The sequence below is a fragment of the Battus philenor genome, unplaced genomic scaffold (genome assembly GCF_028537555.1).
Source record: "Battus philenor isolate CCGP_79_NKW_IND1 unplaced genomic scaffold, ilBatPhil1.0.hap1 SCAF_19, whole genome shotgun sequence".
Taxonomy (NCBI): domain Eukaryota; kingdom Metazoa; phylum Arthropoda; class Insecta; order Lepidoptera; family Papilionidae; genus Battus; species Battus philenor.
Genome location: NW_027181681.1, coordinates 13,348,135 through 13,636,492, shown reverse-complemented (window position 1 = coordinate 13,636,492; position 288,358 = coordinate 13,348,135). Strand labels below are relative to the sequence as shown.

General features: G+C 36.5%; 3 protein-coding genes across 3 annotated transcripts; 2 read left to right on the top strand and 1 right to left on the bottom strand.

Moving 5' to 3' along the window:
- The first annotated feature begins 9,472 nt into the window (after positions 1-9,472).
- On the top strand, positions 9,473-14,092 carry LOC137921740 (glucose dehydrogenase [FAD, quinone]-like). The gene is made up of 5 exons (XM_068764558.1): positions 9,473-9,666; positions 11,317-11,433; positions 11,511-11,709; positions 12,154-12,466; positions 12,786-14,092. The coding sequence occupies exons 1-5, from the start codon at positions 9,473-9,475 to the stop codon at positions 14,090-14,092; spliced, it is 2,130 nt and encodes a 709-aa protein (XP_068620659.1).
- A 46-nt stretch (positions 14,093-14,138) lies between these two features.
- On the bottom strand, positions 14,139-16,921 carry LOC137921381 (glucose dehydrogenase [FAD, quinone]-like). Its single transcript, XM_068764119.1, has 3 exons — positions 16,417-16,921; positions 15,793-15,908; positions 14,139-15,567 (listed from the first exon to the last, which is right to left on the bottom strand). The coding sequence occupies exons 1-3, from the start codon at positions 16,780-16,782 to the stop codon at positions 14,139-14,141; spliced, it is 1,911 nt and encodes a 636-aa protein (XP_068620220.1). The 5' UTR covers positions 16,783-16,921.
- Positions 16,922-68,950: 52,029 nt separating this feature from the next.
- LOC137921482 (prickle planar cell polarity protein 3-like) lies at positions 68,951-252,790 on the top strand. The gene is made up of 6 exons (XM_068764257.1): positions 68,951-69,804; positions 129,948-130,452; positions 142,474-142,587; positions 143,501-143,629; positions 239,210-239,413; positions 251,558-252,790. Exons 1-6 carry the CDS (start codon positions 69,014-69,016, stop codon positions 252,461-252,463), a joined length of 2,649 nt encoding a protein of 882 aa, XP_068620358.1. The 5' UTR covers positions 68,951-69,013; the 3' UTR covers positions 252,464-252,790.
- Positions 252,791-288,358: the final 35,568 nt, after the last annotated feature.

Below are 288,358 nucleotides of genomic sequence, written 5' to 3'. Positions count from 1 at the left end.
CGTCTTCTGCCCCATCTTGGGGGCATTGGAATAAATGATGAATGAGCATTTTTTGTTTTTTTTTTCATTTTCAATTTTGTTTTTTTTTTTTTGTTTTTCCTTTCTTTATTTTTTATGCCACCGATTCCTTAGTCTTTTTACTCATCTTAGTTTATAGTCTTATCTATTATTTTATACAATTATCTATAATTTCAACCTTCAACATTTTGTGTAGTTAATCATTATGTGCTTGCTTTCCATTGCTAGAATGGAAAATCTTACAATATTTTTGGCGTTTTATTTCACTACCTATTTTGTGTGCGTGCCATGTTTTCTCTAAATAGATGATTTATGATGTGTATCATATACTACTGTATATTTAACTGTGTAGTTAAATTTTATTTCTTTAATTCATTACTTATTATTACTTGTTCAACTATAATTTTTACCTTAATTTTTAAGGTAAATTTTATTGAATGCACCGGACAGATCGCTAATGGCACAGGTACTATTTCAGTCGAGATTTATATGTTATCTTTAAACTTGGTAATGAATTGTCCTGTGTGACGTGGTAAGGAAAATTGCAAAGTTAATTACTAAAAGGCGGGAGGTCGTCTTAGTTAGTTGCGAGCTCTTAGATCAGAATGCGTTTGGGATCATCGCAGCTTTATTTCAAGTTAATAGAAACGTTAATAAGAGCGTTCAATATAAAGTAAGTTTCTATAAAATTTCATCTCCCGGTATTCTACACCAGGGATCAGCATAAATGATCTAAAACTGACATTAAAATAAATAAGTGAATAAATAGATTCGACCATATTACAACAGTTAAAATAACATTCTTTTCTTGTTTCAGGTAAGGAGATTTAGGTAACTGAAAGAATCTGCAGGGAGTTGTAGTGAGTATATGACATCAGATTTATTTAATCAAAGGAGTCATTGTTAAGAAGGCATTTATATTTCTTATTCAGTGGAACTAAACGAAGCAGATATCAGCATTCAAATTTCCTTTTAAAAGTAACAGAAAATTTTACCAATTATATTCCGTATCGTCAAAATGTATGGAAATATTTTTAGATAGCGTGTTGCTATGCAACACATCGAGTCCAAAAAACAGGTTAGAGTGACCATTCTTCAAGTTGCAAGTGAGTGTAAACAAGCCGGGAGCTGCACAAGCGTATGTATCTATCGACATGATAAAATTAATTACTTTAATAGAACCGCCGCCGCGCTGACGATCTAATCAGGTGAAATATCGTCACGGCATTTGATTTGAGTTATTAGAATGCTGCAGACGTCGTCATCAATTACCCGCTCATTATTTCTCAATTAAAATGATTTGACCTTAACAGCGCTGATAATCTTAATTATTATGAGCACACAAAATATTAACTTGTGATTGAATGAATAGATTAGGAAGTACTCAGGGCCGTACCTGCGCCGGAGCACCATTGCCAAGGAACCGGTTACGTCAGACCAATGGAGAGCTCATACGTGCTCGTAGACCGGCTCGCGGGCGCGTCTGATTGGTGCTCATTTTCTATATTTAGAATGTTACGATCGTTTCCTTCGACAGTTAAATATTAAGTTAAAATTGAATGTCATCTTTTGTCATCGCGAGCCGGATAATTGGGGCCTCGTGCTGTATTCTCAATTATATTTTTAACCAACGAGAATTAGATTACTTTTTGAATTATAGTTGTCATTAAATTTGAAGTACCAGGGACCCCAACCTTAAAAACATTTAAAGGCTTCAAAAGGCAAAATTTTATCCCAAAAACCATTTTAAACGATTCATAGTTTTTTGAACATAAGAATTGTTAAGAAGGAGTTGAAAGAAGCAGAAAATGAATACATATACTGGACTGGAAAATCTTCCGAACGACTTAACTGCATTAGCAACTATCAGTTAAATAACAGACACATGATAAATACAAGAGATAAAAATAAACTCGTATGGCCTAAATCTCATCTTATATAGTTAATAAATCTTTCACGGCTAGGGGTGTATACGTAAATAATAAAGTTTCTCAAGATATCTCAGACATCCCGTTTTCTAGCCTCTAATCTAAAATTAAAAGCACATTATTAAATAAATCCTATAACAGTTTCCAAGAGGTTAAGTTCATCGAAATGTGTAGGACTTAGTCTGTTGACTCATTTACATGATTTGTATTATATTATACACGTGAACAAAAACTGTTAAATTTCATTTTTTCAGCCAGGAAATCAAGTTACTCTTGATTTCCTGGCTGACTCTTCTCAACAGATCAGCGTTCCGAGCCGGTGGCAGCTTACTGATTATAATACTAAAGTAATAGACTTTCCAAAAGCGCAAGTCAAATCCTACTCGAATAAAAATATTTTGTCTTTGAATTTGAACTAAAAGGTTGAAACGTGATATATAAATATTTGGGTGAGGTATCTCCTGCTGACAAGGAACGAATCTACTTATAGTCTGAGACTGATTGTAGGTAAACACAGATAAAAATTAACCAGACAAACATTATGACAGTATATGGGCATGTATTGTCGTAGTGTTCATTCGGGTAAGTATACCCTTTCTTATACCTTTCTGTAAGATCCTTAAAATGAGTAACTACTTTATTACACAGCGTGTAGGCTTCTGCAATAATCTCCCAAGTGATAGTCACTTGGATCTGCATAAAGCTCTTACTGCTAGATTTAAAATAAATTGTCAAAGTGCGTTTGTGTGCAACGTGCATCCGATACAAATAATATGTTCGTCTCTAAGCTAGTTCATTGTTAAAAATGATTTTTTTTATTCTTTTAAATAATAAACAAAACAATAACGCTTTAGTTCTCAGACACGAGGCATTTATTTCACGAAAAGATGGTCAACTCACGTCAACAAGAGACTAAATCAATCCTTCATTGAATAAAGAATTAAGGAATTTTAATTGAATTGCATTTTAGCATACTTCTCTTGGCGTATTTAAATGGTGAAGGTAAATAATCCAAAGCGATCAATAATGTGGATAATGAAAGCGAGAGAGCAGATGGTCTTTTACCCTTCATTAGGCGGTCGCTTTAGCCGCTCCTTTGCAAAAATAAATGCGACTTATCTTTGAGAACTAAGTATGGAATTTCAGTAATTGATTTATGATTTTCAATAGATTAAACTTGACTCAAGTATTTCGCTTGAAGAGGCCGGAGATGCGATTGGGCGACTGTCCGGGGAGACGGGCGGCCAGGAGCACCTGCCCCGGATGGTCCGGTCGTAATCCCGGGCGCGGCAGCTGCGTCTTACGAGCGCCTTATCTCGGGCCGCCGCTGTCGTCGATTTGTACTGACCCACGGAACACACGCAGACCTAAGAACAGACTGCACCGGACAACTAGATTATTTACTCGATGCGTACATACACTTGCTTGCGAATCTATAAGCACATACACTAAATATTATGCTCCGACCAGAACCGCAGTATCGTGCTTTAAGTAGTTAATTGTACCTAGTTAGCTATTAATATATTAATGAACAAAATTTCATCTATTTCATTCAAAGTGAATTGCCTAATGTTTCGTTTTACAGTAATTTTGAAACACAGTGAAATAGAAAAACACAAAAGTTTTTTTCCGACACAAACTTCAAATAGAATTTGTTTTTGAAAGTAATTTGGGATCATTGGAACACACAAAAGACGTTTTTTTATACAGGGACGCGAAGGGCCTGTAACTTTTTTTCTGTACGAAGTATGGGGGGGGGGGTGACAGTATACAATAATCAATTATTTATTAATGGAAGGTTATTATCAATTATTTGCAATTAAAATTGTATCTGCTAAAGAGATTCTGGTCCAGTATTAATCTAAGTACGCGAGCTTATTTACTAAACATAAAGTATAGGCTGTGGGTCCTCAGGAAACTTTGATTTTGCGTTAGTTAAAAAGTAACATGAAATATATTTTGACGAAAATAAATAGAGCAGATTATTTGCACACAATTCTTTAAATAAAATCCTAAACGAAACAAACACTCGGCAAGCTCCGTCGCCGGGACACTTCTGTCGCGCGGTAGCCCTGTGGCAGGCCCTGCCCCGGGTTCTCGGCGGTGAGCCCGTTACGTCCGGGCGGTCGGACTCGCGGAGCGGTCGTAAGTGAACATTTATCGCCGCTTCTGATCCGGCCCTGCCTTACGACCCTCCCTATTACTTTACACGGACCCCGCGCGGTGCACAGATTTCAAAGAGACCATAAGAAAAGTAAATGGGACCTTCAGTAATAGTATGATAGGAAAAAGCGGCGCAATGTACATAAAATGATAATGTAGACGTGCCTTGGGTGTTCAAGTATTTCAAAACGAAATTCCGAGATGAAAGGTGACCGCCACTCTTGCTCATGTGTCGAGCTATTTTGAAAATTGTCATTAAGTAACCGTTGAGAAGTCTTATAATATATAATCATTCCATCATCCGCTGCTTCACGTAAACCTCTCCCATATAATTTCAATAGAACCGGTTAGATGCCCACTAGTGGCCTGCTTGCGGAGTCTTCCGACAACTTCAACACATTCCCCGGGTAAACTCAAATTATAACAGTAATACACATTTATAAGAGCAATCAAGCAGTTTTTGCTCAAGTGATCAGGGACAAAAAGATTATGCGTTACGCATTCTTCATGTAACTCTGATAGTGTGTATATAACTCTATTTATACGTTTAATATTCGACCTGTATCATCATCATCATCATTTTAGTTGTAACAAGTCCACAGCTGGACGCAGATTGCTTCCATATATTTTGAATAGGACAGGTTCGTCTCCTATTTCAAAAAACCTGTCTGACGCTGCGCTAGGCGGCCTACGATCTCTTTGGAACTTTGGAGCCTTCGCGGCCACTTGTTCTGTTCGCCATTAGAACTCTCCATTGCTTCAACTTGCTATTCCGCTAGGCTATGTTGCTTACTTTCGATTTCTACGCTACGTATTTCTTCATTTCGAATTCCACGTCTACAACGATGGAGATTATTTATCAACATATAAAAATAAATGCTTTATGTAACATTATCTTGACTCTAGAGTGTATTGCTTTGTATAAATGAAGAAACTTTAAAATATCTTTTACTTTTAAATGTGTAAATATATATTAGCTGTCAGGTATCGATAAAATAAACATTCAAGCGCACGTTGAGATATTCTTTTGCGTTGTATTGACATTCTCAGCGAAAAGGGGACATCGTCCTTTGTAACTGTCTCCTAGACAGAGAGCCGCGTCGGAGGCTGCGGCGCTGCAGCTGCGCGGCGCGGCCAATTAAACGCACCGCGTCGCACTGAATCACTGCTTATCGGCAGCGCTGCTATTTATTAATGCGTAGCCGTGGGGTGACAACGTCTCCCCACACTAGCCGGACACGTCCCAAAATTATTTAAAAAGACGATGAATATCAATTTCAATAATGAAATGTCAAAATGTTAAAGAACGGATACACTACTAATGATTGTTTTAATAAGAGAATTACAAAATTGTTGCAGGATGCGATGTCATGGTATTGGATGTCTAACCTGCAGCGATTCAAATAGGCAAGAGAGAGATACATATGAATGGTCTCGAACTCGCGGCCAGAGAGGAATATTTCTACGCTTTTTATAATAAATATATTAGAATAGAAAATTTCTGCGTAATTAGAAAAGATAGTTACATAGATAGATAAACATAAAGATAGATAGATGTCAAGTATAATGACAAACAATAATTTAACTCTTTGTGAAAAATATCGGTTTTTATGAACATTGTTTTTTTATGCTTGCCTCAAAAATTAAGCGTTATTTTATTTGCCTTAGTTATTTATTGAGTTTAACACCCCTGCATTAATATAAATAAATAGAAATAATTGTCCCGCGTCATAATATTAAATAGTCGTCCTAAGAGCGGCGCCAGGGCAGCGGGGCAGGCCGCGGCGGGGACATGTCCGAGATATCACAATCGCTTATACATAAATATATCACAACACCGGCCGAACGCATGCAGCTGTAATCAAAGTCGTTTAGATATTTTGGAAAGCGAGATTTGTTTTAATAAGTACAGACTAAAAGTTCTCATTAACTTCTTAAGCGTGGGATGTATTAGATATAAAACTGCCGCACAAGCAAATGGTTATTCTAATTTGTGAATAATTTATAATTGAAATTTCATAGAAATTAATATTACCCTTTTTTTGATTAACTTTAATTTACGTTCACATGTTAATTGTTTATAATTTTTGTCTACTATTTTTTTGTGCATTGATTAATAACCATCATCATGTTCATCATCATATCTCTCTACAGACGACCACTGCTAAGTAAGGCCTCCCCCAAAGTTCTCACCGATGATCGGTCTACCACTGCCCGCTTTCAGCGACTTCTCGCCACCTTAACAATATCCTCGGTCCATATAAAGATGAAAGCCTACCGCATTGAATAACAATTTCAAAAATTTCATGTCACATATTTACATCGACTTAATGTAATGTGCCGGTTGTTAAAAAGAAATATATTTAATTAAATGGGTAGTTGGCAACAAAAAAGCACACAAAGAAAAATATATATGTATTTAATTATTTAACTAAGGGTAGTGGGCAGAAGGCCTGGTCTAATTTTACACCGCAGTTCGGTACTCCCCTGATGGTGGTGGTAGGCAGCTGCACGATCTCCCAGGACTGGTCAAGCGGCAGCAAGTCGAGAGCAGGGAGCGCCGGTAGGTTGCAGTATGTGTCGGTTCCGGTGCACGGTGATATAATTTCAACGGTGTAAAACTTGCAGTCTAAAAGTCGTAGTATAAAAGTCGCAGTGTAAACTTTGCAGTGTAAAGATAGCACCTGTGAATAAATGTCACAGTTATGATATACATATATAAGTATATGTACAATTTGCTCCGCTGACAGTAAACCCGGAGATGGCTTGCGATGAAGTAAGGGCAGAAACCGAAAGCAGTTGATGTGATTGTTTACTATCAGAACGGAGTTACAAAATGTAAAGCATGTAAAACAAGAATTCGAGAGATAAACAAATAAACAAATTAAAAATTAATAATGAATACATAATGATGGAACTATGGACACAGACAAAATGTTGAGCTCTAACTTATAGATAAATGCTACTTAATAATGATGTCTTCATAATATTTGTTCAACACTTACCCCTTGGGGTGCGAGACGATGTAACGGTTGTGGCGTGAACTAAATGATGCCCAGAGAATGAATAGGACCAAGGCGTGACGTAACGTAAATTCTAATTGGCCCCGGCGCGTGTGAAGACACATAGCTGGTGAACGCAACTGACACAAAGAGTGTGCGTCGGTGCGTGAGACGACACCTAGCTAGTGAACGCGACCGAGGCCTGGATCCTTCTCCCGAGCACTGGTGTAAACTGCTGTGTGCTGGTGCGCGGGCGCATTGGAATTTTTGTTATAAAAACAAAGATCCGTTAAACCAATAGCATGCTCCCGCGACCCCACGCCACTTGAGATGTACCGTTACCCGCTAAGGGTTGAACAATTTTTTGCTGTATTGCGATTTATGAGACGTTTCTCGTGATTATATTTTTTTGGTTAAAATTTTAACTAAGATTTATGGGACGTTAACTTGCAACGTTACAGTAACAACAAATTATTAGCCACTCTTCAGTTTATTAAATTGACAAATGATGTAACTTATGTTTTATGTACTAACCTAACTAACCCTTAAGTTATCGTTATGTTAATTACTACAGAATAATTTGGATTTAACATAAATCTGTTTTGATTTAGTTTTATTATTAATTCAATCTCCTATTTCTTCTCCCTAGATGTAACCTAGGCGATCCTCGAAAACATGATTTGATGCGTCGCGCCATCTATATGTTTGTATGTAAAAACTTTTGACGATTATCCACTTTCAATAGTAAGAGCAGTGGATTCTCCACTAGGTGGCGCTACAATTAAACTTTGATGTATTCATTAACATAAGTGATAACTTGATTTTAAAGCATCTTATTTATATTATTACTAGTTATAGCATTTTTTTATTTCCATACTAGATATTATACACCCCAATTACTAATGATCACACAGTAATACTTAAGGAAAATAACGAAGTTACAATTTAGCTCAATAAAAACTCTCATTTTATTAAATTTAGCAGAGAACCATAGAATATATCAAATTTTGATCTTATCTCCTTACTATAGATACAAAATCTCTAAAGCGGAGAATGTTGACCCACATTAGATCGATAAAATAGGCACCAAAAACTTTTTCAATTTCCTTTACTTTCATTTTTAAACACAAAACTTTCACGTTTTCCCTGTTAATCGGACAACGTTAACTATATATCTTACATACTGCTTCCTGACAACTTATTTGTACACAGAGGCACCCCTTAGGAGTTAAATGACCCTCAAAGGGTCAAATAACAACAGGGGACAACGTTATCGAAGATAAGATGCCGTCCGGAAATTAGCTGACCGCCAGAGCTTGCCGGGCGTCTCCCCGCGCACGTGCTTTATGACTCGGATTGTCCCGGCTCCGCGCTTAATGGCATCTTACACGCAGATAAGGGTCTAGCGGTTTTTGCAGACTTAATCTCAACTTATAACTTAACTCTGAAATTTCCATTTTGTTGATCGCGATGATCTTTTAGGTGTCTATAGAAAACCTTATGACTAATATTGGAGATTCTCTATCTTAAATTAAATATAATATTGTTTTGTGAAATAAATAAGATTACTGTTTTATACGGAATTATTACATTGGCAAAGTTACAAGGCTCTTTATAGCTACGGGAATATAATCATGGAGGTTTCCCAGGAGTCATGTGGCGCATGAATAACAATCCTATTGCTCTTTATCCGTTACTCCAAGTCCGTCGTCTGTCAACAGGACGACTATTCTTTCTTGCGTAAAGTGTGACGTCGATCGGGACTCCCGGGTTAGAATTTATATACAATATGAATGTTCAAAACAATCTCCTCAATGCAAGTCTTTGTACGTCGAGTTCAATTATTAATTCTAAGTCAATATTGTGTAACAAAACATAGTCGCCGGCCAGTCGTTACGTGCATACTATACATCATAGTACGTCCTGGTTTTGATGCGGGGCCGGAGTTGGCGGGAAAACGAGGAAATATCAGGCATTCGGATGGAGATTATTAGTGTGTGCTGCGAAGGAAGTGATGTTTTTTGAAAGCCGGCGGCGCGGCCGCGGCCGGGCAGGCGCGCGGGCAAACGCCGCAATCCTGCTTGGGCAACCGTTTCCATTTACCAGCGCGACCGGGGCAGAGCGCCACGCAGCGACACGCAGCGCCACGCAGCGACACGCGTCAGCGACGATGCTCTATACAATTTTAAGGTTAGGAGATCTATTTGTTACATGTGTGATGTGTTGTGATTCAGCCGTTCGAAGTGATTGTTTGCAATATTTAGTTTATATTTATTTCGTGCTCGGCTTATTCTGATCGAATGAGGAGATTCGTAGAAGAACAAAGTTCACCGATGCAACTCGAAGAATTGCTGTTCCGATATGGGGCGAATGATTCTTGAAAACCGCGCCTGGAGACGCGACGTGCGTAGGCCTCTCGCAAAGTGCACCGGCGCCATAGTCCAAGTGGCAGCAAGTCGCTGGATACGGATAACGCAGGACCGCTCGTCGTGGGAAACTTTTGCTTTTCAGTGGGCATCTACTGAAAAGCTTGATAATGATTGTTCCGGTCGATGGTGAGCGTATGTTACGATGCTGTAAGCATTGGCTTCGGAAGCGATTTATACGTTAAACTACTTTCATCGTACAGCAGACACATGGACACCACTTCACAAGCCATGTGTTGTTCCAACCAGCGCTATCGACTGATGCTCATGTCAAAGAAATGATAAGTTCTTTCGGTGCGTGTTATGTCTTGATCATATAACAAGATATTGCAAGACAATAATATATAAATACTAGCTGATCCCGCAAACGTTGTTTTGCAAAAAAAATTAAAGCTTTTAATTAACAAATGTAAGATAAGGGTTGATCGTAGAGGGGTGAGAATTTAGGTTTGTATGTATTTTTGGATGCTGTATCATAATAAAATAAAAACCAAAAAAATTGTCTAAAAAATTAAAAATAAAATTTAGGGGTGGACCACCCTTATCACTTAGGGGTATGGAAAATAGATAGTAGCCGATCCTCAAACATACTGAATACGCATGTAAAATTTGGAAAAAATCGGTCCAGCCGTTTCGGAGAAGTTCAAGTTCGAACACCGTGACACGAGAATTTTATATATTAGATTTTTAATTCATGTAAACTCTCAGGTGCTGCGCAGATTGCGATTATTTTTAGGAGCTTATATTCATTACTACCAATAATCTCCATATCCCCTTGAGAATTCCGACAGTTAATAGTTACAGATATCCACGGTTCACTCAATTATATTTATGACTCTAAGTAGGAGAGAAATGTGCAGTCTGTAGGTTAGTCGCTGCACTAGAATCTAGTCTAGTATACACTTGACTTTATAATGAATCCGATGATTTTGGAGTATTAACATTGGATTGGCGTTCAGTCGTGGTCACGAGTTCGATTATTGACTGAGTGTTGGACACGGTGCGGATTATATGATATAATATTACTTCTGCTCTTGTAATGCCTCTGGAAGTTGATTGTACGTGGACTATACAATCTAAGACGGCAGCGTGCAATGAGGATTATGACCAAAAACTTAGTAATATTTTTCTTTTTACAAGATGTACAAGATTGTCACTATACTGCCACTGCATCGATGGGCTTTTGGTAATCATGACAATAACCTTTCAAATGTTTGAATCTCCATATAATCTTTATCTTTGTTTAACGATAATAACAGATACAATTTTCGGCTTTTTAATTAAACTTTAGCACCTTTTTAAACTAGGTGCGGTGCAGCTCTTAAAAATACTATGTATTGGGTTGATTTGATAAGACAATACTAAATAAAAATATGTATTTCCATAGTTCCCTTCAAAAAAAAAAAAATATGATTATAATATTAAACTTTATAATGGTAACGGTTTTATAAGAAAATTTTCCAACGAAATAAGAAATCGAATATTTGTTAATCCTTAATAAGATCTAAGTTTAATGTGTTTTTAATTTTCTTACATTACAACTGACCGTATCTGTACAAACATTATCCTTACACAGTCCTGAATAAAGTAGAAGATAAACTCCTAGATCATCCAACACAGGGCAATTAGAGGCTATATAATTGCTAGGAGTGCTATAAAGAGCAACAACCTGCTGCGCAGGATTGCTTCCTGTGTAATATAATTGTTTGGATAAATGTTCTTTGTCGTCAATAAAATGAACGGATTTTTCATTAGAAAGTTTTACGTTATAATCTTCAGCGATCTTATGTTTTACCACCATCGGCGAGTTGAAGTGACAGCGTGTGTCCACATAGCGCGCAACACCTGCAGCTACCTGAAGGTTCTGAAACGGAAACCACGTGCTCACTGTAGCAGGTCGTGGAAATCTATAGAAGAGATTAATGTGCAGCAGGACGTCCTGTGGCTGAAATTATGATAATATTTTTGTTCAGAGGCAGCTCGACTTTACTGAGGTCGGCGCTTCTTCTCTTCTTGGCCAGCGCGGCAGCGGCCGATCTGTTCACGAAGGCCACCAGAAGCAAGGCCGATGAAAACAACCTGAAGAATAGTGTGTTTGACTTCATCATCATCGGCGGAGGCACCTCGGGCTGCGTTCTCGCCAATAGGTTGTCAGCGGTGCCCGAGTGGAAGGTATCGACAATGTTACTTGACTGAGGCACGATTTCACTCACACAACACGTCAACACATCTGAACAGATATCCAAAGTCTTCGATGAAAATCTATAAGATACGTTATGTCCCCTTGCAGCACTTGATTTGTAAAAAGTTAAAAAGGACACAAAATACAACGGTACTAATTTGGACGCTAGGGGTAAAATAAAGAACAATATTTAATGAAAAAAATGTATAGAAAACATAACATATCACATGCCTATGTCATTAACAATTATATTAAAATCTAACAATTTTATATCAAAAATACATACAACTATTGCTATAACTATTTCCTAAAATTTATTAATAATTAAAATAAGGATGCGGCGACAATTTCATAAGTTAACGGATTCGTATACCTCTCACCAGTACAATAAAACTATTACAAACTAGAATGTTCACAGCATGTTGACTCAACAGGTCCTACTGCTAGAGGCGGGAGAAGATGAAAACATAGACTACGACATTCCAGCAGTCCCCACGAAGGACTACCGACCAATCCTTTGGAACTACAGGACTGAGAGGAACGGCTACTCCTGCCTGTCGAGACTCGGAGGAGCCTGCGAGGTGAGAACTGGTAAAGTCCTCGGCGGCTCCAGCGTCACCAACGACATGAAGTACACCAGAGGTCACAAGAAGGACTACGATGGATGGCACAACGCGGGTCAACTCGGCTCATTGGATTGGCGATTCGATAACCTGCTCGAACACTTCAAGGCTTCAGAAGATAATGGTAAGAAATGTTAGTCCCCCGAATATTCCAGAAACAAAACGTAACAAAATAAAATTTAAGCCTTTCCGCGAAAGAGTTTCATGTTCCTAATTGCGGTCCGGCAGTTATTTTGAAACAAAAAACGGAAGAATAAATGCGAACGTTTGTCTCCGACAATCATTATGATAATATTGTAACTTTACATTTAACTACCGCAAAACCGGCTGCGAAAGTTATTGCGCCAAAAAACTAAATAAACGGGCGTAATGACGTCGTTTGCGGGCGCGGGCGCGGGCGCGGGTGCGGGCGCGGGCTGCGACTGAACTTGTTTTTGTTTAAGGCGACTACGATGTTCTAATGAATACGCTCTACCACGCCCGCGGCGGAGAGCTGCGCGTGCAGAGGTTCAAGCGAGCCGACCGCTTCGTGGAATTGTTCACCAGCGCATTCGCCGAAATGGGCCTTCGCACGATGGACATAAACACCAACGTGGCGGAGGCCGTCGTCCAGCATCAGTTTACTATGGCTAACCACACGAGATTGAGTACGAACAGCGCGTTCTTGAAGCCCGTGCGACACAGGAAGAACTTGGTGGTGATGACCGGCGTCACTGTCACCAGAATCATCATCAACAAGCAGGACGGCTCTGTCGATGGTATTGTGTACGAGAGTGAGAAGGGCAAAGAGCATCCAGCGTATGCCAAGCGTGAGACCATTCTAGCCGGCGGCGCGATTAATAACGTGCGGCTGCTACACCTATCAGGCCTGGGGCCCAGCGCTGAGCTGGTCAAGCACAACATCACGGTCCTGCGGGAGCTGCCCGTAGGCTCGCACTACCAGGACCAGGTCACCACGGGCGGTCTTGCATTTGCGATTAATGATGTCACGCCGGTGAACGAGGACACGATCATTAAAGATTTTAAAACGTGGTTCCAATCACGCAACGGCCCTCTGGCATCGCGCGGGATAAACCAACTGTCCGCTTTCCTGCAGCTTTACGAAAACGATAACAACGCTCCTGATGTCGAGCTGTCCTTCGAAGGGAACTTCGTAAGAAGCGATAAGTTCCTACTCACGAACATCAGTGTACACTCGATTGAAGAGTACACAATGCCCCTGCCCTACTACAACTTAATTTTAATCTACCCAGTCCTTCTGAAGCCCAAAAGTAAAGGAAAAGTGACGCTTAACAAACGAAATCCAAAATATGGCAGGCCAGTTGTACAGGCTAACTTTCTTAAGGAATCTGAAGATTTGGACACACTAGTTGACAGTATCGATATCGCCCTACAGCTACTCGACACTAGGGAGCTGAAGCCGCTGGTGAAGTTCGCGCCGGTAGATTTATTTCCTTGTGACAAACTACGAAACAGAGAGCAGTGGAATTGCATAGCCAGGCACTACACTAAAGCGATGAGCAACCCCATCGGCACGTGTCGTATGGGCGAGAACAGTACGAACTCCGTAGTGGACTACCAGTTAAGAGTTCACGGCATCGAGGGCCTGCGGATCATCGACGCGTCCGTCATGCCGACGCACGTCCGCGGCGGCACCTACATACCGACCGTGATGATCGCAGAGAGAGGCGCGAAGCTCATCATACGCGATTGGAAAGAAAACAAAGGACAATACAACAGCGGGCGGTGACGCGCGCGCGGCGGCGCTGCGTTGAAACTGTAAATAAAAGTTCTGTTTAATACCAAGTCGTTTTTATTAAATCACTCGCTTTTTCTGCTATCATTATAATGGGGGCCGCGACCGAACCTCTAGTAACCTTAGGAATCACTGAAGCATCGACTATCCGTAGATTTGCAACGCCGTATACTTTGAGGTTGTTATCGACGACAGACTCTGGGTCCTTCGAGGAACCCATTTTACAAGTGCCTACGTAGTTATGCAGCGGACTTGAAAAATGTTTAATGATACAGGCCCAAAAGTCTTCGGACACTTTTTCATAGTTCTTGCACTCGTTGTTCAGTATCGGCAGCGGGTCGAACTCGAACGCGGCCGTCTTGAACACTTCCGTATCGAACAGCTTTACAACTTCGTGTATACCTTCTAATAGTTTTTTTTCATCGGATGGTTCTTTAAGAAAATTCGGATAAATAAGGGGTTTTCCAAACGTGGGATTCGTTGCGTTGAGTACGATCTGGCCACGGCTTTTAGGTGTCAGTAGAGAAACGCACATGTCTATCCTGTCGTAGTACATGTTAGAGTCGTGACCGCGGAACCTCACTTCGATGTCAGGCGTGCCGAGGATATCGGACAGGGAGGTTTCAAGAAACGCGACCACCTGGAAATTTGCCGATAAAGGCCCTGTGCCTTTCGCGTAGTATGAAGAGATATCTTTGAGCTTTTCTGAAAATTTCGAAGTCGTGGCTGTCCTGCTAAGCTTTATAACAGGCAAGCAGACGGAAAGGTGATCGTGAAAGTTCCCTCCGACCGGTAAGTCGTTGTACACTTTTATGTTTAAGTACTCCAAATAGTCCTTCGGCCCCACGCCGGACTGCATCAACAATTTGGGCGTGTTCATAGCGCCCGCGCAAAGGATCACTTCTTTCTTCGCTTTCACTTTAGTCATCGTGCCATTCTTGATGTACTCCACGCCCGTAGCTCGCACGGACCCTCGGTTGTCTTTGAACAGGACTTTTGTAACGAGCGCCTCCGTCTCGATGTCGATGTTGGAGCGCAGCTTCCGTATGGGGTCAATGAACGCGGTGTAGGCGCTCACGCGCTCGCCGAAGTACGACATCGTTTGTATCCGCATGAAGCCGAGCTGGTTGCGGCCGTTGATGTCGGTGTAGTTGTAGCCGAGCTCGTTGAAGGCGCTCAGCAGCACGTCCACGTTGTCGTCGACGTACGGGTACCTGCCCACATCCAGGGGTCCTTGCGTCGAGTGGAAAAATCTGTTTTTCGCGATGTCCTTGTCGTAGTTGCCCTCGGAGTATTTAAAGTAAGGCAGCAATTGGCTGAAGCTCCAGCCGTCGTTGCCGCTCAGCATCCACTCGTCGTAGTCGGCGGGGCTGCCCCTCATGTACGCCATGTCGTTGATGGCCGACGTGCCGCCCAGCACGCGGCCCTGGACCACCTCGCAGCCTAAGCTGTGGCGGTTTTGGCAGAACCTGGAAAAACATTTATTGTAGTGTTAAGCACTCCGTTATATTTGTCTTCGTCTTTGAAGTTTTTCAAAAATATATTTAATGTAAATTCGAGTCAAATAGTTCGTGAAATAGTTTAAAGATGACATTGATTATGCGTACCCTTACTTTTTCTTAATGACAATAGTGCACCTAAACTTTAAGAATTTCATTGCTATAATACGGAATACTTTGTTAAAAAAGACATACCCTTTCTTTGGCCGCATCGAGTACTGCCAGTCCACAGTAGAGCCTTTGAACTCGCTGGTGAGACCCGGAATTAGGGCCATCTTCGGTTCTTCCGGTCCAGCCTCTACCAACAGAACCTGTAGCGGAAAATATATCACAATCATCGTTAGATATTTCTCATGTTTTCAAAAGTAATAAGCGAAAAGATTTCTAAACTGTACAGATAATTTTAAAATTTTTAAAACAATAATTTATAAAGATACTTTCTAAACATAATGGAAACTCAACACTATTGTCAATCAAATTTAAGCCTAATATATTAAAAGGGTTTGGCTGAATCAGCAAACAATATATACACATTTTTATAGAGAGGTTAAGAGAAGTTTCGTGTTCGTTAGTAAACCTAATGATAATATCTGATCGACGTACATATACATGTATTATGTATATATACATATATAATATACATAATCACAAAAATAAATAACAAAAACCACTCGCATTTATAATTTCATAACTAAAAGCAGAAAGATAAACCAAACCACCAGACCAAATAGAGAGAAGAGAATGGGAAATTTATGCGTTGTATACAGTTTTAGTCGTGATTGTTGAAATATAAAAATAACCTCGAAAAGGGCTACTCACCCTCCACTTTCTGTTTTCGGAGAGCCTACTGGCAACCACGCAGCCGGCAGTGCCGCCGCCCACGATCACGAAGTCGTATTCGAGTTCCTTTTCGTTCATGACCACATCGGGCAGCTCCTCGATCTTCTTCTGCCCGTCGTCTTGGTATTTATACTTCGAGAACGCTCTGTACTTGACATCGTCACCTTTCTTCTTGAGGCCGCCCGGCGGGGCAGGGTTGCTGCGGCCGAAGTAGTCGGGCTCCGGGCCGATGTACCCGTACAGCGTGTGGACCAGCGAGATCAGGAGGATCGCGGTGGGCGCGCATTCTATCCGGCCGTCACATATCTTGCACAGCTCGTCGGTTATATTAGCAGCTGCGCTCATGGCATGTTTTAATGTCGGCTACGATCTCGCGATATCAGAGTCTGTCATCAATCACACCGGTGTGCTTCGTCGCTCGAGCTCGCCGCTGTCACGCGAGTTTCTATTCACATCGTCGTCTGGAGTCCATTGAAATGTACCCGGTGCGCGTCGGATTAACCTAGACTCGTGTCCGTTGGAGTTACAGTGGTTAGTTCCGGCTTCCTGGCCGATCGCGAGATGTGTCCGCGGGATGTGACTCGGGGGTCGCGTCGGGGGTCACGGCGCGGGTCGGGCTCGGGTCGCGGGTGTTGCGGCGGCGCGCTCCGGAGCCGCACTGGCGCTGTGGCCCCGCGCCCGCCGCGCTTGTTATCGTATACACATCCAAGAACACAAAGTTTACACGGCTGTTGTTATTGTTTGTTTTATTGTTCATTGTCTCGAATTCCAGAGGAGACTTGTCACTTCGCTTCCAATAGACGCGTGTGTTGATTAGGCGTATTCTTTGTATTTCACGATTTACATTTGCTAGTCATTAGAGTAAACAAACTGATTTACTCTGCGCAGTCCAGGTCTTTTTGAACCACTAAAATATTATAACTGTTTAAAGCCTCTCGGTGGGCGACTTTTGCGCTGTGTTTGAGCTTGGTGTCTTCAAATTAAAAGTCACTCATAATCCCTCGCATTGTGCTGTTATGGATAGCTTGTATAGCCAAGGGTATATAGTAGCCCACGCGATGCATCGCGATAGCGCGAGACCTGAATCGTCCACCTGAAGCTTAAAGCCCGTACATACATAAACATCCGCAGTTTTGTCCGCGCTGTATTCGGCAGAAAACGCCATTCTCCGAAGGTAACGACGTCTGTCCCTGCGCTGACGGGGCCGTCTCTGAGTGGGATCTGTCCTCTGCCGATTTCTCGGGGCTGCCTCCTTCTGGACCTGAAAGAGCGTTCATATCTCGCTCAACGTACTACTGTTTCTTTTCTTTCCTTTGCTGATGTCAGCAAACTCATTCATGGACGAACTTGGGGCGGCAACCGTTGTATTGACATCACCTTATGATGTTAGTCATTCTTGTCAAATAATTTCGCTTCTAATAGAAATGCATTTTCGCTATTGTTAATGGTAGCGCTTACGGCTCAGCGATGCGTTCGACGCAGTTCATTTCACGTGCCGACGGTCACGAGGTATGTGGCGGTGATCCGAAGTGATACAGTATCAATTATTTTGTCGAATTCTGGTAATTAATACTTAATAATTACTTTTATTTCCTTAACTTAAATACTACATTAGGCACAGCCTGTGTCTCAGAGTGAGTCACATTTTATTAACACTTGATTTGCGTTTAGCATTAGTACTAAAAATCCAGAAAAAAGAAGATATTGTAACGACTACGATATTATAGTAATTTGAAGCCTCTCATAAAATTTTCTGTATTGTAAATAGAGTCAATAGTGTATTTAGCGGCGTCAAGTACAAGTTGTAATGTTGTTTTTAATTTCTTATGTAAATAGTACTTCGCTTAAGCATAGAAACATAATTAACTATATTTACTTATAAAAGAATGAGCAGCAACGCTCTCTGCGTTCCATAATACCACACTGCAATCGCTAATCCCCCTACCAATCATGTTAATTATGGTATATCCCCCATAGTGAAATTTTATTTGTAATATTGTTTTAGTGGTTTTGTGTTTTTACAATACTATAGCACTGTGCAATTATTTCGATTTTTAACATTACATTTTGTGACATCACTTCCTCGTTCTAAATACACTACTTGCCCATAGATGTCTTTGAGGGATGCCTTGCAGTGGGTGTCTATGGGCCGAGACTATGTTACATTTATATGGTTAAATAAAACAACGCAATAATAATTAATGATCAAGCCTTCTTTACTTCATGTATCTTAACTTATCTTTACACTTCCACTGTTTTTAGTGGTGTTAGTATATACCCTATTTCTAGTTTTTATACGGTTAGTTACATCTAGACATACTAAGACTTAAGTAGGTTCCTATTTCTACCATAGCGGGTCAAATGACTCCACTATGTTTCCTGCTTGAATGTATGAAGTATGGTTGTTAATAATTAAATAAAAATAAAATTTATTATTATGAAACAAAATCGTACATTGACAATTTTAATTACAAACGCAAAAAATAAGAATTTTTGATCCATTGCTCATGGCATTATTGATGCAAACGACCAAGACGGGTCATTTGACCCGTTATGGTATGTAAGAAACGGACCAATATTTAGCCACTTCCGCACATGCAGCGGTAGTCGTGCAATAAAGTGCACCGCACGCCAGCCCGCTGATAAAAGCGTATGCGGCAAACAATGCGAATCACACAACCAACACCGCCAAATCACTCAACACGTATTTCACCCCTCCACGGGGCGTCTTCAGGAGTTATGTTACACCGATTAGTGCCAAACAGAGTTCCACTAATCCGTGTAACATAACTCCTGAAGATGCCCCAAATATTGTTTCTTTTCTTACGTAGGATGGACTTCCGCGAGGTAACGCCTGATTCCATTAAACCGTTATGGTATGTTAAGGGTTAAGTATGTTCTGCTATATTTATCTCGAATTGAGTAAATGTCTATTCCGACTGCTTGTTTATTTCCTTATCGTTTATTTTCTCCATCCATCTTTTAGTTCATGTGACCAATTAACCGTTTATGTAGTATTCTTACGTTATTTTTTCCAGTTATAGATTCCTTACACTGTGTAGTTACTTCTTGTATATCTTACCTTAACAGCGTGAGGTGAGTCCTGCCCATGCCTTTTGCTTTCTGTTGTTTTTGTATTTTGTCTTTTTAATTGTGCCCGTGTTTTTTTTCCAATATCTTTGAAAACAAAATGCACCTGCAATGTTATTATAACACGTTACAATTTATAAGTACATTATTGTTCTGAAACAGAAACAACCAGCCTATCAGACATCATATTACAAGAATGTTAAACGCGTTCTGAGCGATATTCTAAACCGTAGTCTCTTCTCGGGTGCCAGACACTCCATGGAACATCCTCCTAAAACCTGAACACTGTTCTTGAGTCTGGTGACAATCAGTTGAGGATCCTTAAAGAACTCTTAAACTTGGTGGAGCTGAAAATTACAACGGGCTAACTACTAATCATTTCTTAATAGCAAAAAATGCGTGAGCGGTCACAATATAAATTGTGAGGCAGTGCGCTTGAATGGTTTCGGTTCAACCGGAATTTAGACATTTTGTTTTCGTACTATATCATTATAGTTGCCTGTCTATAAAGCATTGCCGCACAAGTTGATTGCCATTGTCTGTTCTATTTCCTGCTGAAAAGTAATGACTTTAAGGTCCAATTTCCACCACCGCTGGACAGACAATGACGCTAAAATTATGTTATTAGTTCAGTAACGCAATCACAAACGTGAATTACAACCAAATAGCGAGGCGCTCGAAGGTGTGGACGCGACCTCGCGCGGAACATTACACGGCTAAGTTTCCAAAGGCGGCCGCCGGGCGGCGCGCGGGAGCTGTTAAAGCGTTTAACTTCGTATTTCCGCTGTGGGAGATTAGTTTCACGAAGAAAAAGATATTTCATTGTTTCACTAATCAAGACGATGAGTCACTGACATGCAGCACAATTTATAATAAATATTATTTTCTTTATATCCAAAACACAATAACACCCACTGTTTAACACAACACTACATAAGGCGCAGCCTGTGATGAAGATTTAATTACGCTTGAAATAACATTCTGGACTAGTGCGCAACGTTAGACGGTAGGATAAAAAACAAACTAAATTAATTATGTCAAGGACATTGAGAAAATGATAAAAAAACCATGAGTTTGTTATGTCCTATAGAAATCTTTTGCTTTAAATTTAATGATATCATTATAAGAGATCTCAATCTGATTTTAGTTTGTGTGAAACTGGGCTTTTCTGGCATTCTTTCCATGGCGTGCGTAAGTGATCACTGTACATGATCCTATGTGGATAACAATGGATCATGATCCCTGGCCTCCCCCAAAGATCGCAACAATGATCAGTCTTGACTATATCATCGCTTCGCCTAGAGGGGTCCACCCCACAATAACCGGACGTTTTAAACTATAACTTCAGTTGAGAAGTGATGAGCTAATTTGACTGCACTACGTAAAACAGCAGTGGCTGCTTACAGAAATTCTGAAGCTGCGTTTCCACTAGAGATATGCCGGGAATCAAGAGATGTATTGAGTAAACGATACGTAAAAAATAACTAATGATCCTTGCAATGTATCCCTGACAGATGAGGATCGTGACCCTTTTTGTAATGTTGATCGCGGATTAAGAAATGCCATCTGCTGCGGTATTTAAAAAAAAGCAACAAAATCACTTTATTAAAGTAGACCCGATATGAGCCTACCGGGGATCCTCGAATCGCGGTGATGAGGAACATTAAGGGTATTGTTCACTGTTAGTCGGAAGTGTTTTTTATATTAAATAGTAGCTGCCACACTTAACCTTAACATTGTAATGTCCTATTGCCAACCTGCTACTCCCTAATGACATCTTGTTGGTAGACGAGTACCAGGCGAAGTGCAACAGGGCTATAACTCATGCGTCGCGCGACTGGAAGACATCTTCATAATAATATGTCTGCAGTTGTATGAACAGCCGTGCAACTCTGGTAATACAAGTGTCTCCTAATGGCGGTCCGTATAGAACCGTCATGCGGTTTACTTCATACAACAATCTCGCATTTCAATAAGGATGGAGAACTTCTCTCTGATTCTGAGGTTATATATAAATTACTTTTAAACTTTCCCGCCAATTTCAGAAGTTTAATTCGCCAATGAAACGTGTACGCATTGGGTAACACCGCAGCCGGCGTGCCTCCGGCAACAATCAAATAATTCTGTTTAATAACCCAATTATTTTAATGGAGAATTAGCCTGCGGGCGGGCGGGAGCCCAATCGGCAATGCGCTCTAACAACGTTTAATTGTTATTGCTCGCCGATTCCGTACAATGAGAACGACCGATACTGAACAGTTGAGGGCGAATTGAAGGGATTATTAGCGAAAATATAGCAAACGATGCAATAAGTTTTAATTTCAAAGTACTAAAGTTTGTAACAGCGCCATCTATGTGCATAAACTCGAACTACTGCGGCGATAGTTGTGTAACCGGCCGCAGTTCGGTGCTGTATCGTAAAATGTAACGACTCGGACTCTACGTAAATGAGAATCGTTCTGACATTGATTTTAATTTGTATAATTTGGGAAATTCTCTAAACGTTATTAATTTGATTATAGTCGTTGATGCAGTTATAGGACAAAAACGATGTGGGATTAACTTTTTAAAAATTACTTTTCATATATTTGTTCTTAGTTGCAGGAGTGTATGCTATAAATATAAAATATAATCTTATGTGCTCAATAAACTCTATTACAGTCATTATATTTATAATTCGAATATTTTAAGTAAAACGTAAAAAATACGTATTAATAGCCTCATTATATTTTGCGATTTTTCGGGGTAAAATACTGTATTAATTTTAAGTTTAATATTATTTATTGCGGTAACTACGTATTAGTCAAAAAAAACCTTTAAAACCTTAACTTAATCCGACGTGGACTCTTCACACTCGATGGAGTTAATACTTAAGTATCTACACAATGTGTTCAAGTACAAATTTAATTGTTGATTCATTGACAGAAGTGTTGATCACTGCTTCAGGTATTTAATCGTTGACACCAGTAAAAAGCGCGATTGACGAAATACACGAGTTATGTAAGAACAGATAAATCTCTGCATAACTATGCCAGAAATCGTCTTAATTAATGTAATGGGTAAATTATTATAATATATTCTATTTCTGAACTGAACAAAATGAATGCCCATTTATAAGCGTATATTAAATTTTATTATTTATGACACAAAATATTTAATTTGAACAAGATAACATATCTTATTCTTATTCATGACCAAGTCTTGTCTCAGCGGGCTGGCAACGGCGACCAAGCGTCAATGCGCTCATTTTGCGTCGTGGTTGCTCTTAATCAAAAATCAAACCAACCCAACAAATTCTAACCATGTATTTTATTAAGGCTTCCGAGGAGTTATACATTTTGTAATTTTCATTAAAAGTTAATGTCCAGGGGAAGATTTTCATTATTCTAATACAACGCCATCTATTAAACACTTTTGGAATTAGCCCGTTTGAAAATCAAAGTACAATTAGACATTACTCTATACTGAAACAAAGTTTTCAACTTCGTGAAAGTGATATAGGTAACAGTGACTCAGGGTGCTTAAAGTGTTTTTGCGATATAAGATGGCTACCTCGTGACCCTTGGAATTCATAAGCTACGTTATTCGTACTATAGGGTGGTTAAGTTCACGCACTACTGTACGTTTACTTAAATGAGTGATACGGTAAAGTTGTGGGCATCGCTGTACAACCGCATTTAAGTCAGTTGTAATTAAACAAGACTGCGGTCCTTACCGGCGATTAACTCAAATACGTGAAAGTAATTACGCAGCAATTATCTAAATGAGTAGTTAGGTAAGACCTAGACTGGACTGGCGGGTCACCCGATCTGGCTCTGCGTGCACTTTCTATCCTAGATTCCTGCGTAATCTCTGGCGACCGCAACGCGCTAGAGAACGCGCTTCGGCCAGATCACATAAAAGCTTTTGCAAATAAACACCAGTTTCATTATCTTTAGAAATAATAGAAAGCGTATATGCCGTCTATTTATATCAACAAGTGGTAGAGTGCAAATCTATTTTTAAACTGAACTGCCTTATCGTTCATGTTGGCAGCTAAGGATCGCTTATATAATTATAACTTGTCATAAGAGAAAAGCTAGAATGATATAAGAAACTGGAGTCAAACTGAACTGTCCTGTAATGAGGGAGGAGTTCAATCTGATTCAAGTGCTCTTTTTAACTCATAGACGACCACTGCAAGGTATAGACTTGCACCAAACATATCCATGGGAGGAAACACGACCATTGCCACGCTTAGTAAGAGGGTTGGCGATCACTGTGTGGTATTGTGGTACGCAGAAGACGCTGCTGCTCATTCTTTGGTACCTTGTTTGTGAGCAGTGGCAATCCTATGTACTCAATAGACATAATGAGAATTATAAAGGTTAAATCCCGGGAATCGAACCCGGGGACTGCGTTAGCAAGTCTCCGTCCTCTGGGCACTGCTTTTGTCACGTCGTGCATGAGTGATTATTGTTACTAATCCGGCGCGGACAATGAATCACTTCCATCATCACCGTCATGATTCCTGTTATAATAATATGAATAAATGGATAAATTTAAAAACCTTACACACCGACACCTCACGCCGCGTACATTAACTTCGCTGTTAACTTTCTTCTCCTATAAAGTCGCAGGCGCCTGTGATTCCATACTTTTTTGACATTCTCTTAGAACCGAGTTAGCAGTTAAGCACCTTGAATTCTTATCGATAGCCTCTTTTAATTCAATTACTTGATTACAAAAAGCAGTCAGGCTTCGTCTGCGCAGCGACGCGTGCGCAACTGTGGTTCTGTTATGAGACATTCAGAAAGTAACATCACCCAGTGTGCGGCGGCGCTGTCAAGTTGCCCCCCGCGGCGCGTGATTATCGAATAAAATTCTTCGCTTGAACGAGGGTTATAGGAGACTATATTTTTAATGAAAAATATAAATTTTAAATTACATTTTGATTAATATGTACTTGTTGCCTATTTATGCAAGAAGCACTGTGGAAACAATCATCATAATTTCAGCCGCGTGACGTGCTCTGCTGGATATGAGCCTACACTAGAGGCTTCGAATAGGATCGGTGGCGACCTCGTGGGCGGATGTCTTTAGCTACGCCTGCCAGTCCGTTGAAACAATAGAATAAAATTTTTCAAAAAGTGTAAGGAGAAATACTGAGTCCAAAAATCTTAACTGGATTTATTCATTTATTTATGTAGTCCACATTATTTATATATCATGAATACCAGAAAAGCCAAATTTTATGGAATCTAGAATTAAAGGCACCAAACAGGTCCTGGTGTAAGCAAGGCCAACAATATACCGAAGTTATTTTTTTAATGATCACTTTCAAAGAGGTTTTTTTTTCGGTCCATTTGTCACTGTTGCTCAAATAGTTTTTGCAGGTTTCGCGGGTTTCAGGTGAAAGAGAGCAGAGTGGGCCTAGTCTAAGACCTCTTTTAAAGTAGCGAAACTCGAAGGCTCCCGGGGAAGCCTCAGCTCGGGTCGCTTCTTAACACTATTTTACCTGATTGGAATACAGGTGTCATTTATAAAATAGTTAGAGTAGTATAGCTCGGAGCTGTATCATCGCCTCGAAATCCTTTTTCTTCTAACTTTTTTCTAATTGTATATGACATTGATATTAAACGAAGTCTATAATAAATTAAGAGAAAATATTATCAAATTTGACTTTTATACAACAAACATATTCAGGTCTTTATATAATGAGGTTACTGTTGTAAATGTCATTGAATTCTTCTTTAAGTTTATATGGAAAAATAATGCAATTTAAGTTATCCAAATGTCTCAGTCATTTAACAGGCCGTTTGCGCCGTTTGTGTTGATCCGTCTAGTAGAAAACGACTGCCACAAAGCAAATATTCAAATTGAAATTGGGGAATGTAATACCCATTAATGATATGATTTTGGCAGCCCTATAGCTGCAGCTTCGACTCACGTGCAGCAAGTCTAGAAAGTTCGATTACTAAGCGACGGGCCCGCGGGGTGTCCACGAGAGAAATATTTGAAAACTGTCGCTGCACGGATTAGTTCGGACGCCGCGCCGCCCGCAACGAGACGCAGGCACTCGAGGCTTGTCGCTATGTCCCTAATGGTAATTTACGACTTTACTTTTTTCTCTCAAATTGCTACGTAATGGACCCACTTTTTATTTCATCCCGTTAGTTGTATAGTTAACATGCATTGGTCAGTGCACGAAGCAATAAAAGTAGATCCGATGGGTCGTCGCTTCGACTCTTTTTTTAACTAACATGTTTAATTCACTCTTGTTTTCAAGTAACTTCTAGTTCTAGGTGAAACTAATTCAACTATATCTGGACTTAACATAAACTTGGAATCACATTAAGTTCCCCGAGGAGTTACCTGGGCATTTAACATCAACGCAGAGGAAAATTATTTTTTTAGTGAGTAGAGACCCTTCATGATACTGTCCTTCCTCATACCCAGGTGTCTTGGTCAGGTCGTCAAGATTACCCCTGGGAGCCACAAAAAAGGGAAAGAATTTTGTGGCCTTTTGAATAATAAATCTAAAACTGTTGTAATTCTTCATTATCATTTTGATGATAGCTTTTCATTTTCGTTAGGAATGCGTTGTTTTCGTGTGAAACAAAAAATCTATTCGTATCCCACACTGAAGCTAAACATTTACATAATAATTTAAGTTGTTCTACGTCCAACAATTATGTAGCGGCGGTGTTTCCCGAATCTCCCATGGCGTCGTATAAATGACGCCCGCAACGCCGGAGGCTAATGGCTCCTAATTCTAGGGCTGCGCGCTGCGTGCTGCGTGCGCGACTGTACATCTACCTGTTGACCGAATTTCGGCTCCCACTCACAACCCGTCATTATTGCTGTCTAAACTGTTGAGATATTCGTAGTCTCCTTTGGGAACCCGGCAGCGACAATTGATTACCAAGCTTGGCCTGAAATATATGACTCGTTTATGAATATCGACCAATCCTAGTGCTATTTTTTTTATATTTAATGATGAATGTCCGTCTGAAGGTCACGGAACGCTTTTTGGTAATCGTTCACTCACTGTTGTATATAGACAGAGGCCAAGAGTAATAATGATAGCAACAAGTAGCTGAACGCGGGCAGTGCGCGGCCGGTCGTCGTCGTTGCCTCTGGGGGAAGTCCATGTCTTGCAGCAGCTGTCGCACGTTTGAAGCGATCATGACTATAAAGAAAATGTAATGCTTACACAGCTTTATTCATTGAAAATATCGTAATTCCTTGACATATGAATAAAGACTTCGTACTTTTGCTGTGAGCTCTCTTTCCAACAGGCGTCGACGGCTGGATCTATTCTATCTTCATTAAAAAAACCTCGTTCTTTCGATTAGATTTCTTTAGATTCGCCGTCCTTACTATCGTTGCACCAACAGCGTAATCACTACAGTATATCTGTATGTAAACATAAGTTCTTAATTTTACAAGTATATTTTCAAAGACTATCCGAAATCGAAGAATTTTTAAATCCAAACGTGGAGCCATTAAAACACATGTAATCATGTTTTAATAACTTAACCTTTTAAAATAGTTATGTCATATATATATTTTTTTAAATATCAAGTTCCCTATAGATAATCAGCTAGGTAGGATACTTCCTAGAGTAAAACCTTTGTAATTATAAAAAAAAACGAAATTTTACTCTATTAGATCATAAAGTATAGCCCTATATTTAAAAAAAATCTGGTCACATCATGCGAAAGAAAGATGACGTTATAGACAACGAGTCACTAAAATTAGTTTGAATGGCTGAAAATCCAAAGCTGTAACAGTTTCGCGATGGACGGAGCGCAGGAAAATCCTCCGTCTCACTCTGAATCTGCGCTAGAAAAACCCACGAACGACAAGTGACAGCCAAACTCCAGGTCCTCTAAATGCTCCTACTAGCTGGCTGGACTGAGAGTCAAGCCACGCCATGGAGCATCAAATAATTGTAAGTACCGGCTCGAACTGGGGATCCCCCGAGAGCTTTCGAGCTTTGCTACTTTAAAGAGGTCTTAGTATAGGCGCCCTCTACGCCCCACTCCGTTGAACCAGTGAAATCCGCAAATGTCATTTGGGTAACTGGGATAGCCTTGTGAATTATATAAAATGGGTAAAGAACAGTGCAATATTTATGACACACATATATACTATATGTACATACTAATATATATAATGATTGAAGATTTCCGATAAGGAGCTTCCTTGTGTAACGGTACGTGACAATTTCTAAAGCAGAACTACATACTCCAGCGGCGCGGGTGTGGCCGCAGATGCATGTATCTTTCAATGAAATTTAAGCTCTGAGTGTTAAGTGTACGTATTGCAAAAGAGAATACGGGAGGATATAAACACAAGAGGATAGAATGGAAGAAATTGTGGTGGACGTGAAGAGAAAATGCTGATAAAAAGAACAAAAAGTCCCTGTTATAGTTGTAAGATAGATGGAACGAGTGATCCCCAAAAACGGGAGCCATTAGAAAGAAAACCTGAGAAGGACTTTACGGATTTCTTTCATCTTTTTTGTAATAACTTTCCTAACACTTTGTTGTAGTTTATTATAAAAAATATAATTCGGCTTGAATTTAAAAGACGCAAGTGTGATCGTTGAGTGTTTGCGGCGTCAATTTTAAGAGATCTTCTTTTCACACGGCCATCAGTGCGTCGCCAATTCCCATATTGGTTAAGGTACAAAATAAATTTTGTAATTCATAGCTAAGATAGGACATTTAAATCGTTTATATGTACATAACTATTTACGTCGTTTTATCTCGACACAGTTTTTCAATATAGCAAAGTTTTACTTTGTTAAACTGCAATCCGCCGGCCCCGCGCCGGGCGCCGCAGACCTGCTCCCGGAGCTAAATTAGTTGTTAATGCGTTTCTCTTATCGAACTACAGGAGTGGCCAGCTTTATGGGTAAACATAAGTTTTTTTTTATTCGGAGCACGCAGCCTCCGGGCGTTTTAATTGATACGCAATTAGCCGCCGCGGCCGCGCAAGAAGTGCGCAGTTTAGATAACCAAATTAAGCGCGCGCTGCGGCCGCCAATTAGACGGTCGCGGGTTTGAGCCCGGCGCCGCTATCGCCCGCGGGATCTGCACGCAACGCCGCGACCAGCTTTTGGTATACTTACATGCGTGTACTGAACCTGGGAATAACAGCGAGATGTAAACTTTTGTTATTACAGCTGATAAGTGACTTTGTGAGAGCTATCTGCACCCAGGTTTCTGCCACCGAAGTTATTCTAGAAAATGTCAAGATGAACAGGCTTATCATCTGACGGTTAGTCATATGTTCTGTCAGTAAAGGTGATCGTGAAAACGATAGCCTGTACGTTTATTATCTTCAGCTGCGTTTAGATACGTGTGCGCATTACCGAAGGTAGGTATAAAGAGAACGCACCCATAGAATGCGGTAACGATTTGGATGTGGAATAGATTAAAGATATCTTCACTTTATCAAGTACAATGGTATGTGCTATTTGCCGGAGTCGACCATCTTATTAACACCTCTTTTACTCTACGCCTCTGATAGAATGTACACGTAATGGCCTTGAAATCCTTGCGATGAACAGCAAACACCTTGTACCTGTTACACAAATGTTTGCGTACCTTTACCCATAGTTTAGGCTGTTCAGTTCTAACCACAGTGATTACCTCGCACTATATATTTCTCCGTCCAAAGACATCAAAAACTTTATAACTTGACAATGTTAGGGTAATTTAATCAATAAGGCAACAAATCGATAAATTTCATTTATGAGTTTTTTAATTCACCCGTGGGTTTGCAGCGGAGTAAGATGTCGGGCGAGGGGCAAGGGGTGCGGGGCGCGAGGCCTGCCATAGAATTGCTAATCGGAGGCGTCAAGTTATGCAGCGGCCGCGCTCCTTTTATTGCCGGAAAAAACAACTGTTTCACCGAACGGATTTCTCTAACTGGACAAGTCATGCGATGTAGCGTTTAGGTATTGAAATAGGTTTGAACTTAAATTGTTTGTTTTTTTTTTAGGAGGAAAATATCCAATCCTAAATAAGGTATTCTGGTATCTATGGTATTCTCCAGAAGGGAGACGGTATTATGTGAGATGTCTTTGTTTAAAATCCTTTCGCGATTATCCTTTGGGTTAGAGCTCACCAGTAGGTTCTCCTGTCTCACTGTCCTAGCACTGCTATCGTTATTCCTCGGTTAGAGTCCACCTCCTAACAACACCCGCTTCAGAGTCACTAATGTAGTGTAGGACTCCACATTACAACATGCTAGCCCAGAATTACCGTTTGTGGTAGGGAGACTCCATTTTCTGGAGTGAAGGTTTTTTTGATTGCCTTAATAACAAAATGGAACTAATTAATAATCTTAAAATCTTATAAGTGTTATTTACAGGAAAATAATTAGTTGTCCTATAATTTAAGTCACACACAACTTTAGTCATACAAAACATAACGGTGCAGAAAAATATTTTGACTGTATAATAAAATCGCTGTCCTCTTGTACCTTATACGACGCTACACAAAACGACAAGTTTTTCTTACAGCGTCTACGTTGAGACTTATTTAACACTTGATTTCCATTGCCACTTTTACTAGGTTGATGTTGATCGATGCCTCATTGTGAACGCGGCGTGGAGAGCTACGCGGACGTTGAGGACGCCGACCGTTAAGTTTAACCAGCTCCTGGTATACGGCGCTAGCGCATTCGCGCGGATAAGATTTCCTTTTTTCATTGTTCTGTAAATTATAAACATTTATGTTAAATTAACTTTATTTCTTTATTTCTTCTGTTTTTATTTATTTACTATCGTAATTTCATACCTTGGATAATTTTAAATTTTAACATTTGTAATGTCAGATGAGCTCAGTTTTGTAGAAACTCGTACATAATCACGTCGTCTAACTTAAAGGTTAACGAGGGTTTCAAGAGCGCATTGACCTAATAAAAGTTCATAAAAAACTTTTTCAGTTTTTTTCTTTCAAAAAGCTTTCACAAATATAGTTAATTAGCATTTCATTTAAAAATGAGGGTAAAATAAATCTTTCTGTCGGACAAACGTAAAATAAAAAACATATAATTGAAACGACCTTGGGTTGACTACTCGAATGTGAAAAGGTACCAAGTCCGTCATCAAGATCATACATATCCCATACATTCACGGACCCTTCCGTTCCGTGAACTCAGCTCAGATGAAGCTGTAAAAGCCTTCGGGTTATCAGCATCTACATTAACAGAGTATAAGTAGAAGGCTTGTAATTATAATAAATAAATATTACGTTTGAGCTGTCCATGTCCAGCCTATATCGCTTTCGCGGTTAGTTAAAAACTTGTAGCGATGACTTGTCGCGGAACAGCAACGTGAGTAGAGTTGGTGCTGCTGATATTTATTTTCAATCACCCACAGCCCGCCCCGCAGCGCAGGCGGCTCGTCTCGTGCCTAATCAGCTAAATTGGCCGTAATTTAGAATAGAAAGCTGCGTAGAGTGGCGCCGCCGCATGCCCGATGGTTTATTGCCCAGCGCTGGGAAGATTTACATTCGAAATGAGCCCGCGGAGGTCACCGTGCTATCGTAAAGTAATCTAAATACTTTATTATACGATTTAAAAGTAGATACGCGCGCTGTATTTCGTTAAACTGTCCAACTGATATTCATTTATTTAAATAAATCTCCATCTCAACACTAGTTTAAACATACCGTGAAGAGACGACATAAGAACTATTTATTTGTTTACGTATACAGACCCACCAGTGACAGATCCTAAAATGTTGCTCATCCACTAGATATAGCTGTAGAACTCTTTCTTAATGAGAAATAATAACCATAAAAGAGATTAAAAAAAAAGAAAAAATATAAAGTAAATTAAATAGGGACTTCTTTTTTGTATTACTGTGGCCTCCGTTTTTGAGGGCCTTTCGAACTTCCCCGTCTTGTGTACACAGGTTGAGTGTGAGTTTTTCACATTTTTTTAAAAAAGATTTCATTATTTGCGTTCTCATATTTTTTCCTTCTCAATTTCATTTCATCATTCATCTTTTATTCTTCACAAATTCTTTCATTACTTTCATTTTTATCCTAATCTTTTCATTAATCACCTTTCTTTCATTGTCTTCCCACTAGAATCCTACAGGTTTACATTTTGGGTGAGGACTACGCCCAGCTGTGGTCATATTTTGGCACGAACTTAAATCTGCGTCGACAATACGCCCTTTTTTGCTAACAATGAGTTCTGATTTACGATTATAAAATACAAAATTGTAAGCCTAGTGTCCGCACAGTCGGGTCGTCGTGCCATATAGTACCAGCTAGTTCGTCTTGTAAAGTAGTTCCATTAACCAAGGTGTCCTTCAAGCCGGCCGCTTGTACCGGACAACGACTTGTTGCAAAAACGTTGTCCCATTCATAAACTTTATCTGATCATGAGATGCGCGGTCTCTGTCCACACTTACAGAGGTATCAAAACCCTTTTCTACTATGGACTCTATTGGACACTTACAAAGAATATTAATGCATTTAAGAAAATAGTGATGTACATGAGGTAAGCATCAAAAATAACGAATAACTTGTTATACATACATTTCACAAAACTTCATAAAATTTGGAACACTTTTGTGGGCATCTGTGTACGGTTTTTTTTAATGGCCCCCGCTATTGGGGGCCTCTCACACCCCTATCTTTGGTGGGACAGGGACTTTATGGGCAATTTTATTTATTCACATAATTATTTTTTATTTTCATTCTCTACTTTCATACTTCACATAATCTTTCATTCTATTCTTTTATGCCACAATTCTGCTTTCTTTCCCTTTTGCTTTGTTTCCTTTCTTTCATCCTCTTTTCATTTTATATTTTCTTAATTTTTATTTTTATTGTATCACATTTTTATCTATTCTATATCACAGTTTTAAATTATTTTATTTTTTTAACTTGTCTTGTTAGTTTTTATTTGTTATCTATGCCTAACTTTTATTTCTTTCTATTGCATATTGTGTGATTCTTTTGCAATAAGAGAGGAATTCTTCCCTGGTATCCTTTCCGCTTATCAGTGAGGCTATTGACTCCTCCCTGATTTCAGCGCCAGACCGGCACTCGAAGCCGACCTGTGTACGGTATTAGAATACACTCCCATATTTGTGTACACACTGTTTGTTTCCTTTCATTCATTCATTCATATCATTTAATAGACGCCCACTGCAAGGCATAGACTTCTGTCAAAGATCTTCAGCAGCGACTTCACGCGAACTTAATCATGTCGTCGGTTGACCCAGTGGGGGGTCTATCTTCGCCGCGTTCTTTTCTATTTTTTTCCTTAATTACATTAAAATTAAATAAATATTTTCATATGTTATTGATATGTTGCAAAAATAAAAAGAATTTTTCAGTATACCTTGATTTTAAAAGAGATATATTTATCACGTATTTTTAGTAACAGGTCCAATTAATTTCAACAAACTGTGCGTTATATACATGTCGTCGTGGTAGAAGTCTCTCTATTTTCATTAATAATAATTCTTAAACAGTAATCGTTATACTACAATAAAAAATGTTTAATTTTAATATAAACTTATTGTTTTATCTCCTTTAAATGAATAAAATAAGGGCTCGTGTTGAGGTTCCTCTTCAGACAGTTCTCATCCACCTCGAATTCAGTAAAGGTGTAGATGAAAAGATGTAAATAGCGTTATTTCAAGGGAACAATAAACCAGTTCGTTATTTACTCGCTGAGATGTGGATGTTAGAGGAAGTTATATTACTATCCTTCAAGAGTTGTAAAATGCCTTTGACGGTGGTCCCTGCGGTGCCGTGAGAGCTAATTTTTTTCGCGTTTTTTTAATAGCATGAAGGGGCGCCAGCTGTACCATAAGACATTGAGACACTAGATCATTGTATGCGACAGCGTTTTCGTGTACTAAAGGCGTTAAAACAGAAAGTCGATGTTTGCATTTTTTGTTCGTAGTAGTCCCGTATAATTCTTTGGTTTCTCCTGGTGATGGAAGGGTATTCCATGAAGGTTTCCTCCACACAAAAAGGTAGCTAAAACACCTGAGCTCGGCATGTAGTAGCTGATAGTAAATATGATTTGGTAATCGAGCGCCATCTGTCGGAGGGACTGTGCAAGCAGCAGCGACGTCGAGGCGGGCGCGCGCTTGCGCATGCAAATTAGTCGCCGCGAAGTCGCCGTAGTTAAGACTCTGCAATACAAATGACGTAGTTAAGCGCGGCGTAATCTATGAGATACGCGCAGCTTGTCACCTTGACTTTTATGCTTTTTATGGAATTTATTTTATTTGTTGTACACAAATAGGCGGTTTCACTTCAATGTAATTTATGGATTCTGTAAATAACTTTTGACTCTAGATTACTTTGTGATAAAATGTTGGTAGTGACTTCGTTGCGGTTTCTAGACTGATGAGAGCGCATTCGGAAACTTGTTGACTGTAAAAAGCCAACATTGATTCTAATTTTTATCAATGTAATTAAATTGATAATCAAATAATTCTTCTTTATCATACAATAGGCTATGTCTGTTATTGACATCAAATTGAGCCTATTAACAGGCGAAAGAACTATGTTTTTTTAATATTTAGAATTTCTTATTCAATAAGTATTGAAAATGTCTGATGGCACATCCAAAGCATGCTATCTTCTATGAAGTTATTTACAATGTAATAACCCTTTACATACAAACGTTATATGACTATTGTTGTCAAATTCCTTTTGTAAAAGCTTATACATCGTGCTTGTAAAAATTATATTAAATGTTAATATTATTTACAACACAAACATTTACATACACAAAAAAACTAAACCTGTATAATAAAGACGATACTTAAACTAATTTTACTTGGCGCAGATATCTTATGAATAATCCTTTATAATAAAATGTTGTCCGCTCCTGATTTTTAATTGTATATGAGTCGACTGCTGGATATGTTACGCAGTTATATGTGGGGAACGGAGGCTCCGTTATGTAGCTGTGAATTAATGAAGATATAAAATATGTAGCCACCGGGCGGCGCTTGCGTGTGATTAGTTCGAGGACATTCCTCACGGGCTCAGCACGACTCCTGCGCACAGCGTCACTAATAAAAAAATATATTTTTTTCTACACATGTTCTCCACATTGAAAAAAAATACAGGTCATAAAACAAAAGTTTATTTACATCCAACCTGATCATCAGAATTCTTCCTACTCTCGATAGATATTATATTGTCCACTTAAATAAGGATAATACATTTAAATTCCATTTCAAAGTCATCCCTTTATTTATAAACCTTTCAGTCATAAATACTAAGAGTATTACTGAAGTAAGTTTTCTATTTCGCACTCAGCAAGACATTAGACCTTGTTAAGGTGGTTCATTCATTGTTTTGTCCATTGTTTCGTATGAAGTTTGTGCTGTTAGTCTTGCGGCTTTTACAGCTTCATCGGTAATGAGTTCACGGAACGGAGGGGCCCGTGAACTATATAAATTTACAAGATTCGAGATTCCGAACTCGTATTAGGACTCGGCGGGGAGACGAGGTAGTCACAAAGGTAGTGGCCGCGAGATAGAGGCAGCGGGGCAACCCAGCCAACTCTCGAGGACACAAACCCAGCGCGACCCAGCTGGCCGGCAGAACTCGCGACTAGCGCGCATGTCTGGTCAGTGTTGCTGAAGTGTACTGAGTGAGGAGTTAAGTGTTGACGGTAGCGTGGACCACTCGGCAATCTAAGGAAGGATACAGATCCTACCTCGGCCGCCCACGCTGTTTGCGGTGGCGGCGCCGGAAGGCCGACGCCGTTTACGTATTGGACGAATGGTGGTTCAATGACGCAGGTTGCAGATAGCTCCTTTTGGAAATCTGTGGCGGGGGTGGGGGGTGTGGGGGTCTGTGTCCTGCAGTGGTCGATACAGGGCTAAAATGATCATGACCATGACGTAATGTAATTAAATAACGCTGCCCACTGCAAGGCATAGAACTCTCCCAGTAATATTTAGGGATATACCATAATCGCCACGCTTGACAAGTTGGCGATCGTAGTGTAATAGAGATAATTATATGTTTATATTTTGATTGACGTCAAATGTTACTTACACTAAGAGACAGCCATTTTAATTTTCTCGGAACTTTGTATAGAAAAACGAAAGTGTTGGTTTTTACGCTTTTATTTTTTTTTAAATGAATACTCGTATTTAACGTAGATGTGAAAAAAACCAAGTGCAATAGATAGAACCTTTACGAAATTTTCAATAAACAATACTTTTGATGATTTATATTTATCGATATAGATAACGTTATATAACAGTATACTAATTATAATATTTTATTATAATAAAGAATTTCTAACATGTAAAAACAAATGGATAATATTTAAAGCTTTTATTTCAGTTTTGTTCAAGTAATTACAAAAAATAATTACTCTTACAATTATAGCCTATATCTATATTATGACATTTCACTTTGACATTTAAATGACAGCTGCCAACCGCGCAGACTGGCAATGACGCGGTAAATATCAAATTATGGAGACTGACAACACTGCTGCGTTAATTCAAAACTGCAATGTTTATTTTTAGTCTGTGTCCACACTGTCACTTTATCGACATTAACTATATTACGGGCTTGAGAAATCAGAGCACGAAGGGCGACTAGTCTAAACCTCCTAACATAATTCGAAGGCACCCTCGGGAACTTCGGGTCAGGCAGTAACTATGCTATGTTATCCCATACGTGTGTCTACAGGTTAAGAAAAAAAGCCAGCCCTTAATTTATAGTAAATCATTTGTTTTTTTAGCTCATGTTGTTTTAAAAGCACCAATACAAAAACCAGCACCGTATTCATAACAACCAAAAGTCGAGCTATTTTAAAATGAACTTATGAATCTACCTGTTTAATTATTTGATTTATAACTCTTAGTTCTTTATTATTACATTTAAATTTATCTCTTAATCCGTTAGCACAGAGTCGAGAGTAGTTCGCTTGAGTATTTGGAATTCGTAACGTAATTGCTTCCTGACACGAGGTCAAAGAGGAAGGCGGGGCGGCGGCGCCCGCAGGTGCTGCGCCGCGCGTCGTGCAAGAACAGCTCGAGCGACCAGTGATAATTAATAAACTTGGAATACAAGAGAAAGTCTCGTCTTTCAGATGCTCCCCCGTAAACCATAAAATTCTCAGAGGGTCTAACTTTCAAGACCTTAAATTTCTAGTATCTTTATTCGCGCAGGCTTTTACACTTTTGAATCGTCGATTGTTATAAACATTAAAAGCAGTAAGCTATTACCAACTCGGAACGTTGATCCGTAGAGAAGAGCCAGCCAGAAACTCAACAGTTGCTGTTTTTAAATAAAACTGTGTGCTCTATTATACTTAAAGTTATATCGGAATAGATATTATGATTTACAAAAAAAAAATCAAACGTTTAGAAGTGTCCCATAAATAAACGTTAACCTGAAATTCGATGTTGGTGCAGATGGTGGCTAAATCTAGAAAATAAATCAAAATCTATGACATTTATTTTTAAAACTGTTTCTAATAAAAACAATGAGTTTTAAGATATGTAGGTTTTTTATTCATTTGTTGTATATAAATAAACAGGAAATGAAAATGAAAAATGTTCTTCCATACAATAATTGGATGGACTTTGCTACCAAGAAGGAATAGAGCAGGTGGTGATCAAGTCATAGAGGCGTTGTTCATAGATATTAAAATACAAAATACTAATAATACTTATATTACATAAATAAATAGATACTATAATACATAAAGGTTTATTCTTATACTACAGCTACAAATTTTAGTTTAATTGTTACATTTATACTCTTTTAGGTGTAAGACACCTGCAACTGTTCCATTTAAAATGTCCACTGCTGCCTTACCCAAAGATTTTCAACAAGACCAACTTGCTTCTATCGTTTCTCGTCGACCTTCACATCTGTTCACTTGCAGGTGGATGTTCTACGCAGGTCTAAGTCCCCAGTGGCCAGTGCTACGCGCGCTGTTGCCTGTGACAGTTCTATAATTATATACTCCTACTGTACATAAATTATTACTTTGGTTATAACTTCCACTGTTTTCACCTGCGACGCAAGCGCCCCGGTCACGGAGGGTGCGTTCCGCCCCGCTGTGACGTCACGAACAAAAAAAAAAGAAAGAAACTCCGACTGAATTACATCCGTAGTTATTAACTACAAGCCTAAATTATAAATTGATAGCCCTTCAACTTTGTATCGTTTTATAATCAATCTTATGTAAAAAGCTATAAGATTTAATTTTGTTTGTTTTAGGTAAAGTTTAATCTAATTTACCGGAGCACCTACGATTTGTGATGCTTCCACCGATGCGGCGGCAAATGGAAGGTATTCATACAATAGCATGTATTTTATCATCTCAACTCATATACAAGGATTGTCTGTACTGTTATGCGACTATTAAATCTTTTCTAGCGTGTACAATGAAGAGTATTAAAGAAAATGTTCAGATTAAGTTTTATACATTGGAGCAATAGTTTAAAAATATGCTTTTATGAACCGATATTACTTTTTACGAACGCCGCTTTAATGGATGAAGTTTTGTAAATATCATTCATATCTGACTTCTACTCTCCGAAAGAAATTTTCCTACCGCATTTCAAGTATCCTAGTTTTATGGTTCTAGATAAAGTCGTAAGGTTCGTAGCAAGTTAGTACATAAACTGAAATTCTTATATACTGTCATATATATTATTAAACTCTCTACAACTGTATTAAAAAAATTTGTCGAAATATATTAAAAAATATTTAGAGAGGTCTTTTTCGAATGCGACGTATTTGGAACTAAACTACATACGTTAAGTAAGGAAGTCATACGGGAGGTAAATTTGGTTGTAGTTATTATGAAATTATGTTTTTTTGGTAACGTCCTTCTTCTGTCTTCTGACATAAGCGCGCGCTATGGATAATGCTAATATGTCTGTCTACGGTGTTCATTGATTCTAATTAATTAAATAATTCTTGGCTGAACCGAGCGGCCGGCTTTTGTAAGGCTTTTGTACGAAGAATAAATTATACACGCACGGTTCATTGAACTTGACACCTACTGCTGTGATAGCGCGGATCGCAGACTTCAAATTGATAAAACGCTCATCCCGAGAGTCCGGCGCTCACCGCAGCCGGCTGCAGGCACCCGTCGACGCTCCGTAAACCTTCAATAGAGATCTCAACGTTATGCTGTAATAAATAAAGATTCAATTAGACTGTCGTAATCCGAGATTATTCCATTTTTCAATAAGATTATTGAATACAAGCGTAATAGTAAATTATACCTTAGTGTGTTAATAATTGAGTTTTATCTCGCTTGTGGGTGAAATTGGAATCGACCTGCAAGCGCGTGCGGGCATTCGAATTACTACGGGTCGGCACATGAAGTCGATTGATTTGATTTCAAAAAATGTCTTGCAGTACTGCATCTGGCAACATCACTGCGTTTGGGCTAGATCACCTTGAGCGCGCAAGGGTCGTCGAACAGTTTATAATTGATCAGAAGCTTCTAGACGGTTAAATTATTTCTACATGTGTTTAGATTTTAAGATTCAGAACTGAAGTATCATGTAGTTTGGTTGTCACCGTTATTATTATAACAATACAATGCATTTATTTATGTATTTTAATGTACAGTACATAAATCCATGTGCCCGGAATTTTCCTAAAGTACACAGTAAACATAAATAATATAATTTAACCGAAGTAGCTCAGCGGATTGGCAAGTTGAAGTTGGCTGCTGGGGCGAAAGGTTCTGGAGAGGTAACGGAAGAGCGACCAGCGCAGGGTAAGATGTATTTGGAAGGTGGATAGAAAATCAAAAATTTATAGGGAAGGCTTATGTTCAGCAGTGAATGTTCTACGGCTTAATCGAGATGATGATGAAATCAAATGTAAAGTGAATTTATTTTCCAAATATCAGCAGTTGTTTGAATTATATATTGAAGTTTGAGCCCATAGATGGCCCCTGGAAGGCTTATAGCTGCCCGAAGGATATCAATGGGAAGGTACATGACAATCGACGCGGTTGACAGAAGGGTTAGCGAACGCAGTGTGATGTTATCGTATGCAGAGGACGCTGCTGCCCATCCTCTGGAAACTTCTCTGTAAGCAGTGGCAATCCCATATAATAAATGCATAAAGTGTGATAATGATACAGCGAACTTTAATCACAAGCCTCTGTCATTTACCGCTGGACTACCACTGCTCATTTATGCATATAGATTATTACATATTAAGGTTATATAATTTCATGTGGACAACTACGTACAGGTTAACAATACGGTGTAAAGGATTTACAATGATAATAACAATTGGGCTTAAATTGCTCTTCTACTGTAGTAACGATTTTACGAAATACATGAATGTAGTATGTAGGCTGCGAGTATTCGCAGATCAGGGTGCGTTTGGAACCCTTGCAGCTTTAAGTTGAAGTACGCTACGATAGGTGATCACAATCAGGTTTTATTTTCTATTGAATTGACTTTTTGTCAATCTTTTTATGACACACACGTAGGCACTGTCCTAAGAGAATAATTATATAAATAAATGTAAAACTGGATTCTAGATTTGAGATTATATAAGAAGATTTGAATGTGATGCTGAAGTTAAGAATGTTGTGAAATAAAACTTGCTTTAGTTATTACTTCTATTATAAATTCTGTAATATGTAACCATGTCTAAATTTATGCATATTTTTGGAATTTATCACTCAGTGGTATTTAATAAAGTAAGTTTTGTCCTTTGAAAGTGTTTGACTTAAGGAAGGTACTTCTTGAATCATACGCGATAATTTCCATCTCATTTAAAATTATTTAAATACGTTTTTAAATTCAAAATTTCAAACTTTTACTATGTATTCAAAAATAGGTTTTTTAAAGTAAAATTTAAAAATACATCGTGTTCAAATGAAGGCGTATTTTAGAACGCACTGGCTAATAAGGAATGAGTTAATTGGTTACTCGACTATTCCGGCGCACAAGGACTGTATCCGAGGAACGCGCGCGGATTGTAAATAAAATATAAGAATATTTGAACTCGATTCGATCGACAATCCTTGGTAGTGCAGCTGGCTAGCCGCGCAGTCATTATGTTGATTGCGAGGTAGCAAATGATACCCGGCCGGGTAGTGCGTGCCGTATTTTTCATTTCCCACAAATATGGTTTGATGAATCAGAAGTAATTTCAGTATCCTATCTCGCGGCAGCATGTGTGAGTTCGGTAAGGAATAATTTTTATATAATTTTTATCATAATTGGAAAGTGTGAACTGATTTTTGTAACTGGTGTCTTTAGTTGAACTTTATTTTATTAAAGTACATAGCTCTTTTACTCGTTATGAGAAGTATAAATATGAAGGTTCTCACCGGCAACGTCGCTTCTATACATAGTAAATTATATTAACTATAGATTATGGAGAAATTTTTTTTATCAACATATTGCGCGGCAACCGAACTTTAAAATATTTTCACATAAGCTCATTTTTGCACTTAAGGACATGCGCATAATTTTAATTTGTAAATAACAAGCCTCTCTTTAATATTATGTCCACATCGTTAAGCTCTTGATCGAAAATAAGTTTAATTTTACGTATTTTTTCGACGTTATCATCAAGCTTGTTATTTGTTTTCTTGTGATTACTTTCATCCACTTTCTAACTTCTAAATGCACGTAACGAGCTACCTAGATCGACGCCCTACTTCGATACGCTGTTGAGTTCTGTTTCTAAGGTTCTTACGCGACCAAGGTTGCGCTCGTCTTAATATGAAAGTCTCTCTTAATATTGCATTGGAAAAGGGTTAAACAGTTTTAGTTGTTTGCGGTGATTAAAGATTTATTATTTTATTTCTTCTTATTACTATCCACTACTATTTACACATTGTTACCTTTTTTTGTTTTGTAATTTTTTAATATTTCTTGATTCCACTGACACTAGCGTCCGTGACTTTGTTTTTTCAATTACCTTTAATATAACCTTATTTATTTTTGCTCACGTTTCTGCATGCTTAATATTATTAATATTTTTTTAAGTCATTTGTGTCTTGTTTATTTTTGCTCATCCCTATCCCATATTGGCATCCTCAGATTGTGCGCCAGTGTCTGTGCGGCGGCGATCGCATCTTGAGTCACATCAGTGTAATAAAAATACACGCACGAGTTCGTGTGACGTCATATTACGTAGTTTGTCCACAAAAGAGGTTACTAATTCTACGAAATCTATATATAGGTATAACAAGCTTATATTAATACATAGAGTGTTAAACTCATATATTATACATTGCTTTTTCTTAAATGTGGAATATTGAACACCGTATATAAATACAATATTATTATGATATATATACATATAAATATATGTACATATTTACATTATTAGTTACCATAATGTTGAGTACATTTATTTGAATTGCCAGTTAGAGATACGGAAGGCCGGCCGGCGGGAAATTGAAACATTCAATACTAGATGGACACGATCAGTTCTAGAGCGGCATGCGAGAGTATGAATCAATTTGCATTTTAAACGCGTGTTCGGATTCCTTAATTGACTAAAATGAGTTTAGAAACTTCATTAAAAACAACATCGAGGTCGTTATTTACAAAACTGCCACAATTATAGTGAAAATACGTGCTCGGCGGGCGCCCTGCACGCGCTACGACGCGATTGTACAGATAACCTATTTTCATAACTACATTATTGTTCTCCATTTGAAATATAAATCAAAGAAGCGTTGTTGGAGTTTCTGGCATCACTTCTCCCAGCGCTTCACGTGGTCGTAAAATTGTTAGCTGTAGAAATTTATGATCACCTGAGAACAGCAAATATAGAGAGGTTACGTAGGAAACCCTTAGGTCCAGTAACTCATGGAGTACTAACAAAACAATCTAAAAGCTTGGCTCCCCATTGAGCTTTCACTGTTAGTTAATGGAAATAATTCTAGGCTAACTAACTTCAACGTTCCATATGCCCACGTTTTCAGCATTTTTCAACATTACTTCAGTTTCAGCGAACAGAAAAGCAAACACTAAGATTAGGTTCGCCACTTTTAAACTATTTATACATTATGATGTGTTAGGTAGTTTGGTACACTTTATAGGAAAATGAATTGTTTAAAAAATATTAATTAAATATTATAATATAGTAAGAAAAAGCATTTTCAAAATTCGGATCGGATCGGCCCATCGTATTCCAGTAAAAAGAAATAAATTAAGACTTTTTCCAGTGATTGCTTTATACAAGGTTATTCGAAATAGGTATATAGTTTTGGAGCTTTTTGCTGACAGATGAGTTACACATTGACCCCTTTTCAAGCTTGTACACCCATAACCAATCAGACTCACTGTACGTGTTTAATTAACATTATATCACGAAGTTGCCGCCTTTGTGATTGGGTGACTCACCTAGAGAGCTTAGCAGGAATACCATCAAACTTAGCTTAGAGGTATAGGCCAGGCGCCTTAAGCACTCTGTGACGCAAAGCTGCAACTTAAAGCTTTAAATGACGAAAGACAAAAAGCATTTATGCATAAAAAAGGGCACAAACATAAACTCAATGTCCGAGTGACTCGATGCACTTGTGGCTTATTATAATGTTAATTTTGTTTCATTCGTTCGATATGTATTTATGGAAGAAATAATTTACATTTACGTCGTTATTAAACGGGCGATGGACCACCTGATGGTTAGCTGATTTATTAACAGAGCTGTCTTATCCACTCTCGAGGGCTGTAAGTCCATGAAAAGATGTTTGTCTCTTCATTGAAACAATAGTCATAACGTCACTTGCCGAAGCTCCCGTGGGAGTCTTCAGCGCTCTGTTCCGGTGAATGCCAATGGGAAGATAGTGATAGTCAAAAACAAAATAACAGCCTCATGAAAATCTAGTAGCGAATTACACGGGCGAGGGTGACACTGGCGTCTCACTCTAGCAAACGGTGCCTGCTATGTCTGTCTCGCGGCAGTGGCTGCGGTTGGTCGACGCCAGCCGTCAGTTGCGCACGCGCAGCGCTGGCAGACGACTGTGCTCTGCGACCGTCGGGCTGGGTGTTTCGTGATATTGTGCGTCCATGCTGTGTCGAAGCTGGAAAGTGAAACAGTGCAGGATCACAGTGCGCGTCGGAAATAAAAAGTGCGTGAGAACGCTTTCAACAGAAGGTGAATTGTGTGGTTATGCTTGGGATAATGTGTTGTGGCAGATTCGCACAAAACCACACCTGTGACACGCTGTGTTCTGCCGAAAAGCACAAATATCACACATACATAAACGTCAACATTACACAGAAACAAAATATAAGAAAACAGTTTTAAATTCAATCTCGTAAAACACAATTACATCTTTCGTATATCGGGATCTTCGACCTCACATGTGAACAACTGTCTGTACAGGCGATTGCATAGATCTGTGTATTGGGTTAGGTTGGGTTGGTTATGTCTTGTTTACGCACATGTTTTTCATGATCCTCTGCCACTACGTGGTCACTAAATTGCCCGCTCCTCTTAACAGCACAATGTCGACGACATAGGTTTTATGAACATCAACATCAAGTTGTATTTAAAAGCACGATTTCAAAGTCTATTCGCATAGTATTTTAACTAGTTCATACCTTACTTCCGTATAATATATATCACTACAATAGTTACATTTGAAATTTCTTCTTTTTTATATTCACTTTATTTGTTTCATATAGGTTTTGTGTAACATAGTACAAAACTTATAGTAGCTTATATCTAAACGTTAACTGAATGAAACAAAAAGAACGAATCAACGGTAATGTATAATATTAAACACGATACAAACAACCTATTGTATGTTAAATTAATTACAGCTAAGATTTTGTACTTTTGTTACAGTGATGTCAATGGTAAATCTTTTATCATAGCATTGAATTATGACTCTGTTAAAATAGCAGTAACGGAATAAGTACAACCAATTAAATTATAAATGAGACGCACCAATTTATTTCAATGTCACTTGCGAAATGAATCATGTGTAGTGGTCACCACCCACAAGCTTGATGTGCTTTTGTAAGAGAACAAGATATCATCATATTACATAAGTTAGAGATATAATCAAAGTACACTCGTGAAACGGCGTTATATTAGTCTAAAGTTTGGAGGCATAAAAAACTCCATCACGTTAAGTAGCACATTCTAGTGAAGTTTGAGTAGTGCTTTCTATAGATCTAGCTAAAATTTGTAAAACTCTATCGTTTAAATACGCAACATAGACGCGGAGAAGGTTAGACCTTGGCGGGTTGTCAATAACAAAATCATCATCAAAATCAAAATCATCTCCCATAAAAGACTAAGACTGTCCCTCCTCGCTTTCATTCACCAGAATAAGGTTGTAAAATTAAAAATAGTACAACATAAATAGAAAATTACTTATTAGATAGGATATAAAACGAATGTTAATTTTATATAAAATAGGGCCTTAATCAATTATGAGTAAATTAATAAGATATAGATAATGTTTCAGATATAAAAAGAGCAATATTAATATTATAAGAAAATGCGTTAACGAAATTATGATTGCTACATGTTATTTATTTCAAAGTGATCACCTTTTACAGAGTGCTTGGAAAAAGGTGAAAAAGCTTTTAAGATTTTCGATGACTAATGTGCTGTACACTCATCCCTTTTTAGCTTTGTATAGCTATTATTAATCACATTAAATAAGCTGAAACTGAACCGGACTCGTCTCATCCGTTACATACCTGTCGCGGTGACTAACATGTTCACGTCTTAAGATACGTGTGCTACAGAACGGGAGAGATAGACAAACGTCAAGCCGTCTGTTCTTAAACACTTTGTGTGCGTTTTGTCAATTGCGTCATTCTATTTTTCACCAGATTACACACCGTAGATGGTGTATGCCAGCAGCTAGTAATATACTGTGGTATGTGCGTAGCACAACGGATGAGATTTTCAGAAATAAAGTCTTCGTGGGCCGTGGTTTAGCCATGGACGCCTACTGCAAGGCATAAGCTTCCCTAAAGATATTTATGGGGGATATACGATAATCGCCACGCCTGACTGGTGGGTTGGCGATCGCAGTATATTATATAATATTACGCAGAGGACGTTGGTCCCATATAATTATAGCACAAAGTGTGAACAACATAAGATTGTTTCGCGGAAATCGAACCCGCAACCTACAATTCTCAGTCAATCAATATCTCTAGTGCGTCTTATAAACTGCTCCCTCTCTCGTCTCACCGACATGTCTTAGGCGGATTCGTATGCAATAAAGACTTAAAACCCTGGGGCAAGTGTCAAGGCTAACATTTAACAGTATATATTAAAATAAATGACCTAGAACAGCAGAAGACTAGTGTTTAAGAGCCGTGACTCACGATCGCAGGTAGCGGGTTCGGTTGCAAATAAACACTGTGTGAGTTATATGAAAGCATAGTGGTGTTTTTTGTCACGGAGTAGATCATTATCTGTAATAGTAGAAAAACTTATTAGATAGTGGAATAAATCATCGATCCGTTATATTTGCGACTGTAGATTTGTACTCACTAATAAAAGATATACAAACTGGACGTAGAAGTTGCCACTTGCGGAGAACATGCGATAACGCCACCGCGGGCCGCACCTGCTGGAAGCGACCGGCCGCGGCCGTGTAGTAATTAGCGTCCACTACTCGCGGCGCTTCCAGGCGCGATAGTGCTGCCAATTGATATCTTTGTACTCCGATAACTGTCTTCTAATCTAAAATAGCGGAGAATAATTCAAAATAAGCAAAACCGATAAGGCTACGTTCATAATTCATCTGAACACTAGCTCTATACATGTTGAACTTTAGGAGAAAATTGCTTTCTGAATTCATCTTGACGTTATATATGCATGCTAGCTATGCCCGCGATTTCATCCGCGTGGAATTGAACAAAATAAAAATGTAGTTTTTTTTTTAGTTTGAAAAAAGTAGCCTAAGTTACTCCTTATAACATCAGCTACCTGTCAGTATAAGTCCCGACAAAATCGGTCGTTTCAGAGATTAGCCGAAACAAACAGACAGACAAAAAAATATAAAACTAAAAAAAAAATTGTATATGTACTGTATACATATTCATATCCAAGTAGTAAAATCTTTTATTTTAATATAACAAACAGACACTCTGTTTTTTATTTATTTTCATAGATTAAACAATATTAAAAAGTTTACAGACCATCTACATATTTTAATACAGCTTATACGTAGTTACAACTCCGCACACCAATTGTGTGGCATTTACTTACAAGATACACCATGATAAATAAAAGGATTTAAAATCAATACTAAAAACTTATTACAATTAAATAGTACATAATTCTATCCAAGAATACTATGCTGATGTTAATGCGTGGAATTAGATGTTGTCGATGCTCATTTTGGAAGCTAATTATTGTGCGGACTCTTTAAGTTCAACTGCCGTTTGAGTTGTTGGTAGCTTTCTGTGGTACTGACAAAATTGACATTTTAGGTTTATTGACGATTCGAAAGTGTTTGTAGCAGCATATTTGAATAAAGAATATTTCGATATGTTGTTGTAAAATTACGGTTAGAACGTGTTAAACATATCCGATTTTGTGTTTACTTTGCTCTCGTCACGTCTCAGCGCACGTCAGACGTCATGAAAATATTCAAACCGGAAAACAGTAACCGCGCAGTCCTGCGTGTCCGGTTTTTTCCGGTTTTGTAAACACATGAAATAAAACTATTTCTTCTCGAACGTGATTTGAACTCCATTGTGTTATTTAGTACTGTTGACGTACACAATTACTTGAATAAATAAAAATGTTTTTTAGATATCTCCGCGGACTTGCTAAATGTTATTGACCTGCCACATTCTCATTGAAAAAAAAAAAAACATTTTAATGTAACTTATTTCAAAATGACCACTTTATATTAAGTGATAAGAAAAAGATGTTTTTGTTTACAAATGAGCTATAAATTATATTCTGTAAAGCTTTTACACCCATAACCAATCAACCTGCGTATTTCGAGTTCGAGATTAGCCTTTGTACTTGAAGATTCCCGGGCACGGGGAGTCCACCGAGAATACAATGTTGATATATTTCACAATGATAACAATAAAGCATATGTGAATATGGAAGATTACATGAAAAAGTAATTATTGTGAAAAAGATCCCTGTTCACATATAATACTTCCCGTATGAAAGGCCCCAAAAACGGAGACAAAAAAATATATAAAATATGAAACTAGAAATGATATGGAATGTAAAAGTTTACAAAGACGCTAATTGAAAACTGCTTCCAACCCATCATATTGAAAAGGGAGTTCTATATCCTTCTGCGAATGTCCTGCGGCACAAATCATGATTTTAACGATGACATTGGGATTAAAATGAATCAATTGAAAATTTTTAAAATTATTCAGAGAAATTCCTCAAATAAAAGAATTTTCGTTCAAACCCTATGTTGGTTCTTTGTGAGTAGGAACACACAGACGATACGGCGTAGATAGATGCCTTCGTTACTAATCCAAGTACTTAATTACTCATTTTTTATGGCATTGTTTTTCTGCCCTCTCGTACCATATACCGTCATATTGAGGTCTTTTTAAATATTTTTTTTTAGTTTGTGTTTTCTTATCGCTCTTCGATTCCATTATTCACAATCTCTTTAAAAATTTCTTCTCCAAATTACCATTATTTTTCCATTCTTCACATTATTTCAATTCTCTTACTATTTATGTACATTCCACTCAAACCTTGTCTCTCTTACTTTTCCACAACCCATTGATATCTCACAGTAAAGTTTCAATTTTTAATTTTTCTATTATTATCACACATGTAGTGTTTACAATTTTGTTTAATTTCAGGACCCTTACACCTTTGTTATAATAATATAATTTCTATGTTTTATTTCGTTTGATTATCAATTTGTTATTTTCTCCTTATTCTTACGCGACCTACACTGCGTTTTTACTTGTTATCTCCTTTATAATTTTTCGGTAATACCTCAAATAGACTTGACCACTCTCACCGCTTAGATAAAGAATGTCGTTAATATGAATTACATAACCTCATCTAGAGCTCGTCTGTTCTTTGAATGTTGGTTCGTCAAAGGCAACAGCAGGGCACAAGAGCGCGCTGGTCGGCCGATGGCACGATGGTGTAGCTTCTCTATTTGCATATTCAACGCCGCGCGTAATTACGGGCGGGGCCATTAAACTAGATGTCGGACAAACCGCGACCGCCATTGATGTATCCGCAACACGCATCGGAATGTGGGTCTGCATATTTTAGCAGTTAATATTTCGACGGTGTGTATGAAGGCGCGTAGATTCGTTGAAAATTAAATTAAATCGAGTATAAAACTGCGAACAACTCCGAGGACAAAGATTAGTCGTGCTGGCTGATTGTTTATATGCGTATAAGCTTTGAAATTGTAAATATACAGCTCATTTGTCACTTTTTTCTTCTTCTTTAATAAAGATAGTTTAGAAACATGTAAAATTCTTACAATACATATTTCATAAAAACACCTAAATACTAGTTTAATTAAAATGTGTATATTATTCAGAAGGTAATTATTGTCATTTGCTTCCATCAGGCAATGATAACGGCACTTTTAGTTACCTGACAATCTGAACTTTTCCATTCAGTTAACTTGTACAGTGTAAATACTCTATGAAGTTATAATAAAAACTTAAGTTGCCAAGGGGCAGTGGAATGAGGTAGCCATGTGTTCACAGAGGTTTCTGTCTTGTAACTAAAATTTGTCACAGATTTTACAAAGTATTTGATGATTATATAATTTACTAGCTGATCCCGCAAACGTTGTTTTGCAAAAAAAATATTTTTAATTTTCAATTTAAAAATAAGGGTTGATCGTAGAGGGGTGAAAATTTAGGGTAGTATGTATTTTTGTATGTTGTATCAAAAAAAAAAATAAAAATAAAATTTTTTTTTAAGGGTGAACAACCCTTATCACTTAGGGGTATGAAAAATGGATAGTAGCCGATTCTCAGACCTACTAAATACGCATATAAAATTTGGTAAAAATCGGTCGAGCCGTTTCGGAGGAGTTCAAGTTCGAACACCGTGACACGAGAATTTTATATATTAGATATATCATATTTACGTTGTACATACCTTAAGGACGCAATGTAACTCAAAATTTAATTCTTAAATAATTTAATAATTTTGATAAATTTGTATAAAATCTTTGAACAAACTGTATTACTTCCCAGATGAATAAAGAATGTCTCTCCCATTACGTATTTCGCAGGTATTTAAATAAAACATATTATCCTTTTTACATTTAAACAAAATAGTTATAAGGCTTCTACCGCCACGAACCGAGAGAAAACCATAAACAAAAAATACCAGCGAGTTTATTCCTCGCTTGAAGCCGGGGAGCGAACTTTTTTGGAATTCCGCGGTGAGCGCGGATGAAGTCGTGAAAGATAGCGACTACGATAGAGAGGGGATAATATCGATAGCACGTAAATATCGCTGCCCGGGCCGCGCTGTCGATGCTGGATGTCGATAATTTACAGACGCTTCAGCGAGAATAATTGAGAGCAGAGCCGCTGTGTCGGGCGCGAGGGCGTCGTATACTCCGTCGCAGGATCTCTCGCTTTGCTGGGTGTACACTACTATGTCTTTCAATTATAAATTTAATTTAGAAATTAATTAATAAAGCTAATTACTTCATTAAATCAATTATAATGTACAAGTTCCTGGAGAGTCTTTATTAAGTACCCAATAACAGCTATTTTATGCGATATAACCACTTACTTTAACATATACAGGATGATTGTTTAGAGGTGCAAAAATTTGGAAGTATATGCTATAAATACCTCATTGTATGTGGGTGTTGTATATATAGTACTCTGTACATAAATCAATGCTTTTAGAAACAAACTCAAGAAAAAACGTTTTAAAAGTATGGATTACTAAATATCACAACATATTATTGTTTATTATCTGCCCCTGCAGACTGCACTTCCAGATATTATTGACTTGTGATTACTTTATATATCTATGCATTTTATTGTAAAACGAGCTATTCTTTCACCATTTTAAAGCTTTGACATCTATAACCAATCAACCTGTATAATATTGATGTGCTGTTTACGCGAGGCTTTCACGGCGCACATTAAGCACTCCAATGCCCGGGGCATGCTCCCTGAATACCTGCATGAGAAATGCGCTGGCATTTTTTAAACGGATCCCATGTTGTACTGCCACTGGTTATTTATTAATAACTTGACTTTAAAGGTATATAGAGCTGTTATTTTTCAGACAATTACCCGACTCGAAGGATCAAGCGGGACAAGTGCAATTTTGTTCTAAAATAACCACGATAATTATGAATATTTATGTGAGGGTGCTGGGTCTATAGTGTAGGCTGACGACCCACGTAGCGAGTTTAAAGAGGCTTTCGTTACTTAATCAAATTTCATGTGACCCCTGTGTTCTGCTTAAGAATATCGTTTCAGAAATAATCAGATGTTTACTCTTGTTAGGCTTTAATTCTATAGCAGGTTATACAGAAATATCACTGTTTTACCTCCCGCTGCTACCTTATGCGGTGTATATTTTATTGATGCTTTTTCTACTGTAAAATCTACTTACCTTACTTATTTTTTTTTAATGAATTAAACTACAGTGATTTGTTTTTTAGTCGGACACGAAAATTAAAAAAAATTGTACATTGAGCTAAGACACTTTTCATTTCTTAAAAACAAATTAAATATATTTTTAAGAAATGAAAAGTGTAATAACTGTTATTATTTTCTATAGAATAATTTAATCACATAGGACGTTTCAAGGTTTCGCACTAGTTCTACAAGAGCGTTTATGTCTTTTGCTGTGCACAGTTTAGCATTTGCAGATTCAATTGCTTTCATAGCGACTTTGTTTAAATCTTCCCGTAAATAAACTAACAGAATAGGAGCCTTTTATAAAGGCATATTACTAACTACATTTGAGATTTTAGTAATACGTAGATTACATTTCTTATTTAATTAATATTTATTTTCTTTTTTTCAATTGTTAAAACGGTTGTAGTTTTTCGCAACGCAATCGTTCGGTGAAATATTTTTATTATTTTTTAATCGAATCTTCACGAGTGCTTATCTTAATAATATTATGTAGTGCTTAGCTTAATAATTTAATCGTAAATATAGCGAAATCAGAGAACAACGCGTTGAAGTCTTTTGTACCGCAGTTTTAATTATTTTCGCTGTACGAAGTAATTATCTTGTGAAATAGAAGCTCATGCATGAAAGCACTCAGAGGAGCTGTAAAATGACGAAGAAAGCTTTTAAGCCAATGTTCGTCGGTATTGTGTGAGGGTTTACAAATTTTAATGGGCTGGCAGGTAAGAATGGGTCGCGTGTTGTAACGTCGGCCGTCCTGCAGGGCAGGGCGCGGTGAATGCGGACTGGCCGGCAGCCGCTGCAGCGTGTGGGCGGTAAATGAAATTTAACGGTCTCGCCGTCGCCCATAAATTCTCATTATATTATGGCCGACATCCGCAAGTCGCTCGTGAAATATTACGCTCACGCCATTTGCTTGAAACACCACGTGTGTTATAAATAAGTATTTCACAGATAAATACAACGCAAATCGTCGCGCATTCAGACCAACCGCTTCATCTTTTTTTGCAATGAATTAGAGTTCTGTTAGCGATAAGCCATCGCATACAAATTAAAACGTATATATAGCGTATTTAAATTACTTGGCGAAAGATTTTTTTAATCCTTTATTCATTAATACGTAAAAAAAAGCCTGTGATCAACCGGCAACCAGCACGTTGAAGTTCGGTCCTCGCGGGCACCTTTGAATAAATGTAATAATATACGCGTATTGAGTGACAGTTAAACGTTCTCCGAGGTACTTGTCAGGGTCTTTCGTCACTTCCGCCTATAGACGTCCACTGTAAGGCATAGGCCACCCACAAATATATCTATGGAACGATATATCATAATCGCTAGGCTTGGTAGACGGGTTAAAGATCAGACATTGCTGCCCATCGTCTGAAAAATTGTTTTTTTGTGCAGTGACGATCTTATGTAATCAATCCACATAGTGTGAATTATGTAAGATTGTATCCCATAAATCAAACCCGCGACCTAAGATATTACGCCTAAGTTTTCTATCACTAAGTCACCACTGCTCATGAATTCTTATGCCGTTTCATTACGTCATTTCTATTTCTAAAAAGATTATTTTTTTGGAAAGGAAAGCGTATACCGTATATTTATTGATATCAAATGAGCTGTACATTTCCTTCTTTAAACCTTTTATCGTTATAATCAATCATCCTGTATACATTAAGTGATGATAAACACTAGCTGGCGGTGTGTTGCGTTTTGAAGAAATATTCGAGTGTGTAAAGATAGTTTTAGCCGATAAAACTTCGGATACAAAATTGGTTTTCCTAGACGAATTACATTTTAGGTGGTAATCGCGTGTAAATTTTTACAAGCCCATTTTACAAGTACATTTATTCATCTCCCTTACCCCGATAAGTGGGTAGGCAAACGCAGAATTGTTATTTAATTTATTTATTTATTCGTGCCATAAAAACAATTGAATTTTTGAGAGGAGATACGGATTGAAACCTCTCGTTTATTATTATTACTTCAATGTTTAATTAAAAAAGTAATACATCTAATAGATTCAGTCGTTAACTTGCGGAAGTCCATCCTAACTAAGAAAGGGTCTTAATAATAATACAGTCACACGCGTACGTCGTCCTGACAGAGAAAAAGTGAGTGAAGTGTCAATGTCTGTGAATGATATATATATATATATGAGAAATGTCAAAACGTCTGTATGGGAGTAAAATGTTTTGGAGAGGCCATTATTTCACCACAAATTCATAATGCCACACCTACGAAATGATGTACAATAAACTATAGATTTTGAAAAGTTTCACTCTACATACGCTTTTACAGATTATCTATATATAATGTAAAAAATTTCCATCTTAGTGTTACTCTCTGTTGGACTCATCACAATATTTCAGGAACTGTTAGATTTAAAAATTTTAAATTTAATAAACTTAATTTTTTTATATGCAGAAAACAGCCAAGATCGTATTTTACAATATCTTACATGCTTTGAAATATTTGAGGTAATAAATTTTTTTATAACTATAATTTGATGGGGAGATATAATTTCTACATGAAACGTATCCTTCGATCTCATCTTTTGTGTTCAAGTTATGAAGTAGTCGTATGTTTTACAGGCATCAGATGTTACTGCCCGATTGTATTTATTATCCATCAATATGCAGCTCGTAGTTTGATGCGTGCCGATGTGTGCGTGGCGCCGTACACACATGCGCACGAAATATTTGCGGCTTTGTGCACACACAGTCAATAAATACACTTGTGTGAGTTGTAATGCGAAAAGTAAACGGCCGCTTTTAAAATTATCTTTTGAACATAAAATTAACATAAATACGGCCCGAGAGCTCCCTGCGACCCGCCGCCGTCTGCGCTAATATTATTGGACAATTAATGCTCAAGTGAATGGAATGATAAAAAAGTCATTTTAAAAGTATAATAAAATTGCATTTCTATTGCCTTTTGAGTATACAAAGACAATATAAAGAGGTGCAGTTTGAACTGCTATAAGTAATTACTTTACAAAGTTTATCAAACACAAATTGAAAAACAAAACAACGCGTAAAGGATTTATGTCAGAGTTTCCTTGTCTTTTTTTAGAGACCTCTTTAAAGATATACCCGGTTCCGGTGGACCCCCTACTGTTACATTTCTAACATATTCCCAAAACGAGACATAAAATGTGTAGATTAGATCTAACTATGGATATTTACGTCGCGGCCGAGTTCCAACTACGAATTAATAGATTAAAAAAAGTGAGAATTTACAGGTTCATTATTAAATTTATTGCGCGTAAAATTTATGTGATAATACACTTTTAAATGAATCGCTCTGTTTACTCTAGTAAAGATATTGGAAATGAATAATAAAGTCTTGGATTTTTTTTAAGTTTTACAAGAGTGCGTTATGAACTCTTTTTTGGACCGGACTCTCACTGCTGCTTAGATAGCATTTGTGGGTTTGAGACGTCTACTCCAGGACCTCTTTTAATTAGTGGAGCTCGTGGTCTCTTCACATCTCTAATTCGCTGTTTTTTATACTGTGCCTTGGTGTTCACTTCCATCTAGTCTTCATCATGGCTCTTGCGGCATTGTGAATTAATTGTGTAAAACAGCTCCAGTAGGACTATTAGATAAAATACCTACTACTATTTAACCAGATTGGGAGACTTAGGACTTTTCGGTTGACGCAGGGCTCCCATGAGAGGACCTCAACTTGGGCCGTTACTCTTTGATAATATCCGCTCAGCACTCCGAAGCAAGTTCGCATGACAGAACTGAACGTCGACTTGGTCGATTGCTATTGCCTGGCTAATATCACTACTGCCACTTCGGATAGCGTAAGCACTGTCAGAAGTGGCGGAAGAAGCTCCGGCAACGCTTTTATGTAATATAATATTCGATCCGGAATCATTTCCGATGAGACCGGTTGGTTATCGAATGGATGGCACTCTCGTAGCTTTCATTTAAATGATGCCATTACTAAAGAGGTGAATTATATTCTAGATTCTATCAATGAGCACAAAGGTGATCACAGTAAGTGATCCAAAGTGTAATATGTTATGAATAAACGAATAAATATAGTGCCCAACGCAGAATGTATATGTTACAACTGCACCGGTAATGTATGAATATTACTGTACACCGGTTCATAATATGCCGTAGGTAACAAAAATAATATGCTAACGAAATGATATCAGATGTCTTGTGTAAGTATGCATAATGTTCGCTGTATTTTACGATTTAATAATTCAGTATTGGTTTAGCAAATTACATGCAAAAGTTATATCCTACGTATATCTTACCTGAATTTTTTATTCCTTCATAGGCGAAATGTTCGACTTTTGACTAATGTTAAGTAATGATAAGGTCTACGATGCTACTTATTTGCCTAAAAGACAGCTATTCACTCTTGTCTTGAACACTCCTAAGTTATAATTGTCTGGAAACAATTGTTTACCTCAGACATATGTTTAACAGCGGTGTCGCATTACTCGCAGTTGGGAAAAGAACAATTCGTATCAAATAGCGGCAATCTATCTCACTGCCTGTGTTCAGTAAACGCGAAAAAAAAGAACACATTGTGAGCAAAGCAACCCAAGTTTTATTAATTAAAAGAGAGAATTATAGATTTTTACATAAAAAAATATCATCATATTTGAACATGACGGGGTTTCCAATACACAAATTTCGTATTATGAGACTTCCGAACAAAGTGAATTAGATGAAAATATGCCAGTAAATATTTGTATCGAAACACGCACAGACACGAAAACCGCTGCGGCACTTCTAGCTTTAATAAACCTCCGGCTACGTCTGCGTTCCCATAATCACGTAATTATGTTGATGAGAAGCGTTCCGAAATATCGTTCGCCCATAATTAGTGTACGGACCCTGTTTTCGTAGAAAGCAATATATTAACGGTCTATAACTCAAAAATATTGTACCAACGATTCTACGGCTGCACCGCTCGTTTGAAATACCGACCGAGGTTATTTACATGGCATACATTATTAATTAAAAATCGTTGCAGTGGCCTCAGGAAGAATCATCTGCTGTAGGGCTTAGACCTCGGCAATACAAATAATTTTATATCAAATTCTATGAACAGACTTTTTAAGATTTTTTTTTCTTTTTTTAATTATCCAAAGTATTTTTAGCGTGAACTGTATTTTTCTTAGAAAGGATTATTGTACAATCTCCAGCAATCAAACTGAACGATGAAACGCAGTATTTGGTTGTTTATACATCTGGTTTATTTACTGTTATAATAAATATTGTGTAGAGTTGTTGTCCATCCGATGGGTTAAGAAAATACAGAGTATATGAAAGAAATATACTGTCCATATAGATAAAATAAAGTATTTTACAAAACACATTTTTATGTTGCAAATAGAGGTAACAAAAAATGATTCGCAAGTGTTTGGTCGACGTAGAAAATCAGCCATCTATATATAGCATCGTAATATTTAGCGTTGAGCGTAAGAAATAATTTCATATTTTATAAGCTTAGACGGCACCGCGTAATATGGTTAACGCGGAATAAATACAAATAATAGGTCAACGAGCGAGAGCCTTATTCGTCCAGACGCGAGAGTATAAGAAAACACGATAACATAATAGTTATCGGCATTACGCAACTTACAGGTCTTACATAAATCTATCAGTAAACGCGCGAAGCGGTGGTCCATGTGAAACTGGTCACATTTCTTGAGGAAAAAAAAACTTGGAGTATTTGGAGCGAGATTATAAGCCAGGCTCCGCGGCGGTCGCGTATGAAAGTCCATTCCGGCGCCCTGTCCGCATAAATCTGCTCGCGTAAAAGGCAATAAGCGCACCTATCGACGTATACGGGCGGAGGCTATAGATCGGTTTGAGTAATTAAAACTGCACAGTTCTGTACTGGCTAACGAATTTTAAGTTATTATACTTATATAGACCACTTGTAGACTTACGACGGACTTATTTTGCTTTTGGGTATTTTATACGTTCGAAATGACCTCTTCCGTTAGTTGAAAATAATCATCAGTTTGACATATGATATGGAGACCAGGGGCTGGCAAACGCAGAGTAGACGTCTACCTAAAAGATGGACGGACGACTTCGAAGTTGCTAGATGCGGGCAGCTTCAGATCGACCACCGTAGCAATTTTCGAGAGAGACCTGTGCCCATTCATGCCAATAGGAGAGATCTATCGTCTGGCATGATAATGATGATAATAAAATTTGTAGAGCGAGTACTCCAATATGAAATGAATCTCAGAGAATGGCTGGCAGGCGCAGCGTACCCACCTACAAGGCGGACACACGATCTTGTTAATCTCGTCGGAAGACGCTGGATGCTTCTATTGGAAGTCTCTGGAGGAGGTCCAAATCCAGCAGTGGATGTATTACGTCTAAAATGACGATGATTATGAAATATCAAAACATAGCGTTTTTCCGTATTAAACATGACAACTTGTTTGTATAAATTACCCTTTTTTGATCACGATGTGACCTTGCTTTTATGTTGGCATTTACACCTTAGCTTAGACAACTTAGGAATAATAAACTCTAGGCTGCATTTTAAAGCTACAGATTAGCCGATAGTTGTTCACGTCCGCAGAAATGAGATAGGTTTATTTATTTAGGTACTAATAAATTAAAATTACTTTAAAGTCTACCATATAAATTATGGTGTTGTTATGTGTTACTTTATAGGTGACAAAATATTACAAATTTATATGTGTATGTATGCACACTCTAAACTGCACTCTCCTTCATATCTGTTATCTCCATCCAAGGGCTGTCTAGTAGAGATCGCCTCAAGTAATAAGATCGCCACCTCTAGATAATATGTTTCTTTTTTATTTATTATCTATCATATACAATAAAGTATAAATAAATAAATATACAAATTAAAAATTTAATTTATACAACATGACATAAAGATCAGGCAACATTAAATTAAAATAAATTGATTGAAATAACATTGAAACGAAAAATGATCGCACGTAAGAGGAAACGTCTGACTTTAGACACCAAAACAGTAAAAACAAAAACACAGTGAAACCAAAACAGTGAAAATTTTTCTTCCAGCGCGTATTATCTCTTGAAGCTGTGTGCTTAAAAATACTCAATTCAAATTAAAAACCTGTTACGTATACTGTGTATTATTATGGTGGTTTCTAATAATTCTATGAGAGCTGTAAAGGATATCGATGGCAGGCAATTGTTCAAATATTATGTTATAAGAACCGCACATTAGTGAGATAAGTTCATCATAAAACTGAAAAACTGAACTTTCAAAGTTAGGTAAGTTAAGTGAAATATCGGCAATATTACTAAAGTTAGCGGCACCGCTGCACTCGGCCAGATAACTGCGCGTAATAAGAAAGCAGTTAGAGGTCCGCCGCTCCGTGACTCCGATTATTGTAACGCCGCGTTGCCTGTAATGATTCTGCGCCCTACATCACGCTGCACTAAACACAGTGCCTGTGCTTTAAGTTAGTTTAGAAACTGACGGTGAATTTAAAAGCTTAGGTTAAGCTTTGCTTGCTGGAAAAAGTTAGGTGATTGCTCGTAGTTACTACATTCGTTTTAGTTGACAACAAAGCGGATCCCAAATTTCTGCCATTGCCTAGTTAAAAAGTTTTCACTTAAAAAGTTAAAGATCAACACAGTGTAGCAGGAAATATAAAGCCTTACTAGAATGTCATCCTAATCAATTCGTGGTGCTGCCTAAAACCCATCAGGTAATATGCTGGCTGAACAAAAAGAAGTTTTTGGTATTAAAAGCATCAATCAAATATAGACAGATAGGCGTGAGTGTACCGCCCGTTGTCTTCCAACACATCTGCTCATTGTCGACAGATCGCACGATATTTAGAAAGAAAAAGAAGCTTGATTCTAATCGAAGTTGGTTGTATTTGATTATAATTGTCCCCTTAAAATAAATAATTAGTTTATAAGATGCCCTGCAGTGTTGTGGCGCGGTGATATTATAACAGAATCTAATGAAGGGCTTGGTTTATATTTCTCTTACTTCTTCTTCTTTTCAGTCGATTGTCTCTCGCTGTAAGACACAGGCCTCCTCTAAAGATCGCCACGATGACTGATCCTGCTCTGCATCCAGTGATTCCCTGCGACCTTAACTATGTCATCAGTCCACCGAGTGGGGGGCCTACCCACGCCGCGTCTACTGGCTCATGATCGCCACTCGAGAACATTTCGATCCCAACTGCCATCGGTTGAACAAATCCACTGTCACTTTAGACGAACAATTATTAGAGCTACTTCGGTGATATTATTTTCGCTTACTTCTACTAAATCTGTTCTCTAACGAGGCTCATCGTTGGCTGTTCGTGAGAATTTTTGTTTGATTTTTTTTGTGTGTTAATTTCACCTCTGAGAAAATTATACAGAATAGTAATTTTTTTAACCTACATATTTTCAATAGAAAATATATATATATAAAGGCTGTTTTGGCGCATCAAAAACGATTAAAATCCATTATAGATCTGGCCTAACAACCATTCAGATTCTTATGGTTATTTCGTAGACACGGAAAAACCTTTAAATTTGGAAACATATACTTGATATATGGCCTTTTTAAGTTGCAGAAATAATTTGCTGGCTTTGGTGCGTACGTGTAACGAGCGATCGTCGTCCTGCTCGCTCCACATATTTGCTGTGAGCAAAGTGGGTTAAACTTTAAAATAAACTTGCGAGCGCTGAACACACGGCCGCACAGCTTCGACTCGTAAATAATGGAATATTTCTCGCACCACCGACCACTGTTACATTGTTAGTAGCAACAACTTATAGCAACAAAATACTTGTATGCTCTTTAAAACGGCATTAATATGTAAATGTCACAATTTCAGCCATAAGATGTTCACTGCTAGTCATAGGCCTGCGACTTACTACTAACTTAAATAGGTCATGAGAACGTTTACTCAGTGTATATTTATAAACTTTTCTTCTTAGTCGCATGCCCTTTTTAGAGCAGCCATTATTATTGCAGTTATTATAACCTTTAGAATAGTTCCTTCTTATATTTCCTCTTCAAGGCACATCACACGTATTCTGGGGTAGTATTGTAAAAGCTCTTGATCCTTTAAGACATCTTTATCTTGAGCTGTACGTTCTTCTCTCAACAACAAGTTTATAACCTCGTATTTATTTCTAATAACGTATACAAAGTACTATTATTATTAAAAATGATAATTGCCAGCTATTGAAAGGGATGGCCAAATCTTCTGGAAATGTCAAATGTCGCGCTGAATCTATAAGATGTTCATAACCACATTGTCCAGGCTGTAATGCGATTTTGTTCATACGATTGTACTGTCCATATTTCCATGTTTGAATTTCATGAGTTCACTATGATTTAATATCAGAATTTAAGTCCACTGTTAAGTTACACGAAGCACAAGCATCACTTACTCAAGTACCGAGCACCAGCATTCCCTTTTAACGATAAAATCAGTGAGCTTAGAAATGCTCATAACTGCGCGTATAAATAGAACAATCGAGACCTCGCGCAAACATCTCCAGCGCGCAATGTGTTTGCAAAACTTACGGTGCATATCCGCGGCATGCAATTAAAAGCTTTTCAGAAACACGAAGCGGTGCCCGCCTAGATAGTTTGCAGAGAAAAGTTGACGTCTGCGCATAGTGTGGCTAAGTGCACAAAGTGTTTCGAGTAAACAAGGCGTCATAAACAAGTGCGTCTCACAATTAAGCCTCCGGTAGTAAAGCTCGGAACACAGAAAGGAACAACAACAACAATGGTTTATGGATAACGGGAGGCCTGGTCAGCCGCCCTCACGCGCCACGCTCACCAGCTCGCGCCATAAAATGTAACTTCGGTACAGCTTTACCGAAGCTACATTTTATGGCAAACGAACGCTTTGAAATCTTTCGTATGGCGCATTGATGTCAGTACATATGTAACCCGAGCGGCTAGTGACGGGTGTCAGGAAAATCAATTACAATGCGAATTCAAATAACAAGTTTACTTACTCATATTAGTTTGACGGAATGTCACTTGTTGTCAAACCTTACAACCGTTTGCAGATTTCGTGGATTTTTTTTATTCATGGCCCCCGTTATTGGAGATCTCTCGTTCTCCCACATTTTGAGGGGAATAGGGTCTTTTTACAGTTTAGTAATATTTTCAGAAATTCATTATTTTATGTACTTAACCTCTTCCATACTTCACATTATATTCCTATCTTTTAGTTTATCTTTCGTTACAGTTTCTTTAATACTTTTATCATTCTTTTCTTCCTCAACACATCACCTCACTCTCTTCTCCGTTATTTAGTCATTACAGTTACACTCTCTCTCCTTCTAATTTCTTGGGTATTTGTATTGGGTAATTTATTTATCACGATTTCGTGGATTCGAGGAGGCAGGTCACTGTGGGTATCTAGTTTAAAACCCGTTTTAGTAATCGAACTGGAGACCTACCTTAGAAGGTATGGATTGGGAATGTAATAATAGAAGCAGAAGCTTTGCCGGATTGAGAAGTGAGAGGAGAGCTTCATCGGATTCATGCAGTAACCATTCATATGAGTCTCCGAGAGTTTCTTATAAGAGAAGTTTCAGTTGTGGCCCGAAAGTCGTTTAATAACATGTTCATACCGATAGCTTGTTATTACATTATATGATATAAAGACCTGGTACGAAGTGGCCGTGAAGTAATGTGCGGTGGTTTTCGGTTCGACTTTTCTTGGAGAAAGATTATCTTGTCATTGCTGCAAGGGCTGCAGGCTTGTTAGAGTGATAACCCACTGTTATATTAGCCCCATGTAAACCTGAAGCCAAAATCAAACCTCCTGTTAGACATATATGTACCAGGACAGTCAGCAGTGTAGTGGTACGTCCCGCTGACGTTGCGTGAGAGGCTTGCGGCCGCCGGCGGTCGCCGCGTGCCGGCAACGGGCCTATTATTTGCGCTGAACCTATCCCCGGGCGGTTATTAAGAATCCTATGACAGTGAAGGGAATATAACTCCCACCTTTATCACTTTAGAGATCAAATTGGCATGCGGCGTCACAAGTCTCATCGGTTACATACAAACCGGTTAATTGGGGCTACGATTATGATTGTGGCAATGTTGTGGAATGGCCGGCTTCGCGGGCGCGCTTACGCAACTATTGGAGATGCAGCTTCTCGTTGTTTCTTGTTGTGCTATGTTTTCTTGTTGTCGCTGCCATTCTTAATGACAGTGCCATCTCAAAATGGCTACTGTTGACTATTCAAGTTAATCCATGTCAGTAAAATAGACGTACAACAAAACACATTTACTATTTAAACGCAATTGCAAACATCTATTAAACAAAATTAAATGCATTAAGTTATAACACAACTTGGCTATACGTAACTCTATTTTATTTAATAATCTTACTATCTTAATCTTATTTTGTTCTCCAATTTTCTTCTTTAACAATCTTGCGATATCTCTTCTTCCTTCCTTCACAATATCTTTCACTTTAATTTTTATTAACATTCTGTACATACATTGCCTTCTATTCGTCTCCACATTTCTCGCAATATTTCCTTTTTCTTATCAAAATCAAATTCTATTAAAGTCTTATCAAAATCGGTCCAGGTATTTCAAAGATTAGCCGATGTAATTTTGGTATATGTTTTGTGTGTATATATATATAAATATTATTATATGTGCATACAGTAAAAAGCAGTTACCAATTTTATAAAAAAAATAAATTTAAATATTTATATAAATTCGCTGGTGTATACTCGTATGTACGGCCAAGTATTATAGTGAAACATTGCGCGCCCTTACTCTTCTATATTGTTAAAAATAATAATTACCAGTTTAGTACCTGTCAAGTAAGTAAGTACCTGTGAAGAAAAAAAATTATTATAGACAGTTCATTATTACCTCAATACGAACTTCAAAAAAGTTGTGTGTTTATTATATAGGACATAAATAAAAAAATCCACTAACCGCTGAAGCCATCTATTGACAAACGCTGAATTTAGTTGCTCATTTAATATTATTCGTATAATGAGTTTATCAGTGAAAACGTATCGAGGACATCGTTTCCGAAATGAGCCCACAAGTTAGTTCTTGTGACGTTGTCTGCTTATAATCGACGCATTCATTTAATCTAATTTATACAAAAAACTGGAAAACATATTTTTTTGCAAATCTCATCGGCCCGGTCGCATTAAATATACGGAACGCGTAATAAATGAACGGTGTACCGCTTGGCCGGTTCCAGGCGCTCCCGGGCGTCTGCCCCGCACTTCGCTGGGCCCACTCCACTCACTCGATTTTATTTTTTTCCCGATAATTGATTTTTAATGGCTCCCTCGGACGTGTTTATGTGACGCGGACCCGTCTCTCAATCGAATTATAGATATTGAGCAATGGTACGACGTAAGCTGAAGTTGCCCGTCATGGCCGCCGACGAAACACGCCTGTTTCTTGACGAATGTGTAACTCAGAATTCGCTGACATCGATTTAATCATCTTTTACATCAGATAAGTCTTAATGACTGTCTTTAGTCCTATCTTTACTATATGTACCGTGTGCGTGTCGTTAAATACTTATTTGATAATCATGATAATAATGTCAGCCGATAGACACCCATTGTCAAGACATAGGCCTCTCTCAAAGATAGTCACAATTACCTGTCCTGCACTGCCTTCTTTCAGCGACTTTACGTGACCGTCTTCGGTCCTTCTAGCTGTGGATCTACTCAGGCCTATTCTACCGGATCATGGTCTTCACTTGAATACCTGTCAGCTTTAACGACCGCCAGTTGCACGAGTATATGTGTTGCCTACTGCCACATCAAGGGAGCAATTCGTTAACTTTGGTTTCTTGGAATTCTAGACATTTCTGATTAGATATAGCAGCGAACTTCCAAGCATAGTTCTCTCCATAACTTAATACTATTTACGTTCTAATATGTTAGTATAATATATAGATTTCTCTACAATCTTTGGATTTTGTTTTGCTTTATATCTTCTCTCTTTGATAGGTTTTCATTTAAAGACAATTTAATGCAATATGCCATAGACTATTCCTCATTACGTGTTACGAGAATACTATTAGTGCCCAGAGCTATTTCAACCGTTGACAATGTAGAGTTGTTACAACTTGTGGTTTACTGCGATGATTCTATTTCATAATTCCTTTAATTTAGACGATCACAAGTCCGAGTCTTCCGCCGCTGGGCGACCACTGTTTGATTAAATAAGTGTTAAATTTTAACTACACCTTATTTAATCAAATAAATTCGACCTCGTTTCAATCGGTAAAACTTTTCAGTCGAATGTCCGTATGTATGTCAAGGTTCCAGATACCATCGCTTTGTTCATTTCCATGTATTCCAATTACGTTAATCTCACAGTGTTCTTATTAAGAAAGCCGTAATTATAGTTTCGGTCAGTATTTTGAAAAAAAAGGGCAATGTTTTTGATTGACTTATATATATATGTATATATGACCACGTATCTTGTCTTCAACCATTCCTATTACCAACATATACATTACAGCGCTATCGAGTGAGGCTTAAGTGCCGAGACATTCGGAGTCGTGTACCCGATAGCCTTAACAGGACAAGTTTCGGGAGTTGTTCCCGCGGGCGGCCCGGCCGGCGAACTTGGTGTTATATTTGGACAAGATTAACCCTTGTTAGACGATCATAAATTTAAATTTCTTTATTATTATAATAGTTTGAATCAATTAAATTTATACTGCTGCGAATTTGGATCAGGGACATTGTAACTACTGGCATATAGATGGGGCTCGGCAAGGAGAGTCAAATCAAGAGATTTTTTAAATTTGTATGTGGTGTTTATATTTATATATGACATCTATGTACACCTTTTATATTTCTCTTAGTATATATGCAAGGAGATTGGGAAGTGAAAGAGCTTTAAAAAGGTAAATGTATAACTTATTAATTGCCGATCATTGTATGGTACAGCCCATCCTGAAATAAAAAATAACGTAATAAATATTACTAAAAATTGTTTTCATACCGTCGAATAACTACCTAATAACGTTAATTATTTTACACTGTAAGTCCACGAAGACCTTGTATTACCAACACCGTGCGAAGCAGAGTAGAGTCAAAAATAAAATAGATAAAACAATAGTCGATCAATAACAGTTCTGTTAAGAGTTCCAATGTTGAATAAGTAAATTTTATCTTGATCTTTGTACAGAATTATTATAAATAGATGTAAAATCTTGAAGGTATTTTGTTGACAAAAGAACTACATATTGTATTGTAAATATATATCTATTCACATTTAACACATATTTCCAATCACACAGTATAATAGTCAAAATTAAGCTATCTACTTTCTCGTATCGCTATAAAGCAATTAACTTATAATTAATATAATACACGAAAACATGTTATTCAAAAGTCTTAAGCTATGCGAATTCCAAAACCGTGCTCCTCTGCAGGTTATTTGACCAAAATTTCCCCGACAACGGCCACGCCGCATACATTAGCATAACGATCAGGTCCTGGACGGACGAATGGTCAGACATATGTTTATCCTTGTCTATCTAAGCACGAGCGCCAAGTGAAAACGGGACAGGAGTCTGCCCCTCTCATTTGCATGTCGGGCGATGCGCAGACGCATTGTGGGTCAGCAATACGCATTATAAGCGTATTAACGGTCTCTTGGTATTTGCGAGTGCGCGGTCGTGCGGGGGCAATCGACACATTACGTGAATTGCAGGGTGGGAAAGATGTGTTAGTCGTCGGAAGGCTTAATAGGTATCTATTAGTATCCCTCGTCGCGTGTAGGTAACGGTGCAAAGCCACCAGAAAGACATTCAGAGTATATTATGACTGATCTTGCACTGGCTGCATTCAGTATCTTCCCGCGAACTCGACCGAGGCCATTCGCGAACCTTTCAGCCCCAAAGACCGTAGGTTGCTCGGGCGATGTGCCTAACCGTCTGCCACGAGATATTCTTCGAGCTACCTCGGTGGTCTTGGTTCTTTTGCCGATCCTCTCATTTCTGACTCGACCTCGCAGCAAATGCTTGTACCTTGTAAGATGTACTTATAGACAAATTTGATTGTTCTGCATCTATTTAACAATTTTATTTTATCAGTTTTATTACACGGTTTATTTTTATGTTCCCGAGATAAAAATAATTTAGTATTCAAGACGAGATTCGTGTGGCGCTGTTACATGCGTAGTTAAATAAATATATGCGACATACCTGCGAGGCATTTCGAAGCATAAAATTTGCCAAGCAGCTTGCTGAGCGCTATTTTCATTAAAATAAATTAAGTATAAACTTAAGTTGCGCAACCAGCCGCTGCTCAAGTGCTTCGCTTAAACAGCGGTTTCGAATTTTAATTAGTTGCACTTGTATCGTTCAACGACACTGTAACTCACCACAAACGTTCAAGTTTAGTGAAATCTAATTAGTGTTTGCAATGCAAGCTTTTAAAGCCAATATTACAAGAGTGTGTTTCGACCACACAGTTCGCCCGGCCCCTATTTAGTGCAACACTTGGCATGTATTTTGTACGAAATAAATACCTTGTATTTTTTTGTTTATCTTTGAGCAAAATGCCACAAATTCCTATTCTTTTACTGAAACACCAACATTATTCTACAGTCACCACTAATGAGTAAGCCCCGGAACACTTTTATAGATCCTTTGTCCTGCTAGCGAAGGCTATTATCTCCGCTTCGTCTCTAGAGAGAGTTATCACATTTTCAGCATCTTCACCACACCTTAGAAGCAAAGTAAACTAATAAAGAGAGCACATATACGTTTATGTCATTCTCAGGTCCCTGCATTTATCTGGTGTTCATAGTTGGCTTTGGAGGATGACTATCCCTAAAGCACCACCGCCACCATTCTTTAAAAAAAAACTTTAACTTTTCAGTCGTCGGACGCCCACTGCAAGACATAGCCCCCCCCCCTCCCGCCAAAGATCGCCACGATGATCAGTCGTGCGCTGCAAGCACCCAGCGATTTTCCATCACCTCACCCTGTTGTCAACCCACCTAGTGGAGAGCATACCCACGCCGCGTCTACGAAGTTTAAGTTCTAAACATAAATTTGTCAAAAAATTCCATTACAATGTAAACGATTTTTAAGCAATAACGAATCTTGTTTTTGATTTAATTATTTTGTTAAGGATTTGTTAAAGCTATGAAAAATTATAAAAACTTGCCAAAATTCCCAGTGGGCTTTTTCACGTCAACACGCGTCATAACTTTCTAAACTTTAAGTTAAAAGATGCCATTATACGGGAGCTTGAATTGATTGAAGTTGCTATCGAAGTAGGCTTTTGTGGAATTTATTAGGTATACAAGTGATTAATAAATATTGGTTGTGTCGTACCCCTCACTACCATGGAATGTGACCGTTTTTGAAAACTTTATCACGCTCTGTTTTGCGTCATCTGTAAACTGTGGGCCATTGGATATGTATTGGACCTAACAGGAATAGCGTATGTGGCAGCGGAGATGAAAAGTACATCAAAAAGTTGATCAAAAGTTTTTCCTGTTAGTCATCGCTTGTTCTGCCTATTTGACTAATAAATATGACACAAAAATTACTTTTATTAAACATTCCTAACTAATTTAACCACACTAAAATTTTAGTTATTAAATTCCTACAATCGCTATCTGCCGCTACAGCGGGCGTGTGATAAAGGCGCGATGCAATCGAAGTAGTTAGATATCCATCGGTACTTTGTTGTTCTTGTGCACACATCTTCACTGGCTGCTGTTGTGTTTGACCGCAGATTACATCGAAAACACACGCTTTTGGTTCATTAACAAGAAAAAAAAACATATTGAAGTGTCTTGTTGTTTTATTTTAATAATATTCGTTGAATCTTTCTATTATTATCAAAATTGTATATTAGAGTATGTCGAAATGAAAACCTGTAAGGTATATTTATATTCACACATAATAATAATAGAAAATATGTCTCCATCCAAATTAAATTCTCTCTCGCCTAAGATATCTACAGATATATTCATACCATAATCGTCACACTAGGCAGTCGGTTTTGTGATCAAGTATGGTGTTATGGTACGTAGTAGACGCTGCTACCCATCCTCTGAATATTTATTTGTGAACAAGGGCAATTCTATATAATTAATGCACAAAGTGTGAATTACATAAGATTACTCCGGAAACCGAACCCACGACCTATGATCGCAAGTCTCATTTAATATCGCAAGGTTATCACTGCACAGATTAAAATTCAAAATATCTCTATTCTAGTAGGCATTTATACAGTTTTAATTGGGCATACCTGCAAATAATGTGCAGTGGAAAGCGGCAAAAGCCTTCTTCAATCATTTCCACTGTAATTAAGAACTAGGCCTGTGACCTGGAACATGATCTATAAAGAGACCCGTCTCTTTCACTTTCACTAGATCATGTTTTCGCTTCACATTTTATCTCTTCTATTTATTTATGTACTACTTATGAATATTTTATTCCGTAAGACTAGAATTTCTATTGCTTAAAGTAATAATAATGTTTCACCAAGCCTTGTTAAGTTAGATTATAGAAAATTAGAAAGCCGTGTTGACATTGACCATCTCAGAAAAAGTTCACAAAATATGGATGAGTCATCGTCAATTTAAAAAATGAATATTTTAGCAGTACAATCATAGTTATCACACAGCCATACAACACCGGTTTAGTAAAATTTAGTCAGTACATTATCAGAACACGATTTCTGCATATGTATTTGTAAAATGATGAAGTTTAGCCATGTACAAAATATATAAACTCATTGCATATCCCCCGTATTTGTCAAACAACTGACATACTCGCATTTCACAACAGCTCATGACTCCGGCCATTGTGGCTTCGTACCCAAGCGTAACCACAACACTGTAGAAGTTTCCCGTATTACCAGTTACTAGAACAAAGCGAAAATGTCAACAACGGCGACCAGACAAGTGAAATCGTCCAACTCAGCGAACATATTGATGTGCAAACAGTGGTGGAAAGTGTGTTGGATGCACGGAGACCAGGAGAAGTACTATCGACAGCTCTACGGGAAGAGGAAACTGAACACTATCCACTCCGAGTTCCTCAACTTCGACCAAACAGACTCCAGGCGCACTGGCGCGCACGTGACAGAACTCACAGATCAGTTCTTCGAAAACAACTACAGATCGCACATAGACCCCGCGCCGGACGAGGATGGAGCCGACGGTGGGAGAACTAATTTCGGCGTCGAGTCCGAACCTATATACGGGTTCGAATCCGCCTGGCAGAAAGACCAAAGAAGACAACCGATACGACACAACTACGACGATATCAAAGATATCCTGGACGAAGAACTCGACACCAACACGGTAGCAACTATGCTCCACAACGGTCTACCTCCGGAACCTAAAACAGAACAGTTAGACTCCAAAGAACAGATCCATAGAAATGGAGAGGCGTTGGGAAAAACATCGAGGACTGTTTGTAAAACAAAAAGAGGTGCTGTAGTTACCGAGGAAGCAGAAATATGCGCGGATGGAAGGTCGACCGCTAACTTAAAGTTTCAGCGGCCGACAGCTAGGAGCGGCCATAAAGTGAAAGAAGTGTTACAGTCTCTGAATGAAGACAAGGTGTTGGATGAGTGCTCACGGAAGAAATGTGTTGGCGATACACTGACCACCAACACGAGGACGGTGGTCACCGTCTCCCAGACATCCACCACTTCATGTAACGAGTGAGTATTTTAGTGTAAATTGTACTTTAAAACAATTTCTTGTATCTGGAGAAATAGCTACCGAAATGTTTCCACTAAGATCTGAAAGCATAGCGACTATTTTAATTTTCACGTATCTTGTGGCATCAAGTTTGCTCGGATATCACTTACTAAGGTTGTAGCTTCCTGAATTCATGAAAGTTTTGATGAATAGCATTTTTTTTTCAGCGCTCGCTTTATTTTTCTGTTTAACTTGAACTTTTAGTTAATTACATAATTAATAATATATAATCCATCATCTCCTTCACTGCCTTCTTGATAACTTCAACTATAAATTTGAAAGGAAATATTAATAACTTCAATCGCTATTTAATCAAAACATTTATTTAGATGGACATTCATCAATGAAAAGAATATATTTTACGTAAGCTCATTATTATAAAAGCTATTTTATTACTTCGTCCGATGGAAGTAATTTCATAGCAGTGCCTTCGTTCAGTACTCTTTTCTTATATGTTTGTTTACTTGCCGTCTTTTGCAGACACAAATAAATTATATAGACATATACATCCATTTATAAAATTGGATTCAGAGTTTGTGAGAGATTCAAGTTCATTCATGAAAGTGTTACATCATCATCATTACTTTAGCTGTATGATGTCCGCTACTGGACATAGAGAGCCATAGATTTCCCATTTTACTTCTTGCAACTTATGTGCTTCAGTAGAGGAGACGTGATTATGGAACACTTTGCAAAGTCTTTTTTACACCCATCCAGTCTTGATTAATTTCTTGCAAAACTTGGCGACCTTTAGATTTTGAACTTCAATTCACCCTGAATCATTCCATTGCGCCGTATTCCTTTCGTATGTGTGTAAAGGGTTGTTGAAGCTTTTTTTGAAATAGAGCGTCTGGAAATAGAGGTTGGAAACACTGAGTCTATAATATCAGCATCATTCTTCTCCACCACTACAATTCCAGGGAATCAATGTGATTATGTTCTTTCTCTTTTACCGTTCACGTCTCCGCGTCGTAAAGTTGCTATATTATCTTCCGGGATAAATCGATACGAATGCTGTCTATTTCGTAATAGCTAGAATGTTGTTCTGTTATTCCCGCCGCCGAGCGTCCGTCATTTCCGCAATTGGGAGGCAGCGGAGCAGCTGGCGGCCCATTGTCTGCGCCAACTCCGCGCCGCGCTCGATAACGACGCATGGAATTCCACAACGCTGCGGTTTTGCGGCGCAGTCCGATGCTTGCGCTGAAGCGATTCATTTTAACATTGATTTATGCTGTTTAACAGGACGGCTGAGTACCAAGGGACCTTAGTCTACGATTTTTTGGGGTGACAAAGTCCGCTGGCACCCTCAGCGCGGGCCGTTGTATTGCTTACGTCAGGAATACTTAAATCTTTTTTGCAAATATTTCATTTAGTAACTAAGCGCATGTTAACTCCAAGAAAGGATCTTGGTTGGCGTTTAGTGTATTTAAGAGATATTTTATCGATGGTTTCAAACTTTTAAATCTAGGAAACTTTCATGTTACACGCTGTAATTCAAGACGATATCTAACTGTGCTCCAAGATCTGGTAAAACAGAAAACTTGAACAAAACCTTAAAATTACTGGATGTCTCTAGAATAAGTTATAATTATAATTTTTTAGGTGAGCCTTCGGAGATTTTTAATGAATCATGGTTCAATTCCAAAAGAAAAGTTATACAGCAATTTAGGAATAAGTTCATTTCCACAAACAATTGCAGGTAATCAGTTTTGGATTATGGTTATAATTATTACTTTCTGTTTATCCTGTTTAATCCTATGACTACTGTATATCGTTTAATTTAGTTATATGTTTAATTATTCAAAAAGTACAATTTACAGCTGGCACTGCTTCAATAAATAAATAAGTAAACATCGATTCGTAATCGGTAAGGGTAAATCATGGGAGGAATTATTGGTGCCAAAGTAACTACTATTTTATTGGGTAAGGAAAGAATAGTCGCCGAAGAAACTCGAGCAACCTTCTTCTTCCTTCTGACGCTATTTTTGCCAGAAGTTTTATATAGCAGTGGCCAATAGTTGAGATGGCAAGACGCCTACGGCAGTAGCTAATGGGAGGAGCTCACGGCATCCAGAATAAAGTAGAATCAAGTAAAGAGATGCTTATGGTAATGGGTGAGATGTATGCTGTTATTTTCACTTTGTGATTTGTATCGCAATATCTAAGCATCTGCAAGCATTCGTACGTGCATTAAACCAGTAAGTTACCAAGGTCTGTTTTTAGTTGTACTTCTCGTGTATCTAACGCAACGCTGTCCTGCTCTTTCTTATCGCTTTCTCTCTCTTGTGATGTATATCGAACTATTTATATCAATTACCAATACTGATGCACTTGGAGTTGTTTATCTAGAACAATTAGTTTGGCGTCAGCGTACTGATTGCGCTGAGGTACATTTGTCGAAAGCCACGGCTATCTTCATATTGAGTGCGCGGCCTGTGAGAAAGGCTTTATATGTTGCTAGGTGTTCTAACATATGACTGTAAATAATTTATAAAGAATAATAAGACGTGTTACAGAATAAAGGATAAAAATTGAATTGTATTAAAATTTAAAATTAAGGACGATATAAATATGCATAATGTATTATTAATGACAATGACAAAAATAATAATCATAGAAACTGTAAAATATAAAATAGCGAGAAATTTAGCGAAGAATGGGAGGTTATTTATGAATGAATTGTAAATAAAGTTGCGAGGCTGAAAGAAATTACGAAAGAGGCACAAAGTGAGAGCTGAAGAGATTGAGATGGATAAAAGAAGGAGAATTCAAAATAAACAAAAATTGAAAAAGTTACAAATACAAGTCTCTGTCACAGTAAAAGACACAAGAACAATTGACGTATACAGTACGTACACTATGTGTTTTTAAAATATCTGCTACTTTTAGGTTATGTATACAATAATCAAATTAAAAAAATATTGTTGGCGGGCGTGTAGACTGTATAAACGGATTAAATAAATTCAAATGATACTAGTTATTTAAATATAATTTACTAAACTAGGCAACAGTTAAATAATACGTAACAATAGACTGACAGAACAAACGAACAACACTAAGTGCATTGCTATACAAACTGTCAATATAAAAACAAATAAAAATATATAGAAGTCAGTCAACAACAAGTTTTAATATTAATATATAAGATCTAATTTATATACATCCGCGGGCTGCAAGGGTTCTAAACGCACACATATACGACTCAGTGGAATTTTTTTTGTCATCACTTTCGCTAATATTAATAATACAATTGTAACAACAAATGTTACAGTGATCTATTGTCATAGAAATAAATTTCCCTGCTCACATACATTATTTTTAATTAGAGATGCGGGTTGTTAATGCGCTCAGTGACACTTGGGCTGGTGATGAATCGACGTGGTCTTAAACCAACGTGGTTGCGCATTATTAGTACCAGGAGCAGAAACACGCACTCCCAATTGCACTCTATTAAAGTACAACACTGGCTCGCTGAGTTTAACGAAGTTTACCTGAAAGGCCACGTTTAGACCCCCTGTACTTGTTCGATTTTTAAATATTTTTTTTATAGATGAACTGAGTTTGGAATTCTACGGGAGAATCCCATGCCTGGTAGTAGACATTCTACAGCTGAAACGATTAGATTTATTCTAACTTTTATCAAACTGGGTCATTACGATATTCTTTTCAACACGTAAGTTTGAAAGAGTGATTAAAAAAAAGTTGAGCTTGTTGTAGGCTTTTCTTAGATGAGGTTGCAAATTCTTGTAGATATGAATTTTATTGGAAGGATGCTATTATTAATAAGCTCTATTTGAATCCAATTGTCATTTACAATGTCCTAGTGCATTCTTCTCATCACGTTAACAAGTGATCATTACGTGATCCAAATTGGAAATTAATTTGAAAATTTATCTTCTTCTCATTCGTTCACTCGCGTCAGGGTGGTCGTAGTCATGCCTCGGTCGGTTTTTGCGCCCCCGCTGCTCTATCACGTCGCTATGTAGCTACGTGTTTGGCGAAATGAAAGAATTTAACTGAATTTTTAATGAGAGCTATGATGAGATCTATCAATCTTGAAAGCGACCACGAGATCGCTTGCCTTCTTGCACCAACAAACGTTCCATTCAGTCCTCATTACAGGTGATATGTTTAAAGAATTTGAGGATAGGTAGTTCACAGTCGACGATTACCTCGCTTAAAATATTAATATCAAGTCATATTTTTATTTTCACATCAATATAAATTACATTTCAAATGTTAATTCGATATGTTAGAATATTAACTTATGTACCTAATGTTAGTCTGGTTTTTTTTTTCTTTGTTATGGATCTTGTTTGGATTAAAGCCTTCTTTTCACTTTCCAAAATTCTCTGTTGCAACAATATCATCAGCCCACCGTTTTGCTGGTCTACCGAAATTTCTTTTTCCTATTGGTCCCTTCGAAAAAGTCACTTTTGGGGTCCACCTATTGTATTTTATCCTCGAGATGTGACTAGCATTTTGCCATTTTAATTTTAAAGCCTGTGTTTTTTTCCTGATAGATTCTGACCTTATTTTATGTACCTTCTTGATTTATATTTCTTTAAGTATAGACAACTGTTCAAACAAAATGTCGCAAACGGAGAATGGCTTCCTCGCTCCCCGCCAAGGGACTGTAGGGCGGGCGCCGTGACGCCCTGGCAATTGGTCGCTTCCGGTCGTAAAAGCATGGCGACGTGAAATCTTTAGTTGTTTGTTTTTTTACTTCCATTTTCTTTAAAATTAGCTAGATGGTAAAAACAAAATTGTAATAAAAATATGTGCACTTCGCAGATAACCTCTCTACAATCGATACCCAATTAATATCAACTTTATTATTAATAATAGAAACTTCAATGTAGCTTCGTTCTGTAAAACGTTTACAGGTGAAACAGGTAACCAAAAATAGTTCTAAATATTTCTGTTCGCGTTATTCCTACTTCTCTAAATTTGTTCAACTTTGTGTTCAAATTTGTTGTTGTCATTTCAACGTCAACGTCAAACGCAATTTTATTCTACCATAATGGCATCAAATAAATGTCTGTCCCGCTTGAAATTAAACTATAATGAGGTCTAAGATAGTACATGTTCGCCTAGATGATACTTATACACTCTTGACTTAAAGTCTCTCAAAATTAGCTTGTGTTAGTTTTTTTTTGTTTCCTCGTTCCTCTTGCCATGTGTGGGGCGGAGATGTTACGTATTTGACTAAATAATTTTTTCAATTAAAATTCTCATCTGTAATTCTCTTTCATTTCTTCACAAATTCTTTCGAACTTTTCTTTTGTCCTTCAATATCTCTCTTTTCAACGCTTACATATCATCTGCCTTTCATCGCCTTTCTTCTCTCATCTCTCTTAAATCACAGATAAAATAACATGTAAATTTTGGTATCACACTAGCTTTTGTGAGTTAGCTAAAACCGTCTATAATGATATAAAACATATACAATAATATGTTAACGAAGTATTGTTTAACTAATACATATATAAATATTATGATGCTTTAAAATTATTATCCGTATTCTTAAGGACATCACAAATTCGTTCTGTTACGGTGCGTACAGTTTTTACAGTTTTATTTTAGTTAATTACTGATAAAAAAATCGTAGAATCAAGTTTGTTTGGACACCGTTAGTGTATACACGAGAGCTATAAAACTTGAATAACAAGAACACTGTCGAATGACCGATGCGAATTGAGTTTCGACAGATCGTTTCGGGTCATTAGAGGTAAAAAGGATGACCCAACGGCCGAGATGAAAGAAATTTAACTTGGCATTTAACATCTACTTCCTAATCAATATTTTATTTATGTGTTTATTTATATTATTAATAATGAACACCGTGTCACAACCTTGTTAAAGTCATCAGAAGAGGCTGGTTGCAGAGCGGTAGGTCTAAGGTACGATTCTCGTTTTTTTTTTTATCTTTGACCATTTGCAGTCTTACTGGATTGACAACTTATTAATCTCTATACAAGCAAGCCATGTAGTTTGCTCGGACTACACATTACCTATACGTGTAGACGGCGACATGATGCCGGCATAGCACCTAAAATTTCAAATATAAATGATTTCCACTAACCAGCGCGGTGCTGGTGTGATGCGGTAAGACATATATATCTTATATCGTTCATTATATCTCGCCACGGATACCGGGAATTCTTCAAAGATAAGAAAACGTGATCTGCGATCCACTGATTTGAACATGCCAGACTTTGAACACGCGCCGTGCGTGTGAGGACGTATTTTTGTTATCATCTCCTCCATTACTACCTTTGTAGGAACCTAACATTTATAGCAATGTTAACAAGATATTTCATTTCTGGAAAATAATTTGTCATTTTGATTGGCAGCCCAGAGACAGCTTACTGGTACTTGTGATCGTAGGTTGCGAGTTCGATTCCTCAAATACAATCTGATGAAATTCACACACTCGAGCATAGTCTTCAGGCATTGCAGTATTTTGGACGAGAAGATGCATCAGAACGCTAGCGATCAGAGTTGAATTCGGCGAGTGATCTCTATTTCGAAGTTTGACTTACTAAGTTTGACGGTTTGTTATCGATAACCTGTAGTATTTTGTTTTTAACTATTTTAATATATTTTATTATAGCAATCTGGAATCTTATAGCATTTTTATGGCATACTTTATTCAATGTGATCACAAAATAATACCGGATTGAGTTTGTTACAGTATTTTCTCAAATTCAAACGCGCTTGAAACTTCGGTGGTCATATATTTTAAATTGAATGATGTTATTAAATTAAGCTTTTCTCGAATTCTTGTTATGACGTGCACAAATTATTCAAAGTGAAAAATAATAAAAATAAATGAATATGCTAACATTAGTACAGCTTACTAAGTATTTAAGGTTCTATTGAATATTTGTTGCAACAAAAACTGACGGACAGAGATTGATAGGGTACTACTTAATACTGAGTTACTGCGACCGGCGCGTCCGGCGCGTGTATCTATACATGAGCAAGTGTCTAAAAACGATGCCATTTAAATGTCAAAGGTGGACGCCTGATGAGCCAATGTAACGATAGCGCCGGCCGACCGTTAGGGGAACTGCTCGCAGACGCTGATGCGGCCGCCTCACACGCCACGCTCTACAGCGCAGTGTGCAAGCGACTTTTAAATCGAAAGCCTATATACCTTGTTGAGAGGTATGTGAATAGGTCTTAAAGTTTACTAATTTTTTACAACATACGTAGCTATGTAGGTAATTAAACTCCTTTGGTTTATATATGAGTATATAAATTATTTCCTATTTATCTCGGTCACGCTATAAACTGATAACGACTTCGCTAATCATTTTATAAGTTTGCTATTGCGTTGTAATAGTAGTATTAATAGTAATATTTTTATAGTACAAAAAATACATTTTCTAATCCGGCTTGTACGCGCAGTGTCAATAAATAAAAAACAATGGTAGTCGTTGATTATTTGAGACATCAATTATTGAAAAACCATTTATTTGAAATGGCTGGCTGTATATTGCCTATCCCATGGTAGGACAGTGATAGGATAGGACTTTTGTCGATTCAGCGCCCGTGGTCATGGTGAGAACTGGTGTTGTTGGGCGTCCTTATGCTGTCTTCGTTATATAAATTTCTTTGTATTACAAGATGAAAATGATTCATAAACTTTTTTGTGTGTGTTTATACCTTCATAGATACTTTTCTTTTTATCCGACGATTCCTAACTCGTCTAGGTCTCTATGTCGTTGTATCTCCTACTTTTCTCTCGACTTTACTAGAGAAATGGCTTTATAGTAACAATTTCGTCTACATTTGGCTTTTCTCCTCGTGTCGTTTTCCTTATTGCATAAGGTTGTTATTTCCTAACTACGAAGAACCAACTGTTTCCATCAATCGAAACGTGTAATGTCAAGTGTCGATAGTATTTGATCCGACCATCTGATGTAACTACGAACTCACGGAGATTGTATGCTTTTAATTAGTCGTATATTGATAAGAGAGTGATTATTTCAATGTAGGTGTACTATGGTATGGAAGGTTTTTGTTTTAAATAAATAGTTTTTTTTAACATATATACTTATTTCACCTACGGTAAGTAATTTATCTCTGCACCGATTAAATGGTAAAGAATGTATTCGGTAAGTTCGCTGTTATATTCATAATTACATAGTATGTAAAGATATCCAAATTATTCTAACACGGCGCAGTCGTCCTGTTTCGATATTGCTCTTAATTAAAGCATGTCCCATCTTAACTAAACGCACGAAAACTTTGGGACATATTTTGACTTGTAGTTCTCAAATAAAACACTCTTGTTTAGACAAACATAAATCATTTTAATTTTTCTATTCATACGATTTTCTCTTACGATTGTATCAAGCAGTGACGTGGTAAAGGTAAATTAAAATATGTTATGAATGTGGCATTGGCAGGAAACGCATACCTAGGTTAACAAAAACTTACTGAATTTTGCAGCGCAAAAGCGCCGCGTCGCAGTTTTCAATATTACGCAGCACCTTTGCGAAGCATCGCATTCAACCGGTTATTAAAAATGCTACCATTGATTGAATTCTCACATTATTGTCACCGGAAGTCGACTTAAATCAATTCGGATGAACTGACCTCAAAATATTAAGACCTCTTTGATAAATAAACATACTCCCAAGTCTGGAAGCCCTTATAACATGAGCGAATTTTTTAAAATAAAGATTATTATGTAATAAATACATTTAAAAAACTTTTAAGTAAAACGGTCGGATACCCATATTGTGGTGGTTGTGGAAAAATATGTACCTAGTCCGCCATATTGGAACGGCGTCCATCTTGAATTTTAAATTTTGACATAATCATCGTGTTTTACTAGTGTAGCCCTTTCATTTAATACCCATATTGAGGGGGTTAAGGAAAAATATGTAATCCGCCATTTAGTACCGGCGGCCATCTTAAATTTATAATGTTATTGATTTTATTATATTGTATTGTCATCTAAATTAAATGTGTGTACCAAATTTCAGATCAATCTGACAACAGGAAGGTGCTTAAGTTTCAATTTCTAATTTTGATTCAAATAAATTCCGTACGGGTCGAACTAAATAAAACCGTTTCAAAATATAATGTAATGTTTATTCCTGTAAGTGAATATTAGAGCCGGTTATTCCATGAACGGTTACATTGATTCGAAATCAAGCGGCGCAGTCGCTCGCAGTCCTTGCGGAGCGGCGATGGAATATTAATGTCGTAAAAGCATCACATTTTGTTAATTCAAAGCATAAATGAATCAAGAATCCTTCGCTCGTTGGTATTTTTAACAACAAATGATTTTTGAAAAGAACGGCCTTTGTAAGTACTTATTTAGGTTACGAATTTCAAATTATAATATTCACAGCAAGGCGATGTGAAATGTAAACGTCATACAGGATGATTAGTTGTTTATGTATAAACTACAAAGGTGTTAATATATAGCTCATGTGCGAGCAACAACCTTTAAACCTATTTCTGATTAACCTGTGTAAAATAGGAAAAGGCAAATAATTTCCGTCAGTACAAAGTCTGCGGGGATAGATAGTAAACACTTATTAATTTTAAAATGCAGTAATACTAATTTTTTTTAAAACGCTTTCTCGCACTATCTTTTCAATACATTATTTTTTGATTTTTGAAAGGCTTACCTTACATTAATTGACCCCAAATTAGTTACGTACTATTGCAAGTTTTTATCCTGTCGTATTACAATGGAAAAAATAAATTGATTTTACACAAAGTAAATATAAAAACTTTTTGCTGTATATTGAGTTTCACACACCTAACTAAGCACCTGTTTATAGCTTATAAGTAATAAAAATGACCCAAAAAAATAACTTTTACATGAACACATGCTTTTTAATATGTTTTATAATTATTTACGACAATAGTCCTCTCAAACAGAAGATAACGAGAGAGGGATGTTACACTTGAAAAATTGAACATCAATGTCTGCAAGACATTCCGTGCCTGTAGAGAGCAGTCGCGATCCGTCGACCCTGTTATTGCTGCAAATGAACAGATGCTATCGGTTATGCAATGCGTCTCACTTCATCATGCGCGGCATAAATTGGCGGCTCCGTTGTAATAAATTGCGCGCAGGAATTAACTCCGTGCCCAGCGGTGGGCCGGCGTAATCAAATATCGATAGAATCGCTCCGAGCGAACATCGATAACTTAAGTGATTTATATTCGTAACGCCTGCCAATCAGGAATAATCTCATTAAAAGACTTATAATTCTTCACTCGTCTCTTTCATGTAAATCTATATGAACATTACACAGCACTTGTTGAAGAACCGATACGAATTTTATTTAAATTATATATCTATGTTCAGAAATTAAAGAAGATAATGAGAAGAAAATGGGGAACGGCATTTTTTATATTTTCAGCCGATAAACGTCAATTACAAGGCATAGGCCTTCACCAAAGACAGCCACTGTAAAGAGATATACTATGGTTAAAAATCCCAACGATATATGGCATTTATAAATATACAATTAGCTTCTAACAAGAATAATTCAAATAAAACATTTAGGTCAGTTCATTGGCATTGTTATAGAGAAGAAAGACATTATGGAGACACTCATGGTTCAGAGTAGAGTGAATGACTCGATATCAAGATGTCGCCCAGCTTTGAGATGGACTGATCAAAAGTGAGAAATTGAGAGAGGGAAGAATGGGGGGAGATTGAGGTAAACTTTAGTATTTTTATTTAAAATTGAGAGATGTCATTATGTAGGATTTGATACTAGCTAATGCATATTCAGCTGTAATCTTTATAATAATATCAATAAAAAATTTAAAAAGCAAAAGAAAAAGAATAATAAAGAACTATGATGTGCTGTACTTAATATATAAAGTTCTTTTGATTAGGAGTCACTGTGAAAACTATTTTACGTGTAACCTAACTATAATTTTATTTGTATGACTTATATATTCAGGCTGGTAAAATATGAAAAGATAAAAGCTAAAGGATCTTCTTCTTAATGGACGGTGGTCGTTGATACAAACTCCACCCACTTTCTGAGACTCTACACTAATATTTTTCAACCTTTTGCATCACATGACCCACCTTAGCCTTTCTAAAATTATTACGCCCTGTGTAATATATATTTTTTATATTAAAGCGAAAAGGTTAAACTCATAGCTTGTCCACTTTTAAATTGTCATTATTAACAATGAAATTGCCCACCTGTGTGGCATCTAAATCGTTAAAAGTCTTTTATTGCAAATGAGTGAACGATTAAAAGGATTTTTTGAGACGCTGAGTTATTGTGAATTGCTTACAGTTATTGCAGTAGTAAAGAATGTAAGTTCATAGTCACATTTAGAGTCGATATCGGTTTTAAATTACACCCAACACCGGCCGGCCGCGCTCTGGAAATTAGAGACATAGTCCGCGAAAGTACCGACCCGACCGTTAATAGATAAATTCGTAGCGAACACAATCCGCGCAGAACACGCGCAGAGCGTGCCCGGGCGAAATGATCCAATTCCGCGCGGCGCCTTAAAGCGAGAAACGTCGGGCACGAAGCCCTAGCTACGGCGCAAATTATAGAGCAGAAGCTTGAAATATTTATGATTTTAAATGCAGCAGTTATGGAGCCTTTATTTATTGCCTTTAGCAATAACTAAACCTGCACGGTCATTTTCTTTTCAGATGAAGTAATTATTCGAAATCATTAAAACAGAAGTCATTTGGTTTTATATTCTCGCACGGTGTGAATATGTTTACAATTGTTCACTGTTTTCTAATAAGCTGCCTCGTAATGTCTTAAAACTTTCCAACAATTAATTATAAAAGTGTCAAATAAAATATTTAAGTACTACTGGTGTAATGTTTAAGTGATTACACGTGCAGCTTGAAAAAGAGCTGCCCTAAGGATATTTGTGAAACTTATCATAAAAATAAACCCAACTCAGTTTGTAACGGACTATTGTTCGATCAGGATGCGTTTAGAATTATGGAACGTCGCTTTATTTTAAGTTAAAGGATGTCATTATGGGAAGTTCAATTAAAAATGTATATAGATATCATATTATAGAATAATATAAGATATACAAAAAAAGAAGAGAATAATTAAGACATTTTAAAAAACTTAAATGAAACGTTTAGTTCCTCAGGAATTTTTAAGGTTTTTTTCTAAACAAATATGCTTGGAAAAACGAATGCGTATTCCAGGAATGAGCACATCCTGATTTAGAAGTAAAAGAGATATGAATAGGACATGTTAAAGCACCTCCCCCCGGATCAAATTTCCTGACATCGAAAAAAAAATGTAGTAACATTAAAATATTCCGTGAACAGGCTGACTTCTCTCACCATTCATCGCGTTTCTTGAGAATCGATGGCGTGTGACATATTTGTTTACAGCGCGCACTCCGCTCCCTCTCTGGGCCCTCCGGGCGCGCGAGAGGGACGGCGCGTTGTTGAATTTCACAGTAGCCGCGAGCCGGTGGTGTTTGACGAGCTCTCGACGCAGCGTTGGCTTTACTAATTTGCTGAGTAAAAGCAGGTGGCATTCGGCGCGCGGTCCGACTTACAGCGGGCTGTGGAATCAATATAAAACATTAGAGTAACGAAATTTAAAAGTTTTTTACAAGGTAGCTTTGGCAAGAAGGGAAACGGTGAACACGGAACAATAGACTTTTTATTAAGACTGATTGATTATAGGTGTAAAAGCCTTAGAGGGGTGTACTTGTAATTCACGACATAGGCCATTTCAAGTTAAGAAATCTATGAGGGAGACATATCTTCAACAGTGGATGTCGTGTGCCTAAAATAATGATTTGACAAACGTTCAAGTTTTAAATTATTTCAATAAACCGAGCGTTATTGGCTGTAAAGCTAGTGGAATCTCTAACAAACGAAGATTGTTAGGACACGAGATGTTGATTGGCAGATTATATCTGTACCAAAATGTTCTTTTCGTTTTTTCGCGTAATGACCAATAAATTATCTTTTCATAATTCTTTACAGTATATGTAGGCGTTACATTGAGTCATATATAATATTGTTACAATGTTATACATTTTTTATTGTACACTGGACATTTGTACAGGTTTTATTAATATTCTATACGCATACCATATGGTGAAAAGTAAGTGAAGATGAGACGAGAAGACGTCAATTTTTCCGCTTAATAATTTCGAGCCTTCGTTTTTAAATATTTAACGGTTGAGTCTCTCATTCCGAGGATGAACTTGTTTCAAAGTAGGATAAGGCGGTAGATTTGGAAAAAAAACTCACAAATTACTACGATTAAAATATTTAAATGTTTTATAAGAAATTTTTACATATGTTGCATTATGATCACATCTCTTAGTTTAATAAGTAATACGTAAATAAACAGTCAGAAAAACGCTAGCAGTCGCGCCCCACCCTCTATTCCTTCCGCGCCTTGTTAGGTAAACTGGAGAGCAAGTAGCTTAGCAGTTTAAAAGCGATGCATATTGACGTTCCCCGGCTGCTGGACAACTGGTCCGACACGCGGACGTGTCTCCGAACAGGGTCGGCAGCAGTGATGGTATGAGTACTACACGATTTCCTAAAAATTATTTCTACAATATATGATTTAGTACACTAGAATAATATCTTTAACTTTGGGGCTCTTCGTATGCCGTGGTTTGCTCATTTTAAGGACTATAAATATTTAATTAAACTTATTAAACGGTTTTATTTAGTTCGACCCGTACGGAATTTATTTGGGTCAAAATTAGAAATTGAAATTTAAGCACCTTCCCGTTGTCAGATTGATCTGATATTTGGTACACACATTTAATTTAGATGACACTACAATATAATAAAATCAATAACATTATAAATCTAAGATGGCCGCCGATACAAAATGGCGGATTACATATTTTTCCTTAACGCCCTTAAAATGGGTATCAAATGAAAGGGCTACACTAGTAAAACACGATGATTATGTCAAAATTTAAAATTCAAGATGGACGCCGTTCTAATATGGCGGACTAGGTACATATTTTTTCACAACCACCACAATATGGGTATCAAAAAACCGTTTAATTTAAAAGTTTTTTAAATGTATTTATTTTAAGAGTAAGGTCTAAACACATTTACTCAACAAACAATTTTTATTATTTAATACAAAAAACTTTTCAAAAGTTAGATTTTTGTATCAAATAATAATAGGTTTTCAGAAGTAAGAGAGAATTACCGAGTAATAATTAGATATTGGCACTGCGCAATATATTTTGTCAGAAATTAAATCAGAATCGCTAAACGATATTGCAAAATGGTGTCTTGCCTCAATAATGATTGTTAATGTTGTAATGTCGAATATTTATTCTGGACGCCATGGGGTTCATGTGTCCAAACGTAAATAAAAGTTCAGTCTAAAATTAAAGATTAAAAAAATCATTTATTACACATAAAAGAGTACTAACCATATTTGTATTGATCGTTCCCGTGATAGTACGACCACAGGACGAAGGCGTCATCTCATTGACAGTATATGGGCCACAGTACACCACACGAGTATATATTTTTTCAGAATTCCTTGGCTTAAAATGAACGCAATGGTATATTGTTTAGACAAGAGATGTTCTTATTGAAATACTGAACTGAGTCTGTTACTTTCGTTCATGTACGGATCTCAGGGAAAAAGAAACTTGTAATTTGCAGTTTTTTTTTTATGGCCCTCCTAAGGGAACCTCTCGTTGCTCAGTTTCAATTTGTGACACGGACTTGGCTTATTTTATTTCTGTTCTTCAATCGTTCACAAAATGTCGCATTCTCTCTTCTTCATTCCTTCACAAAATGTCGCATTCTCTCTTCCTCCTTCACAAAATGTAGCATTTTCTCTTCTTCCTTCCTTCACAAAATGTCGCATTTTCTCTTCTTCCTTCCTTCGCAAAATGTCGCATTCTCTCTTCTTCCTTCCTTAGCAAAATGTCGCATTATCTCTTCTTCCTTCCTTCACTATATTATGCATTATAATTTGCATCAACATACAAATAATTAAAGTAAATACAATACTACATTACACACAGGCACTCTGATATCTATGACACATGCTAGGCCAAGGTTAAGTACCATGATTAATTCATACTATACACTTGTATTATATAACTAATTGTAACTATTACTTATTTAAGTTTACGAAATAATATTAAGTTCACAGTCAAAATACCTTATGCGGTGTAGCTATTAGGTTTCGCGGCTGCTGTTAGTAGCGGATATGCGAATTCCGGCGGAGGCGTGTCAGACATATACGGAAGCCGTTCAAATGTTTTGAGGTTTCTAGAGGTCCAGCATGACCGCCTTTTTAACGTACCTTGATACACAACGGATAGAGAGACACTCGGCTTCAATTATTGCACAACTGGAACCACAGGGTCCGATTGTTTGGACTGGAGTACCACAGGAATTTGCACCCCACCTACTGCGTGTGCCATAGGTTCTGGTCATTGGTGTCGAATTCGTAGTGAATATGTGGTTGACTCCAGATGTAGGACATGTTTGTTTGCCTGCTTGGGTGTGTGATAAAACGAATAATCTATCTTAACTTTGTTATGTATACGTATACACATGAAGGAGAAACAGCTTAAATTAAATATAAAAAAAACAATAGCATGCAAGTAAATAATGTCTAGGTATGAAAACCATTAAACCACATTATTAATAAAGAAGAAAATTAATTATAATCTTTGGGCACAATACAATATTTATAAGGCATTAAATAAAAGAAATGATATTTAGAAAGAAAACTAACAATACTAGATAATATTTTCGCAAACTCTCCATGTTTTGTTAAAATGTTTACCATCTTAATAACCCACAATTGTCGACTTACATGCCAGTTAAATGAATACCAACACGAGCTTGCTCCTTCCGATCAAGTTCGTATAATCACAGAGATATGCATGGAGTGTTAATAGCGGCTAAATAGCGGAACACCGCATCCTATAAATAGCGGATTGCGCAATAATAGCTGAGTACACGCAGCAACTGCTAATTAGTGCTTGTAGCACTGCTAGAGCGGTTTCAAGATACAGTATGTTTGTAATAAATGATTTAATTGGTAATATTCCGCTTCGTTTCGGAATTCGTGGATTTCCCTATTCATAGACTACAAAATACTACGAACAACCCTAGGTTGAATTACTATTTATATATATATATGGCTATTATATTTATATATATATATATATATATATATATATATATATATATATATATATATGTGGTACTGCTGGACAGTATCTATAAAAGATCATAATGTTTTATAGATACTGCCTTTACTAATAATGGTTTTAAATTTTATTTACTATAAAATCTCATCACATATTATATGATTTATTTGTTGCCCTGCGCATACGCGTTCAGAATGTTTTCCACTTCACCACACCTTTCTTCTTCTTACTTTCATTCCATAGACGCCTACTGCAAGGAATATGCCTCCACTAAATATCGCCATTATGACCAGCCCTGGGCTGCCCGTATGTAGCGATACCAATAATACTAATAATTACCAATAATACCTTTAGTAACTTCTAATTGTAAACAAAGTCAGGGCAATGACTTCGTTGTAATCATTCTCTGAAAAGAAGAAAAACCACGTGAATTAATAATTGTTTTCTTCATCAATTTCATAACCTATGACCATTTTTCTACAACAAATGATTATTTTTATTAAAAACAAATAATTATACGCGGGTTAAATAATCGAGACGTAATCTTACGTTCACGTTAACACGTTTAACTGAGTATTGAATCGACGTGTACATAAAGTTGACTTCATTAAGTAACAAAAAGGATAAAACATTTAATGGAATCAGACGCTATCTCGCGGAAGGCTATCCTAAGTAAGAAAAGGACCAATATTTAGCCACTTCCGCACAAGCAGTGGTAGTCGTGCAATAAAATGAACCGCCCGCCAGCCTGCTTTCATGCGCATGCGGCAAACAATGCGAATCACACAACCGCCACCGCCAAATTACTCAACACGTGTTTCACACGTCCACGGGGCATCTTTAGGAGTTATGTTACACCGATTAGTGCCAAACACAGAGTCGTGGAAACGTTTACCCTCTTACAAACAGCGTCTTCCATACTAAGCTAACCTTTCATTCCACTATATGCGCACGTAAGTTTGGGGCACAAATAATTATGACCCAATACAATCACAGTTCTGTGACATTTAATTAGTTTTGAAAACTCGACAATTTCCGTTCGGTCCGATTCAAATAAAACCGAAATAATTAAATTACTTCAAACCGGTTAGTCCCCGGCGCGCAGACGCGAGGTACCGCCGCTTCGCACCTACGTGCGAGACTAAATCTCTATGCAAAGCAGTCCGCGCAAGGCCTACGACAAGTAGATAATTAGCCCACTTGCGTTAAGTAAAGAGCAGTGTAAGCAAGCGCGGCGTGATATGTGGGTCCATAGTACCAATTAAGGGTACGATACAATCGATTACTTCGCTATTATATCAACCCGGTCTGCCCCGGTACGGCTATCGCAATATTCTCCGGCCTGTCAAGCACCTTTTCTTTATCATCCGGACGCTCTTGTTTAATTTGTCGATTGCGTTTTTTATTTATCATACATCTAACCGAAACAGTTCGACAATATACAGAGTGATTGTTTATAGGCGTATATAGCTATAAAGCGTTGAATGTATATTTCATTTGTCAGCCAAAAGCTTTAAAAAAAGCATAATTTTTTTTTATAAGCATGCGACACGCCAATAACTTCTGACAACTATCTGTACTTTAAATCTTTGTCTTATTATTTTATCATTGCGTTTTTCGATTATTTCTTAAAAAAATTTTAACTAATTTTTGAACTTGGTTTACAATAAATACTTATTATTTATTAAATAGATATTGTGAGTTCATGTGTCTTATTGTTCGAAGAAAGCAGGGGGGGGGAATTATTTGATGTAACTCCGACAATGCAGTCTGTACAACATCGATAAACTGGCAACTTTTCCTTGATGCTCGAAGCAATCAGCTTCACGGCTCGTTTCTGGAGTCCAAAACTTCGAGCTGGTATGTCGCTGATCCATCCCACAAATGACTCCAGTATTCTAAACATGACCGAACTTGTGCTACATACAGGCTTGAGAGAGTCTTTGAGTAAAATACTGCTTAACCTTCACCAGAATACACAGCTTTTTGGCAGCTAATTTAGCCTTGGACGCAATAAACGACATAAAGTTGAGAATTTAGTTTAGTGTAAAACCCATTTCATTTAGAACAACTATTTACAATAAAGAAAATATAAAAATAATACAACAAAAGTAAAAGGATCCTGAAATTAAACAAAATTTTTAAAACTTCAGATGTGATAATAAAAGAAATAAATAAAAATCAATATTAAAACTGTATTAAGATTTATCAAAAGATTGGTGTGATGGAAGAGAGGCAAAGTGTAAATGGAATGTAAATAAATGGTAAAAGAATGAAAATGTGAAGAATGGAAGAGGAGAGTAATAAAAAAACACGAGTCGAAAAGTATATTTAAAAGTGACCTATATAATGATAAGGGTACGAGAGGTCCCAAAAAGAGAGCCATTTTAGATCGAGTCATACTCGAGTGTTACGCTTACATATGGAGAGAAATTTTATTTTTTACATAGACATGCTATTTCTCTCCGGAATTCCAAGCTGTAAGTTTGTTTGTTGAACTCGGAGCAGAGTTATTAGTGCACTTGTTGCAGGCGCCCAACACACGGGTGCATGAATAGCAGCATAAAGGCCGCCGGCGCGGACGAAACTACACTAATTATTGTGCAGAGATATCGTCTGAACGCGGAGCTAAATCAATGGACGCTTATCAGCGCTGCCCCGGCCCTAATTGACGTTTTTATGTCGTGTCGCGCCGTGTGTAGGCGGCTTAATAGGCTATTGAAATTATAAGCAAACACTGACTTCTATCGGCAGCTATATTTGTTATTTGAAAGTCGAGCAGACATTTTTCGTACTTCCAAAAGCAACTAGCTTGTCACAATTCTTTCTTGTCCTTCGAGTCGGAGCGCTAAGTGAGTTTTGGGTGATGGCTCAAGCTGAGGTCCCGCTTGGTGACCCTTACGCCAGATGTGCGCCCAAGCGATCTAAAATCTGGCCAGCCTCGCAATTTGATGATAAAATAATTTGTAACAAAGTATTTCAACTTATATGTACTACCGTGGGACCGCACACTCTCATCAAAGTGGTCATGACGGAAGAACAGCGCGGTCGCAGTGTTTTGTTTGACGGTCGACAGCACATGCTGAGTTCGCCTTGTCGATCGACGCAGTGTATCTTCTACTGTACTTTACTTCACTCCTTGGCATGTACATTGTTTTAAGATTCACAACTAATGTTTTGATCAAATGAAGATGTTTTATTATTATAAACGCAGTAGTTAGACTAAAATCAATATCATGCTGTTAATAAAAAAAAATTAACACTTTTTTGTCGCGTAACTCTCTTGATGGAAAACGACGATGTCATTGAAATTGAGCACGCACACTTAGTAGGTACTTAATTATTCACAATGTACTCGACTTTTGTTTGCTAAGCTGTTGTTTGGGGCGCTACGAAAAAGTTTATTAAAATTGTACACTGCCACGAATAACTAGTTTCATGGAGTCTATACAAAGGTAACATTAAAAATGTTCAAGTCACAAATTTACTTAGACAATATACTTATGTTTTAAAGTAATTGTGCCAGTGTCAGCGGCAAACAAAGGCGTCCGCGCCGATTCGAATGCCGACCGCACTTAGACCAATATCAATCAACGTCGCCACACGTAACGGAGACCGTGAATTTTAATAACAAATTAAAGTTCAATCAGAAAACAATTTATTACAAAACACTCGACAGTTTCAATTTCGTTTACGAAATTTGGAGATTAATCAGCTAACATCTATCACGTCTACGAAAGGCGTTCTATAAACTTTCGACCCGGCGCGGTGCCGAAGCGGAGGTACCAATTTCATTTTATATGTTGCCCGTCGTAAAATTAAAAAGTCCTCAATAATTTGAGGGAATGGAGCTGTTAAAACAGGTTGTGACTGCTGCGGTAATGACGCGACCCTCGAAATTATTTATTACTGGTAACAAAATGAAACTGGATCGTATACGCATCGTGTCGCTTCTGCTACCCTAGTAGAATTAGTTTATTAACTTTAACTTTTCACTTATTAACTTTAGTTATATAACGCTTTACTATACATCAAAACACAAGTAAATGAAATTATCCGTGTGTATTAGACGAAATATATAAGCATATGTAGGACCAGTCATCCCCTAGGAATATCTCTTTCGCTTGCAAAATAAGAAATGCAATCGGCGGTATTATGATAAAATGCGTTTTATTACAGACATCCATTGGATGGATTTATTTACCAAAGAAAAATAGAACTGGAAGTCTTAAAAGAATAAAAGGTTTAAAAATCCGTTATACATATTTGTTTATTTGACTTATTTATGTTACTAATCACATAGGAACATTTAAAGTAACCACACATGTACGTCATGAGAAGAATACGAAAAGAGTTTAATTTGGTTAAAAGAAGAATTAGATTGTACTCCCCCAAATTTTATTTAAGAATGTCTAAAGATCGAAAACAATATGCGTGAATGTTACTCAGAAAATGAAAATCGTTTTTCATTTATTTCGTATTTATTAACTAAGCGTATCCTGGTCTTCGCATAGTGGTCATAGGTGTTTGTGGGTGTTATTATATTATAACAATTTTTATAATGTAAGTAGCCTAAGTAATTCCTTATTACATCAGCTACCTGCCAGTATAAGTCGCATGGAAATCGGTCCAGCCATTCAAAAGTTAAGACAGAACAAACAGACGGACAGACGGCGAAAAATTATAAAAAAGTGCAATTTTGATGTATGTAATGTATATACTTACTTCCACGGCTACTTTATTTACGCACTAATTTTAAAAGCTTATATATTATATATGAAATATCATAAATTAGGCAAATATAAATTGAAATAAATTAGAAAAAACAACGAAGAAGAAAAAAGTCGATTAGTCAAAAAGTGACATTTTGAGCGCAATCTACACAATAAATCTTTTTCAAAGAACTGTTTTGCTAAGAGTCGTCTCACCGCGTACACTTTGGTGTTAAATCATTTTATACATAATTCATAGTATTCACAAATTCTTCAATAAAAAATGCAATAAACTTTCAATTGGAAAGTCGGTTAACCAAACCGTTAAATTTCTTGTGACTTTCTTAATTGGCTCATTTTATCGGAAATCTCACAAAATAATTATTGCACAAAAAACGAGCAGCTACGCATGTCTGTTATACATTAGCAACTGCGTGTGGGTAGCAAAACTTTATATGACTTCCGAACATCATAAAAGCGGCGTCATAAAAGTTCCAACCAGTGATCTACATTTCTTTAACAACCATTAAAATCGGAACTGAAAGCCAAGCAACTAGCGCAGGTACCTGCTACACAATTACAAGCAGTCTCGGATATTGCAATGCACTAATGGCTTACTCGAGTCCTGGAAACGAATAACACATAGCTTAGGAAACGCCGGATATCTGGGCGGACTTTGACAGGTCAAGTCCAAAATTTATTCGATCACACAACTATAGTGATTTTAGAATTGTCTGAAGATTTTATATAATGATGGCCTGCGACACAAAGTACTAAGTAGACAATTGAGTCATGTTATATAGTTACATTAAGCCACTTTTAAGTTGACGTCGTTAAGAACGCAGAAAGCAGCTGGATGCCGACAGCTGACCGGTCATCATTGAATTAAGACTAACAAATAAGTAACTTAAAATATGCTGTGGAATGTATGTCATACTTATATATATGCTACATGTCTAGGATAACTAAGATGATTTTACTTTTAAACATTAGATATACAGCTGAGCTAGATTTTGCAACCCAGCATCTAGCTCAGCTGCAATCAAACCACCCACATCAGGGAAACAAGTATGAAAAATACCGGTGATTATTGCGAATTTAGGAGGTCTATGCCTTGCAGTCGGTGTCTGTTGGCTGATATGGTGATGATGAAACACCCTGAGTAAACCAGATAATTATACATTAAGCTATTGTTAATTTACAAGCACTGTTATAGTCGCAACACGTGTTGCACAGTAACGCCCTCACTATTGATGTAATAAAGACCTAGACATACAGATGATGAAAACGATAGCTCGGTTCATAAAACGAGCAGCTAAATACTTCTTTGACCCTGTTTGGCACCAAAATTCTTTAATTGTAGAGTTCATAATGTACAACGTAATTCTTTCAGGGCCCCTCTAATCGTCGACAGGCTGTCATAAGCGCACTGAGTATCAAATAACTAAAAAAATTATTAATTTAAAGGGACTTTTTAGTGCTCTAGAGACAAGTCACTCCGTGCAGCCTCCACTCCAGCGATCCAAGACCTCTGAGGCCTAGCTATCAGATAATAAAGTAGTTTGTAGTTGTCCAAGCCGAGGCTACCGCGAGTTCACTAACATCTCCTTTTAGGTAGCTAGCGTATAAATAAGTTTAAGTTAAACGACATCAGCACTTTGCTTCCTTAAACCCGTGGAATTTTCAAATGCCTATAGAGCAACAATAATCATTCACTAGTAAAAAAATTGTATCAATGGCTATGTGACAAGAAACCTCTTAAGAAAACTATGCCTTTGTTATGTACGGCTGTTGAAAACTGTTTTAAGTTACCATAAAATAAATCTTTCTAAATACTACAATAATGGTCAAAAGTATTATATAAATAATAGTTTGTAGCTGGTAGAGTATGCCCAAAGATTCACCATTATATGAGTTATGAAAAGGGTACATACATAAATAAATATAAATCGGAACAATAAACGTATACATAATTAGAACATGGAACTGAGTTATCATCCGAGTATATATGCCTTCGTAGTGATGACGAAAATGAGAAGCCGTAGAGATCGAGTCTGGATATATTACATATATACAGAAACTATTTACAATATACAATTTCGACCCAAACGCATGCAGAGACCACATCATTGACGGCGTTTGAATTCAAATCAGCGTTCAAATTTGAATTCGAATGCGAAAGAATAATTTAGTAGAATTAATTCAGTACAAAAACACTATTTATTATATAACTTAATTAATTTTTGTATTTGGCATCATGGTTTTATTTCTTCGCAGCTTGCACTACATTTTGTCTACATAGGAGTAAATTTTTAAAATGTTTCATATTTCTTTATTTCTTATATTGACACAAAAAATTGTTCAAAATAAAGTTTTATAAATTTGTTTCTTTTTTACTACTTTTTTAATGTCATCAAACCAGCCAAATACACAGAGTACAACCAAAGAGATTTAAATATGAATAATATTTTGGTTTTCCTCGGCAATATTATTATCGCTAGTTAGAAGCTATTCATTTAAGTTGATTTATATGGAAGCAACTTGTAATTTTAAAGATACATATATTAGAAGGATGATAGACATGGACAGAGTTTTATGGCATCGAATAGATTACAAATTAATATACTTGAATCATAAATCAACTTATTCATATAACCTAACATAACGTTTTGTTTGTTTGATGATTATTGTAATAATATTTAATAGGATGCAAGTATAAACACCATAATTTATATGGTGCAATATCTACAAAATTTCGTAGTTTTTTTTGCTTAAAAAATAAATAACAGCCTCTGAATAGGTGAAGGTGCGGCAGGGGCGGCGTGCGGCGCGCGGGGGGCGGGGCGTGCGGGTGCGTCACGCTCCACGCCGAGCTGCAAGGTCACGTTTAATGATTTATCTCAAATTCGCTACCTCAATTTCCTCGTTATTCACGACGTGGAACAGTTTTATAATACTAATATTTATAGCACCTTCGTTTTCACAAGAACAATAATTAAGAAGAATTTATCATAATTATGCAAACAATGTTGAAGCCACGAAATATGTCAAATTAAATTATGAGCACTGTTTGACCTATGAACGCATTTTTATTAATAAACCAGTAATTGCTAAAACCGAACTTTAGATCGACAAGAACAGAGAGATATCAAGTAAGAAAAGGACCAATATTTAGCCACTTCCGTACATGAAGTGGTAGTCGTGCAATAAAATGCACCGCCCGCCAGCCCGCTGATAAATGCGTATGCGGCAAGCAATGCGAATTACACAACCGCCACCGCCAAATCACTCAACACGTGTTTGACCCCTCCACGGGGCATCTTCAGGAGTTATGTTACACCGATTAGTGTCAAACACAGAGAGATATCAAAACCGAGATATACCATGTTCACGTTGTATCGAGAGTGCGCGGGGCTGACGACCGGCGTAGCAAGTTTAGGAAGAATTCCTTGAATTTTACCGTTCATCATTACCAACCAGACTCTACTATTTTTACTGTTAGGAGATAAGAATCCATCAGGAGGTTATAAAGAGATTTCACAATTATATACCTCCTGCTCCTGCCTCTACCGCATATAAAAACGTCGGTGGGAAGCGGCCTGCATTCAGAGTTTTCTGGTGACTTTAACAAGATCATATGTTCAATTTATGAATGAACATCTTTATAAAAATCAGAAATATCCGCCAATTGAACTGATAACATGCGTTTAAATTATAAAAAAGTTGATAGGCACTTGGTTCCAGAGATTAGCTTGTTCAGGGTACATTACGAATTTCGTAGCTTTATTTTAAGTTGTGTTCTGTCATTATTGTAACGTTTTATTTTCTGTAAAATTTGGCTCTTCTGACATTCTAAATAAAATCGAATAAATGAATAAAAAATAGCTTTAATAGCATCTAACTGTTATTTTATTTTGTTACAGGTGAGTGTCCGAGCTGGCTTTTGATTGTTTACATTCGTAAGTACTGCGGTAAGGAGGTCAATAGATTCTATTTGAACACGACTATTTGTTCACACGGATGGTCGCTGCAACCTCCAATATATAGTTTACTAAGATATATAATATCGAATGCAGTGCATATAACTACAGGTTTATTTTTTAATATTAAACATGAGTTATTGACTTTAGTAGTGGAGTTGGCGTGCATTAATTCATTCATAAGAGCTAATTTCATCGACACAAGTCTCTTCCAAAGATCGTACACCGGTCGATGATCGTCGATCGTCCAATGAATGCAATATATCTTGCGTTTACCGTATCCAGAACCTTACGCGACCTTGATTAAATAATTGGTCCACATAGTGGGGGACCACGCACAGTACATCAACTGACTTGCACTGGCTCTTCGAATAAAACAATAAAAAACATAAATATGTTCTTGAAAATTTTGAATTATTTGACAGGTAACCATTATTTTTTATTTCGTTAATATATTGATTGGCTCGACAATCAGTAAAACAGAAGGAATGTCCGCCGAAAGAACTTCTAGTATAAATCGATTGGTTATAATGTTCAAAATTTAAATATGGCCGCCGTTCGACTAAGTTTAACTTGACGGTTTAATTACCAAAAATGACTCCGCAGCTCGGCACACCGTCAATAACTTATAAATGTGACGAACATTAAATTTGTCATATTAATATATTCATGAGATTACGTACAAGTTATTACTAAATAATAAACGTAATGAACAAAAAACCCGTGGAGCGGATGACGTCCGCGGGAACCGGGGGTGATTGATGAGCTCCGGCGGCGATGGCGGCTCCACTGCCGCGGGACAGTACATCTGTCCTGGTTTTTGTATGTTAAAACCTTACAGATACACGCTTTTTGAAAATATAGAACCAGTTTATGATTCTATATTACGTCCACATCTTAAACAAACGTTGCAAAAGTTTTCTTCGAACTTACATTTGGTAATTCTAGTTAGTGTCAAATCGCAGATAAAAATAAACCCATTTACTTTTTGCCGAACCTACTTAAGTAGCCGTGTAAGAAAAGGACCAATATTTAGCCACTTTCGCACATTCAGTGGTAGTCGTGCAACATAGTGCACCGCCCGCCAGCCCGCTGATAAATGCGTATGCGGCAAACAATGCGAATTACACAACTGCCATCGTCAAATAACTCAACACGTGTTTCACCCCTCCATGGGGCATCTTCAGGAGTTATATTACACCGATTAGTGCCAAACACAGAGTCTCTCTCTCTGCGGATGTGGCTAAATATTGGCCCTTTTCTTACTTAGGATGGACTTCCGCAAGGTAACGCCTGATTCCATTAAATATTTAAGTAGCCGTGTGCGGGGGCACTTTGAATAAACATTTATCTAATGGATACCTAGTGGAACCGCTATTTAAACTACAGTAGTATTCGAAAACTATCTTGTAGTTTTAACAAAATACATCGAAGAAGACCCGAGGGATTTTGAATTGTAGAAGTCCGACATAAACATCTCTTTCGATTCCCTTGCAACGGATGGATAATCCATAAAAGATTTTTGTATTGAATATAAAAAAAATAATATAACGGACTAGTACTAACTAAAACTTTCATTGCCTGTTGATAGAAATACAGAATACATTGCGCACACTACTGTATGTAACGAGGAATTTAAGTTCAAAGTAAAATGCGCGTGAGTTAACATTCACATCAATATTAAACATAAATATTCCGAATTAATTCCAAATCGGTCAGGGCCTGTAGTACAGTGGTTAGTGGAAGCAAGATATATTCTCCTTCGACGTTCACTTCTCCGGCTGCAAATAAGTACATTCTTCGAAAGTATTAGTTTCATTTAAAAATTAATGCAACAAAGAATAGGTAAAAATTGTTACTATGATCTAAAAGAAATTTATCAATGATAATACTGCTTGGGATTGCATTGAGATCTTTCGAGCAAGTGGTCACAAAAATCTACTAAGTTTATTGTGACCTGCTATCAAATTATGACGCGTCTTGATACTTGTTAACTGTAACTTAAGTTAGTTTTAGTTAAGGATGTAATTAAAGATGTGCTACATTTGATTCTAGTTTCTATCAAATTGGTCTCTACAAGCACTGTTTACTTATCGCAACTAAGTGAACGAATGATTAAAAGTGGAAAACAATGTGAATAACATCTGCAATAACAAACTTAAACAAAATTTTAGTCACGAAGTGTTTAAACATTCGGCAGGAAGCTAATCTGTTGTAAATCAAATGTAACATGGTGCTCCGGCGCGCGGTCTCGGCGGCCCGGAACCGATCTTATCAAATTTAATATCCAGTTGTAGTTCATATTTATCAGCATAATCAATACCAGACACTTGTCGGACAGTCCGAATAAATACTGTGTAATCTTTGTTACTTTATAGCTGATTTAAATTAAAATATATCGCCTGAAACATTTGTAACCGCCAAACTCGCAAATAGCTATTGATCCTGGTAATAAATTATTTCAATATATAACAAAGTGAAAGAATTTATATCAAATATGTTACCAAGTGCAAAACTAGATAAGTTATTTACCAATTCGGTAATTTATTTTTATATTTTTTGTCAAGGCTAGAGAATGACTGGAGAAAAGTTAGAAAATTTACAAGGAAAATAGGTAAAATGGTACCTTCCTCATATAATACACTATTTTGATTGCTGAAAAACATTTGAAGTCCAAACACGAAATGGTCGTAGATGACAAGACCTTAGGCATCTCATAACGCATAACAGGCTTTGACTCGTCCCACTGACACTGGCTGCCCCCCGGCGATGGAGCCCAGATATTAGTTATTTAACTTAAGAAATACTTTAACAGACCTAATAAACATTGACATGCATAAACGCTAGGAAAACAAAAATAGGCACCGACGCTATCGTCCGTGGAGTATAGAAAAAAAAAAACTTAATGTAAAACAAAATAAAAAAGAAGTTCTAACAGAATGTAATCACAGTGTAAGTAAATACAATGAAAACACAGACTAATTAGTTACAGGTGCAATAACTTTAAAGGAATGAACACGTAGGTCATTTGCTAGCAATCAATGCATGGTAATATTAACAGAACGTTATGATAATATAGCAATGAAAGCTTTTTTAAAATCTAGATTACTGCATAAAAACTACAACGTATTAGAATTACTATTTACTGTCTGTCCTTGCAGATATTACACTGTTAATAATTATTGTTTTGTAGCAATCTGATAAAAATTAACTCATGTAACATATTTTAGAGTAAACACTTTATATAGGATAAGTAGAAATACGTGAAATTGCTTTGACTTTGTTGATAAAGAATGAAAATGCTTTGACTTTGTTGATAAAGAAATTTTCAAATTGTAAATATTTAACAATTTAACATATTTAATAACAAATTCTACAGGGTGATTAATATAGTCTTAAAGTGTACGAAAAATAATCATTTTATATGTAATCTTTGATTAAGACAATAAAACAATAAAAAATGGTTACAATGAACACGACGTATCGGGGCAGCGAGTACAATATCAAATTATATCTACATGTCTAAAAGACAATTGTCTTGGGTGTTGAGTTTGGAAAAACAAGTGTTCAACTTGAATTCTCGAGCCTAGACAAAAACAGGTCACCTGCGGCGAGTGAGCGACAGCTGCGTCCATCGACTTGTAAAACTAACAGTTCTATTAGGAGTTAACACGTTGAAAACATTTAAATTGTTTTTAATTAACCAACATCATCAATCTACGTTTATCTACCGTTGAAAGCCTTCCACAATGTCCACCATTCAATACTCGTCACGTTCAACCATGTTTTTATTTATTTTGTATACACGTAAAGGAGAAACAACTGGAATCATGATATAAAAATTATGTAAAACACTCAGATAGTGCATAACCAACTTACAGTACAAATGAAGTATTTGTGAATACAACAAAAGAAAACGGTCATATTAATTCAGAAAAAAAAAATGATAAAATTGACTCGTAAAAATAATTTTATTCGATTATATTATGAACTACATAGTGGATTATATTAAGGATCAGATCAGCTTTGTATAAATTTATAACTACTTCTTCTTTTTTCAAAAACCGCTACCGTTACCTGTGCTGCGCGCTTCCAGCGTCTTTCCGTGATCTTAACTATGCAGTCTGTCTCCCTGGGGTCCTACCCATACCGCATCTACTGGCTTGCGATCTTCAGAGAAATTTTGGACCCCAACGGTCACAGGCTGCACCAGCGATGTGCCGCGCCCGCTGCCACCGATGAGCAATACTCGGCACTGCGCCAGTGACATTCGTTGTTTTGCGAATCTCCTGATTCCTGATTCGATCTCGCAGCGAAACTCCGGACATAGCCTTCTTCGTTACTCTCTGAGTGACTATTTATTTAATAGATGTAAATTTACTAATATATGTTATACAGGTTGTGTAAAAGCTTTAAGAGTGTAAATATGTAGGTCGTTTGTGAGCAAAAAACATTAAATCTTTTACATATATTTTCAATTCATGTATGTAAATGTGATCACTCTGAAAAATGCTTCATAAATCTATTTATTCTATTGGAATGCAACACGTCAGTAACTTCTGTCTGCAATTTTGAAAACATTTTTTCTTACTATATTGTCACTGAGTTATTAAGTTTAAAATCATTGATTTTTATATATGATGTACCAAATGTTCATCGGGTAGAAACGAGCTGTAAATTTAAGCCATTAATATTTTTACACATGTGACCAAGAACTCTGTGTATATTTTAATGGTCAAATTAGATTTTCACATCAAAATCTACGATAAATTTGTAAGGGTCCGACAAAACTTAAGACATTCAAATTCTTCCCCGGTCAAAGAAAATCGAGTAATAAGATTGAGGTCTAAGCAATGTTTAAGTAAGACAATATAGTCGTAAAGTATTTTGTTCCATTATACGGCTGCTGCGTATGGAATTTATCGAGTGTCCTGCGGGCGCGCGGGCGTGCGGCAGAGGCGCAGGCGGAGGCGGAGGCGGAGGCGGAGGCGGCGGCGGGCGCGGGCGATCCGCCGCGTACTCGCGCCTGTGTCGGGAGCTAGCTCTTAATCGACGCCCGGCATCGCCTCAGGGCTGCCTCCGCAGAAAGTTTTATTAGTGCGTTGACCTATTTTTATTATTTGTTACAAATATAGGGCTGCCACAAAACTAAAGGCTCTCCATAACCCTGTTCTATCTATATCCAAGACGAACAACTTAAAAATATTTTGTTGTTTTTAATACGTCGGTGACACTTAAAGTTTTTATAACTGGCCAATATAAAATTAATATAAAAAAAGTTATTTTAAAATTTGAAAACAGAAATACACTATTTTAAGGCATCAATCAATTATTTTGTACAAATTGGTGATAATTAAAAGTTTTAAAAGTAAACACGACATGTAGAAATAAACGTGTGAATTTTTTATGTGTGATCTTTGCTATAAACTAAGAGTGGAGGAAGCGTAGGCAGATAATCGCCATGTTCTATGATTGGAGAGAATCATAGAAAAATATATGAAAATGAGAATCTTCACGCATTTGACAGTTCACGCGCTGCAATTTTTTAAATACAGTTTAACAGCCGCACCAGTCAGTATTTATCAAAAACTTATTTAAAAACACTACTACTTTTTACTAACTTTTAACGTATATATAACCTGTCTGAATGAATATTTTTTTTTAAATTCCACAGACAGTGTCCGTGCCTTTGTTTTCAAAATAAATATCTTCTAATTTTTGCTACCGTTTCTACATGTCGCAGTTTCTACATGTCCTACTTAAATCTTAGGTTCTTAAATCACTTCTTGATGCCCTAAAAATGTCCAGTTTTTAACATTATGGATCGTGCGATCACTTCCTCATCCCTGCTCCACATTGCAGCAAGGTTGCAGTCTTGTCCACGTCGATGATCTGAACAGATGTTATATAAATCAAGATGACTTTATTTAGGGACATTTTGGTACGTGGCAACCCTACCGGCCGCAGCGACCAATCTTTACGCTCTTTTTTATGGGTTGCCACTTTTTATTTATCTTTATTGTTCAGCCGCTTCGTTTTGCTGCGGTCTTATCGCAGACAGATTATGCCTGCTTCTAGATGCTCTTTATCTCTTTTTCCTTACGATATTTATAAACGGCGATGTCCGACAGATATCGGGTGCCCGGGGACGATTTATCCCGGGCTTCGGAGCCGCCAACGTCCCGGCCGACATCTGTGTTTTAATTACTGTTATCGTTCCAATGTGCTCCACGTCGCATTCTTCGTTTTACCTGCTTGTTTCGACATTGCAATTACCTTTAACATATTAATGTATAGCATTACTTCTGACAATATCTCTGTTACTCTCTTAAATTTATCGCAAATTGTGTTATAATAAATCTAGACTGTTGCAGCTACATATTTTTTTATTTTAAAAATAGGTATTAATTAGTTACACAGTATAAATGAACAATAGGCATGCATATATACGAGTAGTGGACGTTTTGTGGCGTGAAATAATAAGACAAGATGTGTTGCTTGAATTAATAAAGAGCGTTTATTATTACTCGTTTCCGACCTTAGATGCTCATTGCAAAACATATGCCTCTCCCAAATGTATCTAAAGGGACCTTATATATAAAGATATTAAATTGTTAGTAATTTTTTTTCTTTGTGTATAGGCCTCCTCGTATTTCATTGATTCCTGAATTTCACATTGTACACTCAGGCCCCGTAAGAGATTTCCGAAATATCATCTGGAGAGATCTATTGCCTAAAGAAAAAAACTGGACATTGCCGTGTAGAAAATGGAAAGGTCCATTTGGCAGAAGGAAATTTCGATCTGCCATACAAAAAGTGAGGAGACGAAACAAATTAATTATTAGTTCATTATTTCAATGACTTTCAAAGCTCGGTGAAGCCTTTGAAGGCTTTGCGCCGGTGCGGGGCACGTATCTTGACATTTTCCATTAGCGTTAAAACCTCATACAAATCGATTGGACCCGATAGTGTCCGCTTACTGTAAAAACATAATTACGCGGACGGTTGTAGATGTTATCGGATAAGCTTCGTCCCATTTGTTCCGCGGTCTTGTTCCGCGACAAAAAAAAAAAAAAAACTTAAGTGTGCCGCTGAGCCCATAGCGCGCCGATGGTCCCTTACAGATAAAGTCGATCTCTTAATAGAGGTGTGAGTTGTGACAGGGCGGGGCCAGTGAAAGTGCGTGTACTGTGTACGTCTAATGTTCATATTCGAGTGTTGCTATAAAGAGAATGTACATTTAGTTGTTAATATGTTCAAAAAATATTCGAGATATATTGACATGACTTTATTTTTATATTAAATTGTAAATAAATTCTCTATAAAATAAATATTCATAAAGTTAATTAAAGTATTCCATGTGTTTTACTAATTTATCTATTTTGTTATTAATTCTCCATCTTGCCTGTTACATCTGAAATGCTCTGGATTGATTGGTAGGGAAAACCTATAAGGCATTTAGTCCGCCATTATTTAAAGTGAGCAAAAATTACAATATATATATATATATATATATATATATATATATATATATATATATATATATATATATATATATTTATATATATATAAATGAATGTTTGTTTGTATGTCCTTTACATAATCGTAAATTTTTGATCAAGTGATGATTTTTAGCAAAGTTGTGCATAAGCCTGCGAAGGTTTAAAATTCTGTATTTTTTTTAAACAGTAAATTGTCTTAAACTTATATTAATATTTATGTAACTTTATTTACTTCAAACATATTTACGCGCGCAGAGTAGAGCAAGTAACTGGGTATTTTTTAAAATAGGACGATACGAGAACTATCACCTGCGAGTATTTGATAATGTGTATAAATATATAATGTAACATATATAAAAATGTTGTAAAAAAAGTATTGCAATGCACAAAAGTATTGCAATGCACAAAACTCGTAATCGACTCTAATAATTTGATTTTAATTATTTTAGATGAAAATTGGATTTAAAGAAAAAAATTATAGGAAATATAATGAAAACATTACTTTTCTTCACTTTTACAAACTATAAACAAATTAAAAACAATTGTATAAAAATTGTATTCAATTTCTTCCTTTCAGTTCAAAGGTATGACGTCAGATGAAAATTAAAATGGCGTATTTGGAATGCCTTAACATTGTCACATACGACGCGTTCCCGCTCCGTCTTGGTGGCCAGCACGCTCACAATAATTTTGTTTTAAATCATTATTGTGCATTCGAATTCAAATTCGAAGGCCGGTTAGAATTCAAAAGCTCTCAGTGATGTGGTCACAGCATTTGCGTTAGTCGTGTAAATTACAAATACTTTTATACCTATGTGAATACATCTTAGATCTTTAACTATGATCTTCCTCGCCTACGTGCTCGGATGTTAAATCACTTTCATATACGTGCTTATTGCATAAACGAAGATCATATACGTGCTTGTACGGTAACTCATCTTAGCCCACTAATCGAGTATACGTTGTTACTAAAGTATTGCAGTATACGAAATAGATATTAAAACAATAAATAAACATACTTTGAAAAAACGCTCTTTTGTATTAGGCTTAGAAAGATCGATAAATTTTACTTTACGCTTTTGAATATATACATGGTAATTACCTATAGGTGTAATATAGCTTTAAAGGGGAGAATGTCTAGGTTATTACCGATTAATATATGGTACACCACATATAGAAAAAGCTTCAACGTAATTCGGATTACTACATATTAAAATCAATTATTTTAAAATGTATCAACTGGCGCATTTCATTAGAAAAAATAAATTAATATGACATACTTTCAAGTAATGAAGTTATACAGGCTGATTGTAAATATGTAGAAGAATGAATGTATAATTCATTTGTTAAAAATAAGCTATATATTACTTACCTCAAAACTTTTAGACCTGTTTTAAATAAATCTATATTATATCTTTAATGAGATTAAGCAAAATAGTAAATAACGGTCAAATTTATTGCTAACAATCTCATGTTAAGTAACATTATTACTATAGAAAATAATAATCTAATCGTGAGTAAACTTGTCATTACTTAGAGCATCATTAAGTTGTTAAATAACTTAGTTAACTTAGACGATAGTATGAACTCTGTAAATACATGTTGTTTAGTTTAGTCATATTGGTTGAAGACAATAAAACCATAACCTGCAAATGGTAAATGGGAGACAAACGACTATTCCCGAGGGGCGGCCGCGGGAGGGGGAGTGCTCGAGAGAGCTGTTACCTCGCTAGCGGTATCCGACGTCACAATGGGACGTAATTCCGAGTCACGCTCTCTACGGTAACAGGGTGACAATACCAACAATTATGAAACCAGGACAGCATTGCAGTTTTATTTATTACCAAACGTAATACATTTCTAAATATCCTATATCTTATAATAGTTATCATGGTAGTCTTAGCGCAGATAATAATTTATTCTTATTATAAAATAAATAATGTTGTCCTTGGTCCTTGAATTTATTGTTTGACAGAGAGGGTACGGGTCTGAATCTCGTCCCCACTGAGGGTAGACGAGTATCTGGTATTTTCTTCGTTACTTTTGAAACCACAATATGTTACATACTCTTTTGTAAGAAGTGACGAAGTTATATATAATTTACGGGATTCTTCAGACGGTCGTTAGGTCTTGGAGGTAATAATAGCGCGAAGTGCAAAGTAGAAGTGTGCATATCCATCACGCTTAGCCCATATTTATATCAATTTAAAACAATGTCCAACCAATAAAAATCGTCCGCCAATCACAAGTCGAGAAGTATGGAAAAGCATTCTCTTTCATCCGATGTATATAAAGAATTATATTTTTGTGGAATTTCCCTTTTCAATGCGCCGCTGCCGATGACGTAATGAACCTCCAACAAATGTATATACGTATGGAGGGTCTGCAATCGAACCCCAAACCGAGACGCAACAGAAGATAGGAACAAGTGTTCTTCAATCGTTTATTGTATAATTCAAAAAAATGTAATGAATATTTAAGAATTTTCATTACTTTTTATGAATAGTTATCGAAAAGAAGACGAAAGAGAAAATTCAAAGGAAAAAGAAAGACTTAATCAAAAGTAATAAACTTGTCGGAATCCAATAGAAAATATAAATAAATTAAATGAATAATTAAGAAAAGGACCAATATTTAGCCACTTCCGCACATGCAGTGGTAGTCGGGCAACAAAGTGCACCGCCCGCCAGCTCGCTGATAAATGCGCATGCGGCAAACAATGCGAATCACACCACTGTCACCGTCAAATAACTCAACACGTGTTTCACCCCTCCACGGGGCATCTTCAGGAGTTATGTTAAACCGATTAGTGCCAAACACAGAGGCACTGGCACTAATCGGTGTAACATAACTCCTGAAGATGCCCCGATTTCTTACTTAGGATGGACTTCTGCAAAATAACGCCTGATTCCATTAAATATAAATCTATAATATTATTTATGTATTATTCATAAACAGCGAATACCGATATAAATAAAATAAATAAATTGTCTACTTGATATACTGCATAACATGATTATATTTTTATTAGAGCATTAACTCCACGGATCGCGATATTTTTTGTTTGGCTACATTTAAACTCACTTTGGTTTTCGCTCAGAATAAATGGTTAAATATATTTTGTAGTTGAGGTCTCGAAAGAAGCTTACTCCAATTTTTTTCAATTTATTCTCTACGTAAGAACTTTATTAAATCTAGCAGAATTATTCTTGTTCTTCGTGACAGCCGGTGGGCGCCCACTTAGGTCATAGGCCTCCGGCATACATCGCCACTATGACCGGTCTTGTACTGCCCACATTAAGCGAATTCCCGTAACTTAACTATGTCGTCAGTCGGAATTGGACGAGCATTTTTCGAATCTTACGCGACACAAAACTTAATATTTGGTATGAAGGCCTTAGTCAGAAATAAAATAATGGGTTGAACATCCGATTAGAAAGACTGATTAAATCAGGACAGATGGACAATCGCGTGGCGTGGTCACCGTAGGCGGGCTGGTAGCCCACATAATCTGTAGCGCTGTCATCGCGCCGGTGTAATGGCGCGCAATGAGCCGCCGTCCGCCCGATGGCTGCGATTTAAACATTGAGCGCATCTAAGGAGATGCCTTTTCTACTTTTGTTTTATATGTAGTCATTTTTTAATGCGTGCACATTTTCTTTTTGACTCGGTATCTCACAAACATTAGCGTCGGTTCCTTTGTTTTGTTACAATAACAATTACTTTTTTTCTTTTTTATTGCGTGTCAGTGTTTTACTTTATGAAAAGTTACTCGTGTTCCTTCAAAAACTTATTAGTTAATCAATTCTAAACAATTTTAATTTTTTTTCTTTTTGATATATTTACTGTAGTGTGCATGTTATTCATTTCTTCAGGTATGTGAGCAACTTAATAGCGGGTTAAAAATGTCAAACCCGCGTTTCAAAATACCATCTGCCATCACCTTCTTCATTTCAGTCATAGGACTTTGACTGCTAGACATAGCCTACTGCTATAGATTTTCTATAATAAAGGTTGAAAGTACAGGCCGTTTCCAACCAGTGGTAAGAGCCATAAATATAACACAATTAACATTTATAACTAACTATACACTGGCGAAATTAACAAGCGTAACTAAATAGTTTTACAGTAGAAATAATTTAGCTTCATCATTATTGCAACTATAAGATGTCCACAGCTGGGCTATAGATTTCCGATAGGGCCGGTAGAAAGCGACCTGTATCCACGACGTTAGCAACATCGTCTATCGATCTTATGGGTGGACGTCCGTGGCCCCCACTCTAGAATCTTGAGCCTTCAGCGGCTATCTTTTTCGCGCTATGTAGCCTTTCTACTGCTATTTCATCTCGCAGCTCTCATCCTTGTATGAACACTTTCCGAAGTATCTGCAGTGGCTATAGTTTGTGCGCAAGTTTTAGTCTCCTCCTGAAGTATAGCTTCATCATCATTATCATCATCACCATAACCTGATAGACGCTCACTACAAGACATAGGTCTTCACCAAAGATAAAACACTGTACGCATCCAGGGAACTTCTATAGTAGGTGTAAACTGTAATAAATAGTTTTTTTAAAAATAAATAATGACACGAATATGCATTTTTGTTAAATGCAATAAACAGAAAATTAAAAATTTTAAAAGACGAAGCTGAACAAGCGGTTGTTTTATTAATTTAATTTTGAATGTGGCTGTTCGATGCCAATAAAATATATCGAATGGCTACGATGTATTTTAAATTTTACGACTAATTTACATTAAAATTCCTTTCGGAATGTTGATACCGACTTTGATACCAAAACATAAACAAGAACAGGAATAGCGGTCATTATAAGCACTTGATTAGCATTACAATTTTAAGGGTACCCTGACAACCGCAGTTCAATTTGTTTACTATTATTTATTTATTTAACATTAAAATCACATCGAAGGTATTTTCTGCCAGTTACCCATATAGACATATGATTACATATAGGCAGCACAGAGATGAATTAATAAAGGTACGTAAAATAAGTAAATATCATAAAAGACTTTTATATTGGATTGTTAATTTTTTCGCTTGTTTGCTATCACAGATGTAATGGTTTTAATGGTTTTGACTTAGTTGCTTTAGGTGGCGATTACCAGCCGGGAGAAGCACAGCTTCCTCCTGGTATATGTCTTGGCAGCTGCGTATTCCGTAAAAGATCCGGCGGTTCTTCCAAATGCACTAAAGACGATCACGAAGGATGTTTTGGTGGTTAGGAATCCTACGTAACCCTGTCCTATCCTCGAAGGGCTGGGTATCTTGTGTTCATCCTGAACATTGTCCCCTCGATCCCAAAAAAAAGGTGATAAGTACCAAGTACCATGTTGAACTGACAGCATCCACTCTATGGCATTAACAATTATCATAACTGTATTATCATTGATTTTCTTTCTCTTTTACAAAGCAGATTGACAAATAGATTAAGATATATTTTCTCTACCCTTGACAAGTCTCTCCATGACATCAACTTACGTATAACGAAGTCAAAGTAAATACTTGATGGCGCTAAATTCATGTTAGTCATATTTCACCAAATTTTCAAAAACATGTACTTTTCTTTCGATTATCGTCTAAACTTCTGAGCTTGTTATGAGTTAGGTTCTGACATTTAAATCAATGTTCATGTACATTGAGTCAGTACAATGTTGGTAACAAGTCCGGTATGCGTGGGTGTAGCCGCAAATCGCAGCGTTTCGCAGCGGGCAGCAGCGATTAACTGAGCGATAGCTCGCAGCGTGGGCGTTGACATGAGCCAACCGTCCAAACTGAGCATTGACATTTAAATCGCAACTCTACATCTTTCGCTTTAAACGGGAGCCGTATCGCTTTATACTAGGAAACTATAAAGGCTTTTAAAGTTAACATTACGAAACATAAACAATAATATAAAGCTATTTTTGTAATTATATATATATATATATATTGTTCCATATTTAGTCCCATGGTAAAGACGAAAAAAAAAACGTCAGATTTGCTGAAAGCTCAGCAAATCTGACGTCTGAAAGTTAAAGCTGTCAAGCTTATTTTTTCAAATGTAATTCCACCTGATAATAACTTCTCTAAGCACAAAGTGTACAGGTACAGATAGTAGACTATAATTGAATTTAATAAGTAGTAATAGGAATTTTGACAACGCTTTTTCTTACTTTATTATGATCACATTATATATAATTTTGAATTAGTTGATTTATGAATAGGGAGAACCATACATTAATTGACAGCAAATCAGCTATACATTAAACCTATTAAAGCTTTTACATCTATAACCAATCAAGTATACAGATAATGAAAAAAAACTTGAAACGATCCACGTGAAGTCATATATTTAAAAATTTAAAACAGTGTTGAAAAATGAAACAGTTTCAAGGAAAGCAGTGTCTTTATAAATGAGCGAGCGCATGCGCAGCAAATGAGGCGCGCCGCGTGCAAAAAATAATTTTGATTTTGCACAAAGAAAAACCTGATATGCCTTCAGATATAAAGTTTCGGCGCATCGAACAGCATTCGCGTTCATTCAACATTAAACCTTCTGTTAAAAGGCATAAAGTACATAGTAACTTGTTGAGATGGAGAAAAGAAAATAAAACCGCACACACACACAAAAACTATAAAGCCACCGGTATTATGTTGGCGATGGTGCGATAATGTTCTGCTGGTATATATCGGTCATTAGCAACAATGGGGTCTCGGAGACCTCGATCTACGGGATATGCCCGCATGCGAGCCATAATAAGGAATGTAAATGAAGAGCTTCGTTGTACAATTTATAATGGATTTAGCTAAATGGTAAGTTGTCAAGTTTTTTATCGCCCTTCATTAAAACATTAAAGTTTTAGCTTTTTCTACATAGAGACACAAGCACAGCTATAGAACCATTAAAACTACGTTAGTACTCAAAAGCTCTCCCGTAGACACACGTCAAAGATCGTGAGGTTCTAGTTTCTAGAATGTCCTTGCAGTTGAATGGTATCTTATATACGAAGGATGTAACTTGGATAAATAAAAATATATTTAATTAAAACAAATCTTGATATTTGTAAGTTTCTTTGATGTTACTAAATGTGTATGTAATGCGGTCAAAATGTCGCTATGGACTACCTTCTGTCTGACAAATTTAAAACAATCACCGATTACAATGAAAATATTGTGTATACGTATTTATTCCTGCACATATTTATCTATGGTGACCAAGCTTAATGCAATCCGTAGCATCATGCTAAATTTTACATAAGAAATAGAAGAAATGTATCATGAAAAAAAATTAAATTTTCTTTCGCAAGTGTAACTATCAAGTTTCTCCCGTTGTTCTTTTCGGTAGAATCAATATTCCGAGTCGAGTTATTTAAAGTCGTCTTTTTAGCCCACAGACGCTCACACTGCGATGCACAGGCCTCCTTCAAATATAGATATCTTGGGGTATACCATATATATAATAACTCCACCCAAAAGTTGCCAGCGTGATTGTCACGGTTGGAAGGTGGTTTGGCGATGGTAGTGTGGTATTATGGTACGCAGAGAACGCTGCTGCCTATCCTCAGGTAACTTATTTATAATCAATGGTAAACCCGCATAATTGAAGTACAAAGTATGAATTATATAAGAATTGTATCGCAAGAATTGAATCCGTGACCTACGATCGCAAGCCTCAATCCTCTACTGTTGGGCTATCACAGCTCTTGTATAAGTAAACATGTAATATTTAAATGCACATTAATAAAAAATGTTGACGTTTCAAAGGCGCGAAAAGCCTATTTGAAATAATAAATATTTATACAATTATTTTATAGTTTACTTACAAATAGTTGAATTAAATATATAAAGTATTAGCTAGAAAAGTATGTTTTAGTAAGATGAAAATGATAAGAAAATTAACACTTGCATTATACGTTCAGTAAAACCTTATACATAAATATCCTACGGCGTCGTCCCACAAATGCACCTCCGACGTATCAATAACCCATTAGCTTGGTGTCTCAGAGGTCCACGTTAATCAGGCCCAGCTATGGGCATCGAGAATCGGCCATTAGCATATGCGTCCAGTGAACACATTAATACGGTACAAATTATTGCTCGCCCTGCATATTTAAGATTTATTAGTGATGTGACAATTTTTATCGATATATTTACGAGAATAAACATATTAATTCATATTATTTCACGTTATGGTACAAATATAGTGTACAATTGTGGTATGTTAAGTATATAATACCAGATTAGAATCAATAATCTCCTCTATATATTGTGATATCCTTCAACTCAATACAAAGCTGCAAGGACTCCAAGAGTTTTTCGATTGGAAAAGAGCGCTCGTCGAACTCATACTCCGGAGGCTTTTTTTATGGTTACACAGACTTTTTCAGCAGGTAAATAAATTTATTATCAAGCTGTCATCACCGTCATTAATATAGCACTCGATAGACGCTGATTGCAAGCCATAGGCTTCCCACCAAGTTTAATCCCAGGCTGTATTATTACTTAGATATACTTTATACTGTAGTAGAATTGTTTACTAGTTTTTATTTAATGAATACATTATATTACAATAATGTATAAACATGATATCCTAGATATGACGTTGGGGTCATCACTTTGAAATATAGTTCTTTCGGTGCTTCTAGTATACAACAAAATAAAAAGTTTCATTGACTACTTGGATAGTACGTGTAGTCTAAATATGAATGTAATTTTATATGAAAACCATAGTTATTTGTACAACTGTGAAAGGTTTACTCCTGGACTATTAATATGGTAAATAAGTCTACAATCAAATACCGTACGGAATAATAATTAGTTTGAGGGCATGGTTTGGTGATGGCCAAGGAATGAAAGGAATGAAGACAGAAATACCATAAAACTCATTACTGTGTGATCAATTTCACATCAAGTAGTGACTAGTTATTTGTTGACGTCATTCTTAGATGTTAATTTATTATTTAAATTCGATTTAATAAAGCTAATATTTATAATAGGAATATAAAAATTAACCATCAGGCCTATTACTTGCAAAACTCGAAGACTGAAATAATTTGATAAATCAAGAAAAGGACCAATATTTAGTCTATAGCCTTTTCTTGCTTAGGATGGACTTCCGCGAGGTAACGCCTGATTACATTAAAAATTTGGTAAATATTTTATATGTATTAGGGAGACCGGAATGTAGTGTCATTTGTATCGACATATTTTACAGTAAAACTGATAGCTTTTTACTGCTTTGGCATTGAAAATTTGTATGCTAGATGGCAATAACGAAGGTGAATATACTGTTGATTATAAATAAAAACTTGTTAAAAAAATTCGTGTAAATTTAACGAAAGAAAGCGACATTACTTTCCGGTAACCCTAATACATACAAAACAACAACAAACTCTAGACGTTAATAAGTAAATTTAAATATATTAAAACATTGATATTAAAGTGAAGCTAGCCGGAACATCTCTATGAAGGGACTTCTCTAATATTGTCGTCGCTGAACGCTCGGCCCGATTTGCATTTCAAATATCAACCGCTTCGCACTCGGCGTCTCCCGGCTGCAACAGAAATAAAAAAAATACCGCATTTTGTTTATCCTTTTTCGCTATCAAAGCCTCTGACGGCGGACAATACCTTTTATATATTCACACTTGTTTTATAGTCACCGGCTCACCACAGATATACTTTCAAGTTGTCTAAAAGCTCTCTGACCTTGACTAACCATACCAATGAAATTAACACGCACCAAGATTCTTTTGAATCCATTTCTATGAATATGCTATTCATTTAAATATAACATACAGTTATCCGAGGAAACTTTAGTTCGCTTTAAAAAGGGAAATTCACTTGTGCATATAAAAACAAAATTAGATGACCTAAAAATGAACTGTAATTGGTTTTTGATTGTTACATTTGAAATAATATTTCATTAAAAATAGCTGTCTCTACAATCTCTGTACTGCTATAAGTTATCAACCTTTCGTATTCTAATTGAAAAATAAATATCGTAGAGATCGCTTTATTTATTAATAAAATATGACATGTTAATTAATAGTCTCGACTCTGTGTTTGGCACTAATCGGTGTAACATAACTCCTGAAGATGCCCCGTGGAGGGGTGAAACACGTGTTGAGTAATTTGGCGGTGGCGGTTGTGTGATTCGCATTGTTTGCCGCATACGCTTTTATCAGCGGGCTAGTGGGCGGTGCACTTTGTTGCACGCCTACCACTGCATGTGCGGAAGTGGCTAAATATTGGTCCTTTTCTTTCTTAGGATGGACTTCCGCAAGGTAACGCCTGATTCCATTAAATAATTAATAGATTCCCGATACAGTTTAAACGATAATATAAATGTGCATACACGTGCGTGAACTTTCAAACGTACAGTTGCAATAGCCGTTACATTTTGTCACATTATTCAAGCATCTAAACAATTACCTTTTCTTTTCCTATAGTAACCTTCAGCTAATTAATATTCAAATAATTTTTATTACAAGTTTTATAATTAAAGGTTATTATAAAAGATATTTCTAATAGGTAGTCTCAAGTTATACAGTGACCAAGGAAAGTAGAGATTGTTTTACTATGAATAAATGTATGAAATTATACAGAGACGTAATGTGCGAGGTAAACTAAATGGATCAAGATCCAGTGGTCGCCCAGTTATGACTGATGTATGCAAAGTGTCTCAGAGAGGTCGTCGTACAATGACCTAGGTATCACTATTCTATCAAGGTCATCATTATCACCATTATATTAGATCCTGTAGACACCGCAAAGCATAATCCTCCCCCAAAAATCACCACAATGATCAGTCTTAAGCTACCCGCATCCAGAGACTTCCACCTAATAAAAATCCTACCCACGCCGCGTCTGCTAGCTCACGGTTGTTACTTATAAACCTTTTGGCCTCAATGTCCGTCACCTGTCAAAAGTTTAAGTTCATTATAACTGAGCTTTATTGATTTGCAAAGTACAGTAGACGGCATGAAGATCGACTAGTCGACTCGCTTCGAACATGTTTATTGGAATCGATTTTATTTATTACGAATGCGAGATATCGATTATGGAAGTGCATTAAGTCGCTGCATCGCGTCCCGTTTAAATATACCGCTGTCGTTAATGGCTTTATTGGTTTTATTTAGCGATCCGGTGCGCACTGCGCAGCCTGTACCGAGAATCGTTGACGTGTGGGGTCAGCGCTTTTTGCTCCTTGCTCGTTGACGGCTTAACTCGGAGATTAATGTTACAAAAGAGTTTATAAATGTTATTTACGGTAAACCGAACCCGATAAATAATTAACTTGTAACACTTTGCAGTAAGCAGCTGTAGGTAGATTAAATAATTTAAATATTTTATATTTTTTTAATTTCCTGGAAAACTGTTGAAAACGTAACCTATATGGGTTACGCTTAAATATTTGCTTCCGCATTTTTTTCCTCGTGTAGCAATTATAAAAAAAATCACAGGTTCGTCGCTATTATTTCACTGAACAAAGTTTTTATTATTTAGACCCTTTGCTAGTCGTTACCGACGCCACAGACTTCGTAGCTCATAACTTGCCCATTCAAATCATAAAACACACGTGACGTGTAAACGCTTGCGAATGTCAGTCTAGTAAAAGCACTAATAAAATAAGTGGATTGTACTACATAAAGAAAGATTAAGTTAGTGTATAACATAAAGTTAAAAGGAAGAGAATCGGGGGAAATCCAAGGGAAAGGCAGCCTTCGCACGGCTTCTTTCTGTATAGCAATCACGGAAGCTGACTAGGAGAGTTAGGCTCAAAATATTCCGGTCCGATGTGAAAACCGTGTTGCTTTATGGATGCGAGACGTGGAAGATCACTTAAGATATCTCGCGTCGGCTCCAAGTCTTCGTTAACAACTGTCTTCGACGTATTCTCGATATATACTGGCCTGAGAAAGTCTCCAATGTAGATCTCTGGAAACGCTGCGGTGAGTTTCCAATCGAGCAGATCAAACGTCGCTGGTAGAACTGGATAGGTCACACGCTCTAAAAGGACCCTGAACACGTACCGAAGCAAGCCTGGCGGCGGACGATCACTGCAGAAATGAAGACAGTTAGAATGAAGTGGAGCGAAGAAAATCGCAAAGCTCAAGACCGCTCGAGATGGCGATGTACCGTAAACACCCTTTGCCCCATCTTGGGGACATAGGAATATATGATGATAAGATAAAGTAGATATAAAAGTAGCCGTAAGGTTTTTCACGAAAGTAGGCAAGGTTAAGGAGGTAAATAATGTATGAGATAGATTGACTTAAACACTTAATAACAGGAAATTAAATTTAGACCAAGAGAAGATATTATGTAAAATAGTAGTAGGTCGCCCAGAGAAAATGAAGAGGACTACGTTGGAAGTTTTGCTGCGAGATCTAATTAGAAATGAAGAGATCGGCAGAGGAACTAAGATTACCGACGCAACTCGAAGAATTGCTCCTCTGAAATGGCAGATGTCCATTGGAGCCGGCAGGGTCTCCACCAGGTTAAAAAATATTGTTAAGGTCAAGTCATTATCAGTCCTAAATGACCGGCTATTTCAATACTTTCCTACGGTAGTTATAAACAACGCGATGTTATACAGGGATGATCGGTATAAAATCTTTAAAGTTGTGAATGTATAGCTAATTTGTCAAAAAAAAGATTTAAAGATTTCATACCTATTTCTAATCATACTGTATAAAGCGATGGCATCGAAATTCTATTGTAATACAACAGGCGTATAAATTCTGGCAGTACAAAATCTGCAGGGACATTCGAATTTTAAAAATATTTCTAACTATGTTTTCATTACATCATTATTTCTAAACGTTTAATTTTTATCTTGCGTAAACCATTTATGAATTGACAGCAAATGAATTATATATACACCCCTTAAAAGCTTGTACACCTATAATCAATCACCCTGTATATCATACGAATGGGGTTATAAACTGACATTTTACTACAGGGCTATCAATCCAACCTTCCAATAACTTTGCCGAAAGATGTAAAAATGTGCGTATGTTGAGTACTCAAGCGACAGCTTGCCCCGCACCGGCGCAGGTGTGGGTCGAGCTTTACGAGGTCTCTACAGCCCGGGGCCCAATCAAAAGCTTATAATTTTCGACTACAATAACAATAAATTATAACGCGGCGGCGGGTACAAAAGCTCCGTCTTTACTTACACGATACTAAATTTTTAAATAACTAATTTATCGCGGATATAAAATAAAGATTGGGTGAAGTTATGAAAAAGCTCTTAAAATATAAATATGGTTTTAAAAAGCACTGCTTGCTTTTAGCGTAGTATTATTTAGTGATTTTAACGCGAAATCCGTCTCTGTGCTAGTTTTCGTGGCGAACTTTGGGGACAGGACTACATCTTGCAGTGGGCATATATTAGCTGAAAAGAAGAAAATGAAACTGTGTATATTCGGGTCTATATTTTAAGCTCATTGAGGATATTTGAATAAGTGTGTAATTAATTTTTAAAAATTGCCTATTACACCACTTCTGGAATGCTTCTATTAATATTTTTCCTTTCAAGGTATTAGTTAAATTCAAATTACTTTACACATTTTAGGTAAAGGCACCGAAACTACCAATTTGCACATAGTTTGGCGGCGGAAATGACTTCAATATAAAGATATGAGAGAGGAAATAAATAAATCAATTAAGTATAAACCAATAAAAAAATATTAATTGCTCCTAACATTAAAAAAAACTCGTTTGAAAACTGTAATTATTCTTGAATTCTTTCGATAAAATTCACTGTATTTAGGTGAGCTCCAACCTAGGCTACAGATAAAAAATGTTACTTAACTTAAGAAATTAAACCTAAGAAGCTGCCAAGTTTTCAATTACATGAAATCAACTGATTCCCGTCAAGTAGTTCACATCTCGAACATCAGCTGACGTGATAAATTGCCCCATAAATAACGGACGCAATATTTCAAGATGGCGGATTCCGGGTTAGAGTGACAAGCGGCGATTATACAACTTCACATTGGCTATGGTAGCTTGGTAGATTAGTAATTATTGTAGATTGGTTGGACTTTTTTTTTAACAAATTTAATATATTAATTTTTTATTACTCTTTTCTTTATTTATTTTTTCAAGAAGAACTTTCTTTTTAAAACTAGAATAAATTAAGAAATGTTTATGAAAATTATTTAATTTCTTTAGTTGTTTTAGAAACAGTTTGAATTGGCAATTATGAAAAAATTCGAAACATCATTAACACTGGGTGCATGACAGCCAATCGAGGTGGTTACATTGAAACAAATTACCCCAAATTTACTCTCTAACGTGTGCACCAATACATCGCTTTGCGTCGTTTAGTTTCGCGTTTTTTTCGAAGTTGAGCCGCTGCTTAATTAGTACTATTTTTCACTGTGCGTCTTTAGATTTTCAAGGTTGCGTTGTTTTAAGATAGAGTCTTTAATTTTTTTTTAATTTTTTTTTTTTTAAAAAGATGGCAACATTTTTGTTTCTAATTGCGCGATGCCACCAAAACTCGGGGATTCCCTTTCTAACTAAAAATCAATGCAATTTGAATACAGTTTTATTTTTACTTTGTTTTACTAATTTTAGATTTCAGTTTCAATTACGTAATGTGTTGTAATGTAGTGTATTGTGCTTTTTAAAAAGAGAATAATAAATTTATAATAATTTTTACGTGTTGTTTCTGGTTACAAAAAAGTAAATATTATTCCAATTTATTTATTGGCAGAGTTATATTATTCCTGTTTTTTAAATGTTTACTTTGTTCAATTTTCTTTTTAAAAAGTAGTATTTTCGTGACCCTGGAACCTATCTTCGATCTTTACATGGTTTGCTATAAAATCTTAATTCACTATGCGGCGTTTCAATTTGCGTCGTGTTTTTTTTGGAACGTAACCACGACGCAAAGTGAGGTGTTGGTGTACAGAGATGTACTTTTAATAAAATTACGTAATTAATATACATTATGTCAAATATTTATAAAAACATTAAATCAGGTTAGTTAAAGTGAAAATGGTTTAGTATAACCTGCCGCAATAATTTCGATTGGTGAGTATTTCATACCAATTATGTAATGGATAGGGCAGTGGTAGCTCAGCGGTAGAGGACTGATACTTGCGATCGTAGGTCGCGGATTCAATTCCCGGGATACAATCTTATATAATTCACACTTTGTGCATTAATCACATAAGTTTACGGCTGCTCACAAGCAGCGTCCTCTGCGTACCATTATACCACATTGCGAACGCCAACTCGCCTGCCAAACGTGGCGATTATAGTATATCGCTCATAATTATCTTTGGCGTAGGCCTGTCTTTCAGTGGATGTCTATGGACTAAAACGACGGCTAATCGTAGTATTATTGGTGACAATTTTCTCCCTATATTTCAGCTTCTTTTTTTACAAGAAATTCAGCATGATATTATATTATTGATAGGCTTGTATTAAACATGTTTACCATGGATAAGTATAAGGAGGATATTTTTAGTAAGTGTCGCTAGAAGATTGAAATAACATCGCAGGAGTTTAATTTAAGAGTGTTGTGACGGTGGGCGGAATCATAATAGAATACATTTCACAAGTGCGCACTATCCAATGCTTAACGCGTGCAGTTCTCATGCGTGGACCTCAAACATGAATGCGAGCTATATAGTAAATGAACCGTTACAAAGTTAAGTCAGACATCTAAGTAACAAAGGATCTTTTATATTTACAAGCTTTTCGTATTAAAGTTTTTTCTAGTAATAACTAATATGCCATCAAGTATGTAACTGCAATCAAACGTTTTAGTTTTTAGTACAAAATAGTTATGCTTTAATTCATATTGTTGACGACTCAAGCCTCATAAGGGCATGGAGTAATTTTTAACCCTTCTATATAACTGCGTTACGTCCCTTGTCTGGCAGTAAACGTCGGCTGTGCAATTTGTAACGTGTTATGCAAATGTTTGCGAACCTGTTGTGTCGGATTATTATTAGGTTGTGCGATTACCGCTGGGGTCCGCTAAGACTGGTGCCTTCGCAGGGCAACGATGTCATCTTTCTTTACAACCATCGTCATTGTACACCTAGATGGTTTCACATGGAGATGAATTTATATGGTGTCGTAAATTGACTTCAATTTTTCTTTTTAAAATATTGATGACATTGTGTAACCCCTTGAAAACTCGGGCTAAGGTATCTTCTGCTTATCGTAAGAGGTGACTTAAAGGGCATCGGGTTGGCGTTGAGAATCTACATGTTGAGAATATTCATCTTGTCTTCATCGTCCACTTAACGCGAATCCGAGCAGAGCAGCGAGGAAGCACATCTTCCTCCCAGGATATGCCTTGGCATAGTACTGAGGAGCAGCAGCGAGTTGTGTAGAAGATCCAGCGGCCCCTACAAAAGTACTAGAGACGTCCACTAAGGGGACTTTAGTGGTTAGGAATCCCACATAACCCTGTCCTTTACCCCAGAGGGCGTGGTATCTTGTGTCCATCTTGGAAATTTTCCCCGATACCAAAGAACAAAAGAAGGTATTAGACATTTAAATTGTTTTACCAGGCAAAATGCTATCATCGCATGCCTGCCCTAGTATAAGGATAGGTTAAGTCTAAATTCCACTAACTAAAATGCTGTAATAAACGCCGAAGTACGCCACTTCCATCATTGCCAATTTATGGGACTACGGCTACCTTCAGCGACGGCTGCCAAAGCAGCCCCGTCACGGGCTGGGAAAATCTAAATCCTCCTTATCGTCCTAAGGCAGAGAGCATCTTATATCACAGCCTCTCTATCTACCATTTTGTCGTAGGAACTAAGATAGCGTCTACTTTCAAGAAGAGGCCCTTCAGAATCCTCTGCGGTGGATCTGAATCGCAATGCTGACTACTTCCACCATGGAAGTAGAAACAGGCGTATCTATTTTTCTCTGTAGCCTAATTACTCGCTTCTAAAGCGCCTCTAAATCAGGTTCCTACACTTCGGGTCATGAAGGTTCCTTTATTTTACTGTGAGTGACCAGGCCTCTGTTCCTGAGCTGATCTCTACGAGAAGGCAATGTGTTGTGCCAGTCGGTAGACGCGACGTTGGCAGGCTTCCCCTAGGTGGACGACATAGTTAGGTCGCGGAAAGGTAAAGGATGCGAATAGCGCAGGATCGGTCATCGTGACTTTCTTTGGGGAAGGCTTCTGCAGAAGAAGTACCTATTGTGAAGCGCAATATGAAAAACAGTTTTACAGATGATCTTCAATTATTTGTATAATCTTATACACAGGGCTGTGTCAAAGTGTATCCCATGTACATTTCTTTTTTTTTTTTTTTTTTTACAAAATTTTCCTCTAACATAGTCAGAGCCTTTATTTACTAAATCACAATTTCTAGATGGGGGGGGGGGGGAATCTTTATTGGAAGCCTGGGAATGGAGGGCCCGGACAGTGTCAGACTTTTACTAACTAAAACCCCCCACCGTCGGCTCTGTTACAATTAGTTTCTAATTATTTTGCTTATTTCCTAATATTCTTATAGTATTAATTCCTATTTATATTACACTTATTATTTAAGCTAACTTAAGCTATTTACATGTTTTTATTAGTCTATTCTTATATATGAATTCTACGCTTAATACTATTTCCTATCTGTCTATCCCATGTACAGTTCGTGTGCGTAGAATTGATACTAAACTTTGCATTGAGCGTTATAGCATATCACTAAAATTGTATACGCGACACTCCTACTATATATGGCAATCCACTTTTGTCACGACCGTGTTACCATTGAGAGAGAAAGCTGTTAAAAAACCGTTTCAAAAATTAAGTCATAAAAATTCTTTATAGATGAATAAAATGCTGTCGATAACCTCTAAACTTAATGTATAGGAGTCAATATGTTAATATCCGACATAACAACACATATTTATTGCGCCAAAATGTATTTATACTTAATAAACTGTTTCTACTTTTCATTATTCCGAAATAAACTTTATGTTATTTAATTAAAGTTTAAAATCGTGTGGATGTGAACACAATAGTTGTTTCGTCGTCGGGCGATCGACTATTGTAGCTCGGAAACTATAAAGTAGCGCGTAACTCGTTTAATCCGTAATTTATGTGTCGTACTCTCGCTCGAAATCGTCGCCGTTGACGAACAAAGCGACCGTGGATTGTCACTGTCCACATTTACGCACAGAAGGACAATTTTTAACTAAATCATTTACTTATCAATTGAGATAACTTTTCTAATATATAAGATGTTGTTCGATTGTTATATAAAGTTAATTTTTGTTAATAAAAATGACGTGAAGATAATTCTTATTCTTCTTCTCTCTATTCATGTTACTTGTTTTATAATAAAAGTTTAATTATTGTTATGTATCTATACATATATATGATTTTATGTAGTTAGTATAAACACAAAAGTTATTTATTTTATTTATCAGTTCTATGAAAATATATTTATCTAACTTACCCATTAAAGGCACGGGCTACTACAGCTTTAAAACGCACACAAAAGGACACAAGGAACCATCTAGAATTATGAAACTTGCTTGATTATACCCTGGCCACGTGATTATATATATTTAAAAATGGAAGCAGAAAGCTTAATTTTCAAATGACTCAAAACCCACAAATCTAAATGCGTCAAGAAGTACATATAAAATATTAGATAATTATGTATAAGGCTTTCTCCAAAAAAGATCAAGCAAGTTGTTTTCTACTTACCAGAGTGACAGATATATATTTTTAAAAAATTAAAACAAATTATAAAAGTACAAAACGGTATACCCATTATATTCGTACAACATATTATTGATATATTTACAATATTTATATGCTTCCATGGGGGAGGCAAAATCGTGCCGGTTTCCTGTTCATATGATAAATACATTATAGTATGGAGTTAATCAGATTGGCTTTTTTTGTTAATTATTTATAAATCAATTGTTAAAAAATTCTGTCATTTGGTGATGTTAATACTTATTATTAAATATATTTGTTTTGAATACGTACAGTTAGCTAAACAAGTGCTTTGATATCAAAATGTAAAAGGTATTTATTGATTTGGCAATGGAAACGTCCTGTTGCAGATTGTCAATTCAAATTGGCATATCAGCTGTCCTCGTTACGTTTACTAGTTCGTAGATACTAATATTTCTACAAACGTCAAAAATTCTAGGTTAATTTCCCGCTTAAATTCTGACAGTAATTTTTTTTTTTAAATAAAATCAATGACGTTTGAGCTTCAAAGAATTTGACATTTAAGTGAAAGTTTGTCAACGGAATGTTTTATCTATTCTCTTATCAAATATTCGGTCATCTATTTTTATTATTGCCATTGTTCACCAGTTATTGCACGCAGTGACAGACAACCGGTTATATTAACCACAAAAAGATAATTTACATTTCAAATTAATTTATTCGTATCGACATATGTTCGTAGATAAATTTAAAAAGTTTTATTTGAAATTTAAAACGGATCAGTTGGAAGTGAAAAAGAGATTTATTTGTAATTTATGATTCTCTTATAAATATTTAATATCCAAATAAAACTTGCACGAATTTAACGTGTTTCCTAATAAGGTTATATTGAATTTGTATTTGTATAATATATGACAATGATTTCTCTTTACGTCTTGCACAAATGTTTGGGTCAGACGACAGCGAATATTTACTCCGTAGAGGACAGCATAGTTAATGAAAAGAGTTAAAATATTTTTAAGCAACTCTGTCAACTTCTCACGTTTGCAAGTGGAAGAAAAATTAGTAACCAATAAGTTACAAGACGTTACCTACCTGCTATTTATCCCGCTACTGTTTCGTGTGATAAGATCGCCCATTATACTGTTATGAAATTATGTATATATAAAAATAAGTTACACTGTAATATACATAACATATATTATGGATTTATTGTACGAAAAAAAAATATTACTACATACCGTCGCAGGCAACACTATCTTGACCCACAATAACAAGGAAGATAAAGAAAATAATTGTTCAAAATTAAGAGCTTTTCTGATAGCGAGCGGAAGTCACCGCTGCGTTGAAAGTCAATGAAGTGTAGCACTAATTTGTCAGCAGCCGCCGACGCTTCCTGTGGGGGCGTCCACGCCCCGCGGTCTACTGGTCAGCCATGAAGCTGCGCTCGTCATTCCGACGGTAGACTAGAGCGTGACAACCATTGTTCCTGTGTTACGTAACTGTGTGCCCTTCCCTTTCCTCGACGTAACAATAAATATAAATCAAAAATACAGAGTTACTGGTGTAAAAGCTTTATGGGACGAAAGACTTATTTGCCAACAATTTTTTTTAATTTTTATTTTTAGAGCATGCGTTTTTATTATCATGAATAACGATAATATTTAATAAATCAAAAACCCAACGTCTATGTATATCATTGTGACAAATCCACGGATTTTCGGCGCAGTGTTTATCAAAAATGCCTCTGCTTAGTTAATTGACTCTACCAAACTATGAATGCTTTGCAATATATTAGACGGCCTGCGGCTTCCTGGGATAACGTTAATAAAAAAATTACGTACCAAAAACGAAAACGAACCGAAAACTCAACTTCTTCAGCACCTTCATTTTACCAGAGCAGTGGAGGTACGGTCATTACAGTTTGGATTAATGTGTAGAGTTATTGGAAGATGAAGGTACTATAATGTTATTTGTACGTACAACTAAACAACGAAGTGAATTTTTTTTCTTTTTGATTCTCTACCTAAACCTTGCGAAAGCATTTGTTAATTAGTTTTGAAGGCCACCACGATGCTGAAGTGGTCGTAATGGAGTTCACTTTGAGTTGTCAGGCTTGTGATAAAATGTAACGGGACAAAATTCATTTGCAACCGTCAAGAAGCTAGCTGTTAAACTTGTAACTTACAATGTAAGCTTTAATAAAGCTTTGCAATTTTCATCATCGTTTTATAAAAAAATAACAGAGCCGCCGGCAGCGCGGACGAGGTCGGTAATGAGCCCGGAAATACCGCAAGATGTTTATTACGACGAATTAAATAATTACAGATCGTTAAGACCGCACTTCCTGTCACATGGAGGCGCGAGGCGCATATCACGAGAGGGCGGCGGTGCTTTATTATCATCACACTGCCCCCAAGGATCGATGCGATAAATAGTTTGTTCACCCAGAGAACAATAGAAAGCGCTATGCTCGGAGGTTTGCTGCGAGATCGAATCAGAAATGAGGCGATCCGCAGAAGAACCAAGATCACCGACGAACCTCGAAGAATTTCTCGTCTAAAGTGGCACTGGGCGGAGACACATCGCTCGTGCAACCGAAGGTTGTTGTTGCAGAAAGGTTCTCCATGGCGACCATAAGCCGGTAGACGCGGCGCGCGTAGGCCTCCCACTACGTAGATCAAAAAACACTATGAAATGCATTAAAGCCTCCATTAGAAGCACTTTGTTATTTCGTTTAGTTTAGTTTACCTTATGAAATACATAAAGCCATCTATAAAGTGCATATTACACTCACACGAACAAAAAATCGTATTAAATATTTTACAAACTAAATTTTAAGAGCCGGTTCATACTTCGGTAAAGTTTAGTTATGTGTGTCTGTTTTATTATGTCTTGAATTAGTAAGGTTTTTATTAAACTTAAAGGCAGAACAAAATAATGCAGCAATAAAAGCAACCAGGACACAAGCGCGACACAGTTATGAGAACAGCTTGCAATTACGAGCTTTTTGAAACAGTTAATTTCTTAAGATTGTTGCGACGTACGACTTATGTATATGTATATATATACGTTATAAGTGTGTGTGTGTGTGCCTTACAAAAACTCATTCTCCGTCAGTAATTATTTTTGAGGAGCTATTTTTTGGTAAGGCATCTTTGGGTACCTTTCGCTTTCCCCTGTCACAGTAAAGCAGTGACTATTTATACAATTAATCATTTTTCACTGAATATTATTATTGTCATGCACTTCTCTCATCTTTCTCTCACAATAAGGAGCTTACTATTTGTATCTAGTCTAGTTTGGGTCACACCGTCACACATATGTATATATAATTATATATATGTGTGACGGTCGCCCATATATATATATATATATATATATATATGGGCGAAGCTCATTTGCTATCAATTAAAGTATGGTACACTCTACCCAAAATATAAAAAAATAATATAGTAAGAAAAAGCGTTTTAAAAATTAGTATTTCCACTTATTAAAAAAAAAATATTTTTTTACACTCTATTTCTGCAGAGTTTATACCTTCAGAAGTCATTGGGCTGTCGTATTCTAATAGAAAAAATAAGTGACTGTAACATACTCGTATATCAGAGTGATCTCTGAAATAGAAGTAAAAGGTTTAAAGTTTTTGCAGATAGCTATATGTTCACCTCGACAAAGCGTCCAACGGGTTCTATTCGAGAACAAACTGTATCACGAAATAATTTCCAGAAATGTACACAATGGAAACCTTTATTATTGAAGCTCTTGGCATATGACCTCGAATGACCACGAAATATCTTTAAGGTAACGACCATTGACGGTGATCGCTCCGCTCTGGCCACCAGCAACGACGTGGGAACGCCTCGACACCGCCGTGACCGCAATGCCAAGCGGCGCATTATGCATTTGTTTAGTCCTTTCTTTCTGTAACTCACAACAAAATACGAGATTATTTTTATATTTCCAAGAAACTCGGTAGCGATGACGCGAGTTCGTTCGCACGAAACGCCTTGTTTATTATAAACATGTCAAACATTATCAACGCGGTAACAAATCTTTTTATCAATCAGGATGATATACAAGATCTTATAAATTTATTTGAAACACGCAAAGCGCTTTAATGATTGACACCATGTTTAGGATTCGTAAACATACACGACCGTCAAACATAGATGAACATTAGACCTCGGACTGAGCACGTCCTCCCACGAGGTAGACAGACCTTGTTAAGGTAGACTGCTCGCTAATCTATGTCTAGCAGCGAACGTCCTGCGGTTGGAATGATGATGATCATCATCAGGTCTTTTGTTACTAAATTACTATATCTCAGACGACGTTTTTAGATCCCTAGCAAGCACTTGCTCTTGCCTGGTCGCACTGTCAAGTGCCTGACTCGCCATAAGAGCTGGGTTCCCGAATCCACTTATAAATCTATAAACCCCATGAAAGCGATAATAAATCCACGGAATCTGTAAATGCAAATGAAATAAATATTGGGCTTCTATTAAAAAAAAATCAATGAGTCTATTGATTGGATCTTCGATTTGACTCTTTTAATTGTTTGGATAAAAATGAGTCCAAAAATCCAAGTAGATTAGTAGTAGAGTAGACGCAACCTGGTCTCCTGGATAGTGACGAATTCGTGCACATTGCAGTTAAAGCCAATGTCTTCTTTTCTTATTACTTCGCACATCGTTTGCAGAATTCTTGCAGTCTTTTATTTCACTACGTCACTGCCATCGCAGAGTGGCCTGTATTTGAAAGATAAGGTGTCTCCCCACGGCGACTTTTAGCGATGCTTTAGCGAAGCGATCGCTAGCTGTGTGCTCTCCTACATGAATCAGCCGCGACGCAAACTCAATTCAGTAACCTCCGTTCCCACCCGTCGCTATTAACACACGCTAGTAGATGCTGTCGTGTATTTACTAAATCATCACTAAAATCATCGCTTCAAAAAAGCACTGTGGGCGAAGGGCCCAAAAAACATAATAAGTTTGTGGCAATTAGACTAAAAAATCATGATCATCGTGACAGCTGATAGACGCCCAGTGCAATGACAAAGGCTAACTCCAAATATCGCCACAATGACTGGTCTTTCGCTGCTCATCCAGCGACTTCCTGCAACCATGTCGTCGATCCCCCTAGCGACTTCACTTCTAGCCCAACGCCGCGTCTAATTTCTCATGGTGGCAACTCGAGAATCTCTTGCACAAATAAAATTCCACAGCCACTTCAGAAGAGTAACTCTTTAAGTAAGAAAAGGACCAATATTTAGCAACTTCCGCACATGCAGTGGTAGTCGTGCAATAAAGTAATTCTAACTAACACTAATCGGTGTAACATAACTCCTGAAGATACCCTGTGGAAGCGTAAAACACGTGTTGAGTAATTTGGCGGTGGCGGTTGTGTGATTCGCATTGTTTGCCGCATAAGCATTTATCAGCGGACTGGCGCGCGATGCACTTTATTGCACGACTACCACTGCATGTGCGGAAGTGGTTAAATATTGGTCCTTTTCTTACTTAGGATGGACTTCCGCAAGGTAACGCCTGATTCCATTAAATCTTTAAGTTACTCCGGTTCGTTTGCAGACTACTTCATTTTAGATTCGATCTCCGAAGCTCAGCATAGTCTATCCCTTTGTGGCGGTAAATATTATAAACGATACACCCGCGCAACAGACGGCAGTAAACAGAACAGTTTAATTGTAATCGCTCTGAAGCAACGGTGGCATCTCGGCGGACGCTTTGTGCTCGCCGACCGCGGCATCGACGGCTTATCGATCAAGTGTCGATGGTCCACGAGATAGTCCCCCGCCGCCCGCCCCCCGCCGCCCAATACATTCACTCATTGATTGCGATACCGCATCGATTATTTACAGTTAGTTTTCTTTTAATCGATATTATCATTAAACAATCGATACAATTATATATGTATTGGAGAACGAGAGGTACCCAAAGATATCATACCAAAAAAGAGCTCCTAGTTGTTAAAAAATAATTACTGATGGAGAAGAGTATTTATAAGACTCGCATCTGGTACCAAGACGACTAGAGAGCGCTGTTGCCTGAACCTCCGGGGTATTCTGATCCCTGAAGAGGTAGCGCTGCTACGCGAATATAAGAAACGTATATATATCACGACTTTTTACACAATTAAGATCTTTCAATCATTAATTGAACTACAAGGATCAACGGTAACAACTATCTACAAGGAATTAGTCACATGTGTAAAACCTTTAAAATTGTGAATGTAAACCTCGTCTGTTAGAAAACATCTTTATAGCTTTTACTCCTATTTTCATATCACCCCATGCATGAAGCGATCACTCTTAAAAATATCACATTATTTTTTTTTTCTACTGACATACGATAGGCCAATAACTTCTAACATTACAAAATCTGCAGGATCAGATAGTTCACATAAGTAATTTTAAAACTCAACTATAAGACATACTTTTTTGTACATTATCATTACTTTATACATTATTTCTGAAACAATTGATTTTTGGAAGGGTCTACCACACATTAATTGACTACAAAGAGCTATACATTCACTCTATTAAAACTTTTTTAATCACCATGTATAAAGTGTTCACTCTGAAATATGTTACATTAGTTAATTTTTTCTATATATCTACAGTTTTATAACTTCTAGTAGTACAATGACTACAGAGAGAGATAGTTAAACAATTATTAATTCTAATACATAGCAATCTGAATATTCAAAACGCTTTTTATTACATTATCATTACATTATATACACATAATATCTGAAACCGTTTATTTTTGGTTATATTAACATAATTATTTATTGGAATCAGGCGTTACCTTGCGGAAGTCCATCCTAAGTAAGAAAAGGACCAATATTTAGCCACTTCCGCACATGCAGTGGTAGTCATGCAACAAAGTGCACCGCTCACCAGCCCGCTCATAAATGCGTATGCGGCAAACAATGCGCAACCGTCAACCTACTTTGTCTGCTCCGATTAGTGCCAAACACAGACTGACTCTGTGTTTGGCACTAATTGGTGTAACATAACTCCTGAAGATGCCCCGTGGAGGGGTGAAACACGTGTTGTGTGATTTAACGGTGGTAGTTGTGTAATTTGCATTGTTTGCCGCATGCGCATTTATCAGCGCGCCGGCGGTGCACTTTATTGCACAACTACTGCTGCATGGCGGAAGTAGCTTTATAATGGTCCTTTTCTTACACATATATGGAGATGGTAGCACTATTCTCATGTTTAATACCCACATACATTCACTTTATTGTCATCATTTGTACTACGAGAAGTTAATGGTCTCGCATTCTATTCTGCATCACCATTATATCAGATATAGAATGTCTACTGCTGATCATAGGCTTACTCCATACATTTCCAACTGGATCATGTTGAAGCGGCCTGTATTTTCAACATCATCTGACGCCGTGCTTTCCAGTCCGCGGTCTCCACTGCAGAACGTTAAGGTTCTAATAAACGTACACTAAACATTATAATCTCCTCTCTGATCCAAAAGTCGAGATGAGAAAGAGGGTTGAAAAAAGCAGCATCCCCCCCTTAAATGGCGACGACTAATGTCGTCCTATATTTCTGGCATTCTCCAAAAAAATAGTACAATATACAATAGAAAAGAATAAGACGCATAATTAAGTCAAAAAGGGTCAAACAAGATCTCGAGCTAGTCACGAATAAAGCAATATAGGCTGAGTAAATAAGAAAAAGTAATAAAATAACAATAATAGTATAAAAGTAAAATTGTAAATAAAAATTACAACAATAATTGAGTCAAAACTGTGATAATATAACAAATTGTGGTCTAGAAACGAAGATAAGGGAAGGAAGGTTATGTGCGGAAGACGATTTGAGTGTGGACAAAGATAGAGATTGTGAAAGACAGGAAGAAATTGTAATTTAAGAGATTATGAAAGATGAAAGGAGAAAGTGAAATAGAAATATAAAATTAAAAAATTAAATATCCCTGTTGTAAACATCCCTGCCTCAAACATTGCGGAGGGGAACGGGAATTCCCTGAAAGGGGGGACCATAAAAAACCCTCAAGGCTCCAGTACACAAAAGTACACTAAACGTAATAATCGAGTAAAAATAACATTTTAAAATGTATAAATTGCAGACATAGAACTAATATAATATAATTATTTTTAGTTTAAAATCAAAGAAAAGTGTTATCCACTTTAAGTCTCGGAGTCAACAGCCTTTTAGTACATGCATTAATGTTTTAAAATACTCCGGCATATTGTAAACAAAACCTTTGTAAAGATAAACAATGATAAGTATTCATATACAAGTTGATCCGTCAGAACTAAATATGACAAATCGACCTGTTGCAAAAATAAATATATCAACGTATTTCATAGTACTCACTTTATGTTTCTATTAAAAACTGTGCCTGTCTTCGTCCGTATGGAATTTATCAAAAAATATTTAGTTTATTTAATCTAAGTTACTCTTTATTACATCAGTTACCTGCCAGTATAAAGCCCATTTAAACCGGTCCAACCATTTCAGAGATTAGCCGGAACAAACAGACACGCAAAAATTAAATAATGTGATTTTTAGTATACATACTGTATATATATTCATATGAAAGAAGTATAAAACGATTTTTTTTACATTACAAACAGACACTCCAATTTTATTTATTTGTATAGGATATAAGTTTACTATTTCGTACACTGGAAGACACCCTTTTATGGTTCCATCATCCACATGTCACCTTATAGACGACGCCAGATACTTTTTTTGTTAACATCGTCGGCAAATGTTCGACTGCAAGTGACAAGTGTTTTAATACAATCTGTGGGTTATATAGGAATAAAAACTACTGTTTGCATTATTTTATTCGCGTTCTTTTCCACGTATTTTTAAAAAGGTGCCAAATTGGTAGACCTATTCCCTAGTTCGAAGCTTATCCGCACATCTGAAGACGCATATTTATTTATATATATGTAGATGAATATCATTGGACCTGTTAATCTCTCCCAAATATTATTTTGTTGCTATGCAGATTTATAATCATGTTTTTTCTATGTCTTTCCAGACCCGTTTGCCGGAACTGCGTGGTGTCCCCAACCGGATCGTCACCACCGCCACTCCATGAGCAAACGACATCACCGCCCCCACCAGCGCCGTCTTCACCAGTGACGTCGCCGCGACACCTTCCCTCTCTGCCTTCGCCGCAGCCAAGTCACAGCGGGTCCTCTGTACCGAGCCAATCCAATTCACCTCACCCATACTCCTATCCAAACTATAGAAGAAGCCAACCACCTCCGGGTCAGAATTTCCCAGAGTACAACCTTCTTCACAGTCACAGCGTGTCGCAGCTGAACCAACCGGGCCAAAGTTACCAGTCTCCTCAATCCCCCCAGTCAGCCATGTCTCTGTCTCCTCATCCTGTGCCCCAAGGAAAATTCAGAGGTCTTCTGGAACATGCTGAAAGGCTTATAAAACCTGGAGATCCACATCGGCACTCGCAGAGTGATGACGACTCAGGATGTGCTTTGGAGGAATACACGTGGGTTCCTCCGGGACTGCGACCTGAACAGGTATTTACCCCACACTTACCTATCTTAAAATAGAAGCCTACACAGTTTCAATAGAATTCTTTATTTAAATTTATCTATTAATTCATGAAAGCTGCATCTATATTTTCACATTACAAAACATTTTAATGATGTTTCATTAAATTATTAATATTTTAATTAATTAAATGATTCCTTATTAAAATATTCCCAACGTGTTAAAATATACATTTTAGGCGTATACAATTTCATATCGATGTTTAATATGTAATACGTTTGACAATGTTTAAATGTTTCTCTTTTTACTATTCGAGTCACGGATCCCTAAATTCTAGACAATCGGCGCGTACGTACGGGCATCTGTTATTCAAGCCACAGATGCACGAGCTATTCCGCGGAATAACTTGTATTCCCGCTGCGAGTCCTTCCTAACGCTAAGGTTGATATTCGCGCGGCAGAATAAAAACCACTCCATTGTTGAGCGCATCGCAATAGACGTTTGAGACGGCTCCGTTGGTCTTCTTCAACCCTTTGTTTTGCGCCACAAAGCTATTGTTTGAAGACTACTTATTTTCGTTGGCTTCAAACTATACACAGCGCTTGTGATTTCGAGCAATATTTTACACAGTTTCAGCCTGAAACTTTCATGTCGTGATATTTAAATTCATTGTAAGTTCATCAAATTTGAGTGTCTCTTATCTTGCAATGCTCACCGTCGCACTTGTTAATATATTACTTCTTAAACCATCATTCCGTTTATCTAAACGTTATGGAATTTCTTTTGCTTCCGTTATAAAGAAATATCTCGTGATTTCTAGACTAGATGATAATAAAACTTGCGACTGCATCGCTCTGTAGTGATCCCAAAATAAAATCTCGTCTAAATTTACTTTGGGCTCTTTTGATTCTAGAGCTTTTAGAACCACTTAGCCTTAAAGGATGCCATTGTATCTGATTTTTATAAAGAATTTGATTCTAATTTGCATCGATTTGAATGCTCCTGTAAATAATACGTATTTATTTTTTCATCAATAATAAAATTTACAGACCAATAATAATAAGTAACTATTTATGTAATTATAATAAGTATAGTATTTATTTACATACCACATGCTTGTATTACCAATTAACTTTTTATAACATATAGTCACCTGTCCGCTTTATCTCTGCGCCACCTTGAGTTCACTGGTAGAAAATGCCTAGAGGCATTAAGTCCGCCTTTATGAAATTTCTAAAAAGGGGAAATAAATAAGTAAATGATATGGCATTAAAAAACAGATGTAACAGTTTGCTAATTATATGTTCCCACAGTTATATTATTATAGTACAAAATTCACATGTGTGTGTAATAACAAATAGACATTTTTATTTAACATTTGATGCGAATATGATAGCCTAGTTCTGTAATATCTCAAACATCTGTAAAACCAAAAAAAGAGAATAAGATTCAATAAGTCATATTATGAGCGCCTTTTCTGAATTAATAATTTCCAAAGAATGGTTTTGCCAAATGTCGTCTTACCGTGCTCATTCCAGAGTTAAATATGGCAAGGAAGTTCACAGAATGTTACTGCAAAGCGGAACAAAACCGTATCATTCCTGTAGTTGAAAGCTGCGATGGGTACATTAAGTATTGCTGAGGGCCTAAAAGCAGTTGGATTAGACCGAAATTCTATTTCTGCTACTAATTCTGGACTATCAGTGGAACCATTTGCAATATTAACACATTCAGTGATCATCATTCGGAGCCGAGAGGGGAAGTTCCATATAAGCAGTGCCTAGCACTCGGACCCGAGCACGATTCCCGTTCATTCTGTAGTAACAAAAAATAACTTCGGCATTTGTGGCGAGTGCAAAACATTGGTCGTTTTGCATGTCTACTCTGACATTATCATCAACTAATGAACACTGATATTGAGTTTATTTTTAAAATGTAGAAGAGATTTGTATCAATCTTTAAAGTTTTAGTGCTGCTATCCAAAGTAAACTATTTAAAAGTTTAGTGATGGCTCTACGAGAGTAAATGTACCATGCACGCTTGATGTACCGACTCTATCTCCAAAGTTACCAAATTTGATATTGGTTTCTCAGCATCGAAGCTTGCCAACCAGAATTAAACAGAAATCTTATTTTTCAGTAGAAAAACTCATTCGCACAACAAATATCTATGATTTTAGCAAATAAACCATTATGGTAATGGTCCCTGGCACTCGAATCCGAGCAATGTATATTTTTATTTAAATTATTATACAAATAATTTACATTCAAACATTTATATGTACTTAATGAAAATTGATTATAATTTTTTATGGATCTCGGTCATTTTTGTTTATTTTTATATCACCGTATGTTCTAAGTAGAAAAGTTGTATTATTAATATGTCGTCTATGTTCCAACAACAAGAAAATTTATTTTTTACATCCTGATGTAGTGTGTTGGAGGTTAACTTGATTTATGAGTCAGCTAGCGCAAAAACTTCTGAATGCTCTCGATTCGGGATTTATAGACCTCGTATTGCGGATTATGAACTTGCGATGAATATTCCAAGAGACTCCTGTAAAAATAGCAATAATTTTAAGTGTTTTAGAGAACTGTGAGTGGGTAATAGCATTATTAAATTAATATAACGTAACTTGCTAGGACTTCGCTCTGATTCCGAGGTAGAGATGTGAATAAAAATAGAGGGAGTTACTATCGCATCTCTAATGGGCGACGACAACCTGCGCCCTACATTCCTTGAGTATTATAAAAACGTGATGCAAATCACATTAAATAGGGATAAAACTTGACCCTAGATGTTAAGGCGGTATGACAACAAATAAACAAAACTGATAGAAAAAGCAAAACAGGCAAAATAAACACAATGTTTTTTAAAACAATGCTTTTTAACTTTTGTTCTTAAACTAGAAATAAAATGTTTTATATAAAAATGTGTCGTTATGATAAGTAATGTAGAATTGTGATCAGGCGACGTATAGAAGAAGATTTGCAAATGAGAAAAGAACACGTGAACAAAAAGAAGGCATTAAAGATATTGTGAATGAAAGAAAGAGTATGTATATAAAAATTACAAAAATTGTCAATCTCATTTAGGGGAAAAGACAGATCTACAAAAGGGATACCATTTAAAAAAACTCAACTCGAAAATTTAAAAATACTTTGGCCAGATTGTGCTAAAATTAACGCTATGCAAGGACTCGTTGTGCACGGTAGAGTTGGTCACTTAGTACCTAAAGATTCTCCGGCTTTTCCATGGAATCATACGACTGTTTTGCTTTAGAATGAACGATTATCTTCAGATAGTTTTTTTGTCATCGCTTGGTATTATTTAGTTAATGCGACCACAACGTTTACCACTTCGACACACGCATCGCTGACAGACAATTAAGATTCATCTCACCAACAGAGCGACCATCCGAACACGATCCGAGCGAGTGGTGGACGGTCATTGTTTATACATTAAGTCACGACAGCTAACAGCGGCGACCACTCGGACAGCCGATGTATGGAATTAGACGACAAAGCGGTTCGATGCGCCGCGCTCCGTAATAAAATTAAGTGAATAATATAACAAATTGGTACAAAGGAAATACATTAAATAACACTTACATTTATTTATTCGTTTATTGTAGCAGCACCGCTTGTAGTGGTTACAATCATTAGCATTTACTGTAGCTTATTGAAGGCAGTCACAATATCTACAAAAAAAACCATAAAGCATTATTTAAAAATAAGGACTACGTGTGTTATTGTAAGTGGATTCAGGTAGATAGGCCCCCCACTTTGTGTTTGTGGGGTGACTACATAGTCGAGGATGCGAGAAGTCGCAGCACAAGACCGACCATCGAGGCGGTCTTTGGTAGAGACCAGTGGACGTCTATCAACTGACATCATTGTGATGAAGGAAATCACTGTTTTAAAAAGTAGAGAGATTTTTTGATTTTAATTTTTTTTCGGTTTGGGTTCTCTTATGATCCTCCTCTTCCGTTCTCCATAATCTCTATTACTCTTCTTTTTCCATTCTTCACATTATCTTTTATTCTCTTACCATTCACATCTCACGTCTCTTCCTTTGCTACCTAACCTTTATGGTTATCTCGCAGTACAATTCCAATTTTCATTATTATTTATATTTTTTTAATCACATTTTGTGCTTTTAAAATTTTGTTTAACTAACTCTTACAGTTTTATTATATTATTTCAAGTCACCTTTTTTATATTTTTTCGACTATACTTCAAATAGATAGACGATATTCTTTGTCTCCCATTAGGATGGCGAGAGTGCCACTCTCCACTCTTCTTTTTAACTCTAACTCACAATCTACTCTTGCAATAGCCAATTTTCAACTATACGATAAAGAGGATACGATATTTTAGTTCTAAAAGGAACTTTTGTAAATTTATAACCCTAAGGATATGTAGAGCTTCCATGGAACACACGGGCAAAGTTCGGCAAGTAAATCTGTTGCATCAACAGAATCGTTAACCAATTTGTTTAAAAGAAGCTAATCGAATATCCTTTTTTGGTTTCTAAATAAGTTTGAAAATGCTTTAAACGTAAATTACAATCGATATGGACGCAATAAATATTATTATTATTATTTAAGAGTTCGTATTTCAGTACGAACGTATTTATTCGGCGTTGTGCGCCGCGTTGCACAATTCGCCACAGCGATTAACCCACTCGAGGCTTCGCTTGAAATCGAGAAACGAGAACCTTTCCATTCCTCCGATGTTCGGGCGGTCGTAAAGTTTAATGCTTTGAATACCAAATTAGGACTCGGCATTTATAATTACTACAAAAATAAAGTAATAAGAAGCATGAATCGGGGAGCGACGAAGCAAAAAATTAGAATGGGTCCCCAGGGAGCTCCCCAAGGCGCCGCCCTCCTCGGCCCCGCACTTGAGGTTACGGTGCCGTGCTTACGCAAACGGGCAGCGAATTAACTGACGCCTTCCCGTCGCTCCTCATTCTTTCGAGTGGAAATTTAATGGGCTCCGTTTTTATTTTGACAGCAACGTAAACATTTCGTGTCGCGGAATATTAAATTGTCTACTCAAACATATTTTTCAACATCTTATTTTATAGGGTGATTATTGCTTCAATGTATTTTGTTAGCATGTTTATATTTACAACCGGATATTATGAGCCAATAACGATTTCGAAACACATTCATATCATCATCGTTCATATCAGTTTCTTTAAGCATTCTTGTCATCCAAATCTTGTCCCGTTGCAAGGTATAGGCCTCCGTCAAAGATGCTGCCAACGACCAGCGCCTTGCCGCAACTTTGACTTTGTCGTCGGTCCCCCTGGGGGAGGGAAGTCTGTCCAAGCCGTGTCTACCAACTGATGGTCACCACTCGAGAATCTTAAATGATAATCTCCAAATAAAATTAAGACCTTTTACTTATAAATTGATTGCACCGAAACTTGATATCGAAATATATTTTATCGTAATCTTTTCTCAGTTCAAAACCGACGAAATTTTGTTTTAAGTACAAGGATGTCATTAGAGAGCTCAATTTAATTCTAGTTGGTGTCCAATTGGGCTCATCTAGCATAGAATAATTAAATAAACATATTGTTCAATAAATGTATACAAATTTATGAATTATTATAGTATGAATGCAAACAGATATAAGTAAAAAACAAGAATTAGACAGGGAAAACTATTTTTTGTGATTCGGTTAATTTATTTTCTAATTCCTAAAATTTCTATGCGTATGTTAATTAATTTTATTTGACATAAATTACACAACAAAGAGAAAAATCACATAAAATCAGGTATCTTTAACAAAACCATAGACTATTTCACAAAACGTCTTGCAAACTACACGCCCCCAGGGAGCCCTCTAAGAGAGGAAGAGAGAAGAGAGAAATTTCTGTATAAGAGATTTTATGCTAAACGTCGTGAGTGCAAGTCAAGTAAAAACATGGGCAAGTAAAAGCGCGGGAAATTCAAATGAAATCATCGACGTTTACATAAAAAAGTCATAAGCCCCTCGTCATCGTATGTTTACAGAGACGAGGTCCGGCCAGTACCGTGTAACTGCGTACAATTAAAATTCGTGTTATGTTTTCTCAACGTCACTTCCGCGAGTCAAAAACTGCCAAATCATGAATTCCGAGCTCCACGACCGTTACAACAACATAACACATGTCGTTTTGACGCCAGAGTTATTTATTCTTTCATAACTTTGTTATTTAAATTATAACTGTAATAGTTATTCACGCAATAAAAACATAATTAGTTCAATCATCGTCTTTTGATCTGCAGTACATACACTACTGAACATATAAACTTGATTTTGAATAAGACGAGTTGGAAGCGGCTTGCGTCCGGCGTCTTTCGTTCGGACATTAATATAATCTCCAGAACCTCTCTGTGATCTTCCAACTGCCACTTTGACCTGCCAATGTGCTATATATGACGGCTCTTTCTTTCGTCTTTCGTCTCCTCATTCATAACTCGATATCGTAGAGAAATCTGGACTCTATATGGCTGCATGTAAGAGTAAGTTTGCTTATAAGGACCAGAGTGAAACACCGCATTTCAATGCCGCAAATCATCACTGGTAACACGCAGGTTGTAGGCTATCATCTCAAGGCACTGAGAGATGATGGACGAATAGTTGATGATTATTTTTGATGCATCTATTTTTTAAGAGAATAAATAAATAGCAATATCTAATCTGAAGCAATCTCGGTAGCCCAGTGGTAAAAAGACTGAGACTTGCGATCATAGCTCGACGGTTCAATTTCCTGATTACAGTCTTAAATAATTTACACTTTGTGCATTAATTATATAGGATTGCCTCAGTTCACCAACAAGTTTCCAGAGGTTGGACAGCAGCGTCCTCTGCATACCATAATACTACATTATGATCACCAACCGGCCTGCCAAGCGTGATGATTGTTGTATATCTCCTATAGATATATTTTGAGGGAGGCTTACTTACCTTGAAGTGGGCGTCTGTGCACTGTAACAACGTCAACATATCTCAAATATATAGTTAAGCACGGCGTTGGTAATTTTTAAAATCAGGTCTTTTTAATTCAATTCCTGATTTAAGACCTAAATTTTAATTTTATGGAAGTCCCCAATCCCTCTACAATTAATTGTTAGCAAAAACAAACAAGAGAAACAGACATATAATTCTCCAATCGCAAATAAACAAATGGATTGATGTCCGCTAGTAAAGATGGCCTGTTAAATTGGAAACTTTAGTATACTGTCGCGGTATCTGATCTTAAAACACTAAAAATCACACCATAAAACCGCATAGCATTCGCCTTCTATTTTACATTACTATAATAAATTACTTTAGAAATAAATCGAAACACCAATAATCAATTATATATTTGAAGGTATTTTATATTATTTTTCTTCTACGCATATGGTAATTTATAGAAATTAATGAAATTGTAGTGTCTGTTTGTAATATTAATACCCGCTTTTTACTACACACATATTAATATATATACGATAATATACCAAAACTATCTTTTTTTTAATCTTTTTCTGTATGTCTGTGTGTGTCTTGGCTGATCTCTGAAACGGATGGACCAATTTTGATGAGACTCATACTGATAGGTAGCTGATATAACAATAAGAAACCCTAGGTTACTTTTGTTTTAGAAAAAAAAAATCAACAGAAAAGAAAATAAATAGTCTAAACAGTATCTTTGTCAAGATTATCGCGGACGTAATTTTTAAATATTATAATGAGATATGTGACGCCATCTGTTGTATAATGGTGATACTAATTATAAAAATGACAAACTGAATTTTTTTAATTCAATTCGCTTATACGTAAAAAGATACTGCATTATATGAACCAATATTATGTATCCAACACTAAAAATAATATAAAACAAAAACAATACTGAGTAAATGAGGATGTAATTAAAATACATAGTAGATGTAAAACTCTACCATAATACGAGGGTGAATCAAAAAATTCTTGGAATCAATATTAAAAAATGCAAAGATTTAAATAATAATATTTTATTTTTCTACATAATCTCCCTCCAATGCAATGCATTTAGAATAACGCGTTTCTAACTTCCTTATCCCTTGTGAAAAAAAATTATTTTCTTGACTCTCGAAAAAGTCCTCTACGGCAGCTATAACCGCGTCATTATCGTAAAATTTTGTTCCACGAATTTCCTCTTTTAATTTTGGAAATAAGTGAAAATCACTTGGGGCTAAGTCCGGAGAATATGGTGGGTGGTCAAGGAGATTGAAGCCAGCACAGCGGATTGCGTTGAGCGCAACTTCCGATCGATGAGCAGGAGCGTTATCTTGAAGGAACAACACGCCCAACGACAGTTTTCCACCACGTTTTTCTTTAATCGCTTCACGAAATTCTCGGGATTAAATTTGCATAACAGGGTCCAGTAATCGTCTGGCCTTTTGGCATGTAATCAATAAAAAGGATTCCTTCACTATCCCAGAACACAGAGGCCATAACTTTGCCAACGGTAGGAGCAACTCGAAATTTCTTAATGGATGGAGAGGATGGTCGTTTCCAAGACATGCTTTGTCTTTTAGTTTCAGGATCAAAATGGTGGACCCACGTTTCATCCATGGTGACAAGACGGCGGCAAAAATTATCCGAATCACGCTGGAACATTTCGAGATTACGCTTGGAAATTTCCAAACGTCGCTTTTTGTTTTCGTCGGTTAACATTCGTGGCACCCATCTTGCAGACACTTTTTTGAACCCCAGTGAATCAATTAAAATGGATTGAACGCTACCAAAAGATATCTTTAGGATCTCAGCTATATGTTTTATAGTCATTCTTCTGTCTTCCAAAACCAGATTCTCAACCTTTTTGACATTTTCTTCTGTAACGGAGGTTGAAGGCCGCCCAGAACGCGGGTCATCTTTACAGCTTGATCTACCTCTTTTAAATTCAGCCACCCAGTACGCAACCGTAGAATAGGGTACAGCATCACCCCTAATGTCTGCTGAATGTCCAAAAAAATTTCCTTCGTAGACATTTTTTTCAAACTGAGATATTTTATCACCGCACGTAACTCACTTTTATCCATAATTTTGACTTTGTAGCAACTCGTTGCACAAAAAAATTTATTACATGCGAACGAACTGACAAAAACAAGTGACAGTCTGCATTAATATAGTGTGATAGACACTCTTTACTTTGAATATCGAACTTGATCCAAAAAGATTTCATATATATGCACTTCTAAGAACTTTTTGATTCACCCTGGTATATATGCATCTACATATATTCTTGAGTGATTGCTTACACGCATCGCTTATTGTTAGTCAGTTTAATATATTACAAATACAGTTAACCTTTTCCTGGATTCTCCTTCTTTACTAGGCATATGCCTATCCCAAAGGTCGCCATGATCACCGGTGCTGTGTGATGACCCGGTGTGTCGTTGGTCCATCCAAGGGTCAATCACTCCGCGTCCACCTGCTCGTGGTCGCCGCTCACGAACCTTTCGGCCCTATTGACCATCGGTTGCAAGGTTCTTGGATTAACACGTGTTAATTGAGGACTATAATGAATAATATTTTATTATAGCCTTATTTTTGGCGCCTCTCGTTTAATCCCTATCACGTGTGAACAGAATCTTTATTTACATTATAATTTTTCTTTTTTTATTTCCATTCTTCTCTTCTCTTCGTTCTTGTCAATTTCTTCCTTTCTTTCATCTAATTTACGATATCTCTTATTCCTTTCCCTACTTTGCTTCCATACATCGCCTTCTTACCAGGGTATTACAATTTTAAATTTATTATTTATATTTCTTTATTCCTTACATTTTTATCAATTTATATATTCATAATTCTTATTTATTTCTCTTGTTATCTTATTATTTTTTTCCTGTTACCTTTTTGCAAAAGTTCAAAAAGTTCTAGCGCTTCACGCGTCATTTTTATTCACCAGTGAGACGATGTTCTCCTTCTCTATTGTCTGGTAACAGAGTATGGCATTCTTCTCTTACCGCGGTGAATACACGACAGCTGGTGATCAGCAGATGTACCACGGTGTACCACACCTGGGTTACAGATGCACGAAAGATACTCCACACTCCCTGAGTTTGAATCCATCCATTAATATATTAGCGATACACGCATTGAGACCGCAGCAGTATACAGCATATAGTAGCCGAAGTGATACATAACACTTAAGAAGAAACATTTTTCGAAAAAAGTCACGATCTTTAACTGGCAGGGATACGACCCTAGGAAGAACTTATTAATCTAACTTAATTAAATATCCAATTAATATCGTACGTCGCCGCGCCCTGATGGTGTCTGGTGCAAGGTTAATACTAGCACGATTGAATAAACCAATAAATGTTGGTGGGTCTACCGTGGTGGCAGCATCCCCCTGCGTCTGCATGCAGATCACGTAGAATTTTCATTAACCCACCGCGCCTTTATTGCACCAATATTAACACGAAGCGAATGAATTTATGAAAGGTATTTATAACCAGCTGCCATGACAGACTTCGTATTGCTAGAACTTATTGGCCTTTATGAAAATGTATGGAAGTAACTACTTAATTTATACGTGTACATGTGATATCTCAACAACACGAACGATAATTGCGAGTAAAATTAAAAAAAAAAATTGTGAACTGCAGTTGTATACTTAAGCGTGACATGCCTTATTTTTACTTTAATAAAGGCTAACTATTTGACAGTTAAAAAATACTAAAAAATTAGTACGTAAATAAAACACCAAAACAGTGTTTATTTACGTATTAATATTTTATTTGAGAAAAGAAAACTGTTTCCTTAAATATTTTCCTCTTAATTTATAATGTTTCTCTCTTCATGAAACTTTAAAAAAATATATCAAAATCATCGTTTTAATAGAGGGAGTTACTGTTTGTTTTGGAACGTGTCCATAAGTGGGACACGCTTTGCGTTCATCGCATTATTGTGTTACAGTACGAATGACGCCATAACTATTAAAGTTACAAATAAAACGAGACGTACGACTTACGTAGCACCCTGTATCAAGTTTATTCTACGCAAGATAGTGCCACGATAATTTTTTTATTTCTAAACCATGAACACCACCTTACTATTTAATGGAATCAGGCGTTACCTTGCGGAAGTCCATCCTAAGTAAGAAAAGGACCAATATTTAGCCACTTCCGCACATGCAGTGGTAGTTGGCTCTGTGTTTGGCACTAATCGGTGTAACATAACTCCTGAAGATGGCCCGTGGAGGGGTGTAACACGTGTTGAGTGATTTGACGGTGGCAGTTGTGTAGTTCGCATTGTTTGCCGCATGCGCATTTGTCAGCGGGCTGGCGGGCGGTGCACTTTGTTGCACGACTACCACTGCATGTGCGGAAGTGGCTAAATATTGGTCCTTTTCTTACCACCTCACTGTCATAGGTAGAAATTATTTTCCATTTGATAAAACTTTATTTCGGTATATTTTGATGCTTACTATTCCTGCCTTTTTAACTGCTTTTATCCAGAGAATCTCTTAATAAATCCACAAGTACTTACGTACACTCTGGCGGCATAGGCCTCTCTAAAAATGTTTATGGGGGATAAACCATAATCACGCTAGGCAGGTAGGTTGGCGATCGCTGCGTGGTACGGTACACAAAGGACGCCGCTGACAATCTCTGGTAACTTGTTTGTGAGCAGTAGTAATCTTATATAATTAATGCAAAAAGTGTGAATTATATAAGATTGGATACAGGATTCGAAACCGCGACCTACGATCGCAAGTTTCAGTCCTCCAGCACTGGGCTACTGCTGCTCACTCTGACGTCATTAATTCTGAAGTTTTACTTTTTCTTCTAATTTCAAATTCAAATATTTGTAACTCCTTTATAACCTCACTTCCTTACCAGTGTATGCCTACCAGTGACCTTTGCAATCGAAATTGAATTATTATTTAATTTATATTCAGAATCCTCTCTATCCATCAGGTCCATTTTCTTTATAACATACTGTAAATAACGAAGGGCCATTGTTGTCTTCCCTATCAATGAGACGCTCACTGAAACCAATTACTTTCGTTTCCAGGTCCACCTGTACTTTTCGGCCATCCCAGAAGATAAGGTGCCGTACGTGAACAGCGTTGGCGAGCGGCATCGGCTGAAACAGCTCCTGCAACAACTGCCACCTCAAGATAATGAGGTGAGAACAGAAACAATTTTATTAAAATTATTCCGCACTTCATAGCTCCACTACAAGATCTGAATGTTTAACATTTTTGCTCACGGATAAATAAGCAAATCACAAGTTAATGAAACTAAAGAAACGTTAAAAAATGTATAAAGACTACTTTCTGCACACACTACTTTATGGTGATTTCAATTTTTCCAAGTCTTGGAGGTAGCTATGCTCGGGGTTTCTTTACAAGATAGCCAAAATAACTAACATACCCAATTCAATGGACATGTTATAGTGACCAAAAAACGTACAGGATAGATGACTCTGGGACTTTAAGGATCTAGAGTGGACATCTTGGACCAACAAAGGTGGACAGGTAACCTCGTTCAGGTCGTCGGAAAACTGCAGCCTTCTTCCGCCTGATCCTTTTGGATATCTCTGTTGCGGTTTATGTCCAGTGTATATCCTACTGCTGAAATGATGATTGACCAATTGAGTTTTGGTTAGTAGTCATGCTTTAACCTAAGGCCAATCTTCTCTTGAAAAAGCTTATCAATTATACCTGCTAAAATATTTTGATTTATTATTAGTGTGTACTTTATTACATCGACATTAGACTGACGGCATAGTTAGGGTAGCGGGCAGCGTCGAGACCAGTCGTTGTGGCGATATTTGGAGCAGGTTTACATCCTGTAGTGGGCGTGCTGATATGACGATGATTTTACAATATTCTAATTCCGGCTTTGGTTTTGTATTTAGTATATTTATGCATAATTGTGTATGTTATTATCTTCTTATCTTCGTATAAGTACAGATGCAAATTCCTCTCATATTTGCACGTCACGTTGAAACAATATAGCAGTTCCTGAACATTTTCAGTAAGCTAGGGAAGAAGGTATATAAACCTGTTGTTAATTTGGTGGTGATGGTACTCCAGGTGCGGTACTGCCACGCGCTGTCGGACGAGGAGCGGAAGGAGCTAAGGTTGTTCAGCGCGCAGAGGAAGAGGGAGGCGCTCGGCCGCGGACAGGCGAGGCAGCTGCACGCGCCGGCGCCCTGCGAGCGGGTAAGTCCTACGTACTTGTAACAGCATATTTTCAAGCGCTTTATTTATCATTCATCATCGTCATTATTTACATATGTTTTTATAGCGACAAGAATCAACTGCACAGATTATTGCGCGAAACAAAGTATTTTGTGATATATATAAATTTACGTTGCTAGCCTTTGAGGCTTTGTGTAGCTTCCCAGTTACATTGGAAACGTTCGCGCGTGAGGTTACAGAACGGAAGGGTTCGTGAACGTTGAGAATTTTTTGTATATATCTATATGTATGTACTTGTTAAGCAAAAGGATTTCTTAATTGTCAAGAATATTAAAAGGTACTATTACCTGTCAATTTTTTACGTTTATTGCCTGTCATTGAGTAAAATTTATATTATCGAAATTTACCAATTTATATCTTACTAGAGTATATAAGAAGTTTGAAGAAAGAAAAAGGTAGGTGAGAAATTTTAAGTAGGGTTAAAAAAAAAACTTCATATTTTTAACAATTTATCTGACCTGTCAGATGATAATAAGTTAATATAAAACATCATAACTAATGTTTGTTATTTATAAATAAATAAAAAGTAAAGTATTACATTTAGAGAAACCAATATTACCAATACAAGTTAAGTCTATGAAATAGTCCGTTAATCTTGGAAGCAATCTAGAGCGGCCACGTACCGCTAAAGCCGGGCATTTGTTATACGGCGGGGGTATTAACAGCTCTGTGTGTTATCCGCTCCATCGCTCTCCCTCTGGCGCGGTCTTAGTGCACAACCGTCAGCGATTTTAGGACTTAAATATATAATATAAAATTACTAATAGTAACACAAGTCGAACGAAAATTAAACTTCCTCGCATACCTAGAATACGCAGAGTGTACGTCGTTCAGAATAGTGAGTTCCTGCTATATCAGTATAAATCTCGTTAAAATCGATCCAGCCATTTCAGATAGTAGCCGGAACAAACAGTCACAGACAGAAAAAAGCTAAAAATTTTGTGATTTTAGTATATATATTCATATGCGTCTAGTAAAATCGATTATTTTAATATTACAAACAGATACACCAATTTCAATTATTTGTGTAATAAAAAAAAAACTTATGAGATACAACTCTTTATAACATATTTGGCCATTTAGCCCGCTCCCGCCTGTCCGTATGTGCGCGCCTTTACCGGAGGGCTCCCTAGCGGCGAAACATTTTAATTCAACGGCACATAAATCATAAGGACCCTCTGCGCCTCTGCGATTGGTATGCTGCAGCACACGGGACGAACGCGTTCCTGCGCTGTTACCTGTAATTTAATTACCAGTACTAATGCCGTTATTATTAAAGCTAATAATAACAATATTGTTATCTATTTTGTCATATTTACGCATTTAAGCCTTTGGTTAAACTCTACAATGCCTTGATAATGTTGACACAGCATCGAGATATGCTACTACATGTATGGTTATCGTGTTTCTTATTACCTGAGTTAGAATAATAAAAACAACGGATACGTAATTTTTACAAATGTAATGCGTAGAAAAAAAATATGTGTATATATATATTTTCAATATCCTGCCACAGTTAAATGCGTTAACTTTCCTATTCCACGGCTTATATCCTTTCATATTACCCGGCTTGCAGCGTGGACTTGTTCTTAACGGCTATGTATAATTGACGTGTTCTCGAGTAAGACGTTCATGTTTAATTAAAAACCACTGCAGTTAATTATTACGGATATTAGAAATGACATGCAAGTCCAAGTCAAAGTCAAAATGGATTTATTATACAGGATCATTAGAATCATTTATAATCGTCAGTTTAAAATTATGTTTTTTCAGTTCGTAACGCCATCTATTGAGAAGAAATATCAACAAAATCAATGTAGTTCGTCATTTTTATGTTATAAATAAAAAAATATTATTATTTATTTAAAATTAGAACAAATTGTTTCAAAACAGCATTCTGAACATTGTCTGAAATAGAGTAACATGCCTGCTGTTAGAGCCTGTACTTAACAATTTTCTAATTAAGAATAAAATGGTATAGATTGATCTACGAATATATGAAACACTATGAAACCTAATAGCGGATACCGTAAGTTTATTTTTCTTTCTTAGATCACATATGTGACGTCATCACACGTGTGACTTAAGAGACCTTTAAAGTTGTCAATCACCCGTGACTTTTGGATCCTGTGATTTCGTTGGCAGTAACTGGCAAGAAATGAATCAAACTTTTAGTGCCAGTCAATCTCCCATGATATGCGCCACTGTTTTTTTCAAGTCAGGACGAGTTTAGATCCCTTGTCGATGTGGAATTCAATATTTCTAGTTTCTATCAAATATGATTCTTCTTCAATTTTTAATTTTTTACAGGCGAAGCATTTGTACTCTGTCTAGACTGATGTAAAGCGATGACGAAGTCCACGATTCTACATGCTTGTCTAGAAGAAACCTATTCTTGTCTTGAAGGGGGTTCCTTGGCACTAGAAAATATTAGTAAAACGCTCAGTGCGGGTGGAAGGAATTTTAACCGTGTAAATATGTCGTGAATCCGTGCGGCCTGTTGTCTGATAGAAGAAAGTAGATGGAGGAATTATTGTGTGTATGCAACGTTTATGATGAATGATGAATTATATTATTCCATTCTTCTTATGACATACACAAGTGGTCACTGTAAATGAATAAATGAATTTTAGGCATCACCCATGACTTACGAGACCTATGACGAGATGAAATTAATAGTCCTGACTGAGAAGGTGTAACTTTAAAGTAAGTGTTAGTAATCGATGACGGTCTACAAAATTCATTGTTTCTTTTTTCAAATCAAAATTCATCGGAATCATTCAGACCTCTTTCAAGAGTCCGTAATTAAACAAGCTCCGCAACCCGGCGCCCCCTGCTCTAATTCAGTCGTTTCTTTTTAATTGCCAAACTTTCTTATATTTTTTTACGACGGAAATTATTCTTAACTGTTCCAATTCGGTGCACGCCATCCTTTGGGAGAGGTCACATCTTAACTTTTGGCTTTGAATATTAATTAATAGGTACCTTTAATAAATGTCGTTGGATTTAAAAAAAACGCCTATATACGTTCTTTTGATTGACATATCTCTTTCAATTTCAATGGGCAGGCCTCGTACCGCACAGAACAGATGTGTGCTGGTTCCTTAAACTTCTGGAGTAGATGGCCATTGATTGGCAAGCGTTGAACATTCTAGGAAGTCGCTGAATGTTTTTGTACAATCAGTTCCATTAAAACTTTTTTTTAATTATTCTCCGTCATTGGGAACTTTTTGTACATTCCCCTTTCTTAGATACGCAGGGACATATGTTCTCAATAAATTTCTGACTGACTTTTTTATTTTCATCTATTAGAAATTTACGGAGAAGACCTATGTTCAACAGAGGACTCCTTACTTCTGACGTACAAATAACAGCCGGAGCCGATTCTTTTCAGGGCCTTTATACCTAAGATCATCAAGTCTAATGCCGAGATACTTAACGGTATCCTTCTATAGTTGCATCGAGGTCTGAGCTAAGCACCTATAATGTCCTGACACCTCAAAACCGTAACTGTAAATGCCAACTGTATTTATCAGTGATAGGTAACAATTGATGTTTCGTGAATATGCCATAGTTTCCACGAAGAAATATCAAAGCGAATTATAATGTCTTTGCAACTCCCCCTCTCCTCCTCCCCTCCCCCTCCGGCGACCAATTAGTGGTTAATGTACTAGAAATATTCTCGATTTCCTCCACAGCCTCTCTGATTACGTAAATGCTGCGTTTGTTATAATTGCGTGCCGTCATTTCCTTTTGCGACCGCACATTGTTATTTATATATAATCTTTCCTCAAATGAAATATTTTATAAAAGAAAATGAAACGCTAGTAGTTGAAAACGATGAATAAAAGCAAGTTAATTATTAAAAATAAATTTATTCAATACATGCACCACAAAACAAATGCTTTTCAGAACATGCAACGCTAACTTTGAGGGACTTACCTTTTTAAAGGCCGTTAAATAGGATTTTTTAATATATATCTTTTATAATCATGTAAGTAATTTCATGGCGGTATGAGCTGCGAGTCAGTAGATTCATACATAGTCGAAGTACGAGGGTCAAACTGAAAGTTCTTAGAAAATCAAAAACTAAGCATTCTAGCAAGTTATTAGTTTTATTATAACTTTTCAAAATAGCGTCCATTTACATCAATACATCGCTGCATTCGATGGAACCATTGAGAAAAGCACCTTGCCCACTCGGCCTTAGGGGTCCCTTCGACGGCGTTTTGAAACGCAGCCACTGCTTCTTCGGCGTCCATAAAATGTTTTCCTCGAAGTTTTTCTTTTATTTTCGGGAATAAATAAAAATCGCAGGGTGCGAGGTCGGGGCTATACGGCGGGTGACCCAGTAATTCCACGTCTGAGGTCGCCAAATAGTCGATCGTTTGCCTGGCGGTGTGCGACGAGGCATTGTCGTGATGAAGGAGGATCCTGCTGCGAGGTCTTTTCTCTCGAACTTTTTCCAAGACAAGTGGCAAACAGTTGTTAGTGTACCACTCTGCATTAACCGTTTTTTGATCCTCTAAGACAACTGTCGCGTAATGACCTGTCTTTCCGAAGAACGAGGTCACCATCTTTTTTCCAACACTTCGACCTCTCTTCACTTTAGTTGGCAACTCTTCGGAAGGAAACACCCACTGAGCAGACTGTCTTTTGGTTTCCGGATCATAACAGTAAATCCAGCTTTCGTCACCCGTTAGTATGTCGAACACAGCATTTGAGTCACCTCCGTTAAATTTTTGGATCATTTCTCGGCACCAATCAACACGGCGGAGTTTTTGAGCCTCGGTCAAATTATGCGGTATCCAGCGGGCACAAAGCTTCCTGACCGCTAAATGTTCATGGAGGATTTTGTGCACTTGACTCATACCTATGCCTAGACTTGTCCGAATCTGCTGATAGGTCACTCTTTTGTCAGTCTCTATCATACGCCGCACAACACTGATATTGTCTTCAGTCGTCGCTGTAGAAGGCCGTCCCTCACGCAAATCATCGGTGAGATTAGTTCGACCACGTTTGAATTCATTAAACCAGTTGTAAACTGTGGCACGAGATGGGGCTTCATCGTGAAAAGCCAATCGAAGTCTATCATAACTTTCTTGTTGACTTATATGACATCGAAAGTCATAAAAAATCATTGCACGAAAATTTTCTCGGCTTAAATTCATTCTGACGTGCACAGACAATTTTCAATTTGCCGCCAAATCGTAAAACAAATGACAAATGAATGAAATGTATACTCAATATTATTGGTAAAGAGTTCTATTTTCAAAATTTAAACTTATTTTTTTAATATAATGCTTTTAAGTTGCCAGTTCTAAAAACTTTCAGTTTGGCCCTCGTATCAGGAAGTCGCTCGACTGTTCATCATGGCGATCTTTGTGGGAGGACTATTCCTTACAGCGGGCGTCTATCAGCTTACATGATGATGATGAAATTAAAATCAAAGTTATAATAAAAATGATGAATTAGAAATATAACATCTCAAGTATATAAACCATTGTTTCTAATTCAAACGCACCGACCCGCTAAATGAATCGCGGGAATTCACGGAGCGTTTTAAAGCACTCTTTGATTGCACCCTCACTTTTATTAAACGGGGAAAAAAGGGGGATCTTCACCTAACTGGCCGCAAAGTACATCATAAATTTAATATTTGTATAAATTAAGAATATATAAATAACATATAAAAAATTATCAGCTTATTTGAATATATATATAATTGATGATTACATACGGATCCAAGAAGACGTGGTCATTTACGATAAGCCTCAGGAGAGGGCAATGCTCAGGGTTCGTAGCGAGATTGCTTCAGAAATGAGGAGATCCGCAGTAGAGCTTGAAATATGACCGAAGTAACTTGAAAATTGCTCGAAGACGTCATTCATGCAACTGATGGTCGTTGGAGTTGAAAACTTCTCGAGTGATGACCTCATCATGACAGGCCCCCACTAAGTAGGCAGACGGTATAGTTAAGGTCGAGAGAAATTGAACACGAGCCGGTCGACGCGGTACAGGCAGGAAGGTAAGGTCGAGAGAAATCGAAGATCGAAGATCTTCGACAGATATGATTTGCCGTGACTACATGGCCTGTTGAGATACGCTGCTTATATGCTGAATCCGTGACGCCAAACGAAGAGCCCTTTAGTTGAGAGGTTCTCAATCCTAATTGAATTGACACTTGTGGGTAGGAAACCAACCGCGCGGCTGTTTGCAATGCTTGTATTTATCTTCTGTGGAAGTTTTTGGTGCCTCTCCACATTATAATTATTCGATTAATTGTAATTAATTTCCATGCTCATCTTTCGTCCTTTTCAATATCCTGCATTCTTTTTATTTCTTCGTCCTTTGCAGCGACTTGACGGCTATTTGCATGTCAAACAAAACGGCTGTGCAAAGGGAATAGACTTCTTTTAAAGCCTGCCGTTTGTCGGGCCCTGAGGTCAACATATGTACGATAGGTGTGTAGCTTCTAGTGTGGCAGCTACGAGTTAATATTGTAGTTATATTAAAAACATAAATGAGTGGTAGCTGCTATTTGAACCTAAATATTTTATCGGCTTCTTATTAATACACGAGTCTCGACGTTAAAGTAATCGTCGGGAGACGACGGACTTCGAGCAAAAGCTGCAATGCAATAGGAAGAAAACTTATGCGCAACGTGACTGATAAAATTACATGATATTATACGAACCAGCATTCCGTGATGGCGTTTTATATGAAATGATCATGCAGTTTTCTTCATAAACTAGTGTTTTATTTCAATTACGATAAAATACCTTTCTCTATTCCAAAGATTGTTTATACCTAAAGACTCATCCAGGAAGTCTTCAAAGATGTTAACATATTATCGTTTCGAGAACAATAGATAAAGCAGGTGCGCTCTTGTATTTACGAGCGCGGTACTCACTAATGGATTAGCTGTGCTGTTTACTGTACACGAAGTTTACTACGAACGCCTTTCATATTTCGCGCGGGACGAATGCCAGTGACGTCGCACCGCGGGAATAACTTGTTGTAGGCGGTGGTTGTACTAAGAAAAATTTGAAGACAATGCCTTCCTACCTGTTACATTTTCACCTGAACAATATGAATTCATCATAAATTAATTTAAGAAACACGAAATGTATTATTAAACGCAAATTTTGAGATTAGTTACACCAATTTGACTAATTCGTTTTTCATACTTCTGTTAAAACATGTGAAAAGTTCTTATAGAAAATAAAATAGAAAATCGCAACCAAAACGGTCAAGACATTACTTTTATTTTTTCATACGAATAACAGAGAAAATTAAAACACAATAGATGTTTGTCAGTAAAAAACCTTACCTTATCAAACAATATACATCAATCGTTACAATGAAAATGTAATTTTTAATATTACAGTGTGCTATATAAAAACATGCATTACATAAAATTACATTAAATCATTGAATAAAATTATAACTCAAAATTCCGCTTTTTTGGCCAATAACTTTTTTCACTACTAGGTCGGTTGTTGTTTTTAAAGTTTTCAGTATTAAAATAATTACAGTGATAAGCAATAACTAACTGCAGTGCACCATAACTATTATTGAGTTCAAAGCTAAATTAGCTACAAAAAAGCTATGCATTCTGTAGGAAGATTCGGCTATATTTTACACCAGAACAGCTCTTAAGTCTAGATGTAGAACGAGTCCGGTCATATGTAGAATAATGTAGCCATCTGTAGGATGGACTGGTGAAGTACCAGCTCGAGGCTTTGGACACCGCATAGTCGAACCAAGAAGCTGATTGGTAACGATATTTTGGTGAGCGCTAAGCTCCAAAGCTTGATGCATCAGCATAAAGTTGTCAGTTTATCGGTATTCTATAGACTGCATTTTAACACGGATGAAATTCCTTCCACCCGCTGTGGGCGTTTTCGTAACATTTTTATAGTGCGAACTGCCAAGGAGTGTAACAATCTACCGATTTTCATTTCAATCATTGTTTCCAGACAATCATAAATTAGGAGTCTTCAAGACAAGAGTGAATAGGTTTATTTTGGGCAAACATGTGCCATCGTAGACATTATCATCGCTAAGTTCAAGCGAGACAGAGGTCAAATGTTTCGTCTATAAAGGACACAAAAAAATTGTGTTTATAGATGGTGATAACATTCAAAGTATTATTTAATTACAAGAGAAAAAAGGATTCGTGTTATTATTTATTATTTATTAAATCAAAACGGTTCTTTCTGGAACCTGCGCGTGTATAATATCTCTACACTCTACAACGATTTCATTTCCTCAGTAATTAAAAAAGTAAAAAGTACTTATCAAAAATAATTAATTTAAATTTCAATCGCTACTCCATTGATTTGTATCTATAACTTAGTTAATATTTGCCGGCAATAAGAGAAAACCTCGAAAATACAATGTTCACGTACTCCGCGGTGATAAATCGCGAAACTTGTGGCGCCCTCTCGTGCGACGTTTTTGATTTACGGCGCTGAGTAATGGCCCCGCGCCACCAACAGATGGCGCTGGCGAGTTGTTTATTGCGAGCCACGATTTATGGCGGGGGAGCATCGCGAACAGATGTTCATCCGTTATTGCACTTCTTACCGATACTCGCAACTTTTGTAATATTCGCGAGATTAATTGAAAAGTTTCGTTAGAGTTATGAGATATACAGGCGATTGGTTATAGGAGTAAAAGCTTTATGGATTTAAATACACAGCTGTTTTGTTGTCATAAGCCAATGGCATTTGTAATAATATATAACATAATGATAATATAGTCATCAAATCGTATTACTAAATATAAAAATTAATTTTTGTTACTATCTATCGCTGCAAACTTTGTATCGCTAGAAGTTATTGGCTTGTCACATTTATATAGAACAAAAATTAATAATGTTTAAATTGATTACATTACATAGAGTGAGTTGAAATAGGTGTAAAAACTTCAACGTTTTTAAAAACTTTTACATTCATAACCAATCGCCCTGTATACGTAACAATCACCAATATATTTATTTAATACAATTATGCAACTACTTCTACTGTCTTGATAGGTAATAGGCTTTTTGTAACACTTTATGGTTTTTAAAACAAGAGTATAACTGTATCTTTCGTCACCGACTATATTAAAATAAAAAAGTTTCAAGACTCTTTTTCATTTTATTTTAAACTAAAATTCTCCGCAATTAGTCACGCAGGGATTTATTACAAGTTTAAAATATAATCAGAAAATAAATAATGGTTAAATATTACTGGCTGCAAAATATAAATGTATGAAATAATTTAAAAAAATATTTTTTACTCTTAAGGAATCAAAATCAGAAAATTTTTACAGATCACGTTCAACTTTACGTGATAAAGTATAAACAACTTAAAATGGAAGGTAACACAAACCGTAAGAAAATCAACGGTGAATGCTATGCTACAAAATTTAGTAGCACGATAGAATAACGGAGTGTTTAGGTCGGCAGCCGTCTTCATATTTCATCGGCTAACCAGATGTCATGGCGGATTACATTATTGTCTATTGCGATACTTCTTTATTATTATATAATTGTTGAAAAATCAAGCGATTCTTATTCAAAACCAGCTGTGCCCGCGACTTCATTCGCGTGTAATTTAACAAGAAATTATTTAGTTTTTTGTTTACAATTTATTTTTCAAATAAAAGTAGCCTAAATTATTCCTTATAACATCAGCTACCTGTGAGTATAAGTCCTTTTGAAATCGGTCCAGCCATTCCAAAGTTTAGACGAAACAAACAGACAGACGGAGAAAAAAAAATCGGTATTATAGCCGTATATTCATATGCATGTAGTAAAACGCGGTTTTAATACTAACAACAGATACTCAAAGTTTATTTATATGTATAGTTGAGTGATCCTAAACCAAAATATGAGTGAGACGAGTCCGTTGCTTTCTTTACCATCCCCAAAGAGAAAAACATTAGAAAACAGAAAACCCGACTTCTTTAGATAATCAAAAAAAATATAAATATGTAGAAGATACGTGACTCGAAGAGAAATACCTTCCACGAACAATGAAGCTTTATCTAGTATATTATAATTATAAAATAAAATGTTTAGTTTTTCTTAAAACCAAATTTGACATTAAATCTTGTTTACATTTAGATAAGAACCTAAATCAATGAATAATATCAAAATAGAGCAAAAATCTAAATGAAAGTTCTTTCTGTGGCCTATTGCAAATAGAATCATTCTGTAAATAGTTTTTGTCCAAGGAAAACTTCTTAAAGAATCACATTGCTACGTCATTGAGGATAATTAGTCCGCGGTTTTTATCACCCCAAATTCAGTATTTGGGGTGATAAAAATTGATAAAATGTAAAATTAATTTATTTAACATTGGAACTTTAACAGAACTCTTATTGATCGGCAACTCATTATTTATTTTTTTAATCCATATCTGCTCTGCTTCGCAAGATGTTACAGTTGTGGAAAAGAAGCAGAAAGTAACGTCACAACAACACATCTTGTTATAAAGTTTGACACAGATGTATACATTATCATAAAGCCTAAATGAAATCAAAATAATGAAGCGATATTCTAAGGACTTCTGTCATTTAAATATTTGTTTATTGAATAATAAGCTTTATGCGTCAATTTATTGAATTTTGTTAATATTAGTCCAATAATGTTTTGCGGGATTTAATTAAAAATCTGATTCCGTTTATTACAAATGAATTAGAGACTTTGCAGTCGATACTTTGGTACAGTCAGTTTCTCACGATGCCTTGTAAGTACACTATGAACGTCTCCTAATTTTTGAAATTTATTACTATTATTGTAAATGTACATGATATCATCATAAATATGTTGTGAGGCCACTGTATAAATATTGATTTCTTTAAATCGATTTCTCAAGGAGATTGAATCTTATATATTGAAAAAGTTAACTCTTATCATAATTTCAACTATAAGACTGATTTTGGTTCGCCGCATGTGTCTCCATCTAGCGTCTTCTGACAGCCCCCTTATCAATGGGCAATCTGTCGTAGGATCCTTCTTCAGATTCCCGAGTAGTCTACGGTACCATCTGAAGCTACACGTACAGAACACTATACACCTACACGTGAAGAGCTGCCACTTTCTTGCGAACGTCATCGTGCAACTGGGGTACGAATACCCAGAAAAAATTTTTTGCAAGTTCACGGGCTGCAATAACTCTGCAGAAACAATACTAAGAAATATTTGTTTGATCGTATAGTAGTATAAGATCGTTCTTGTTGCGAACAAATCAATCGCATTGTACGCAGTCTACACTAGTCCATATCATTTACTACGGCTATCGACTACATTTGCCATATCATCAGTTGGCACCCTGAATCGGACTCCGGGCTTATTTATTTCATAGATTACAACTCTGTCAAATTGAAAAGTAAAAAATTTTGGCACTACTGTTACGCGTATCATTCAGTCGACCTATTAAAGTAATTACAACAAATATTAGGTTTAGGCTACGTTTCAACCAAATACATGCGAAGACGCTTATGAGGGAAGACATGTTTATTAACAACCAACAGAATCCATTGGCTTGACCAGGTAAGAAATTCAAAGATTCTATTGGCTCTTTAAAAATAGATTCCTCGTTGCAAATTCTCGGATATATGTGGTGGAAACTCAGCCCAACAATAACACTAAGACCCACATCTTGCACATTAATAAATTAATGGCTTAAGCACCTGTACGCAGTTTCGTACTTTAGAAATATTACTCATATGTGGCATCTTAGACTGCTAAAATTTGTTTCACATAATTTACATGAGAGAATATCGATAATATTTGAAAAAGGACCTACTTGGGTTGACACTGTATATATATAATGACACGGTAACTGATTTAAAAATCTTAATATTTAAGAAGTTTATTATTTCAATCGTATATAGCTGTTTTAATTATGTGGAACAGAAAGAATTTAATATTTCTTTTAACGATTGTAAATTTCATTAAAATAATTATTTTTCAAAACCAAAGCATACGTTTAAAATAGCGCCATCTAGTGAAAGTTCTATGGAATAAATATAAAAGACGAATTCTTCATACTTTCCAACCTTTTCACTAGATGTCGCTACTACTGAAGGATATTGTAACATATAAACCTTTATAAATAATAGATGGCGTTGTAATAGAAATTTACATCAAACTAACGAGATGTCGCTATGCGATTTCAAAACTGGTAATATTCGTTTTGATATAACATTGGTAATGTCTTTTGAGGCCTTTTCTCGGAGGTGTGAAAATTTTTGTTCTTCGAACATTTTTTTTGATCTATTCTGTGTTATGGACGTGGGAAGTGGGAAGCGAGCAGTGTTGCATTCGTCTCGCTGCGTCGTGTTGCTCGCGGCGGCGTCGGCCTCCGTCTTCCTGCGCCGACGACGCGCTTCGCCCGCTCGCCGTACGCGCGGCCGTCATTCATACATCACGGGCCGAAGCAAACAAAGCGTCCGCTGCACAATAAACAAGATTCCATTGATGTGAGCGTCGGATAGACTCGCCATCGCTTGTTTAAAAGTTCACGCGTTTTATTCCTCGCATTTTATTATCTCCTTATGTCAAATGGCGTAACGGAAAGTATTCACAAGTTTATTACTTTGCGAATAACCAATAATGTAAACAATTTTTGCTTCAAGATTTGCTATTTCGTATCAAACAGAGATTAAATTAATTTGATGGAAATGTGACATGTGAATTTGACAAGCCCTGGATCGAATCGATATTTAAAACCGAATTGCGATCAATCAGTCATTGTAAATTATTTGTTCCTTCACGACAGCATCGCAGAAACTATAATAGGTGTTTTTAAAAGATTTTCTTAAAGTTTAACCACCAGAGCTTTATAGGTCGGCCGAGACTCGAGCGGCGTGCAGTTTCATGAATGGAGGCGCTATATTTAGCGTTCCGGGAACGGGCGCATAAAGAAAGGAATTCCACGGGCGCTTTACACTAGGGGAACTATGAGACAAGCTTTTGTCGGACATATCTATCGCGGATCACCCTAATATAACAATATAATGTTTTATATATAATACAACAATACCCTTTTGACCACTGTTTTTGGGAACCTGTCGTTCACCTCCTGTCATGATTAACTTTTTGATAAAACTAATTTTTCACATAATGGATATATTTTCACTCTCATCTTCTGTCCGTCTCAATGTCACACAATCTTTCCCATTTAGTTCATCATAAACTCTTTCATTCCTTTTCGAATTTTATGTCTTTCCATACATCGCCTCGCTTCCTCAGAAATAGATCAGCATATATATAATATTAACTCCAAAATACAATGGTTTATTTTAATTTTACTATTTTTATGAATGAATTAGAAATCTACCAAAACAGATGGGTGCAATAGTCAAATCCATTTAGATGATCACCTGTAAATCACTGTATACTAGCTAACTTTTATAGCTAAGTCTAAAAATGATTGCTCAATGTCTCTTTAACGATAAAATCCACTATTTGAATTAAGAATTCAAGGTTACAAAACCCTTACTTCTTGCACTCTTGAATTTTAACTTCTCCCTTTCAGTCTTTACATAATTTTTGAAGAGCTTGTTCCTCTTGAAACGCTTAAAATAACATATAACATAAATAAAACACTATTTTTTATAATTCCTGTAAGGAACGTCCTGTATTGTTAAAACTTATGGTGTCCCCAGTACGTGCTACGATTGCCTCGGAATGTCATTGCCTCAATTATGACGTCCACATCCACCCAAAGCGCCGGGACAGGGCGGTCACGCTGGATTCTAACACTGCTTATCCATATCAAACAACTATTGGAAAAATCTTTCGTTAAGCTTCCATTATACGTACTTACTATTCTGATTCTATTAAGTTCTAATGTACTTTCAACTGGTCACTGTGAAATTCACTTTATTAATGGTACATGACGATTCACAATAAAGGAATTGCTCATTTGAAGTAGCAGTGGGAGGGGAAATGAGCCGGTTGACGCGACCACATAGTCAAGCTCGCGGGAAGCCTTGTGGTAGACGTCCATCATCTCTGTGATGAAAATAATGATTCGTGAATATAAACATAAAATATACGTAAAGGCTAAATATGTAATCAAAGCCTCATAATCCGATATTTTATATCTACATATATGCATCAACAGGCTTTGTACTATCAAACGTTAATGTCACAATCCAACAGAAAAATAATTCAATGCCACCTTTTTAATAATCTACATTTTATATATTAATTTAAAATGTTAATAATATACAAAGACAATAATATAAAAAATAGTTTTCGAATTCATACTTTGTAAGACCTACATTAGTCGATATGATTAATTTAACACACGTTAAATTTATTTTATTGATGTCAAACTTAGGTGACATTTATTTGTGTCCATACTCTACCTGGTATCCAAATGATATTTAAAGATTCCGCGGGGCGAAGAGTGCGCCTGGCGAATTCAAACCTAAAAACAAACACTTCTTTTAAAGTGACAAAGCTCTAAGGCTTGGTATGGGCCACTACATGCTATTATATTATCGAATAAAGGGGAGCTCTTAGATCGGTTCGGTGAACGCTCCTTATGCGGCTAAGGTTTAGAGTCTCTACGAGGAGACCTCTACTTGGGCTGTCACTTTTCGAGAATACCCGCTTAGCATTCCAACACAAGAGTACCCGAGAGTGCCGAACCACGACATGGCTGGATGCTATTGCCTTACTAGTATCATTACTACTAATTCGGAAAACGTTAGCGCTGGGATAAGTGGTGGAAGAATCTCCAGCAACGCTTCTAACTAGTATTACCGTTAAGGTACAGGTGTTTTAATTTATTATGTGTTTTGTGTAGAACTGTGTTGTGTTTTAACTCGTATTTTAGCCACTTCCGCACATGCCTGTGGCTGAAGTGGCTAAATATTGATAAGTTAGCTAGGCTAAATAGTGGCAAGAGGCTGAATATTGGTCCTTTTCTTACTTAGGACTGACTTCCGCAAGGTAACGCCTGATTCCATTAAATATCGTATTTTTCTGTTTATTCTTTGCATGAGATCCTTCATCGGATTATAAAATCATCCCGACAAATATAATATTATGTGTCACATTTATAATTTTCAAGTGACAGAATCAAACTGCAGCAATGAGTAAAGTCTTTAAGAATAATACTTAAGCAGAAGGTTGCTTGAGAGCCGTAGTGTTTTGTTAATGCTGGCTAGGTGCAGGAGTTAAAGACATAAATAGAAAAGAGAAGTGGGAGGATAAATTAAAGAGAAAAACGTGATTAGTTCACGTAAAGAAAGGCGCGGAGAACGTGAGTCACTTTAAGGCTCAGTCAGACAGGCTAGCTTTCACTAAGCTCACCATTATTCAGTTACCTGAGCCTATTTGACCCTGAAAAACTAGCTTAAGTTGTAAAGCAACAAGCACGTGCTCGCCATCTGCTAGTTGGAACAAAAACTGCGAAGCAGATATAAAGTTAGGGTCTGAAAAACAGTTTTTATTCAATGTCAGCAATCATTTGTAAACACACCTGTGTTTATAAAATTAGTCAACCGTGTTAAAAACTAAACCAAACGCAGTGTAAGCGATGTGAATAGCAGATGAATTTTAGTGTTATCTAGAACATGAGAGCAAAATACATCAAAAGAAAAGTTTCGTCAAAAACAACATATGACTACACAGTTGATAAACTGTTATCAAGAACTAAGGCAGGTAATTTTGGTTCTAAGGTTGGTAGAACTGTCTATTACATTTGCCAAGCGTCTGTTCGTCAAAAAGTTTAATTATCTTCGAGTCAGACTTATTCTTGTCTAACGCGTCATGTCAAGATTTTTTTTGGAAAAAAGCTTCAAAAGTTCGACTAAAATTATCGCGCAATCATCGTGTTTGTTCCTGGTGTAGCGTCGTGCTACTTCTGGCTATTCAGCAAAATTAAAAGGCCTATACGGGGATGACGTTTTGACAAGATTTAGGAGATGAAAAGCGAATCGTGAGGTCTCGTATGGTATGCCGGAAAAACACAGTTCGAACTGCAAGGGGATGAAATTGATTTGGAAAAATAAATGAAGAATTTACATTTTACAAACAAAACACCTTACTGAGCAGTATTACAACAATAATGTTTATGCGCATAGCGGTATGTAGGAATAATAGAGATGCAATAGGTTAGTAATGGAAATAAAAATAAAATTATACCTTTTGATCTTGTACTATAAAAATTATCCTAACTCCGTAACTAAAAATAGACTCAATGTAAATATATTACTGAAGCTTGTATTATAAATTATTTAGCACAATAATTTTGTAAAAAAAAATTGCTTCACCATACACAAAGTGTAAAAGTTTTAAAATAATTTTAGATCGGTTTTTAAATAAATTTATAAAACAAAATAAACACGTTACATGTTACCCTGCAACAAACGCATTAAGGAGACCGAATTCGGATCTCGGCGGCGTCTTTGTGGCGAGCTTTTAACGAAATGCGGTCTTTAAGTAAACGATATTAAATAAGTCCGGTCTTCAACTGGCCTATTGGGTAATGGATATAATTATTAAAAACACAGAGCAGGATTCACCGCTCGAAGAATTCCACATCCTTTTTTTGGAACTTGACCTAACTGGTACTTCAAACATACCGATTCGGTATATCCTGGGCAACAGACATATAATGCAAATTCGGATAACCTGGGGTATGAATTGGTACGTACCATTTACCAAAACTTTAACAGGGTAAAGTATCTTAAAACTTCTGTGCAGTATACGGTAGAAATAAAAAAGCAATGTGCACTTCTTCAGAGTATCATCGTGTACAATCTTAAAGATACACAAGAAAACAACGGCTATGATGTCTTTAAAAATAAGTAAAGTACCCTACACGCAGATTATTATTATTTAAGGTATAAACAAATATTCTTATATGTAAGATATGTGTAGTAAAGTGTGTGTTTTAGAATGCTTCTAAAATATCGGCAGTGCAAAAGTATTACATAAATAATAGTTATTCAACACAATGATATATGTCTTAATGATATCTACCACATATACAGGATGTTTTGTTATAGGCGTAGATAGTTAAAGGAGGAATGTGAAGCTCATTGGTCAGGAAAAAGCTTTAAAGATTTCTAAAGCTCGGCGGCATCTCAATCTAATGAAACTGTAGTATGTAGTGACGCGATCCTGAGGTTCTATTGGAACCTTTCGAGCTTCGATACCTTAAAAGAAGTTTGAAGCTAGGCGCCCTCGATGCCTTGCTGCTATATACCTGCATAATCTACAAATTCCACTTAGCATCAATGTAAGCCATAGTCAAAATATACTAAAGATCTTTCGATCTGTCTTCTATCATTAAAAAAAGTATCTATGCAGAGTTTAAAAAAAAAAAAAAAACGCCTGCGTGAAGGAAGGAAGTTGTATAAGCATATATTTATTATCCTATAACAGAGTGGATGTTTAATTTTATTGTTATCTCATAACGAAATAAAACCTGGGGTGTTGCGGGGCTGAGGAGACGGGAGCGGGGGTGGGTGCTTTAGTCGCGAAGTCGGCTGACGGACGCGTCACATCGCGACAGATGTCCTGCGCCCGCGCATGTCAGGGCTGTGCCCGTAGAGAAAATATAATGTTATCTATTAAAAAAATTAGAGTATCTGTTTGTAATAATAAAATAACCGCTTTTTACCACATGCAAATATATATACGGGAAATACAGCAAAATATTTTTTTAAAATTTTGTCTCAATGGTTGCACCGATTTTAAATGAAATTTTAAAGTAACTGAAGCTACGTTTATCTCAGCGAAATTCGATGACGTAATTTTGATGTTTAGTTATTAAGAAATAAATTTTTTAAACATTAACAATATAACAGAAAATTCAAAACATGTGCGGTAATATGGTTCGTTAAGCTTATTTCATCTCATAAGTTAGCTAATTATTTCAAGTTGAAGAATGTTAAAACAAGTGACCTCAATTTGATAGAATTTTTGTAATGTAGGCTATTTAAGCAATCTCCTCTTGTATAACGCAGTAATAAAGAATCCAAAGTAGACAATAGAAATTAGTGAGAAAGATGATATAGATTATTTAAAACTTTATGAAGAATCTCGTGTTTATCTAAATTACGGTCAACTTAATAAATAACATTTATCTGTTTGTTAAAAACCTGTTTTTGGCAGCCCTAGCGTGCGCAAGCGCCTCCAAAAACGCGTATTTAACCTCAAAATGAGCGGTTTTTGTGATTAGTTTTTATTCAAGTTACTCCCGTCTACTAATATTATGCTTATGTTACATTTTTTTTACTCCTTATCTTCACTGAGGGTGTGTGTTGGATAAAAAAGGTTTTTTTCAAGCCCTCCGGCATATGTCGGCGCGTGCTCGGGACACATTGCGCATGATTTTTTTTGCATCCGATTCGAAATTTAAATATGGCGGGGCATATGCGCGGGCGCAGATATTCTCTTTTTTTCATTATTTTTTCTTTTAGGCTCGCGCCGCAGCTTTTGTTTGACGTCAATATAAAAGCAATAACCGTATAAGGCGATAGCGTAGGCCTGTGTGCGTGAGGTACCCCTGTACGAGGTCCGTTTGGTGGAATTGTTTGTTGCGTTTATTTGGAAAGCCACCGCTTACATTGCGTGCCGTCAAAGGCACTCTACTTCAGCTCACTGTCGACAACCTGGCCTGTTGTTTAGCATTTTTTTATTTCAATAAATATCGCAACGAGGTGAGCATACAGGGCATATTGTATACAGTGCTGAGAACTTCGTTTGTATTCGTATTCTTAAGATTAGTACAAGTCTCATATACCTATAAATATATATATATATATATATGCGCTTCTCAAACGCAAAAAGTAATCATTTTTTATTTCATTTAGTGACAGAGAGAAATAGACCTTCAGTAAGATTCGTCACATCTTTATTAGGCACTGCTTTCTGTTCTTGGCTACTTTCCTAGATAGAATCAACGTAATAGTTGTTTCAGGAGTAACTTTAGATCTCAAAGTATATATACAATAGATAGATTGAAGATAAATCTGTGATAATATAGAAACTACATTAGGACTGCTGACACCATTGCCGTCAAAATTGACAAGGTATTCTATATCAAAATACTTAAATAAATCGGACAGACTGGAAATGTTGTAACCTGTCTCTGATATAATTTCTCAGTATCTTGAAATCAATGTACTTGATGCTGTTATAATACAAGGGAGAGGTACAGTGCTTGTGGCTAACGATTTTCACAGAGCAGATACCTCTCCTAACCTAACCATATTTTACAATTGTACCAATGCTTCCTGAAATATTAATGCTGAACTGTAATTTGTTCTTAATGGTTTATCGTTCAGCAGGTTATAGATATATCTATCAATCCTACCTCCACCGCATACAACTTCACTATGTATTTATTCCTAGATATTTTATTGACTAAGTCGTAGTACTTAGTTTTGTGGTCTTTGAGTGTTTTTATTTTCCAGAGAAAAAAGTTATATTAGTCCAACACGTTTCAATATTTACCAAAATAACTCCGGTCTAGAAGACCTCAATGCCATGTATTTTGGGATACTCTCATATTTTAGTCCTGATCAATCTATGTTAGTAGTTTCTACTAATTTGTTTGACTTGTCGCAAGTTGGAGACAGAAAATGAAATGTAATATATTAAGGCTTTTTTCTAAACGTAAACAACCTGTTTATCCCTCCTTTTTAATATGCTAAATACCATCATTTATGATAATAAAAAAATCATAATAATTAGTTGAATTCAACTTAGTTTTAAATTTGTAAAAACCCCAAGAGATTTTGTTAACAATGTAACATGCAAAAACGTGAACAAAAAAAATCGGAAAACTTTCAAAGTAATTATAAAAACAAAAGCATGGACGATAATGTCTGTGGAATATAGATCATAATAATAAAAAAATGCCATAATGATCTAAATGGCAAGTTCCAATACAGGATGTGGTAATTTAATAATTATAATCAACACTCGGCTTCGGTAAGGGGTGGCTCTGCGGCATGGAAAGGGTTGGGGTGTTTAAAACCAAAGGGTGGTTAATTTGGTTAAATAGATTATCGTTTATTAATAAATTTTTAAATGTTAATTGCGTTTTGGGAACTTCTCGATCTCCCCTACCACGGTCAAACAGAGACTATTTATATAATTAAAAATTTTACACTAATTGTCATGGTCTTCTCTGAACCTTCTTAATATCTTCCATTCATTTCTTCTATTTACAATATCTTGGATTCAGTTTCTACCTTTCCTTTCGTACATCGGCTCACTTTCATTGCCTTGTGCAGGTCCTACATTTACATTTTCTTTCATTTTCTATATTAATTTTTCATTTTTACATTTATTTCCCCTAGTTTAATATTAAAAATATTTTGTTCCCTTATTCTCGATCTCATAGTTTATTTTTAGTTGACTTTTAAAATAATAAGAGTTTATTTTCGCTTTTTTAGCCTTGTTTGTTTTAATTAATTTTTTTTTCATTACATAAATTATTAATTGTCACTATTACTAATGACCTGGCTACAGAACTTTAGGAAGGTCTAGCGACTTTCCTTATCGCTCACTAGTGGAATTAATGTGAAATGGTAGTTAACTAGTCCACGGTCTTCTAAAAAGAATAAAAGTGAAAGAATCTAAACAGAGAGTTTGCAATTCGAGTCGTAATAGAATAACAGCAGTACAATAGTTGTCATTCGCACCGCTAATGGCCGTGCGCATGACGTAGAGAAGTCAGAAATTTCATTAATAAAAACGGAGGAGCAGGGGGTGGGGCGGAGGGGGGAGTCGCCTCGTGCCGCAAACATGGCGATACAGCGCATAAATATTTTATTATCCGTTTTATGATCGCGCGTCGTCAATAAACAGCAATCAAGGAGTGGTAAATCACCAAATAGAATCCGCGTAGTCGAAGTTTGGTCCTGCGCCGCCGCCGGGGACGCCTACGGGTTCGGTGACCTCTAGCCCATTTGGGGTTAACATCGTCAATTAAAAATATGGCACGTGAAGGTATGACTCTAACTAGATTCCCAACCTGAGGTGAGTTGAAAAGGATATTTTTGGTCACGTACAAACATTGCTTCACCTCAGCCAAAAATACGTCCAATGCAGGATAGAGGTGATGGTGGTGCTGTATGTCTTTTGGCATTTACTGCATTACCGAGGTGATACAGTGTGGCTTATCCTAGAACTCGTTACAGTAACCTTAGCTAGGTTAAGCTCTCGAGGAAGCCAATTTCTAAATGTATAATATTCCACTGGATTGTAAAACCCTCTGCATTTATTGTGATCTCTTTTCAGACAGGGACAAGTTTGGAATCCTCGCAAGTTTAAATTTACAGAAGCTATTATTATGTACTTTTTTCAGGCGATAGACGCAAACTACAAGCCATGGGTATCCCCCATAGATCACCACTCTAACATCTATTCATCCCATAGATCACCAGTCTAACAATATCCTGCGACTTAACTTTGTGGCCAGTCCGCCTAGCGGTAGACCTGCACACGATGCCTCTTACTTAATTTAAGTTGAAGTTGGTACTGTTAGCCCGGAGGCTTTTACAGCTTCATCGGAACTGAGTTCACGGAGCGAAAGGGTTCGTGAACTTAAAGCTGCGTCTATTAGTTGTAAAAAGGTTTACGCGCAGCTCTTTTAACGATATGTCATCTCGCTGATGCTAAATATCAACGGGCTAAAATCCAAATATAAAATAAGAAATGTGATAAAATAAAACTCAAATGTGATATATAATGTATTATAGAAAATAAGTAAAAATGTAAAATAAAAATGTAAAATGAAAAAATGTAAGAAAAGAGGAAAGAATGATAGATGAACAGAGCAAAAGGGTAAGAATGTAGATACTCGTATGTAGCTTGAAAGATAGATAATAGACCGAAAGAGAAAGTAAAATATGAAAAGAGAGAGAGAAAAAAAATCATGTGAAAAATTAAATTGCAAATAAAGTCCCTGTCCCACCATAAATAGGGGTACGAGAGGCCCCCAATAACGGGGGTCATTAAAAAATATATATCAACGAGCAAACAGTATGTGTCTTTTCAAAAATATGTTACGTCAATAAGATCATCTTATATCTTGTATCACATCCCATTCAGTTACATTTATTAGAGAAGAGTATGCGGGGTCAGAAAGTCCACGATTTACATAACTGTTTGGCGTCAGCTGAAAAAATTGGTTGTTTTGCAGGCGCGCCCCTCATCGGCCATTCAACTGTCTGCCTCCTCTCGCCAGCCGCCTTCGTAGCTCTCTTCGAAACAACTAGCATACACTTATGTAACTCTCTTTTAGAGATGGGACACGTGATATCGATAAAATTTATTAAACAAAAACTTATTATAAGTAAAAATCTACATTACAATTTTATAAATGATTATAAGTCCTAGGAAGGCTCTCCTCATAGGAAGGCCTTCTACTCTAAGCTTGGAGTTTCGCTGCGAGATCTAGATAGGATAGGATAGGAGATTCGTAGAAATATAATCATTGACGCAGTTTGAAGAATTGCTCGTCTGAAAAGGCAGTGGGCGCGGTATATCCCTCGTGCAAGCCATGACCATGGGAGACGAAAGGTTCTCGAATGGTGACCACGAGCCGGTAGACATAGCGTGGGCAGACTTCTCACAAGGAGGACCGTCTACATAGTTAAGATCGTGCGAAGTCTCAGGATACGGGCAGCACAGGACCGGTCATTGTTACTTTGGGGAAGGCCTATACCTTGCAGTAGACGACCATCGTCTGAAAAGAAGACTGTATTAAGGATATTGGGCAAAAATCATCAGAAAAATCTCTTCAGACTTAATGCGAGTTATTCCTAGATCAGAGCGCGTTAAAAATAATTTGTCAACAATGTGAGCAGACGATATTGTTAATGTCGGAAGAAAAGCACCTCTTATTGGTCCTATTGAAAATCTACGGAAGCATATATCTAGCAGTAGACAATCTACAACTAAAATGATAATAATGATTGGAAAAACAGTGCTAAACTTTTGTTACAATGATACAACAAGTTATACATTTTCTATGTTTGTGGAATGCTGACTGTACTTCTTGTCACTGATAAATGTTATAACTGTACATTCGTTATAGGCCTAGAAGCTTTATGTGGGGTGTATATATACTCCATACGCAGTCAATAACATTTTTAGTACATCCAAAAATCAACATATAATTTCAAAAATGACAAAAAGTAAATATAACGTAATGATAAAATAGTAAAAATATTTTCTAAATTAGTTTTAATTTAATTTAATACTCGTCATTGTACACGCTGAAAAATATACACATAGTTGCATAGCAGTCAAGGAAAATGTACAATAGGCGGATTTATCGCACGAGGCAATTTCATACATACACACAGAAACAGTAAAGGGATAAATATCTACATTAAAACATTAAATTAAATATTTAATTTAATCAGGCGTTACCTCGCGGAAGTCCATCCTAAGTAAGAAAAGGACCAAATATTTAGCCACTTTCGCACATGCAGTGGTAGTCATGCAATAAAATGCACCGCCCGCCAGCCCGCTGTTAAATGCGTATGCGGCAAACAATGCGAATCACACAACCGCCACCGCCAAATTACTTAACACGTATTTCACTCCTCCACGGGGCATCTTCAGTAGTTACGTTACACCGATTAGTGCCAAACACAGAGTGTTTATTAGTTAGTTATTATTAATGTAAATTAAATTATTTTATACGAAGCCGAAATTAGCCGATTGTCTCTTTCCAAAAGTCGATGTGCAATATTTATCGCCGAATATTGTAATAGCTTAAAAGCTGTTAGCTGAAGTAAGCCATTTTATTTTTTTTACACGCGTAATCAATCATACCTAAATATCGATATTATAATATCGAGAAATTATATATATCGATATTACAGTATCGACTAACTTTACTTCTCTATACGGTTTGTGTGGAAGTGATTATTGTCCTTGGACAATTCCCAAAAGCGGTTCCGCGAGCCGCGGACGTGGCGCGCCGCCCGATCAAGGACAGTCCGCCGGGAGATGACGACGTAGCCACCCCCTGACCCTCCCAGACTAATGTTCATACGCGTATTATGGTTATTCATAATCCATTGAGATATACGATGCGAACTTATGCTTGAATAGACAATAAAACTGAACGGTTTGTAATAAAAAACGGTAATGTGTTCGATTGATAAACGGTATTTGCTCTATCAGATTATATAGGCTCTAGACTTCCAGACGCAGCCTTAGAGGTCTCTGAGCCTCGTTGGAAAGTTCACAGTCGCCCAAGGAGCCTTGTAGAGGTCTACACTAGGGATTTCTCCACGAGATCGAATGAGAAGATCCGAACACGAAAGTCACCGAACTTGTCCAAAATTCTGAAATATTGAAGTGGCAATGGTCATTGTGCACATTCTGGAGTCGACAAGCGCAACTTAAGACGTCCACACACGAGGTGGAGATACGATCGTGTCAAAGTTAATAGAGGAAGCTGAATGCTGCTCGTTGCTATTGGAAATCTACGGGAAGGCCCAGCTTTGGGCATCATGGTGATGATAGAGCTCATAAATTATATGAAACCAACGTCAGATCGCTTAACCTTTCTGGTTGTATTAGGTTCCTAGTTGTAGATAGACTTCCCTGACGACATGATGCGTACATATTTGTTATATGAAACAATATAAATATAAGGTTTAGAAAAAAGGAAAAGAAACAATGTACTTGCATTGCGTTTAAGTTCATTATAAATGTATTATTGTAAAGTCAATTTATTTACATTAGATAGTACAAAATAAATTGTTTTTTTTTCTGTTGTATGACCACACATAGGACGTATCATAGTTAATAAACAGATAATCCGAGTTTTCGTCTTCAAAAACTAAATAGATCGAATATGACACAAGATATACGTATCTACAATAAAAATTTCATCTATCTCTGGAGAGATTAAAAACCAACATATCCAAGAATACTGTACGGATGTTAATGCGTGGAATCAAATGTTGATGTTCACAAGGAAGCTAATCATTGTCGCGCACTCTTTATAAAACTATATTTGTAAAGAGCAACTGTTGAGCTTCTCGCCGACTCTTAGCTGAACTGCTTTTCGTCAGTAGCTTCCTGTAGGGACAAAAATGTTGATTGACGATTCGAAAGTGCTTGTAATACCCTATTCAGATAAAGAATACTTTGATTTAGATTTTGTCAAGAAAGTCGGACGTCAAGTCTTAACATACATCGTCTATCTGTTCTTGTTTCATCGGAACGGAGGTAACTAAAAATCCTATTAATAAAATAAAAATTAGAAAGGACCAATATCTAGCCACCTCCGCACATGCAGTGGTTGTCGTGCATGAAAGTGCACCGCCCGCCAGCCCGCTCGTAAATGCGCATGCGACAGACAATGCAAACTACACAACCGCCACCGTAAATTCACCCAACACGTATTTTTGCATGCGACAAAATTATTTTAGGTTTAACGGTAGTTATTATAGACAGAGTGAAGGATTGGCTATGGGATCTCCGTTATCCCCTTTGATGGCGGAGATCTTCATGGACAACTATGAGAATAAATATATTGTGGGTAATAGTAACATCCTTTACTATTATAGGTATGTGGATGATATTCTTATATGCTGGACAGGTACAAGGCAAGACTTGGACAATTTTGTAACTAATTTAAATAAATTTCATCCAAAAATTAAGTTTAAATTAGAAGTTGAAATTAACAATTCAATTAACTTTCTTGATATCACGATCAAAAAGGAACATTGTCAGCACGTTTTTGAAATATATAGAAAGCCAACTGATACGGATTTGGTAATTCCATCCTCTTCTTGTCATCCTTGGCAACATAAGCTTGCGGCCTTCAATTCATATATAAATAGATTGATGACATACCCGTTAAATGTAGCAGCATATAATAAAGAACTTAATACTATTTATGCAATAGCTGTTGCAAATGGCTACGAGCGGAGAATGGTGGATGGTTTAATTAGGAAGAAGATGAACCAGCGAGTGAGGGGCCTTTTATACTCGGTGACACCTGAGCGCGGTGTCCAAAACTGGAAGTCTAGTTTAGTGTATTTGGGACCAATATCCGAAAAATTATCTAAAATATTAAGAAAAAACGGCGTTTCTGTTTCATTCAGAACCAACAACACTATTCGGCGTGCGATTTGCAACGGCAAGGAAAAAACAGAGGTTGACAAAAAGTCGGGTATTTATAGGTTGAAGTGTGGTGGGTGTGAAGGAGTGTACGTGGGCCAAACTAGTCGAAGTTTCAACATTCGTTATAAGGAGCATATTTCCGCATATAGAAATGATCGCCCTGAAAGATCTCATTTTTCTAAACATTTAATAGAGACTGGACATAGTTTGCCCCATGGTCATTCCTATGACGTGCTGCACACCTGTAGCAAAGGATTACGTATGGACGTGTTGGAACGGCTAGAAATAATAAGACACGCGGGTAGTGGACCTGTATTTAATGAGCAGGTCAATGTCTCCTCCTCTCCATTATTGCAGGTTTGTCTGGGGAATCGGTCGGGGCACTCGTCTATTACGTAAAATCTCAAATATAACAAATGCGTAAGAGAGGGTAAAATAAAAAATACCCACGTGGTCGATCACGTGACATTAAGTTGTGGTGGGGAGGAGGTGACATATAAATAACAAAGCGACAGCGGACTGAGCTCACTCGGTGTTTAGCACTAATCTGTGTAACAACTCCTGAAGATGCCCCGTGGAGGGGTGAAACACGTGTTGGGTGAATTTACGGTGGCGGTTGTGTAGTTTGCATTGTCTGTCGCATGCGCATTTACGAGCGGGCTGGCGGGCGGTGCACTTTCATGCACGACAACCACTGCATGTGCGGAGGTGGCTAGATATTGGTCCTTTCTTATTTAGGATGGACTTCCGCAATGTAACGCCTGAATCCATTAAATAAAAAAAAAATAAAAATTGTAAGTAAATGTGAAGACTACTTGAAACCTAGCTAGGTTCATTCTCAGCGGTGGCAGAAGGGTGATGGACTTGCAGGTGGTGCCTGTCGCTGCAGCGCGACAACTGACACACTGCTCGAGGAACGGAAGGATTTATAGCAGACGTCAGTCCAACGCGATGTATTACCGGGTCCACAGACAAAAGGGTGTTTCCCTTATTTTTTGCGAATTTGAATATGATATTCTTAAAACATTTTTACGTAAGAAATTCTCAATAATGTCGAAAACTAGAAAATTATACGAAATAATTATGGAACATAAGTTTTAGATACCGCGGGTTCGAATAAGACCACAGAGGACGCTTAGCCTAAAAACTTTTTGATGGTTTCAAAGCTCGAGGGTCTTGATACGGGCCGCTTAATATTAAAATTTTATCAGATTGGAAAGCTGCCCAACTTTTAAATTGTTGAAATGACCAGGCCCAAGGTCCTCTTTCTTGGGACCTTGAGTTGGGCTGTCACTTATCGTATCCATTTGTCACTCCGACTCAAAGGCAGCCGAGAGACTCAAACCTTGACTTGGTTGGTTACTATTATCTGTCTAACATTACCAGCACTTTAAGAAACTTTATCGTAGGGTAAATAAATAGCGGAAGAAACTCCAGTAATGCTTCTATCTGAGATGAATCTTCTTTGCAATGCTCCGAATGGTGTTTCAAACTAAATTCATAATCCCCAGTATACCAATGGAACTGCGATATCCTTCAATTCCAATTGTGTTGTTAATTTTTGTCATTTTTTACTTTGTGTTAGTACTTGTTACACAAGCTAGAAGCAAGCGCTGCGCTAGGACGTCTAGCTATAAGGTGTACAGACCTTTAACCGGCGCTACTGAAATCTGTAGGAAAGGCCTATGTCAAATTCAGTTCAGTGGACGCCATAGCGTTCATTTAATTAGAATTTAATTATTAGTAGCTTTCTTTTCATCATCTTAGTCATTTCATCAGACTTAACTTTAGGTTTTCTTCATTCTTTTCTGTTCTCGGAATGTTTTATGGAACCTTTCAAGAACCTTTCAACGCTGTTGTGTGTCAGTCCAGCGGGTAGGTGACACTCTTTTTTGCCAACCACGTAAGTGGTGTGAGCTATATATTATTCTCAAATGGCGACCACGAGGATGTAAAAATAATAAGGGCACCGGAAGTCAATGCATGCGTGGATCGTGGTGATCTTTAAGGGGGGAGGGGGGGTCTATGGCTTATAGTAGCGCCTAACGGCTGATATGATGATGATAAAATTACAATAACTAAAAGTAGACCAAATTTAATAAAATAAAATTATTTCAATGGAGCGGTGTAGATTGCAGAATAACTCGCCCGGCGCCGCCGGCTGCGCTTATATTTAGCGCTAAAAGCACTTCAATATTAGTCCTCCGAAATCGAGAGCCGCTGTCGTATCTTCACGCTCTTTTAAGTCTTGGGAGTCGACAGCGACGAAGATATATATTATTTTTCGTACACACCTTTACTTTCTTCTTTCAGAGAATTTATAAGACAACCACTTGTCCCAAAATCTGAAATTTAATTTTGAGAATATTTTATTTTAAACTGAATTTCATTGTCCTCCCTATCGTTATGTCGTTAACCTTGATTTCGAGGAAAAAGAAGCTTCTCTTTAGAAAGGGGAGGTTTCAGGGGAAAATGTCGCTAAGTCAAGAAAAACAACCTTGCGATGGAAATGATACGCCTGAAAGGCAATACAGGGCGCGCAAAAATTCTACAGACTATAGGATATACTAAACATTACTTACAGATAACAATCATATATAATCATACATACGTATGTGCAAAAATATACATGAAATATATTTTAAATAAATGTCTATCAAATTCTTATAAACCTTCGGTTTGATACGTACAGTGCCTGCGTACACGTATTTTTTTAAAAAGTATTTTTTATATAAAATAAATTCTACTTATAAGCAAATATCTCTCTATTATTTATGGTCGCGGCATAACCTGACAACGACTTTATCTATTCATTTTTCTTTTAAGTTTATACATTTATAGAAGGTTCTAATAGAAAACATTAAAAATTAAGCAGAAATTCGAAAACTTTCACGAAACACAACAGCGATTGTAATAGCAAATAAATTTGACAGTTCGCTATGAACTTCGCGCGTTTGACAGTTCGTTTTGAGGTTAGAATTCATTATTGACAATTAAGACAGGGTCTGTCTGGTCAAGTGGTTTAGAATAATAATCTTCACTTTAAAAGCCACACTTCCATTGTCTGTTGGTTAAAGCTAGAACATCCAAAGCTAGGAAGCTAACAAGAAGATTGTGACAATTGAACACTAGAGACATCTATGCAGGGTTGCAAACATTCCACACGCATTGCGCGTATCTGAACCGGAAACGCATTTATCTTTAACCACGCACCGAGCTCTTTAAGTAATAAGTTGACGATTTAGCTCGCAGTCGCAAAAAAATCATTTAGCGGTCGCACCCGGCGCTGCTCGACCACAGAAGCGCGCCGATAGCCATCAGTTCGCACCATTAAAGTGATATTAATTTGTCGTTTTGTCCCGATAGTGCAGCGGCAGGGGGTGGGGGGTGAGGAGAAGGAGGAAATGAACGACTGCTCATTTAGATATGAAAGTTCGGTGGAATAATTACATAATGCACGCTTTCCACTGCGAGCGATGTTTTCAGCAGCGATATTTCAAATGCTATTCTTACATTAGTTTTAACAGCGACAGGGTTTGAGTTTTACTGTTTCGAGATAAGTCAAGCTGATTTTAGTTGGCAACCAGTGATCAAACCGTTGATAGTTAAAGTGTCATTAAGTTAATTTGGCCAGAAACCTCAGTTAAGGCTTCGACTTTAATTAATTCATCAGATTGGATACTCCAGGAGTGATGTCATTCGTTGCATGTTTAAGTTTCCGATTCAAGAATGATATCTACAGGGTCAAAATTAGCATAAACATTATCGGCTTTAGAAATTGTTTTCGTCGTGAGGACGCGCAAAAAGAACACAGTAACTCTCGTGTTTACGATTAGAGAAAGCCTGTCTGTACATGGCAATGTCTCTTGTAAACTTCTGGCCGCAGTATTCGAAGGCTTCGCGGGCTCAGGGAGCAAGATGCAGAGGGCGGTACGCCTGAAACCTCTGTTACGTTCAATCCGCTTTTCTATACTGCGATCTGTAGCTTCAAATGGAAATTTTGCGGTTGTTACGACGTTGTAACAACTCTAGATTAGAAGCGCTAACACTGGCCGTTCCATGATGTTATGACTTCAGCGTATCTTGAAGGATTTTTCATTTTGGTCAACGCTTCCGCGGATTGTCTATAACTTGGGAGGCTGCATAATACTTAATTTTATCAGTTTGGGAGACCGCAAAGCCCTTAGATCGTCTAGACGAATGATCTTTGAAATGGCCAGGTTCAAAAGCCCCTTAGAGAGTGTCTTGTCTTGGGTCACTCATTGACAATGGTCAACAAACATTAATGTTTATCATTCCGAGTCAAGGACGCCCGAGGAGGCCATATCTCGTCTCGTCTCGGTCTTCTTCTAACACTAGGCCAAAGTAACCACCACTTCTGGGAGGTGAAGTAGAGGAACGCTTCCATCTAGAATGAGGCGAAGGGGATGTGGTCTTGTCATTAGTTGCTTAATTGTCGTGGAATTTTCTAGACTTTTTAACTTTAGGTCTTCCTGAATGAATTGTTTTTCAGGTGCCGGAGATCTAATTCACGGTAACATTCCTCGATTTTACAAAAATTGTAAACATGTTTAATTTCTTTCACGCTTGCAATATTTATGATAAAAATTACCTTATAAAGTATTGACAAAAATTCGACATTCAAAAGTTTGTTCTTATACATTGCAACGAATCATGCAACGTCATGAAAATAGTTTAATGTAAAACCAATATACCTGACCATTGCTTCTTCAATATGCCAAAAAACTAGCAACTTCACGAAAATGGTTCAATGGATCTTGTCATAATAACGTCCGCCATTGTTTTGTAAATTATTGGGAGTAGTAATAAAATTCCGATTTAAAAAGGTTTAAGAGGGTTATTATTCATATACATTGACCATTGGTTCCTTAATAAACCAAACAAATTGCAAATTTTGTTTAAAAAGGTTCAATGTATATCGCAACATCAGGAAAGAACGTGAGTTTATTCATAGGAAATATCCCGGCGCGTCGCTCCCGGTCGCTTTTTAGCGGCGGCGTGTTTGCAAATAAACGGCCCCCAACAGACTGCGCCGGCGCAGAGCGGCACGGAACAGACGCCGCGACGCTCACTGCGATTGCCGATAGCATTGTCTGCTATATACCTTTAGCAATTAACAATATTTAACTGGCAGATTTTAGACCGTTTACTTTACCTTTTCCCGTCCCATAATTCAACGTCATATTGCCAAATTAAAAAAAAAATAATGATTAGTTCTTTAACATGGTCAAGTAAAGTTAACTAAAAGTGTTATTTTTATTCAAAATCAGACCATGAATGAATGTATTGTAATATTTTTAAATTATTCAAGTTATATAACATCCAATCGGGATATAAATGTAATGCTTATAGCGGGGTAAATATTTAGATCATTTGTGAGCAAAAACTTTTAAGCTTTTACACTTATTTTCAATCACCTTCTAAAAGGTGATCACTTTGAAATATATTACAATTATTTATTTTCTAATTCTATTGTAATGCAACAGACCATAACTTCTGGCTGTACAAAGTCCACAGGCACAGATAATAAATGATAATTAATTTTAGTACGTAATAATATGAATTTTAAGAACAATTTTTCTATGTTATTATTACGTTACTTATTATTACTGAAACCATTGCTTTTTGTATAGGGCGTACCATATATTAATTATTAAAAGCAAATGAGTTGTATATGTAGTACGTATATATATCTCCTATAGTCCTTAATTTTTATCCACACCTCTTAAAAGTTTTAAAAAAAGTTTATAGGCAAAAAATACCTTCGGCATTAGTTTTTCCATTAAACATAGCATAAATATAAGGTATAAAAAGGGGGGACAAAGTTTTTATTTATTTTTTAAATCGTTTAAGAACTGGTTCGGACGCAATCGTTCACTCTGAGCGCGGATTACTCTGTGCACGCATTAGGAACGGAGTGAGCAAGCGACGGGATGCGCAGACGACGTCCCGACGCGTGCGGGACTCCTCTCCCTCCTGGCCCCTCCCCTCTCCCCCCGGCTCCCCGCGCCCGGACGTGGCGCCTCCGTAATCGTCTACGTACGTAGGATCCGCATAGTTGAATCAAACGCATTCGTGAATGATTCAGCGCAGTCTGGAAGAAAAATCTTTGTTACTTCTGCTCCCGAAATTATCTTCTCTAATCTTCTGCTGTCGATGCTAATCGACCAATGCTACTTTGAAAGCCCGATCGAAATCACTGTTATACTTCACTAACGGTGCCGTTAATTTTATTTGTAATCCTAGTTTCTATACTATATTTATTATTATGATTACATTTTTTGCTCTTACAATAATTATAATAAATTCAAAAAATAGGGCACATATATTTACAAGGCACCGTTAAAAACGGCTTGTACAAAAGTTTCGATTGCAAAGTCTCTAATTTTTTCCTTTATAAACGGAAACAGATTTTTTAATAAAATTATTGGACCATCATTCACAAAACTTAAACCGTAAAATAAAATAAACTAACGTATAAGGCTTATAATTCAATAAACGAATATTTAAATGATAAGAATCCTTGGCAGTGATGTCTCCTGATTGTTTTGATTTCATTTAAGCTATGTCTGATAAAGTGTACATGTATAAATCGGTGTTATTTAACTTTTACAAGATGTGTTGTTGTGGAGTTTCTTCGTGCTCCTTCTCTACAACTGTAACACCTTGCGAAGCAGATTATAGGCAAAAATAAAATAGATTAAAAAATAAATAAATCGTAAGTTGATAATCAACAAGAGTTCTTTAAAAAATTCCATTGTTGAATAAATTATTTTTATCTATCTTTATCATATATTTGTTGAAAGGGTGTAGTCCAGTACTCATAGAGTGTATTTTATTAGCGCATTCATCATAGTAAAAAAGTGCTTAATTTGTTTTATTCTGTAACCAATAGGTGAGAAACTTTAAGTTAAACGTTAAGCTATTAACACCTCCGTTCTTTCTGATGGTCAGTGTGAACACAGTGTTCTAAATTATTTAGTCAAAGGACCTTCCTAAATTGATAGAACAACAACGAACAACCTTCTTTATCGTGAATAGACTAAAGTTACCTTAAATGTAATTGCTTTATTGATATCATTGCTTTGTAGAATGAAATTAAAATCAAATTGAAGTCTCTTGTAATCAAATAAAACCCTGTGTCCCTCAATTTGAATCTACAATAGTTTCAAACCCGTTATGACCTGAGAAGATACCCATCACATAGTCAATAGAGTTTCACAAAAACTTTGTAAAGATAAATAATAATAATTAATATTATGTACAATCTGACCCGACAGACCTAGACATATCAAATCGACCTAGACAGTTCAATAGAAGAAATAAATATACAATTTATTTCATAATGATCACTTTATTTATCTATTGACTAGCTGTGCCCGCGACTTTGCCGAATTTAACAATTAAATTACTCTTTATCCATTTACATATTTTTCTAAAATAAAATTGGCCTAGGTTACTCCTTATTACATCACCTACCTGTGTGTATAAGTCACGACAAAATCGGCCCGTTTCAGAGATTAGCCGGATTCAGACATACAAGGGATCGAGCAAGATCCCAAGCTAGTCATAAAAATGACAAAAAATAGTTAAATTTAAATAAAATCGAAAAATTGAGTCAACACTGTGAAAATGAATCAAACTGTGGTCTAGGAACGAAGATGGCAGAAGGAAGGTGATGAACGGAAGACGATTTGAATATGAAGGAAAATAGAGAATGTGAAGGATGAAAGGAGAAAGTGCAATTCAAAAATAAATAGAAAAAATTATTAACTTAAGTTGTAACGCCGTGCATATGGCAGGGGATAACGAGAAGTCGCCAACAAAAGTGCCCATAAAAACAGACTGGTAGATAAACAAACAGACAAAAGGTAAAAAGAGTTAACTTTAATATTACAAACAGACACTCTAATTTTATTTATTTGTATATTAATAATTTTGAAGCCTTACAAGTTTTTTAATTAACGAGTTGTCAAAATGTACTCGATGACAATTGACAATCTTTGTACAATGCCCTTAAACTCTTCTCAGACAGTCATTAAGAGTCGGCAAATAATTGGCGACTTTATTACAATACTATTTATACAAAAGCTGAAAGAAGAGCATCTAAAATATTTACCTTCGGAGGATTTCCAAGTTCGAAAAAACTTAGCGACGGTCAAAGAAGATAAAGCTAATGGTATAAGCGCGACAGAACGTGGTCCCGCGTGTTGATCCGACCAAATAGATCAACATGAATGCGGTAAATTGGAACATATACAGGAACATCGTAAGAGGTGATGATCGCTTCATGATCGAGGTCGTGACTCCCTGCGTTGGGGAAACAACAGAAAGCAGAAGGATTATAATTCTATCACATCACATAGGTTCAATGTTCTCCTTTGCCCGCTAAACAATTCCTCGGTTGCAAAATTGGACACAATGGACAAGGTACACACGGAAGCGAAGCCGGCCGGGGTTACGCAAGGCGCGGGCCGCGACTTTCGTTTGGCGGAGCGGCAGACAAAGCAGAAGGCACGCCCACGTCACCAGGCCCAAGTTACAGCATTCAGCGGGCTGTACAAACCCTCGAAAATAAGTTATTTATCGTCACCACGTCAGTGTATGACTTAGGCCTCACTTAAAGATCACCTATGACTTGATATTTTAAGTTTGAATTTATTTTCAAAAATATCATAGAAATGAGAATCTCTAAGATTCTAAGAATCAATTATACAGTTTGTTTGGTGAGTTCTTCGTAATATAAAATCAAAAAAAAAATCTAAATTTCAAATACGTTTATTCAATTAGGCGCATTTCAATTATTTTTAAAATTATAATAGGGTTATTGTTAGCTATCACTGGTTTGGAATATTGATATGGTGTCAAGAGCCCACCGGAAACGCAAAAGTTGATTTTTAAATGAAATTTAACAATGTTTGATATATACATTATATCATTAACCAACTAGCAAAGATACTGAGCAGTGTTTTTTTAATGGTTGTATCTACAATATCTCCTTTGAGAAACACCAATAATTTTTTTTGGTACGTTTTATTTTATTTAAGTACCTTACCCTGAATAAGCGTAGTCTTCTGGTACCAGTGTTACTTAAAGTGTGTGGTAGACGATAATGAGAACATAATTAGAACTTAATACTGATGTAAATATAAATTGGTTTCCTTTGTTCTTAACAACATTTTTTCAACTTGCCATAGTGAACACAGCTTTCTAAATAAATTAGTTAAAAGGCCAAGCTATATTTAGTGATTACAATGGGTCGCTAATATGTATAAACTATAGAGGAATAATAACAAAAAATATTTATTTATTTATATATCAATCGCCGCCTCTTGTAACTTGGGCCACATGCGATATGCTATTTGCAGATTCGTGCAATAAGGTCATTCGTTTTTAAATTTTGAACTGCTAGGTGGGCGAGGCCTAATAACTGCCAGGATCATCAGACGATTATGATGAGCCCGTGCTAAGTGTTACCGCTCCAGAGGCAGTGGCACGCGAATGTGTTATGTGCAAGAATGCACTGCATATGTGTAATGTTACGAAACATAGAATTGCATAGAGTCGAACTACAAATTATTATTTTTTTGTCTTTTTTGTTATTATTTTTAATTCCTACAGTCGTGGTGCATTGTAAAAACCGATCACGAATGATAAAAGTTGAATAAAATCCGGTACGTGACGTCATTTCGAGCTATGACATAGTTCAACATATATTAGACTCTTCCAGACAGTTGAGCCAGATACCTTAGCGGCGTTGCCAAGCATCTGGCATACCATGATCATAACTTTTTCTTCTAATTGCAAAAGCCGGATATTCGGCGAACTTAAGTTTTTTCTTCAACTTAGGTCTTATTGGAATTTAATGATAGAAGTAAAGCCTTCCAGTAGTCGACGTCTTACGGCATAAATAATTACAATGATTTAAATGTGACTAGGTGTGACTTCTAAAAAGTATGTTTCTTCTCTTATCTCAAATTTTCTCTTAAAAATTGATAGCATTGGTTCATTTCACATGTAGAAGAAATGTAACTGTATAGTATTCAAGAAATCGAAAGAGGTTGTCGACTTATATTTACACTAATATATAAAAAGAGTGAATTAGAGGTAAAGGAATGGATGCGCGCACGCCGGGTGTGACTGTTCACGTCGGCGGCGATTTGTATGCCGGCGATATCACAGTTTTCTGAGCACCACCGACGTTTCCTGTGCGTCACAACACGTGGTGCGATCGACGTCACTGCGGCAACAGCTTCAACGGTTAATCAGAACGTGGTCTAGTATCACGAGCGCCTCGGGTGAAACAATTTTTCGTATAGACCACAACATACAGTACAGACTATATATACATCTAGGGTAAATAGATTGACAAAAGTACATAGGTCACCCATCATATCATATCACTTATATTCCAAAATCTAAATACTCATGTAAAAATACTAAAAACAGAAATATATTCATAACGACTAAATGCAAAGAGTTAACAAATCCTTCACAGGTCTGTGTATACATATACATAATAAGTTCCACTAGATATGTCATACCTTTCGTTACTTAGTTTTAAATCTAAAATTGGGTGAAACTTGATTTATTGACTTATTTATATGATTTTATAAATAAAACATTGTTAAATTTTGCTACAAAAAGAATCTTCGACAAATGTCGAAGATTCTTTTTAAAAGAAATATTAAATAATAAGGACGTGTTCTAAAGTTTTGAGCGGCCCAAGCATAACAAATTTTGTCACCTTATCATACAAGAATATATAAAGATAATGCAACTTTTAAAATAGCAAAAAAGGTAATAAATCTCATAAAAATGATCGATTTTGGTTAAAATCTATCTTTTCGCTCGTCGCCCGGCTTACCCGCCCCTTCTATTCTGCGCTGCGTGTAAACATACTAAAATACGAGTTGTAGCTTGAACGTTGCTACACGTTTAGAAGTAGAGGTGCTGTATATCCTGAAAACAAACACCGTGTTCCAACAACCACATAGCTAGCGAACCGCATGGCCTATCTGAAATACAATGTATTGACCGAATTAAATATTATCATACGGGATTCTACAGTCGGACGGCGTATCGAATGGCACGTCGTCTGATGCGACGATATTTGTTTTAGAGGTTTCCTATTTGAAAGTCTTTCTTGAAAGTGAATCCCATGATAAACAATGCGTTCATACTTAGTTATCCTTTTACACGCCGGTGGATAAACGACAAATCTATTGCTCTCAAATATCTCGTGTGCGTTTTGTCAACCGTAACCTCTCCAATCTTAGTGTGACGCAAATGCTACAAACATCAAGCTGTTTGTTCTCATACCTCGTGTGCGTCTTACGTCTATAATACAGTTTACATTAGTTATAGCGGGCAGTACCATCTATAAATAACTGCATTATCACAACAATGCTTTTTCTGCGGAACGAGGCCGCGGGCTGCTGCAAAAAACGCGAACCTTCGTCTCCAGCTCGCGCGACGACATCTGGCGTGCGCTTCGAGAAATACGCATATGTCTTTTTTCCGAATGACTTGTCCGAATCATTTACGCATTTAATCTAAACTATACCTTATTTCAGACTGTATTAAATTTATTTTTATATTCCTTTATTATACGTAAGCATGTTGAACAATTTATGGTGTTTTGTACTTTATGTCTATGTGTTTAGGGTTGTTTTATTAATAGCGATTCGACCGCGAGTTTTTTTCGGAAGTGGCATAATTCATATGGTAAGCGGTGTCAGGTTACGCGGCAGATGGGGCGCGCTTAATTCAGCGCACGCGCCTCGACTCTGCGACGAATTTCAAGCCTCATTTCGCCGGAGCGTTTTTTGTTGTTCTAGGTTATGGCACATAAGGTTGCTCTTCTTAAAAATTTGTTCTAATACGTGCGAAGTATACCTTCCGACTGTGTATCTAACATCAACTTGTAGTCTCGGCAGCTGCGAGATTGATCAAAAATGAGCAGAACCAATATCACCAGCTTTGAAGAATTGCTCATCAGAGATGGCAGCAGCCAGGACTCATCGTTGTTGCGACCGACTACCATTTTTTTTAAATGTCCCCTTTTGGAGGGCCACTCGTTCCCTTAGCTTAACTTATAACACGGACTTATGTTGTATCAAATATTTCTCTCGTACATCACAATTTCTTCCTTTCTTCCTTCTTGCATCCTTCACATATTCTATCATTCTCTCGGTTTTCATTACATTAAATTTAAGCATCATCCTCATCCTTCACCGCATTTCTTGCTATTTAATTTTTCATTTACATCACTAGTGTACTATCAGAAAACTACACACAAATTTAGATCCGTATAACCTTCCTTCCACTTAAATTTGAGATTGGTACGTGGGGTAGAGCAATAAAAGCCGTGCCTCTGTTCAGCGCTTCGCATATAACCTCAGCTGCCTCCTCTGCCTTCCTAGTAAGCCTTAGATGTCATCCATTCAACTCTTTAACCCAGCTTAACTAAAATCGAGCTAAGGTATCCCCTGATTGTTGTAAGAAGCGACTAAAAGGATATAAAGTTCTCGAGCGTTGAGGGTTGGGGCCTTCAACGTTCACTCAATGCAAAGCAACGCGAAGTGGTCTCGTGTTGCTGCAGTACAGCGAGGATACAGAAGGAGACACAGCTTCCTCCAGGGATATATCTTAGAATAGTACTAAGGGGCATGTGCGAGTTCCGTAGGAGATTCAGCAGCCACTTCTAATTTTAGAGGGTATGAAGGTATCCCTACCCTCTCTCTCCCCCAGAGGGCAGGGTATGTAGTGTCAGAAGATTTCTCCCCGATACCAAAAAATAAAAATACCCATCATTATTCACAATAAGTAGAGTCTGTAAGATTGAAGCGACCACGCCAAAGTCAGTTATTGCTCCACGAAAAAGTCTAGCTTAAACTGTTCGGTAACAATTAAGTGTAAGTTTAAATTTTTTCTAGTATTCAAGACGGCTTTATAGATTTGTCGAGTATATGAATATCGAGGAGTGTTGAGGAGGCTTTTAATAACTGCATTTGTTTATAAAGATCTAATTTTAATGTAGTAACGGTAAAGATGATCTCTGTTATATAACCGGGTATAACAGTAGTGTACCCGGTGACCTGTTATGTCTCGCGCGGGTCCACCATAGCGCACGCTCCCCCAACTTGTGCGCGCGTGTACCTGCGCACAGCTGCGGCCCAGCTGCGCGTGCGCAGTCGCCACCTGGCGGCGAGACGCCGAATCACCACCCGGTACTTACGAGACTGATATACACTTTTTTTCTTCTCGCTAATGACATACGCAAGCTCGGTTTTTGCGTATAGAACATATAGTACAACAGACTATAAAAACATGCATGGTATATTAAATACATAGATCACCCAGCATATCATATAGTAACCAATTTGTGATACAGATAATAAATAAAAGAAATAAAAAAAAACTCGTAACGCCTAAATGTTATCTGCAAATAGATCTGAGCGTATGCATCGTCGCTTCAGCCCATTGATGCCCACTGTAAGCATAGTCCTCCCCTGAAAATATCTATGGGTGATATACCATAATCGCCACACTTGGCAGGTGCGTTAGCGATTGTAGTGTGGTATAATAGTACGCAGAGGATGCTACTGCTCATCCTCTGGAAACTTATTTGTGAGCTGTGGCAGTTCTGTATAATTTAGCAGTAAAATGTGAATTATTTTGGCTTGCATCCTGGGAATCGAACTCGCGTCCTATGATCGCGAGTCGAAAGCCTTACCTCAGCACCGCTGACCTGCCACTGCCCGGAGTGTACGCACACATAATAAAGTTAGACCTTCCTTTTCTTAGTTTTAAATTTAAAATTGCGTGGAACTTGGTTGGTTGACACATTTACATGATTATATACATCAAACATTGTTAAATTTTAGTAAAAAAGATCAATATTTTGAGCCAGTGGTTTTAACTCATACTGTTAGAGTTATTGCTGATTCAAAAGTGCCTATGACAGCCTACTTAAATAAAAAAGTTTTGAATTTGAATTTGTGAAGGTTGTACGGATAAAAGCTGCTAAGTGGAGCCATAGAAATTTTACCAGTAATTTATTTATTTATACACAAAATCCAATTCGCAATGTGTTTAGCGCTAATCTCTTTTATATATAGTTCGGATACTCCCTCGCTAGCTTAGGTTTCATTATATTCTACTATATTAACGGATTAGGAGGCTGTCCTCTTAGGTGGCCGTAAGGCAGTTGCTCCTAGAAGTGACCTGGACTCAAGAGCCTTCCAGATCTCGTCTAGGAATATCGCTCAAAGCGTTAGTGTTCAACTAAAGGTTACTTGCAAATTAGATGGGAATGTACCTCGAATAAATCAGTTGCATCAGACAAGTGTTAGCGAATAGAAAAGGAGTGACGGAAGAAACTCAGACAACGCTTCTTATCTAGGATAATGGAAGGTTACTGTCTGTCAAATAGAGAAATATATCAAATACTGTTTTAAAAAAAGGCGTGAAACAGTGAAAGTGAGTTAAAATTACATTCAAATTTCTATGCAGGTGTATTGTATGCGCATTATTAGCCAATTAAAAACAATTTTTCCTTACAGTAGACGTCTGAAGTGAAATGCCGGCACTATAATAAATGCCGGCGGTGCCGCACGCACTGTAGCATTTCTCAATCAACCCCGCGGTAAACATTGCGTGAGCAATTCCTTATATAAGCGCTATTTTCGAATCATAACCACTAAGGTGACCACACAGTCCCATCACATTATAAGTCCAGCTGGGATTCCCGACGCTGTAAAGCTTAGTAAACCTGTAAATATATTTGCTCTCTAGATATTAATTTACAATTACTTTCAAAAACATATATCGGCTATATAGAACTGAGACTTGTAATTGTAGGTCACAGGTTCGATTCCTCGGATACAATTTTATATGATTCATACTTCGTGCATTTATTATATAGGATTGCCACTGATCACGAATAAGTTTTCAGAGGATGAACAGCGTTCTCTCCGCACTTATACCATACTGCGATCGCAAACCCAAGCGAAGCGTGGTGATAATAATATATCCTCAATATAAGAGTGTCCCATTTGAAAAGTTAATCAAATAAAAACAGGTTAAAAAACCTTAAAGAGATTTGTAAGTGTTAAAAATAAATACCCGACCGTGTTACAGACTCTTTTTGGATCAGGACATGTTCTAACTTGACATGTTGACTTATTTTTTTTTTAAGTTGAAGGATGCCATTATGCGGAAGGTCAATTCGTTTCCAGTATCTTCCAAATGTCCATTTCAATTTCAACGTGTACAGATGACATTGTTAAGGTTGTCGAACAATCTAGAAAATCGATCTTAATGTTTACCTATGCGACTGAAATCATTCTCGACGTTTCGATGTATTTTAACATATTCATTATCAATGCAAATAATTTGCTGTGTTAATTATAATAAATAAAACATACCCCGAATAATATAATTCTAACATGGTAACACTATTCCAAAATAGCGAGTCGTGCCCCCGGGGGCTGCCCGGTGCTCGCGAACCTTTGATTTATTAAAATCAAGCAAAATCATTTTGAGCTACAACACGAGAATAAATATCCGATTTATTTAATTTCATATGGTTAAAGTATTTTTTGCGGATTTAAAATTAAATATCGTTGCTTCAAATTTCTTCCTCTCTTTAAGGCTTTTATTTGACCGGCAGCGATTTTACCATATATTAACTGACAGCGTATTAGCAGCCACCCGTTTCACCTTTTTAAAGCCTTTACACCTATAACCAATCACACTGTATACCATAATCGTATCCGTACGTGCGTTTGCCGGCATCTTATCCGATCATGCATTTACAGCCGTCATATCCGAACGCACGCGCCGCCCTCTATTCAGTAAAGGAGGGTTATTACCTTTTTTTTTCTTGAGCGCTCGCCGCACGCAAATCTATATTTTTAAAAAAAGCGTCTGGAAAACTGGCACGAGATCTTGTTATTATTTGTTTCTGTAATCTGATTTGAAATGTTATTATTTAAAAATATTCGAATTTAGAATGTTTTATAATAGCTCTTTTGATTATTATATACTAGTTGCCTCAACCGGTTGTTCCGTCGTGTTCAAATGGAATAAATACATTTAAAAAACTTTTAAGTTAAACGGGTTTTTGATACCCATATTGTGGTAGTTGTGGAAAAATATGTACCTAGTCCGCCATATTGGAACGGCGTCCATCTTGAATTTTAAATTTTGATATAATCATCGTGTTTTACTAGTGTAGCCCTTTCATTTGATACCCATATTGAGGGGGTTAAGGAAAAATATATAATTCGCCATTTTGTATCGGCGGCCATCTTACATTTATAATGTTATTGATTTTATTATGTTGTATTGTCATCTAAATTAAATGTGTGTACCAAATTTCAGATCAATCTGACAACGGGAAGGTGCTTAAATTTCAATTTCTAATTTTGACCCAAATAAACAAATGCCGTACGGGTCGAACTAAATAAAACCGTTTAAAAACAAATAATCTTCTCTATCATGTCAGCGGATGGATGCGTTCTGCAAATCAGGTATATAGCAACTTCGCGTGACCTTGACTATATTGTCGGTGCACCAGGTCTAACCCACGCCGTGTCCACCAGCTCGTGGTTGCACGAACGGTGTGCCAACTTCCAATTCAAACGAACCATTCTTCGAACTGCGGTGACCTTGGTTTTACTTTGAATCTCCTCATTTTTTATTCGAAATAGCAATATAGTCGTTATGCCCTACAAACGCCTTGTCTATAAGCTGGTATTGTTAATGTTCTCGAAAAATAAACCAATGAAATATGTTTCAAAATACTCGATTTATTTATTGATAAAAAAAATAAATTAATAATATAATATTATGATCGATAAATACTGACCGACGTTTGTAAGAGACAATATAAATTTGCATAGTGAACTGTTAAACGTGTGAAGTTCATATCGAACTGTCAAATGTGCACGGATTAAATTACGCTTATAAATATAAAGTATTTCAAGACTTATGTAAAGATTAAAAAAATATGTGTAACATCTTTTAAGTTGTGGCGTGACTGAAACTTTGTAATAAAATGAGTTGTACTGAAATTAGGGATCTACACATGAACGGTCTACTAAAGTTGTTGATATATTATACATCATAATTTTAGTTTTAAGTCGTCATCTGCTGGTCAAAGACCCCACTGGTGGATATCCAATAAGGTCAAGTGCAAGCTGTTCATTTGTTCACCTTATGGTGAACGTCCTCCGTGATGTTCACTCCTGTCTATCATTTCAACATGCTGATCTGTCGAACTCTAAATTTCTTTTATTCATCTATGGTTATCCTGAAACCTGAATCGATCTCATCGAAGATCGAATAGAATTTTGTTTAAAGAACACGGCGTCTAAAAAAGCGACGCAGAATAATTAGTAAATAAACGGCGGTAAATTCGAAAAGTTTTTATTAAAGTCGACCACTAGAACGCTACTTAAGCCAAATTAAACACGACCTCGCTTATAATTTACCAGCCGCCTCAAGGGGTCCCGATTTCTGTAGAAAAAAAAAAAGAATTAAGGAGTCAATGCCCTCTGCGCCATCTGGCGCGCGCGCGTTCCTAAAAACTTTTTTTTCTCCGCCAACCCCAAGTAGCAACTGATCACCGAATATACAACACCACTATCCGTAAATACCCCATCAAAATAAACACGGATAGGTTATACGAAGTTTTAATCAACCAGCCGCTTCACACACTTCGTACTCTCAAAAGTTACTGAAAAAATATATGTTTGGAATGTATTTTATTAAAAGTAATGATCACTCTATTTATTGTGATATGATATATTATGCAGGTTGTATATAAAAGGTACACTCTGTCTAAAAAATCAATGGTTTCAAAAATAATACATAAGAAAAATCTTTTTCAAAATTCGAATTACTACATATTAAATTTAACTATTGTTTACTATCAGCCCCTGCAGATTTACTGTCAAAAGTTATTATTCTATCGTATTCCAATCGAAAAAAAAAAGTATTTCAAATTGATCACTTTATACAGGGTGAATGAAAACAGTGATAAAATCTTTAAAGCATTTTTGCTGAAAAATTAGTTATCCCATAAAGCTATAAGCCAGGTGTATCTGTGATCAATCACGTGTATAATGTAAATGATGCTACGACAATAATAATATGAATAAATAGATCTATTACTTTTCTTCATGATTTCAAGGTGGGAGATTTTATTAAGCTAGAATATTCCGAAGATTTGACGAAAACACCAGTTAACGAAGACTTCGATAACTTTTCCATCTCATCCATAAATACTCCCCAGCTGAGGTCTTGGCTTGCGCTGTCTGAGCTACATGAGTAGCGTTCCGATTCAAGGGGTCCAAAAAGAACTGATATTCCCCAAGATTGGTTCGAAAAACATCTTCAAGTCTTAGCTACAAGAGATAAGGATGCCGTCGGTATCACCGAGCGCTGGCGTGCCGACCACCTTGTCGCGTATCGCTTATTTAATCACATCCAAAGGGAGCTTACGACTAAATATAATTCAATAGACACCCTCTTCCTGCCAAATATGTGCTCTGCACTTACAAATGTTTACTGCGCAGTTTTTTTTCTTATTAGAACATCTTAAGAATCAATTTGGAGCGATTGCAGAGCACGCACTCGCATGCCGGGGCTGGCAGCAGGTGTGCCGCAAGGGTCGACTCTGGGGCCGCATTTATTTTAGATTCACAATCTCCAGACACGTGGCGTGGGGTGTTGCACGCAGAAAAACCATCGCAGCTTTCGGCTTCCGTATGGTACAAATATAAACAGAATTATATCGCCATAATGTTTTTCCGGTTCTGTGAGTTTGTATTGACGATTCAGTGGAGTCCTTAAGTGGTCTTGTGCCAATTATACTTCCCGTCGGCTCCGAGCTCGCGCACAAAGAGCGACGCGCGCCATTATGGCGGGCTAGCATTGGACGCCGCGGACTCGAGCTTATTGTTCAAATGTTTTTTGTTAAAATTCGAATTACTTTTGATTGGATCATACCAATTCTGCACTGTTATAGCGTATACGTCAACATATATATGTTACACTAGAAAATTTTACATTTTAACGATTAAATTAATTAAATACTTGGTTTATGTTGAGCATTGGGTTAGTAAATATTAACATTCGAAATCAAAAATTCTCAAAAAGGTTTTTTGATTGTCAGCACAAATCAACAAAATAATACAGACGGTGAATTCTATGCGGTGCGCGTGTACTTGCTATATTTGGGAGAGTTCTATGCGGTGCACGTGTACTTGCTATATTTGGGAGAGTTCTATGCGGTGCGCGTGTACTTGCTGACGTGATGGTAAATTTAAGAGTACAATAGAAACCCTCAGTCGGTTATGAACCGCAGTAAAGGTTAACCCGTACTATACGATGATTTTCAGTAAGAAATCCTGAAACATTTTATTATTAAAAATATCATACTCTAAATAACCGAAACGCCAGGGCAGGAAATATAAAAACTTGATGACATATGGTGAAGGATGAGGTATCTCATGCTGAGTAGCGTCTTAATCGAGATAAAAGAAACGGAACAAATCTGCTTGTGAAACTGCAGATAAACACGGAAAAAAGCTATGTTATTGCGTTAAAAGGAACAGTTTAAATTAACTACGTCTTAAGAATTGATAGAGGAAAGTTTAGCTTGAAAGTTTAAACATTTATAAAATTATTCCTTTAAAGATTATTATCAAATAATTTGGCCGGCGGCTTGTGAAGTTCGCGTGCCCCAAAATGCGGTTTAAGAGAGAGCTGTCCAATTACAGCGTCTGCGGTGCCGTATTATTTTACTATTTCATTCAGAATGCAATCACATGATTTAATTCAAACGTTTTGTAAGCTAATTATTCATAATTTTTCATAAGTATACAGTTATCTTCTAATCACTCAGAGAGCAACCGAGAGGGCTATGCTTAGAGCTTCTCTAAAATCTAAGTCCTAAGAACGTACTTATCACCCGTCTAAGGTTTCCACAACCCAGTCATCACACTACTTCCTCAATCACTCATCACTGCACAGCGAGGCGAGATAGCAACTGTACCACACCTTCGACTGCCGAGTAGTGGTATCTCATGGTATATATATATATATATATATATATATATATATATATATATATATATATATATATATCGTTTTATTCAATTCGCGGAACCTTCAGTTCCAAAGTTACATATATATAGTATTCATATATATAAGTTACATGTATACAATATATAGACATATAGATGGACCGACAACTATACGATAAGATAATAATATTAAATATCTACTGACTAATTACAGGTGTAAAAGCTTTGATATACAAAGAGTTTTCAGTTTTTACACATATTTCCAAACACTCTGTATAAAGTGAACAATCTGAAACTCTGTTAAAATGTGACAAGCCAGTAACTTCTATCGAGAAATCAAGACGGATCTTGGAGGCTCCGAAAGAATGCCGAAATTGGGACTTTAGTAGCACAGCCAAATATCATTGGCGAATATAAAGCTCAACGAATCCGCTGGCTTGGTCGCTTGGAGCGAATGGGATCGGATCGGAGCGTGAGGGTAGCGTACCTGGAAAAACCGAGGGGTCGAAGACCAGTGGGTAGACCCAGGTATCGCTGGATCGATCGCGTTGAGGCAAACTTGCGCGAATTGAATGTCAACCAATGGCAGACGATGGCGCAAGATAGAGGAAAGTGGAAGTCTCTCGCTTCGGAGGCCAAGACCCACTTTGGGTCACTGAGCCAGCGGAGTAAGTAAGTAACTTCTAACGGTGTAAAGGGTAACTATATGAATTTATTGTACCACAACACCCGTTCTTAGGACCGCCCGCTCCCTAACCGCGAACAGCGTGGGTAAACCGAGATTGAATCCGGATCAACCCTCGGCTCGCCTGTGGTCCACGCTGCCGTCCCAAGCCGCATACACAACATCAACACTACACAGCTCTACTCCGGTAGAGCTGTTTACTACGTGCGAACATCATCGCACTACTGAAATGCGTCTGTCCAGATTCTGTTTTATTTTTAAGTTCACGGATCCTCCCGTGAACTCATTTCCGATGAAACTGTAAAAGCCTTCAGGCTAACAGCATCAACTTCAACCGAAACCAACTAGAATTTATTATCTATTATTTCTAAAACCATTCATTTTTAGCTATGGTACATTAATTGACATTAAATACATTTACACCTTTAAAACGTTTATATCAATAACCAATCATTCTGTATATTTAAAAAATTCGTATTATAATTTCATTAACCAAACTTATTCATATTAATAAAATTTTCTAATACAGTTAAAAAGCTCTTATGGAAATGAGAAGTAAAAAAATTATATAAAAATCAATTTATGATATTCCGCATAATAGGTTCATGTATTTTGTACGGTGCACCAATCAGATAACATCGGTACGGGGTAATGGCTCACGCGGCACGCTACATCCCGTGCGACGGAGGCCTACTTAAACTTTGTGGGGAAGGGGGGGGGCTTCAGGATTGGGGGTGCCCCACGAGGGCGGGATTGAGCTGGCACGCTAAATCCCTTATATTTTACTTGAAATTAAGCCCCGGATTATGCTCACCATTATTATAAGTCGAAACATTTATTATATATAAACAAATTAAAATTCTAAATCACCATATACAACGCAAAAACAAATTTATGATAATAACTATACAATTTCAGAAAATAAAAATTAAAAAATATACTTCTAGTCAGTTAAAAATTATTACAAATTGATCATCATTTCAGCTGTAGAGCTTCCAATATGTCCATAAGCCTCCCTCCTAGATTTCCAAACAAACTATTTGGAAGCGGCTCGTGGATAAGTCTCATGGTCTAGTCTACTTCGTGGGTAAACGTTCGGTTCTCCTACTCTATCTTTTTATTTAAGTCCTACTTCCTACGCCGGTCTGCATCTCTCCTCCAAAATCTAAACGACCCCTTTTTATCAATCAATTATTTCAACAAAAGAAGAAATACACTGCAGAAACAAATGGTTGAAGTTCTATAATTTTGTCTACTGTGATATTTTACTAGCGAAGGAGAAGCAAGATAGGTGATGTCTATATATCACCTTACGTGCTTCTCCTTCGAAGAAGACTAGTAAAAGCCAGAGGAATTTGAGATATTTCAAAAAAAAAATAGAGAAAAGTAAATAGGTAAAAATAGAAGTGAAAAAAATTATTGATTTGTAAATAAACTCTGTCGCTTTCAAGATATGAGTGTATGAGAGGTTAAAAGGGGCCAATATAAAAAAAATTTTTTCGTCACTTGATATCAATTCAAGTAGCGCACGACGATGACAAAGATTAAGATAACTCCATGTCCGGGAGATCTGGTCCTCAGCAATGAGGACAACGATACATGAAGAATTTTTCTTCGTTTTGTTAAAAAAATCATAAGAAATGAAGCTTATTTTTTACATTAACAAAGCCTGCGTAACCAGCTGCCAAAATCACATCTGAGTACTCCACAAATCTTTATCACGTACCACAAAACCGCACGGAACACCGCAAAGGGAATAAGTGCATTAAAAATATTTTAAAGTATATAATTTTACGTTTGCCAACCACGCAAACAGCGTTCTCATAAATACATTGTTGTGTAATTGACGTTATTGCGGTACGGCTTGTGTTAAAATATAATTTTTTAACGCCCTGCGGTAACTTATGAAAGGAAAACGATTTTTTATTTATAAACACTTCTTATACTCATACCGTGTATAAAAGCAAACTTTTTTTTAAAGTGAAAAGAAAATTTAAAGTCGATTTTTGAAATCTATATAGGATTATTTTTTGTAGATAAACAGTACGTGGTGATTAATATTGCACATCGAATTTTGGAAAGAGACAATCGGCTAATTTCGGCTTCATAGAGCGTTATCTCTGTCCCACACTGCCTATGTGACGTTTTGTCAGTCGTGCGATAGAGATAACGCACAAAAAGATATTTAGAGAAATTGTAAACAGTTTTAAATACATTTAAGAGCTAATTTTTTGTACATAGAATTTTTGTCCGGCAATAAATTCTAAAATCTGTAAACAAATAAAAACTTATCATGAATCAATGTTATCTTGATTGATGAACGAAGATCTAAAATGACCCTTTCACATACCAAAAATTCCCTTTGATTTATGAACCGGACTATATTTAAAAAAAGTCGAGCAAATGCTTCATATAAGAATAGGCGACATAGAAACATTCACTGCACCGGCACACGTCACGACCCTGGACCTTTGCAGATGCGGTAACTGTTACTTAGGCTTTTTTCATGAAGCCTTAGACACCTTGTATCAGTAGTGTTACAATACGCGATTAAATACGATAATTAACCTTAACACTTTACGTTAAGGTATATTTTCGCGGTAGACGTTGTTGTACTAGGTTATGTGCAAACAGTTGGGCGTTTATAGATGTTGGCAGCTTTCTATCATTTGAATTGGACCCGCCATCTGGTGGGCAACAGTATCTGAGGTCACCATTGTGCCTTTTGTTAATATTTTTTTTTCTTTTCAGGTAAGTCGTACGGTTCTCTTCGATTGCACCCTCGTGTTACCGTAAGTAACTGTTGTATTGGTTTACACATTTTGTTTTTCAAAAATATTTATAATCATCCTTTTATATTTCTTGTAACCCACATATATACCAATAATATATATATATATATATATATATATATACATAAATATATATATATATATATATATATATATATATATATATATATATATAAACGTATACATAAATTGATTAAAAAAAGAGATTGACTTACGACTTTAGGCACCAAAACAGCTCTTAATTTTAAAATGTTTCCTCCAACTCGCAATCTTCAAGGTTCTGTATATAAAACTACTGAATTAAAATTAAAAATCAGTTATGTATACACTGAATTGTTAAGATTGTTTCTGAAGGATCTATAATAGGCGTGATATATCGATGGCAATTGTTCAAACATTCTATTGTAAGTTAATAATACTTTGTGGTCCCACTCGCTAACATTGGTAGGAGAGGGTCATACTAAATTTTTTACGAGATTGAATCAGGTATGAATAGATATACAGGCTATTGAAAATATCCGACATAACTCATCAGATTGACGACACTGTGGACAGACAAGATCAGCAGAATACACTGAAAGCAGAAATCTATAGGAAGCTGGATGTGCAGCAATGGATGTCCTAAGCTGCGCTTTCCAGCTCGTGGTCTCCACTCCCAACCTTAAAAATCCCAATGTCTATCTATTTTTTGCGCCATGTGATCTTTCTATTGCTACTTCAACTGTCATGTTCAATGCATACCTGTAATGAATCTGTCAGACTGCCAAACAGAAAAATATTATTTGAAATTTTAATTGAAATAGAAAATTGTTTCAAATTCTCAATAATTAATCAATTAATTTCTTGAAAGAGATATACTTTTAAAACACAAAGAAATAATTAGTTAATTAATTTATACATATTTACGTAGTTTCCAACTCGGAACAAGTGAATAGCGTGTATCCAAGTGCAAGCCCGCGACGACAGAGAATATTCCGTGGAATCGCATGGAAAGTCTCGGGTCGAGTTCAAGACCCCCGACGTGCCCTTCCTCGTCCATTTCACGGGCGACTTGATGCCGTGATTGCCTGCGCGCACCTGCCCGCACCTGCCCGCGCCTGCCCGCGCCTGCCCGCGCCTGCCCGCCCCTGCCTCCAGGTCACGGCGGCTGGCTATGCCCATTACGAGACATTTGCTAAACAATTATTGTGTTGTCATTTCTACATTCACTTCCGTATCCGCGTCTTTCAATTTCTCATTACAAATGCAAGAAAAATAGTTCTGTATTTGATGTTACAATTAGTTATATATAGCTGTATCACCGTTCCATGAACACCATTAAATAATTATCTTCTTCGTTGTACGGTTTTAAAAATAAACAGTGAATTTAAACGGGGTGACGCGAGGCATCTTGGCGATCTTTGGGCGGAAACCTAAGCCTTCCAATCGGCGTCTAACGCCTGAAAAATAGCAAAAAAAGGCTTAATTAAAGATTTTTTTAATTCTTGATACAGCTTAAGGAATGTATCATTAATACTGTGTTAAGAACATTCAATGTTATCACAAAAGATCGGCAATGTCTCTAGTGCGCGAATAAATTAAACTATTTTATTGAAGGAGGCTTAATTTTTGTTCCAGTTACAATTAAACAGGACTCTTTTTTGATTCTTCTCAAAACCTACAGTGGTGATCACTACAAATCACACATAAAATACAGGGTGATTGGTTACAGGCGTAAAAGATTTGACATGTTACATGTTAGTACATTTGTAGACAAAACCTTGTAAAAAATGACCACTCTGAAACATGTTATATTTTTTTTATTGGAATGCGACTAGACCACTAGCTTTCTTTAGCACATAGCTTGCAGAGACAGAAAGTAAAGAGTAATTAATTTGAGTGAACAATACGTTAATTGGCAGCCAATAACCTAAACATTAACCTTTTTAAATTTTTTACATCCATTTTCAATAATTCAATATAATGTATTTATAATTAGGAAGACCGGAAAATAATGTCGCTTTCTTAAGTTAAATTCACCCGACTATATTTTTAACAAGTTTTTATTTCTAATCAACATTATATTCACCTTCACTATCAACAACCTTTTGCCATTTAGTATACAAAATCAATGCCAAAGCGGTAAAAATCAATCGGTTTTTCTGTAAAATATATCGACAGAAACGACATTACTTTTCGATTCCCCTTATAAATATAGAAATTAATCACGTGTTATGAACATATTACTTATGTTAAACTTACAGGTACAAAGTTTCTTTCCATAGAGATGAAGTAAGGGTAATCGATGCAAGCGACAAGAACATGCATATTTTAATTGAGTATTGGTTTTAACTTGGGTTCTATAAATTTATTCTCATTCAACTTAAACAAAGTAACTTAAAATTAAACCTTATATAAAAATGTTAACTATTTTTAAAACCAAGCGGATAGATAGTCTTGTATTTTTAAATTTCTTTTTAAATTTCACATCATTTTTAAATTTCTACAAATCATTGGGTAGGTTATTGCACAACTGACCATCAAATAATATAATTTTCTTTCCGTAGTTTCTTTTGACCTTAATTAATTGCAGTATGAGTGTTTTTGTTTAATTATAACTATGCTTCCTTTTTTTAAAACGTATAAAAGAATGAATGGATTTCAATCATGTATTACAATAAAAAGTTAATCTTTTTATTGTAATACATTTATAATATGTGTAAAGTTGCTTTGAATTGAGTAATTTAGTTTTTTAATACATTTGTGTGGTTGGTATCCGATAATGATACTTTATTTTCAGTTCATTATAGCTGATCCCCATATTGCAATAAGATTATCCAGATGCCATTTAATTAATGTATAATAGAAAGGGTATAATTTCTGAGAAATACACTTTCATGCCTTCCGTAAAATTTCTTAAATATATAATTGACGTGTAATTATATATTTTAACTTTTCGTCAACACATAATCTGAGGTATTTTTCTTGACTTGAACATAGTTGTGTAAGCATTATTGCTTAAGTTAAACCTTATTACAAATAAATACTTCTGATATAGCTCTACATTGATATATATTGTGCGTGGGATTCTTTATAAGGCCGATAGAACTTGAGGTAGTAATAACAGACAGACAGAAGTAGAAGCGCACGTATTCATTCGATCTTCACCAGTTTTATTTCTGTGAAATTCCCCTTTTCGATGCGCCTCTAACGATGACGAAATGTTGCCCCTACAAATGTAAAAAATGTCTCAATAAATCACCGACTTTTGATTGAACAGAAAAATCGAGTATAATAAAATATTAGGGCAATTGGGGGGTAAAATGGAGGGGGCATAGTTAAGCGAGGGAGGCAATTTGTCGGATTACATCGTCTCGAATTTGAGCAATTTGCCGCAGAAACAAATTTGTTATCGGAATACGAAACCACGCGACCCGGATTGAATTGATGTAAATGATTTCTTGCTAATTCTCTAGTGGTGTAATTAATTGATACTGTATTATTTTTTATTACTCAGATTTATACAGGGTGATTGGTTATATGTGTAAATGGAGAGTTTTCACGAGATCACTCGCCTTCAACTTTCCCTAGCACCAAACGTTTCATTGACTCCTCATTACGAATGACAAATCTAAACAACTTGAAAAAATTTGAAACTTGAAACTTCATATTATTAGTATAAATAAGATATATAAATTTGTATGTACGTGTTGACTATTTACTACTTGTATTACGTGATAAGACCACCCACTGTACTTTTTTCTTAGTTATTATGCAACTTAGTATATCTTTACTGAAATATGCAATAAAGTGTATAAAATAAATAAATAAAAGAACTAGTACCTACAGGTATAGGTTCTCAACCTTTGATTCCGCCACAGAATATAATTACCGCCATTTTCAAAACCGCTTATCGAACACTGTCTCTGTCAACTCCTCATCTGCAGTTGAAACTAAGACAGACGCACTCATCTCTGCTTCACAGCCCTGCACCTTGAGCCACAGAGAACCTCCTTGTCATGGAAGGGAAAGAAAGCTCAGCTCACTAGTTTGATGGTGACCAAAGCTTTTCCAAGCTTTCACTTTATAAATATATCTTAATCACTTCAAAGAATTTATAGGCAAAATGTATATCATCACCAATCCCTTTGGAAATGTCAAAGAGTTTTTTTTTTTAAATAACACATTTAAAAATAGAATCCACGCAATAAATTCCTCTCTTAGATGTTAATATGCCTTTATCGAGACAAATACGTGGCGGGCGGGAATAAAACGTTCTTTTTCACACGATCAGCTTGACGGGGGGCGTTAAGGGGCGAGAGAGGGTTCGCGGGGAGCAGGGGCAGAGGGGGTCCGGCAGCGCACGCGCAGCCTTGCCCGCCCCTAATGAATGATTCACACGTTAAATGGGTCAATTCATTATCTGCGGCCCCATCTGATAACGGATCGTTATATATTATTTTTATTTGTATTTCTGTTTGTTTTATCCGACGGCAATGCATTCCGATCGGGTCCAGGAGCACGAAACTAGTCTGCTCAATGACATCAACTGTGCTCAAAGACGCATCCTGTCTTACCAGGGATCCAGTGTCTCAAGGTTAACCAATCCGATCATCCTAATACTTAATTGGTTTTCATCTCATATTAAGTTAAATTAAAATTTCTAGATAAACTACAATTTAAGATAAATAGGCTATTAGAAAGAGAATGATCTCCATAATTGTGATTATGTGATAAAATGTGGGTGTGTGATAAAATGAGAGAAATAAAAGGATATTGATAGATAAATAAAAATAAAGGAAAAGTAAATACATTAGTCACTTGGTAAGTCCGTAATGCAAAAAAATGTATTTTGATAAGAAATTTATAAAATAACTGTGATACCTAGAAAATGTAGGGAAAGCATGGCAGGGGAAAGACTGAAAATAATAAAAAATGAGATATTGCGAAAGAAGAAAAATGACACGTAAAACAATATGTCAATAATGGAAGAGGAAAATAAACATTAAAACATATAAGTTATTGGACCCTTGTATAATAAAGTCCCACAAGTAGTGAACAAGTGGTCCTCAAAAACGGGAACCATAAAAAACAAAAATAAGAATATAATATAAGAATGACTTAGTAAATCCTGACAAGGCCTACTGCTAAAATTATTTCTAATAAAGGAGAACAAATTAAAATAATGGAAAAAATATATCTCCTCGGTCATAGGACTTCTACGAACAGCCTTGGTTTGTACATCGCTTTGAATAACGCCTCTCTAATATAGGCATTTTTTAAGTATAGATTTTGAATCTATTTCTTTAGGGCCTCCACTTACTTGTCCATCGTAAAGGAAATTCTAGATTTTGAGCCATTGTCTGTACCATTGACAAATTTTTCTCCATAGCGTAGTCTTTCTTTCGCTTACACTTTTGTGATTTTTTTATATTATATAGTTAAGATTAGCCGATATTTTACTAGTGCTGAGTTGTTATATTTATTTTTTAATAATCTTATCTTAACAGCGAACTTAATGTCGAAGGCATTTTATATTAATATTTATTTAATACATTGAAAACTAGCTTTCTCTTTTAAGGAATATTTGAAATGCCTCATCCATAGTTTACAAGATCCCCGAATCAACCTGTTCCAAGAATGAAGTACAGTGGTTGTCGCTTAGCGGCGGTCTCGAGGGGGAGCAAAAAAAACCTCCCGGGCGCCGGCCGCCTGGACGCGCCCGCGCAGACTGAAACGCCATGGATAAAAAATATATTTTTATATCTGTCTTATATACGCAAAATCAAGAACTCTTAGTCCTATTCTTGGTTAAGTTATATATAGAATAATTACAAAAAAATTAAGCACAAATTTAAAAGCCACATTAAAACAAAATTTGACAATACAGACAAAAAATTTTGATAAAAACATATCGGAAGTGTTATTGTTATTAATGATTGTGTGTCATAAATTTATAGCATCTCATCCACAGCTAGTGACTTAATTTCAGGGAAGGTTCTATCACATTCTTCACCATAAAAAGGTATTGGCAATGAATTTGATGTGATCACACGGAGGCGGTCGCTAATTTTTCTCGAATCTTTATGATAACGGAAGGAAGGAGGCTTCACCTTTAATAAGACGTTGAGGCACTGGGTCACTGCCATTCAAACTACGGTGGTATGCGAATAATTTCAAGTAGTTCTATCAAAACAGGTCAAAGAAGTAGGTATAACTATTCCTTTACGGAACGATATCCCGTGTAGAATTTACCGAAAAGTCAAAAGGTTTAAATGTAATCTTATTCACAACATCAACAAGTGAACAATTACAAAATATTATATTTAATTTATTTTGTTACTCCAAAATAAGCTTGAATATAATTTGTGTTAAATTACTAAACAAATGTATTAAAACAATCATATCAGCCGATTGTTGACAATTACATTGCATAAGCCGCCTGTCTTCCGCTTCCTGCATCCATACTTAGAAATAATAAAACCATATCTCTAGAAAATAAACTTTTGTCTTCAATCTTTATTCAATAAATTTACTGTGATTTGATGTGGTCTGATCTTTCTACAATTGATAAAGTAAATTTTTAATTTAGTGTTACTTATAAGAACACATAACAGAACCATTATTCATTCGATATCTTTTAATGTAATTTTAATATATGTATACTACTGGTGTACCTAAATAAATAAATAGTCTCCATATGCATTGAAAAAACTTCTGACCTCATTTCCAGCTACTTTTCTAAATAAATAAATAAGTTAGAAGCAAAAGTTTCATCTCTTCTATCATGATAAGTTAATGTTGCTCTTTATTTGTTTTAACTACAATATTTACGACAACAGGTTTCTAGGACCAAAGTGATCACTTTATCTTGTGCAGTGTTTCCCAAACTACGAGTTTCCCATAAGTGGGCAATTTATTTGTCAAGAGGGCAATTCGAAAGTGGACTCGACAAGAGTTTAACACTTTCGGTTTAATATAAAAAATATATATGATACATAGGGGGTATAATAATTTTAGAAAGGTTTAGATGGAGCATGACACATAAATTGAAAAATACAGATCTATTGTCTTATACGCAATGATGCACATTCTAAAGTTTTCACACAATTATTTATAGTTCAAAATAGCTTTACAGCGTGTTTGTTTAGTCTAAAACTAAATAAGTATGGTTATTGAATAAAAACGTTTAGAGTAATTAGTTCTAGGTTTAAAGGAGTGAATGTATACTTCATTTCTTGTCAATTTATGTATGATACAACCTACTCAAAAATCAATCGTTTCATGAATAATAAATAATACAATGATGACATAGTAAGAAAAAGCGATTTTGTAATTAGAATAACAATAAATTAAAATTAATTAATGTTTAGTACCTGTCGCTGCAGACTTTGTACGGCAGGAAGTTTATAGTCTGTTGCGTTCCAATATAAATAAATACATTTAAAAAACTTTTAAGTTAAACGGTTTTTTGATACCCATATTGAGGGGGTTAAGGAAAAATACGTAATCCGCCATTTTGTATCTGCAGCCATCTTAGATTTATAATGTTATTGATTTTATCATATTGTATTGCCATCTAAATTAAATGTGTACCAAATTTTAAATCAATCTGACAACGGGGAGGTGCTTATTTCAATTTCTAATTTTGATCTAAATAAATTCCGTACGGGTCGAACTAAATAAAACCGTTTAAACATAAATTTTTGTTACATACATCGGAAAAAAAACTTTATACAGCGTGATTGGATATAGATGTATAAGATTTAATACCTTTTAACGACAAATGAGGTTTACTTTTTCACTTTCAAGGCTTTTACACTTATCACCCAACAAGTACGTTTAGAAACAGATTATTAAATTATGTTTTAAGATGGCGTCTTATGAACAATATTTCAAGTAAATAACCAATTACCGTATATGCGGTAAGATTTTAAGTTAGGTACAGTTACAGGGAGAAGTTGTTTATGAGAATTATATATATTACTAGCTGATCCCGCAAACGTTGTTTTGCAAAAAAAAATTAAAGTTTTTAATTAACAAATGTAAGATAAGGGTTGATCGTAGAGGGGTGAAAATTTAGATTTGTATGTATTTTTGTATGCTGTATCATAATAAAATAAAAACCAAAAAAATTGTCTAAAAAATTAAAAATAAAATTTAGGGGTGGACCACCCTTATCACTTAGGGGTATGGAAAATAGATAGTAGCCGATTCTCAGACATACTGAATACGCATGTAAAATTTGGTAAAAATCGGTCAAGCCGTTTCGGAGGAGTTCAAGTTCGAACACCGTGACACGAGAATTTTATATATTAGTTAAAAATATAAAAATGTTGCCACTTCCAGTGATCGTAGATCGTTTGAATTCCACGGGGCGCCTCCAGCCCTTATCTACCGTCGATGCGCCGGTGGTCAGCATCACCATGGGTTTATTATGCGTTTAGTCGACCGATATAGTGGTGAGATATCACTAATCGACTCGTTTTATTTGTCTCTACAATCTCATAGTCAAATTCTTTATCGACACATTGAATAAGACATTTATTGTGATGAAAACTCTGCAAGTAAGATATTTAACGAATTATATATTTGTTTGAAGATACCGCAGTTGATAAAATGCAAATATGACAAAGTTTTTATTCAACGGACACTGGACCATTATTATAAGTCGACACAACTATGGAATAATTTAGTACTAAATTTGAATACTATAATATCTAAAAGATCTGTATATATATCCTATAAAATCTAAGGGTTTTTTTGAGTTTATTTTATACATTTCAAAGTTTGATTATAACTTAAACTACCCTAACTTTATAATAGGATTTTGTTTAAAGTTAAATTTTTCTTTAAAGAACATCTTATATTTAATACAAGGTAATTATTAAATACATTACACGGAAGTGTATTATAATACCATACAAAGTTGTATACAAAAGTTAATAGTTTTATCCAGTCACAAGTCTGATTTTGTTCATTCTTCTTTTCATATCCCATGCGTTTTGCTTCGAAAATTTCTCGTCGATATTATTAAGGTTCAAGACCTGATTCCGAAGTGGTGGTAATATAAGCATGGTAACAGCTACCGACCAAGTGAAGGTTCAGCACTTCATGTAGCATCCACAGAATAATCTAAGAACTCGGCAGCCTCCCTATCTGCAGTATATATTGCAGTATATAGCAGCCTGACTCGAGGCTTCCAAGGGAACCCTCTAGCTATGCTACCTTAAAAGAGATGTTAGGCTGAGTGCTCTCAGCGCCCTGTCCTCTGGGACCTGCGGAATTTGCATATAACATTTGATCAGCAGAACAAGTCCGATCCCAAAAAAATTGCGACCTATTGGCAAAAGAATCGTCATAATTATCTAAAACCGTATTACGTATGTGTAATACATAGTTTTTGCTGTTAGCCTTGCGGCTTTTCCAGCTTCATCGGAAACGGTATATATATGAATGTATATACTGTATATATATGGACTTTGTTTAGAGGATATATATATATCCTCTAAACATAGTCCATATATATATATATAAAAACATATACATAGTGTATCTGCCTATTTAAGTATATTTATAAGTAACTAATCATGTTATTTGTGTGCATGTAATTTTGTATATTAATAAAAATATATATATCACAGAAGACAGCTACGTAACTGATTTGCACTTATAAAGCGTGTTGGTTTTTGATGATGGCAAAGTTACATTAAGTTACAATATATTTAAACTGTAGATTAAATTCTTTAGCAATCTTGTTGGCTACACATGTTTGTGAAGAAATAATTTCTATCCATTGTAACGTCTCACAAACGTTGACCATTCAATCATTGTCTGTGACAGTAACAACTGACTAACTCTACTTCCGGTCACACAAAAGACCATAAACAGACGTAGAATCCATCGACTTCCTCAGAATGGGTTTATCCCCGTTCTGAGAGCTTTGTAGCCGCGTCACGGTGCGACGTAAACAATAACGCATTGAAGCATACACAGGTTCCTATTGTTATATATTTATACATAAATTCGTTGCCGTTATCTGTCGCCGTTAAAAGCTTTGCGGTGAAGAACATAAGAGTAGAAGGAAGTTCTCTACCCCAAATTAAACATGAGAACGAGTGAAGTAGACTGTATGACTGTTCATAATAGATTAGACATTTATCAGAGAATGAGCTGCAGTGTCTTTTACTTACCATTATAGAATACTCATATCGCCAACCTGCCTTCCAAACCTGGCGATTATGATATACCCCCTCATAAACATCTTTAGGAGTGGTCTATGTCTTGCATTGGGCTTTAGACTGAAACAACGACACCGATACTAGTTTTTGTTGGATTATTTTTTTATTTACACTTTCAAAGTATATTAAAGTGAACACCAGAAGTGTTCCTAGATGGAAGGTAGCACTTTTTTATGGTTACTCTCGTACCCCTAACTTATTGGGATCATGGACTTTATTATTCAATAATTTTTTCAGTATTTTCTTTATACTTTCGTCCTTCACAATATCTTTCGTTTTGCTCTTTTATACCTTCTTTCTTTCCTCGCTTTTCTTCCATCATCTTCTTAATCTAGGTGGCTAGGTACATTTATTTTATTTATTTATTTTGTTCTTACATTTTATTTTTATCATTATTAATACATAACAATTTTATACATAATTCGTCATACATTTCTATTTATTTTGATAAAATCGTTTACATGCTTTTATATTTCATTTCTTGTTTCTGTTCCTACTCGGTTTTATTCTTATCAATCGCATTGCCTGCTACCCTGCGAGCAAAGAACAGGAAGGATGGGCGAAGATTGTCGTCGCCCATCATTAAGGCGATGTTCTCTAACATTCACTTTTAGCTTTAGGAAGGTACCACTTTTTTTTTGTTTATGTACCCCTGTTTATGGTGGGACAGGGACTTTATTTGCAATTTAATTTTTCACATGATTTTTTATTTTCTCTCTCTTCTTTCATATTTTACTTTCTCTTTCGGTCTATTATCTATCTTTCATGCTACATTTCTACTTTCTTACCCTTTTGCTCTGTTCATCTATCATTCTTTCCTCTTTTCTTATTACATTTTTTCATTTTACATTTTTACTTATTTTCTATAGTACATTATATATCACATTTGAGTTTTATTTTATCACATTTCTTATTGTATATTTGGATTTTTATTTTTTTGTATAACGTTTTTAACTATTTTCTTGCAACAAGCGAGGAATTCTTTCCTAGTTTCTTTTTCGCCTATCAGGGAGGCTATTGTCTCCTCCCTGATTTCAACGCCAGATTGGCACTCGAAGCCGTGCCGGAGTAACGTACCACTTAAAACCTTAGAGGCTATCATCGTTATCAATGTCGCTGTTGAAACATTTTAAGAGTGTTGGGAGGGAAGAGGTTCGCGGGCATCACTCAGAGGACTAAGCGAGCTTGGCAACCGGCGGCACTCTAGACGGATGCGACGCTGCGCATTTGCATGGGTATCCGCTCGCGAGAGGAACTGACGTCTTTCAATGACTGTACCTGTGCGTCAGACGGCGAGTGAAACTAAGCTAATCACGTGGAACCATTCGCCACACGGCTTTTTTTGTCAAAAACAAATAAACATATGTACAACTGTACAGACATAAGCCAGCCAATCACACGAATAAAGTGTTTTTTTTTTAAATATTTTTATACTAATTGTTCAATCTCTTTACTTAATTTTTTTTATAAATATTTCTTTATTCACAAATCTTTACAGGGTGATTGGTAATTGATATTAAAACTTTAAAAGGGTAAATTTTATAGCTTGTTTGCGGTCAATTAATGTATGGTTAGAAAAGGACCAATATTTAGCCACTTCCGCATATGCACACGATACGCATTTATCAGCGGGCTGGCGGGCGGTGCATTTCATTGCACGACTACCACTGCATGTGCGGAAGTGGCTAAATATTGGTCCTTTTCTTACATAGGATGAACTTCCGAGAGGTAACGTCTGATTCCATTAAATAATGTATGGTACACCCTTTATGAGCAGAATTAGCCCGGCGGTAAACGACAGACGTGCTTTTAAACACACTCATATTAGTAATTTTTAAAAATAGAATCCTCTTAAACCGACAACTTCCGCTTGCTATTGACTTTGCAAACTAATAGCTTGATAACGCTTATCAATACACCCGTGTCTAGGCGAGGACTTTGCAAATATTGACTCAGTCCTATGAAAACGTCATCATAGTTTATATTTCTTTACATCCTGCTTATAAAAACAGCTGCTAACTACTATTGAGTATACTTTATTGGTTTTAAATATTTTATAACCCAAAACAAACAGAACTTTATTTATTACCGAGATTAAGTAAACATCGCGTTCTTTCAACTCTTGAAAGTGAAATTCAACAATTGTAGTAAAAACTTTAAGGATGCGTTTACAAATGGCCATTTGTGTAAAAGGTGCGCAAGGTTTAGTTTTATTTGATATATGAATACTTAGAAGAATGAAAGTGAATAAAATATTCCAACGGAGTAGCAAGTTGAATTGGCAGTGTTCAGGTCACGTACCGTGCAGAGTAGTTCATCGCTAGAGCCTTAACTTTCGGTCAGACGACCTGGTTACGTTCACACCATCTTACTCTCTGCTTTCCTCGTGACAGTAGTAACGAAGAGTCCAGTTATTTATTTGTCTTGATCAGAGCAGTGTATTTTAAGTCCATAAATTGTTTTGTTATAACTTTATTTTTGGAATTTCAAAGGATTATAGATGAACACTTTTGTATCTGCGTGGACAACATTATACATCCTACCCTAGCTCAGTATCGATGTATCAATTTGATTAATAGAATGTGACAATATAAAGGTGAGCTCCGTACTAAACGGAGCGCGTCGGAATCTTTAATATCCAATTAAATTTAACTCCGTCGATGTCTCCATTGTGACATCGAGCCCAACATAATTACGAATAATCCCTGGCCATTGTGCTCCGCCAGTTACATGTCTCATTTCACGAGCCGTCGGACAAAAGACGCGCTCGCTGCATCGCTCCATTATCCCCCTGTATCCCTCGCGCAAACATACTGTCCACCCCAATTGACGAAAAAAAATTCTATACACGTCCGATTTGAAATGATTTTTTTGCCTCAAAATATTTACAAGACGTTTAATTTCAAAAACAAACATTGCAAGATCACAAGAATACGATATAGAATGGTCGCGAACACAATTGCATGCCGTCCAGAATAAGCTGCGATTCTTCGTATGTAACACTTGAAACTAGCGCAGGAGGATTAAACCAGAAGCGACTTCGGTCGGTACGCCGAGCCGCTTGGCACAGCTCTGCTGGTGCAGCTCACAGCAGTAGGCGCGAGTGAACCGCTGCCCGCAGAACCTACACTTGAACAGCTCCTCACTACGGATGCTGTCCAAATTCAACACGTGCTGACAAACGCAACAATTTCTGAAACAAACAACTTTAATATACACAGATGTTCCATTTGACATTCATTATTTATAAGATAAATAACTACTACATATCCATAAATGTGCCTAAATTTAAAAAAAATGTGCTACTTTCTATTTATATAGCCATTATTTAATCACACATAAACGCAGCATATAAATCTAGACTGTAATGAAATAGGCATTTCCAATCAAAAAGTTTCACATAAATTTTGAATTGAAACTTGTAATAAAGCCAGAGCTAACAAACTAAATACTTCAAAAGACGTCGAAAATAACTAAAAAATAATTGAAATGTGAACATAATTACCTGACAAAACCCAAATCGTGACCTTTGATATGATCGTTAAGTTTTGAAGCCTTATCAAAGTCTGCGCCGCAAATATTGCAAACATAATGTGGAGCCTCCGATCCGTTGCAACCTGGGCTTTGAAAAAGCGGCAAATAGGAGTAATAGTCAAAAGCGGGCACGGAAGACAGCAACTGTCTTATGGTCGCAGTTGATACCCTCAGTAGAGCTAAGACGCTAAGAGGTTCCGTATTGGCAGCCATAGAGCTCTTCTGAACTGGATCCAGTGTTATTCTTCTAACATCTTCTTCTTTATTACAGTCAGTAGTTTCAAATTCTGTCTTAGCGAATGGTCTGTTTACTTCTACCGCTTTTTCGGACGTGAGCACTCTGACCATGAGACCTACAGAGCGGTTTTGTGCGAACGACACTTTATTTTTTGTATTGGTTTCCTTATCGGTGGTACAGGATATACAATCTATGGGTTTTTTGTTAAGTTTGACTATTTCATCAGGCAGTTGTGGCAATTGTTGTGGTGTAAGCTTAGTGACACTCAACAAGCTATCAGAATAAACGCCTTCGTATTGTTTTCGTATTACCTTTATTTCACTATTCTCTAATCTACTTTTATCTTCTTTTGAGTTCTCTTTAATAACATCCGCAGTTGACGGTTGTTTATGTACTTTCTGAACTTGTTTTAACTTTATTTTTTCACTGAGTAAATTGATTGAACTTACTAAATCATCAACCTTAGCTTCAATATTAAGTAAATAATTTGGTTTCCCTTTTTCGATTTTCTGATTATCGTTTTCAGAGGTTTGTACTTTGTCTATCATCTCTGTATGTCGTAGTCCTATATCTGCCAGTTTTGAATCAGGTAATTTATTTTTATCTCCTTCAGCGGCTTTGTGATCAGTTTTTAAGGTTGAAGGTGCTTTGATAATTTCCTTAGTACCTGAGTTTTCACATTTTCTAACCTTATCTTTATTCATGTTTACCGTAGTGCTTAAATAAGCACAAAGGTTTGTGTGGCCCATTTCTCTCTGAAGTTTATCGATTGGTTTACAAGAAGATGTGGGGTAGCAAATTAGGTTGGATACAAAGGTAGCTTTGTTATCGTCTTTTGTGTTTGCGATGTAGTGTTCGCTCATAGTTTTGAAAGCCGCTGGGGGTTGAGCGACTTGTTCATCTGTGACCATGTCATTTAGATCACTGTATAGTTTTGATAGGAGTTTATAATTACAGGTGTCGCTGCTTTTGGAAGACGTGCGCATCAGATCATTTTGAGATAAAACGTATTGAACATCACATTTGTGTTTATCACGTAACAAACTTATGAATCTTTTCAATTCCCTATTCTGCTTCTCCTTTTTTATCTCCTGCATCAGCTTGTATTTCATCTGGTTTAATTTTGTAACGTATTTTATAACTTTCGATACGACTTCATCTTCGTAATGTTGGTTCACTTTACAGTTTGTATTTTTATCAAATTTATTATTATCTGTAATGAAACGAAATGTAAATACAGTTATGTCAATTGAACCATAAACAAAGCGGTACCTGTTATATATATTTGTCGAAGGTTATAAAAGGGTAATATTAAGCTAAAGAGAAAGCAAATAACAATTGAGTTATTTTATGCCTTTTTGCACTTTCTATGGAACGAAGAAGTTAAAGGGGCCTTTTTTCCAGATGAAGTAACGACCTTTAAACAGCCGTCGAAAGTAAGTAGATGAGAATAATAGAGGAATATCATCTATCAGTGGAAAATGTAGGCTTTTGTTTATACACTTTTTAATGTACAACACAGTAAATAAAATAATGCTTCTCTACCAGTTGATCATTTGGACGGTACAACATTAATCATTAATATATAAAAAAATCTAATAATTGTGACGATGATGTCAGCTTATCAAGCTACGTTTATATGCTCAGCGATTCTTGGTAATCCTCGAACGAGATGAAGCACCTTACAGAGGAACAAAGGCTGTATTTCGCAAGGAGTAAGGTCTCTACTGTGAGAGGAAGACTTAAGAAGAAGGTTGGTAGAGTCGCGAAGTGTTTTTTTTTTGTGTCTATGAATAACTTATAAGTTCGAAGGTGAAGTGGAAAGAAAAGTAAGTGCATGTTCACCAGGAGTAGGGCTATCGTAAATGCAATCTTTTTAGCCAAGAACGGTTGTGTAGTTTTCAGATAGACTTACGTCTAAGCAACAAGTATGTACCCGACACGTCTCTATGCCTCTTCGCCTTAATTGATTGTATCTCCTTCTCCAATCTTCTTATGTTATCACTACTATCATCATCTTCTTCTATATTGTGCCTTTTGATGAAATCCTCTACACTATCCCTGTACTCTGCGCTCAAAGCCTTACAATTTGACATCGCGACTGTTTCTGGACGGAATGCAATTTCCGCTACACAGCTGTAGCGGAATAAATTCGTTTGATTTCAACGGTTTCACTCATTTTATCTGTTCGTTGTTTTTTTACGATTTTTTAATATTTTATATCACACTCACGATTTTGATCAACGAAACAGACGCTATAAATTTGACACATGACAGTTTTATTTACAGATAATAAAAATATTAAACGTTTGATGGAAAACCGGAATGTCAAAGAGACATTGACGCGTTTAGTTGCGTTCTCTTTTTCTGGGTTTTAGTGTTCGATGGGAAGGTAAAGTATAAAACTTATGATTTTGAATTTATAAGTTGAACGCAAATAAAGACGTTTGTACTTAACGCGAGGCGCCGTTGGAACAAGGCTGTGGAGTTAAGGACCTCAGCACGGACTTGTCACGTGCGTGTGTGGCCCCGGATGATAAAATCATTGATTCGATTCTGCACATTTACTTTTTTTATATTATGACATCTCACTTCTTTATTTAAGATCCAAGAAGTGGAGCTGTAGGAGTAGCTTCCTTCGACTTAATAAAGAGGATTTCAACTTGATTCTAGCTTGAATCTAATAAGACTCTACCAGCATTATGCTCTTAACGTATATACGTAATAGTGTGTTTTGTAAGGACAAAAATGTTGATAATCCCTAATAATATCAATACTTATTTTTTTTAAATTAAGAATATAACAATGAGAAGAATGAAAAGAGGTTGAATGGACTTCAACCTGAAATTACGCGACTAAGTCCCAGAGTAAAGGCGTATGAAAAGTGCCGAGTTACAGAAAAAAATTAAAAGTACGCCATAGGAAATTTAAAAAGAAAGGTGTAGCTCAAGGTTGTGGGAAACCGCTGGATGCAGACAGCGCAGTGCGAGTCCGTCCGCTGAAGAGAAGAAGAAGGAGCAAGGACTTGGTATTGTTAAAAAATAAAACTTCTAAAACTCATAAAAACAAAAAGTACAGTCGTTGTGTGTATAAAAGTCCACATATGAATAATGAAATAAACTCTAGCGAGTCCAAATAATAAATTAGTCACAATTTTTACTCAAAGCGTTAGTATTTTACACAATTTAAAGATAAGACAAATTGTGAAAAATAACTTGACAACTAAAGTTACGACGTTTCGTATGATGCGAATATCGTATAGGGAACCCTAAGAAACACGGACCACCCAAATCCGCGATATAAATTCTTTTGTAGCAGTCTCACCTCGCAGCGCACGTGAAAAATGCTTTAGCATTGATGTAATCAAATGCGGACCCCGTTCCGAGATTAGATTAAATCGTATACTTCGAATTTTGGTTAGCAGAGATCTCTTCAAAAGTTCATCTGGTTAATTTTAGATTTAAAAATTAGCTTCACTTCAACCCTGCACTTCTGACCGGTCTTGGAATTTCTTTTTAACTTCACTGTGCGTTATCAAGCCAAGAGGTACAATAGTTACCGTACCCCCGGGGATATTTTTGAAGTGAAAATAATGTTATGCAGGTAAGAATGATCGAGTCAAGATGCAAACTCTCTCGAGCGCTCTCTTTTTTTTTTCGGTGGGTGAAATCTTCCGGTTTTCAAGATGCCCGGCCTCTGGGGGGAGGACAGGGGTATGTGCGATTCCTACCCACTAAAACCCCCCTCCTCCCCCGGTGGTCGCCCTCTGCGCTAAACGGGGGACCGCGGTATCTCCCGGTCAGGGATCGCCACGAGCGCTCTTGGGTCAACATGCTTAACGCGTATTGACGTGAAAGTTCTTCCCTGACACCGTGTCAGCAGTCGCACAGTGCACAGTGGACACGGTTGAGGTGATCAGCATCTATGATCCAGCGGTGGACTAGACCATGGTGCACACGATAACAGGCTGTGCAGCATTAGCAAGAGAAAGATGCGGGTGTAAAGTGAAGCTAGACGTAAGGATAGAAAGTGGCACCATCACCTCCCTAATGGGAAACAAAGAACAACGCCAGAAATTATTAAACTATTGTTACAAAGGATGTAATCAATGAAAATAAAAATTAAATAAAGGTAAAGTAAAGGAATTGTTATATAATAAACAATAATAATAATATTTTATATAACAAAAATAAGAATAGGTATTATTATAAAAATTTCAAACTAAACTGTGATACCAAATAATGTGATGAAGAGAGGCAATATGTGTAAGAATTGTAAATGAAAGGAAAGAGAATGTGAAGAATGAAAGTAGAGAGTGTTAATGAAATCTCAATGAAAATATTATTAAAATAAATGTCCTTGTTCAAAAAATGAAAGGAGTGAACGAGAGATCCCCAAGCAAAGAGGTTAAAAAAACGCTTTTCGAGTGATAGCTCGATGTCCTAAAGTCGATATCCTTTCCCTTGTCCTGTCCTTGCAACGGATTCAATCCATGGAGCGCCCGCTTAAGGAATATAAGAGCTCTACGGTCTCCCAATTCGGTAACATGTGATGTCACGACCTCAGCCGAGGTCCCTGAGGGACCCTTCCAGCTGAGTTATGTAATCTACATTTAGGCTAAGTGCAATCCGCCTTTTTAACTGAATTCATAAATGTCTACAATTCAATATATATACAGATAAAAAAATATGCATATATATATCATTACAAGTATATAACTATATATAGCAAATTTAATTTAAAAGTAGAATTGGAGCTCGTATCTAAAAATACTAGTGACATGCCAACATCATGTAACTGTGTTACGTTTAGTTTTATGGACTCCAAATGCAAGGTATAGCTTCTCCCAAAGATCGTCACGATGACCGGTCTGATCCTGCCACCTTGACTATATCGTGGATTCACCTAGTGTTTAGTAAGACGTCATATTATGTCACAAAGTGTAATACTGACACCATATCGACCGTAAATATAGAAGGTTAATAACGATATGTGAAATGTATTACACTGTTTCGTATCTAAATCAATAGACGGGGCCTGGTCGAGGAATAAAAAATAACATCGCGCGACATAATACAACCAATTTAGATAATACATCGGCAAGAGGCTCGGCTGGTTTTTTATATTAATTTTCAAAGTTATGTTTGCATTTTTATTAGTTTCTTCATTCGAAGGACACGCCCGCTTCTCGTTCGCGGGTTGTTGGAGAATTATGGTAATCGTCCAATAGAATATTCATTCAAATAACCACCCTTATACTTTGTCATGTATCGCCTTTTATTTTTTTTTTATTTGCCTCAGCGCCCTCCGCTTGTCGCTCCGTCATGTACGTGCTAGTATTTGAATGTATATTTAAATAAATTATTAACAAACCATTGTATGTTATTTCGTAAAAATTTCATAACATTTTTTTAATTTTTTTTTTTTGGTTTAAAATTCAAGGATTGTATCTTGTATATCTAAAATCAAATGAATAAAGCCTTATTTAAATTTGTAGGTTAATAAATATGACTTAAATGGCCGCTTGCTTGCTACCCGGTGGCGGTAAACTGTCAAATTAAAGGGCTATTAGTATGAAGAATTGAAGTATGTGCCAAATTAGTTGCACAATCACATTAGTAATATAAACATACATGACTTAGGGATCTAAGGTACTGTTTAACATTTTTTATAATAAATATTTAACATCTAATACACGAAGAGGCTTGTATAACCTTAATAAAGTCACAATGAGTTTCTACGAAGCGACAAAAACCCATCTAACTTTCCTAGCGATTTCCCCTCGACTACATTTCAATAGTGATTCAATTACCCCACTCGGAGCATAAAAACTCCCGTAAACAACTCCAAATGAGAGCATAAAGGACGCCCTTCAAAGGGTCACCTTATAAAGTAGATGCCCCAGAAACTTACCCTGCGGTACACCCTTGCCCGCTTACCGAAGTATTAATCCGTGCAAGCGATTCAAAATATACGTACAATTTACATTGCTTCTCCAATATGAACACTTGAAGCACACTTCTAAAATAAAACACCAATGTATTTGTCGTATGTAAATTAATTGTTACGAGCCATGGTTTATAGTGGAGTTAGACCAGACGAGGTTGTTATGCCAAGGTGAAGGCCGGGTGGCCCGGGGGCTGTGAGGCACGTTGCCATGGAGAAATCTCCCGCGAACATTCAATGCTAATCATTGCCGTATTCAGTTTTAAAAATTGGAACGACGTACTTCTACGGCACAGACGAGAAAACCAGCGAAAACATAATTAAGGGGGAGTAAACATCTTAATGGTTTATTTACTTTGTATTATTGTATTGTGTATATGTAAATATTGTTGAATTTTTTGTCGGTTAAGACGTAACATTCCCACTACTGGACATAAATGTCCAATAAGATTAATAAAAACAAAAATTTAAATAAACTCCTAAAGCCTTAATTTCGTCTTCAAAAAATTGAAAAACCCTACTCGTGTTTGGTTCTACGGATATATAATAAAGTTCCACAAGATATATACCTCCCTTTTTTTATTTATATTATTAAATAAATTGTATTATATAAATAAAGACTTTTTAGTTAGTTGTACATGAAACTTCCTTTGTTGACTCATTAAAAAAGCAACTGTTAAGCTTCTAGCATACTTACTGCTTATAATATTTAAATAATCGACGATTTAAAAGCGCAATAAATTCCTACTTGAATAAATATATTTTGAATTTTAATTTGCATTTAATTTCGGCGAATGTAAAAAGACAATTTAAAAAAACTTTAGACGTTCTGAAGGGCAGAGACAAATTGTAATACGTTATATTCTTGGTTTATTTTAAATATTATTGAAGCCTGGTATGTCTACATCATACTACGATCCCGCTACGTGCTAGGTTCCTTTTCCCCAGTAACAATATTTTTATTGCAAAATGAACGCTTGTAGTGTTATTAATGTTAATTTCTTCACTAATAATTCATAAAAGTAAGCGATCGAGTCAAGATTTAGGTCGCTCTCATCAAGCCACAAACTGAAATGCCATAGTCCACGAAAATACCGCCTGAGGTATTTAGAGCGATGAGATAGTGGAAGGCGCCATTGACAAGACAAATACGGATAGAGAAAGAGAACTCCCGTATTTTGCGACATGAGAACAGAACGGGAAATAGAATTGGAAGTCAATACAGACAGTGACGACATAGCCTCCCAGATGAGGGAAGCGGGATACCGCCATACTTTTTTGCAAAATGCAAACATTATAATAAAGGAAGTAATAAAAATATCTATAAAAATGACTGTGATATAGAAGTCTTCTTTCTGTATCAACATTCAAGAAATAGATATGTTAATAAATGCTTTTAATTAAAAATCAAATGGGAATTATAATAAATAATGTAAAGCAGAATATAAAATAAAATGTAACATGGTAAAAAAGACGGTTAATAGAAGGTATGTAAATAAAAACAACAGGAATGAAAGAAAATGTGAAGGAAACCAAATAAAACTATTCGGAAAAACTAAGAGAAACCAAAGTCCATATCTCCAAAAATTAAAAAAAATAACAAAGAGCTTGACATCTCTCTACTTCGTTTTGATACCTCTTGTCCGACTTGCATCATAATGCAAGTCGGACAAGAGGTATCAAAAGAATCTTCTCTCTCTCACTACTAAGAATAGTAACTCTTTTTGGAAAGTTAGTCGTGAACGCCATCGGTGCCTGTGTTTCAGATACTGTGTTATTCGGACTTGGATGGATAAATGCAAGGAGCAGCGGCATCGTGGTCACTGTCCATCTATTTTTACGATGTCAAAAGTGTCGATGTCATTTTACATCTCACATAACGCTTTAAATTATCTGCTTGACAGGCTCAACATGTGATCAACTTTCAGGGGCTATTATATCTAGTCACATCATGGTCCACCTAAATGACCTTGGTGGTCTTAGAGTCTGGTGATGACCCAGAAAAGTAGGAACACTGAAGGCCCAATACAAGGTCCCCGAGGTACTTCTCGCATTTTGTTCTTTCATATTTAATGGAATCAGGCGTTATTTTGCGGAAGTCCATCTTAAGTAAGAAAAGGACCAATATTTAGCCACTTCCGCACATGCAGCGATAGTCACTCAACACGTGTTTCACCCCTCCACGGGTCATCTTCAAGAGTTATGTTACACCGATTAGTGCCAAACACAGAGCGCACTCTGTGTTTGGCAATCTGTAATTCGCATAGGAAGTGGCTAAATATTGGTCTTTTTCTTACTTTTGTTCTTTCAGCCCGAGGTATATACCACAATCACCACCCTTGGGAGGCAGGTTGGCGATTGTGGTGGGAGTATTATCGTACGCAGAGGACGCCGCTTCTCCTTTCGAAACTTACTTATGAGCAGCGCCAATCCTATGTAAATAATGCACAAAAAGGGAATTTTATAATATTATATTCCAGGAGTCGAACCTGTGTTCTGCGTCCACAAGTTCAGACCTCTGCCGCTGAGCTACCACAGCTTACACTCATCTCGAATTGAGTTACTCTTAAAAAGGTCTACGTGAAGTGCTTGAGTTCGGTAAAGCAGTATAAACCATCATACGGCATTTATCTTTTAAAATAAATAACAAACCAATTATAAATAGACTGGTCGAGTGAAAATAAAATAAAAACGAAAACATTGTAATGAAAGACGCGTCAGCTGAACAAGGGCGAACTATGGCGTGGACACGTACTATAGAATAGAAGCTGACGCGGTTGTGCCCGACGCATGGAATGTTTTTTTTTCCCTTTGATCTTATTATTCATAGGCGAGCATTATTGTATCCGTACCGGTTTTTGGGTTCTGTGATGTTACTCGCGCCTTTTGTAATGCCTTTAGTATGATCACACTTTAGCGTTGACACATATGAGTTTAAACAAAAACATACATGTCCATTGCTGATTTAGTTAGTTAATAATTTAATTGTAACTTGATTCACGAAGCAACAATGACAATCAAAATCAAAATATACTTTTTAACCTTTAAAATGAACCTGTAACTAATTAACATAGTTAATGCGATAGGGTCTTAGTATAAATATACCATATCATCTTTTACTTTTGCAATATTATGACAAATACAAGTCTCAGTCAGAAGAAAGAATAGAGTAGGAGAACATCGCCCCACTGTAGAATAAAGAGAAAGTGGATGAAGGTAATAGGAAAAACAATAAACACAAATAATTAAATTAAATAAAAAGAACTAAAAAAATAATAATCAAGAGTGAGGAATATAAATAATAATTAAGAATAAATAAATTTTTGAACGAATAATAAAAACTAAAAAATTGTAGAACTCTAGAGGGAAAGCGAAGGAAATGAGACGATGTATGGGAGGAAAGTATGGAAAGGAATGAAAGAGATTGAGAAGAACAAAATATGAGTATGAAAATCAATCAAAATTGTTTAAAAAATTATAATGTAAATAAAAACCCTCTCCGCCCATGATATAGTTTGAACGAGAGGTCGAAAAAACGGAGACAAAAAAAGATTATTTCCAAAATGATAATTACGTTATTTGTGTTATTACATCTATTTACCACAATCTTTGATTAAAAAACATATCAAATATTGTATCTCATAGACATGTTGTTTAAATTTTTTATGCAATATAGTGGAATCACAAAATAAATAGAATAAAATGAAAATGAACAAGTTAGTGTTCCTGAAGTGAAAATTATTAATTTGTCGTAACACATTCCTTACTGATAGGGAAGACAAAGCTTCTTATCGCATTATTTTGTAAAAGTATTGAAGATATTTTATAGATCTAATAAACGAAAATATTAAAAATATAATTAAATTAAATAAATACATGCATGTGTTTTTCGAATTTCCGAGAAGTAAAGATAAAAACGTAAAATAATTGTAAATTCTACGTATTTAAAATACAAACAGAACCCATTTGTCTTCGCGGGACAGGCTCTATGCTTAAGATTTTTTTCACACAAAAGCCTTATGTGAGGAATGCGAAGTCGCGGAGATTACGTCGCTCGCACAAAGCCTTTGTCGCTGCCTCCATGGAGCGGCTACCACGAAACCCAAATTGCCTTCTATATTTGAGATCAATGAACAAAATCCCCATTTTTATCCAATCCCCGCTATTACTCTAAGAATTTATTTATTTGACTGTATCTTTTTTCTTTAGTTGTAGGTGTAAACGCTTTAAAGGAGTAATTGTAAGGCTCATTTGTCGGCAAAAAGCCTTTTAGATTTTACATCTATTTCCAGTCACCTTTCATATCTCACGTGATCACTCTGAAATATGTATTTTTTCTATTGGAATGCGGGGGGCCAATAACTTACAGGTAAAATAAATCGGCGATAGCCACATTTTTTTGTAATATAGTATAAACTGAATTTTCTAAACAATTATTCCTAATTCCATTGATATTTGGACATGATGTACAATACATAGATTGGTAGCAAATTAGCTGCATGCCTAATTTAAAACTTTTACGTCTCAAATCAAACAACCTGTATATACAAGATTTAGGTTAATAGTATATTTAAAGCAGTAAATAGTTCTTAAATAAAGTCGTCAGAAGCTGCCGAATAGAGAACGCTTTTAACTGGTTCTATTGGAATACTATGGGTATGGAAATGTCCAGCAAGTAAAAACTTCCGTCGTGTATTTATATTCAGAAATTCAACGGGCTTGAAAAGGCTTCAACCTCGTTTCACCTAACTCAGGGACTGCTGATAATCTATATTCCGCAGACATTAGCATCCTTTGTTTTTACATTTATGTTTAATATTTCCCAAAAAATATTTTTGCTCACGTTTTTGCATGTTACAGTGTTCACTAAGTCTCTTGATCTATTTTAACGACACCCTAACAATGTGCAGGTTTTAAAATTACGTTTCTTGCGACCACTTCCTCATCTCTACTCCTTATTGTCATCCCCAGGTTTCACAGGTCGGGCTGCTTCATATTATTGTCATGTTACATATTACTTGAGACTCTTTAGAGTGACCCGGAGTACATAAGGCAAAAGGCCAACCTTCTACTTAGTTGCTATTACCGGGTCAACCATAGCGATAGCGCTGGGAGAAAGGTTTGGAAAAAACACCAACAACTCTTCTATCAATTATAAGTATATACTGTGTATCCCCTGTAGTTTAAAATCACTGCGATGTCATGTTTTCGAGTGGTTGCAAATCTTTTCAATGAGGCTTTATTTGGTATTTTCGGGAGTAATTAAGCAAGCCTATACGTAAAGGAAAATGAATTCATTCCTAGTCCAATTCCAGTCGAGGTTATAGAACATCGAGTAATAGAGCGATGTAACATACCGCGCAATGTACACGCAACGCACGAGGAAATCTAACCGTGTCATCAGCTATGTTGACACGGAGCAGGGTGCGAGGGTACTCGTACAGTCGAAACAAAAGGAAAAGCCATGAGACCGATCGCACACAGCCTTATCGGCCGCTCGATAAGATATCATTAACGGCATCACGAGGTAAATTCCCACGCGCTGACGACGTTCCATCCGAGTGTTGTTTGAACTGTGATTGTTCCATTCCTTTGCCTTGTTCGACCTGAATAGAGCAATAGTTAGTTTTCCGATTTCCTAACACGAAAGTAAATTCAAACACAATAAGCCCCTAGAATTTCTCGTCTAAAGTGGCAGTTAGAGAAGCCGGTAGACACGGTTTAAGTAGGTCCCCCACTAAATGGGCTGATGACATAATCAAGCTCGCAGGAAGTTGCTTCACGCGAGCAGCGAAAGACCGGCCGCTATGACGATCTTTGGGGGAGACCCATACCCAGCAGTGGGCATATATCCGCTGAAATAATTGAACGAATGAAACAAATTTATTTACCTCTAAATTACAGACACATAACTTGAAATTAATAGCACTGTAAAGTCAAACAGGAAAAAACAAAAACTAAAAAGCAACGGTTGTAAAACTTTGCAATAAATTGCTCTACCAATGTATTAAGGATATTGTGGAAATGACCTCAAAAAGAAGTAGAGACGTAGACTTTAAGGCCTTTGTACGTTTGGAACTGTGGTTTTAAATTGAAAGATGTCATTACCTGGGAGCTCATTCTGATTCTTTTTTTAATCAAACTGGACTCCACTGGAATTCTTCACATAACGTACACAAGTATGAATAAATGAATAATAAATACAATTTCTCTTTTCTCATCTACAAAAAGTTAGCTAATCATTCGTTTGATAAAAAACAAAGAATCCGATAAATAATTCGAGGAAGTCAAGGTCGCGGTAACAAACGATGCGCCGGCTAAAAGAAATAACAAATCCCTTTTAAATAAAAAGGGTAGGCAACACGCCGCGGTTTCGATGGCGTCGGATCGAGATGGTATGTTGAAATTTTAATTAATTTTCTGAAGTACCACGCCCACCAGTTGTCGGAGGATCGTTCACTCTTTTAGGAGTAGGTAATCTTTCAGACCAGATACCCTGCTCTCTGGAGAACAAGCTTCAAATTACTACCGAAATCCGAATATCACTACCGAAGGGATACACTGATATCCCTTCGGTGATATTATATAGTTTTGAGGGGCACAAGAATGTTCTATAGAGATCGCTGTTGGCCTGAGTTCAGTACCAATGCATAGTCCTGGAAAAAGTTGGACCTACCTCGGTACTCTGGTCTTCCATCAGTAACATAACAGTCCAATCTGTCGTGACGTTTCTCCGAAACTTCTTTAAACAACTCTTCAAGGATCATTTATATTTTGGTCAGCAAGCAGGGCAGTGAAGGTGAGAGCTATTGAGACAACGGGATCCTAAATCTAGTACGCAGGTCAGCCCAGGGCATAATACCCAGGCCCTCTGCCTACAACGCGATGGTCCCGGCACTCGGACTGTGAATCCATGAAATGCCGAGAAATTACATCATTACAGAGTTAGATCATCATTAAAGAGAGGCACTAATCAGTGTAACATAACTCCTGAAGATGCCCCGCGGAGGGGTGAAACACGTGTTGAGTAATTTGGCGGTGGCGGTTGTGAGATTCGCATTGTTTGCCGCATACTCATTTATCAGCGGGCTGGCGGGCGGTGCACTTTATTGCACGGCTACCACTCCATGTGCGGAAGTGGCTAAATATTGATCCTTTTCTTACTTACATCATTACATTGGTCACGAATCAGATACTGTTTTAACAAAGCAAGTAGTTGCGTTCTAGTGATTAATCTTTATTTGCTTGAATAACCATAAAAGAACAATAACATCCCAGTGTCAGAGGACTGGGAATGGCGATTAGTAGGACGCGGATTCGATTTTCGAGATACAATGTTATATAATTAACACTTTGTGCATTAATTAAACAAGTTTCCAGAGGATAGGCAGCAACGTCCTCTGCATACTATGATACCACACTGCGATCGCTAACGCAACTGCCAAGCGTGGCGATTATGTTATATCCCTCATGGATATCTCTGAGAGAGGTCCATGCCTTGCAATGGGCGCCTATTGGCTGAAATAACAATAGGATATCTTAATAACATTTAAAATAAGTAAAGTTATCATGTAATTTTAAGTATACATAAAATTTTATTACATACTCATTACGAATTGAAGTCAGTGAAACAAAATACAGAATATGACATAAATATTGAAACAATTTAATATATTTCGCATCGATTTTTTTATTAATACGAAATTGATTGTATGTATGTATATATGTGTGTGTGTAAAGAAGTAAGTTTTTACTTTTTAAGTAATTAAAAGTCGACTTGAAAACCCTCAGACGAACCTCTTTTAAAATAAAAATCATTAAAAAGAAATTTCACTAAATTTATCACTAGATTTAATTTTACTTATCGAATTTGTTTATGCATTTACTCTTTTTATTTTTGAATATCTTTCTTCTGTATGTCCGTTCTTCGTTCTAATCGTTGTATATTTTAGATTAACAGTTATCAAAATAATCTAGTATTATTAAAAATGTTCGTGAATGTTTGTGGCCTGCAACAATGCGTGTATTTTATTGTACAGTGTATACGTATATTCTTACGTAAACAAACAATAAACAGATCGAGTAAAATTAGATTTTAACTTGGACACAAAACAATCATAAAGTCTAAACGCATTGTCCACAAAAGAAAGTTTAAAAATATCAGATTTTTTTTTGCCTAATGTTATAAATAATTAAGTGAAAAACATTAAATATTTAAAACCGACTGACTCTCTAATGTATTTTCCAATTAAAATTAACTGAAATAAATCAATACTAAACCAATCAATTAGTAAGCGCCTTAAATACCAATTGCATTAGATTCCGAGAGGAACAAAAAACTGCGCCAGAAAAACTGGACCGGAGCGAGCTGGGGCCGCTTCCATCAGGCCCGCCGCGTCGTCGCTGTATAAAAAACCAAACACAAAAAGCTGTTAAGAAACTATATAAAGATGTCCGAACCTTTTGCCTTGAGGAAGAAAAATCGACATTTCATTTTTATTTCATTTTATAACAATTGTAAACAGAATCTATAATGTTACATACCAATACAAAATCTCATTATGACTAAATAGTTATACATGGTCTGTTATTAAATACGTATCGCAAATATTATTAACTGTACTTTGTGTTATTTTGACAAGCGGAAACGCGTTAATCATATTTTGTGTTTCAAATATCCTGATAAAATCTCATTCTTCCTCATCATTTTTGCCACCTTTCGTTTACCTTCTTTCGACCATAACATGTCGTCTGTCTGCTGAAATTTCAATCGGCCAATCTACTGGACTGAAAAGGAGATAACTTATGACTATATAATTATGTTATAAAGTGATGTAGATATAAATAATAAAAAAAGATAAGAAATTAAAGGATTGTAAAATATTGATGTATAAAAGGTAAAGGAATGTATAGGAATGATAATGTGAGAGTAGAAAAAATAATAAGTGAAAGATATTAAGACAGACATAAGAAGAGTGATTAAATAAAAAAGAAAGTGGAAAAATTATTGATCTAAAATTGTTCCTTGTACCCAAGACCGGGATGTACGAAAGGCTCCCAAAAATGTGGTTTAATAAAAATAAAAAATCCACTGAACTATTTCGGTTACTTTCATTCGTCTACATTTCGTACCTTATTTAATCTTGTACAAAAATCCGGGGTGTAATGTGAGTTAATTAGTTTTATAACATTCCACCTTGGAAAAATATTTATAACACGTAAATACATTTTCCGTTACCTTTAAATTGCATGCTCATAACTTTAAATAAACCAAAAGTTATTAAAAAAAAACAAAGACGATAACACTTTGCAGTTAAGCGCTTTATTTCTATATTATGTATATTATCAAAATCGCTGCTACTTTCGTAGATCAATGTATCTTAACCACCACCACTGCTTCTGTCGCTCATTAAGCGAATATGAGCTTTGAAAATTGTGTACATAATACGATATTTAGCCAAAAGTGTGAAAAATCCGACTATTTCTTCATTTCATGGTACAAAACAAATTCGTATTATAGTCCAATGCAATGCGTCACTAATGACCATTGCAAACTTAAATTGTTATTCGCAATGAACCTCTTGCAACGATACTTAATAATTTGCTGGGCCAAATTTATTAATTTTATTTATTTCTTAACATGCTTATAAAAGTTAAGAAATCAGAAGTGTTTACTAGATAGGCTACTGTTCACTACTGCGACAGTACAGGGTGATGGTTTATACTTTAAAATAGTGAATATGTACAGGATGCAACAATACATACATTATCATAGTGACTATTACGTAAAACAATTAATAACATACAAGATAATTGGCTATAGACAAAAACTTTAAAGGGTCGAATATATATCACACCGGCTGTCAATTAATGCTACGTTTTAAAACTAATTATTGTTTATCATCTGTACCTGCAGATTTTGCACAGCCAGAAATTATATATCTGTCACATTGTAACAGAAAAAAAATCTCGTATATTTCAGGGTGATCGCTTTATACAATGTAATTGAAAATAAGTGTAAAAGATTTAAAGTTTTTTACTGACAAAAGAGCTATACACCTCTTTGAGATCCACAAACCAATCAGCCTGTATAATCTTATTCTCTTTCTTTCTACCTTCTTTCTTCTTTTATTTCTTCTTCTTTTATTATCGTATTGACTTATAGGTGTTAAGCTTTTAACAATTGAAATATTATGTAATACGTAGAATAGATTTCTGAAAATCTTGTAATTAAAATTAGCTTATTTTATATTGTTTAATGTGTTAATAATAACAGAGTGAATGGAATTTTTCGAATCATATAAATAAGATAATATCAAGCCTTTTAGGCTAACAAAAGGAATCATAACTAAAAAAAGCAATAAGCACTATAAAAATCTTTATGACGCAATTAATTTAGAGTATTGTGTGAAATGCTCTCAACGCCTATTAAGCTGGCGCTCCGAACGCTGAGTTTATACTAAGTGCAAACTGAGTGCAAACTTAGTGCAAATGGAGTCCAAAATAAGTGCACAGTGAGCGCACGTTGAGTGCACACTGAGTTCACGAAAATATTATTATCTTTTTTGTTACACAACGTAGACGAGTAAGTTCCAAATAACCGCTACATGCTCATTAATATATATATATATATATATATATATATATATATATATATATATATATATATATATATTAATGGGTTTTGTTTTTATTTGTTTAAAAATCTTCTTGAAAGTTCCTCGTAACATAAATATGATATAAGAAAAACAGCTGAATTTAAAAACATATTTGTATTTTTATTTATTTCGTTATCAATATTATAAAACGAAGTCTCATCAACGAAGATCTTTGTAATTTTTCATTGAGTTATTTTCTAAATAAGACATTACAAATTAATACCCAAGTTGAGTTCTCAATGTTTTTCTTAACGACATTTGTAGAGTCTGTAACACTGAGACTTCTATAGAAAAGAGTTTAACGGGCGCGTGTAAAGATTTTTGCCGGTTCAAGTTGTAATGACTTCTATTTATGGTTGGAGAACCTACCTGGTACGTGGTCTCTCAGCCTTATTAAGCTCTATACTTTGCAGGTCCATTGGTCGATATGATATTGATGAGAACCAAGTTTGAGATTTATCTACCTATGAGAGGAACTCTCTAAAATCAAGAGTGCGAAGATTCGCAGACGGACGAAAGTGTCTGACATAGCCCATTGTATTTAATGGAATCAAGCGTTATTTTGCGGAAGTCCATCCTAAGTAAGAAAAGGACTCATATTTAGCCACTTCCGCACATGCAGTGTTAGTCGTGCAATGAAATGCACCGCCCGCCAGCCCGCTGATAAATGCGTATGCGGCAAACAATGCGAATCACACAACCGCCACCGCCAAATTACTCAACACGTGTTTCACCCCTCCACGGGGCATCTTCAGGAGTTATGTTACACCGATTAGTGCCAAACACAAAGTGAGCTCAGTCCGTCGCCGCTTGTTATATATATATATATATATATATATATATATATATATATATATATATATATAGTTTAGAAACAACACTAATCTTATGATTTGCTATAGTGTCGTATGCGTACAGACCGACGTAAACTTTTTTCTCTGTTGTAGCTCAGTGATTTCACGCCTGCGGCTTTCCCACACGCGCGACCCCCGAGTTCGAATCCGTCGGCTTTTTTTTTTTTTTCAAACGTACAACGGGCACAGGCGACTGCGATCTCATTCATCGACTTCCCGATGAGGCAAAAAGTGTCAGATATTTTAATTTGAAAGAATAGAGTCAATTAATAAGATGACTCGATAACGCTTATTTTTTAATTTGCGACAATTAGTCATGTAATTGAATTACTTTGGGTATAGTCGTGAATATGCACTACAGATGGAAGTTTTGCTTTTATAAATGACGTGATAAATTTTTTAAAATCTTTAAGATTCTCTAGTTATGTGTCATCTGATTTTTTCCGTTGAATTTCCGCCTTAAGAGAGCAGGCAGTAAAAGTGTTGCCGCATACACTATTATACGGCGAATTAATTGTCCTTGCATGTACAGTTGTGTGAAAAAGTGTATGAATAGACGGACCCCACGTCCGTGTACGTGTTGATTGATTTGTTATGATGACGACTACGTGACGGATTCGCTTCGCCCCCTATTATGACGTGTTCCGAGAATCTCCCGGCGCGCGACCCAACGCTGCGTCGACAGCGGACTGTGTGCGGACGGCAAACAGCGGAGCGGCGTTGGACGGACGACGCCGACAAAGCGACGGCGAGGCGGGCGGGCGCGCAGGTATCGGCCCGGAGTAAAATAAAACGAACAGTGCAGACCCTGTGGGAATATCTCTTTGATACAGAGTCACCAGGCGCGCGTCAAAACTGGGACAAACCAATCAATTAATGCCCTTGGATATCAATATTCATTCATATTACTATTCACGTGGAATCCTTCTAGTAATTACTTATGCACGTCTAGAGACTTTTTACCCAGCGGCCATCTTTTCTGCCCGCTTTGATTTTTTTGACCTGATTCCCTTTGCTGCCCAAATGATATTTGCAGATTCCGCGATTGCAAGGCACTGAAGACGCAGCCTTACACCACTTTTAAGGTAGCAAGGCTCCCTAGGAAGCCTGCTGCTACTACTGCTATATACTACAATTTCACTGGATTGGAAGGCTGTCCCGCTTTTAGATCGCTGGACACTTCAAGGTGTGATTAAGCTCAAAGAGACCTCAACTTGGCATTCCGTCTCAAGGTCATCCAAGAGGACCGAATCTCAACTTGGTCGGTAACTACTACGGGCAGCGGAAGCCGCGCTGCCCGCTTTGAACACTGGATGTATAAAATACAGTTATTGTAATATAGGTAACGAAACTGACCGTACCTGAAATGTTAAGAGACTTAAAGTTGGCAAGGTAACGAATTTAACAATAGCGGTTGTTGTAGTGGCCGGGCACGAGTTTGCGGTTGGCTACGTGCTTGGCATGCCAATGAAGACCGCACAAGGCGGTTGGCAGCCAAAACTTATTTACGAGCTTAAAGTCATCGATGACAAGTGCATTCGGATGCTTTAAGTGTATTTTATTTCCAGCTATTATAGCTTAAAGTTTCAATATTTTATTGCTGGAAGTTTCTTGTCTTCAAGCCACGTTATTTTCTATCCTTTTTACTATTCGTTGAGTTTGTGGCTTATGTCAAAACTAAAAACAACAAACTGACGTATCATAGGAAGTAATAAAATAATAATTTAAGATATACAATCTGAATGCAAGAAAATAAACTAAAAGTATGAAGAAATAAACTAAAATTGTAGCACGTAGTATTTTAGAAGAATGGTAATAGTAACGAGGCCCTGTATGGAAGGTAAATAAAATTTGAAAATTAATACAAGAAAATGTGATGAAATGAATGTAAAACACTGAGATAGATGAAGAAAGAGTGTGAAAATAATATATCATTTAAAAAAAAATTGTCCTTGTTCACCCTCGATAGGGGAGTACGAGAGACCTTTAAACAGGGCTATAATAATATTAACACTTTTATATATATTTTTATATCAATAAAAAAAACGTGCGGGGTCCTTGTCTATTGATAAAGCGGTTGCGAATCTAATATACATGAAAATATATACTTTCAATATACGCAACTAAAACGATATGTAAACAGTGCAACTTTACAAAAAAATGCCAACTAGCAGACAAGTGGGCTGCCTGTACTGTAAATTACTTATCTTATATCTATAACCATACTTACTTAAAATAACATCGATGTATATAAAAAGCCATCTCACTACACTACTTTAACTTTTTGGCGCTTAATATCAAACCAAGTTTACTACTGCAGCCTATAGGATGACTTATAGCGAATGCACTCTTCATCACCCATCATCATTAATTAAACAGGAACGATTCAATCACGTTAAGAAATAGATAAAATTCCCAAGACTATCCTCGTATTATTTCACGTGTGGTCACACTATAGGTGTCGAAGTGAGGTTTGTCGACTCCTGTGTGGACGCAGGCTTCCACGGGCGCGTGTTTGGACTGGGCAACGATAATTAACACGTAGTCCAACCATAAACACCCACAAACAACGGTGCGAGGAATGCGCCTTCTCCTCACCAATTGCATTCATATGTCCTGACACGGTTCCTCACTAGGCGACCAGCGATTCATGTATCGTTATCAGTTTCTATTCACGATATTCGCATTGATTCATTCATGTCGGCAGACCCCACTGTAAGATACAAGCCTACCCTCGGTACAGGGACATTATTAAAGCAATATTTTTTTCATTGTTAATATTTTATTTTCATTCTCGTCTCTCTTGCTTCAGTTTCTATTGCTACATCTTCTTTCATTTATCATATTTTCTTTTGTTCTGTTCCTTTCATTCACAATCCTTACTCGCATCGCCTATCTTACTTCTCCTATGTGGAGAAGTAAGATTGGCGACGCTTTGATATTATTTAGTTTAAAATTTCAATTTTTTTTTCTTCCTGATGCTTTATTTTTTACTTTATTTTATTAATTATTATTTACTATCTGTACGTGCGTAAGTTGTAACCTGAATTTATAGCCCGTCGCATTCTTATAGGAAAAATAAATTAATTTATATATCAGTATTATCGATTCGTACAGGATGTATAAATTTTAAGGCTTATAAACGTGCTGTACGTTTGTCATTTTAATGCTTTTACGTCTATAAATAATCATCCCGTATATAAAGTTATGGAATTGCAGATATACCTCGCATTAGATATGGTATTTACCAAACTCAAAGATTCCATCAGCGATGTGAAATATACCTGTAGGTCTGACAAACGGACCGCCAAGGACTTACTTTTTACAGAGCTGACGTCCCGGTGGTCGACAATTTGCTGTCATTAGCCAAGATCCAATGTTTGTCCGAATGCGGCAGTTCACCGCACAGGATAGCGCCTTGTAATTATCGTGCCGATGTATTTGTTCTGTGCCGCATCCAAATTGGCTGCAAATCGTTGCTCCTGATCGCAGTGCTTCATCTTCCGTAATCAGGCGTTTTATAATTACGTTACGGAATATAATATATTGCTGGACGCGAGCCGAGTCGGGCACATCAAGGCGAATGGTCCCCGGGGCGGGGTCACCTGATAGATGTTTGATTTGGACTACGCGATGGGTTTTTTGCAACAAATTAGCGCGGATCTCGAACTATGTTTTGCATTTGATGAGATTTTTTGCTGATCAGAGACAAATGATAGACGTTTGTGTGGTCCAAACAGCCGCTTTCAATGCAATATTATTTATTCCTTTGCGGTAGAGTAAAAAAAATATTTTTACATATACAATTACAATCGTTTTCAAGTTCAATACAATGAATATATATAAATTACGCTAGTAACTCAGTGTTGGAAAACAGACTGGCGATCATAGGTCGCATACAATCTTATATAATTTACACTTTGTGCATTAATTATATAGGATTGCCACTGTTTACGGACAAGTTTTCAGAGGAGCACTAAAGCCCTCTACTTACCATAACAACACACTCTTTTTCAGCCGATGAACGCCCGCTGTAAGGCATAGGGCTCCTCCAATATCGCCGGAATGACCCGACCTGCGCTGCCTCCAGCGACTTTCCGCGACCTTAAACATTTCTTCAGTCCATCTAGTGGGAGACCTGTCCACACCGACAACACACTGCTATCGCCAACCGCCTACCAAGCGTGACCATTATGGCATAACTCCCATAGATATCAGTAAAGGAGGTCTAAATCTTGCAGTGGGTGTCTATGAGCTGAAACGATGAAAGATAGTTAAAACATTTGATGTCAATCAAGACCATAAAACGGCTGATGTAATGTAACCTATATATGACATTCCTTTACAGCTTAAATTTGAATTGTTATTGCTTCAAATATGCTTTAATTATGTCTTCAAATCAATAACACGCCACTCTCCAAATTAAAATATTTAATATCAGTAAAAGAAGATGTGGTCGCAAGAACCGTATTAAAAACTGTACATTGTTAGGGCGAAGTTAATAAACAAGACACCGATGATTTAAAAAAATAATTGACTTTAAGTTAGTTTTAAATAGTTTTAAATAGTTTTTAATAGTTTACTTAAACACCAACTTGCAAAAACTTGAGTTTAAAAATATCGTAAATATTAGACGTAATTGTTGAACCCAAAGCACAGAAGCTAATGTCTGTAGAATATGGATTAAAAAAAAACATCAGTAAAACGTCAGATCTTTCAACATTAATCACGCTGCGAAATAAAGCAATAAAAATTTATTTAATATTCTTTATTGTACACGATAAGATACATAATATACAGATACAATAATATACAGAAAAGTACAATGGGCGGTCTTATCACACAAGGCAATCTCTTACAGACAACCATAGTAAGAAAAAGGTAAAAGTACTTATAAAGGGTAGTTCACGTGTACAAAATAATACAGAGTCACAAACAAATGAACATAAATATACATAAACATACATACATACGTATATAACATATATACTAATAATAAAAAAGGTTTAATACATATTATAAATATAATACAATAGTAAATAAAAACATCTAACATCTATAATAAAAGAATAAATTAAATAATAATTGGTACGGCATTAATTAATTTAGATATAAATAGCAAATGATTAAACCCGTCTGGTATATACCGATTGCGAGTGAGGATTTTCCTTGTCATAATGCGGCTTACCGCTTTGTAAATCCAACCGGTGCCGGGATTAGTTATTATATCTAAACAGATGGATCATTCAATCCTAATGGACTTACCCGGCATTACGAGTTCCTATGACTTCTGATGAAGCAGGTGCCGCCATCTGGTCACCGGTGATATACGATCATAGATATTTTTGCAACAAATATCTTTCTGGAATAAACTTTTCAAATCGTTTTTTCTAGAAAGACAATTACTTATTCTCTGTCGATGTAAGTGCTGTTCATAGCTGTGTACCTCTTCTATGACAGACAGAATCAATACTGCAGTGACCTGATGCTAAACAGAAACGATACTTTTTAACACACACCTTTATTAACAACATTTTTTAAAATAAATTATCTTTGACCTGGCGTTGATTTATAGGACACGTTGTATTTTTTATACACATAATCTGGTGCAAATGTTTCGACTGTTGATATGCACAATTTATACAAGACAAGTTGTGCATTTTAATTGTAGAGATATAGAGTCCGAAAGCAATCTCAAATTCGGAAGGAACGCCGCCAGTGGACGGAGATGCGAGGCGTCGCCTGCATAAAAATAGATCAACAGCCTGCGGTAACTTCCCGTGACGTCACGTCCTGTATCCGCCGCTCAGCTGACCGTCCGTCTGGTGCGCAGTGTCAGCGAAAGTCAACTACGCCTCCGCTACTGTGTCTATCTCGTTCCAAATACAAATTGATTCCTTATAGATTTAAAATAAAATCACTTCACACTAAAAATTTACTACGAATACATTCCCTTTTATTTCCTTGACAAGTCCGAATGCTTTCCGAATTAATGCTATTTAATTAAAACAATATACACTGATGTTTATGCATGAAATTTAATGTTGATGCTCACAAGGAAGCTAATCATTGTCACGGACTCTTTATAAAAACTATATTTGTAAAGAGCAACTGTCGGCTCTTAGTTGAACTGCCTTCCGACGGTAGCTTCCTGCAGGGACAACAATGCTGACATTTCATGTTGATTGATTCGAATGTGATGGAGTGATGAAACTCTGAGTTTCACTCTGTGTTTGGCACTAATCGGTGTAACATAACTCCTGAAGATGCCCCGTGGAAGGGTGAAACAAGTGTTGAGTAATTTGGCGGTGGCGATTGTGTGATTAGCATTGTTTGCCGCATACGCATTTATCAGCGGGCTGACGGGCAGTGCACTTTATTGCACGACTACCACAGCATGTGCGGAAGTAGCTAAATATTGGCCCTCTTCTTACTTAGGATGGACTTCCGCGAGGTAACGTCTGATTCCATTAAATATGTGATGGTAATAGCCTATTCGAATAAAAAAATTTTTTGATTTTGATTTCATACCCAATCACAATATAGATAAAGTCGTCATCATACAACATCTAAATAAACAAGAGTAATGTCGTATCGTTGTGGCAAATAATAATATTGGATATCGGAATTTTCCACTCGGAGTCATTACCGACACGTCAACAAACAACTTGCCATTTATATGGCGATATGTTTCAATATAACTACGTAACTTAAATTCAAAAAATCTTTATTAAACGTACGATGGATTATATCTTTTGTTATCAAGTTGAGTCCACCGCCTGTTCAGCTGCTTCATACCTGAGAAGAACAGGCGAAGAACCTATTTTTTTAGCATTTTAACTGCTAAGCAATTCGTGCAAGTACGTACGAAAACTACGGGATATATTTTGGTAGAGATAAAATTCGTTTATTCAACATTGGAACTTTTAACAGAACTCTTATTGATCGTCAATTTATTATGCATTTATTTATAATCTATTTCATTTCTGACTCAACTCTGCCTTGCAATATTTTATAGTTGTGAAAAAAAAGCAGGAAGAAACTCCACAACAACACATCTTTTAGCACGGATTTATTGACTTGATAATGTCAAATATAACACTCATTTAGATAAATATCAGTCAATTTTAATTATTCTTTTCGTATGATTTTTCTTTATGATGAATTCAAGCAGAGACGTGGTAAAAATAAATTATAATATAACAACGGAGGCGCACATATAGGAGCAACAAAAACATTTTGAAACTTGCAGCGCGAAAGCCCTGCGTCGCAGTTTTCAAGACAAGAGTCCAACTGTTAAGTCATATAAAATTAAAAATATTTAATACAGATCGAAATAGACTAGAAGTGAACACATTATTTCCAATGTATGCTATATTCTATGAACTCATTTAAAATGTACCTTTAACATATCAAAAACCTTTAACAATTTTTTTTATTACATAGTCGAATATAAGTAAGTCATTCTTAACTTTCTGTCATTAATACAGTAGAATCACAGTTAAGATTTATTATAAATTGTTCTATAAGAATCATAAGGAGCAGGAACCATTGGCGTCTGGTATAGCTTAAACAATGGCTCACAGATAGATGCGTTTGGTCCAAGTGACAAGATTCATGTCGAAAGCGTACGATAAAAGTAAACAAAGCAATGTTATAAAATTATATGCACCATAGTATATAATCACTGTTTTCCGTAGTGTTGGTCTATTATTTATTCATACTATATTATTATTATGTTATTTCCTATTTCTGTAACGGTGTACCATATATTTATTGACAGCAAATGAAGTATACAGTCGTTTTAAAAAACGCCCACTGCAAGGCATTGGTCCCTTCCAAAGACATATTGGGGGATATACCGTGATTGCCTGGATCCTAATATAATTATTGCACAAAATGTGAATTATATAAGATTGTATACCGGAATCGAATCTGTGACCTACTATCGCAAATCGCTTCTTACCGCTACTAAAACCAGCTACAAATACACTATTTAAAACTTTTACATCTATAACCAATAATACTGTGCATGAATCAAATATTAAGTATTGACGAGTCAATCATCTTTATTTATATAATATAACAATTGTAATAAGAAAATTTACAAAGTAGTTAAAAAGAAAACAAAACGCAATGAAGATAATAAAAGAAATTTATTTAGTACATAGTTAACGAAGAAAGTTTTACGACTGCGTAAAATTAAGGATAATTAAATTGAAATAAATATTAATTCTTTTCATGATTGAAAAATAAATATTTATAAATATAATATTGGCGCTCGCAATTAGCAAGTTTGTTAGAATTCAATTTGAACCGCTTTTAAAATGAGACTGCATCACATAACAGCAATTTATAAATATAAAGAAAAAAATTTAAACTCTGATCTATTACTATATATTTAATAGATCAAAATATCCAAAAATTCAAACTAAAGAATTTTTACTTTATATTGCGATCTATTCTTGTTATAATTATCGTTTTATCTGGTCGTGATTGAAGATGTGACCATTATCACATTCCAATTTAAATATATGCTTTTTTATCTTTACGGTTTAATTTAGAGATTTTCTTGCAAATGTGTTACGATGGTAGAGCATTCGCACTATACACCTATCCCACCCCCGATTTACACGGTAGATACGTTCCTGAGAGAAACGTTAAAATCGAAAATTAAGAATTTTCAAGTCAAAACCGTGTAAATCGAAAAACTTGCAGAAAATGCATGATTTTGCTATTTAACAGTTGCGGAATTTTTTCAATAATTTTAGGTGTACACAGAAATAAAAATAAAATGCATTGATGAGTTAAAATATTTAATATATTACGGAAAAACTGTTTTTTTTTTAATTATTTAATTACAATAATCACATTAAACAGAAGAACAAAAAAGAAATTACTCTCATTATTTTTTTCGGAATCGAAGGTTCGAATTCACTTTCATCTCTCCAAGTTATTTGTGCCGATTCGATATTTGGAGCAGAAATATTTACATTATGGGAGATGGTAATAAAATCGGTTATTAAAACAAAAAAAAAAACTTATTTGGAAAACCGTGTAAAAGCGAAAACGTGTAAAACGAGTACCGTGTAAATCGGGGGATAGGTGTATTTGTTTGAAAACATACATTTGTAACGCAAATTTGACTACAGCTTATCCTAGAAATTAAAACAGAAGACTCGAAGGCTGTTTTTTATAATTTTTTAAGATCACAAGGCATCGCTTGATGTTTTCGCTTGGGCCACCGGTGAGGACGGGGCAATGAGTCAGCAGGGTCCGTCTGCGGAGACGGCTTGTGGAAGTGGTCCGTAGCCCCGTGTGCGAAGCGTGCGTGGAGTACCGAGTGCGAAGTCCCATTCATGCTCCTCGTAATTGGAGTGAGGTGAATCGGTGCGACATCGCCAAGGCTGCCCGCAACATTAATATTTATCGACGCACTTATATAGATAGACCGCGCGATAGATCGAAGCCGTTGTCATGTTCCGGTTTAAGAACTCAATAACATTATTTCATATATTCACATACGATCACTGATACTGACCTCTTACTCGTATATAAGTCAAGAAAAGAATGCACCAACCCGTTACCAACTCAGATGTTTTTTAATCACTTTTACAACATCCTTTGTACATTAATAAAAACAATTCATATCCATGCTTTATTATCCAAAATCCTTCACACTATAGTTAGATTTCTCACAATCTTTTGCTTGATGAAAATCCAAAATTTATTACAAAACTCGCTATACCTTGCAAGCTTTACTTCGCCACTAATTATTCAATTCGTTTAAATAATTTTATTGATTAAAAAACAACTTAAAAACCTTCGCAGGCTCATGCACGATAACTTTGCTTAAGAACATCACACGATCAAATGCATTGTTTACGATTTTATAAAGGACATACAGATACACGTTAATTTTTACATATACAGATGATTTTGATACAATATATAGGAGAATATTGTACTTCAAAATGTAGAGCATATCCCACTAGGTAGATCGACGACATAATTCAAAAGTATTAGTCCATCCTAAGTAAGAAAATGACCAATATTTAGCCACTTCCGCACATGCAGTGGTAGTCGTGCAATAGTCAAAAAGTCTCTGTGTTTGGAACTAATCGGTGTAACATAACTCCTGAAGATGCTCCGTGGAGGGGTGAAACACGTGTTGAATAATTTGGCGGTGGCGGTTGTGTGATTCGCATTGTTTGCCGCATACGTATTTATCAGCGGGCTGGCGGGCGGTGCACTTTATTGCACGACTACCACTGCATGTGCGGAAGTGGCTAAAAATTGGTCCTTTTCTTACATAATTCAAAAGGTCACAGAAAGTCGTTAGATGCGGACAGCGCAGGAGCGCTCGTCGTGGTGATCTTTGAGAGACGCCTTCATCTTGCAGTGCGACTCCATCGGCTGGAAAGATGAAGAGGAGCACATCCTGTCCAAATAACCTCACTGATGCATACACTCTTTACATGTTAGCTTAAATAAGATTCACTTCTACTTCCTGCAATTCTAGAAATTGTTTAAAAACACTGATAAATTAATGTATGTAAAATTTTCTTAAACTCACTGCAGTAGTTCGGGCCTGCATCAGAAGAAAATGTATTGATGAAGTATAAACCCGTGTGGAAATAAATATATTAAAGCGTTTTGTAGTATATCACACACCTAATTGTGATGAATAATTTCTTGCATGCAATACGTCACGCTATTTTCTCCTGGCTGGCAAGGGTAATATATAGATGTAATGAAATTTCCGTTAAATTTGGAAACTGTGTCATATAGAAATATTTTTCACAATATCCCCCTCAGTGAATTCAGTTTGGCGGCCGTTGACCCCAGACATCGCGGGCGTCTCGTAAAACAAGCCATTATTCCGGTTGGCGCGAGTCCAACGTCGTTTTTATATTTCTTCCCTAAGAGAAGTAACGCGTTCGCAACTTCATACAAACTTGTGATTTATTTTGGCACTACACTATGTACTACCCATAATGCGTAGAGTAACTTAGATGATAAAATAAATTTTGTTCTTTTTTTCTCATTTTGATACGAGTATATTTCACTTACATACTCTGCTGTCTAAATGGCAATAAAATATTCCTCGTATGCGAAGGGACAGAGAGCTAAGTAAGCTTATCCTAACACCACTTTTAAGTTAGCAAATCTCGAGGGCTCCCTTGAAAGCCTAGGCTTCTGTCGAATTCGAGTGCCAGTCTGGCGTTAAAATCAGGGAGGAGACAATAGCCTCCTTGATAGTCGGAAAGGAAACTAGGGAAGAATTCCTCTCATGCTGCTAATAAATAATTAAAAAAGTTATACAAAAAAATAAAAATTTAAATAGACAATAAGAAAAAAGGTGATAAAAATGTAAATGAAAGAAAAAAGATAAAACGTAACAAGTAATGAGGGAGGAATGAAAGGACACAGAGCAAAAGTGAAAGAAAGCAGAATTGTGGCATAAAAGAATAGAATGAAAGATTATGTGAAGAATGAAAGTAGAGAATGAAAATAAAAAAATATGTGAAAAAAATTAAATTGCCAATAAAGACCCTGTCCCACCTAAGATAGGGGTACGAGAGGCCCCCAATAGCGGGGGCAAAAAAAAAGCCTAGGCTTGGATCGGTACATACAAATTTCACTGGATTGGAAGACCGCTGAGTTCTTAGATCCCTTCGGTTCAGGCTCCATGGAGTGACTAGACTCAAGGGTCTCTAAGGGACCTCGACTTAGGCTGTGACATCGATTATACCCGTTTAATATTCCATTTCCAGGTCACCCGGGTGGGCTAAACTTCAACTTGATCAGACTCTTACCAGACTTACATTACTATCACTTCGAAAAGGATTAGCGCTGAGAGAAGTGGCGGAAGGATCTTCAGCAATGCTTCTATGTATGACCGAGGCAGGGCGGTTTTCGAACGGCTATGAATTGTTTTGTATGATCTGTCTTAATGTCTTCGCGTCGTTCGGAAATTGAAGTACATGTCTCACGGGAAGGCGTCTGAATGTATCGAGTATGATTGTTTTGTAAATGACGGCATTTACAATCAGCGAGTATATATTTAGCGGTAATGTTAGCGGAGGTTCTACCCATGCCTTGTCTACCAGCACTTAGTAAATATACACCGGTAGAAATGAGCAAATCCACGACAGAGGACGTAAATAATCCGTATTGTTATTTATTGTTTCTCGTGTGTTTGGTTGGACAAAAGATAATCGAGCGATTGTTCAACGCAAATCGAATGGTGGAGAGTAAGCGCGACCTCTCAAACGCGGCGGCGACAATGGCGGCGTCACCTCACAACAATCCACACAAAGCGGCCTTTGCTTTCAACCGTATACGTTGACTCATACATTCCTAGCCCGTGTTATAGAAAAACTAGATCGACCAAATGTATAAACAAAATTCCTTATAAAACCAATTACGTAATGAACTCATGTGGTAACTGCGCTCCTGTTGTAGTTCAAACATTTTCAATACAACGATGTTTTATTAAAATATAAATTAAAGTATAAAGTTTATATAATATTATCATATCAATTGAAACATCCGCTACTAAACATAGATCTGTTCCCGGTGTTAGTATGTTATTATGTATACAACATATATATTATTAGTACTATAAATATATTTATATATATCGGCATTACGACTCTATCATTTGATGTATACAATAGTTGTCTGGTCGAAATGGCAGTTTGCAATAAGTTCGCTGTTAATTTTCTTCTGTACACAAAAGAACACACTTTGTTGCACGACTACCACTGGGTAGACCGATGACATAATTTAAAATTATTTAATAGAATCAGACGTTACCTCACGGTTGTCCTCCTAAGTAAGAAAAGGACCAATATTTAGCCACTTCCGCACATGCAGTGGTAGTTGTGCAACAAAGTGCACCGCCCGCCAGCCCAAACACAAAGTGACATTTGGCACTAATCGGTGTTCGGTTTGCCGCATACGCATTTATTAGCTTATCCTTTTCTTACTAAAAAGATCCATGTCTTGCAGTGGGTGTCTATAGGCAGGAACTCCAATGACGTGTGTTAAAAATTTTTTAAATATGTGATTTCTCTATCTATCTTTTTTAAATTATTTTCGGTTTTATAACAAAGAAAAAGGTTTTATGAGCTATTAAATGTTGAGTTTATATTTATATATATTACTAAGTCTATAGCGAAACGCTTGAATTTTAATTGGCATTTTTGTTTTCACTCCATATTTCTACTGATAAAATAATCTAATCTCTAAATTTAAAATCATATAAAGGCTGTTCTAAGAATCTGAAGTTCATTAAGTTCAAAACTTTAAATACACCTAGGTTACTTGAGCGTAAGGCTGCTTCGATTGCTGAATTTAGAAACCTTTACAGATAACCCTTCCTATTTTACAAATGAAAATATTCATGTTAATGAAATTTACGAAAAGTAGTCGATAAACACAAAAACAAAGTGACATTTGGACTAAAAGAACATGAGCATTTTACTATTTTTCAGGTTATTTACTGTTAAAACTTTAAATCTGTCTCCAACAAATATTAAGTGAATAAATATAACAGAATATTACTTTTGTTTTCATGTCTGTCGACTAAAAAGGACGGGGCCTATATAAAATTAACTTTTGAAAATAATTAAAAAAATATATTTTCTAAGATAAATATATATTTTTAATATGCGAAGAAAAAAAAGTAAATAAATTTTTTCGTAATTATATCGTCAGGATGTCTTTCGGATCTTCGAGAATGTTCTTCTATTTTAACCACCGCCATTTGTTCTCGAATGTTTTGCTTTAATAAAGCAAGCCTTTTTAGACAGTTATAGAAGACTCTCAGATATAAAAAAATCACCGGACGACAAATTTGGACTTCGTAGTTGCCACGCAATGTCAAGCCTCATCGATATGACATTTTATAAGAACATTTTAAGTAAGAAATGAACCAATATTTAGCCACTTCCGCACATGCAGTGGTAGTCGTGCAACAAAGTGCACCGCTCGCCAACCCGCTGATAAAGACATATGCAGTAAACAATGCGAATCACACAACCGCTACCGCCAAATTACTCAACACGTGTTTCACCCCTCCACGGGGCATCTTCAGGAGTTATGTTACACCGAAAAGTGCCAGACACAGTGTCAACACAAAACAAAGAGTGACATGTGCAGAAGTGGCTAAATATTGGTCCTTTTCTTACTTAGGATGTACTTCCGCAAGGTAACGCCTGATTCCATTAAATATAAGAACATTTCTTATATGATGTGACAATTGTCTCCGAGCTCTTGAAGCTTTGGTTGCATATTAAGAACAAGAAGACATTGTTACTTGATTATTGATCATGCGTCTTCTCCTGCAGTGCGAAGAGACCATGTCTGCTGGAGACATGTGCGTGTCCGCGGCCAGAGCGGGCCCCGCGGCGCGGTGGCACCCCGCCTGCTTCGTCTGCACCAACTGCCAGGAGCTTCTGGTAGACCTGGTGTACTTCTGGAAGGACGGCCGCCTCTACTGCGGCAGGCATCACGCCGAAACCCTCAAGCCCAGATGCTCAGCCTGCGATGAGGTAAGGATTCCATCTCTCCGATGAGTATATATACACCTATAAAAAGTTCCACTAGTTTTAAATCTAAATTTAAAGGATTTTTTAAATAAATCTTGTTATAACATTCAGAACTTATTTTTTGATCGAAATGTGTTAAACTTGATTCGTTGTCTCACTTGCGAGGTTGATATTATAGCATAGTATCGTGATTTCAGCCCACAGAAGTCCAATGTTGGACAGAGGCCTCCCTCTAAGATATCTATGGGGGAATACATAATCATAATGTAGTATATACATACAAAAAACTTATTTGAGTTTCATTCAAAAACAGCAACTGAAAAGTTTCTAATCTTCTCTTCTCAGCAGATCCGACACGCTGGTAGTCCACTACTTATAATGTTAGAATAATAGAATACATTGCGCAGTGGTAGCTCAGCGAATAACACTGTGACTTGCGATCGTTGGTCACGTGTTCGATTCCTAAGATACAATGTCATATTTACACTTGTAGCTTTAATAATCAAGGATTGCCACTATTCTTTAACAAATTCAACATATTTCGCATCAATTTTTTTGGGAGAAGACAAAGTCGTATTAGAGCCTCCTGTATCTAATCTAGATATATGAATATATCTAAAGAGCGAGATGATCGTCGTAGTTAGTCGAATAACAGACAAACTGGGGCTGTATAACAGTGTCCATCATGTGGTAGCAATATCACGTCACACACGTGCGTGTATTGCACGGACCAGACTCAAGACGCAATCGCAAGATTCATCATCAACCTGAGGATGGCAATATGGAGTAAGGATGAGCAATTGGTCGCAAGAACCATAATTTTAAGAACTGAACATTGTTAGGGCGTCGATAAAATTAGACCAAGATACAGTAAAAACACTGTAACATGAAAAAACGTGAACAAACAAAAATCAGAATTATTATACGTAAATGTAGAAACAAAGACACGAGCGCTAATGTCTATTGAATAAAGATCCCAATAAAAATATTTATATCTAAAGATATTGATTTTTTAAACCTAAAATCAAAATATGCTTTTTTAGTAATAATGCATATTTAAAACTTCGATTCGTACTACAAAATCTAGCAGTATCTCTGTCTCACTCTTACGGGGTAGCTAATATACGATCTAATTTGACATAGCAACTTAAAAATATTGCATTTTCTTTTTTAATAAACGCGTGTAATATATGAAAAGAAATTCTGATACGATGCAAACTAATCCACAGTTTTGCGTTCAACAATTAAAGCCGGGTCATCGGCCCCGCCAGTTGTTGGGTCATAAATCAAGCAGTCTTATCGAATTGGGCTGCAAGAGGGTCCGCGTCCGCTTGAACGCCCTCCCTGCCCTCCTTGCCCTCCTCGCTAATGATAAGACGATTGACGTACCGGCAGACGTCCCCTTTACTTCCCTTAACACATGCAAAGGGTTAAAACCCCTCGATACAAAGTTATTTTTCCAGTAGAACAATTACAGTCAAATGCATTTATATAGTAACAAGGTGCTTGAAATATAGGCCTTATTTACGAACCATCGAAAACAAATTACTTTAAATGTGTACACTTTAAACTGCATTAGCGTAAAATGCAAGTAAATTATCATGCTTAAGGATAAATAATAAACATCATCTTCATTAAAGCTGTAATATGTCCACAGCTGGACATAGAACTTGCCTCTATATTGAACTGTCTGAAATTCAGTCGGAAGGGACCTTCATAACTTTTACTTACGTAGTTCGTTTTTTTTAAAATTGATTTGATTCAGAAATTAATTTGTGATCACTCGTCTATATGCAGAAGGATCTATGCACTTGTATGCAGTCATAGATGTAATAGCTTTGATGATATCGACTTAGTGACTTTAAGTAGGGTTTACAAGCAGTGGGAAGCAAAGCAAGCAAGCAAAGGAAATAAGCTAGATGGACACAAGATACCCTGTCCTCTGGGGGAAAGACAAGGTTTTGTGGCATTCACACCCACTAAATTCATCTCAGTGGTCGTGTTCAATACCTTTGGAGGGGCCACCGGTTCTCCTATGTAACTCGCAACTGACCCTCAGTACTGTCTCAAAACACATCTCGGGAGGAAGCTGTGCCTCTCCTGGCACTGTACCACAGCAATACGAGATCACTTCGCGCTGCTACCCTTAACATCCGCGAACCTGACGCCCTTTTAGTCGCCTCTTAACTCTTAAATGCATAAATTTTTTTACCACTTTCGAATAAATTAAATTGGATAGGAAAATTTATAAAGATTATGGGAAAATGAAGTAAAAAATCATAATAAAATAAATAAAATTTTATTTAAAAAAATATTGTTGATGCATACATCATTATGCAAAACGATTAAAAGCAGCTGACATTTCAATGACACAATAATAAAGTAATACAATAAACAAAACAGAGTGGAGTACCTTGATGTAATAACTATGACAGGTGAAAATCTCGAAAACAAAAAAAAACTGATTGTAATGGCCGCGGGAACCAGTGTAATAACTGTTTGGCGCCAAACATGAAATACGAATTTTTTAATAAAACCTTCTGTCAATATTTGGTTTTTGGGTTCAGAAATCAACGTGTAAATATCAAATTTATTTAAAAAGTAGAATAAATACAACTTGGGCCAAAACGTAATGAGCCATGGGCTATTAAAGCGTGCGATGTAGATCTACATCACCATGCATTTAAGGGTTAAGAAGAACAGGGAATACCTTATCCATATTCTGGTGAACCTAAGCTAAAAGGTTGAATAAATGTGCCCTATCTTCTGCCACTTCGACCTATTTATTAGTTCGGTTACTTTCATTCGCCTACGAATCTCCATCCTAAATCTATCTCGTAGAGAAATCTCGAACGAACCTCTCATGGTAGATCTCTCGTCATAATTTTGAGCAAGAAGGCCTTAATCTTACAATAGTCGAAAAAAGCTGATCCAGTCGTGGGTATTCTACGGCTAAAATAATGATGATCCAGCTCTTAGGTCATAAAGACAGACACTCTTAAAGGTGACTTGGGTTAAATGCTCCTGACAGGGAGACCTTTCCTTGAAAGGAGTTCTGTCGGAGCTCGAGAGCTGATGATTGGATCGCTTGTTACCGTTGCTTTATAAAACACGGGAAAAATAATGCATTATTATTGTTCTCATTTTACCATTGTTTTATTCTGATAGATAATACTGCATTGTTATAGGTAGCGTGTATGAATTGTTAATAACAATAAATAAAAAAAGCATTTCATTTATAATGAGCTATTCAAGAAAGCATTAATTAATTCAGATTTATTCAATAATTCACCATGTTATTGAATAAATATAAAAATGAAAGAAATTCGTTAATAATTTTTCCGAATCTATATAGGTACGATGTTTATAGATAAATAACATATTAAATACTACAATGAAATCTATGAGACGATGTAACACTTGTAAATTCAGAATTCATCAACATTTTTTTAAACTTTTAAAAATTTTAAAGAAACAAAATTATTACTTTAGATATCATTAAGAAGTCTGTATTAGATTCACCTGTTTTTATTTTGCTTCCGTTTATTTACATTTTTTAATAGATTCATGTGTTAGGATTTCACTTATAAATGTGACGACATCATTGAGTTTAATACATTGTGTATTGATACTTAAATACACAAAGTAGGTTGTTATGTTTTTGTCACTGCCCCCGTTTTAGAGGCTTCTTTTTCCCCCTATCTAATTATTTGAACAGGAAAGTATTTTACAAATAATGCTTTTTAATTTTCAACACTTTTCTCTTTCCTTATTTTTTCATCCTTCACATTATTTATCAATAATCCAATCCATAAAGTAGGTTACATTGTATCAAAGAAGGAGCCTTCTCCAGTAGAAAACTCGCATTATTTCCGTTGTCTATCCGCAACAAATGATATATGAATCACGAGGAAACTAGTGAGCGGTCTTCAAGACTTTCTAGAACCCTTTACATGAAAGACACCCTATTTTATACAATAGTAAAAAAGCCTATATTAACCTCGGTAAAATATTTGTACTTTTAATCCGATGTAAATTTTGGCGTTCTTTTTTCAAAATGATATCTGCACAGATGTCGTCGTTTATTCTGTTGTAATTTTAATTGGCAACATCGACTCAATATCCGGCCGCGACCGGAAGTGACGCTATCTGATCCCCACTTCAAATAGGGGGTTGACAGAGAGATTACACAGGTAACCCTCTCAGCAGTGTACATATTGGTTTATTAAACTTTTAATGTTCCCAATGGTTAGCTTTGAGAAATTTCGTGAGGGAAAAATAATGACATATACACAGTATATACATATATGATTACCTTGTCTATGTATATAAGAATATTAATGAATGAAATTTAAAGTTACAAATAAATATAATAACAATTTACTTTATCTTTTTATTACTAACGTATTTCTAGTCAACTATGTACGGTTCTACAATACAATCTCATGTAATGTCATTTATTATTTATAAATAATCATTCAATAAAACGAAAAACTTTGAAGGCAAAACAGTCTACTTACGCCTTTCCTAGTTCTAAAAGTAAAATTTAAAACATTTCTTCACCTTACCACCAGAATATTACAGTAGTTCTTGTGAGAAGTCGGCGAAAGCAAGGTGATGAAAGATAGGATCAGGAAAAGTTAAACTAATGAAAGAATTTGTGACGAATAAAAGATGAATAAATAAATAACATTGAGAAGGAAAAAAGATGGGAACGTAAATATTATCATGAAAAAAAATATTTCGTAAGAGTGCCTCTGAACCCAAGACAAGAGAAATACGAAAGGCTACCAAAAACGCAGACAAAACATAACGCAAAAGAGACTAATATTTTAGTGTTTATCTTGAGAAACAAACCTGGTTAGCATTAACTGCACATCTTTTGAATTCCTCGCGTTATCTTCTATTTGTCAGATCATCACGGATGGGTGGGCATCGCATGTCGATACGTTGATAAGCTCCAAATCATTAGGTTCAACTCACGCGAGCTCGCCTGCGGTCGGTAATATAGAATTAATTTCATGTTAGCCTGTAAGTTTAGCAGTTAATCTGATTTGTTCAGTCGTATAACTTGAATAAACTTGTTCAGTCGCCGGACTTAGAGGTCATGGTCGATGGAAAGAAATACGCAAATTGTTTACATCAAGTCCTCACAGACGGTTGAGTACTTTTATTTATCATCAATCAACAAAAAAAAATTCCACAAGAACCCAAAATCTTTTTTATCCTTTATAAGCAAAACATTTGACCTCAGTCTCGCCTGATTTTAAGCGATGACAAAGATCGATGCTACATGCTTGCATAGATAAAGGCTATTCACTCTTGTCTTGAAAACTCCCAAGTTATAATTGTCTGGAAACGATGACACTGGTAGGTTGTTCATTTTCTAGTGTTAAGTAAAAAATGGACCAATATTTTGCCACTTTCGCACATGCAGTGGTAGTCGTGCATCAAAGTGCACCGCTCGCCAGCCCGCTGATAAATGCATATGTGGCAAACAATGCGAATTACATAACCGCCACTGCTAAATTACTCAACACTTGTTTCACGCTTCCACGGGGCATCTTCAGGAGTTATGTTAAACCGATTAGTGCTCTCTCTCCCTCTCTCTCTCTCTCCCTCTCTCTCTGTGTTTGGCACTAATCGGTGCAACCGATGGCTGTTGGGACAAAGACATTCTCTAGTAGCAACCACGAGCCAGCAGACTTGGTGAGGTCCATTAGGTAGATGCCACATAATGACATAGTTCAGGTCGCAAGAAGTCGCTAGATCAAGGCAGCGCAGGGCCGGTCATGGTGTCAAGGTTTGGGGGAGGCTCAAGCCTTGCAGTGGGCGTCCACCAGCTGGAAAGATAAAAGAATAGCCTGTGTATGTATTTGCACTTCTTATATATAGCATAAAGCACTGATCCTCTATAAAAGATTTTGTGTTATTCTACCTGTCATTAAGTGTACCTACAAATGTCCGTGAGTGTAATTACGTACAAATATATAACGAGTACAGGCCCTTCACTTTCGATCGACCTTTGGGTTGTACATTAGCATATTGCGATACAGCGGACAGCGAGCACTGCACCTCGCCGCAGTGCAGCCGCTCGGCGGCCAAGGCCGGTGCAGCGGAAGCGGCATGCCCCTGCATTCTGCACTCGCCGCACTGCAACGTACCACTGCACAAACGAAAACGGTTGTCAAGTGATCGAGAAGATTACTATACAACTATTCATGATATTACCCACTTTGAATTATCTACAGGATGATATTAATTACGTGTAAAATATTTTAAAGAGTACTCGAAGTGTTCATTTGCCGTCAAAAGTATGTGTGTATTTATTTATAATACTTTTTAGACGTTTTATGTATAACAACTTTATATCAAAGGCTTTCTCTACCTATTAGTTAACTATTAGATGGTGCAGAGATAAATTAGTATAGGTAGATGAAACAACAACAACAAACGAAAAATCAAATAAATAATTAAAATCAAATTGGGAAGGAAACTAATCACATAAAAACACCTTATGTATCTACACGTGTAAAAATGTGTATATAAATATATACACATTTATATATGTATGTATGAATGTATATATATATATATATATATATATATATATATATATATATATAATAAAGCTGAATTATCGTGATGGTTGCGTCAACTTGTCAAGCAACAGCTCATACATATATATGTAATTCGCTTAATCCAAAAATCAATGGTTACAAAAGTAATAACAGCATAAATATAATAAGAAAAAGCGTTGATAAACATCGGAATACTAAATATTAACTTATTACTGTCTATTATATACTTTTAAACACAGCAGACGGCTTATTGCAGATTAATGCACAAGCCAAGCAAGAGATACGAGGGTCAAACTGAAAGTTCTTAGAAAATCAAAAACTAAGCATTCTAGCAAGTTATTAGTTTTATTATAACTTTTCAAAATAGCGTCTATTTACATCAATACATCGCTGCATTCGATGGAACCATTGAGAAAATCACCTTGCCCACTCGGCCTTAGGGGTCTCTTCGACGGCGTTTTGAAACGCAGCCACTGCTTCTTCGGCGTCCATAAAATGTTTTCCTCGAAGTTTTTCTTTTATTTTCGGGAATAAATAAAAATCGCAGGGTGCGAGGTCGGGGCTATACGGCGGGTGACCCAGTAATTCCACGTCTGAGGTCGCCAAATAGTCGATCGTTTGCCTGGCGGTGTGCGACGAGGCATTGTCGTGATGAAGGAGGATCCTGCTGCGAGGTCGTTTCTCTCGAACTTTTTCTAAGACAAGTGGCAAACAGTTGTTAGTGTACCACTCTGCATTAACCGTTTTCTGATCCTCTAAGACAACTGTCGCGTAATGACCTGTCTTTCCGAAGAACGAGGCCACCATCTTTTTTCCAACACTTCGACCTCTCTTCACTTTAGTTGGCAACTCTTCGGAAGGAAACACCCACTGAGCAGACTGTCTTTTGGTTTCCGGATCATAACAGTAAATCCAGCTTTCGTCACCCGTTAGTATGTCGAACACAGCATTTGAGTCACCTCCGTTAAATTTTTGGATCATTTCTCGGCACCAATCAACACGGCGGAGTTTTTGAGCCTCGGTAAAATTATGCGGTATCCAGCGGGCACAAAGCTTCCTGACCGCTAAATGTTCATGGAGGATTTTGTGCACTTGACTCATACCTATGCCTAGACTTGTCCGAATCTGCTGATAGGTCACTCTTTTGTCAGTCTCTATCATACGCCGCACAACACTGATATTGTCTTCAGTCGTCGCTGTAGAAGGCCGTCCCTCACGCAAATCATCGGTGAGATTAGTTCGACCACGTTTGAATTCATTAAACCAGTTGTAAACTGTGGCACGAGATGGGGCTTCATCGTGAAAAGCCAATCGAAGTCTATCATAACTTTCTTGTTGACTTATATGACATCGAAAGTCATAAAAAGTCATTGCACGAAAATTTTCTCTGTTTAAATTCATTCTGACGTGCACAGACAATTTTCAATTTGCCGCCAAATCGTAAAACAAATGACAAATTAATGAAATGTATACTCAATCTTATTGGTAAAGAGTTCTATTTTCAAAATTTAAACTTATTTTTTTAATATAATGCTTTTAAGTTGCCAGTTCTAAAAACTTTCAGTTTGGCCCTCGTAACATGCTTTATCAGACTTCTGTTTGAGGAGAAAATTGTCTTGAAGATGGTGTAAGCATGTATCATCCTGTTCGAGAAATAACCCGCGCTCAAGCGAGAGCGGTCTGGAGAAGCGCGTGTCTCTCCCGACTGCTGAGTAGTCCTCGCTTCGCACAACTTACACTACACCTCATTCACTACACTATACACCTACACGGGTATAGTCCATCTTCGTGCGTGCGTCTTTGTTGTAATTGGGGTACGATCACTCAGCGCAAATTTCGATAAAGCTGCACAAAGCCTAAATCAGCTAGCAGCAAAACTTCAAACACATCAAATGCAGTGTCCGAGAAAAACAACCCAACATCGGTGGGGACATCGGATGATGGTATTTTTTTTTGACCCCCGCTATTGGGGGCCTCTCGTACCCCTATTTATGGTGGGACAGGGACTTTAATTTTCAGTTTAATTTTTCACATAATTTTTTTTATTTTCATTCTCTTTTCTTTCGTTCTTCACATTCTCTTTCGGTTCGTCCTATCTGTCATACTACATTTCTTCTTTCTTACCCTTTTGCTCTGTTTTACCATTCTTTCGTCCTCTTTTATTTTTACATTTCCTTAATATCTAGTTACATTATATCACATTTTGTCATTATCTTTATCACAGTTTATATACTGTGATAAAGATAAGATGTCTTTTATTTTTGTTTTGTTTTTATTTTGGTGCTTAGCTTTATTTTTTTCTATTGCGTGTTTTATGACTTTTTTGCAATAGTCGAGGAATTGATTGATGGTTGCTTTTGCCTATCAGGGAGGGTATTGTCTCCTCCCTGATTTCTACGCCCGGATGATGGTATTGGCAGTCCTAACTTAGACTGCGAAGGAATCGTTGCTCACCAGAGCTAACTTAGATTCACAGGGTCCCAAAATGGACTCCAGGAGAATCGTACTCCTAGAAATATAGTCTCATAATTATCTTTTGATAAGTTCAACAGATATAGTTTATAAAAAGAAGTCTCCGAATAAAAAACATAACTATCTATTCACGCTTTGTAGTGCCTAAAGTCAGCCTGTCGCATTCTAATGTAAAAATCATTTACGTAATATATTTGAACTATCACTATAACGTTGTAAGAAATAGGTTTAAAAACTTAAAAACTCTTTGGTGATATATGATCCATTTATTCATTTTAAAGCCAAAACCAAATAACACAAACTATTTGATGAAGTATTTAATAAAAAAATTTAAACGTCATAACTTAAATTTGGAAACCAAGATGTCGGAGCGACGCGGCCTGCGCCTGCATTATTTTTTATGATCTATTGTATTTCATTTTTATTATGTGCCAGTTGCTTTAAATCAACAGTTAGCTTTCGAGATTTTTTATCTTTAAAAATATTTAATTTTAACTAATCGTTCCGCGCTGTTGTGATTTCAATCTGCTCTCTGATTTCTTTTGATTTTTTGATAAGTTTTTTTTTTTTGTACAAATGTCGTTATGGCAATCCAAACACATAATCAATTTTACAAGAATATTGAGGTGTTTTATGGCATTCGTCAGACATTGATATAAAATGCAAAACATTTCTCAATGGTTACTTTGAGGTAAGGATGTGTTTACACGGGGTGAAAATTTCACGCTATATCTGTCATTTGTGTGCGGACATGATATCTTACTTTTTTATTTTAGGTTCAAATGTTAACTGTCGTACTTAAATATACACGGTTTTAAATTTTAAACAAAGTAAGCCTTCTCGATGTGAAGGCAGCACGCGTTAAAGATAAAGATAAAATTAGTTTATTCAAACATTGAAACTTTTAACAGAACTCTTATTGACCGTCAACTTTATTTAATCTATTTTATTTTTGTCTCTACTCTGCTCTACGAGGTGTTATAGTTGTGGAGAAGCAGGAAGAAACTCCACAACAACACATCTTTTAATAAAGTTTAATAATACAGATTTATACACTTTATCAGATAGCCTAAAGGGAATCAAAACAATCTGGCGAAATCTCTGCCAAGGATTCTTATCAAATAACTATTTGTTCATTGAATAAAAGCTTTTCCCGTTAGTTTTGCTTGAATTACGAATCCAGTACTTTGTTTCTTTTTAATTAATGTTAGATAAAACTTATGAACGTCGGTACAATTTGTGGATAGACATCCTATGATGTGCTAGGCGTGAGATGGTTTTCTTTCTACCTTTAAGCCCTGCGGACATCTGTTCTGCGCGCTGTGGTGATAAAACCATGAGGCAGTAGTAGTAATAAAGCAAAGAAACAAAAATGAACCAAACGAAGTGACACGAGGAAAAGAATATAAAGCACGGATGCACAAACCGCGGCTCGAACGGCCCGGTCGAATACTGGTGGCCCGCCGACAGCAAAAATAATATTCTCGTACATTCGAAAAATATTGAATTCCATTCCAGGATAAAACCAAAAAAATTTAATTACCTATACTTCTAGCGGCCGGCCCGCCATCAGTTCATGATTTGCCCGAGTGGCCCCTAGTCTTAATAAGTCTGTGCAACCATTCATTTTATTATAAAGAATGAAATAGAATGCAAGAGATTATGTCGAATTAAAGAGGAATGAATGGTTGACATTTAGATGGGAGGAAGAAATTAAAGAAAAAATAATAGCAAATAAATTATTATTGTAACTGATATCCCTTTGTACTCAGGGGAGTACGAGAGGGCCAATAAAAAATAAACCGTGAGGCAGCTGATGAAACCCACAGTAAGGAGGTTACCATCTATTGAAACCATTGAAACGGGCAAAGTTTCAAGACGTTCAAACATTAAATAATCTTGTAAAATATTATGTCACTAATGAAGTGTATTTGAGCAGTGGTAGCCTAGCAGTACGAAATGACACTTGCAAATATAAATCGCCGGTTCGATTCTAGGGGTATTAATTATATAATATTGCCACTGCTCGCAAACAAGTTTCCTGATGATGGGCAGCAGCGTTCCTTGTGTACCATAATACTACACTGCACTCAATCTGGCTGCCAGGCGTGGCGATTAGGTATATTCCCCATAGATATCCTTGGGGGAGGCCTGTGCCTTGTAATGGATACCTATAGGCTAAAACTATAAAGTATATGTAGTAGGAAAATCGTTCTCAAGCGCGACTAAAGGAAAAAGGTATCAATTTTTATATAAGCAGATAGCTTCACCTGATTTGTAGGGTAAGTAAAATACGTCTCCCGTCTATTCTCCTCGCCTGGGAGCCGCGGCGACCGTTTCCACCGGTCCAGCTGGTGGTGGCGGTACCGTTTCGAAATATTAATAGCGAGAGACGCGTCCACTAACGAGCGCACCACGCGTGGGAAGCTTTCCCACGCCCATTGTCCGGCCCGCGGTCGACGCACCCCGCCGCGCCGGAGCTCACATTATCTTCCTTTATCTCAGTAATTAATTACTCGTAACCGGCTGATTGTGCAATCGCGAACGCATCGACCGCTCGCTGGGCCCTGCTGTGGGCCTGGGGTACGGAATTACAAAATTCTGTACTAGCATTATTATAGCCTAAATTCGCATTACAACTGTTTCTAAAATCAAATTTAAAGAAACATTTAAAATTAAATTTCGATACAATTTCAAAAAATTTTTCTTGATTGACAGTTATCGTAGAATATGCGCAAGTCTGGTCATCCATGTCGCTTCATGACAAATACTGTAGGTGAACCATAATCAAGGTCCTGGTAAGTCGTCGTATGCCTATGATTTATCATACTCCATAAATTCCCATGACTCCATGTCTAACTCATGTTTGCATCTCCCACGAGGAAAATATTGGGAATAGCCGAAGTGGCGGCGGTAATAAACACGATTGAATTCTTCTCGCGCTGAGCTGCTTTCGTCTGTTCTTCTCAAGCCTGAAGTAGTTCATGCGAACAGGCGGTACTTTTAATTTTATGTCACAAGAACAAAAAATGTATGTAGTTCATTGATCGTTAAATAAAGGAAATTTGATTTTGAAAATGAATTTTATACGCAGATCATCCTGGCGGACGAGTGCACGGAGGCGGAGGGTCGCGCGTGGCACATGAAGCACTTCGCGTGCGGCGAGTGCTCGCGGCAGCTGGGCGGGCAGCGCTACATCATGCGCGAGGCGCGGCCCTACTGCCTGCCGTGCTTCGACGGCTGCTTCGCGGAGTACTGCGACGCGTGCGGCGAGCCCGTCGGCGTGGACCAGGGCCAGATGTCGCACGCCGGCCAGCACTGGCACGCCACGGAGCGATGCTTCGCCTGCCACGCGTGCCGCGCCAGCCTGCTCGGTCGCCCCTTCCTGCCGCGCCGGGGGGCCATCTACTGCTCCATAGCGTGCTCGCGCGGCGAACCGCCCACGCCGTCCGACAGCTCCGCGCCCGCTGCGCGCCCGCCGCGCCCGCGCCGCGCGCCCTCGCCGCAACGCACCCCGTCGCCCCCGCCCGCGCCACCGCCCCAGTCACACGCGGGCCTCAGCCTCGACCGCGCTCTCGCTGACCTGCGCCTCGAAGAGCCCGAGCCCCAACAGCCGACGCCTGCCCCCGACGAAGCTAAGGAGCCGGACACGTGGCGGCCGCCGCACCCTGTGGAAGCACAAGCGGTGGCGGCGCCGCACTCGGCGTCGATGCCCGAGCTTGCGGCGCCGAGGCGCGCCGGTCGCAGCGTGCGCTTCTGCGGCGACGACAACCGCGCCTTCGAGCCCGACCCCCCTGCGCGCCCGCGGGACGACGACGCGGCCAGCGCCTGCAGCACCTGTTCCTCCTCCTCCTCCTCCACCGAGTCCTACAGCATGCCAGCTCGACGCGCATACGGCGGAGTGCGCATCTCGTACGTGCCCAACGACGCGGTCGCCTGCGCGCGACGTCAGCGCCGCCGAGCTCGAGCCCCTCCCGACAAGAACTGCATCATCTCGTGATCCCGGCCCCCACTTCCCCCTCACAGTGACGTCAACCTCCGAGCGAAAGACTGACTTTATAGTTAGCGCAACGCCATAGTATTGTAATGAATAATTAAGTAAAATCGTCTTCCTCATTTAAGAGAATACTCAGGTGTCTTGCTCAATGTCGACAGGAGAGACGGAGACGTTTTGCTACTCGAGAGGTTCCGGACAGTCCGCGCCCTGCGCAGCCGCATGGACGCCCTACGCGCAGGGCCGTGACACTTACTTTGCTTCGCTTATCCACACAACTAAGTGCTTGCTTACTTACAAACAAACCTTTATATTGCAAAAGATTTAACGAATAAAAAAGAATCAAATTTATATGCATTGCTTTTTTCTGACGTAAACAAATGTTCTAGTATTTTGTGCTTACCCGGACCGTACCTTGAACATCGAACGTGTGGACACCTCAAAACACATATAAAACCTCTTTGCCCATTAACAGCCAATAATCTTAACGAATCATTTTAATGAACCATTAACCCAATTCCAAGTTGGAACGACGTAAGAAATTCATTTCACGAAAGCACTATTTCGACAAAAAGTTTATTATGTTACAGGGTTATAATGGTTTCATTTGTTAAGTTCAAAATAATTCAACTTAATTATTTTTACAAACACGCATGCCTTAGAAATACATCGAAACTTTTCGCCTTTTTCACAAACTTCACATAGCAACATACAGCAATATTAGAACAGTATTAATTTATGTTCATTTACTTTTTTATATTATTGTCAACTTTGAAATAAGAATCAAAGTGAGTTTCTCTACAGACATCATTCAACATAAAGGTACGGGTTCCAAACACGCCCTTATTTTATAAAAACCTTGAAAAATCATTTTTTATAGTTTCTAGCTAAATTTATGATCTTGCCTTAAAAATACGCAACTAACAATATATTTGCAATAATCCATATCTAAAAAAATGTTTTGTACCTCTGCCTACCCTGTTTTGCGCTTGAAGCTTCATTTCAAGTTTATAAAACGAGTCCTCCGTCGTCATATCGCAGCGTATAGAGTTAAATAGATGTTAAACTATAATTAAAAACAAGTACAAATTGTATTTTGTATAATTATTGTAACGTGTTCAAATAATATATGTAAATAAATGTTATCATAGATATAATATCTAAACACTGCGACAAAACACAACCCATATACCTACCCCTTTCTAAAATAAAGTAATGTTTTTCCTTTCCAATTCCTTCCTATCACTAAACGACATATTTTTTTTCAATTTTTAATTCAATTAATAATTATTATACAGATCGATCGATCAAAAGCATAAAAACTTTTAATAGGAGAATACATAGCTCATTATTAATGTATGGTAAACCCTATTCAAAAATCAGTGGTTTAAGACAATAATAAAAAACACTATGGTAACATAGTAATATAAAGCTTTTTCAAAATTCGAATCGTTACATATTAAAATTATTATTTATAATCTGTACCAGACTTTGTACTGTCAGAAGTTACTGGCCTGTCACATTTCAATATAGAAAATATATATTTCATAGTGATCATATTATACAGGTAATTAAAAATAAATGAAAAATAATTTTGCTGACAAAAATAAACCTTCACCTCTGAAGCTTTTACATCTAAAACCGATCACTCTGTATATAAAAATATAATTTTGGTTGATTATTTAAGTGATGTTGATTTATATCGTTTATCGTATTTATAATAGAATAACAAAGCGGCGAGATTCACCCGATTTCAAGTGACCAATTTTTCACAATGTTTGCAACGGTGTTTAAAAATTTAAAATACAAAATATTTGTAAAAACGGCCAACGTGACATCTAAAAGCATCACTCAAAATCAAGTGATACGTGTTTATGTACGTAGATTACTAAGTTATTGATACATATTGATTATATTGAAAACATAGCACAGATTTAAAATAATTTTAATTTGTTTGAGTGTTTAAAATTAGAATTTGAATGTACCAAAATTTAAATTCCGAAACCCAATTTAGATCACTCCATGCTAAACATGTTAGCGCAATAGTCCATACACTCTCAATCTTCGTTATAAAAGCTAAATGTATTTCGGCTAGAGATTTAAATTGACATCAAAACTGTCAAGATACAGATATAATATATCTTTTAATAGAATTATAAAATGGTCTTAACTAATTATTTTTTTAAACTGTGACCTAAGTAAAGCTATAATTGAATTAAGTTTGAAGTCTAGGAAGGATTGAGTTCAATATAAATAAAAAACATTTGGCGCTCACTGGCTCCTGGACTATAAATTATAATACGTAATTGAAATGTCTTTTATAATCACAGTTTGTTGCTCTAATTTATGAAATTTAAAATTTAAGCTAAAATATAAAGGTTTGTTTTGAACTAACACGCCACCTGATTTACTGGAAATATTGTTTATTTTTAATTCAAAAAAATTGGTATTAAAATTGTACTCACCAATGTTTCAAATTATAAACAAATTTTTACATAGTGTTTAGTTATAGATGTAAAAGCTTTAAAAGGATGAATGTATATCTCATTTACTATCAATTAATACATGATACATTCAATCTATAAATCAAATTTCAGAAATAATTAACAACGTAATGATAATACAGTAAGAAAAGTCGCTTTCATAATTCGGATCACTACGTATTAAAATTAATTGTTATCATAAATTACTAGCCAGTTACATTTCAATTGAAGTAATTTTTAACTTTTGATATATGAACCAGTAGACGCGGTGTTAGTAGGTCCCCCCACTAAGTGGACCAGCGACAAGTTCAAAGACAACAATATATACCTTTTAAGCTTTTATATATATTTCCAATCACCCTGTACACAAGATTGTTTTGAACTAACATGCTACCTTGTTTCTTGAATCCTAAGTTTTTGACAAAAACTTTACAATTATAATAGATTTTTAAATTATTTAATTGGTTTTTTGTCGTCACATAACTATGTTGTGATTTTGAATTAAAAAACGCGACCCTGCCACTCGGAGATTGTGAAACAAAATACTATATATATATCCTCATAAATAAGCAATACGTGACTTGCCTCTTATATATAAATATAATTTAAGTATTTCACATTGTATAGGAGAATTATAACCCATGTTCCCAAAAATATACATATATATATATGTTTGCCGCACGTTGTCCTGTATAAATAAGAGTAGAGGTAACTTGACGGCGGCCATGATGATTTGTAAGTTATTTTGTAATATCCAGAGAATTAAAGGTTTTTGAAAGAAAACCTTTTTTTATTTCCCATTTCCCAATAATATCATGAAAATATATTCATTGTAAAATCGCGTAGTTGTTGAAAATTCATATATATTCACATAGATAGATACGTATATAGTAAATACATCTTACCAAAAAGTTTTTATTGATAGTGAACGAAGAATTATTAGTGACATTATACCACCGATGACACACAAAGAAGAATTTAGGCATATAGGCATATCTGCTAAATAAAACATAAGTAATAACAAAAAGCTATATCTATTATTGTTCGTTTTGTAATTCGGGTAAACGACCGTCTCTCGTGGAACCGTTGGCCGTTGAGAACGACAGAGTCTCTAGTGACGACCACAAGCCTGTAAACGCGGCGTAGCTGGACCCGGCGGTTGGTATGTCACATAGTTAGCTAAAAATCGCTGCATGCGAGCAACGCAAGACCATTTTTGGGGGCGATCTTTGAGGTAAGAAGAAGGAGAAGAAGACTGCTGTAAGAGTTATATTATAGGTGCAGTAGTTAGAACAGTTAACTTTGTCACATAAATTAGCGGTATGACGAAATAATATCTTTGAGAGAGGCCTATGTGTTGGAGTAGGAGTCTATCGACTAAAAAGTAGAAGAAGAAGAAACTTCTGCTTCAATATAAATTAGTCAACACGTTTCAATTTCTTTTGTATTTCTCAAATGCCTGGTGACATCAAAAGAGCAATTTAAAATAGTACAGAAGGCGCTAATTTCAACCGTGTTAAGAGTAACTCCTGAGTCTTTCACACAGTTCTTGACTTCATCTTCTGTCATCTTTTCCAAAACACTTACATTGTTTCTGGTACAACCTTACTATTTACCATCACCAGATTAGCGTTAGAACATAGATCACTAATAAAAATAAGACAACCATCGCTTCGCTAGCCGCATTTATTTTTTTCCCCAGTCATCTAATTAGTAGGGGTGAAAACTAAAGTTATAAATTGCTCACAACCCTTTAAACGAACGACCTTGGAATGTCACCCTTTGACGGCGACTTAATTTTTGAAATTAGCTCAACCCCTCGAAGGGTGGTTGAACGTAACCAGTGCCGTCACGCGAAGCCATTAACTCGTTATGGATGTTATTAACACTTTGATTAATCACCGAGGGCATTCACACCCCTGCATGGAAGGATTGAAATGAACAGATCAGTGAGTCGAACGAAATCTACTAAATCAAGAATAGATTACGCATTTTATTATTTTTACTTATTTAATTTATTTCGTGAATCTGTGTCTTTTTGACATTTGAAGAGGTCGCAAAGCCTACAACTCGTTTTGTGTAACTTGGGTTAAGTTAATATCCTGATTTACGAAAGTGATTTTTTTAATATTACTGTGTTTGCTTAAGGGTCTAGATGAAGGGAAAAATGGATTTTTGTTTAATTTCGTTGGAAAGAATATTATACAACAGTAAAATTCGTACAGCCAACCTATAAAAAAAAACTAATAGTAATGTGAACATTCGGTTTAAAAGATTGGTATCAAAATTGAAACTCTAGGCTATTAAGGGTTAATCCTCCTTCCTTATGCACCTAAGCTCGATTCCTATATTACACGCAATGGGAATACCTTGACAGGTTGCTATTTCCTGGATATAATGGCTACTACTTCAAAAAACGCTGAGAGAAGAAATAGAGTTTATTATGCTGATAATGATAAATGTTAAGTTAAAAAGGGAGGTAGCATAGTGTCATATCAGGACCCTCTCTTATCTATTCCTAATTTTTTTACTTATACCAGCTTGATGCACTTGACTCGGTAGAACTACACGCTGTTTGACCTATAGTGATATATATATGACCTATGATAATGAACTAATTTCTACGAAAATTCTCAGTCATGAACACTGCCGGCGAGTAGCGAGGCAGTCGATTTTGTGCAGGTTTCATTTTGGGGCCTTTACTGCTACTCCACGACTTTTACCTACCGGCCCCTTTTTCTCTACAGCAGAGTTCCCCAAACTTTTTTGTGTCGTAGACCCCTTGCCACTTAACTAATATTTATTTTCTGTAAATTTCTTACTGTAGTGAAGTTTAGTGTTAAAAACTTAAAGTAAAAACACATCTTAATTTATACATTTATTAATTGAATTTAAGTTAAAAGTACTCAAAATAAAATTTTGTTATATGTTATGTAAAATATACGTAACATTTAATAAATATAAAATAAACTATAAATATAATAACACAAGCAATAAGTCAATATTTTTAATGAGAAGGATGAACCTGATGCTTTAATAATAAATTATCAACACTTGGCGTCAATTCAATCTGTTTTATATCTTATCAGTGTATGTGTCGAGATCCACTATCGAGGACCCCCATTTTCATTTCATGGACCCCCAAATTTTTTCTGACGTAGACCCCTTGCAGGTTGTCATAGAGCCCTAGGGGTCGATATAGACCACCTTGGGAATCACTGCTCTACAGGATAAGTCGGTCGACCCACTGCCACCCTTACACGGTGGAGTTCCTTTGCTCAATAATTTACGCGCTTATTTCTTAAGAAATAAAACCCAAATCTCTTCAGGATCATAGTGAACAAATACTGAGTCTATGTACTTTATCAGGAGAGTTGGTGGTAAAAGGTGGATAAGTAACCGAAAAATAAACCGTACCAATATGTGCCGTTTGCACCGTTAGGGACAGTACACATGTTCGTAGGTGACATAACAAAAATTAAAAAAATAAAATAATACAATTTAAATCCCTCAGTAACGCCATCTGTGCGATAGACCGGCGCGAGCGCAGGTGACTTCACGCTGCGTGCGCGCACCTGACCGCGGAGAGCTCATTGATTTTATGATTTACATCCCACCCCTACGCGTGGACAATCGATAGCAAATTAATTACTAACAGGTACAATCACAGCGAAAAGTTATTGATTTCTTAATGAGTATTTTTCTAAATTGAATTTAAATAAACAATTTATACCGAAATGTAAGAAAAGGACCAATATTTAGCAACTTAGTTAGTCGTGCAACAAAGTGCACCGCCCGCCAGCCCGCTGATAAATGCGTATGCGGCAAACAATGCGAATCACACAACCGCCACCGCCAAATTAATCAATACGTGTTTCACCCCTCCACGGGACATCTTCAGGAGTTATGTTACACCGATTAGTGCCAAATACAGAATGTTATGCTAAATATTGGTCCTTTTCTTACTTAGGATGGACTTCCGCGAGGTAACGCCAGATTCCATTAAATAGCCAACCCATCTGTTAACCTGGCAATTATGATATACCCTCCATAATCGCCTTTGGGGCAAGTCCGTGCCCTACAATGGGCATCTATTGGCTGAAACGACCATTAACATTTCATACAGACTGCAGTTATAAAATATATTTTCGTTGAAATAAATACTAGAATCTTTGTTCAAAAAGTCTTAATTTGATTCTAATAATTATCAAACTAGACCCTACGGGCATTTTATTTAATGATAAGCTCGAAGATTAAATGTGAAGATAGGAATAAATAAAACGAAATAAATGTCAAGATGAACGCAGTATGGATAAAGCAATGAATGTACTTTCCAGCTTTTTGTACAGCAACATAGTCCTATGAGATCTATCTTTTACCATCAGATGCATAACCTACTAAATGTCGTGGTCACAAAAATGCCTCTTGTGGTACTTCCTCATACATATAATATAGTAACTAGGCCAAAATCCCCATAGAAAATATCAACGCGCCTAATCTGGAATAAAACCGCTGTAATATTGAAGGTCGTTAATGAAAATTAAAAATCCGTACCTCGCCTGATTACACACAATAATTCTAGCGCTGAGAAATAATTAACTTTTATGTGGGACACAGATTCATTGGCGTCGTACAAACAAACTTGACACTTAATACTTGGAGACTAAGCGTTATTTTTGCGTGTAATTATAATTAGCGCTTGCAAAAGTGGCCTAAAATTAGAATGACTGCCTCCCACGTAAGGTTCAACTTTACGTAATTCAACTGTTAAAGAACGTACAGAGGTTTGTCGACACCAAGCGGACTAGTGTACACCAACAGGATTACGAAACAAGTGACTCTTGATACTATTAAAATATTATACAGGATGATTGATTATCGATGTGAAAACTTCAAAGGGACGAATATATTAATGTATGGTACACTTTGTCCAAAAATCAATGGATTCAAAAACAGTAAATGTATTGCAATTAAAATTGTAAAAAGACGAAAGAAATGTTCGTTAACATACAAGAAAATTTTCCATAACTCATACTTACTTACTTACTTACTCCGCTGGCTCAGTGACCCAAAGTGGGTCTTGGCCTTCGAAGCGAGAGACTTACACTTTCCTCTATCTTGCGCCATCGACTGCCATTGGTTGACATTCAATTCGCGCAAGTCTGCCTTAACGCGATCGATCCAGCGATACCTGGGTCTACCCACTGATCTTCGACCCCTCGGTTTTTCCAGGTACGCTACCTTCACGCTCCGATTCGCTCCAAGTGACCAAGCCAACGGATTCGTTGAGCTTTATATTCGCCAATGATATTTGGCTGTGCTACTAAAGTCACAGTTTCGGCATTCTTTCGGAGCCTCCAAGATCCGTCTTGATTTCTCGCTGGTCCCAAGATCTTCCGCATGATTTTGCGTTACGTCCAAGCTTCACAGCCATACATCAATATTGGTCGTATTACGGTTTTGTAGATACGGACTTTTGTACTTCTGCTTAACTCATACATTATATATTAATACATATATAGCATATTAGCTGTTTAATTATTTACGGTACCCCATATCTAAAAATCAATGGTTTATGATTACAATAATTAGTAAGAAAAAGCGTTTTAAAATTATTTATTGTTTAATGTATCTGTTCCTATAGATCTTATACTAGCAGAAGTTATTGGCTTGTCGCATTACAAAAGAATTTCAAAATGATCATTTTATACAGGTGATTGGAAATAGGCGTAAAAGCTTTCAGGTTTTTTTAACAAATGAGTTGTATTTCACTAGTTTAGATTTTTCAGTATGTTAAAATTAAACTTAATTAAGTTCACTAGCTGCGATAATGAAAAAGAAAAGGAAATCTTGCATCAGGTCATCCAGGATGATAGTTTGTTAGTAACCAGTTTGATAGTAACTACAATTAAATTGATATCAATTGAACAAATTCCGTGGACTGCACATAGAAGCAATACATCCATACTGATGGAAATTAATTCGATTTCACTCGCCTTTCTATCATACAATATGCAAAAAGCGGACTTTTTGAGATTTTTGATCACACGATCAGAATAGGCAGTGATAACCAAGAAAAATTTTTGATCACCTGAAAGGTGAGTGGACAACGATCACGTGACCGCAGTTTCATGCGCTTGTCCAATCAGGTTCGTGATTCGTTAGATGCCACGGTAACTAAAGCAGTACACATTGCCGAAGTACGACATAGATGGAGTTGTTACTCCGTCTTTTTTTTTGTTATTAGTGCGATCAAATTTCTAAATAGGAACACGATACTTAGTAGAGAGGATTATGATGCATGAAGAGCTGGAAATAACTTTAAAAGAGGTTCTGGTGTAGGTGCACCCGCGAAACCCGCTTAAACCAGCGGAATTATCAAATGTGATTTGGGCAGTAGTGACAGTCCAGTTAAGAAAAACAGGAAGGAGGAAGATAAAAGAAACCTTAAAGAGAGTTCCAAAGGTGTTCTGAAAAGAAAAAAAACTCACAACAAAAAAAGGGTTTTTAATTTGTAATCACTTTTGTAAAATAATCTTAAACCAATACCCAGAGTACATCATTACGAAACTTTATTGTCGCAAAAAAATCCTGTTTTTTCCCCCTCAATCTTATGTAATCATGTGATTCAGATACACACACTCGTATACTTAATGGTCACTATTGTTATGGGAACTAGATAAAGGTCTAATAAACTTGTCTTTGAATTAATACGGCTCCGTTGCGAATGCAATACTTTTGTTTTTCGTGAAGGAAATATCTTTACATCGCTTGACATGATTGCGCCTTTACGTGTTTTTAACGAACTTTGATTATATTAGGTAATGATTAATTTTTTTCCACATCTCTTTTTCACAATAATTATTTATTCTATTTAATAAAAACCTTCAAGTTAGAAGGAAGATGAAAAAAAAAAGAAGTAATGAATGAGTCTAGAAAAAAACGAATGTACAATTAAAATAAATAAAATTTCACACACTGTCCTATTAGGCAATCCAAATTCAAATTATTCATATTACAATTGTAGCGTTGTTTACAAAATTATTATCTAACATTTTATGAATAGTACTGTTACAGCGGTATGCATTTTTTTTAATTTGTCATGACTTCTGGTCGAAAAACTTGGTTCAAACTGTCTCATTATAAACTTAAAACAATATAAACCTTATACAGTTGTGTTAAGTACCTATTTGTCATAATTCACAGTCTGACCACAAGGAATCAGATTACCGAGAGAAGGTAATTATCGATTCGGAGGTTTTGACACGACTATGTTAGCAACAATGGTGTTGGGAACATATTATATTTATACATTAAGATTTTTGTTTAACTTTGATTGTGTTTTTTTAATGGCTCCCGCTATTGGGAGCCTTTATATATCTGGTGTGGGACAGGGACTTTTTGTTTACATATATTTAATTTTTCACGACCTTTTTTATTTTCGCTCTCTTCATTTATGCATCTTATGATCTTCCATTCGGTATTCATTCCACATTTCTTCTTTCGTTCTCTTTCACTTTATGACCTTCCATTCCTCTCTTATAACACATTAACATTTTTTTTATTTTGTTTCCGTTTGTTTGATTAGGTTATATGTTAAAGTTTTAAATCCAACTCCGAGAAAAAGTTCATTCATCGAAACAAATGTATATCCATACCAAAATTTGTGGGGCAATAACGTCTGAACTAGTATTTACTATAGTGGATAAATCTACCTTCTGTAGGAAGAGAGTTTGGAACATCATGGTCCATGGCGACATTTATAGCAGAGCTTACCTTCCGTGAGCATAGCAATAGTGATGATCTTTACCAGAAGCCATTACCCAAAAAAAATAGATTTATATTACTTTCAACTTTTTTTTTACTGTCTCTGTATCACAGCTTGTATGGTTAATCTATGGTCTAAAATTTGAGTCAGTTAGCTTTAAACCTTTTACACCTACTTCTAATCATACTGTATAATATTATTACTCCTTGAAAAAGTGTAAAATTGATGTACATGAGAAAAATAAATAAACTAAATAAAGCTGTGATATTGCAATAGAAAATACAACTGACGTGTTTGAGGATGGATGAAAGGAATGGAATGATTGAGAAAGGAAGGTGGAATTATGAAATGATAGAAGGAAGAAAGAAAGATATTGTGAACTATGGAAGACGAGGACGAAAATAAAAAATTCATGTGAAAAAATAGTTAAGAAATAAAAAACCCTGTTCCCAACAAAATCGGGCTGGAAGGAGAGGTCCCAATAGCGGAGGCCTCATCAAAACCTAAAAAAAAAATATTATCACTCCATGTTACATTTTTTTGGAATTGAAATGCAAAATAGACTAATAAATTCTGGCAATAGAGTCTACGTGGACAGACAGAATGCAATAAATAACAATTAATTTTAATATGTACTATTCCGATCTTTAATAACACCCTTTACGCTGTTATATTACCATTACAATAATTCTTATTTCAAAAGCTTTTTATTTTCAAAAAGGGTGTACCACATATTAATTTACTTTTTTTATTCATTCACCTTTTTTACGTCAATCGTCCTCTATATCATGATTATAGTATTAAGCTACTTGTTGATAGTGTCATAGGACCATCTCCACGCGGGAAAGGCAAGAAGGCGTTGGCGCGAAATTCAACTGTCACATGAGTCACGTCAATGAATGACGTTAAACGAAGCGTCCGGAAATCCGACTCCGTTATCTTTACATGAGTCGTACGTTTATTAATAAACCGTTTAAAATTCGCATCCTTCATACGTACTTCGAATCGATAAGAATAAATTAAAATAAATAAAGATTAAATCTATAGTTTAGTAGGCTTTTGACAGACGAAGCTATAACAGCAACAAAAGGCCAACAGCGTCGTATTGTTATCGAAACAGTAGATTAATTGCATCGTAATCATTTGAGAGGTACGAAATCTTTGTAGATACATAATTATTTTTAATCACACTATATTTACCTATCCCAGCGCTGAAGCTTATCCCAGACTTCTTTCCAGAAACTGAGCTTCAGAACTCACGCCGGGCACCATCATTTCAGACTTGGAATTTTTCCTGCTGAATAAAGGACTCCGTGAATTTCATACAAACATTTAGACATATAGCAAAGGTGAAATCATAAGCTACGTGTACCTAGATTTAAATGAAAAGGTCTTAATTCAGAATGAAATTGTAATAATTTGCAAAACAACCATATCACATATTTTTATGACCACATTTTTCGAAACCTATCGTTCACCCGTATCTTAACATAACAGGAATAATTATATATTTCACATGTATCATTTTTTCAACATATATTTTATTGACATCCACTTCTCTCATGTCACACAATTTATAAATCTTTATCTTCTTTCGTCCGTATCCTACCCTACAGTCTCTTTTTTTTATTCACAAATTTCTCAAACATCGCCTCTCTTCCTTGACCACAATATTTGAAATCACTGTTTATAATTACACTTTTTGTTTAAATTATCTAATTTTAATTTTAATTTATTTCATTCTAAAGAGCATTCCCTTGCTAAACGAAATTACACTAAATCACATATTTTCATTGCATTAATATTTTTATTTATGCACTAAATGCTTACAATATGTCTATGTACGTATTTTAGTGAAAGTTGTAATATATATATTTATATATATATATATATATATATATATATATATATATATATATATATATATATACATACGTACAAGATACTTAAGATAATTAAAGTTAAAGACAGTTTGCACCTTTTAAGCATTAGATATAGTTTAACTGGACTCTGTAACCAAGCAACCAAAATACAGTTAAACAATAGTATGTTTATGAAACAATACCCCCCATGGAAGCAAAAAAATAAGTACATACTGTAAATCATAAAACTCTTATTCAACGAACCATGGCTATTATCACAATTCCTCTATCAGATAACATCAGAAATGAGGAGATCCTTCAAAGAGAATAACCGATACGGTTCAGCCAATTTGCAAGTTATAGCGTACTAGCCATAGAGCGCATCGAACAGATAGCTGGTAGAACCTTAATATGTGAGGGGAGTACACTAACTAAAATGAATAGATGACCTTGAGGGAAGCCTATATCTAGCTATCCTATATCAATGACAAAAGATGTACAGATTGAACACAAGTGCAGTTGGAATGAAGTCTATGTTAAACATCGCTTGGTCAAGTAAATATTAAGTAATTCAGTCTCCATGTCTATGTCCTAACAATTGATCAAAGACGCAACGTAATCCGATACGTATGAGTAATTAAGTTGTTCCGGGCGTCAGTGAAAATGTGCAACGGAATGCACCGGCGGCCTTGTGAGTCAGCGCGCGATGGCCGCACCAGGAAAAACGTAGCGAGCGCGCTGCCTGTTCCGAGTTCACCAATCTCTTGTTATTTCTCAACCGTGTGCGGACACTGTTCACTAATCGGTTATATATCATCATCTTAGGCTTTTACAGCTCGATCGAAATTGAGCTCGCGGGTCTCATATTTCCTTTCATAAATTTGTGCTGGGTGATCGTGCCCCAGTTACAACGAAGACGCACGCATAAAGATGGACTATACTCATGTAGGTGTATAGTGTAATTAATGAGGTGTAGTGTAAGTTGAGCGAAGCGAGGACTACTCGGCGGTTGGGAGCGACACAGGCCTCTCCAGACCGCCCTCACTTGGACGCGGGTTAGGCGGGCGTGGCCGCTGTGTCGTGGGTAAAAGTGTGATGACCATTCTGTGCATCAAGCCTGACAGAGGTTCAATGTGAAGCGCATGTACTGACGTCGAAACGGAGAGCGGAATTTATTTTAATTCCGCTTTAAGGGCGACGAGAATTGCCGAATACTTCGCGATGCAGAGAAAGTGTTCCGAAGAACCGGAAGCTTTGCAGAGTTTCGCGACAAGTATACAAAACTCGTCGAGGTCTATATTCAAGAGGTATTACGCGAGGGCTTCGAGTTCCTCGTTGGGCGAATGGGACCCGGTATGGGGCTTGGAGGCTTTCGGTTGCTCTGAGTGAGCCGCCGAAGAAGCAGGAGCGAGAGTAGTGGTCTTGTCTCTCGGGTAGAGTGATTTAGTCTAAGCTGATGTCGCCGGAGGTAGAAGGAGATTTCAGAGTGAGCTTCGAAACTTTCTCCGTGAGAGCGGACGAGGAGGATCGGGCGGCGTCCTTTGCAGGGCGGGAGTTTCATCTTTCACAATTTCTCTCTTTATTCTTTTTTTCATCATTCCTGTTTTCTATCATTCAGCAAACATTCAGCATACACTATTCATTTACATTACATTCACGTATCCCCTCCCATCCTTCGTCACATTTCCTGTAACACGGTTTTGATATATCTAATTAGACATAACGACATAACTAATTACACGTAATTACTTCACCCACCACCCTGCAACAAAACCGCAAGAAAGTGTGGCGGCTCTCCTCTTCTTCCAAAAGAGAAGCGACGCTGCCGCAAGCAATGCACGTACCCATTTCCACTTTGCAAGCCACTCTAAGCTTTTCATATACGGGACAGCAAGTAATTGAATGCACCACGTGGTCCACTGCTGGGTCAAAGATGCACGAGGGACTTCCGGGATGTGTACATTAGGACATGTAATAAAAAGGTTAGGTTAGGAAATGTACTGAAATCTAATATGTAAAATTCTTGTGTCACGGTGTTCGAACTTGAACTCCTCCGAAACGGCTTGACCGATTTTTACCAAATTTTACATGCGTATTCAGTATGTCTGAGAATCGGCTACTATATATTTTCCATACCCCTAAGTGATAAGGGTGGTCCGCCCTTAAATTTTATTTTTAATTTTTTAGACATTTTTTTTGGTTTTTATTTTATTATGATGCAACATACTAAAATACATACAAACCTAAATTTTCACCTCTCTACGATCAACCCTTATTTTACATTTGTTAATTAAAAACTTTAATTTTTTTTTGCAAAACAACGTTTGCGGGATCAGCTAGTAATTATATAATATTATACTAAGTAAAAGTATATAATTCCTATTTTATTTCTGTAACACTTATACCCTTATAAGCTTCTAACGCTTTAATGACATCGATCGAGGTAGTAAACACTTTGCAACGACGTGGTTTTAGAAACAATAGCTTCCTCAATATCAATTGCGTTGCGCCGGAACTGTGCACTCTACCCCGCGATGACGGCGCCGGACGCCAAGTGCCCAGTTCCTGCGCAGCCCGCGACGCTGATAAGGATGTACTCGATGCGCACGCGCAGACAATCACGCAATCAACGTCACGGGCGCAGGTACGTCTGCTGATTGCTCACGTCGGAATACTTTATCATCATCATATCAGCTGATAAACACCCTGCTAGACATAGGCCTCTCACAAATGTAAAAATTCTTTATTTAATATCCGATAGATAATCCTCAGACCTGAAAAGAACAGACGAAAGAAAACAAAACTCTTTGTGGACAATGATATGAATAAATAAATTTCGCATCCACTATAATCTAAAACATAAATAATATAACAGTCAGAAGAGAGACAGAAGACTTATACACCACACATCAAGCAAGTCCGGTCATATACGAAAGCGTTGTGACAAAGACGGAAGACTAATATACACCACACATCAAGCAATTCCGGTCATAACGAAAACGTTGTCGAGAATTTTTTTCTGAATTTAAATTGGCCAGAGTCATGTGTTTTAACCCTTAACTTGGCAGATTTTATTTAATATTACATTAATATTCATACCACTTCACTTTTAACACCCAAGGATGCCAACAGAAAAAACTGAACAAGCGTTCGAAAATTAAGAAATTACCTAAACATTCACATACAAATGATTACTTTGCGTTCAAAATTGATGCCACAGGTTTTTTTTTAATTCTGATGTATCTCTACAGATATATTATCAAGAAAAGGGTTAAATCATAAAGCGACTTACTTTGATTACATCGACAATTTACATCTAAATATATTTAAAAAAAAATCTTTTTTTGTAAATTCACTTATGTAGGTAGTTACACAAAGCAATGCCGTCGTAGTTTTAGCCCTTAGACGCCCTTTTCATAGTCATAGACATGCCCCAAAGATATCTATGAAAGGATATATCATAATCGCCATATATCTTTTGATAGGTAAGTTGGCGATCACAGTGTGGTATTATGGTACGCAGAGCACGGTGCTGCTCATCCTTTGGAAACTTATTTATGAGGAATGGCAATCCTATATAATCAATGAACAAAGTGTAAATTATATATGATTGTATCTGTCGAAAGTTTCTAGTTTTTCCATGTAAAGAGTGCGCGCTACTGTATCTTGCCTCGACGTTTAAAAGGCTGTATTGCAGCCGGTGAAAACCACGGCGAATAAGCTTTATATATTTATAATGGTTTTATATTAATGCATTTAACTATCAGTGTGATAGTAATAACTGACGTAATAAAAAAAATTGTTTTATATTTAATGGAATCAGGCGTTACCTTGCGGAAGTCCATCATAAGTAAGAAAAGGAACAATATTTAGCCTCTTCCGCACATGCAGTGGTAGTCGTGCATCAAAGTGCACCGCCCGCCAGCCCGTTGATAAATGCGCATGCGGCAAACAATGCGAATTACACAACTGCCACCGTTAATTCACTCAACATTTACAAATTTTATTTTTTCAACATTTGCCACAAATATTAATAAAAATGGAACAAATCAAAATTGTTTTATTTTTATTAATATTTGTGGCAAGACTAAATGTAGACATTGCCAAAAAAATTACTGGTTAACTTCTTCTCACTGAATGAACTGTGGCCGAGGAAGAATCTACGTCGTTTTGCTTACAGACACTATGAAGTTATTAATAATGTCTGTTATATTTCTCGGCCGTGCCTTATAACTGTTTTGCCTATGGTTAGTTGATATAATTCTATGTTCATTATATCAGAGCAGAAATATTTCTCTACGGGTTTCTCCGGCCGGGTTTGTTGCATTAAAAATACACGTAACCACGTCATTTGAAGGAAACGAACGTAAGAGGATCGTGGAAAAGGTGACTTGGATTAAAATGAATCGTTTTACCGCGAAAATTTCTTACGCCATTTTATTATCAGTTCGTCGAACGCATCTGAAACTTACGTGTTTATATACGTACGTTAATAATAATTGCATATTGATAATTTTTAATGGAATCAGGCGTTACCTTGCGGAAGTCCATCCTAAGTAAGAAAAGGACCAATATTTAGCCACTTCCGCACATGCATTGATAGTCGTGCAATAAATGCACCGCCCGCCAGCCCGCTGATAAATGCGTATGCGGCAAACAATGCGAATCACACAACCGCCACCGCCAAATTACTAAACACGTGTTTCACCCCTCCACGGGGCATCTTCAGGAGTTATGTTACACCGATTAGTGCCAAACACTCACTCTGTGTTACTTCTGCACGACTACCACTGCATGTGCGGAAGTGACTAAATATTGGTCCTTTTCTTGCTTATTGATAACACTTACATTCATTAAGGAAGGTGATGCACTCCTTGAGTAGGCGTCCTTACTCTGGGGAGAATATCTCGATACAAAGAAACACCCTGTATCTGACTCATACCCAAGCAGATACATAGGCAGATTCAACCACGCTTACCATCCACGAAGCTCAAGGACAAAAGCGCCAGGCGGTCATCGTTGTCCGTAGAACAACAGAAACCCTCGGGCTGTATAATACGAGTACTATCCATCACGCAGCGGTAGCAATATCACATCACACACGTGCGTGAATTACACGGACAAGACTCAAGACGTGATCGCAAGGTTCATCGATGTGGCGAATACGGCAACCGCCACACAGATACTGGCACACAACCTGAGGATGCCAATATGGAGTAGGGATAAGGAAAAACAAACAAGCCACTTATGATTTAAAAACGTATGATTTAAGTTCGAAAATAGTTTAAGAGACAATCAACATTGTGACATGCAGAAAAGTGAACCAAAAAGTTGTAAATTTTAAAATAAGGCTGTAATGTCTGTGGAATAAAAAAAACCATCACAGTTACATATCACAGCTTCACTGGGTACGTGGTGGTAGAACAGCCTACTTGCTCCAGGTATTTTAATATTATACTTCACATTCCTCTCCGCATGGGAACAATCGACACGCCCTGTCCATAACAATGAGGCGATGAACAGATTCGTACACTTATTAATTCAGCAGAACCTATCTTTGTTTGTCACCTTGAGATATACCATTGACCCATATTGCAAACGAGAATCACCTCCATATCTAGAATGCAATAAAACTTTTTTATTATAATCTGTGATCGGAATAAATGAAGCTATTTATTTTTGTAACAATGTTTCTAGACTTAGATTACGAATGATAGGTTGTGCCTAATCAGTTCTATTTTAAATATGCAGATTATATATATATATATATATATATATATATATATATATATATATATATATATATATATATATATATATTGTTCCTATACCAAAAAAATGTAAATAAACTAAATAATCATTTTGTTAAATTCCACGCGGATGAAATTAGCGCTGCACAGCTAGTTATTATTAAAAATACGGCGACAATAAATGTTTTTGAAGAAAAAAAATTCAATTAGATTAAGTTGTGACTTTATCTTCTATTTGTTTGTACCAAATAAATATTATTATTACTATTTTACATCAAATTAAGCACACACTTTTGACATTATTTTTCATACATATTAAAATCAAAATTTCTTTATTCATATCGGAATTTACATGCACTTTCGAATTGTCGATTACCTATTCACATCACTATTATATGAAAGTAAATTTGTTGAATTTTTTTTTCATAATATTATCCGTGATCTGTGTAAATCATGGCCACCGGTCCAATAACAAACCTCATTTGTATGTCCTTCTTTCTGTTATCTCCTTGTTTCACACAAAAGAATTGTTTTAAAGTTATCCGCTACAGATGTTCGTGTAGAACAATACAGAGGTGCAAAGGTTTGCGTACATAATGCAGAGATTTGTATGCGAAGCGAAGGCAATGCTTTCCAGATGTGACGCGATCTGTTTTGTAAACATCTAATGATGGTCATAAAAATATACCTGAATCCAATTGCACCTTAACTGTATAATATTTTAAATAATAGAAAAATACTTTAGTGTATACACATATATATATAATACTTACTGATCCCGCAAACGTTGTTTTGCAAAAAAAAATTGATATTTTAATTTACAAATAAAAAATAAGGGTTGATCGTAGAGGGGTGAAAATTTGTGGTTGTATGTTGTATCATAAAAAAATAAAAACAAAAAATTTCGTTAAAAAAAATAAAAATTTTTTTTAAGTGTGAACAACCTTTATCACTTAGGGGTATAGAAAATAGATAGTAGCCGATTCTCAGACCTACTGAATACGCATATTAAATATGGTAAAAATCAGTCAAGCCGTTTCTGAGGGGTTCAAGTTCGAACACCGTGACACGAGAATTTTATATATTAGATATAACTCCCGATCATACTATTTTTTAAGGTAATAACACGTTTCTGAGAACCAATTACCGAAGAGAGACAATTAGCTAATACAATACATCAGGTGAAGCATCTGACGTAGATTTTGTTTTAGTTTATTAGGTCGCGCATTTCGGATCCGCGAGCCCTGAGTCCGATGAAGCTGTAAAAGCCGAAACGGCTAACAGCGCGCATCAACATTCGAATATACCCATATATATCAGAAGAATGAGAGGACGATATATGAAATGTGACAAGGAATATATAAAGGAATGAAAGGGAATGTGACGGAAGAAAGAAGAATCGGTGAAAGAATTTGAGACGGGTAAAAAAAAAACAAGAAAGCAAGAATAATTACATGAGTAAATTATTAAGAAAATGTTGTCTCTCTCCACCAATGATAGAGGTACCAGAGGCCACAAAAACAAGGCCAATATACGACTGTTACGAAACGGACAGCATCTTGCATCTTCCGATAACCTTTACAAGATCGTCTATCCACCGTGTAGATCTACCCTAAGTAAGAAAAGGACCAATATTTAGCCTCTTCCGCACATGCAGTGGTAGTCGTGCAACAAAGTGCACCGCCCGCCAGCCCGCTGATAAATGTGTATGCGGCAAACAATGCGAATTACACAACCGCCACCGTCAAATTACTCAACACGTGTTTCACCACTCCACGGGGCATCTTCAGGAGTTATGTTACACCGATTAGTGCCAAACACAGAGAGACTCTGTGTGTACATGTGCGGAAATGGCTAAATATTGGTCCTTTTCTTACTTAGGATGGACTTCCGCAAGGTAACGCCTGATTCCATTAAATATTTAGATCAACCCTGCACTACTAGAAGTTACATATTGGACACTTCAATATTATTTTCTCGAACACAATTGATGAGTTAAAAATTTAAAATATCAAATGGGAATTTACATGCGCTTTTGAATTGTTCATTCTTCATTTCAGCTGATGGACATTCACTGGAAAACAAAGATCGCCACGTTGACTGCCGCCACCCAGCGACCTCCCGCGACTTCACCTCGTGGGCCCACCTATTGGGGGCATTGCGACCTCAACCGCCATAGGTTGCACAAGCGATGTCGATCGTCGGTTATTTTAATATTATAGTAAGCTACCGCCGATTAGGAACGCTGATCTGTTAAGATCAGGACAGAACCTCAACAATTGATTGTTGTGGATATCACTCTGTGTTTGGCACTAATCGGTGTAACATAACTCCTGAAGATGCTCCGTGGAGGGGTGAAACACGTGTTGAGTTTAGCGGTGGTACTTGTGTAATTCACATTGTTTGCCGCATGCATATTTATCAGCGGGCTGGCGGGCGGTGCACTTTGCTGCACGACTACCACTGCATGTGCGGAAGTGGCTAAGTATTGGTCCTTTTCTTACTCAACAGCTGATCTTTTAAATGAAATTCAACAATTTTTCTTGTGTATATTATAACATCAATTATACAAATGGATCAACAAACCAAATTGCACACATTACAATCAACTAAAAACTCTTAAATGCTATAGATAAGATTGACTAAGTAACTAACTTTTAATTTTAAATTTAAAATGGAAATTCTTAGCTATCTTTTGGACCCATGACGGATTTATTAGCAATTAAATTTGTGTTTACGAGTTTATTTTTATTTATATGATAAATACATCATGTATCTGTAACTATTTTTCATAAAACATTTTAAGTTATGACGCATAATATGAAAACGATCGTAATTGAATTGGTAGTTTAGTGAACTTATTGATCGAGCCTTTAAAACACTACTGAATATAAAAAGTTTTTTCTAAAAGGAGGTCGACATTGTTTTTTGTCATATTTAATTACATGCTCTATTCGTATAATTAAGAATTAAAATCGATCGATACAATTCCAACAATAAGGGCAAAAAAAATAATTCACCGATTATAAAAGCTATTTTAAGATATGATGATGTCCTTGAAAACATTCTAGATATGAAATAAAACTTTGTAACTTCCGCCTCGATCTATACAGTTTCCTTTGCTGACAATTTATAGATTCCACGTAATGTCACGGGAAGAGATCTGAGGACGCTTAGCCTTCGTTTACGTAACTCAGTTGAAGGCTTTTACGGGAACCTTGATTCGAGTCGTTACATGGCATGCATTATGACCAGATTTGAAGGCCGTCGCGGACTTAGATCATTTTAGGGAGCACTCTATGGAGTTAGTCCATAAATCCCGAGAGAATACCTCGGCTTGGAATATCTCTCGATATGCGATTAGCAGTTTTCTTTTTATTAATTCTAATTTGTATCGCTAGTATTTTTTTTACAATATTTATTTTTCGCTTTAACTAAACGCAGACAGTTGGGAGAGACGAGAGAGTTCACTATTTGATACGGATCTTTCTTCTCCCAACTGCGAGGCACGAAAGCGTTTTATAATATTTTACAATTTTTCTTACACAATTTTCTCTTATGGGTAAATACAGCTAAAATTTATATATAATTTGGAATACTCAATTACATATTTGTTGGTACATTATTTTAGTCGCTGCCCAAGCGCTACAGAACGTTAAATGCCTTGAGATTTAGGACAATGTGCCGGGCCAACTCATCAAGAGATTCTGCTGTAGATTTTTTCTTGAAAGGGCCGGTAAGTTGAACGGATGTTTATTAAGGTTTTCACATGAGGTCACGTGGTTACGTCTTTTGGATGCGAATCGGGAGCAGTGTCTGAGTAAGTGACGATAAGTCTGTACTGTGGAGTCGTCACATGGGCAAGTCTCATTATCGATTATTTTAAAACGGTGCAGGTACTGCTAGCAGTACCCGTGCCCGCTTAGTAGTTGTGTGAGATGAAAAGATGTCTTGATGAGTTTTCGCAGCGATTAGCAGTAGCAGTAGGATGCGATTAGCAGAAGGATGCTATTATCTGACTTGGGCCTCCCCCCAAAGTTCTCTAAGGGGAATACATATACCATAATCGCCACGCTTTGTAAACGAGTTAGCGATATACAGTGTGGTATTATGGTACGCAGAGGACGCTGCTGCCCATCATCTGGAAACTTATTTGTTAACAGTGGCAATCCTATATAATTAATACACAAAAGTGTGAATTATAAGATTGTATCTCGGGAATCGAACCAAAGACTTAAGATCGTCTCAATCTTTAAAGGACGTGTTGTTGTATATCTTCCAGTTTCTTCATCAACTATAAAACCTTGCGAAGCAGAGTAAAGTCAAAAACAACATAGACATAGAATATAAATAAATAATAAATTAACAATCGATAAGAGTTCTAATAATAGTGCCAAAGTTAAATAATGAAATTAATTTTATCTCTATTTTTATTTTATAATGTCTCTACCAATAGCCTACCTCTGAACTACCTCAAAGTGTTAGCGATAGAAGAAGTGGCGGAAGAATCTCTAGCATAGCACCTATCTAGACTGATCGAGGGTTAGCAACACCTGTGGTACACGAGCCAACCTGCCAATGACGTGACGGACACTGCAGAGCTGCCATGCGTAAAAGCCTCCGATAGTAAACCTCAGTAGCATCCACTCAATTAGTTTTTAATACTCCGACTAAAAGTCGCCCGAGAGGGCCGCAAATCGACTTGATGGGCTATTCGCGACTAACATAATACAACTTTGTAGAACGTTATTGCAAGGATTGTTGATTAGCAGAAGAAACTCTAGTAACACTTCTAGCTTGGATAATGAGGGTTTATCTTTCTCTATATATTCTTTACCTCGCCTTCTGATTGACTGCGAATTCCTTTGTAAGCTCATGTACCTTGACATTGGGTATTTAAGTATAAACTTATATATAAGGGATATCAAAACACCAAAAATTCCTATCACCCGATCATCACCAAGCCAAGAACTCTTCACAGAGGCCCTTGCTTCCAGTGTTGAAATAAATAATGCAACGTCCCGAAAAGCCTTCGAGCTTTGTCACTGTAAATAGACCTTGGATAAATAGGCCTTCAATACTCTACTACCACAAACCCGATGGAGTTGTAAATTCCACCAGGCACACATCATTTGTCCGTTAAAAAAATCGTATCCGATTTTCCCACATTTTGAAAGACAACGTTTGAACGACAACGGACAACGCATTTAAGTAATTTAAAAAAAGTGTTATTATTTTACAATAGGTTTTACAGGTAAAATATTTTAATTATTAGAGAAAAAAAAAAGTATGAAAACGCTTCCGCCGGATATTCCCACAGACCCTGTTTGGTAAGTAAACGAAAACTAATTAAAAACAAAAGTTGCAACAAATAAGGGAAGGTGTTGTACGAAGCCCACGTTGTAAAGAAGCGATGGGTAGTTGTAAAATTTCTTGGAATAGAATGACAGATACGTTGGTCCAAAAAAATTACGTTTTAAATACAATTGTGTAGAAGCATCAATGAATCCCTTGCGCACAGTCCGGCGTGCGAAAGTGACCAAAGCGTAAGAATTGTTTTTTTTTTATCTATTCGTCACCTGCGGCCTGGCCGAAAGCCAATCAGATAAAGCCCATTGTTCGATTTTATTTTGGGCGTGTGAATTTGCGTTTTAAAATAGACACCTTCACCATTATTTCGTCACGTACGAGTTGTTATTTGCGAAAATTAATAGCTCGGGTGAACGCTTCACGGTCAATTTTTCCTCCATTATTTTACCGATCCACCGTTGAGATCATAGAGCGCCATCGTTTGTTTTTCTAACCGTCGTATCCGGGGCAACGGAATTAAGTTCTTTTTTTTCTGTACACCGTCCCAATCGAATGTAGTTCTAAATTTATTAACTGGCTGAAAAGACGAATGATGACCGTGACGAGAAAAAAAAAGAAAGTTGTTGGTTTTTTACATAAACAAGCTGACAGTATTTATAAAGACAATCGATTTCTTTAAAAAATTGATAAATTTGTGTTGATTTAATATAAATAAATATCAACAATTAATATATATGCAATAACAAAAAAACAGCAATAAATATCATACGGTACAAAAAATTAACCTCTATATCATAAGAATTATGGAAAATTTTTAAAAGAGAATGTATAGCATTTACTGTCAATTAATAACATGTGGCACAAAAGTAATGTCATAATGTGAACGCGCCTTAATTTTTACAAATGGCGCCAAATGTCACCGCGCTTTGACGTTTATGATGTAAATATACATAGAATTAGTTGACAATAAGCGATAGAATATATCTTAGTATAGAAATCAAGCAAAGTTCATATTGTGACATTACTTTTGCGCTACCTATTATATTGTTCATCCTTTCCAATAAAAAATATAGTTTTGGAAATTATTAATGATGTCAAAATTCGAATAACTAAATATTAAAATTAATAACTGTTTATTATCTGTCCCTGTACACTTTGTACCGCTGGAAGCTATTGGCCGATCGCATTCCAATAGAAAAAAAAAAACTAAAGTAACATATTTCAGATTGATCACCTTTTACAAAGCTTTTACATCTATTATCAATGATCCTATTTATTGATTTTATCATTTCTTTTAATGAGGATATGCAATGATCAATGATAACAGCCACGACAAGAAATGTACAGATATAATAGAGGTATAAAATATGAATTTTATCCCTTCCGTGAGAGTTTGAAAAGATAAACTATTGTAACATATTTCAGCGTGATTTATACAGGGTGAATAAAAATATGGCTATGATCAATCAACCTATATACTTGTCAGCCGTGAGCAAAACAGTTCAGATAGATTATGACAAGCGACAATCTTTATGTTACATATTTCGTCAGCCACTGGTCCACTCGACCTACATAGTCAGTAGATAGGTGGGCAGTAATGTCTAGACCATGTCGTGTGACGCGCGGACGTTAGGTTCACCACGCATTGTACATTAATTAGGACAAGTCCCAAAATCATTATTTATTTATTTATTTCAGAAAAATATACAGTGTACAGTATGTAAAACGGCTCGAGATCACCCAGAGAGCAAAAGACAGAATCAGATAGCTCGAAGAAAATATTGAATGGTCAAATCTCATGTGGGAAACTTTTATAGTTTATTGATCTGCAGGTTCCGTGCCATTTCCCTCGACGTTCCATGAAAGCCATCCATTGTCGGAGAAACATAGGGTTGCACTCTCCTCACGAATGTGCAGTTCTTACAACAAAATATTTGAACAATTGCCTGCAATTAACATCCTTCTCGACTCTTATGGATTTTTTGGAAACCATATTAATAATTTTATATATATATAACTGATTTTTTAATTTAATTCAGTAGTTTTATGTGCATAGTCTTGAAGATATCGCGCCGGAGGAAACATTTTCAAATTAAGATCTCTTTTCGTGTCTAACGTCGTAAGTCATATGTCTCCACTTACTCCTTTAATCTTTTTTAATCTATTTATTTTGATTTGGTGTGATCTGATCTTTCTGGAACGTATAAAGTAAATTTTTTTCTGTACCTATAAAGGAACACATGACAGAACCATTTCTTATTCAGTAACTTTTAATGTAATTTTAATTTATATATGTGTTAATTTACATGTACTAGTGGTGTACGATTTCAACTATAGAAAAAAGAGCTTAATTTAACAAAAATTATAATAAAATTCAATAGCATAAAAAACCGATTTATTTCATTTGTTTATATACACTTTGTGCAATTGTGGTCTGTACATCTTATAGGTGTTCTCTGCTTATTAATCTAAATAACAAGCAGGGAGATATGTAATTTATGTGTTAGAAAAATAAAACAAAACACTTCGAATATAATATATTAGTAATTAAAATGTAGCATGCTAGAAGAATTATATTATTACGTAAATCCTTACTTCCTTTTGACACACGTAAACATTTACAGCCGAAAACACAATAAAAAACAGTTATGTCGTCTTTTTGTTTAGATATAAAAATATCAATAAAATGTTTGTCTATAAAGCAAAATATATTAAGTGTCCATTAAACATGACTTCCGCCATAATGCTAAGGTATTTTATTACCTATGTTTACTGCTTATAAATGTACAAGTTCTAAATCCCACTGTAAGGTATAGACCTCCCGTAAATATATCTATGGAGCAGGCGGTTTGGTGATCGCAGGTTGGTATTATGGTACGCAGAAGACGATGCTGCTCATCCTCTGCAACCTTGCCTGCGTGCAGTGGCAATTCTACATAATTAATGCACAAAGTGTGAATTATACGAGATTGTATTGCGGGAATCGAATCCGCGACCCGCGATCGTCTCAGTCCACTGAACTACCAATGTCAATTGTTATATACTGCTTTCCAAAAATTTATGATTTCGGAAATAATTAATAACGTAATGATACTCGTATATACTAAAAAAATCGTTTCAAATTTCATTATTTGTACATATAAGAATTAATAAATTTTTAATATCTGCAGACTCAAGAACTGCACGCAAGAAGTTATAGACTTGTTCCATTTTAATTGAAGAAATAAGCTAGTGTTAAATATTTCAGAGTAATCACTATATATAGGGTGATTGGAAATAGGTGTAAAAATGTTTAGCTTTTTGCTGAAATAACCAAACCACGTGTTCATCTGGCGGAGAATATTAAATGGCATTTAGTACTGATACAATAGTACTAACTTTTAGTAAAGTCTTATATTATTCACCAGCACCACCACCCACTAGATCATATGATAACATACGCGCCAATTTAGCGAACTTTACAACCACAAGGTCAGAGCTAAATTGCGACATGAACCATGCTCAAAGTCAGGACGCCGGACGTCCGCGATTATACAATAACGTGGTCACCGTGTGATCTGACGGAACATAGGAAAACTCGACGCGCCCGCGCATTTCCTGAGCAGCGGGAAGTGGACGTAATCGCCTTCCTCTACTTCTCTGTTATCAAAAGGAATCTCTCAATTTTCAATAAAATACGACACCCTAGTCATTTATGCCCTTGTGATAATCATTCTCTCTTTTATGTTTTTATCAAATACGTGAATTAAAATAATGCATCTTATATATGCATCATTTATATATTAATGATACTAATTCTGTACGATTCGTATCATCGAAGAACGCAACAGTTCATGTTCCAATGATAATTTCCTTCTGCTTATATCATAGAAGAAAACCTATAATTGTATGTCAATTACTTCTTTAAACTTCAAATGTTCCGACGATATCATGTTTACTACATTTTAGTTCATTAAACAAATACATTTAAAAAAATCAAATTATGGTATGAATTGAACACAAAAGGAACATGTGTTATTTGTTGGCACTTTTGGCATCAAATTGAAAGATATCATTATATGGTAGATCAAATTGTGACAACAATGATTTGTGTAACTGGCCACTGTGTACATTAATTATATTTTTGTACAATTTACAATTATCACTTGTGTATGTAAATATAATAGAATACAAATAAAAATGTCCAATAATAACGACTGTATGATTAATCTAAAGAGTTTGTATATCACTAAAATAATTAAAAAGTATTTCCACCAAAAAAAAGAAAAGTTAAATAGAATCCAACTCGTAATAACGTGTAAAAATTGTCCGCCCAATTTCTGAACGAATGAATCAATCAACCCGACACGCAAAATGTTTGCACACGTGCAACTAATACAGACAACAAATAATGTAACGATCAATTTGTCAACTCGATTATCCAATTTCTGAACGCAGCGCCGCCATTGTGGCGCGCGCGGCCCGGCGCGGGCACTAGGCCGCCGCCAAACCAATTGCTGTAAGCAGGATGCCACCGATTTACCTCCACAATGATTCACGCGCGCTCAAGTTTTTGGCACGAGGAAATTAGGGAAACGGTAATAACATCCTTCGCTATGACGTGTTGACGACGCCATCTTTATTCTTAGATCTACTCATGTCTCACTACAATCTAGTGTAATCAAATTAGCCAAGCAATTACAATCGACTCAAAGCTCGACTAAGCGCGTATTGTCGACGAGTGATATTCCAAGCTGAGACCACCCATTGGGGAGCATTAAGTTTTATCACTTCAAGGAGCTTCTACTGTAGTGATGTAACAGCTCGGCAACCTCCCAATCGGGCAAAAGTGTTATATGTAGCTGCCAAGTGGAGATGAGGAAGTGGTCGTACGAACTGTATTTTTAAAAACTTGACGTACTACGTTGTACTAAACTAGTTATTCAAAGTGTCCACCTTCAGCTTTAATGCACGCTTTTCAACGGTCGAGCCATTCGATGGATTTATGAACGGCTTCCATTGGAAATGTCGTCACTGCTGCCTCCAAAGATTTCTTGAACGACTCAGACCATGTCCTCTAGCGCAAATAACAAATTATAGTTCTAAGGGTTTAGGCTTCAGTAAGGTAGGATTAGCCTTTATTAAGGTAATCATAAGATTGGGTTATTCCAAAGATGACGATATAGGTAGCTTTCAATTCACCCAGATCAAGTATAGTGTCGTGATGTAAGCACACATATACAATCGAATTTATGATGAAGTTGTCCAAAAAATAACTGTCCGAATGACCGGCATCACAAGACGATTCGACACCGAATTATCGGCACACGAAAAGTATCGGCACCGAATAATGCGCACTACGTCATACTACTTTATACGAAAGTTAATTTATTTGTGCGCTCGTCTGTATGTATTAGTTAGTTATGTTATACAGTGTAGGTGTGTATGTGTGAATGACGTGTAGGTGAACGCGTACAGGCGAAGCCTTTTACGTATGTTCACGCACACATGGATGGACAGGCACGAACGCTCCGCTGTTTACCCACCGGTCTGACCAAGTGGGGCTAGTGACGATAGCGAACCTTTTACGGCGCTCGTCTCCCACGCAGCCGCGGCTCGCCCGCCGTCGTGAGAGATCGACTCTAGGCGCACTGTTTGCTCAGTTTTCTAAACACGCCACAAGCGCTGCTCCGCCACTTTCCAGTTAATGAACATATGACGCCTTGCAACCAGGAACTCTATGCAATCATTCGTCATTGGTTATAAGTGTAAAAGCGTTTTAAGGGTGAATGTACAGTACATTCGTTGTCTGTTAATGTATTGAACATCCTACCCGAATATTACTGGTTAAAGATTTCATTAATTAAAAAAAAAATTGCGTTTTCAAAATCTGTCGTTCTAAAAAATGTCTATGGTGACTTTATACTAATAAAAGCTACTGGCCTATTGCATTCCAACAGACTTTTAATGTGATCACTTACTTATCATTGAAAATTGGTGCAGTTTTAAAATTTTTGCCAAAAAATAACTCTGTATAAAATGATTCGTCAAATGTATTGCTTATAACAAAACTCGAGCGCCTAAAACCGAAAACAGCGTTTGAAATTCGAACGCACAAAAATATTTAAACTTTATATATTATTGTAGCAGTAGTGGCCAGTACGAAGCTTCCTTTTCTTTTCTCTCCTTTTTATTCATGGAGCTCTACATATAGGTTTTTGAACAGCTCTCAAAAGGTGTAAAAGGAATCCGGACAGAAGATAAAAATTACAGTGTAATGGTGAAAATATCGAACGGCAGTGATGTACAATACCCGGTGATAAATATTGCACATCGACCTTTGGAAAGAGACAATTTCCTAATTTCGGCTTTGTAGAGCATTATCTCTATCGCACGTCTGACAAAACGACAACAACAAAAAAGTCGAAGACGAAGCATGGAGACTGTGTAGGTACCTATTAACTCTGATCCTCAAGAGACCAGGGTCATAATCCTCTGGAAATACCGGCTGTGCGGATCAGAAACGTAGAATCAAAACGCTTAGTGCGCTTCCAAGAGAACTCCACTGTGTAAGAGTGGCAGTGTACCTCCTATTCTTCCTATAGAGAAACGTCCTATATACTGTATTATTGAAAAAACTTGCTCCACCTTGACAAATAGATGTGATAGAGGTGGTTCATTTTTATAAAACATAAAAGATGAGTGTGTACTTTCTAAAGCCCAACAGGACACTGTGAACAAAGCTTTCTTATTTACTAACAACTGATTGAACAAGATTTATTTTAATTCTAATACTCTCTCTCTCCCCCCCTCTCTATATATATCTATGTATTAAACATGTGCCTTGTTTTAAGTGAAAAGCCCATTATTTTTTTTAAATTCGTTCATTATTTAAGTTACTACGCGGAAGTCAGACATGTCAATGTTAGTGCAGATAACATACGAGCTCCATGGTTTCACGATAATGTAAACAAAGTTTAAAAAATAAAGAATTATAAATTTTGTATTTCGAAACCCGCATGGCGGGAATGACGACAGTGACGTTTCAAGAAAATCGACTTAAAAAACTAAACTAATGTAATTTCGTTTTATGTAAAACCGAAGATAATGTGATTAGTTCTATATATAAAAGCTTTTAATGGGTGAATGTATTGCTCATAAAATAAACACATTTAAAAACAACTTTTAAGTTAAACGGTTTTTTAATACCCATATTGTGGTGCTTATGGAAAAATATGTACCTAATCCGCCATATTGGAACGGCGTCCACCTTGAATTTTAAATTTTGACATAATCATCGTGTTTTACTAGTGTAGCCCTTTCATTTGATACCCATATTGAGGGGGTTAAGGAAAAATACGTAATCCGCCATTTTGTATCGGCGGCCATCTCAGATTTATAATGTTATTGATTTTATTATATTGTTTTGTCATCTAAATTAAATATGTGTACCAAATTTCAGATCAATCTGACAACGGGAAGGTGCTTAAATTTCAATTTCTAATTTTGATCCAAATAAATTCCGTACGGGTCGAACTAAATAAAACCGTTTTAAAACAGACCTCCTTCAAGGATACCCTCATTGATCATAGCTTCGCTACCCACATTCAATGATCCTTCCCTTCCTTACTCACACCGCGTCAACCTGCTCGTGATGATTGATATAGAACCTAGTGAACCAACAGTCGTCTGCTGCATATGCGATATGCTCCACCGACTCCCACTTTAAACAAGCATATCTTGAAGCTACGTCTTTTATTCCACTATCTCTTCATTTCTGGTTCGATCTCACAACGAAACTCCGAGCATATCCCCCTCTATTTCTCTCTGATGATGACTTTATACTTGGCAATCTTAAAGCTTCTTATAAAGCCCATAGTATTCGACCAAGTCTTGGATCTGGACCAGCACTAAAGCTTTACCCATATGTAATAGATGTACCTGTTTCCAACCACCAAGTATAAAGTGATCATTGGTGAAACACGCTACATTAATTTATTTTTTCTTTTCTAATGCGACAGGTCAGTAATTTAAGCCAGTGTAAAATCTACAGGAGTATATTGAAAAATAATCAACTTTAATATATATTAAATCGATTTAAAAACGCATTTTCTTACTATAATATCATTTCGTTAGTTATAATTTATGAAACCATTAGTTTGGATAAGGCATATCGTACATTAATAGGCAGCATTTGAGATATGTATTCACCTTTATAAAGATTTTACACCCATTTCTAATCATCCTGTTTATGCCCTTTTTAGGTTAACTATAAATGGAGGAAATTTTTTTTTAATTTCAAGCTTGTACACAAGTCAAAAGTCAACTCGGTTCCTACATATCGATTTTACAGACTATCGATATATAAACAAGAATTACAAGCCACCTAAATAACTTTAGGTTTCTGGTGCTCTAATTAAAAATTCTTAAATTTTAGATAATTTCTATTTACACACATGATTGACAGGTAGGTGAATCTAGAAACCAATTCTGCCAGGGAATTTTAAGACATGAAATTGAAACACGTTGTCGAATTTTTAACCGACTATAGAAGCTAGATATAGTATAATTCAGATGGATATATCAATTAAATATCCACTTCATCATCATATCACGACCTTGGGTTGGGAATAGAGAAACGCAGACTCGATAAAATACGCCCTTTTAATGTTCTAGAGTTCGGGCAACGAAACTGGCAGCGATTCTGCCCACAGCAACTTTTTCTCTACTGTTCTCACTATTATGAGTCTTCTTATTGTTCACTTCTCTTCAGGGTGTAGACTGACTTAGAATGCCCGCACTATCGGCTATTATAGTCATCAACGGCATTTTGATATTTGAAAGTTTGAAATTAATGACATTGAACTCTCTTGCAAGCCAGCTGCAATATAAAACCTCTGCAGTCGTTACAAAACTATTATCTGGATACTCGTTCTAATATATTTTAGTCATAACAACTTCTTGAATCTTTTCTAAACACTATGTGTGACAGCAATATTGACGTTTCCTGCCTTCGTGACAATAATTTCCATCGTAGGATCTTTACAAAGTTATTTATCCTTGTAGGTGGACTTGCAGGATCTTGAACTCTACTCCGGAATTTTGAGGACCCAACGGCGAACTGTTCTTTGCGGTATGTGGCCTGTCCACTGTTACTTCAATCAGTCAATCCGATGGGTCAAACAATAATAGAATATAAGACAAGTCTAGCAATGTATTAAAAAATTCAAATCCAAACAAATCAGTGATATCAAAAAATAAAGATAAAGATTGGAAAATAAAAATGTACCTAGCCACCTAAGAGTAAAAAGATGAGGAAAGGAAAGCAATGAAAGCAAGAAGGAATGAAAGAACAAAAATTGCAAAATATTGTGAAGGATAAAAGGAAAGAATAAAAGAAATTGAGAAGTATGAAAGTGAGTGTCGAATAAAAATAAAACTCTGAAAAAATAATGTGTAAATAAAGTCCCTGTCCTAAACTAGATAGGGAGTACGAGAGGCTCCCAATAGCGGGGGCCATAAAAAAATCCGATGGGCTATATTTGTTACTTCCGTTTATTAAATTTAATATATCATATATTAATGAATAATAAATATTAATTTAAGAGTTTTAAGTTTAATGCATGATACTTCCGTAGTGTACAATTACTCGAAGTGATTCACGTTGGTCCTTAGAATTGCGAACGGCGTCTCGGCCTCCGCCCCCCGTCAGGGCTCCGTAATTGGTCGCGCTGCAGTCACATCTCGATGACTATCTTAGATCGCAAACTGATACAGCCACCGCAACGGACAATAACACTACAATTTTGAAACTTGAAATCTGGACTTTCTATATTTATTTATTCCAAACAGTCTCTATTAGATTTAGCACCAATAAGATACTTTCACTAAATTGTTGTAAAAATTGTTAAATACACCGCAAAGTAAATTAAAACACATCAACATTCAACACAATGAAAATATGCTATCTTAAGTACACGGATGTCATTTTAATAATTATTACCTCAGCCATAGGACGCCCACTGCTGGGCATAAATCCTCCTCAAAAATTTCCAATAGGACTGTTAGAGTAATAAATAAAGGAGTAAACAATTTGTTATGAAAGTGACAAAAATGTAAATGTGTATAATAGATATAATAATAGAAATAGATATAATTTCAAATGCATAAAACAAAAATAGAGTATAGGAAATTGTAAAGTAGTCCAGGAAGAATGGCGAAGAATGAGAGGCTGTATGAAAGGTATCAGAGCATAGAAGAATTAAAGAAAATGTAAATTAAAGTAGAACTAGTAAAAGACGCTGAAAAATTTAAAAGGAGACCAAGAAAATGAAAATTAGTTGTGAAAAAATTAGCAAGAAAATATTGTTCCTGTACACACATAATAGGGGAAGTATGAGAGGCATGTAAAACGGGAAAAAAAGATGCGCCAGTGAAGAATATTATATAACAATATACAGGGCGATTGATTTGTTACAGATATGTTATTCATTGCCTTTAGATATAAAAACTTTAAATGGTCGAATGCATAGTTCATTTGCTGTTAACGTATGATATATACTATGTAAAATTTATAAGTATATATGTTTATACATAGATCTATAAGTGCCAGTGTACACACTAAAGTGTGTAGTATATTTTAAAGTTTTAATTTTTTTAATATGTACACACTAAACTGCCCTCTCCTTCATGTCTCTCATCTCCATCCAAAGGTTGTCGGGTAGAGATCTTCTGGAGTGATACCACCGCCTCTTGTACATTTGTATATGTGTTTTTTAGTTGTTTTCTATGTTATTTTAGTTATTTTTTTTTCTTTTTTATGTATTTTTAAAGTTGTTTGGTGTACAATAAGTAACATAATGATAATATAGTAAACAAAATAGTTTTCAAAATTAATTATTGTTTACTATTTGACCCTACAGACTTTGTAGTCAAAATTTTAAAGCCTGTTGCATTGTTATAAAAAGATGTTTCGAAGTCGTCACACGATAATTGGGAATAGGTCGAAAAGCTTTATAGCCTATAGTTTACAAGTGAGCTATACATTCACGCCTTTACAGCTTCTACGGCTAAAACCAAACACTAGGGATTAAATATTAGACATATTTCAAAAAACTACTCTCTAATAAGTAAAACACCAATAAGATACAGAGTTAAAAACATCTATGAACTCTTTTATTGAGCAAAAACAAGTCGACCTTAGATTCGGCTTGATCACGCACCGTGCATCAGCGAAACAAGCTGCAGTCAGTTGGTGCGAGCATCGAGTCATCAGAGACACAAGAGTCATCAAACCCTGCTGCTTTTAAGAACCTTCAATTATATATTTTACCGCTAATCATTTCAAATACGTATTCGGCAAAAGTAACTTCGTTATGAATAATTATAGTCAACTGTGATTGTTAAAATAAACATTAAATGTTTTTAAATACAGGAATCTAGTAAATTTAATTTGTATAGGCTGTCACATCAACTTGTACTTCCTTTCATGTGGACACCAGACCGCTGCATTGGATTTTAATTTAGCAAGGACACCATATGGACTTGACATTCCAATGCAAGACGGCCGCCAGAAAGAAACTTCAGCAGCGAGATCTACGAAATGAGGACTGCTCCCTCCAACACAATCCGGAGGGATAAATAAAGAGTGTATCGGGTACATACAAACACGCCACATGGCATCCAAGAAGAGTACGTGAAGGGACAGAGCTAATAGTGGAAGAAATTTAAATTTTAGCTTGAACCATGTGACATCTAACAAAGACGAAGTACTATTGATGATTTGTAGATGCCGACAGATTTCGTACAGTCAAATGTAAGCCTATCGCAATGCAATAGAAAAAACTACGCAATTAAAGCGATGAACACTTCCACGACTTATTGATTTAATAATAAACAATTATAGTTCACGTGTTTTTAATTTTATATACAATAAGAAGAAATTCTAAAATGGCAGCATGTCCAAAGACAAACCTTCTTCTTTTCAGCCGGTGAACGTCTATGTAAGCCATAGGCCTTCCTCGCAAATCGCGTCGATGACCCATCCTGCGATGCCTGCATTCAGCTAATACTAATAGTCCATCTAGTGGAGGCATACCCACGTCGCGTCACCAGCTCGTTCACGCCACTCGAGAACCTTTTGGTCCCAACCGTCACCACCTTCTGATATTTCAGACGAGAAATTCTTCGAGCTATATCGGTGATCTTGGCTCATTTACGGATCTCCTTATTTCTGATTCGATCTCACAGCATAACTCCGAGCATAGCACTAACCATTGCTCTCTGGGTGACAAGTCTGCCACAGGTAATTTTAATTCTGACTCCTTGAACAGTATCCCTCCACCGTGTGGGTGCCAACTTCTATATAATATAAAGATGTTCAGTTCCATATGTTAACAGTAAGATAAGAGATACTGCGAGTATTTTCTGGAAGCATATTGCGCTCAAATCAGGTCATCTGTGAATGAAAACAAGCCTAAAAAAATATCACTGCTATAAATATTATACAATTCAATGACATATTAAATAATAATAAATATCATCGTATTATTCCTAAACGTAATATATATTCGATTTAATTTTATACAGATACTGGATTAACATATATGTACATTTAAAAATAAATACGTTGAATATTTCATAAAATTTGAAATACTAACAAAATCAATGAACGAACTAGTTAAATATAAATTGTCATGGGTATTGAATGAAAACGTTAATTTCCTTCCGGCAGTTTCGCCGCAACAAAG

Coding starts and splice junctions, on each gene's coding strand:
- LOC137921381 (XM_068764119.1), bottom strand. CDS start 16,782: ATGAGCGCAGCTGCTAATATAACCGACGAGCTGTGCAAGATATGTGAC. Junction 15,909..16,416: donor CCGAAAACAGAAAGTGGAGG/GTGAGTAGCCCT, acceptor TTTCCGCTACAG/GTTCTGTTGGTAGAGGCTGG. Junction 15,568..15,792: donor TCGATGCGGCCAAAGAAAGG/GTATGTCTTTTT, acceptor ATGTTTTTCCAG/GTTCTGCCAAAACCGCCACA.
- LOC137921482 (XM_068764257.1), top strand. CDS start 69,014: ATGTCAACAACGGCGACCAGACAAGTGAAATCGTCCAACTCAGCGAAC. Junction 69,805..129,947: donor TCCACCACTTCATGTAACGA/GTGAGTATTTTA, acceptor ATGTCTTTCCAG/ACCCGTTTGCCGGAACTGCG. Junction 130,453..142,473: donor CGGGACTGCGACCTGAACAG/GTATTTACCCCA, acceptor TTTCGTTTCCAG/GTCCACCTGTACTTTTCGGC.
- LOC137921740 (XM_068764558.1), top strand. CDS start 9,473: ATGGGGCGAATGATTCTTGAAAACCGCGCCTGGAGACGCGACGTGCGT. Junction 9,667..11,316: donor AATGATTGTTCCGGTCGATG/GTGAGCGTATGT, acceptor TATAATCTTCAG/CGATCTTATGTTTTACCACC. Junction 11,434..11,510: donor CCACGTGCTCACTGTAGCAG/GTCGTGGAAATC, acceptor ATTTTTGTTCAG/AGGCAGCTCGACTTTACTGA.